The following is a 259,919-nucleotide window of genomic DNA, read 5'->3' on the forward strand; positions in this document are numbered from 1 at the left end:
AAGAGGATTTTAGATTTTGTGATTTAACATTTAGGTTATCAATTGTTTCCATTGAATTTTTTAAAAATATATCAAAATGTATTTGATGATGCATCCTCTTGTACATGCTAAACCAATTTACAAATGTGATTGTTTCTACTTTGCAGTAAATGCATCTTCTGTAATCTTCCTGTACATCTGGGAAAAGTGGTCAGTTACAGTACATAACTCCTGGAGGATTATAACATGTAAAAAAGGTTGATTCTTGGAGAAAAAAAAAAAAAAAAACATTTATTTTTTGATAAAACATAAGATACATTGCCGTTAAGACATTGAAGGCAAGAATTTAGTTCCAAAACACCATGAAGATTAATTTCAAAAACACTTTATTTTATTTGTTCTCTCTATAACCATACACATTATCAAATTAATGCAGTGGAATGAATATGTATTGAACCCATCAAATGGTAGCAGCAAGTCGATTACCTTTAAGGAATTACATTTTAGTTGTTTTGTGGCATTTAAACAAATGAGGGAAACTAAAATCCTACATAATTAATTTAGTGAGTCAATGTCTATAATATCGATATTTTAAAATGTACTGATAACATTTTTTTTTTCATCTGGAGTAGGGATTTAATAAAATCTAGTCACTCAGAGTACTATTGGAATCATATTACTCTTTATACTACTGAAAGAAAAAAAAGCACACACATTTGAAGTCTCTTAAATCAGCCATGATCCCTGAGCAGTCCCTCACAAACATAAATACACAATCTCCGGGCCACACTGACTGTAAATTATAGGGATCTGTGTGTCCAGGATACCACAGTAAAAGAACCTTCGGTCATCTGAGATGAGCAAGAATAAATATGTCCAAAAAACTTGGCAACCCCAGACGAGGTTGTTTTTATGACAGGATTTTATGATCAGACCAACATGGTCTTATGTGCTGTCTGACACTGGACGCTTGTGAGATCTGAATGCAGTGACTGGCTTGGCCTTCTATTAAGACATACCGAGGTCTCATGTACGTCTTGTCTTTGGCCTTTTTGATTGACGCTTGGCTTCGTCCAAAGGCAGTCCATCCCCGCTTGTCTGAGCGAGTCCTCGAACACCCTGGATCTGACTGACCATCTGCAGAAGAAGTGGGATCACCTGGGAAAGACATAATATCATTATCTACATAATGTCTTAACAACTGCAGCTATTATAAATGTCAATAATTTCTAAGTGGCTTTGAACTATTTTCAAAGAAAAAGCAATAGGTACCCGCTCATGATTATAGACAGCAAGCAACAACAGTAATGTCAGGGGAAGGGCGATGAAAGATCCCTGGGCAACATCCTGATCTGGTATTTTCCTCTGTGGAAAGCCGAACAAATTCGATCAAATCAAATCTCAGAGTTTGGGCTTTAAAACACAATAATTAATAATAAGTCATATTTTCAATGCATTCAGCTGCACTGACACTATTGATTACTAAATTGAGCTGAATAAAGATACTGTTACCTTCTGTAAAGCTGCTTTACAGCTGGATTAAACTGGTTTCATAATTTATGAACTTTGCAACACTGACACTGTTATCAAACAGAATCAACACTGAACTGAATAATGATACCATTGTCTTCGGAGTTGCTTTACACTTGTACAGTGATTAATTCTGCAACATTAACATGGTTATTTTCCTGTGTTCTACTGCACAACTGCTTTGTTGCAAGTGCTATATAAATACTTTTGAATTGTCTTGAGAATAACAAATTAATTTTATATGAAAGTCATACTCGTGAAAGCTTTCTGAGAGCAGAATTTAGATCCTTTCGACACCAAATGCTAAACAAACACTGATGAATGATCTATTCACACAAATCTTACTGGTCAGCACAATCTGATCACTGGACAAAGAAAAAAAAATGGATGTCTTGTGTGAAAAGATTCTTACATTAGGGTTAAAGGTTAGTGTTACATGTTTGTGGTAACCAGAAGACGTGAATGAGACTTGTGGGAGTTTGAAGTCATACTGGGATTGAGAAAGTGATGTGTGCAGAATCAACACATAGCTCTGCAAGAAGAAAATAACATTTAATTAATAAATGAAAATATCTGACTATTTTAAGATTTACTTAATCTAAGTACTGGCAGATTAATATGAATATTGTAAAACAGATTATAAAAATAGGAGCTGTTTAGAGGAGAACAGTAAATATAACTGGAACAGAGAGGTGATAAGTATGGGTCTACCTCTCCATCCCGTGGCAGAGGGGCAAAGTGGAAGAACATGGACTGGCCAAGAGACACACTCTGAATGGGATTGTCAAGGTTGTCACTCTTGCAGAGCTTTACCTTCAGAGGAGGAGGAACAACAACTTAAAGATTTCATCAAATACGAAAAACCATTTCAAAGGAGTAAATATGTTACTGCACCTACCCAGAGAGTGGGAAGATGCTCAGAGGAAGTGATGACATTGCCACTCAGATCAAACTGATTGATCTGTCTGAAGGCGATTATGTTTATTCCTTCAATATCAGTGTTGCCCACCTAAAACCATTCCAAAAAGAAATACATGAACAGAAACTTCAAATAAAATGAGTAAAACAAAACAAAACAATAAGGCAAATAAAACTTCAATACTCACCTTGATGGTTTTGTGTGGTGGTAATGCTCTCTCAATGTGATCATTTCCCTCTCCTCTCAGCTGAATGTTGTAGTTACACCCAGGCTGACATTGATCATGAAGGAAAGATGAGCTTTGTTTAGGATCTTAAAACATATGTTCTTATGAACTTTCGTTATTGTTTGTTTAAGAGTTTTCTCTTGTGAAGTCTCACCCTCAAGCCTCGGAGTCTGAAGCGGCCCTCTTCGTCAGTAACCGTGTCCTCACTGTACACGCTGCACTCTCCCTGCCCCACTGCCTCCACAGCGACACCCTGCTCTGCATCGCCTCCTATTGACTGCACTGTTCCATAATAGCTGAAACACATCAAAACGCACAAACAGAAAATTTACCCCACAATGGAAAGTGCATGTTTAATTTGTTTTTATTTTTTTATAAATTGTTCGAAAGAGACATTTATAATGTTTACACATACATACATAATTGAGTTCTATACTTTAGATTAGTGCTGCACGATAAATCGCATGCAATATTTAATGCCGGTTCTGTAATCAGAGGTAACTCTCCATCTCCTGCACGCTTTCACATGGAGAAGCATTTACTACACAGAGCAATTGTTCACTGACAAGCTGCGCAAAACCACGATCGTTTTAACCATAATTTGTCATTTTTAAGCCATCACTGACTGACGCAGCAACCTCCGCAAGATGGCGCACGTTAATAAAGATCACACTACAGCCAAACGCAAAGACTCGATTATTATTTTATCTAAAAAAAAATAATAAAAAAATTCCCTATTCAGTAAGAAAGCTAATTATTATTGAAACCAATGGAACTGCATTTTGAAGCACTTGATCCAAATTCCAAGCATTTTTCAAACCTTGAAAACATTGCATTAAAATTAAATCATCTTCAAGGATTCCAAGCACCCGTACAAACCCTGTATTAAGCAGCACTTGCTGACCTGTAAGCTGTTTTGAAGCCAGTTATGGGAATATGGAGAACCTGTCCTTCTTCTACTGTGATCATTTGTGCTGAGGGCTCAAAGCGGAACTCCTTCATCATGGGCTTGAAATAGTACTGGCCAGGACTCTGAGATGGAGAGAGGAGCAATTAAGACAATCTCTAGGTATTTTATTGTTTGGAGAAGAAATATGAAAACATTTTCAAAAAATCTTCTTTCATGTCCCACAGAACAATGTCATATAGCAATTCGATAATGATAATCGTGATATGATAATAATAATAATAATAATTCTTAAATGTATATAGTGCTTTTCTAGGCACTCAAAGTGCTTTACATTGTCGGGGGCATCTCCTTATCCACCACCAGTGTGTAGCATCCACCTGGATGATGCGACGGCAGCCAGAACGCCCACCACACTCCAGCTTGTTGGTGGAGAGGAGACAGAGTGATGAAGCCAATCAGCAGATGTGGGGATTGTTAGGAGGCCATGATGGTCAGAGGCCAATGGGCAAATTTAACTAGGATGCAGAGGTCACACCTCTACTCTTTTCGGAAGAAATCCTGGGATTTTTAATGACCACAGAGAGTCAGGACCTTGGTTTAACGTCTCATCTGAAGGACGGTGCTTGTTGACACTATAGTGTCCCCATCACTACACTGGGGCGCTAGGGCCCACACTGACCACAGGGTGAGCACCCCCTGCTGGCCTCACTAGCACCTCTTCCAGCAGCAACCTAGTTTTCCCAGAAGGTCTCCCATCCAGGTACTGACCAGGCTCAGCCCTGCTTAGCTTCAGTGGGCAACCGGTCTTGGGCTCCAGGGTGATATGGCTGCTGATATAATTTTCCTCGATAGTATTATATGAAGAGCTCGAGAAATGTTCGATATAATGTCTATGCGCCAAAAGCGAACGAAACAGCATGACTCATTTGAATCACGCCACATGGACCATTTATCCGATCGGATCAAAGTTCGGCCGATACCGAGTACTGATCCGATACCTGGGTGTGTATCTGTATATACAGCTGTATATACTACTAGCCCTGTGTAAATTGCTAGAATTATTTTATGGTGTGCTGCAGACTTATTATTACAGTATTTTTATTATCTGACATGAATTTGACAGTAATATTATTTATTTTCTTAAGCGAAAAAGAACTTCAAATGCAACCAAAAATCTAACACCGCAAACTAAAAAAAGGTATTTTAGTTTTACAATATAACTGTATAAAAAACTGCAACAAATAAGTCTAGGAATATAAAAATGGTATATAAATCAGGTAATCTCTTTACAACAAAACAGTTAAAAGTAAAAAACAAGCAACCATCAAGGCATAATTATTATTATCAATAGAGACATATTATTATTACTACATAGAGACATAGCTAAATCTACTGTAGGCTAAAACAGTAGCTTAACATATTGTCAATTTACTCACTTTAAACCGAACATTTATTTTGATGGGTTGCCATGAAGATCTTTGAGTGTCTATGTTTATGATATGACAGTTTTCTCAAATAAAATGGTAAATTCTCATGATGATTCTGCGCCCGTCACCCACAGAAATGTAGAATTTGCAGGAATAATATTTAAATAGTATTTTGCAGTTTAATATTCACAGACACTAGTATATATTCGGCTACAGTCTGGAGCCCTGCGCTTAGACTAACACGGAAGTGACTGAACGCAGCTGCGGGTAACGTATATACTCAAACTTACTACCGGTACTACAGAGACGCTAGTATCATTACATTTTTAGCACTGACTTGGTAGTGAAGTGGCATTACTTGTGGCATCCCTAGTTGCCGTTTTACTGTCTGGTTGGTCCAGTCTGAAATACTGCTAAACAGCGGACATACTGCTAACCACTGATCTATAATATAGAAGCAGCTTCACTATCTGTTGGCAGTTTAGAACGCGATGAGCGATCCAGTCATATTTAGATCAGTGCTGCTAACGTGTTTTTATTTCTTCTTCGCTGCTCTGAACAAGGGTTGCTTGTGGCAACACAGCACAACTTCCTGTTTTTGCAATGCATTCTGAGCAGTGAAGAAGAACCATGCAGCGGTTAGGCAAAGCTAGCGGTAATAACTAAGAAAATGGTATCGGATCGGTATATGGGTTCATTTACTCGCCGATGCCAGAATTTGTTGATATTTCCGATACTAGTATCGAAATCGGAACAACTCTAGTAGTAACCCTCATTGCACCATGATATTATGGCAGAAATTTGGGATATGCACACTGAATTTTATTAAAAGAGTAATGGTATAATTGTAGAATGTATTTGTGAGCACGTGTGCATTTACACTGAATGTTTTTAGACAAATAGGCATGAATATGACAGTGGGCAAATGCATAAAGTGCAGCATAATTTGAAATCATGAGTTTAAAGTGTACAGCATTCAATACACACGGACCGACCGTCACACAGAGATCACGCGATCATGCTGGATAAAAATGCTTACTTCACAAGATCTCACAGCTGGATTCGAATAAGTTTGCAAGGTTTGTGAAATTAAATGTTCATTAGCCATTCAAAGATTTGTTTAAAGCTGCGGTAGGGAACTTTTGACGCTCTAGCGGTTAATAAACAGAACTGCTTGCGTCTTGCGGAAGAACATCGTAGCCGGAACTACTTCTCTCTGTTTATGTCTATGAAGAATCACAAAGGTACTGGGTTACTCCCCCGTGGTACCCCCGAAGCAATCTAAAATAGTCCGAATATAAACACTTATTATAGGTGCACCTTAGTGATTTAGGACAAGCTAATAACACAGTTTGGAAAATGGATTCATGGTGTACTCGCTTATTATATACATTTTTCTACATTTTGAACACAAACAAAGTTACGGAACGCAGCTCTGATTGGTTGATTTCTTACCGGGAGCGGTCCGTAACTGCAAATGGAAATAGGACCACTGGGAGGAGCCAGAGGAGCTTGATTTTTTCACAGATTATCTGTCTCATATTCTACTGTCAGGACATAATGACAGGTTTAACAAATATGTAAAAAAGATATTTTTACAAAAGTTACCAAATGCAGCTTTAAATGACATAAATGCGTATTTGCTTAATGCTGGCGGCTAACGAGGAAGTATTATAATGTTTTCCTTTTTATTACTAATAATATAAAAGCAATCGTATACATTGATTCCTTTGTTTAACCGTTCTATCTTATTATTAGACAGACTTCCATCCATATTAGACAGAACTGTCTTGTTACATCAGAGTGTGAGCTGGGTTCGTTCAGGCGCTGCCTTTCTCAGAATTGTTTGGTGCGCCGACATCAGCCAAGCAGAAAAACTTATCCGGCTTTAAAAATTTTACATTTATCATGATTATTGATATTGACTGATATGAAAACAATTTTTTTGGGCATATTGCCCAGCCCTAAGCATAAGCTATACCTTCAAGATTGTACAATAAAACAAATGTGCTTAACACGTCAAAAAAATGAACATAGTGACTATGGGCCTGAGAAGACAGTACCAGGTTGTTGAAGGTTAGGAGACCAGTGTCCTGAGTTAGCATGTTTGAGCGGAAGTTTGCCCCACTGAGAGACAGCAGAACCCCAGAGAGAGGAACACCATCCTCTGCCTTTATCTGTGGCACAAGAAAAAAAAAACCTTAAACCAAATGAAACATTTTTGTCCTACAAATGAAAATACTTGAAATGTGAAAATAAAGTGAGGACATTAATGTGACACTGACCTCAAAAGTGACGCCTGCCAGGGCAAATGCCTTGAAGTCTCCTGTGTTTTCCTCCACTGGAGTCAGGACAAAGCCCTCTTTACTGGCACTGATTTCATACAGAGAGTCACTATGTAGGGGTCCAACACTGTTTTTAAAGAGGGAAAAAAAAAGGAATATTTATTTTCAGCAATAACGACTGCTTTTTACTTCTAAATAGGCCAACAGTTTAAGCTAATATGCATTATTAAACACATAGACAGAGCTATTAAATAAAAGAATGCAGTCTTTCTGTGAACAAATGAGATAACCTGTAGGTTCCGGTTTCATCCGTGAGAACTGTAATGAGAGGGGTTGTAGCTCCTCTCTCCTTAATGGAGATTTCCACACCCTCCAGGGTAGGCGAAACCTGCCCTGTAAGGAACAGCCCTGCCCGGCCCACAATCTCCACCATTTGACCTGGGCAGTTTTCTGTTAAAACAAATTGTTGTATATCAGATTTCAATATAAACTGGGGTAAATGTGTGTGCTTATAATTAAGACAATACATTAAAATAATATCATTAAGAAATACCAGTTGGCAATATCAAGCAGCATAACAAGATGTTCTGTACAGCTGAATATAACCAGAAGCCTGGTACATTCAATTTACAAATGGCAGCACATGCCTTTTTATGTAAAAAAATTAGGTGGATACTTTTCCTGAGTCTACATCAGGTGTGTCCAGTTCTCTACTGGAGGGTCACCTTCCTACAGAGTTTCGTTCTAGATGTATCCTGAACCAGCTAATTGAAGGGTTGTGGCTTTAAAAGAGTTAAATTCAGAATTGATTTGTTTGCTTCATATCTCTTGGAGATCTGTTTCTGATTGGTATTCAGCAGACAACCTAAAATAAAAAATGTACCGTCAGAAAAAAAAAAAAACTAAGTTACCCTTAACCCTTGTGTGGTGTTACTGTTACTCAGTCAGTGTTCGTTGGTCTGGTGGACCCAGTGCATTTTGTGGTTTTTAATTCAACAATCAAAAATGTTATGTTAAAATACTCAACAGATGTTTACTTCATCCCAATTACAAGCGATATACACAGTATATATGCTTAATATTTGCCTTTTACCTTTGTTAGATCACATTCATGAATTACAAGTGCTACAATTAGCAGACAACATCTATTCATACAAAGAACAAAATGGATATTTAAAAATTATTTACAGTAGGAAATTTACAAAATATCTTCATGGAACATGATCTTTACTTAATATCCTAATGATTTTAGGCATAAAATATTTTTTTATTTTTTATTTTGACCCATTCAATGTTTGTCGGCTATTGTTAAAAATATACCCCAGCGACTTAAAGGTACAATTTATAATATATGTAAAATATCCAAAAACAACTAGGATAGTGTTATATATTTTGTCCAACTGATTACTAACACTATCTCTAATGTTTTCAACTACATGAGAACATTCCTATTTTAAACAGTGACACGAGGCAGTGCAGTCACCTGTCAATAACAAAGTTACCCTTTGTTACCGCCTTTACTGATGTAGAAACCATATGACAACAGTTTTGTGGACAAATGCGGAAGTAGCTTCGCGACAAACTTCAACTAGAAAGAGATGCTGATCTCGCTTGTGTTTCACTCAAAGGTGAGTTGTTTTGATTCGTATCTTTACAGAAAACGTATGCTATTATAACGATCAACAAGATTAGTATTATGTGGCATACATGCCAAACGCGGGGCATCGCGTCTCTAGACCCGTGCGAGGATGCGTCTGATCCATAGTCTGATTGCGTCTTTGCTTTGACTTTGTATGTAATCTACTCAAATCGTTGAACTCGTGTTAAATCCATGATTTATCTTTCCGTCTGATTGATGGCTATCAGCGGCTGGGTAGAAGACAACAAATCCCATCATTCCATGCTCCTTCTTAGTGTCATCAAACCACACAATTGTTATTGTTTTGATAGTGCGCCCTCTTGTGGCAGGTCCTACATACTTGGTCTAGGGTCACATACATGCTTTTTCTATTGATATGAATCAACTGCATGAATTTGGTTGTTGGAAAGTGTCATTGTGGATTTCCTTTTGTGATAAATATCAGTTTTGTTCTTTGTATGAATAGAGGTTGTCTGCAATTTGTTCCATATATGTTGTGAAAAGACACACCATGCTTCCATTAGTATAAAATAAAATGCTTTAAAAAGGTTGCACTCTAACCTCCAGTGATTGTAGCCTCTACTTCAGGAGGGTAAAACAGAAATTCTTTGGATGAAGGTGTGACTGTGATCTTCTCCCCAGGCCTGAAATAGCCAACACATCCGAGACATAAAATTAAGACCATGAAATTTGTGACTGGTAGGAAGAGTCTTCTTTAAACATGATTTAACAATTTTTTTCTAACACAGACAGAAAAGGAAAATACTAGCAAACATTCTCCAAAGATCCTACCGTGCCCAGTAGGAGAACTCATAGTGGAAAGGCTCATGGAGTTCATCTGGTTTCTCTTCCACAGGGGGGCTGTTCTCGTCTCCTCTTTCTTCCCTCTCCTTCTTACGGGCAGCTATTTCCAGAAGCTGCTGCTCCCATCGCTGCTCCTCATTTGAGCGCAGGGGCCCCAAAACCAAAGCAGGCTCACTCTCAATGGAAGATCTGCCAATATGAAACAAATACCACCCCAGGTGTATGGAAGGCAACAGCCAGAACACAAAACAAAGAAGATATGCAGTACTCCTTTAGAAACCCATTATAATGCTTCCTCTCACTTACTTGATGGTGACAGTGACATCCAGCATCTTATCAGTGGTAATGAGTCCCGTCATATGGTGTCTAACAGCAGTCAGGGTTAAAATGCTTGGGGCAGACCTAAGGAGTAAGGGCAAAAAAAAAAAAAAAAGCCCATTTCATTCAACAATGTTAAACAACATGCAAATACTGCAAAAGCACCAGATCAAAAGGTAAAAAGCTGTGGCAGCCACTTTGACTTTAATAAAATGCTTAGCACCGGGAGTTACATACGTGTTGTAGGTGTAGTAATCTTGTTCAAACTGGTGACAGGAACGTGGAGTCACTTTATAAAGACCTTTGATTAAAAATAAATTTGTTTAGCACTTCAGGCTTTATGGACTTAATGAACTTACAAAACACAAAAGGCTGAGCTCACCTGGCTTGGACAGACAGAAGCGATTAACTCCTTTGGACAGATTGTAAATGCCAACGTTCTCTGGTGAGCTGCCATCTTGGAAAAATTCCTACAATTTTGGACAAATAAGGAATCATCAGCAATACTATTTTAGGCTTGTAACAGCTGATTGTGGCCACTATGTGTTCAGTGTTCTTTAAATATTGAATGTTTTCAGGCCTTACCAGAGTAATGGCATGAGATAGTGAGCAGCGCAGCAAATATCCGGTTTGTCTGAACTCCACTCCCTCCACGTATGAGTCAAGTACATCGATCTCCACTGACTTTTGCTTCCAGCACCACTCTTCTTGTGTGATAGACACTGTGATAACCAGAGTTTTTTTTTTTTTTTTTTTTCTTAATCTGAATGTCTATACTGCTGAAATGCACACTTAGTTTACAATATATTGCAATTTATTAAACTTTCAACATTATAACAAACAAATCACATTAAATACAATATGTAAAATCCAACTTTATTTATAATTCTGCTATTGCTCATTGCTGTATTTGTTGTGATGCTTCATGCTATGCTTAGCTCCTCAATTTGCCGGTGGAGTGCTTGGCCCAGTAATTGCTGTTTGCAGCTATATTTAAAAGATATTATTGCTCTTTAAAATTAAAATTGAATGATCATGATTATAATAATATCCTGTCTTATGTCACTATACAATAGTAATATTACAATAGCAATGTATCCGATTCTTAAGGGGATATTTCACCCAAAAATGAAATTTACCTCATGATTTGCTCACCCTCAAGCCATCCTAAGTATTAAAGACTTTCTTCTTTCAGATGAATACAATTGAAGTTTTATTTAAAAATGTCCAGGGTTTTCCAAGCTTTATAATGTAGTAAATGGTGGTTTAGACTTAAAATAAAATGCATCCATCCATCATAAAAAGTACTCTACGTGTCTATGGGGGGGGGGGGGGGGGGGTGGAGTAGTAAAGGCTTTCTGAAGTGAATCGATGCGTTTGTGTAAGAAAAATGTCCATATTTAAAACTTTATAAACCATAACCTCTCGCTTCCACCTAACTGTCGTATGCAGGATCACAAGAGAGTTTCAACAGATGATTTAGGCTTAGCATAAGCTCCGATGAGAAGTAACAAATGCGAATGTGCAGAGGAGACAGCAAAACAAAACACTGGTCATGGATTAGAAGTACAAAACATACAACATACAGGTGCATCTCAATAAATTAGAATGTTGTGGAAAAGTTCATTTCAGTAATTCAACTCAAATTGTGAAACTCATGTTTTAAATTAATTCAATGCACACATACTGAAGTAGTTTAAGTCATTGGTTCCTTTAATTGTGAAGATTTTGGCTCACAGTTAACAAAAACCCACCAATCTCAACAAATTAAAATACTTCATAAGACAAAAAAGAAAAAAAAGAAAAATTGAATTGTTGGCCTTCTGGAAAGTATTAGTACTGGAAACTCAATTTACTTTACATGTTTCTCAATACATGGTAGAGGCTCCTTTTGCTTTAATTAATTATTGCCTCAATTCGCCGTGGCATGGAGTTGATCAGTTTGTGGCACAGCTTTTTTCTCATTTTCCTCTTGACAACACCCCATAGATTCCCCATGAGTTTGCTGGCCAGTCAAGCACACCAACATCATGGTCATTTAACCAACTTTTGGTGTTTTTGGCAGTGTGGGCAGGTGCCAAATCCTGCTGGAAAATGAAATCAGCATCTTCAGCAAAAGGAAGAATGAAGTGCTCCAAAAAGTTTTGGTAAACGGGTGCAGTGACTTTGGTTTTCAAAAAACACAATGGACCAACACTAGCAGATGACATTGCACCCCAAATCATCACAGACTGTGAACACTGGACTTGGGCTATGAGCTTCGACACCCTTCCTCCAGACTCTAGGAATTTGGTTTCCAAATGAAATACAAAACTTGCTCTCATCTGAAAAGAGGACTTTGGACCACTGGGCAACAGTCCAGTTTTTCTTCTCCTTAGCCCAGGTAAGACGCCTCTGACGTTGTCTGTGGTTCATTCCTTGACACATTTGTGTGTGGTTGCCCTTGATACCTTGACCCCAGCCTTAGTCCATTCCTTGTGAAGTTCACTCAAATTCTTGAATCGATTTTGCTTGACAATCCTCATAAGGCTGCGGTTCTCTCGGTTGGTTGTGGATTTTTTTCTTCCACACTTTTTCCTTCCACTCAACTTTCTGTTAACATGCTTGGATACAGCACACTGTGAACAGCCAGCTTCTTTGGCAATGAATGTTTGTGGCTTACCCTCCTTGTGAAGGCTGTCTATGACTGTCTTCTGGACAACTGTCAGATCAGCAGTCTTCCCCACGGTTGTGTAACCTAGTGAGCCAAACTGAGAGACCATTTTGAAGGCTCAGGAAACCTTTGCAGGTGTTTTAAATTTATTAGCTGACTGGCATGTTACCATATTCTAATGTGTTGAGATAGTGAATTGGTGGGTTTTTGTTAAATGTGAGACAAAATCATCACAATTAAAAGAACCAAAGGCTTAAACTACTTCAGTCTGTGTGCACTGAATTTACTTAATATACGAGTTTCACAATTTGAGATGAATTACTGAAATAAATGAACGTTTCCATGACATTCTAATTTATTGAGATGCACCTGTACATAAGCTTGATCTTATGGTTTATAAAGTTTTAATTATGGATATTTTTCTTAAACAAATGCATCCATTCTCTTCAGAAGGCCTCTATTAACCCCCAGGGCTGTGTGGGAGCACTTTTTATGACAGATGGATGCACTATTGGATGACAAAATCTTAACCCTCATTCACTGCCATTATAAAGAATTTTTTTTTTAAACTCCAATTATATTTGTTTAAAAGAGGAAAGACATATATACCTAGGATAGCTTGAGGGTGAGTAAATCATGGGAAGTCATGGGCAGTAATTTGTACTTTGAGTAATTAACGCGTTATCATTTTTAAAATAGTAATTAGAGTATAGTTACAAGCCGAGGTCTTTGTAGGTTACTGCTGCGTTACTTTGCTGATAAAATGCTGAGTTTTATAATCATGAGATTGTAAAAAGGATGTAGCACATGCACTGTCGAGTCAAGTTCCAGTGGATTAAAGATCTGCTCCTGCGAGACCCCGATGCAACAGCAGCGTGGGATGAGACATGTCAAAAAAAACTATTCTGATTTGAACCTCGTGACAGATAAATGCACTCCACCAGAAAGCTGGTATGTGGTGGGCGTTCTGGCCCAATGTGGCTGCCGTCACATCATCCAGGTGGATGCTGCACACTGGTGGTGGATGAGGAGATACCCCCTGTCTATGTAAAGCGCTTTGAGTGCCTAGAAAAGCGCTATATAAATGTAATGATTTAATTAATTATCAGCCCCACTTTATTTAGCGTTCATGTAAACACTACAATAAGATTCATCAATCGGAATGAATTCAGTCCGATTGAACCAAAAATTTTGCATTTAAATGTAGCCAGTGTTACATGCTTTTTCAGAAATCCTTCTAATATGCTGAAAAGTGGCTCAAGAAAGATTTTGTATTATTATAACAGTAAAAAATGGTTGTACAGCTTAGTATTTTTGTGGAACTTTGAAACATTTTTTTTAGTATTCTTTGATGAATAAAAAGTTGAAAACTAATAGCATTTATTAAAAAAAAAACTTTTTTCATAATCTAAAAGTCTTTAGTGTACTTTTTATCAATTTAATTTGCTGAAAAAAAATATAAATTTGACCAAAAAGTTTTGAATTTTATACTTTAATGATAGCAATCTCTTTTTCTCATTAAAATCAATACAAATGAAAACAACTCAAAACAGTGCTTACCTTTGTACTTTCCGGGTAAGACATTATTGAAAGTAAAGCTGAGAGTTTCACTGCTACCAGACAACTGGAGGTTCTGTCTCTCTCCCTGTCTGCTTACAGGCTGAAGAGTGACTGTCAGATCTCCACATGCCACTGATGGGACAAATCAATCACTTGAGCCAAAGACAGAAAACACATTTATCTAATTGAATTTGACAGCATTCATTGAAAACCAGCTCACCAAGACAGGACACAGAGCCAGAAACAGATGCTATGAACTGAGTGAAGAGAAGGTCAGTGATAGGACGATCCACAAGTGAGATATCGAGAGAGTATGGCTGAAGAGTAAGCCCAGCCTTCACATCACTTTCAGGGAGGGTCACCTGTACAGCACACAGTAATCTAAATTAACATGCAATTTTCTAACTTTAAAGTCATGTTGAGTCACAACTTCTCATTAATCTCATTACCTGTACACTGTAGTCTCCTGGTTTAACTTGAAAGCAGAACGCTCCATGATGGTCACTTTCGACAGTGCGGAAAAATCCCTGATCCTGTCCCCGAGTCGAGAGCACAACTTTGTAGTGCCCAAGCTGTTTAACCGTCTCAGGAAGATGGGTGACTGAGATGTGACCACACACGCTAAACCTGAAAATGACAAAGTGGGGCAAAGATTTCAAATCTGACCCCTAAAGATAGAGGACCAAGACCTAAAGTCTTTGTTTATCCTCTGAACAGTTTTCTGAGGATGATTCTTGCCTAGATACTCACCCTGCAGTAATGATGTCTGGCAGCTGAGGGGTGCTGGGAGCAATCTTCACAGTGATTGGCTCAAAGAACATCAGCTCCTTGCGAGTTTTGATGGTGTAAGTGCCTGTGGTCATATTCTCCAAACGAAATGAACCATCTTCTTTAGTCTCCACTGTGGAAGAGATCAAGGAAGAAGCAAAATATATGCAATGTGTTAATTTACCATAAATGTGTTAATTAAGAGTGAATTGTGGAGTACTTAGGATATACCCTAATATGCCTAATTATGTTAATTTAACTGATGTGTATCAACACAGTTACCTTTAATTTGGTTGTTAAGTGTTACTACAGCATCTGCAACACCCTCTCCATTGGGGCTATTCAGAACTCTGCCCATCACTGAGAATCCCATGACCCGGAATATTGGCTGAGAGACACAAAAAAAAAAAAAAAAAAAAAAAAAAATTACATAGGTTAGAAACCAGGTTAGGTTGCTGAGAAAGACCATTTTATACATTATTTATTTACTTATTTTTACTAATAATTATTTAATGTCCATTTGAAAACATGTAAAAATTATTATAATAGTGTCCAACCCAAACTGTAAATGGATGTGTTAATTCATGTCTCCAAATCTGTGAGAACAAGTCAGAGAAATGAGAAACTCACCTCCAATGTTAAACTGCTGTGTTCCACTTTGAAATCCATACGAGAAGGAGCAACGTCAAAAGTGATTCTCTCTCCTCTGTAATATGGGACCTACATTTCAAGAAGAGACAAGTTAAAAAAAGACTGACATCTGTGCTTTATCTTTACATCATAAATAAGGCTGCATGAGATGGATGAATCCATATGATCCACACAAAGATCTAATCTAACCATCATTCCATCATATTGCAGTGTGCCAAAAAAGAAGCATTAGAAGACCTTAATAATTAGGAACATAAGCATAATTTGCAACATATCTTGATAGACAGTCAAAAACCATGAAATCCAATCTATAAAAATTACTTAAAACTGATGTAAAGTCATCTCCCTTTCTGGACCTAAAACGTTGTGTAGAAATTTGTGTCAACTGAGGTTTATCAATACACATCTTAAACAAGTCAGATTTTAATAGTCAAGGAGAGAGAAAATAAAAGCATGAATAAATCCGTTTCTTGCATTATGTAGAATTCTAAGATGAAAAAAATGACCAAAATGACACTGCTGTCTTTGTTTGTAGAGCCAATATTCACAGCCAGCTTGTTATACCTTTCCTTGAACAATTGGAATTGCCAGTAATAATGTTTTTCTGACAATAAGACATTATATTTGATTTCATTTAGAAATTCTATACATCATATAAGCAGACATGGTCAAATAACATGAAGGTTGGTGACAATAAATTCTTACCACAGTGTATTCACCACTGCGAAGGCAGGGGAATGAGAAAGTGCCATCCTCAAGAGACTGGGAACTGCACAAATACACAAGGGAGGGCTCGCCGACTGAAGCCCCATCCACAGGAGCCACATTGCAGCCACTGATATCCTGAACAAACAATAAATTAGTTTAAAGTCTACTGGATGACAGATGATGAGTTTGTGCACATTAGAAGATCAAATTGTGGAATAGCATTCATTTAAAGTTATTTTGTGTGAACCATGTTTTTGTGGTCGGGCTATGAATCTAATAAAACCTTTTACCTCCTGTGTTACACTGGCAGAGTAAAGGAGGAAGCTGACTCCTTTCATAGGTTCACTATCACTCTGCACCTCTCCAGAGACATCATAACCCTTTACCACAAGAGGAGCTGCAGCGGGGGCATTTTCATTTGACACAACCACAGTGGTTGAGCTCTGTGAGGGAACAAAATAGTGAACCAAGTTTTCTTAGGGGGGAAAAAAATCCCTGCATTTACATTTAAATTAAATGCTTTGACATGAAAAGTAATGTAAGAACATACATAACTGAAGTGGCATGAACATCTTTCTTCAGGTGTTGTCACATTTGTCACTGAGAAATCTGTTTTGTTAACAAGACGTTTGTACTACCTGCTCCATGGTCCATGAGGCATGGGAGGCGGTGATGTCATAACTTCCTGGAAGCAATTTGAGGAAAGTATACCTACGAAAAATCAACACAAACAGGGTACGATGTTTTTATGTATATTTGTTAAATGGTATTTATGGACACTGGATATTATTTTGATGTGAATAGTTCAAGACAGACCCTTAGGGTAAGATGCTAAAAATAACATTATTTTGTGTATTTGGTGTAATGCCATGTGTTTATGTGGTATAAGGTTAAAAAAACACATTATTTTCCACATAACGTACATTATTAGTGCACATTACCTCTACGGCTTTCTAAAATGCGTCGATGTTTACAAAGCTCATCATTCTAAAAAGCGAGGTGTCCGCTGATTGGCCAGCTATCCAGTGCATTGTAAATGGCCTAATGCCTCAAGTGTGTGACGGAAATGTTATGCCCCTTACCCTACTGTGATGCCGTGTGTCCCGGCCTGACAAGATGAAACCAGTAAATCCCATTATAAATGAGGCATTTGTTGCATTCAGTGGGGACATAAGTACTGATTAAAAATGACTTCTACTGTCTTTTTATGCATTGCATAACATGCTGCATAAACATAAAACCATGTCTGGATTTGTGATCGCAGAAACGACAAACAAGCTCTACTTTACAATGCTCAAAACTCGCGTCTGTATCATCAGTGGCAAATCCTTTACATATAAAACGTACTTGCAGACTGTGAGTCAGAAGCACCAGCCTGTCCTTGCAAAGTTGGAATTGCCCAACTTTATAGAAACAGACACCGGCATTGTAGGCTACTCTCAGGAAACAGTCCTTGTCTTACATTAAATGTACTGTACACATCTGAATATTTGATTTCTAGTTGTGTCCTCTTTTGAAAGGCCAAACAAAGTAGTTTTGCTTTCACAATAAAACACACAGCGTCTCCATAAGATGGCGGCAGCGGCAACAGCAAGAATAAATGTTATGCCTTCTTTCTTTGCATTTGGGCAGTGTTATGCAAATCTTCCCACAAGTGATGTAGACATGTGGGGGCGTGTTTAAATGAGGCATTTTAGGTAGGCGTGGTTGACTTAACATTATAAAGAATATTTAAATGTAGAATATCTCAAGAATAACGATGGATTTGATTTATAATATTATATACTTAATAATAATAATAATAACAACAACATAATATCATATTATAGAAATAAACAGAAATTCTACCTTTAATTCCAGACACTTCAAATTCATACATATGCTTGAGAATTTGACACATGATCAATAGAGGATCTACATATTACAGATTGACCTTGTTAAATGTGTTTTTTTTTTTTAATGACTTGTTAAAGCATTGTGTCATGTTGCAATGCTGCTGTAGTATCTGAAGACATTTCGCGTGCTCAAAGTCTAGCTTGACCACTACACAATATCTACTCACTGGCCTCCAGCTTGTGTGAGCACACTCTGTAGGACATCATCTTCTCCTGCTTTTCTCAAACTTACTTCAACCCCTGCAGGCCCCAATAAATGCCCTTTACTCAAGACCTAAATGAGGGAAGACAATTACAAGATATTTTCAATTTTTTTACCTTACCAAAAACTAAATTAATAAGTCAGCTGAATAAAACTTAAACTTACAGTTCCCAGGACTGAAAACCCAGTAAAAACAAAGTTGATGTCTTGTTCTTTAGTGCAGATATCTGTAATTCCATCCACGTGCAGGTCCACAGTTGTTGGTTCTGCATACATATAATGTATAACACAATACAGGTGAATAGTGAGTCCACCTTAGTGAACACCGGACTGATCAAGAGCAGATTAAAGATAATACAAGTACTCTGAAATTGAATCATTCATGATTTTATTGCATGATATAACCGCCACTTGATATGTGAAATCATTTCTTACCAAAGCTCCATCCTGATGGTGGTTCTATCTTTATAACAAAATCTCCCTGTAAAAGATTGTAATCCCTATTAACACAAACATACACACTTACCACCAGGCTAAATTTTAACAAATGAAAGCATTCCTTAAAGGGTTAGTTAACCTGAGAATTTAAATTCATCCATCTTCTACTCACCCTCGAAGCATCCTAGATGTACAGTATGTGACTTCTTCTTTCAGAATAATCCAATCGGAGTTATATTAAATAATGACCTTGCTCTTCAAAGCTTTTCAATGGGTTAAGCAGTTGTTTGCTGTCAATAGTTCAGAAGACGTGAAATAAAGTGAGCGCATATGTAATAAAATGTCCCTCACACAGCTCCGGGGGGTGAACTAAGGACCCCTGTAGCAAATACATGTGTTTTTTTCTAAGATAAATATCCAGATTTAAAAGTAAAAGTAAAAAAAAAGCTTTTTTGGGAACCGGAAGAGGTCCAGGCGGATGTCGTGGTTTGTCATCACTGCTTGGTTAGAGACGATTTCGGAGAGAAAACAAAACAAAACGCTGGTCACAAATTAGAAGCACAAAACGAGAATTTGTAAAGAAAATCCTCAGAGGATTTCGAAATAAGTTAAGAGAAAACTGGTTTTCCTTTGATACTACACTTCCCAGAGGCGCACACACGATGCATACGTCTTCCATCTTCCACCTGCACATCTTCCGCGTACCACAGTCAGCAGATGTTAGAAAAAAAAGTGTTCATTACATTTGAAATCTAGATTTTTATCTTACAAAAACGCATGAATTCGCTATATGGGAACTTTATTCACCCCCCGAAGCCGTGTGAGGGACATTTTATTACAGATGTGCGCTATTTATTACCCATCTTCTGAACTGTTGACAACAAACACCCACTTACCCCAACTGAAAGGCTTGGAAGAGCAAGGACAATTTAATATAACTCTTATTGGATTATTTTGATATAAGAAAGTCACATACACCTAGGATGCTTCAAGGGTGGGTAGAAGATGGACAAATTTTCATTCTTGGGTGAACTAACCCTTTAAAATTACTAGAATCTATTGTGGGCCATATGTATATGTCGACATTGTGCCATTCATTTACAGTAAGTCACAGAGGCAGGAAACTGCATCTCTGATGATGTCAATTAAGGTTAAGCTGCATGTTTAAGGATGAAATACTGTACATATAAGTTTTTTATTTTAATAATGTAGAGAAGCATATTGAGTTTGGCCTTTATCAATTAGAAATATTTATATTAGTTTTTATTGTCTTTAATATGTGCATTGTTTGGCAGAGAACCCTTGGGTAGATAGGATAAATATGTTCTGCCAATTAAGTACAGAATATAAAATCATGCCTTTATTTGATTAACTGAGTTATCAATGAAATAACGTACAGATTAACTGATTATCAAAATAGTTTTAGTTGCAATCATAGAGTCCAGCCATTGTTCATAAGGCCTACATTTTAAGATGAATTTAAAACAATAACATATAAGCCATACAAAAAAAAAAAAAAGTTTATTTGGTAGTGAAGGAAGTAATGTTAAATATAAAAATTGGAAGAGATTAGTAAAACTAGAAAAACTGTCAAATAGAAAGTAGAATTCACTCTGCCCATAATTTGCTTATACTGATGTTGTCGATATCATTTTGCACAAGTTCACTGTAACTTAAGCCTCTTCTTCACCATATGATTGCCATTAATGTTAGATTATACTTTTACAGAAGGTCGTTTTGCTTAGTTCTTTACCCTGAGGGCCTACCACATTCATATTGGATGCATTATTAGGCTTAAAAATCATAAAAGATGCCAATGTATATAATTTTCCTCTACACTGTGTAGCCCCTAAAAGTGTAGCTACCTAGTGGTGAAAGGTCTTCCAAAAAAAAAAAAAAAAAAAACCTTCCTTATGATATAGCACAAATGCTACTAGACATTCTAAAATGACCTTGTATGTCTGACAGCCCATGCAGCTCTAGGTTACAGTACCTTGTCATAGAGGGGGATCATGAAATAACCATTGATTGGTGCACAGTCAGTCTGATATTTCAGAGAGCCCTGCTTAGTGTACAGCTTGATCTGTAAAGAACACACACATAGTAAAAGATGTTCATCATAAGCTCATTTTGTTTTTGGCAATGTTATCGTATTAACATATCTCAGTGAATTATAACTAAATATAACATGTTGAGTATTTTATCTTAAAAAGAACAAAAAAAAAAAAAAAACTAAAATAATGTGCGTATGTACATTATTACACCACAGTATGTAATAGTGTAATAAACGTTATACATGGACTGCTCGTCTAAGTGTAATCAATTCATTCAGATAGTTTCAGTGATTAATTTGAGTGAGGCAGATCTGTTATAATAACAATATTAAGCATGCTTGGACAAATCATGTGTTTTGCTGACAATGCTTTACAGTTGCTTAGGGGGTAACGTTAGCTGTCATACAACCTGCTACATTCACGACAGCCATCTTGCGATCTATAACCAATAACCAAAACTGTTTAGGACGGCAGATTCCTTTTACTGTCTATGGGCAGATGATATATATATCAGAGCATCAGTTCATTTCCGGAAGGTCTTGCGCTAGCTAGACAGCTAATCATTTTTACCTCTTACCTCAATGACAGAGTAATTAATTTCCACATCTGACTTGACAAAACCCCCGCAGCCTACCAAAATGTCATCAGTGCCATTCACAAATATCACATTCAAAAAAGATAGAATAAGAATCGCTAGCTCCTTAATTCCACCCATCGTGCAGCGAGCGCTGGTGTAGCGTACTGACGTACGGTGCACATGGTTCAGACGACTTCAGCCAATCATTCTAATGGAAAATCATTTTTAGTTCTTTCCTATTGGTCAGTCACGACCGGTGTCTATATTCTTTATTTTCACTGGCTGTTTCAGGAGAGGAACTCGTAAATCTGCGGATAATTAGACATTAGAAAGATTTTTGTCGTTGAACGTTGTTTTAATTCTGATATAGAATTTATTATATTTTAATTCTGATATATATATATATATATATATATATATATATATATATATATATATATATATATATATATATATATATATATATATATATATATATATATATATATATATATATATATACACACACACACACACACACACACACACACACACACACACACACACACACACACAACATCAACAGTAGGTGGTGCAATTTGATGTTGTTTATGAAGACCAAAGACAGCGAGTGACAAAACAAGAAGCTCTTAACGAATGACTTGAAATAATGGACCAATCTCCAAATCTCAGCAACCACTTAATAAATGAATTCTCTAATAGCTATTTTGCTGTTTGGCTCTGTAAAGCTGCTTTCACAGAACCAATTGTAATTGGTAATAAATAAATAAAACCTATACAGATAAAGGTGACTTGAGGGTCATAATCATTATAGTCTCACACATGTCTGGCATAAAATTTGCTGCTGAAGTTTCACTATTATGTAAACGATTCACTATTATGTTATAATGTAATGTATTGAACTTTCAAACCTTTGACTGCCAAGGAATTGATAAAAGATTTCAAGTTCTGTACATTAAATAAATAAATAAATCTGATATAAATCTCAGCTATGTTTGACAATTTTCGATAACACTTTAGAATACTGTTTCTTACTTACTGCATAACTAATAAGGAATTATTGAAGAACTAATTAATTATTAAATTAAAAGGTAATTAATTATTCATTAAGACTTAACTCAATACTGTTAACTACTAAGGAAGATGTGTTAACTAATAAGTAAGTAATAACATTTTATGATTATAAGTAACAGTTAGCTAATCAATAACTAATATATTATACATCCTGAAGAACTGCTATTAATTATCCATTATTTTCTAAAGTGAAAATAATAGAAACCCATTAGTAATTAATAAAGCATTATTAAATAATTTCACAAGAATTACTTAGAGCCCGAAACAGTATTCTAAAGTGAAAACACAGGCAACCCATTAGCAATTAATAAATAATTATCAAATAATTCTGCATGATTATTTAAAACCTATTAGGCCTATTCTAAAGTGCAAATATTGGGAACCCATTATTAATTAATAAATAATTATCAAATAATTCTGTAGGACCTATTTCACACCTGAAACAGTAGGCCTATTCTAAAGTGAAATTATAGTGAAGCTAGTAATTAATAAAGACTTATCAGATAATTCTGCAGGAATTACTTAGAACCTGAAACAGTATTCTAAACTGAACCTATTAGTAAACAAGAATTACTACCTAATTTTGACTAAAATCAAACATACAAAAAAAAAAAAAAAATCACTATAAAAGTTATCATAAACTTAGTAAAATACAGGTTACAACTTGTTTACAATTGAGAAAATGTCTTAATACATCATATTTTATTCCATTTTAACATGCATACTGCCGACATTTAAACTAATTTAACATTTTATCATCAAAAGTTAAATATTTACTGTGGAAGCAAACAAAATGTATATTTCATTTCCATTATAATAAGTTGACTGTAACAAAGTTGTTATTGTAGTAGTACTTTGTACTTGTCCTTTTACTCAAGTAATTTTGAAAATGAATAGGCCTACTTATAATTTTACTGGAGTAAAAGTTTATTGGGGTCTCTGCACTTTTACTCAAGTACTTGATATGAGGGGTACAACCTGATAATTATAGTGACCTGTTATTTCTTCAATAATTCTTTATTAGTTATGCAGTAAGAAACAGTGTAACCCAATTTTCATCTAAAAGGAAAAAAAGTCACACACTACACACAGTGACCAATTACACATAGAGAGGCATGAGAATTAAATATTTAATGTGAGAATATAGCTTATAGTACAATTAACATGGTTTACTGTACACTAACCTGACCTTTTGAATAAATAATGACAAATGTCTGTTTTTCCGAATGGTTTCATAGTGTGAGCCCCCTAAGGCAAAGCCCCCTGATCATTTTATGGTTTTGCAGTGATACTTAGTGAATAAGCTAATTTAAAAACTGTTATTTTATGGACATTTTTAAATTTGCATTGATTAATCTCACTCAAATACATGTATCATTCATATATCTTTTTAACATTTTATATCTTTTGAATGTAATCATTATTCAGTAATCAACAAGTATTCAATAATCAAGGTATTGTGCAGTCTAAAGAGTAAAAAGCTGTTCTTGTGTAACTCTTAAGGGGTCACTCAGCTACTGAATTTGGCAGGTGTGTGCATGTAAGTCTTTACTTGTTTTTATGAACGTTTTATAAAACAAGAAAACAATAATAATAAGCACATTAGTTTAATAAAAGTACAGTGTCACCCAGTTTGGTGTCATAACTGATTACATGAGATGTCATACTGTATAGAAAGACTGCAGAGACATTCAGAATAGCAATGCTTGTAAATTCAGACCCTGTTATATTGGAATGAATATACAAAAGTCACTGTATCAGTGGAGCAAAATGAATGGTCTATTAACCATTAGAAATGACAGAAACAGATACATTCACTTACATGAACTCAGTGTATTCCTATTAAGAGCTCTTGCAATGCAGTAAAATGGCATTTTGTGTCACTTATAAATCATCAAATAAAACCTTTAATATAAGTCAACACCAAAATGCATACACGAAATAATTCTACATTACATTTGAACTCATCAAAGCCCATTTCTTCGATATAAATAAACATTCTGAACAGAACACTGTTAACATATACGACTTGTGAATCCAACTTAGAATGTAATTACGAGCTATTGAGCTCAGTTTGAAAAGAAAACGTAAAGACCTTGAGCTGTTGTTTATCCATCTACGTTTGACAAGCTAAAGAGCAAATGACCTGTTAAAAAGTCACATCATTACATTCAAATCAACTTCTATTACTGCTGCATAATCATAGATGCATTGCCAAAAAGGGTCAATTCTTCTGTGGTCCACAGCTGATAAATCTTCCTTTTGTCTAGACTACTTATGTCTGTCACTTTCAATTATTCACATTATTGCAGTTCACAACACAGCATTAAACAAAGATGTAAACAAAGTACATTGCTTCATAAACTATTACAATTACTTGAAGCATGTTCAACGTCAATGATGTTTAGCAAAGTAAAATGTCAAAAGTGAAACAAACAATAAAATTATAAACCAGCAATGAATCTAAATCATAATTCAATCATAATTAAAATGAACTGGAAATCATTTTTCTCTTTTTCTAAAATCAAAGCATTTCTGACTACCTGTTTTATTACATATGTTAAAAGAAGCATATTTTAATACAATTTATTGCTAACATTACTTGTATGATAACTTGAATACATTTTTTTTAAATACTGTAAAATACTGAGAGAGCATTTAAATAAATAAAAGCAATAACAACTGCTAGACATTCAGCATGCTAATGTTCTTCACTAAAAGTCAAAACTATATCTAATTAATAAGTTACATGCATCATATTCTTGTACACAGACACAATTCCAAAATTGGCTACACACAGGCTGCTTTTTAGAATACTTTTTACTGAAGAGACCTATCAGTGTAGACAATAAATCATTTTTTCAGAGTTTTTTTTTTTGTTGGGTGAAGCTTTGCTTTGTTTTTCTGTCATTTTATGGAATGAATAACCCAGACAGCAAGCAGTTTCAGCCCAAATCTGGCCCACATTTGGCCCGCATGGATTTCACGTGGGCCAAATGTGGGCCGGAACTGCTTGCTGTCTTGGAAATTGAACTGGTTTTATTACACTGATTGTAATTCAACAATCCTGAGACACAAATGTCTGACTATATCAATTCCCAGGTTTTACGGAACACTGATAAGGCCCAAAAATAAAGACCAGAACGCCTTAGATAAACAGAGCATAATATGATTTCAGGAGGTTGTCATGGTTGAAGGGTCAGTCCACATGGCTGCCACATCTCTGAACCTGCAGAGAGCATAATGGCAAAAACGTTAGTATGCACAGCATAAGGATCTGTGACCAATAAAACTGTTCATTACAAGAAAAAAGAAAAAAAAAAAAGAAAAAAACGTTGAACTGTTTCAATTGTTTTTGATATATTGAAACCATTTTCAAGATATGTTTAAAAATGCATTTAAAAAGGAAAATGTAATGTGGTGTATGGATAATAAAAATGAATAATATACAGTACACTACCATTCAAAGTTAAGATTTTTATTTTTTCCTTCAGCAAATTTCAGCAATAATGCATTATTAAGACATAATTATATTTCAGTACTGAAAAAAAAATGTCATTAATACACCACAACAATTTTGGACTAATTATACACTGAACAATATTATAAACACAACACTTTTGTTTTTGCCCCCATTTTTCATGAGCTGAACTCAAAGATCTAAGACTTTTTCTGTGTACACCAAAGGCCTGTTTCTCTCAAATATTGTTCACAAATCTGTCTAAATCCGGTGTTAGTGAACACTTCTCCTTTTTGCCGAGATAATCCATCCACCTCACAGGTGTGGCATATCAAGATGCTGATTAGACAGCATGATTTTTGGCATGAGGTGTGCTTTAGGCTGGCCACAATAAAAGGCCACTCTAAAATGTGCAGCACTGTAACAGAGTGGAATGTCAGTCACAGATTTTCCATATACAGTCTTGTTCAAAATAATAGCAGTACAACGTGACTAACCAGAATAATCAAGGTCTTTAGTATATTTTTTATTGCTACGTGGCAAACAAGTTACCAGTAGGTTCAGTAGATTCTCAGAAAACAAATGAGACCCAGCATTCATGATATGCACGCTCTTAAGGCTGTGCAATTGGGCAATTAGTTGAATTAGTTGAAAGGGGTGTGTTCAAAAAAATAGCAGTGTGGCATTCAATCACTGAGGTCATCAATTTTGTGAAGAAACAGGTGTGAATCAGGTGGCCCCTATTTAAGGATGAAGCCAACACTTGTTGAACATGCATTTGAAAGCTGAGGAAAATGGGTCGTTCAAGACATTGTTCAGAAGAACAGCGTACTTTGATTACAAAGTTGATTAGAGAGGGGAAAACCTATAAAGAGGTGCAAAAAATGATAGGCTGTTCAGCTAAAATGATCTCCAATGCCTTAAAATGGAGAGCAAAACCAGAGAGACGTGGAAGAAAACGGAAGACAACCATCAAAATGGATCGAAGAATAACCAGAATGGCAAAGGCTCAGCCAATGATCACCTCCAGGATGATCAAAGACAGTCTGGAGTTACCTGTAAGTACTGTGACAGTTAGAAGACGTCTGTGTGAAGCTAATCTATTTTCAAGAATCCCCCGCAAAGTCCCTCTGTTAAAAAAAAGGCATGGGCAGAAGAGGTTACAATTTGCCAAAGAACACATCAACTGGCCTAAAGAGAAATGGAGGAACATTTTGTGGACTGATGAGAGTAAAATTGTTCTTTTTGGGTCCAAGAGCCACAGGCAGTTTGTGAGACGACCCCCAAACTCTGAATTCAAGCCACAGTACACAGTGAAGACAGTGAAGCATGGAGGTGCAAGCATCATGATATGGGCATGTTTCTCCTACTATGGTGTTGGGCCTATTTATCGCATACCAGGGATCATGGATCAGTTTGCATATGTTAAAATACTTGAAGAGGTCATGTTGCCCTATGCTGAAGAGGACATGCCCTTGAAATGGTTGTTTCAACAAGACAATGACCCAAAACACACTAGTAAACGGGCAAAGTCTTGGTTCCAAACCAACAAAATTAATGTTATGGAGTGGCCAGCCCAATCTCCAGACCTTAATCCAATTGAGAACTTGTGGGGTGATATCAAAAATGCTGTTTCTGAAGCAAAACCAAGAAATGTGAATGAATTGTGGAATGTTGTTAAAGAATCATGGAGTGGAATAACAGCTGAGAGGTGCCACAAGTTGGTTGACTCCATGCCACACAGATGTCAAGCAGTTTTAAAAAACTGTGGTCATACAACTAAATATTAGTTTAGTGATTCACAGGATTGCTAAATCCCAGAAAAAAAAAATGTTTGTACAAAATAGTTTTGAGTTTGTACAGTCAAAGGTAGACACTGCTATTTTTTTTAACACACCCCTTTCAACTAATTGCCCAATTGCACAGCCTTAAGAGCGTGCATATCATGAATGCTGGGTCTTGTTTGTTTTCTGACAATCTACTGAACCTACTGGTAACTTGTTTGCCACGTAGCAATAAAAAATATACTAAAAACCTTGATTATTCTGGTTAGTCACATTGTACTGCTATTATTTTGAACAAGACTGTACTTAGGGTAATGGAATTCAAAATTCTATGTGTTGTGATACTACAAGGCACTAGAGGGGTCTCGTTAGACACACCTGATTTGTATAGCAGATGGTGGCAATTGCCTGAAGCAACCTTTGGTTCTAAGCTCAACATGTGAGTATATTTGAATATTGGCTTCTTTCATTATTTAGAATGTGGGGGAATGTTTATGTTTGTTTTGTGTATTTTATATTTTTCAGAAGGACTTTTTTCTTTTTCCTATCATTTCACTTCAAAAATGTGTTTGGATACATGCCTAATTGTGACTGTGTTCAATCAAATACTGTTCCGAGTGGATATGCTTTTGTGTTGGATTCCTTTTTTGAAGGATCTTTCATCTGCTATAGTCGGGAGGTAGATCAACAGATTTCAACGCACACAATGTTTTTCTTTGGAAAGAAAATCTCATTTTTGCCAAGGAATGGATCATCATTTTTCAGATAAGAACTATAAGATGGTTTATTGAGTGTAAAATCAAGGACAAAGTCTTGATGTTGGTTTATTTGTTTCTTTATTCTGTATATATAACTACTTTTCACATCCACATGACCACATCGGTGCGGTCGAGACAGAAGCCCACCAGGGCAGCGCAGAAGACCACCACATCCGTGTGGTCGAGACAGAAGCCCACCAGGGTGGCGCAGAAGACCACCAGACATGATAATGATGATGAAAGTGAAGACAGCTGAGTGCAATTAACAGGTGTGCAATTACCGTGATGAAGGGACAAGGCTTAGTGGGAAATGTAGTGCCTGCGGTGAGGTGCCTATGGGGAAGTGAGACCACTTGTGGACACCCAGGGAAACACAGACCAGACACCATGACACTTTTGTGTACATAGAAAAAGTCTTAGATCCTTGAGTTCAGCTCACGAAAAATGGGGTTGCGTTTATAATTTTTTTCAGTGTAATAATAAGAAGAAAGTTTTTTCTTGAATACTAAATCACATAGGTGATTCCTTAGGGAATACTGAAAACTAGAGTAATAATCATTGCAAATAGAGTGTTGCTATTTCAGAGTAAAAATTCATCATTGAAAATAAGGCTGTTAGGACTGTTAGCATAATAACACTGTTATAAAATTTTTGCTTTTTGGTGTATCTTTAATACCCCCCCCCCCTATAAAATGTAAAAATTAAAATTATTAGTTTGCTATTAAAAAACATCTGTTTTTACATGTCATTGCTAGCTTTGAATCTCACCTGGCATTTATGAGGTACTGTGCCAGGCTGATATTGGCAGGTGTTCCAGTAATGGTGATCTGACGGTCTGATGACCCCTCCATTGCATTAGCAATTTTGATCTGAGCCCCAGACATTTGACGGATTTCATTAATTTTTGTGCCCTGACGTCCGATTATGCAGCCTATTAGCTAGAAACATAAAGCAGACAGATTAAATTGAGTTTGGAAAATCAACAACTCTTCCTTAAATTCTTCTTTAATAAAATAAGGGGGTTACTGAGGACAAAGGATTATGCTCACATCATTTGGAATGGTGAGTTCATGAGTACTGGCCTGTGAACTGGCATCCAGACCTAGAAACAGAAAGAGAGAGAGAGATTTTAACCATGTTAAAAATGTACACTGTAAAAATTTTAATTTTAATGATAAAACGCAAAAAAATGCTACAGTAAAAAGTTCCCCTTACTATATATGGTGAAAACCGTAATAAATGTAATGGCATGTAATTTTAAATACTGTTAATAAAAAAATAAATTTACAGTTTCGAAATTGAAAAATAACAAGTCTTCTTGTAATTTACAGTGACAAATTTTTGTTACATGTGTAGCATATTTCTTATTATTATAACTTTGCCCACTTTGCCCATGCAGCAAGCAGACTGACACAGAGCAGGTCCTCACTGGCCCAAAGGGGCGAGTACCCGGGAGGACACGGGCTCTACATGGAGATTATAAAATCTTGCAAATGTGTTAGGTGTCTCCCAGCCCGTAGTTCTACAGATGTCTTTTAGCGAGGCGTCATGCGCCAGCATCCAGGAGGAAGCTACACTCCTAGTTGAGTGTACATAGGGGGCATGGAAGGTCTTGAGCTTGATAAGCCAGGACAATAGCATCCACTATCCAGTGGGATAACCTCTGCTTGGAGACAGCCTTTCTCTTCTGAAGAGCTGGTCTGAAGTCCTAAGGCACTGAGTTTTGTCTACGTAGGTTCATATGCACATACTGGACAGAGCAGCACCAGGGCTGGGTCTGCCTCCTCCCAGAGACAGCCCTCGTTCCAACCCCTCCTGAAGAAAGGAAAGCACTGACCTGATCGGGCATTTCCAGGGGTCCTCGCACCGTGAAGAACACCAAGTGACAAAGAGGTTCAACTTCAAAGCATAGGCGTGTCTTTTGGACACGGCTCTAGCTGAAGTGATGGTAGCTACCACCTGAGGTGGCAAGGTACCTAAATCTTCCATGACCCGTCCAGAACTTACACATGTAGGTTCCAAAGATCGGGACGTGGGTGCCAGAGGGTGCCCCATCTCTGAGAAAGAAGGTCTTTCCTCAGAGGAATTGGCCAGAGAAGGGCTGTCGTGAGGAGTACTAGTTTGGGTGACCAGGTCCGGCTGGGTCAAAAAGGCGCAACCATGAGGACGTGCTCCTCATCCTCCCTGATCTTGCACAATGTCTGTGCAAGAAGGCTCACTGGGGGAAATGAATACTTCCGCAGGCCCAGCGGCCAGCTGTGTAGTGTCCGTGCCAAGGGTGCCCTCGGGAGTAAAACAACTGGCAGTGGAAATTTTCTGGAGAGGCAAACAAGTCTACCTGAGCGTCTCCAAAGCATTCCCAAATCAGCTGAACCGACTGGGGGTGGAGTCTCCTTTCCCTGGGGCGAGATTGCTGCCATGAGAGCTCGTCGACTGCACGATTGTGCCTGCCCAGGATGTGAATGGCACGAAGCAACCTCAGATGCTTCTGACTCCACAAGAGGAGATGGTGAGCGAGTTGCGACGTGCGGTGGGAGAGTAGACCGCCCTGACGGTTGATGTACACTACAGTCACAGAATGCGCTTGTCCTTCAGCAGGGCCCTGAAGCGGTGCAGAGCAAGCCGTACTGCAAGCAACTCAAGACAATTGACATGCCACTGAAGTCGGGGTCCCATCCAGGAGCCTGACGCAGCATGCCCATTGCACATGGCAACCCAGCCCATGGCAGAGGCATCTGATCACACTACAACGTGTCTGGACACAGGTTCTATGGGAACGCCAGCCTGTAGAAATGAGGGGTCCAACCATGGGGTGAAAGTTCAGAGGCAGGCCGGAGTGACGGTCAGTTGGAGCTTGCCCAATTAACATGCCCATCTTGGGACTCGTTCGTGAAGCCAGTGCTGAAGCGGTCTCATATGGAGTAACCTGAGCGGTATGACTGCCGCCGCGGATGCCATATGCCTGCAGGGCCAGTGGCGGAACAGAAAGAAAATGAGAACCAAGGATTCTCCCCCGGCCCTCCTCCGTGGGAAGGAGTGGTCCTGCTACCATCTCCTGACGAGCTGATGTCTCCAAATCCGGGTCCCCCATCTCAGGAACGCCGCTTGGCCTGACATTTGGCAGGTTTAGGGGCAGAGACTGGCTGCATCACCCTTCTGCGGCCATCTCCTCGCTGCGGAAGAGGTGAAGGCTGCTGCTGTGGCTGAGCAGGAGTGGAGGAGGCCGCAGGGGGGAATCCTTTGCGACAAGCAGGCTGAAGCGGCTGCACCGGCGGCAGAGTGGAGGCAGCAGTGGGCAGCCGGGGCAGGATGTGTCTGATGGCCTCAGACTGCTTCTGGGCAGCTCTCTACCATGTCACCGAAGAGGCCATCCTGAGAAACCAGGGAGTTGAGGAGATGAGCCCGATCAGGCTCCCTCATGTCTGCCAGGCTCAGCCATAGGTAGTGCTCCTGGACTACCAAAGTGGACATCACCTGACCCAAGGAGCGTGCAGTGACCTTCGTCGCTCGGAGAGCGAGGTCTGTAGCAGTGCATGCCTCCTGCAAAACCCCCGGGTCAGCACTGCCCCCGTGCAGCTGCTTGAGCAACTTGACCTGGTAGACCTGAAGGTAGGCCATGGCGTGCAGGGCAGGAGCGTCCTGGCCTGCAGCTCTGTAAGCCTTGGACACAAGCATGGATGAGAACTTACAGGCCTAGAAGGGCAGCTTGGGACCACCACGCCATGCAGAGGGGCTCTGCAGACAGAGTTGCATCGCAACAGAACACTCCACTGGGGGAATCCCAGCATACCCCTTGGCCTCCCCACCATCGATGGCAGTGAGGGCGGAGGAAGTACTAGAACAGTTTCAGGCAGTTAAACCCCAGACACGTGACACAGTGATCATGACGAGCGATATAACGACCACACCCAAAAAAAACACTGGCGGAATTACATCTTCAAAAAGACGCAAATTCAGCCTGTTACTCTTTTAGCTTAATAAAAAAGGTCTTTTAGAGGTGCTGAAGCACTCAGGTGGAACGCGGGAGCAGACGTAGGAAACCTAGACGAAGCGCTGAATCGCGCCGTCACACCAACACCAGTTGATTCGTCTTGAAACACTCCGGTGAAAGCAGCAAGGGATGTGCTCGGCTCCAAAGTGAAAGCTTGAATGCGAGTTGCTCGTGCTGCTCCTTATACTGTATACAGAGCTCGCGATGCAAATTCCGCAGACCAAGGTACTCAGCGTACCATTAGCTTGTTTTTTTTGTAACCACTCGAAGGTGATTGAGCTCTTGAGTGAGATCCCATTTGTTGGACCCACTTTATGTTAAGTGGCCTTAACTACTATGTACTTACATTTTAATTAATCATTTAGTCTCTCCTTAACCTTACCCCTATCCCACCTCAATAGCAGCAAAAGTGTTTTACAATACAATATGAACACAATAAGTACATTGCACTTATTTTTTTATGTAAGTAAATAGTAGTTAATGCCACCTAATATAAAGTGGGACCCATTTGTTAGTCTCTTTTTGACGTAACGTAGAACATGACCGACTGAAAGGGAACCAGTCAACATCACTCTGATTGATCGAGGCAGCACATTATCATAACCCGACCAATAAACGCCACTCTGTTTGGCCGAGGCAACACGACAGGAAATTCGCGCGACTGTTTAATCATTGCAAAATGGCACAGCTTTTCAACCCTGCATCGCTGGTGAATTTATTTTTGAATAAAGATGAAAATGGTAATATTGAATTGTGATTTGTATTTGAGTAGCTGTAGTGTTGTATGTGGTCCCATGTTTCCAGAGGATCGAGGACATGTTTTCTGTGCCAGTTAATTTTCCTGTAGCTTTGTTTGGCTCAACAGCTAGTTTCAACAGGAAATACATTACACCTTCGTATGCATCTCCAGTTATCACCTGGTGCTGAGACAATCAAGTGTAGATTTTGGAAAATGATCTAGTACCATTTCAGAAGGTGGCATACTGTTCCTGCTGAAACTAGAATTTGAGCCAAACAAGCTACAGGAAAGTTAACTGAAACAGAAAACATGTCCTCCATCCTCTGGAAACATGGGACCACAGTCATTGAAGTTATAAAAACAATGCCCAAAATAAGTCTAAATTTGATGTTGAAAAGACGTCCACAAATGCCCACATTTGGACTATAAATAGCCCTTACACAGAGGTCCCACGGATGTCAACATTAGATGTGCGGAAGACGTCAAAAAAAGACGTTGCCTGACGTTACAAAACAACCCTTTCAATGGACCGAATTTGGACGTCTAAAAATTACATGAAAAAGACGTCACTCCGACGTCACATTGCGCAGTGGGACTAATATGCAACCCATCCAGAGGGAGAAGAGTGAAAGACAAAAGTTAATGAAAGACCTACAGGTATATAGTGAAGGGTGTGTAGCGGGGGGTTGGGTACGTACCAGGAAAAGCGGGGATGGTCTGTCCGAGGGAGGTAAAGGGGGTTTGCTGCATAACCAGCTGATGGAGCTTTGTCAACTGCTGGGCAAGGGAGGAGGATCAGTACACCTAAGAAGTTATGATTAAATAAAGAAGTCCTGCTTGGACCTTTACAAACTCATCTAGGCACTAACAAGGGGAAGCTGTGAGAAATCTAATTTTTGACACTGCATTCTATAAAAAACACAAAAATATCAGTTGAATGAATTTTAGTAAAGCAGGTCATAAAAAAAGGTTAAAAAAACCCTACACTACAGAAAGAAGAAGGATTAGAAGTTGTACTCACGTCTGGGTGTGGGATGGCATATTGTCCCTGAATGGTGTAGGCCTAAGAAAGGAAAAAAAAATCTTCAATGTACATAACAGAATTCAATATCAATGCCAGAGGTACACAAACTTTATAACTATAGTAATTATATTTAATTCAAATCCCATTTTACATGTGCAACACAAGTGAAAACTAATTAATTTCATGGCCTGAATTAACTTTGTGACACAAAATGCTTTCACACTAGCACTTTTAGTGTGCACCCGGGTTCGAATGACGTCAGAGTTAGGTAAATTTAGATGCTGTAAACACGGTCTTCTTCATTTCATTAACTTTTTTTGGCACAGAACTCTAAAGCTAAGGTCCTTCCATTTTGTGCAAAAAAGGGTGAATGTAAGAGAAAACAACTTTCATGGAGATTATGAAATACATATATTTTAGTCCATGAAAAGAATTAGATGAATGAATGTCTTTGAATTATTTACTGTACTGTATTTCGACTTTGAAAAGGATCTGGATTATTTGTCCACAAAATGTTATATTAATTCCTTACATTTATATAGCGCTTTACTAGGCAGTCAAAGCGCTTTACATAGTCAGGGCAGGGGGTATCTCCTCATCCCCCACCACTGGCACAATCCACCTGGATGATGTGATGGCAGCCATGTTGAGCCAGAACACCCACCACACACCACCTTACTGGTGGAGAGGAGACAGAGTTATGAATCCAGTCAGTAGATATGGGGATTGTCAGGAGGCCATGATGGTCAGAGGCCAATGGGAAAATTTTGCCAGGATGACAATGTCACACCTCTACTCATTTCGCTTATTGACAGTATAGTGGCCCATCACTCCACTAGGACCCCCATAGGGTGAGCACCCACTGCTGGACAAACAAGCACCTCTTCCAGCAGTAACTTAGCTTTCAATACATTAATACAAAAATATTGCCTAAATAATTGATCATTAATTTACCTCAGAAACAATGAGAGACCTACTGCTCTCCCCTGCACTTTTTTTTTTTTTTAAGTAAAAAGTATCATATTGGTATCGGTATCAGCAATACTGACCCAATATGTATTTGGTATCGGATCGATACCAAATTTTGCAGTATCACCCACCACTACTAGGTACTGCCCAGGCTCCGCCCTGCTTAGCTTCAGTGGGCAACCGGTCTTGGGCTCCGGGGTGATATAGCTGCCGGTATTTGCACAGTCCATTTCATGGTTCATCATGTCACAATATGCATTTCCTTTTGTGGACCAAATGTATTTTATTTAACCATTAAAATTAATAAATTAAGTAAATTAACATTTGATTTTCTGAATCAAATGAAGTGCTGTTACATTTCTGTTAATGTAATGAAATTAATTAAACTGGCTTTTGTCTTTCTGTACATTAAATCATGTACTGGCTTTACATTTTCTGTGGAAGAAATCCAACTGGCTTTTTTTTTTTTTTTGTACGCATTCTATTAACATAAAATTGTATTTTGTTAGAATTTCTTTAAGTAATTCAATTATCCAAAAACACTGTAATACATTTTACATTTATCACCCCATATAAATAATATCTCATCTGCATCTCAATAAATTAGAATGTTGTGGAAAAGTTAATTTATTTCAGCAATTCAACTCAAATTGTGAAGCTGGTGTATTAAATAAATTCAATGCACACTGACTGAAGTAGTTTAAGTCTTTGGATCTTTTAATTGTGATGATTTTGGCTCACATTTACCAAAAACCAATTCATCAAATCTCAACAAATTAGAATATAGCTTAACAATACTCACAGGCAGAGGCTGATGCTGCAGTAACAAGCTGAGGCCGGCTGTGGCTGGTGCTGCCAGAGTATCTGCTCTCACCTGGCCCCCAGAGAAAATGACTTGTGCAGTGGCAGGTTTCGGCCTATATGGAATTGTGGCACCTTTGGGTGGGGACTGGCAAAAGTCAGTGGAGGTCAAATAAAGATGGAAAAGATTGTAATAAAAAAAACTAAAGAAAAGTGGGGGCAAACTATAATAGAACAGAATGTATTAGATGATAACAAAATGAGACCATGATAAAAAGGCAACTTCCTCTTTGACATAATAATATATTCTGATATTCAAATCTATTTTAAATCTGTTATACAACGTATTTTTCTTATTTCCACAAAACATAAAATTTGATATTTTTAAGAATGTTCAACATTAATCCATACCTGTGATTTTTGCACTTCATAACATTTTGTTGGGTTGACATTGTTTGATGTTTGTAACGTAATATTTTACATATATCATCTGTGTATGTATGTGCTGATCGATGTTTGGATTTGATCTGAAAGTGGATAGTGTTAGATCTGAAAGTGGAAGTGTTAGATTTCTATCTGTTCATCACACCGCCTTTTTGTGACTTGAGAGTTTTGATTTTCATAATATGGACAAAAACAGCTGGAACATTCTTCAAAATATCTTCTTTTGTGTTCCACAGAAATCAGAAAAAGTTTCAATGAGAGTTGAGTGAACTATTTCTTTAACCTCAAAACCACTGTAATTTGTCTATTCCTTACCTCCAGCATGACCACACAGATCTGCTTCACACACTGGACAATGGCCTCTGGAGCACCTGAGATAGTGACCGCCCGCTCAGTAGAATTGGGCAACATGTCTCCAGCCACTTGCACTTGAGCCCCTGTAGTCTGGGGAACAAGCACAGCACAATCAGAAACCCTTGGAACACAGCACTACCATACTTCAGTAACAATGGCATTCTGAGCATTAAAATAAATAATGCCACACTTTATGAAATATGTAGATCATGAACAAATTATAAGTTTGAACGTACCTCCCTCATCTCCTTGATCTTGGAGCCTCCTTTCCCAATTAGAGAGCCACACTGACTGGCCGGCACCACCAAACGCAAAGTCACTGGAGGCTTACTAGTAGCCTGGCTATTGCTCATAGAGTTAACAATATCCTGCATAGAACCAAAACATTGATTTCTATTACAGATTTTTATTGATTTATTTTTGGGTTTTAGTAAAAATGTGTAATTAGAAAAGTTAATTAGAATACTTCTTCAAACTTGAATGCGATCATGGCAAAGGCCTTGAATATAGCATCTGTGGGTCCTGTAATGGTAACTATCCTCTCTGGGCAATTCCCCTCTGAAATATTTATGCGTGCATTACTCTGTAGAAACAGTTTGTGACGTTTGTTAATAACCATGTTACACTTACCACAGCAACTAAAATGAATTGTAATGCTACTTACATCTTCCCGCATCTTCTTCACAGTTTCTCCTTTCTGAAAAGAATAATTGGATTTTATGATAAAACACAGATGTTAATGATTGCACAATGTACATTTGTAATAAATACGTTCAAATACATACAGTACCAAAAAATAAAAAAATAAAATAAAAATAAAAACTGTTACAAACTCAAGAATTTGGCAGCATAGACCCCGATTTATGTTTCTGCCGGTGGGTGCCCAAGCAACCCCCAAGCCCCACTAAGCACAAATACATTATCAACAAAATATAAATGGTTGAGAAAATTATATGGGCTTATTACTCAGTGTTCAACTAGGCTTGGTGTCAGTTTTTCAAGTCCTTTTCTCCGTGTGATTGTGCACTTGATGAAGAATTCAGTTTGCAAACAGAAAAACACAAACCGCAAAATACATGAGTCAAGTAGATAGACATTCGATAGTCATAAATCCATGGTTTATCTATACTATTACTGGTTTTATTTGCAGTAAAAACATGGTTAATTTTTGTAAAGCCAATGAAGCCCGTGTGCATACTGTGCACTTTAACTGTATAGAGATTTTCATGAAGGAAATTAACAAAATTTCCTGCAAATTTTTCAGACTTTGAATGTATGCCACATAAAACTTAGTGCGATCGCCTAAATATGAGCTATTTATAATGAAAACTGCTCAAACACAATTTTATCCAGGTCTGGTTCCAGAATTAAATACTGAGGGTGTTTCAGAAATTAGCTCTAGCCTCAATGCACATACATCTTCATGTATATTTTTTTGTTTTATCTATTGCTCTTTTTAAGTGTGAATTCCACATTAATATGCAGATGTCATTCCCCAAACTTTGCAGCATGTAGGCCTATGTAGCCGAAAAAAATAAATAAAATACAAATCTAAATGAATAATGGTGAGTGTGATTTCACCAAGTACAACATGTTCCTGGATCAACATCCTTGTTGATCCTGGAACAACATTCCAATCAACTAATCAGAACACACTGTAAAAAATTGTACCGTTAAATAACAGTAATTTACTGGCAGCAGGGGTGCCAGTAAAGTACTGTTAATTTACAGCTCTCAACCATTAATTTATCACTCTTATTTTTTTTTACAGTATTTTACCGTAAATTCTACCATGGAAATTAACTCCACTCCCACTGCTTCAAACAGTTCGAGTTTAAAAACTAGCATTCCTACGATGTTAGTACTATGAACTTATTTCATTTGATTTCACTGAGAAGGAATAGTTCTTAATATAAAGATGCAAACACTTAATGTGCAGTAATAAAGTAACTAAATACATGACTTTTACTCAAATCACTGCAGCTCATTGTCAGCTATAGCACACATGTATGTGCTGAAATACTCAACACAGAGGTCAACACTGTATCAGCGGACCCACATTTACTGTCTTTATATAAAGCAGCAGAAGATCAGAATTTGTAGCTCATCATTGACTGAAGCACAGGCTCTACTCTCCAGCACAATGGTGAACGACAAAACTACATTAAACTAACAGATCTCTCTTATGCAAACACACATTAATACAGTCGAGTTCAGTATTTACTCTCATTATCAGTGTATGACTTTGCCTAATTTTTTTCTATGAATGTCCACAAATATTTTAGTTAAATTAACTTTTTTTTTCATTTGGTAAATCTGACGTTTACATTTTACAGTATATTACTGTTTTTCCTTGACTTAACGGCAACAAACTGTAGAAAAACACTGTTTTTGCTGGCAACCATTAATTTACGGCAAGAAACTGTAGAAAAACAGTTATTTACTGGCAGCAGGGGTGCCAGTAAATAACTGTTTTTCTACAGTTTGTTTCCTGTAAATTAATTACAGTTTATTACTGTTAAATTATGTTACATGCTGTTTTTTCTTCATCTTAAATCTTTAACCCTTTAAACCCCACACCAAAATCCTCAGTTTTAAATGAACACTTATAATGTGTGCACACTACAGAGTGTTTGAGTAACACTAAATTAGTGAAGTTAATGAGATAATTATGTGATTAATTGATGATTGAGCATAAGTGATAACCTGCAGAATTAGAGACACCTGCAGAATCACTAAAGGAAAGAGAAACACAAGAACTACAAATTACTTCAACCACAGCCTTAAATTAAATCAACTGAATAAAAGAATACATCAAATCTCTCAAGATCTGATTAAACAACTACTAAAACAGCTTTACCAGATTCACATTACTAACCAGACTGACTCTACAGAAGATCTTATTGAGTTAAATAGGTTTAGGTGTTTTTGTTTTTTCACTACCATGATGGAGATCAGGGTTTACTTTAGTTGGGCTCTTGAACGTGACTTTTCAACAACTAAGTGTTTTTTTTTTTTTTTTTACATGTTATAACAATGCGCCTTTGGAAATGGTTATAGCAAAACAAATGTCCACAGAAGAAAAGAAAAATCTGGTATTCTTGTTTATAGATTGACAAGAACAAACACTATTATCTCTGAACTAATCCCGTGTCTCTTATTGATACTACAGCATAAGAAGATACACTACTGAGCCATAAGTCATGAAAGACTGTTAAGAAAATTTCACTCGTAAAAAAAAAACCTTTGCTGATATTTAGACAGAAATATCAAGAATCAGCCTATGAATCACAACAATGGTGACAATCCACAAAATAAATAAACAGATCAGTTCTGAACATCACAAAACATGCTTCTAAAACTTAAGACAAATGCAAAATGATAAGCACATAATAATTCAAGAAAATAAGTGAACAATTCAGGGGCATAATTTATTCATGCCGCAATGCATGCTGGGAGTCATGGATGAGTTTTATCCTGTGCTGGTACCCAGCATGCATTGCATCATGAACCTTTTGATTGTCACCATTGTTGAGATTCATATGCTGATTGTTGATTTCTCTCTTTGAGTGTTGTGGGGACTGCTGCCCGAAATATTTTTTAACTAAAACTGTCGTTAAATCCATAAGTTCTGGTTATCACATTACAGTTCAATCTTACAAAACTGAAGAAACAAAAATAAATTGTGTTATTCACTCACATATTTCAACACCAAACTAATATTTGATTACTATAGCAACACTTTACGTCAGTTTAGTAGATCATGCCTGACAGAAACAGCTATAATCACTTGACTATCAAAATTAATACTGCTGTAACAAATGTATCATAAAGATACAAATACAGCAAAGAAACAAAATTTAAAGTACAAAAGACAAGGGTCAGTAGTCCAACTAAAGGAAACAGTAACATTATCATCTAAATCTCTGTAATTCTCAGTAAGATCGTTCGATCTCTGATCTCTGATCTGATAGAAATAAAGTCAGTCTGGTTAGTAATGAGTGAAGTTGGTAAAGCTGTTTGTTGATTGTTTAAATCTTCAGTTGATTTCATCTAAAGCTGTGGCTGAAGTCAGTTGTAGTTCATGTAGTTCAATTCACTTATTAGTTTTCATTCTCTCTGTCAGGTGGACTATATTAGTAAACTCATGTAAGGAATAGTGAATGAGGGTGTAGGGTGTGATTTGAAACACAGCCGCTGAGTGTCGACTTTGAACGTTGTTAATTAACGATATATAGCAGCAGGCTACCTTCTCGAAAATGATGAATATTACCCAGAATGCACCGTTTTAATGAAAAACAGTATGTTACTGTCAAAATTTGGCCGTTTTTTTACAGCGATTTTTAACAGTGCAGAGATATAAGTTTTCAGAAAATATCTGTTTGAGGCTTACAATCAGAATTAGGTGCTTCTACGCCCTTGTTAATCAGTTATCATTTCCCACTGATTTTTGGAATAAAATATGGTTAGGGTTTGGGTAAAGTCTATATTTTTGGACAATAATGTTGATCCAGGATCATCAAAAGATGCTGATCCAAGAACATGTCTTACTTGGCAAAATCACGCTGATAAAATAGCCTAGAAAGCACATAAAGAGAATTTCCTTTATAATCACTAAAAAGCTCTTCCTTGTTTTAGTTCATCGTGATCCCAGGTCTTTTTCGCCAATGTGATGGTGAATACAGAATATCTTGAGTTTTCCCCATGGGTGCTCAGCCATTCACGTGTTTGAAAATAATGTCTTGGTGGCTGAATGTGTCGTTTTTACCTTGCCTACAATGCTGCCAACCTCCTGCAAGAAAAAAAAAAAAAAAAAAAAAAAGTGTTTATTGTGATAACAAACTTCTATCCATTTCCTTTTAAGCAGAGACATTTTTGTCCTCTTACAAAATATAATACTATGTACACAATCTGTTGTCTATCACTGGTGGTTTTATTACCATGGTGCAGTAAACTGTGTATGTGGAAATTTTAGATTATATTCATGTTCTTTTACCTTGCCATGCATGAGGAGTCTGATAGTCAAAGTGACATTAAGTCCTCCTTCAGGTTGCACTTTGCTGGGCTCCATAGTGAGAATTTAGGACTGGGTGAATTAGTTAGGAACTCACAGGAGCAGTTAAGGAATAGGGGCCAGTGGTCACCACACAGTAACCTAAAAATTTGAAAGAAGCAACAGCAAAAAACTTATTTTTATTTTTAAACAAAACCAAATTAAAATGTATTATTGCAATGGAAACCCCAACAAGTTAGGATAACTCATTTCAGTTTGAAGAAACAGAAAAAAAACTTATATGTTTGAGTTATTTCACAATAAAAAAATTGCAATTAGTCTACATAGTTTGTGCAATTACATTTATTTAAATTGAACATTGAAAGATAATAATCAGTTCTGCAATGTTAAAGGGGGGGTGAAATGCTATTTCATGCATACTGAGTTTTTTACACTGTTAAAGAGTTGGATTCCCATGCTAAACATGGACAAAGTTTCAAAAATTAAGTTGTAAGTTTGAAGGAGCATTTCTGTTCCAAAATTACTCCTTCCGGTTTGTCACAAGTTTCGGAAATTTTTTTTCGAGTATGGCTCTGTGTGACGTTAGATGGAGAGGAATTTCCTTATATGGATCCTGAGGGCACTTCTGCCGGAAGAGCACGCGCTCCCGTATAGCAGAGCACTGAGTGAGAGCACAACAGGCATTCGCTGATCAGAGCGAGAGCGTCGCGAAATGTCACAAAAGAAGTGTGTTTTTGGTTGCCAGGGCAAGACAACCCTGCACAGATTACCAAAGAAAAAACAGCATTAAGGGACCAGTGAATGGAGTTTATTTTTACAGAGCATCAACGGAGTTGTGCAAGTGTTTGTGTTTGTTCCCTGCATTTCTAAAATGCTTGTTTTACAAACAAAGCCCAGTTTGACGACGGATTTGCGTATTGTTTATTTCTTAAGGATGATGCAGTCCCAACGAAAAAGGGTCACGATTGTGTGTTGGAACCGCAGGCGGTGAGTAAAACTGCTTAAAATATCTCTGCCTCCTTGTTAGTGCGTCCGCCTCCCATCGGAGACCCGGGTTCGAGCCCCGCTCGGAGCGAGTCGTTGCTCCTGCTGCTCTCGTTCAGTTTCAGCCTTCACAGCTGTCACAGCTTCCAAACGCTCTCAACGCAAAAGCCTACTGGCGCTCGTGATTCTTTAGCTCCGCCCACACGTCACGCCTCCAGCCGGTCGTGTTTTTTCCGGGAAAAATCGGTACAGAATATCTTTCTCTTATGAATATAATAAAACTAAATACTTTTTGGAGTTATAAAGGATGCAGTACTACTCTATAGGTACTCAAGATTAACAGGGTTTTGAACAATGTGTAAACAAAAATATAAACCAATAAGTTACATTTAAGTCATATTGAATGTTAAAACGTGTTTTAAACAAAGTGGTTATCATTTTTATTTTTCATTTTAGCGAGTAAAACCATTAATATTAAATTAACAAAAAAATCTTGCAGTTAACTGCTAACTAGCAATAGCGCATATCATGCGCTAACATAACTAACAAAGAGACTGCACTATGAGCAAGTGTAATTACTGGTCTTTAAATAAATCAGCATAAATATTAGCTCACTATTCATTGGCCTATCATCAACCTAACAACAGTCTCTGCTCTTCAGCACAATAGTAGCCCCAAAACTCTAAGTCCAAACATAACAGAACATGAAATACTAGCAGACATTGCATATATTAATATTTTCCCAAAACACATAAACTAACACTTATTTTTTACATTTACTATTCTTACTGACTCTAAGGCAAAACTGGGAACTTGGAATCTGCTGTAGCTAATTCAGTTTATTTTCTCATTTATATAATCAGTTACTCAGTTCACATAACCTGTTCTATTCAGTGAAGTGATTTTTTTAAATTATTTTTGAGTGAAATGAACTTGTTTTTATATTTATATTTATATGTACTAAATATGACTTTCACACTGTCATAATCAGAGGAAAACAAAAGTTAAAAACTAGAGTGACATCTGAGTCATATCAACTCTAATACATATTGCTCTAGTAAGTCAAGTTTAGATTTTGTAACATCAGAGATTATAAAACCTTGAAAAAGCTAAATAGTTAACTAAATCAAATAAATATGATTTTCGAAGTACATTTATTTAATTAGATTATAGCAGATGCTTTGCCAGTGACCATGTATCTTGCAAGGCAAATCAAGCATAAAATAATTTTGGATAATTGTTATTGTTATTATTATTATTTTCCCTGTCTGCAGCCTTTGACACAGATCAGTTGTTAATTAATGGATTGTGTGCATTTTAGTCATGTCATTAGCCAGTCAGAATTTATCAGCATGTCAAGAGATAATTTTCCCATGGCTGCATTATTTCACAGTTCAGATGACTGGCTGAAATAAAAAATATAAAATAAAATGCTGTCTTATTACAAATAAGAAAGAATAGCCTGTTAAAATAAAGCATTAATTTATCTGAATAAATAGTACAATAAAATCAATCCAACAATCAAAATGTTTAGAATATTGCTCTGCGCATCTCAGACCAGCAGGCAGAGGAAACAGGGGACAGATAGAGAAGGATGAGCTCTACAGCCAGATGTCCTCCAATCTCCTACAGGACGCCAGATTACATAAAGACTTTTGGTTAACAACATCCAGGGGTTGGTGTCTAGTCGTAACAGCAAAAATATTCTACAGAAATCGACAATCAGTGCCAGGCCTAACAGACTAGAAGCCGGAGGCAAATAAATAAACCTCTTCAATTATATAAAAGAATAGGTTGAAAGATATGCCATAGTAGAAACATCTCACATCTTGATGTATTCAGTTCTTAAAAGCTATATAGCTTGAAGAGAAACATTTTAACAGTGGGATGAGCCATTAATCACAAGGGAGGATTATACACAACACACTTTCATAAGGGCCAATAAGGCTGAAACAGATGGCATTATTTTGTGCCAAGGGGATCATAGATGAATCAGGTCTGATTCTGAAATACTTTTGCACCCATAATTCCTCAGAGGAAATGCCCTACTAAGATGGAGTGTGGACAGGAGCTTTGTTTTTGCAATCGTTTTTTCTAATTAGAGTTCCACTTCTGTCTGATGTGATGAGGTCGTGTAGAAAACAAAATCGCCACATACAGTATGGCACTGTTTGAGGTATGTTTGCTTTAAATGAGCAAACTCATTCTCTTTTTCAATCTAACCTTTTAATCACTCCTACAGATGAACACACACACACATGCACACAAAGATACAAAATTCCATGGATTAATAAATGTGGAAACAATGCTACATCCAGGTTTCTTGTTTTTTTATTTTTTTATTTAGCAAGTTAGTTATTAGTAGATTTCGCTGCAGAATCACAGCCAATGCACACACACAAAAAACCCTGCACAAACACAATAATTTTTCAAATCAGTCTCCAATTTGCTGTTTTGAATCAGGAATATTCTGCTTTCATGCCTATACCATTTGATTTACGAGCTCAGCTTGAAGAATATAGAGAATTCATGGCAAAAAATGTCACTGCCTATTGCTTCCGATTGCTGCTCCAGGATAAAGTTGTCTGTAACTGCTTGTCTAGGATAAATTTGTTAAAGCCAAATCCAAACCTTAAAGATTAGTGAAATGTAAAAGCTGATTCTACATCAGTGATTGCAGAAAGCTGTTATAATGCATTACTTACCATGTTTACAATATGTGCAGAGAAAATTGATTCATTTATAAAAATTCATATTATATATTTAAATTTAAATCATTAAAATTATTATATTTTTTTTAAAAATAAAGGCAGTGTAAAATGCATTTAGTACATTTTGATATTACAAATGAATTAAAATCTAAGTTTTTATTTTTTTATTTATGTTTTATTTTTACATTTACATTACGTCAGGAAATCATTATTAGAACTAAAATTCCCTACGAAGTATAAGTTTTTTTCTATATATTATTGGCCATCTACTTTGTTTTTCCTGGCACCCAAACTAAAAGTCATATGGAAAGATTAATTTACCCATTCTTTTGTAATTTTTGCATGGTTCTACATTCTTTGCTATGCTAACACAGCAAGATCATCTAACATAGCAAGATATAAATATATTTTAAATACTATTGCACAGTTGTTTAAGTAATGCCATTATATCACTGAATACAGAGTAAGTATTTGTAAAAAATTCAACCATGCAGTCTTTTCTAGCTACTTTTGTACTTTCAGTATACCAGTGATAGAATACACATTACATGCGGTACTGTGGCCAATATACATTATGTCCACAGTTTAGCTACTAGAACACCCCCTCTAATTTCAGAAGCACCGTCAGAGATTTTGGCCTGTGCGCAGCATTGTAAGAGGAGGACTGCTCATGACATCTGATTGGGAAAGTGGGTCAAGCTTTCTACTAAAGAGCTTCTGGCCTCTTCTTCTGAAGCAGCTATCAAATTAAGCACGCTTTGTGCATGGCTGAGCAATGCTCAGAAAAAGCTCCCCCTGTTTCCACTGCGCATCTCTGCATGGCACTCAATGTACAAAAATGTATTGTTAGAAGAGGGTCTTCCCTCTGCACTTTGACTGAGGTTTTAGTTCCAATAAAGAGTGACATCTCATATTTAAACCTACCGAGGCATGAACTGCATTAAAGAAGATATTAACAATGAAAACATTAAAGAGTGACCACTTTATTCTTATTTTATACATGCCCATTTTTAATAATGACTTAATAATGACTTAAATAATTATTGGATCATAGAAAAGTTACAAATCATGTGTTGCAAATCTACTAAATGTCATTGACTTCTTTTAGCTTGAACATATAAGTGATTTTTATGTAAATATTGATTATTCATTGATGGCCAAAGTGGCTTTAAAATTCAAATCCCCTGAAGAACCACATATACTGAATCACCCTAAGCCTATGAGCATGAATTGATATTGATATTTTCTGATGATGATGATAATCAGGATAATGACTGTTCAGATATTTTCAGTTCTGATCAAAGTCAAATTCGGCACAATGCCACCTTAGCTATCTGTCACATACAAAGATGGTGCAGATACCCATAGACAAGTTTTTTGGTAATTATCCAATAATTTAATTATCCTACATAAGCTTAGTTAAATATACATATCGTTGTGCAGACCACAGTGAGGAAGAAATAAAGGAGATCTAATTGAGCAGTTTTTCCAAGAGATAGCCACACTTTTCTCAAACACGTATTGTTCCTTTGTATTTGTTTAATTAGGTGTAGTGACTCATTTAGGCATGTCCTCGAGCTTCAAATACAACCATTTCCGAACAATGTCCAGCAAGGTTTAAAATAAAGTTGTCGCGATTCATTAATTAATGATATGTTTGACCTTTGGTTGGCCTAGAAATCAAAACCAGTTTCAAAGCAGATATTAAAGGTTTTGTAGACTAACATTTCATAATGCTATTTGTAGTATGATCATCCAAAATGATGTACAGTGTCAAACTGTATGTTTGTTTTCAATCAAAGTAAATAAACATTAAGACAAATATGTCACAATATGTAGGTTGCTTATAATCCATTTTCATTTATGTTCAAATTTAAAATGCACATAATAATAAATATTCAGAACAAACCTTCAACCTTCTGAAACATCCTCAGAAAACAATCAAAATAGAAGCTTGAAAAGAGGCTTTACCTTTGGTGCTACTGGAAACAGATGGCCACCACTTTCGATGTTTGCAAAAAGATTAATAATAACAGAACAACTGGCAAACGGAAAATGATTTTCCCTCTATCCTCTTGGTTAACTCAGATTGAAAGGGGGCATCCAATTGGCTAAAAGATAGAGTCATGTGAACACAGTGTCACAACACGTGACTTTCTCGGAAAACAGAATGATGTCAAAAACGCATTTAGACTGAAGTGATTTTGGGGTTCAATTTAGATCTTTGGCCAGTGTTGTGAAATGCTGAAAGCAGGTCAGGATACCATGGGTGCAGGGGCACAGGGGTTTCCCCTCCTGTGAGATATCCGAATCTGTTCAATTAAGCACCCTGATAATTCAGCAAAAACAATTGGTTGGTGCTCATCTGTGTCATGCCTGTTCTTTACCCTGAGGGGATCTTAGTTATGATGACATATATTTACTCCAACAATGAATAACTTAAGTAAATCTCCTAATATCCCCCTGCCCCACATCACCAAACAAAGCAATGTTTCAAATCAAAGATATAATAATAGGGTATAATAGGTACCAACTTCTTTGCAACAAGGACCACTTCCCTTATTGAAATTTATATGGTATTTATATCTTTACATTCTATAGCACACAGGTGTGAATTATGGCATTGGACTGTCCATTAATGTTATGTGGTCGCCCCATGCAATGTACTCTATTACACTTTCAATTCTATGTTCCATCCAGCCAAGAATTACAATGAGCTTTAGCATTCTCTTCTATGGATTAAGTGACCCAGAGCAAATCCATGGCGATGTTAGAACAGTTGTGGAGGGATTAAGCTCCAGTCATTATGACTGAAGTGCTCCATTCTGATAGTCACTGTAATATATTCTCCATACTTTTACTTAGGACATTACATTAAAAGTGTTTTGTGCGCTACTTCATTTTAATTATTACAAAACCAAGTGAATATTGTATGGGCTTTCCTTAACCTCCTTCTTAAAACCACTCACTCTCTTGATTTATTAAACAGAAAAATGCAAGTTTTTCCCATGTTAGAGTTTTAAAAAACTTAACAAATTTTATTGTGATCGTTGGTTGCGACTATAATGGAGGGTAATATGCAGCCTGCTGTTTGTTCAATGGCCCCTGGGAAGATGACACAAATAGAGCATTAAATTTGTTCCACATTGAAATAGGCAATGAAGTGAAGCTCCAGATTGCTTTGGAGGAAAAGTCTGCCCAATCAAAAGAAATAAAGTTTACATCTTTGGTGTAAACTGCACAATACAACCCCCTGAGATATTGGATGCTAAGTCTGTACCTTGGCCTGTTCTTCGTATGTGGATTACTCAGTTATATGGATTTTACTGTTGGCGATTTGACAGGGTCTAGGATTGTTTAGTTCTTTGTAGTTCATCCTGGAGTTGCTGCCTTAGCAACAGGTCCGTTAGCTCAAACCTACTCAAGCAGGCTTATTTCACATAAACAGGAATAGATTGTATCAATTTAAGTGAAGGTGATACTGAATCATCTTTCTAGCAAGTACTTTATCTGACTTATAGGTTTACCTTATTACAGGGGACATTGGATGCCAATTATCCAAAAGTTGATATGATTCTATAAGGGTCTTCATGAAATGTCTGCAACATACTTTGGTTAAAATTCCTCAATGGCTGTGTAAGACAACACCATTTTACCATGTCAAAAAAAGCTCTAGGTGAATTCCAAATGGGATATATCGCACTCCAATGGGCACTTCGGAGTGAAAACAATTGTGGCCGCCATATTGAAGGGTCATTCCGAACCGAAGAAATCAAAACTGTCCACTTCAAAGGGCCCTTCGTAATGAAGGATTTTGAAGGGTACGACTGGATAGACACTTCGGGCTACCATGATCCTTTGCACAGATTCTTTGCATGACGATGGCTCCTGCATGTGAGCATGTGATGATGCAGAAGGGCACTTCAAGAAACATTTGTTTGGTACCTTTCATCCTTCAACCCTTCAAAGGTCTCAATCCTGAGGGTAAACTCTTTGAAGGGATAGGGCATGGGATGAGCCCTTCAGAATGGAACGCAAGGTCCTTTTATAGTGACCCGTTTCGGTGCATGTTTCTTTAAATAATAATGAGATACTGCTAAGTCCACCACTCTCTTTTTTTTTTTTTTTTTTTTTTTTTTTTGCATTGGGTGGCATGTTACTATCAAAAATAAAACTAATCCACCTCATCCTCAATGGCTTTCACACCAGGAGAAAATTAGGATTTTTATGATCATTTTTACTTCCAACTACAAAACACCTGCATTGCTAACAAGACATTGTCACCACAGCTGCTCAACTGTGGAGAAAATGGCAGACAGCATAAAACTGTCTGATGGTGGAAATATGATAATATGGGACAGTCTGTCAGCAGTTGTGGGCAGGGCCTGAGCATTGAGATGTCATACTGCTTATAAAATCCAAACAGCTTGATTATTGAGACTGTTTAGGTTTTTTGGGGGGATTATTGTGTCCACACACAACTAAGACACCTTTTATATGATACAGTCTTGACAATTCGTAACCATTGTAAGAAACTATAGTCTGCCCCGACCCAGATTCCATTCCACAATATATGTTTGATCATGCTTATTTCCCCAAAATGGCTTAATTATTATAGAGAGGAAGAAAGTCAACAGTTATGTTATTTGCAGATAATCTGGGATGAGTACATCTTGAGCAAATGGTGACCAATTGTAGAATGGGAGCGGGTGTGGGACACCAAGAACCCTCTCAGACAATTAGGTGTCAGAACTTCAATAACATACAGATCACAGCTGTTATGACAGGAGCAACTTCATTTACATTCAAGGGATAGTTCACCCCAAAATGAAAATTAGATGTTTAGATCTGCTTACCCCCAGGGCATCCATGATGTAGGTGACTTTGTTTCTTCAATAGAACAGAAATTATGATATTTTAGCTTCAGTCGTTGCAGTATCTCAGTCGTACAATTCATGGCAAATGGTAACAGAATCTAAGTAATCAAAACAACAACATCCACAAATAAATCCATATTAAACCCTATGGCTTGTGACGATTCATTGATGTGTAAAGACACAAAATGATTGGTCTGTGCAAGAAACTGTTTTATACTATTTATATACAGTATATAAATATATATATATATATATATATATATATATATATATATATATATATATATATATATATATATATATATATATATATAATATATATTTCTTTATATATATATATATTTTTTTACCTTTGATACATGCAAATGTCCGAACTGTAAGATCTCTTTTGAATGAGCTTCATAGCAGCAAAGGCGTGAGGCATTCTTGTTTCAAGTATAAAATTATATATATATATATATATATATATATATATATATATATATATATATATATATATAAATCTAATGTAATAAAAAAAACAGTTTTCTCCTAAATTCCATTAATTCCTATTGGGACTGGGACACTTTTGCTACTTTTTTTTTTTGCACCCATTTAAACTCATCCAATCAACTAAATTTTCTTTGTGTTTATTCCCGGTGACAAAAGTTAAGAAATGTAAGAAGTGGTATTGTCAACACAGGTTTTTTTTTTTTTTAAAGGGGGGTTGAAATGCTCGTTTTCACTCAATATCCTGTTAATCTTGAGTACCTATAGAGTAGTACTGCATCCTTCATAACTCTAAAAAGTCTTTAGTTTTATTATATTTATAAGAGAAAGATAGTCTGTACCGTTTTTTCCCGGAAAAACACGAGTGGCTGGAGGCTTGACGTGTGGGCGGAGCTAAAGAATCACGAGCACGAGTAGGCTTTTGCGTTGAGAGCGCTAGAAACTGTGACATTACCGTGAGGAAAAAACCATCATCCAAAACAAACCATGGCTAACAGTCAGATTCAGCCGTATATTTATGATCCAGAATCAGATCCAGAGGCTGAAATTTAACAAGAGCAGCAGCAGCAATGACTACAGCAGGACGTCTCTATGTGGTATGTATTGAAACTGTATATATTTGCATAGCGGTTTTGGAAAATGACAAAGTTCCACTTTATGTCGTCTTTTTTTTTTTTTTTTTAAGGTGTACATGTGGAAAGTGCAGTTTGATGACAACATTGCATATTGTTTACTTGATGTGCTTACGCAGCGATAGCTAAGTTAACAACACAGAGATATTTGAAGCAGTTTTACTCACCGCCTGCGGTTCCAACACACCCTTTTTCGTTGGGACTGCATTATCCTTAAGAAATAAACAATATGCAAATCCGGCGTAAAACTGGGCCTTGTTTGTAAAACAAGCATCTTCGAAATGCAGGGAACAAACATAAACACTTGCACAGCTCCGTTGATGCTCTGTAAAAATAAACTCCATCCACTGGTCCCTTAATGCTGTTAATCTGTGCAGGGTTGTCTTGCCCTGGCAACCAAAAACACAATTCTTTTGTGACAATTTGGTCTCTCGGTCTGATCAGTGAATGTCTGTGCTCTGCTCTACGGGAGTGTGCGCTCTACCGGGAGAAGTGTCCTTAGGACCCATATAAGGAAATTCCGCTCCATCTAACGTCACACAGAGCCATACTCGAAAAAAACTTTCCAAAACTTGTGACAAACCGGAAGAGGTATTTTTGGAACAAAAATACTCCTTCAAACATACAACCTAATTTCTGAAACTTTGTCCATGTTTAGCATGGGAATCCAACTCTTTAACAGTGTAAAAAACTCACTATGCATGAAATAGCATTTCACCCCCCCTTTAAGGGTTTCCAATTCTAGGGCTGTAGTACTCGAGTCCGGTCTTGGACTCGAGTCCGGACTCGAGACATTTTTCTGTCGTCTCGGACTTGTCTCGGACTCGTTGAATTTGCACTCGGACTTGTCTCGGACTTGGCCATTGGCCTCGCCAAGTCTTCTAATTGGTCCCAACCGAGTCCAGCAAAAAAATAAAATAAAAAATTTCTCCTTCAAAACAACACCACATTTGCATGATTTCTTGACTGAAAACGTGTGGAAAACGCTAGGCGCGCCGCTCTCTTTATTTCCAAAGCACTCTGTAATCTACGCTTGCTCCAGTGGCGTCTGCTGTTGCTGGGCAACCATGACCCGCTCTCCATGATGACGCAGAAGTTTCAGCAAAGAATAAATGGAATTCCAGCACTTAAAATCACTTGCAGTAGCTCTGCTAATAGATTCATTTAAAAAATGGCTATCCTTGCACAACTATGATCATCTGTTTCTCCATCTTGCCTTAGCTTTCAGTATTATTCCGGGAAAGGATGTGCACTTACTGCGACCTGAAAAGTTTAGATGTTTCTAATTTAATTTTCTACCTGTTAGATTGTGTTTTATTTACGTCTACACCTAGATAGTCTTTTTTTTTTATCAATAAACGCGTATTAATGTATAGCCTTATGCAACAATTACATATGTAAATTTTAAAAACTTTATAATTATGACATTACATATTTACATTTTCATGTAACAGCCAGTATTTGTATCTGTAACAATCACAAATTTTATCTGCATTCGGATATAACATCGTAGTTACTTGATAAGACTGTTATGACTTTTTATATATTTTTTCGTAGTTATCACTGAACAAGTATGTCGTGTTAAACTGAAATAATTATTAATTTCTAAAATAATATTTATCATGCAAGCAGAGAGATGTCATGACAAACGTTTAGTGATCATTTGAACACGACTGAATCCATTCAATGCACACATTTTCATTACGCAGAACATTTTGAGCGAGTGTTAATGTTAATGAACTTCACTAAACAGATGTGTGTGTTCCGCGCAAACCAGCAAAAGGTAAATATGCAAACATGTAGGACAAGTAGACAATGTATCCGTATCGAAGCTGATTATTAGCCTACTCTCGAGAGAGAACTGATTTGGTTTTTGAGAGACTGAGACGCGCAGCGCGGCTGTTTGATTGGTGAGCGCGCTGTGCTTATTCCATTCATTCGTATCATATGGTAGCCTAAGCTTTCAATATTTGCCTTTTAAATATATACATATAATATAACGTGTAGCTATGATGTATTATTATAGGTAAAATTACTCTTGCAACGCTCTGATTTCTGAGAGATGCACAGAGAGGCGACAACAATGGGGTGTTTGATTTGCGCTCTTTTCACTCATAAAGTTTACATTTATTCACTTCTGGCGCTGATCCCCTGGCTCACCTGTTATCTAGCAAACACCAGACTGTGTCAGCTTTAGCCGAGTATTCAAGCAGAATTATTTCTTGTGCGTTATTCGTTTTTTAAGCCATTATCCGTGCCATTCCGAATAAGGTATTCGGCTTCAGGCACAACCCTAATTATTACATTACATATTTTATTTTTACATGCAACATAGATAAGGTCATATAGTAACAGCTCCACGCAATATTGTAATTCTAAAATTCACGTCGTACTTGCAAACACTTTGTATGCATTATGGTTAATGCATGCTGGAGTAGACGATTGTTTCCGACAGAGCTCGACTAGTCTATGCAAGCACTCGTACAGTATGACAAAAATTTCATTGTATTTATGTGCGCATTTTCCAGTAGAGCCAAACGTATCCATTCTAGCCTTGCTGCGCGCATTTGTCATATCCCGAGCTTTGCGTGTGTCGGTGCACTGTGCCAATTAGGCATAGTCATATACATTTTTGAGCACAGATATAATGTCATCAAAAAATAAAGTACATAAAAATTATTTGACCTTACAGTTCCAAACTTTGTTTGTTTATCCAAGTTTAGCTCCCAGGGTCAGACTGGGGGTAAAACCAGTACTCATTACCAGGGCCCCAAAGGAAGAGAGGGCCCTTGGAAAGTATGAATCTGAAATATATATTTTTTACCTGGATATTTTCATGGGTGGGGGCCATGGGGGCCCATCAGGACTGCCTATGCATAGGGCCCGGGATCTTGTTTAACGCCCCTGTTAGCTTTAACCCTAATTATACACACTTGAACCTAATCAAGCTCTTACTAGACACACTAATCTTCCAGGTGTTTTAAGGCCAGTTGGAGCTAAACTTTTCAGGACATTGGCCATCCAGGATGTAGTTTGGAGACCCCTGTCCTACAGAGTTGTTACTTTGCACATGCTTTTTGATCATTACAAATAATAATGTAAAATGATTTTCTTAGAATAGGAGATATGCTTTCTCTCGCATCACAAACATTATCAGTAGTTAAGTATGTGGTCTTGAAGAGGACCCTTTTTTCTTTCATTTGGACTCGGTCTTGGACTTGGACTCAAAACTTTTGGACTTGGACTTGACTTGGACTCGAACCTCTTTGGACTCGGTCTTGACTCGGTCTCGACTAGTCCTGGACTTGGACTTGACTTGGACTCGACAAAGCTGGACTTGACTACAGCTCTATCCAATACGAACAAATTATGTGTGAAAATACAATGATGTGAATGTTTTTGTAAAAAATAAATAAAAACAAAACATTTTTATTTATTTATTTTTAAATGGTCAAGTATTTAATTGAATGTTTTCTGCTAAGACAAAATGTTTTCGTTGTAAGGCTAATGGCGTAATGAGCAAAGCATATCTTTGTTTGAAAGCTAAAGATGGCTGTCACACAGCAGTTAATCCATTCAAAAATAAAGTCAAAATTTAAGTCTAAAATAAATCAACTTATACAGTATCACCTTTCATCATAAAACACTTAAGTTTCAGTTTGTGGTGTGACTCAAGGAAAATGTTGTTTAACAGACGTTTTGTTCACTACTGGCAATACAACTGTTATCAATACATAGTACAATAAAAGAGCTGGTACAGCCACGTGGCAACTGCTGAAGTAGGTAGCCTTCTTGGAGCAAGGAAGCCATGTCAGTGACAGCATGACTCCCTGTTTGCCATGTTTCACAGTAGCTGTCTGTCTGCCTCCTTCCATCAGTGCTTGATCCATGCCATACCATCTTCCCTGGCCTATTAAAGTGGTTATGGAGAAAACAAATGTTAGTGAGTCTAATAAGTTCTATTAAGATTTTAGCTGTGGATATGTGTTAGATCCACTTACCTCATCATCAAGAACATCTTGGCCATCAAATGAATAGATGCATGCATTATCATTTTCATCTTGCCCTCTGAGCCACTCAATATGGATTCCCAGTTGCTGAATAATTCTTCTTCCTTCGAAAATTTTTAAACAGCTCTGTAAAAGACTGTTTTAAACAGACTAGAGTATATTCTGTAAAAAAGGAAGGATCTTACTTGAAGATTGACTATTGGTGACAGAACCTTGTCATTCTGTCAAACAATGCCTGTAACCGGGATGACAGGAAAGCCTTGAATGTTCCTTTGAGCCTGATGGCTTGGGCCTGTAAGAAGCATTTGCGAACTACACTCCTGATACCCTGCATTACTCCCCACTGGGGTGAGTTGAAAGCGATCAGGTGCAGCTAGGGCGTCAAAAACAGGTGACAGATAGTTATACATTAGTTACTTTAAAAGAAGTTTATGTTCCAATAAGATTACAAATATTTTAGATTATACAAAAGGACATCACCTGATATTGTGCATATTGTTAACAAATTCATTTTTTTTTATGAATATACTTTACAAACAGTATTAATCACAATTGAGGACTGTAACAAATCATTTTAAATAAAAAGTCTGAGCTACAAATAATTCTTAATAATTCCATCACTTTAACCAAATGGGTTGTAATTTTTGTCTTTATTTTTATACACTACCATTCAAAAAATTGGGGTGGTGAGATTTTTCACACTTTATTTTAAGGTTTAATTCTCGCTGTTAATAAACTATGAAGCATGACTTTTTTCTCACTAAACCTCCTAATTACTGGTTAGTAAAGTAGTTCTTAAGTTTATGTATTATAGGGTAGAATTAGGGATGCAGAATATGGTCATGCAGAATATGTACTTATAGCTTATAAGTACTAATAAATAGGCAATATGCTAGTAATATGCATAATAATAAGCAAATAGTTATTAGTAAGAATCGATTCCTATGCTAAAAGTGATACATTTTGTTTCTGAAAGAAGCCTCCCTTGCTCACCAAAGTGGCATTTACTTGATCAGAAATAAAGCAAAAACTGTAACATATTTAAATATTATTACAATTTAAAATACCTGTTTTTTGTTTTTCTATTTATTGAATAGCGTGTTAGCAAAGCTGATTTTTCAGCAGCTATCATATTCTTCACTGTCACTTTTGATGAATTTACTGCAACTCCAAGTTATTGAATTTACACGTTTTAGAATGGTGGTGTATGACAGTAAAATAATTTAAGGCTAATGTGGCAATAACTATTTTTTTTTTTAGCTTTTACCAAGCACTGTGTTGTGGATTTTCCCTCATGAATTTTCCCTATTATTTTCAATCCCTATTTTCCTCTACTATTTCTAAAAATGGGAAATACAATAGACTAATGATTTTTTTGTCAAAATGACAAAAAAAAACATTTTGAAATATCCATCAATATTACAGTAAATAATGGAAAATGTCCAGAGGTCTCATTTCTAAATGTTACGTACACACAAAATGGACATAATATATGCGTACGCAATTTTCCATGCACATATCGTGATTTATAAAAAATAAACTTGCCGTAAATATTTATGCAACGATATTATAGACCATGCATACAAACTCTTTTTCATGGAGTAAGAAAAGTAATGATGTAAACAACGATTTTAAACTCCGTTTCCATGTCAATATACACATTTACATTAAATATTCAACTCACATTAACGGAAATAAACACAATTACATAATTTATCAAAAAACATAATTACATAATTTCATTAACATAAACATAATTTTCCTGTGACATGCTATGTTTTAATGACAGCGAGGAGTTCTATAGGTGGACAATAATTAATCTTTAAACTAACTACAGATAACATTTTATGATAAATATTTTAGCAAGAACAATGATGATGCACACTTACTGTGATATTATGGTGGACACTAGTGGATTACTGTATGACCAGGTGTTAATGTCGTATGAAGTCATCTCTACAACTGTCACAGAACGCTCAACAACGCCTCCTCCTGGTTTCACCAGATCCCTCTCTCTTGCGTATTAGGACTGCTTTTCCCTTTATCCGCCTCTGCTCATCATCTCCTGATTAGTCTCCTTATCATTGCATTATTATCACCTGTGTACCCTTAGCTCTCCATTATATGGACTGCTCTGCTCATGGTTCATTTGTGAAGACTTGATTTACCCATACTCTGTCTCTAGTTTATCTCTCCAGTTAGCTCTTGTGATTTAGACTTGCACTCTGATCTTGTTTTTGAACCTAAGCTGCCAGCCCCTTACCCAGGCCTGTTTGACTTACGATTCTTGGATTGCCCTTACCTGTGTGCTGCTTTGAGTTATCACTACGGGCCTTGCCAAGTATCCTTGTGTTATATGACTGTCTATCTCTGCTGGCTTATCTGTGTTAATATAATACTGCAGATGGATCCGACCGCCTCAGCCTCTTTGTCACAGAAGAATTCACCAAAACAGGATCCAGCAGATTTCCATCGACAGGTCTCCAAGGTATCCTCTTAAGCTAATGTGCTGGCCACCCATCAGCAACAGCTGGTAAAATTAACAGCTCTCACCAAGGAGCTCATGAGATCTGTCTGAGCCCTTTTACCCAATTTAGAGAGGTGTTTGAACATTCAGCGAGAGGAAAGGATCCGGGAGAACTACTGCTCACGTTGCGCCAGGGTAATTCTACCGCAGCGGACTACACACTCTCTTTTCAGACCCTTGCAGCTCAAACTGGATGGGAGGAGGAACCTCTAAAACTCCTGCATCGCAAAGGACTCAACCCGGACCTCCAGGGAGAGCTGGCGTGCCGCGATGATGGTAAATCCTTGAATCAAATTATGGAGCTCGCCATCCACCTCGACAACTTGATTCGCTCCCGACGCACACCTCTCAGGTCCAGTTTCTTCGAGTGTGCTTCCTCCAGCATGGAGTCGGAGCCCATGCAGATTGGTTACACACGTCTCTCTACGGCGGAGTGGGAGATGAGACGCCATAAAAATCACTTCATGTATTGCGGAGAGGCAGGCTGAGGGCTACCTGTCCGGTTAATCCAGCGCTCAAGAATTCCGCTGCGGCGAGTTCTAATCACTCTTCTAAATTATTCTATGTGGAGAGTTCTTTGAAATGGAATGGACAAAATTTAAACGTAAAAGCCTTGATTGATTATGGAGCTGCTGGAAATTTTATAGACTTTGCGTTTGCCAAAACTCATCATGTTTCTCTCCTCCCATGTGAGAGTTTGGTGTGACCGTGGAAGCGCTGGATGGATGCCCCCTAGGGTCTGGAGAGGTGCAATACACTACGCAACCCATCACGCTCAGCTTCGGAACACAGCATTCTGAAACTATCCAATTCCTCACGATTCACTTGCCCATGCACACTATAATCTTGGGGCTTCCATGGCTAGAGAGACATAACCCCCAGATTTCCTGGTCAGACGGGAGAATATCCCGGTGGTCCGCATTCTGTCAGATCAACTGGATTGCTGCTGACCCAGGTGCTGAACCCCACATTGCTTCTCTCAAGGATGTGGATTTTCAGAAAATTCCCTCCGAATACCACGATCTAGCTCTGGCTTTCAGTGAAACCGAAGCTTCTCATCTTCTGGATCATCGTGCTGGCGAATGTGCCATTGAGATTTTTGCCTGGGGCTGTACCTACACGCGGAAGAGTTTACCCGCTGTCACAACCAGAAACAGAAGCCATGAGGGCGTACATTGATGAGCAGCTGGCTAAAGGTTTTATTACTACCTCTACATCTCCGGCTTCTGCCGGATTATTTTTTGTTAAGAAGAAGGATGGGGGTCTTCGGCCGTGCATCGACTATTGTGGTCTTAATGAAGTGACTGTGAAATATCTATGCCAAGCTCTCCAAGTGTGAGTTTCACCAGACACGTGTCTCCTTTCTGGGCTTTATTATCAGTGCGGACAGAGTTCTCATGGATGACAGCAAGGTCAGAGCCGTGTTGAATTGGCCCCAACCTTCCTCTGTTAAGGAGCTGCAGCGCTTTTTGGGCTTTGCCAACTTTTACCGCAGGTTCATCCGCAACTTCAGTGTAATTGCATCTCCCCTCACATCTCTGCTTCAAAGAGGGGGTAAATATTTTAAGTGGACAACGGATTGTGCTGTGGCCTTTACTCAGCTCCTATTCTCCATCACCCAGATCCTGAGAGGGAGTTTATCATTGAAGTGGATGCATCTAACACAGGAGTGGGGGCTGTCCTATCTCAGCGGTATGGTAACCCTGCAAAAATGTTCCCATGTGCCTTCTACTCTCACAACCTCAACTCTGCAGAACGCAATTATGACGTGGGTGATCGCGAACTCCTGACCATGAAGACTGCCTTTGAAGAGTGGAGGCATTGGCTGGAGGGAGCTCGCCAGCCTTTTACAGTACTTACTGATCACCGGAATCTGGAGTACATCAGGTCAGCTAAGCGCCTGAATGCTTGCCAAGCTCGCTGGTCACTATTCTTTTCAAGATTTAATTTTAAGATCACCTACAGGCCAGGCTCTCAGAACAGCAAAGCTGATGCCCTGCCCTGACAGTTTGACGGTCCTTGTGAAGAATCTAAGACTGAACCCATTATTCCCACTAGACTAATCGTGGCCCCAGTCCAATGGTACATCATCTCTGAGATCACCGGGTCCCTGAATAATCATCCCGCTCCGAAAGAATGTCCCGCTGACCGGCTCTTTGTTCCGTCTGGAATCCGCCACTGTGTGCTTCAGTGGGTTCACTGCACCCCTAGCGTGGGTCATCCTGGCATCGCGGCCACCATACAGTTGGTTTCCAATCGCTTTTGGTGGGCTTTACTCCAGTCTGATGTCATCAAGTTTATTCATCAATGCTCCATTTGTAACACTGTGAAATCCTCCCATCTCAAACCCGCTGGAATATTACAACCTCTGCCAGTACTACAGCGTCCCTGGTCGCACATCGCAGTGGACTTTGTTACAGATCTGTCTCCATCCCAGGGGTTCACTACTATCCTCTCCGTGGTGGACCACTTCTCTAAATCCTGCCATTTATACCCCTTACCGGCCTGCCCACGGCCTTACAGACAGCCTAGGCTCTTCTCAACCAAGTGTTCCGCCTCTTTGGTCTGCACAAAAACATTGTCACTGACAGCGGTCCCCAGTTTACCTCCCGTGTCTGGAGAGAGTTGTGTTCCAAACTCAATATCAATGTCAGTTTAACTTCTGGTTACCACACCCAGGCCAATGGGCAGATTGAATGTCTAAACTAGGATTTGATTCGATATCTAAGAACTTACTGCCACCAGAATCAGCAGGACTGGAGTTGCTTTCTGGCCTGGGCGAAGTATGCCCAGAATTCCCTGTTAAAGCCCGCCACTGGTCTAACACCATTTCAATTAGGTTTCCAGCCTCCCCTCTTCTCGTGGGTCGGGGAGCAGACCGACCTCCCAGCAGTAGATGCATGGCTCCGGCACAGTGAGGCCACCTGGGATGCTGCTCACGTTCACTTGAAGCGCACCATTCGCCATTACCGGCTCTGTCCCGGAACGCTCAACAACGCCTCCTCCACAACAACATTATGAAAAATACTACTATATTTGAAGGATATAACTAGGAAAAAACTGTAAGATTTGCATGTTTTCTTTTTAAAATACTTTGTCAGTGACGCGCCGAATCTGACAATACTCTGCAATAAATATGGGCCTATCTGTTTCCACTAAAATAGCTAAAATAAGTTTATCTTATCAGCAAAACTGCATACATTTAATTTGATTTGAATTGTTTAAAACAACTGAAATACTATTTGGCCAGTGTAAACAATAAGATCAACTAAAATATAGAAATACTTTAAACCATTTTGTTTTTATGGATATTTTCATATATTTATTATAAAACATAATAAGGATACTGGCACAAATGGCATTATAGTCCATATCTCATATTTCCTTAATGTCTCGGTGTTAAACATGGTGTCATGTTCATAGGAATTTGCATGGAAATGATATGCAGAAAAGGTTATGCATAGTAAAACTCGGCGTTGTAATCTCCTTTTATGGTGATTTCGTGGAGGCGATGGGGTGAAGATGCACGTACGTCTTCCCCTGACTGGAATTTATAAAGACATTTTTGCGCAGGTTCTGGCGTATGCATGATTTTATAAATCTTAAAACATTTGTGATTACGCAAAATCAAATTTTTGTGCCTACGTACACTTTTAGGATGAAATCTGTAGAGAGTTTTATAAATGAAGACCCCAGTTACATTAGTTAGTTTCAGTTTTGTCTGTGTGTAAGTAACATTTAATGTAACATTAACATCTTATCTAAATTAAACTATGGGCTTATTCATGGTCTTCCTGTTGATAGCATATAATAGTATGTGTTGAAATATGTACAAATGCTACTGTAAGTAAATTGTCAACTTTTTCATTGTCAAAACTAGAATAATGCCACCTTCTTTAACCCAGAATTTTTTATACCCAATTTTTGTGAATGCATGTTATTGTAAGCAAGCCTTTCAGCAATTCCATTAGCAGTTGATGATTGTTTCCAGCTGTTTCCAGTTATAGTAACCAAAATACATAATACAATGGCATGACTGGTTTTCAACTGGCTACTAGGGATGGCACGGTTCGCTGAAAAAAAAAACTAACCGTTTGGTTCACCACACATGGTTTGGCACATGCTGGGACCGCGGTTCAACTTAAATCTGACAAAGCCCCTGTAATATGGTTTGCTATATATAGCATGTAAAACAAACAGGGCTCAGCTAATATATGTTTCTGTTGATGGATGTGCATTCTGGCTTCCCAGACATTACAATAACAGCGATGGAAAAAAAAAATTGGACAATCCATTCACTCTTGTTCAGTGCAACTGCCTTATGCTGGAATATGAGCAGTCATATATTCTGTCATCAGCCAGGTGGTGATAATGTGCAATCACAAATGAAACCTGAATAGCTCACGTGAATATGTGTTTAAACTAATCTCATTTAAGCTTTGCCAGTTTAAACATATAAGAGACAAAGGACGATAGCTGATGCACTCAGAATGCATGCAAATATTAAGCTCTCTCTGAAGTATTGTGTTTAAATGGACAAATTCAGACAAAAATGATGTCAAAACGCCCTACTTGGTAAGTATCCTACAGCAGACATAGCCAGCTGAACATAGGCCTACTGTATCAGTGCATTCTCTTAAAGTTTTTAACATCTTTATATTAACATCGAACAGCAACAACAAAGAAACCACGCACTGCTCTTGATTAAAAAGCTTTTGTAATTTTAATAAAAGAATCTTTAATTTTTACAGTCCAATTTGCAGTGCTGTTTTACATATGATTACTGTTAAGGAGCCAATAAAACAGGAAAGGTGCAGATCCAAATGCAACACTTTATTAGACCACATGGTAAGACAAACAGGAAGTTGGATACAAGTTGGCAAACAGGAACGGAGTATACAAGCAAAGAGTGATGCATAGGCAGGCATGGATCTGCGATCAATATCCAATTGGGTAGTCCAATGGGGTAATCCATATACAGGCGATGATCAATTAAGGGGCAGACAATCTCTAATAGGGGCAAGACTAGAGAGGTAAAACTAAATTAGGCAGAAGGTCGAGGCACGGGATGAAACTAGAATGATTAAACTAAAGCTTAGACAACAGATAACTAGAATAGTAGAACTAAGACTAGGTACTAAGAACTAAGTCAGGATCTAGAATGATAGAACCAGAGCCATATAGAGTGAGAGTTGCGACAACTCCATTGACTCCAATGGAACGCTTTTTTACAGCAATGGCGGCTCGTGGAGCCTCTCAATAGTTCCCGGAAGTAGCAGCAAACCGATGCCGCGCCGTAGAGATGCAGCAGAACAAACCATTTGCGACGCACTTTTGAAAGGTAAGACATTTAAATAATAAGATTGAATATTATCAGTACATCTTAATAACAATAAATTGCAAATTAAAACCTTCTAGTAGATAATCACTCATTAAATGAGTAGATTTAAGGTTTGTTATCAGATAACTAACAGATTAGGCTAGGATTGGAGCTGAATAAAGTTAGTAACGAACACCCTAATAATTGTAAAATCTGTTCTCATAATTCAGTTTCATCCATCGTGTTTGCAATTAGAAAAAAAGGAGTATAAACATTTTTTTGCAGGGTGGGGAAAGTTAGCTAACGTTACATAGCCTATTATGTTAGTTCAATATAACGTGTGACAGCGGTGAGTGGAAATGGTAAAAAGGAGGTTATAAAGTTTGTTCCTTATTACACGTATTAAATTACTTAATAATAAAATGCACCCTATTGATATACATTTAGAGTGAATTGAGTTTGCAAAAACATGGGTGGAGTGTTTTTAGTCATTGTGATTCATTTACTATTACCTGTCTATATTATATAATAATACTGTATTATATACTTAAACTTGTTAGTGTATAAAAGTAACATACTGTAATATTCTGTGGGTGCTGGTGGGTGGAGGATTAGTGGTGCCACTGAAGTGTTCTGGGATGGAGCATCAGTGAGGATGCAGGTCAGGAGAGCTGAAGGGACCTTTTTTTGATAGCTGAAATTTCATTATTTTTCTTAGTGCTGCCTTTGCATTGCTTGATCTTTATTTTTTTTTCTTGTCCCTTAAATTTTTTTAATAGACCTGGCTGCTGACTGACTTGCTGCTGGTTGACTGGGCAGTGTCACCTGTCCCTGTCTCTCCTCTCTAGCCATGTCCTTTTTCTTCACTCTCACTTTCCCTTCTCTGAGTGTCCTCGTTCTTTTTTCATTTCAATTTTAAATATTGAAAATATCACATCACTTTACTTCAACTAGTACGAGTTTGTACTTATTATATATGAATCACCTGAAATAACATAGCTGTAATCAGTAGCCATTTCTTGTATGTTCACAGGTCTAGGGGTGCATCGTGGAGCAGGGCCCTCCTCTTTTTGACCACAGGACGATGTACAAAGATTGTGGGAATAACATCTGGTCTCAGCCTACTCTTGAATTTTTTGGTCATGACAAATTGCATTGCCGCAATTTGTCTGCATACTGACTTCAGTTTAGTTTCCACACACACCTTTTTTTTTGCCTACCCACATACAGTACATATCACATGGTGGTTAAATGCACAGTTATAGGTAACACTGATGACTCCCTCCAATGTCTCACCATGAGTCTCAGCTCCCTGGGTTTTGCAAGGCTTTGCTTGTTCCTTATTTCTAGTAAAACATTGTCAATGTAAAAAAGTGCAAATAAATGTAAGTATAATTACCTAACAATTTTTTGTTGTTGTAATTTTTATTTGTATTTAGATTGCTCCTGCTCACTTGAGCCAACCATTATTTTCTCCTCTCTATGTCAGCGGGGAAGCCATACATTCACACACCTTTCTCTGACTGAGTGGAGCATCCCCATGCAGCACAGCAAACCACGGTGGAGACTATGCAAGGACAACATTAAAGAAAGGACACATACAAAATGCTTGTCATGCTATTAAATTTATTAGAAATGTATTCATGAATTGCTGTAAATAGTTAATTGTATTATAACAATTTAAAATAACTGTTTTCTATTTTAAAATGGAATATACTCCTGTGATGCCAACCTGAATTTTCAGCATCATTACTTTTGAATGGCAGTGTACATGTTTATATACGAGTATGCTTAAGTTGTTTTAAACCTGAATATATTGTATACATGAATAAGTATTGTAAGAATTATACTAGATATAATAGGTATATTATTTATAATACATAATTATATTACTATATGTAATTGTAAGAATTATAAACAGTAAGCTTCATTTTACATTTATTTAACATGCTAATTACTGCTGGTAACAGTTAATTGACCCATAGTGCGGAGCGAGCTGAAAATCACCTGTCACCAGCCTGTCTCTGTACTACTTGAAAGTCATCAATATGACATGAGTTAACATTAGATCAGTGAAAAAATGGACAATATGTAACGTAAAAAGGCAACAGCAACCCGTGTTTATAAACCCAGCCGGCACATGACCGACCTTCAACGTTGAAATATGGTTGAAATAAGGTCAGTTGTGGTTTCAACGTTGAAACAACGTTGATTCAACGTTTAAAGCTGAATGGTTGAAAAACATCCAGCACATGACCAACTTTCAATGTTGAAATATGGTTGAAATAAGGTCAGTTGTGGTTTCAACGTTGAAACAACGTTGATTCAACGTTTAAAGATGAACTGTTGAAAAACTTGCAGCACATGACCAACTTTCAACATTGAAATATGGTTGAAATAAGGTCAGTTGTTTTAATGAAACAACGTTAAAAATGTTTAATGCTAAATGGTAGAAAAAGGTTAACAAGCTTTTAAATTATTTATATTAAATTATTTAAATTAATTATTATTTTAATAGCATTTAAAAATATTTTAGTCATGATACCTATTCTAAAATCTAAAGGTATATGTTAAATATTATCATCATTAACAACAATAAAACTATACATTTCGCTGCTTTATCACACTGAAACAACTCCCATTGGTAGTTTTATTTTATTACTTCTATCATGATTGGTTAATCTGGCTGTCATTCAGGAAACTGGACAATGAATCGGTTCGCGCTTTTCTACATTTAAAAATATGACCGTTGTTGTCGTCTTTCTGTGAGTGAGGCGGCTAACTGTGAGCTGCTGCTCGTTATAACTGACTGCTCGGTCGGTCCCGAATTATTTCATATTTGCCTGTACATTTTTTATTTATTTTGAGCGAATTTGAGTCGTGACCTGTCAATGGAGAACAAAAACTGTGAACACAAGAAAGGTCAGGTGTTCTGCGAGGTCCTGAAAACATCCTGTCAAAATGAGGTAAGAAAATCGATAACTTTATCTTTATTATCTTTTGAAAATAGTAAAGTATTACCAGAGTTTACAAATGGGTAGTTTAAAGGACATGTAACCTGCAGATAAATAAATACCCGTGTGTCTATTTTTGCATTGCTTTATCACAGATGATCAAGTTAGATGCTCACCTAATGTGTTACTGGTGAGTTATGTGTTAATGTCTGTCTTTTAGAGATTTTCCCATATTTTCCTGATATGAATCCCATGCATTAGGTGTGTTCTATATGTTTGTATTCTTATAATAGTTTCAAAGTGTTTTCTGCAACATATAAGTGCAAATGTCGGTATTTAAATAATATAATTTTAATGAATTAATGAAAATGAAAAAAAAAAAAAAAAGGATTGTTTAAAGCCATGGTTCTCAAAGTGTCAGGCCCCCTCTAACGTTAGTTGTTTTGCAGGTGAATCACTAAATTAAACTAATTAATGTTAATACATTTTAACTTAATCTTTGAGTAAGTTTTTTTTTTGCACATTTAAGTATGTTACAGTTAAAGTACAGTACAGTTTTGTAACTTTTGTTACATAATTACATTTAAAATAAAATTTTAATTTAAACTTTTTTTTTTCATTTACCTGTGTATGTAAGCACAGTTGTAGTGTTAATGTTCAAACTGTATTTACCATGGTAAAGTGTCTGACAATTAATTTTCTTATTAGAATAAAACTGCCTCATTTTTTTAACTGTAGACCTGTAGCTGAATAGTTTGGCCTACTACGCTGCTGAAATGTAATGTTGGTCATTATGGTGCAACTTAATATTTAATAACAAATATTTTCTGAAGTGGTACTTATAAAAAGTTTGAGAATCAATGGTTTAAAGAAATGGTATAATATGAAATCCTGCTTTTTAAGAACTTTTCAGTAAACCATTTCTTCTTTCCCCTTGTAGAGTCATCGAGGATCCAGCTTGTTCTTGAAACATTGGTAAGAAATTGTTAATCTGCTTCATTGCACTGTCACTTCTGCTAGAGATGCTTTGACCTTTTGTGATAGGTTTTGATTGTGCTTAGTTTAATAAAAATGTACTGAATTTGATTTGACTTGTTTTACTACACTGTAATGTTAGTGTTCTGATTAAAACAGTGTAACTGGGGGCTCTGAAAACACTGCTTGTGAATAATTTGTTAATATTGTACATTTTCATCTGAATACATTAAGTGTTTAATGAATAGTGTTGTCCACTTTGTTTCCAACCTCACTGTTACTGAACTGTAAAGTGAAAATATTGTGTGATTTATTTTGCATTCAGTTTTCAGTTAAATATATTTCACAATATCAAAGTTATTGTCAAACATTGTGAACATACCTAAACAAACTGGTTAAATCTTATGTTCCCTCCAGAAGTTTGCACTCTGCAAGTGAACGACGCCTTGTGGTGCCATCCCAAAGAGGTTCATAATCACTCTCAAGGACCTTTTCCTGGACTGTGCCCAGCTGGTGGAATGACCTCCCAATCTCAATCCGAACTGCTGAGTCTTTACTCATTTTCAAGAAACATCTTAAGACTCATCTTTTTCACCAGAACTTAACCAACTAATGCTAGCACTTTTCCTTCTTTTCTTGTCTTTTATATATAAAAAAAAAAAAAAACCTGGCTATGCGTTCTGTACTAGACTAACTGAGACTTGTCATAGCACTTGTATCCTGTTGTTGTTCGCTTGTACACCTGACTGCTTCTGTTCTTCTCATTTGTAAGTCGCTTTGGATAAATTTGTCTGTTAAATGATTAAATGTAAATGTTTATACAGGACGGTACAGAAAGTGCACAAGTGGGAGAGAGTGGAGGGGACGGCGTCAGAAAGGACCGAGCGCTGGGACACTTTCAAGGATCACCCGAAGCACAACCACACTGTATACACTAAGGCTGCTGGTTCTAACATTTTAGAGTGCCCTGCGGTAGAAATCTCATTCTGCATGCCCCACGGTAAAGAAGACACAGTCCGGGGGGGTTCCCATTAGAAATCAACTGGTGGAAGGTTCCCTTCTCGAACTGTTCAACACATTTTCACTGCACAAATGTACACAACTCTTGTAATGAGACACATTACTAAAACATGTTTTTGACAGAAACTGTAGGTTTCCACCAAAATAGAAGATCCACTGGTTTCAGTCATAAAGGTACAAGGGTTTGTCTTGTAAGTGCTGCAAAAAAATATGCATTTATGTGCCAAATTATTTCACAAAAACCTTTAAATATTATTGTATTTGGATTGTTCTACTACCTGTTTTTAGCATTACCTCCATGCATACTCTGCATAATAAAGTGTGGGATTATTTTCATCTGTTTTATACAGTATGTTTCCAAAATTAAACTGCTGTTTGACAATTTTGAGCATGTGGTAGTTTATTGAAGTTGTTTGTAAAGCCATTGCTGCCAGTCATTAGATTTTTAGCCTTGCATGTACCTTGTTGATCTAAATGCCAACTAGGATCTAGGTGTATTTACCCACGGTGCAAGGTACGACGGGGAAACAACGTCGTGTTATCAACGCTGATTAACTTTTCAAAATCAACACCTCATTCAGCTTTCATCCCAGGGCTGCAGCACGACCCTAATTCACCCATAATGCAGGTAAGACGGTGAAACAGCGTCGCGATTTCAATGGTGAATCCACGTCGTGATTTCAACGTTGATCCAATTTGCAAAATCGAAAGGTTATTCAACGTTGATTCAACGTCGGGATTTCAACAGTGAATCAGCGTTGTGATTTCAACCATACATCAACGTCACGATTTCAACGGTGAATCAACGTCGTGATTTCAACGTTGATCCAATTTGCAAAATCGAAAGGTTTTTCAACGTTGATTCAACCATGGTACCTGACGTTGTTTCAACGTTGAATCAACGTTGAAATGCCGGCTGGGAAACTTAACGTTAGCCTGAAATACGTTTTTAAAATAACGGTAATTGAACACTAATCCTCAAATATTACCCGATTTGATATTTTAAAAACAACATCGCTGTAACTACATACTCATGCTACATACATATGTCAGTGTGTTGTATAAACATATAAAATAAATGCATTTATTGACTCCTTATTACCAGAAATCGCAGTTCTGTCACTCTACTATAATCAGTTTGAATGGCCGCCAACGCACTTCCTGGAACTATTTGAAGTCTACACGAATCACGTGACAACCAAACATTTCGAACTTCTGTTGTCGCAACTCTCTCTCTATATGGCTCTGGATAGAACTAAAGCTAAGAAACAGAATGAAACTCAGAAAGGTAAATGGCTCTGCAAAGTAGCTCTCATGCGCTAAACACAAACAGATGAGCAAGAGAGTGAGCCTTTTGTAGCGCATGTGAATTGGCCTCAGATGTGCATGTAATCAGTGAGATGCATTGTGGGAACTGTAGTCCAGGGTGCAGGGCCGGCGCTCCGCACACGCACATCACACACTGCGCGTATAGGGGATGGGGGCGTGACGTCACTGATCTAGCGCCGCGGTGGCTGATGGGAAAAATCGCCATTTTGTGAGGCCACTTGTTGTTACGCGCCAATGAAGTCGTAGCTATGGGAAGAACATGTTGTGTCGTTGGATGTAAGGTCCGTTCACACGATCGAAGGGGCAAAAAATTAGACAACGGACTTTCTTTTTATTGTTTTCCGGCCTGGAAACAGAATGAAGGGAGTCGTGTGTCCGATGTAACCAAGCGGAGACGGATGGCCTGGATATCCGCCATAAGACGCACGGACATACACTTCGCAGACATCCCACGATCACTGAAAGTGTGTTCCAGGCATTTTCATTCGGGTAAGTAAATAAACTCCACTTAGCAAATGATTATGTGTTCTTATTTTGTTCTGTTCCCGAGTGGAGTAGTCTTAGGTTCCTTTGCATTTTGTAACTTAAGCACTATTCTGTCGACACTGTGGCACAGTGAGCAAGCTAAGTTAGGCTAGTTCAAATAAAGTGCGCTAAATGAATGTGATCAAAAAAAGCACCCAGAATGTCTGAGGGGTAATCCAGCCGAATCTAGAGACCAATTTTTGATCACTATGACTGAAGCACGATAAATTCTCTTAACATTTGTATGTGTGCCACCTGTTAGTATTGTTTACCACATGAGTTAAGTTGGAACTGAAGTATATAGCATTCCCACTGTTGTTTGCAATATTTAGATTCAATTCGGATAATTTTGTCTCCCCAAAGGTAAACCAGCATATGAGATGGATGAGTCTCATCCAGACTGGGCTCCAGCCCTGCACCTGGGTCACTCTGAAGTCACAGCCACAGTGTCAGATCGGCATGCCCGCAGACAGCATAGACATCATTTGAGAGAATCTGAGGGAGGAGGCCACAATGATCAAAACATCATGAACGAAGATGAGAGAGAAGATGCAGAAGAAGAGGGATATAGGGATCAAGCAGAGGCAGCTGTGGAAGAGGAAGAATACAGGGAAACGACAGAAACAGACCAACTGGCGGCTAAGAGACTAAGAGTAGAATGCCAGTTCTGTGAGCAAAGCAGTGCAGAAGTAACACGCCTTTTGCAAGAAAATAGGGAGCTTAGGTCTGAGTTAAACAAATTGAACATGGATGAAGAGTTTTTCAAAGATAATACAGAGAAGGTACGATATTATACGGGACTTCCATGTTTTGCAATTTTGTTTTCAATGTTTACTACTGTTAAGCCCTTCCTGCCAGTTGCAAAGAAGCTGTCACAGTTTCAAATGGTTTTACTGACACTCATTCGTCTAAGGCTTGATCTTCCAATCCAGCATCTTTCACACATTTTTAATGTGTCACGTAGAACTCTTTCTGCTACCTTTGCAGACACCATAGATGTGCTGTATGCACGCCTCGCTCCCTTGTTGTACTGGCCTGAGCGGCACTGTTTACAAGCCACAATGCCACCTCAATTTCTGCAAGCTTTTGGAAAGCGTGTTGCGATTATTGTTGACTGTTTTGAAATACGTACAGAGAGGCCGTCAAATTTAATGGCGCGTGCACAATCATTTTCCCACTACAAAGGTACACACACAATGAAATACTTGATAGGAATTACACCCCAAGGCCTAATTTCATTTATTTCTAAGGGATGGGGGGGACGAGCATCTGACAAGCACATAACCGAGAATTGTGGGCTTCTTAACAAACTGTTGCCTGGTGATGTAGTGTTAGCAGACAGAGGCTTTAATATTAAAGACAGTGTGGGAATGATGTGTGCGGAAGTTAAAATTCCTGCATTCACTAAACGCAGATGTCAACTTGATGCTAAGGATGTGGAAGACACACGTGCTATAGCACACCTTAGGATACATGTAGAAAGGGTAATAGGTAGCTTGCGCAATAAGTACACACTGTTACATAACACCATACCAATTAGTTTGTTGCTTCCCTGTAAGGATGAAGAATTTACCCTTCTTGATAAAATAGTTAATGTTTGTTGTATTCTAGTTAACATGTGTCCAAGTGTTGTTGTAAGGCCAGATGAAACAGAAAAGTGTGCATGTTAAATGGTAAAAAGACCCCTGGAGAAATTTGGTGTGTGTGAATGTGTGGTACCCTCCTGATATTGAGCATGTTTGTATTTGGGGTTTGTGTACCTTCTTTAGAATGAACATGGTATGCTATTTGTACATTAAATACTTCAGATGAAAATGGATGACAATTTGAACATTAAAAATTTTTTATTACAAAAAAAAGATCCTGCAAATGTTTTTGTTTCTTTTGCTTCTTGTGTTGAACTACTTTGAAACACTGAATTTCAAGTAACAATTTTCAAGTAACAGGCTAATACTCTGAGTCAAGTAAAACATTAAAAAAAACCAACTCTTAACTGAGTAGGCCTAAGTGCAATTCTTTCATGAACAACAGCCACTTCTTTACTACTGCTCTTTTTCACTTGGAACATGAGGCTGCATGTCCTTTGAGTGATATTTTGCAACAAGTTCTGGGAGGCACACTTTCTTGAAGAATTCTTGTGCTTTCTGTAGACGAGGTTCCCAGAACTCCTGGTCTGGAAAGACACGCACCACTGTGAAATCGTTTTCGGTCCAAACAACAAGATCACAGTGATTTGATTGGGTGACAAAAATTTGTGTCTGGATCTGTGTGTAGAAGCGATGGTGTCTTTTCAACTGAAGGTTGTCTGATGACAACTGGAGACAAAAGTCTTTGTCCTTCATGTCCAATGCCTGCTGGATGTTGCAGGACCGATACTTGAAAGGACACTTCACCTCCAGGCAGCCCTTCCCACAGCATTCACACATAGTCAGGCCATCCGGTGACGCTCCGATTTCAGGGAAGCTACTGTTAATTATAAAGCCACACGGTTCAATTTTGAAGTTTGTGTGATATGCAGCTCTGGATTCAGTGTAGGCCTTTCTAGCATCCCCCTCATGACTGATACCCCATCTGGTTTGAACAGTTGATACTGTGTGCTGTATGTGTGGGTAACACACCTGCGTAAAAACTGTGTGGGATGGCCTCTCCAGAGAGGTGGCATATACTGCATGCATTTTTGATGCTGTAATTCTTCCGCTTCTGTAATCATACCATGCAGATGACAGATGTTGTTGCCTGGTGTACTCTTCTACAGCTACTGCCTGCTCTTCAGTCACACTTACAGCATTTATGTGCTTCTCACAGGCCAGCAGGACAGCAGACAGGTCACGTGCATCTATGCTTTCATCATACAGGGATTTTGCCAGGCATGGAGGTAAAGCAGAGGATGGTGCAGCAGCTGTGTGTTGTGTGTATTGGGCATAGTACTTCTCCATCCCTGACAAACCAACAGCCTTGCTATGGTGCAGTAACGTATCAAGAAGCGGGGATAAATCTTCAAGATTACCTGGAGGAGTTTTCAGTTTCTGTGCCCGACTCCTTATGGCTGGTGCTGTGGGCTGCATATTTATTCGCTGGTCTAATGTCTTCCTTTGTGCAACTGAGGAGGTATAGTTGATCCTATATCCCACTTCTGGGTGAATCTTGCTTAAGTTACTGGGCAAAACCCAGTATGCTGGCACATCAGTGACAGTCTTTGTGCCACGAATTCGAACTGTTGCCTCCAACTTAAACAAGAGAGCACCTACATGAGTACAGGTCTCAGCTATCCCTGCCATGCAGGTACAATGGGCACACTCCACCTTTCCAGCGCTGCTCACAATGACCCAGGGCTTTAGGGGAGGCTCATTCAATCGCTGTGAGTGCATAACCTGTGTACATACAGAACAACAGTAAATGAAAAGAGCAGTGGGCAAAAGTATTATATATATTTGGTTCCTGTTGCTAATTTCACATAATTTTTTTAAAAAAGGTTTTCATTTAATGAAAAAGTAGCCTTATTAAATGAACTATTATTTATAAGCTCTCTTTTTTTCCTTCTTGGGCCTGAAATGGAGGAATTTTTGTCAATATTGATAATTAAACAATATTTTGCTAAATGTGCTTTTGTGCTAAAACCTTGCCTAGTTTAGGCCCATCATGGATAAATAATGATGACAATAAAACGATCAATACTATTTAGGGCAGATAGGCTAGATAGTATGCACATTGACGAGGCTGACTCCAGCTCCTTATTCGCCGAACTATCCGTTCCACCTTAAAAATGTCGGGTGGTTGTTAACCCTTCCCCCTCAGTGCTATTGGTTGTATTTTTTTAAAGGAACAGTTGCACCAAAAATGGCATGCTTCAGACAGCAGTTAACATTGAACGTAAAAATATATAGTTCTGTAAAAATGTTTTATTTGTTTCAATAAATGATGCATGTGACTAATTCAGGCAGAGTTCTTTTTTTATTTAAGCTCTATGCCTTACTCAATGTCTTTTTCAACATACCCTGTATGAATGGAAAAAGAAAATATTGTTTGCAGCTGTGATGTAATGGTTTTGTCATTTTAGATCTTTCTTGGAATTTATCCATTACTGTAAAATATTAAAGAGATATATACATTATTTAACTTTCGCACGAAATCTTGTATTACCGCAATTTCTGATGTGCTGTTGAAGAAACGTGCCCTAGTAAATTGTATTCTGACAAAGCATATTGGGCATGTCATAATTTTGTTATTTCAAAGGTTCTCAAAAAAAGGAGCACGTATAGGGTAAAAGTAATTCACTCTCTAACGAAATCCTGCATTAGAACATTTTCTGATGTTTTATTATGAAAATATGACCCAGAGAATATGCCCTCCAAAGCAACTTTATGTGCATACAAAGCATATTGGGCATGTCATAATTCTGTTATTTCAAAGATTCTCAAAAAAGGAGCACTTATAGGGTAAGAGTAATTCACTCTCTAACGAAATCCTGCATTAGAACATTTTCTGATGTTTTATTATGAAAATATGACCCAGAGAATATGCCCTCCAAAGCAACTTTATGTGCATACAAAGCATATTGGGCATGTCATAATTCTGTTATTTCAAAGGTTCTCAAAAAAAGGAGCACGTAGAGAGCAACAGTAATTCACTCTCTAACGAGATCCTGCATTAGAACATTTTCTGATGTTTTATTATGGAAATATGACCCAGAGAAAATGCCCTCCAAGGCAACTTTATGTGCATATAAAGCATATTGGGCATGTCATAATTCTGTTATTTCAAAGGTTCTCAAAAAAAGGAGCACGTAGAGAGCAACAGTAATTCACTCTCTAACGAAATCATGCATTAGAACATTTTCTGATGTTTTATTATGAAAATATGACCCAGAGAAAATGCCCTCCAAGGCAACTTTATGTGCATATAAAGCATATTGGGCATGTCATAATTCTGTTATTTCAAAGGTTCTCAAAAAAAGGAGCACGTAGAGAGCAACAGTAATTCACTCTCTAACGAGATCCTGCATTAGAACATTTTCTGATGTTTTATTATGGAAATATGACCGAGAGAAAATGCCCTCCAAGGCAACTTTATGTGCATATAAAGCATATTGGGCATGTCATAATTTTGTTATTTCAAAGATTCTCAAAAAAGGAGCACGTATAGGGTAAGAGTAATTCACTCTCTAACGAAATCCTGCATTAGAACATTTTCTGATGTTTAATTATGAAAATATGACCCAGAGAATATGCCCTCCAAAGCAACTTTATGTGCATACAAAGCATATTGGGCATGTCATAATTCTGTTATTTCAAAGGTTCTCAAAAAAAGGAGCACGTAGAGAGCAACAGTAATTCACTCTCTAACGAGATCCTGCATTAGAACATTTTCTGATGTTTTATTATGGAAATATGACCCAGAGAATATGCCCTCCAAAGCACCTTTATGTGCATACAAAGCATATTGGGCATGTCATAATTCTGTTATTTCAAAGGTTCTCAAGAAAAGGAGCACGTAGAGAGCAACAGTAATTCACTCTCTAACGGAATCCTGCATTAGAACATTTTCTGATGTTTTATTATGAAAATATGACCCAGAGAATATGCCCTCCAAAGCAACTTTATGTGCATACAAAGCATATTGGGCATGTCATAATTCTGTTATTTCAAAGGTTCTCAAGAAAAGGAGCACGTAGAGAGCAACAGTAATTAACTCTCTAACGAAATCCTGCATTAGAACATTTTCTGATGTTTTATTATGAAAATATGACCCAGAGAATATGCCCTCCAAAGCACCTTTATGTGCATACAAAGCATATTGGGCATGTCATAATTTTGTTATTTCAAAGATTCTCAAAAAAGGAGCACGTATAGGGTAAGAGTAATTCACTCTCTAACGAAATCCTGCATTAGAACATTTTCTGATGTTTAATTATGAAAATATGACCCAGAGAATATGCCCTCCAAAGCAACTTTATGTGCATACAAAGCATATTGGGCATGTCATAATTCTGTTATTTCAAAGGTTCTCAAAAAAAAGGAGCACGTAGAGAGCAACAGTAATTCACTCTCTAACGAGATCCTGCATTAGAACATTTTCTGATGTTTTATTATGGAAATATGACCCAGAGAATATGCCCTCCAAAGCACCTTTATGTGCATACAAAGCATATTGGGCATGTCATAATTCTGTTATTTCAAAGGTTCTCAAGAAAAGGAGCACGTAGAGAGCAACAGTAATTCACTCTCTAACGGAATCCTGCATTAGAACATTTTCTGATGTTTTATTATGAAAATATGACCCAGAGAATATGCCCTCCAAAGCAACTTTATGTGCATACAAAGCATATTGGGCATGTCATAATTCTGTTATTTCAAAGGTTCTCAAGAAAAGGAGCACGTAGAGAGCAACAGTAATTCACTCTCTAACGAAATCCTGCATTAGAACATTTTCTGATGTTTTATTATGAAAATATGACCCAGAGAATATGCCCTCCAAAGCACCTTTATGTGCATACAAAGCATATTGGGCATGTCATAATTCTGTTATTTCAAAGGTTCTCAAAAAAAGGAGCACGTAGAGAGCAACAGTAATTCACTCTCTAACGAGATCCTGCATTAGAACATTTTCTGATGTTTTATTATGAAAATATGACCCAGAGAATATGCCCTCCAAAGCAACTTTATGTGCATACAAAGCATATTGGGCATGTCATAATTCTGTTATTTCAAAGGTTCTCAAAAAAAGGAGCACGTAGAGAGCAACAGTAATTCACTCTCTAACGAGATCCTGCATTAGAACATTTTCTGATGTTTTATTATGGAAATATGACCCAGAGAATATGCCCTCCAAAGCACCTTTATGTGCATACAAAGCATATTGGGCATGTCATAATTCTGTTATTTCAAAGGTTCTCAAGAAAAGGAGCACGTAGAGAGCAACAGTAATTCACTCTCTAACGAGATCATGCATTAGAACATTTTCTGATGTTTTATTATGAAAATATGACCCAGAGAATATGCCCTCCAAAGCACCTTTATGTGCATACAAAGCATATTGGGCATGTCATAATTGTGTTATTTCAAAGGTTCTCAAAAAAAGGAGCACGTAGAGAGCAACAGTAATTCACTCTCTAACGGAATCCTGCATTAGAACATTTTCTGATGTTTTATTATGAAAATATGACCCAGAGAATATGCCCTCCAAAGCAACTTTATGTGCATACAAAGCATATTGGGCATGTCATAATTCTGTTATTTCAAAGGTTCTCAAGAAAAGGAGCACGTAGAGAGCAACAGTAATTCACTCTCTAACGAGATCCTGCATTAGAACATTTTCTGATGTTTTATTATGGAAATATGACCCAGAGAATATGCCCTCCAAAGCACCTTTATGTGCATACAAAGCATATTGGGCATGTCATAATTCTGTTATTTCAAAGGTTCTCAAGAAAAGGAGCACGTAGAGAGCAACAGTAATTCACTCTCTAACGAGATCATGCATTAGAACATTTTCTGATGTTTTATTATGAAAATATGACCCAGAGAATATGCCCTCCAAAGCACCTTTATGTGCATACAAAGCATATTGGGCATGTCATAATTGTGTTATTTCAAAGGTTCTCAAAAAAAGGAGCACGTAGAGAGCAACAGTAATTCACTCTCTAACGGAATCCTGCATTAGAACATTTTCTGATGTTTTATTATGAAAATATGACCCAGAGAATATGCCCTCCAAAGCAACTTTATGTGCATACAAAGCATATTGGGCATGTCATAATTCTGTTATTTCAAAGGTTCTCAAGAAAAGGAGCACGTAGAGAGCAACAGTAATTCACTCTCTAACGAAATCCTGCATTAGAACATTTTCTGATGTTTTATTATGAAAATATGACCCAGAGAATATGCCCTCCAAAGCAACTTTATGTGCATACAAAGCATATTGGGCATGTCATAATTCTGTTATTTCAAAGGTTCTCAAAAAAAGGAGCACGTAGAGAGCAACAGTAATTCACTCTCTAACGAGATCCTGCATTAGAACATTTTCTGATGTTTTATTATGGAAATATGACCCAGAGAATATGCCCTCCAAAGCACCTTTATGTGCATACAAAGCATATTGGGCATGTCATAATTCTGTTATTTCAAAGGTTCTCAAGAAAAGGAGCACGTAGAGAGCAACAGTAATTCACTCTCTAACGGAATCCTGCATTAGAACATTTTCTGATGTTTTATTATGAAAATATGACCCAGAGAATATGCCCTCCAAAGCAACTTTATGTGCATACAAAGCATATTGGGCATGTCATAATTCTGTTATTTCAAAGGTTCTCAAGAAAAGGAGCACGTAGAGAGCAACAGTAATTCACTCTCTAACGAAATCCTGCATTAGAACATTTTCTGATGTTTTATTATGAAAATATGACCCAGAGAATATGCCCTCCAAAGCACCTTTATGTGCATACAAAGCATATTGGGCATGTCATAATTTTGTTATTTCAAAGATTCTCAAAAAAGGAGCACGTATAGGGTAAGAGTAATTCACTCTCTAACGAAATCCTGCATTAGAACATTTTCTGATGTTTAATTATGAAAATATGACCCAGAGAATATGCCCTCCAAAGCAACTTTATGTGCATACAAAGCATATTGGGCATGTCATAATTCTGTTATTTCAAAGGTTCTCAAAAAAAAGGAGCACGTAGAGAGCAACAGTAATTCACTCTCTAACGAGATCCTGCATTAGAACATTTTCTGATGTTTTATTATGGAAATATGACCCAGAGAATATGCCCTCCAAAGCACCTTTATGTGCATACAAAGCATATTGGGCATGTCATAATTCTGTTATTTCAAAGGTTCTCAAGAAAAGGAGCACGTAGAGAGCAACAGTAATTCACTCTCTAACGGAATCCTGCATTAGAACATTTTCTGATGTTTTATTATGAAAATATGACCCAGAGAATATGCCCTCCAAAGCAACTTTATGTGCATACAAAGCATATTGGGCATGTCATAATTCTGTTATTTCAAAGGTTCTCAAGAAAAGGAGCACGTAGAGAGCAACAGTAATTCACTCTCTAACGAAATCCTGCATTAGAACATTTTCTGATGTTTTATTATGAAAATATGACCCAGAGAATATGCCCTCCAAAGCACCTTTATGTGCATACAAAGCATATTGGGCATGTCATAATTCTGTTATTTCAAAGGTTCTCAAAAAAAGGAGCACGTAGAGAGCAACAGTAATTCACTCTCTAACGAGATCCTGCATTAGAACATTTTCTGATGTTTTATTATGAAAATATGACCCAGAGAATATGCCCTCCAAAGCAACTTTATGTGCATACAAAGCATATTGGGCATGTCATAATTCTGTTATTTCAAAGGTTCTCAAAAAAAGGAGCACGTAGAGAGCAACAGTAATTCACTCTCTAACGAGATCCTGCATTAGAACATTTTCTGATGTTTTATTATGGAAATATGACCCAGAGAATATGCCCTCCAAAGCACCTTTATGTGCATACAAAGCATATTGGGCATGTCATAATTCTGTTATTTCAAAGGTTCTCAAGAAAAGGAGCACGTAGAGAGCAACAGTAATTCACTCTCTAACGAGATCATGCATTAGAACATTTTCTGATGTTTTATTATGAAAATATGACCCAGAGAATATGCCCTCCAAAGCACCTTTATGTGCATACAAAGCATATTGGGCATGTCATAATTGTGTTATTTCAAAGGTTCTCAAAAAAAGGAGCACGTAGAGAGCAACAGTAATTCACTCTCTAACGGAATCCTGCATTAGAACATTTTCTGATGTTTTATTATGAAAATATGACCCAGAGAATATGCCCTCCAAAGCAACTTTATGTGCATACAAAGCATATTGGGCATGTCATAATTCTGTTATTTCAAAGGTTCTCAAGAAAAGGAGCACGTAGAGAGCAACAGTAATTCACTCTCTAACGAAATCCTGCATTAGAACATTTTCTGATGTTTTATTATGAAAATATGACCCAGAGAATATGCCCTCCAAAGCAACTTTATGTGCATACAAAGCATATTGGGCATGTCATAATTCTGTTATTTCAAAGGTTCTCAAGAAAAGGAGCACGTAGAGAGCAACAGTAATTCACTCTCTAACGAGATCATGCATTAGAACATTTTCTGATGTTTTATTATGGAAATATGACCCAGAGAATATGCCCTCCAAAGCACCTTTATGTGCATACAAAGCATATTGGGCATGTCATAATTCTGTTATTTCAAAGGTTCTCAAAAAAAGGAGCACGTAGAGAGCAACAGTAATTCACTCTCTAACGAGATCCTGCATTAGAACATTTTCTGATGTTTTATTATGGAAATATGACCCAGAGAATATGCCCTCCAAAGCACCTTTATGTGCATACAAAGCATATTGGGCATGTCATAATTCTGTTATTTCAAAGGTTCTCAAGAAAAGGAGCACGTAGAGAGCAACAGTAATTCACTCTCTAACGAGATCATGCATTAGAACATTTTCTGATGTTTTATTATGAAAATATGACCCAGAGAATATGCCCTCCAAAGCACCTTTATGTGCATACAAAGCATATTGGGCATGTCATAATTGTGTTATTTCAAAGGTTCTCAAAAAAAGGAGCACGTAGAGAGCAACAGTAATTCACTCTCTAACGGAATCCTGCATTAGAACATTTTCTGATGTTTTATTATGAAAATATGACCCAGAGAATATGCCCTCCAAAGCAACTTTATGTGCATACAAAGCATATTGGGCATGTCATAATTCTGTTATTTCAAAGGTTCTCAAGAAAAGGAGCACGTAGAGAGCAACAGTAATTCACTCTCTAACGAAATCCTGCATTAGAACATTTTCTGATGTTTTATTATGAAAATATGACCCAGAGAATATGCCCTCCAAAGCAACTTTATGTGCATACAAAGCATATTGGGCATGTCATAATTCTGTTATTTCAAAGGTTCTCAAAAAAAGGAGCACGTAGAGAGCAACAGTAATTCACTCTCTAACGAGATCCTGCATTAGAACATTTTCTGATGTTTTATTATGGAAATATGACCCAGAGAATATGCCCTCCAAAGCACCTTTATGTGCATACAAAGCATATTGGGCATGTCATAATTCTGTTATTTCAAAGGTTCTCAAAAAAGGAGCACGTATAGGGTAAGAGTAATTCACTCTCTAACGAAATCCTGCATTAGAACATTTTCTGATGTTTTATTATGAAAATATGACCCAGAGAATATGCCCTCCAAAGCACCTTTATGTGCATACAAAGCATATTGGGCATGTCATAATTCTGTTATTTCAAAGGTTCTCAAGAAAAGGAGCACGTAGAGAGCAACAGTAATTCACTCTCTAACGAGATCATGCATTAGAACATTTTCTGATGTTTTATTATGGAAATATGACCCAGAGAGAATGCCCTCCAAAGCATCTGTATGTGCTGACAAAGCATATTGGGCATGTCATAATTTTGTTATTTCAAAGATTCTCAAAAAAGGAGCACGTATAGGGTAAGAGTAATTCACTCTCTAACGGAATCCTGCATTAGAACATTTTCTGATGTTTTATTATGAAAATATGACCCAGAGAAAATGCCCTCCAAAGCAACTTTATGTGCATACAAAGCATATTGGGCATGTCATACTTTTGTTATTTCAAAGGTTCTCAAAGAAAAGAGCACGTATAGGGTAAGAGTAATTCACTCTCTAACGAAATCCTGCATTAGAACATTTTCTGATGTTTTATTATGGAAATATGACCCAGAGAGAATGCCCTCCAAAGCATCTGTATGTGCCGACAGCGTAGTGGGCATCACAACTTAAATATTTTACAAGTTCTCAAAAAATAATAATAATAATAATAATAATTCACAATTCATTATCTAATGAGATACTGCATAAAAACATTTTATAATGTTTTGTTATAAAAATATGAAGCTCAGGACCCGGCCCACCTAGGTAAGTGTATATGTTGACATTTTATTAATGGAGTGCTAACTTACATTATTTGAAAGTTAAAAAAAAAAAAAAAAAAAAAAAAGTCAATGTAGAGTATTACATGAAATTATTTTCAAAGGAAATCTCTAATTACAACATTTTTGTATGTGTTGTTATGAAAATATGATGTTCAGAACCCCGCCCACGTAGGTAAAATAATAGTAATTTAGTTACCAGCCACAGCTGATCTGGACATATGGAGTCTGCTGTCTTTACAGTAAAACAGTCATACACACTAAAACACACATGCAAACATAAATATGTGTGTGTGTATATATATGTATGTATATATACAGTATATATATATATATATATATATATATATATATATATATATATATATATATATATATATATATATATATATATATATATATATATCAGTGTAATTGTTTAAAAGAGCTGTTATTCAGTTAATTAAATAATGAGAGCAACAGCTGTTTTACACTTTTATTTATCCTTTTCAGGGAACTATATGCAACAGTCTGAACTTCAAGGATGAATCATTGTTCTTCAAATCTTGCAAAACTTTTGTACTTCTTTTTATCCACAATTTCTGTGCAAAAAATCTCATAGTCTGTTCTCTTCTGAAACACAAAAGTGAACAGTTCGGCTGGAGAACTTTCATCAAATTCACCCACCCAGCTGCACATTTTGTGTAGGGCTGTAATTTGTTTTTCCTTCTCCATTGAAAGAACAATGGGAAGCTTTACTTTTCCATTCCAGTTTCTGTTGCGGCACCAGTCAGCTGCAGCCCTGATGTGCAGCAAAATGTTTTCCTGCAGTAAAGATGAAAATATTGTAAAGTACACTGAATGCATATGATGTTACCAAATAATTCCTCTAGCTTATAGATCATTTACAGTTAATTTAAATAAACAATCTTTTGGAACAATGAATGCTTTCAATAGTTGTGTCTTTCAGTAACCTAAAGTCAAATGAGCAATGGGTATAAAATTGAATGTATGGTAACACTAAGGGCCTTCCGAAGAAAGCCTAAATTATATTTATATATGAACAGTTTATTTGCAAAAACAGAAAATGTTTTTTAACTTTTCAAAAATCATGTTTTTTTTATTATGTTATCATGATTTGTGTTTCATTGTATTAGTTAGCTGTATTTTTTAGTTATTTTTTAACCTAATCAGAATAACCCAATTGCAGTTTAATTGAGATTAATTGGAATGCACAATAAAAAAAACATGGTTTTGAAAATTGTTAAAAACAGAGTTATCTGTTTTTGCAAATGAATTCTTAATATTCATACATAGATATGTTTAAACATATATAACATTTCACAAAAATGAAACAAATCTCTTGGCAGATTTTGATCAATATGCATGTTATTAAATGTCATGTGACTGCACATAAGCTGCTTTATGTTGTGGTGATGCTGCATTGATCAAGCAGCAGACAATACTTTATGATATTTTATGAGAAAGGCTACATAACTTTTATATGATTGTTTGTTTATTGATCTTGCCTTATGTATAATTTCTCAGGGATCCCACAGTTATTTGTCAATTTGTATTTTTTTTTGTTAAAAAATGGTCCTTGAAGATGTCAATCGAGCATGTAACAGTAGCAACTTTGTTAATTAATTATAAGAAAAAATAAATAAATGAAATGTAATAAATAGGCTTTTAATTTTTTTCTATGTAGTTTTTACTGTAAAAACATTATTATGTAACTGGTCAGCATCCAGCTGATACAAACTGCGTGGAAAGTCCAGCGACGGCTGGTACCTGTTTATGAAAATTTTCTTTAATGTAGTTTTAAAGAAGGGTACAAGAATTACCACAAATTGTGTGACTAGTCAGCCGCAGGTGATAGAAAGTCCGGTAATTGTCAAGTGGGAGTTTAAATATATATGTATAATACAATATCAAGTCCGTGGCAGCAGCCAGAAACAGTGGCTATAAAACTAGCTGCAGAATACACTTACCTTTGTGGTCATGTCCTCAATTTCTTCTTCAGAGGTTCTCTTCAAAACAAAGTTTCTTAATTAATTTAAGTATTATTTTTTTTTGATAAAACACAATTATTTAAACTTAATTTCTCAATGAAATACACTTAATTATTTCTTTCTGATTAAATACCCTCATGCCACTTTCATTTTCTATTTCCGAAGTAGTCTAGGGGAAGAAATTGAACATTTTAATGCCTTTGGAGACAATATTTACATAAAGTAAACAAATTCAAAAGTCTTTTTTTTACCGTGTTAGCCAGTTGGTAAAGTTGAATGTGTACTCACTGTAGTTTAATTGTTTTATAAATGAAATAAATATAACATTGCATGCATTTTTATTAATTACCTGTAGGGCTGTGTGTCCATGTTCCTCATCTGAACTAATCTGAAAAAGGGGTTGACAAACAGACTTAAACATTGTTTTGGTCGTCACGCTCCAAAGCCAAATGTGTTCGTGAACTGAATTATGTTCTTTAATTATTGAATCATGGTTTTTAAGTTAATGCTTGACTTGAAAAATTTACCATTATGGCTGTGTCACATGGTTCTTCATCAAGAGAAGTCTTAAAAAATGTAATGACAAAAGTTACTGATAGTTAAACTCTTAAAAATACAATAAACACAATAACGTTTATAAATTTTAAATACAACATGACAGTGTTTTCATGCTGTATTTTCGTTGTCTTCAAAGTCCTAATTTTAACCAATATAATCATAATTATTTAACCAAGTTTAATCCCGTTTTAGGGTCCATCTCTATTTCACTCCTGCCACTTAATGAAAAATACCCTCCAGTTTCCAAAGTTAAAAGCGTTTTTAAAAGTTTACATTACCTTTTTGCCTGCATCACCATCACAATCAGATCTCGCCTTTAAATGAAACAAATCATTGTAATTATGCATCATCATACAGTTTACATGTGATTTTTTAACTACGTTATAATGGTGTCAGCATTTTCCTTTTCCGAGTTGTCTTTGAAAAGAATAATTATTATATTGTATTGAAATATTAAACAAGATAGCAAAATATTAAGTTGTAGATTTAATTAGGGAACTCAACTGTTGATTTTTTTGATCGGCTTATTAACATTTCTTTTACCTTTTTGTCAGCTTCATTTTGTTCCTTTTCCGCCTGAAATTTACACTTCATTCATTATCTCACAACATTATACATTTGCATAACAGTTGACTGACCCTTATGATTACAATGATTATCAGAACTGTAGAACATTGGCAGTACAAATGTGTAGCCATTTCTGTAATTTGTTTTAATTAAGTGTGTGGCTTACCCTTAATAGAAGAACATGACCCACAGTACATTCTGTTGAGAACACAGCACTCATAACTTGCACTGTTGCAATCTGATCACCAGAGCCTGGTTGCATTTTTTCATTTATTCCATCATAGAACCTCCACTGATCACCAGTGAGTCGATGGAATCCAACAAAATGTTTTTTTTGAGCCTGATGATATGTGACAGCTACTGGATTGTACCTGTATAAAAAATATACATACTTGTTGGCATTTGTTTCTTTACTGTGCATGCCTATCTATCTATCTATCTATCTATCTATCTATCTATCTATCTATCTATCTATCTATCTATCTATCTATCTATCTATCTATCTATCTATCTATCAGTCTGTCTGTGTGATCAGAACCATTTTTGATTTGGAATTAAATAAATGTAAGGTACAATAATAACCTTTTGAGCCAATCTTGGTAGGCTCAGTTGTGTTTCAGAACCTTGGTCAGCAACTTTAAAAACTATGAAGATTTCTAGAAATGCTTAGTGAAAATGTTACTACCAATTAGAAGTAATTGTAAATCAAGGTACACAAAGACTAAGTCTTACCTTTTGTCATCGATGACCACGGTTGATGGTATCGCTGTTGGCTGCATTTCGGTATGATCATGACAGAACACAGTACAATCTATTGCCACAATCATAAAAGGAGGACTTCCATTTGTAAATTTGCGCTGAGTGTATGTCCTTTTACCTGGACATAATGAGTCTTGCCTGTGAAAACAATTTTTTTGTTGTTGTTGTTTTTTTAAACAGTTTTGTTTCAGATATTAATTTCACCACATTTATGTTGAAAGCAATTATTTAAAGTTTCTTAAACAATAAATAAATTATATTTTCTTTCAAATTGTAGAGCTAAATTTCTGTTTGTATTACCTCAATTCTGCGCATGGAAATCTGTGACTTCTCCAACACCACTTTTCGATTGACTCTTGGAATTTTGAGAAGTCACTGCATCTGTAATAATAAATTAAATGATTAAATGAGAAATGCTGATACAGTGATGTAGACAGTACATTTGCAATTCATTTTAAGTAGACACTTTACAGGACAGCAATGGTGTCATCTGGGTACTCCTTAACTGGGTTGGGACAGTCATGGTCATCACATATAAACTGTCTTGAGGTACTTTGCAAGTACTGCAGATGGGATGTCATGAACTCGGCTTCGGTTCCATATAGATCCCACTGCTGCTGTTTTTCACGGAAACATTTAGATGTTTCCCACAGCCAGGAAATTTTTCCCTGGGACCACTGTCGTAGCAGGAAATGCTGATGCACCTTCAGTAATGCCTTGAAGCATATATCAAGGGCCTGCTTGTTCTCAATTTCACTCAAAAGTGAAGGTCTGTTCTTCATAGCTAGAAAAATGAAATATAGCAGGTTGTCAATTGTGCACGTGTTTGATAGTGCTATGGTTCTTCTCGCTATCTGTCCCTTCCCAGACCATGGAGGGGCAATGTAAATGCTTTCTAGGCCAGACATGTTTGATGGTGGGTTGTAGTATTTTGCTTTTTTTTTCTGTCTGCCTTTCTTCCATTTCTCCTCCTGGCTCAGGGGTAGTTCAGAGTTGCTGGTCTCAGTTTCATTTTCAATGACTCTCTTTTGGCGAGCTGCAGAAACACTCACACCACGCATTCTACCATATATGAATTTATACATAATTTGTACAAAATCGCCAGGTCTTCTGTGGAGTTTGTTTCTGAGAATAATTCTCTTTGTTGTCCGGAACCAATTTTCAACCTGAGAATTTGTATCTCTTGTTTTCCCTAGATGTTTTAACATAATGCCAGTCCATAATGGCAATGTTGCCAAGTATGGCTTCAAAATGTCAATCAAGGTTGGACAGTAATAGTGATTCACTTGAGCTGCCTCAGTGTCTTGTCCATTCTGTGCCTCCAGTAATGTTTTCTCAAATAATTTAGCAAACGGGGAGTCATGAATGATTGTCTTTGGAGTTGTTTCTGGAATTAGGTCTTTCAGAGGGGTTTCACTCCAATCAGCATCAACATCAGCAAAGACAGTCTGGTTTTGTATTTTTGTCTGCAGTGCCTTCAGACCATCAAGTATGGACAAAGCATCTCTTTGAGTAAATACTGTGCACATGTCTTTCAACAAAGATTGGATTTCAGCCAGTGTGGTGGCATTTTGCACTAGTGCAAACACATGCAGAAAAAAGGCTTTTGTTTCTTTGGTGCACTTAGCCTTTGCAATTTTGTTGCTCAACAACTTCATCATGTGGGCAGCACATACATGCACCACAGTAAATGTACAAGGTTTTGCTTCCAGACAAACCTCAAGACATTTCTGCAGGTACGTGTGTATGTTACACTGACAGAACGTATGCAAGGTTGCATGGATGATTGCCCAGCTGAAATCAGTTTCTACTTTCTGGGGTTGGAGGTTATGTTTGTACATGTACATGAAATCCCGGGAAAGGCAGGTTAACCAGTTCTGAATTGTTGCGGTGCTCTGATCGGATGACATCATCTCTGCTACAGGAATAGTTGTTGCAGAAGTTGACAGAACTGGGCAGCAAAGTGCATAATATAAAATATTTTTACAACTTGCAGGTTTTGTAACAACGCTTCCAGTGGCGTCTAGGTACAAAAAAAGGTTTGTGTCCTTTTGTAAATTTCTTATGAGTTGGAGCTGTTCAATGGTATACATATGTAATGTAAAGGGAGAAATTGCTATGTACTGCAGGTATTGGTGTTTCAGAGGTTCAAACTTTTGGTCTAAGTCCTGCGATTCTTGAATTTTTAGACAATCCAGGAATGGGTTGATATCCATTCTATTTTCCAAGTTTTTTTTGCTTGATAATTTCTGTAGAACTGAAAGGGGGGGGACCTGATTTGAATTGCCCATTAGCAGCTTTTCCTCATCTGCAGCTGCCAGTTTTTTAGTGTGTAAATGCATAGGTGTGTGCTCACCAAGCATCTGTTTGAGGGTTTCCCTCTCCAAGTTACTTGTGCGCCTCCTTAAAAATGCTGTTCCCGAATGATCAATTGTTCCAGACACACTGACAGAAACTGATACTGTGGATTCATCTGTTGTTGGTTTCTTATATATGTAAAATTGGAAGGATGCACAACCATGGAACTTGCAATGCGCCTTTCCGTGCCAGAATGGTGACATCTGCTTTCTAGATGTTTCTGGCCTTACCCTGTTGTATTTAAATGACAAAACACAGTGCATTTTTTCACCTACTTTTTCAGAAATGATGTCTGTCCATCCTTGACTAAGATGCCTAAACCCTTGTCTTACATTAGGCTTTATCATTTCCCACTCCTCTCTTGTTAGTGTTATTGTAAACTGAGATTGGGAGGGATTGTGTTCAGGCTCATCACATTGTTTTGTTTGGTGAGTGTCTTCATTGTCATTTTTTTGTTTTGTTATGTCAACATTGTCTCGTCCTGTTTGTTCGCAATCATTGTCCTTTTGTATAAATGACAGCTTAGTATTTTTCAGTTTTGTTTTTTCTGTCTTTCGTGTTGCACAGTTTGGACAGAGCCAGGGTGAAATAACAGCAATATCTTCAATGTCCTTACATCCAACACATGTTGGGTGAAACCAGTCTTTGCATTGACTGCACTGTGCCATGGGCTTTACTGGGCTATTAGGCCGTCTGCAGACACAATAAAGCTGCTCATCATTGTCATCACTGGAGCCAGTGGATGGTGGACCCTGTATTTTCATGTATGCCATATCCAAAATTATTTTCAAATGTAACCATTAACTTTTTAATTTGATATTTTATAGAAATACTTGTATCCTCAATGTTTATAGACTCACAGGTATCTCACTTACCTTTGCTTGTGTTGTGTCTTTATCTTTTTCTTCAGTGTCATGGTTGTCTTGTGCAAATGTATTTGTTTTGTCAACATTGTCTCGTCCTGTTTGTTCACAATCATTGTCCTTTTGTATAAATGACAGCTTAGTATTTTTCAGTTTTGTTTTTTCTGTCTTTCGTGTTGCACAGTTTGGACAGAGCCAGGGTGAAATAACAGCAATATCCTCAATGTCCTTACATCCAACACATGTTGGGTGAAACCAGTCTTTGCATTGACTGCACTGTGCCATGGGCTTTTCTGGGCTATTAGGCCGTCTGCAGACACAATAAAGCTGCTCATCATTGTCATCACTGGAGCCAGTGGATGGTGGAACCTTTATTGTAATGTAAACATAGCATGCCATATCCAAAATCATTTTCAAATGTAATCATGAAGGATTTGATTTGATATTTAATTAAATGTACTTGTATTTTCAATGTTCACTTACCTTTGCTTGTTTTGTGTTATCTTCAAATTCATCTCGTACTTCACTAGACTTATCCTTGAAAAATAATAATTTAAACTGGATAAAACTTGACTAAATTCTTAAATACATGTCAATAAAAAGACGAGAAGTTTATGTTTAAGTAGTAGCATATACCTTTGTTTTGCTAAGCAATTTATTGAACTTAAATAACCAACAAAGGACACACAGAACATGAAATTTGCCATGAATATTTTATCCTGAAAATTGTCTATAATTTCTTTGTAATGAATGAATGAATAAATGAATGAATAATAATAAAAATAAACCTCATTTTCAGTGGTGCTTCCTACAGGAATTTTTTTCCCCTGTAAAATAAAGACAAAATGTAAAATTTTAAATCATATTTTTAATCACCCTTTGATGAAATGTATTTATAAACTTTTTTTAAACGTAGTTTTAATTGCATTCATAATTCAGAGTTATTAAAAAGGGAGATGGTGTTTATGTGTTTTATTGTGTTTACCTGAATACGTTTTGCATTTATTAGGTGAAGTTTTCTTCTGTTATTTTTAGTGTTTGGCACAGAAAGAGATGCACACAACAGCCCCCAGAATGACTCATGCCTGTAATAAGACTCCTTTATACATTTTCCTTTAGACTGTAAATTTAAAATTTGCCTAGTTATAGTAGGTAAATGTATACATCGAACTGCCTGTAAAAAAATACAAAATATATATAACATTAATGTTCAGAGAACATATATCTGAATACACACACGTGTGTGTGTGTGAGGCTATTAAGAATTACTTACATTCCCAAAGACTTTGAACCTGTAACAATAAAAGCTATATTAGAAGATAGTACACACACACACACACACACACACACACACACACATATATATATATATATATATATATATATATATATATATATATATATATATATATATTATTATTATTATTATTATTATTGCTGTATGTAGAATACAGTTTACAATTTAAAATAAAACAATGAAGATAACTGTGATCAGCCAAATGGGTCAATTGTATCAAACTGAATTAAAGTTCACTGACCTGTAACGTGGTTCTGTCATCTTGAACAGGAAAATAGCAAGAATGTATCCTCTGTGATTATGGACTATGGTTACAGATTACATTTGAATGTAAGGTTATTAAAGGAAATCATCAGGTAAAATAAAGTCACGGTGAGACTATAAATAGTTAGGCAGCAATGATCCCATCTTCTTCTACAGCCATTCTTTAAAGAATGTTAATATTGTTGCTAAGAATTTGCCGGAAATGCACATGTGTAATTAACTCAGATATGTGCAATTTAAGAAAATGTTACTGCTAATATAGGAAACCCTTTGGCGACCTCTACAGGCTTTGCTTATTTTGCACCATCTGAACAAACATAAAGCCTGCCTGTAGGTGGCGGTCATCTGCAGCTCATATTTCCATAATATTACCACCAAATATTAACTTTTTACTGGTTTTGGTATATAAAGTTACCTACAGTACATGGGCAAGGTTCTGAGCTTCATATTTTCATAACAAACCATTAGAAATTGTTCTAATGTAGGACTGCGTTAGAGAATTCATGAATTACTGTTGCCCTCTACGTGCTCCTTTTCTTGAGAACCTTTGAAATAACAAAATTATGACATGCCCAATATGCTTTGTCAGCACATACAGATGCTTTGGAGGGCATTTTCTCTGGGTCATATTTCCATAATAAAACATCAGAAAATGTTCTAATGCAGGATTTCGTTAGAGAGTGAATTACTGTTGTTCTCTACGTGCTCCTTTTTTTGAGAACCTTTGAAACAAGATATTTATGACATGCCAAATATGCTTTTCCGCTCCATAAAGTTGCTTTTGAGGGCATTTTCTCTGGGTCATATTTCCATAATAAAACATCAGAAGATGTTCTAATGCAGGATCTCGTTAGAGAGTGAATTACTCTTGCCCTCTATGGGCTCCTTTTTTTGAGAACCTTTGAAACAAGAAAATTATGACATACCCAATATGCTTTTTCGCAAATACAGTTGCTTTGGAGGGCATTTTCTCTGGGTTATTTTCCATAATAAAACATCAGGAAATGTTCTAATGCAGGATTTCGTTAGAGAGTGAATTACTGTTGCTCTCTACATGCTCCTTTTTTGAGAACTTTTGAAACAAGAAAATGATGACATGCCAAATATGCTTTTTCGGCCCATAAATTCTCTATTGAGAGCATTTTCTCTGGGTCATATTTCCGTAATATAACATCAGAAAATATTCTAAGGCAGGATTTTGTTAGAGAGTGAATTAGTCTTGCCCTCTACGTGCTCCTTTTTTTGAGAACCTTTGAAACAAAAAATGATGACATGCCAAATATGCTTTTTCGGCCCATAAATTCGCTATTAAGAGCATATTCTCTGGTTCATATTTCCTTAATAAATCATCAGAAAATGTTATAAGGCAGGATTTTTTTAGAGAGTGAATTACTTTTACCCTATACGTGCTCCTTTTTTGAGAACTTTTGAAACATGAAAATGAGGACACGCCCAATATGCTTTTTCGCATATACAGTTGCTTTGGAGGGCATTTTCTCTGGGTTATATTTCCATAATAAAACATCAGAACATTTTCTAATGCAGGATTTTGTTAGAGAGTGAATTACTCTTGCTCTCTACATGCTCCGTTTTTTGAGAACCTTTGAAAAAAGAAAATTATCAAATGCCAAATATGCTTTGTCGCATATACAGTTGCTTTGGAGGGCATTTTCTCTGGGTCATATTTCCATTTTTCCAGAAAATGTTCTAATGCAGGATCTCGTTAGAGAGTGAATTACACTTGCCCTCTACATGCTCCTTTTTTGAGAACCTTTGAAACAAGAAAATGTTGTCATGCCCAATATGCTTTTTCGGCATACAGATGCCTTTGATGCCATTTTCTCTGGGTTATATTTCCATAATAAAACATCAGAAGATGGTCTAATGCAGGATTTCATTAGAGAGTGAATTACTGTTGCCCTCTACGTGCTCCTTTTTTTGAGAACCTTTGAAGCAAGAAAATTATGACATGACCAATTTGCTTTTTCGGCCATAAAGTTGCTTTTGAGAGAATTTTCTCTGTCATTTTTCCGTAATAAAACATCAGAAAATGTTCTAAGGAAGGATTTTGTTAGGGAATTAATTACTCTTGCCCTCTACGTGCTCCTTTTTTTGAGAACCTTTAAAAATAAGAAAATGATGACATGCCCAATATGCTTTTTCGCATATACAGTTGCTTTCGAGGGCAATTCTCTGGGTTATATTTCCATAAAAAATAATCAGAAAATGTTCTAATGCAGGATCTCGTTAGAGAGTGAATTACTCTTGCCCTCTACATTCTCCTTTTTTTGAAAACCTTTGAATCAAAAAAATTATGACATGCCAAATATGCTTTTCGGCCCATAAAGTTGCTATTGGGGGCATTTTCTCTGGGTCATATTCCCATAATAAAACATCAGAAAATTTTCTAATGTAGGATCTCGTTAGAGAGTGAATTACTCTTGCCCTCTACATGCTCCTTTTTTTGAGAACCTTTGAAACAAGAAAATGTTGTCATACCCAATATGCTTTTTTGTCAAATACAGATGCTTTGGAGGGCATTTTCTCTGGGTTATATTTCCATAATAAAACATCAGAAGATGGTCTAATGCAGGATTGCGTTAGAGAGTGAATTACTCTTGCCCTGTAGGTGCTCCTTTTTTGAGAACCTTTGAAATAACAAAATGAAGACATGCCCAATATGCTTTGTCAGAATACAGTTGAGTAGGGCACGTTTCTTCAACAGCACATCAGAAATTGCAGTAATACAAGATTTTGTGTGACAGTTAAATAATGTATATGTTTATTTAATCTTTTACAGTAATGGATACATTTTAATAAAGATTACATAAGAGCTGCAAACAATTAAACAATTTAAAATAAATTATATTGTTCCATTCATACAGGGTATGTTGAAAAAGACATTGAGTAAGGCATGGCGTTTAAATAAAATAAAAAAAAACTCTTCCTGAATCAGTCACGTGCATCATTTATTGATACATACAATACATTTTTACAAAACTATACATTTTTTCCGTTCATTGTTAACTGCTGTCTGAAGCGTGCCACTTTTGTGCAACTGTTCCTTTAAAAAATACAACCAATAGCACTGAGGAGGGAGGATTAACAACCACTTGACATTTTTAAGGTGGAACGGATAGTTCGGCGAATAAGGAGCTGGCGAATAAGGAGCTGGAGTCAGCCTCGTTGCACATTGGAAGGCAGGAAAATTGTCCATCTGAATGGGCAGATAAATCACTGGCTCACTCGATTCTTAAATTCGTTCAAAACCTTATTCATTCAAGGAACGAGACACCGTGTTTTAAAAAAAAAAAGATAATTTAACGAACATGTTTTTACATTGTTGTATATAATATATAGGTCATTTGTGATCGCAGGTAGGTAAGCAAGATGATACTCACCTTTGTACGGACGACGGTGTTTTCACAACTCGGCGATTTGTAGGCTTCCAAGTCATGGACCCAGCCATTTGTGAACTGAACGTGGGCTTCCATAGATTTAAAATTACGAAATTGAGCCTCGGTATAAGCACTCACACCACATACTAAATATACAAAAATATCTGGAAAAGTCAGAGGAGGTAAATCGTCGGGGTCTCGAGTACATTCTCTTGAAGGCACCTCATATGGATCCAGATTTCCGATCATTGCCATCTTTTCCAGGTACCGTTTTCTTGCGTCCGGTAGAAGTTTGTCTCTATATAGTACATTTCGTTCATTTAATCCACTTTTCAACATTGTTTTGATAAATTTTTGTGTGGCCTCACAAAATGGTGGCGCCCTCCTTTTTACGTCCCAGAATGCACTGCGCTGTGACGTCGGTTGCCAAGCTCTATGGCACCAAGTGTTGGGGGGGGGGGGGGGGGGGGGGGGGGGGGGGGGGGGGCAACAAAAAATCTGGGTCCTGAAAAAATCATCACAATAGGCTACTAGTATAAATAACAAATAAAATATTTCTAAAAGCATGTTAATATAGATATGGACTCGAAAAGGCACCAAGTATATTGGGGGCGGAAAAAAGAAAAAAGAAGAGACAGCGGGATGATGCTCGCGCGTCGCTTGCAGGTAAGACAATGTTTTAAATAAAAAAATTAGTTTTAAAAGAACGGCGTTAGGTAACAACGTTATTTTTTCAGTAAGGCGGTAATCTAACCAATTACTTTTCCCGTCGTTACAATGCCGTTAACGTTACTGAACGTTAAATGCGGTGCGTTACTATGCATTGATTTAATAAACTTGCAATCCGAACGCAACCCTGGCTCACACAGCGAGTGAGGAGGTGGGTTAATAACGAGATAAGCGATTATGATTGGCTAAGGCAGAGTCATGTGTTTTATGGTAGCCAATCAGAGCCAGTGTTTTTACACACATGCCGGCACACTCGGCTGCGCCAGCGGCGCCACACACACACACACGCAACAACTGTACAGATTTCGCAGCAGAGATGGTGAGATGGCGAGTCAGGAGCAATCCGATGAAAAGTTGGCATTTTCAAGGTGAAGATATAAGCACTACTTCAAATTCATTGTGGTCAAAGGCAAGAACGTGCATGTAATGTGTATGCAATGTGTGACACGCATCTACAAAGCTAATGGCCAAAAACACCCTTTCTTACAAAGATAATACTTGAAGTGCAGGATAAAACTCTTGCTGTCTGTTGACGTGCAATAAATATTGAAAGTCATGTTCCTGTCTGTTCTACTCATTTCAACTGACTTGTGAAAACTGCAAAAAAAAAAAAAAAAAAAAAAATGTAGCAACTTTTTTTCCTTTTTTTTTTTTTTTTACAGTAACGCAAATAGTTACTTTCCCTGGTAACGAGTTTTATTATAGAGTAATTCAGTTACTAACTCAGTTACTTTTTGGAACAAGTGAGTAACTATAACTAATTACTTTTTTAAAGTAACGTTCCCAACACTGCTGATAGCTGATTCTGCAGCTAGGAAATGTAGGCGTGTGCCTCTGTAGGGCCTCTGACAACTGATGGTAGTGAAAATGTTTAATATAGTTCTATAGAATAGCAGAATGGTCTCTTTATAGAGATGTAGTCCCTCTGTTCAGTAATTTCTACTGTGCAGTTATTCATGGTTATTTGCTGTTTAAAATGTGCACTTTAAAATTCACACTTCATAAAATTCATACACTTATACTTTTATTTGCACTAAACTTAATTTGCACTTTTAACTTTCTGTGTTTACTTCGTTCAGTTCCAATTATTCATTTGCAGCAGTTATTTTGGAAGTAAAGAGAACCTAACTAATAAATTCTGAATGGAGTGTCCAGATGTGCATAGGTTCTTTGTAGCATGTAAATAAGGGCATCATCCACACCCATGTTGGACTGATATGCAAACTGCAAAGGATCCACATAATTTTTCATACTGGCCTTGATGTAAAAAAGGACCTCTCTCTCAAACGTCTTCATAATATGTGAGGTGAGTGCTACAGGTCTGTAATCGTTATGGTTAGATGGATATCTCTTCTTTGGAATTGGGATCAAACAAGATGTTTTCCAAAATGTCAGGACCTTTTGTAGATGCAGGCTTAGGTTAAACAGGTATGTAAAAATACCACTCAACTGGGTAGAGCATGTCTTCAACAGTCTCGGCCCAATATCATCAGGCCCCACTGCTTGCCCTGACTTCAGATGGTCCAATTCAACCTTGACCTGAGATTGATGTAGCACCATCGGTGGGGTTACAGTGGGAGAAGAGATGGGGGAGAGAAAGGTCATTTGGGAAGTGATGTCACCAATAGGAGAATGGGGGGATGATGTCATAGATGGAATGAGTGAGGGAAGTGAAACAACACCAGGCAGCAGCAGACCAGGTGTGGCAGGCTGATGTGGCATTGGGTTATCAAATCTATTAAAGAATCTGTTATATATATATATGATGGTATAAAAGATAATCATATACTACAAAAAGTAATTACAATAGTAAAAAAAAGAAAGATTGCTACTAATCTAAAATGAATACATAATTATTCCTTGTAGCTCATCAGAAAACTAAAAACTGGTTCCTACATTTTATCAGAATGTTCCCAGAAATGGTCTATTTGATTCTTTCCAGATGTTAAGTTAAAGAAAGTCCAGTTAATCAGTCAGAAAAAAGAGGCCTAGCATTTCCACAAAAAAGCAGAATAAATTTCTTAGTTACAATCATACCATAATGGACAGGCTGAGAGACTCAATCATACCTTTGGGCTGAGAGACTCAAGCAAATTTGACCGACCAAAAATTGCTATCATTGGGTCAGGGAGTAAAACACAGTTACAGACCTTGGCAAAGAACTGGAATATTTCTGTCCAAAAACTCTGAATTTGTAAACAGAACCAGAAAAGATGTGCCAGGGTACCCTCAGCAACTTTACACTTGTCACATATGGGGGAGACAGAAGGATAGAATTTGCGGAGCTTGGTTTTAGAATAGTGAATTCTGTGTAAAACCTTGTATTGAATAAGATGATGTCTCGAATTTATAGAACATGACTAAACAGATGAAAGGCATCTATCCCAGTCAGTCTCGGTAATCTGAATTCCTAGATCTTCTTCCCAAGCAGCTTTCAAATGAAGGGAGGAAAAGTTTATTTAATCTTTAAAAACATTAACGAATTAACAGGTTAAACCTCTAGCATCAGGAGAATTAAAAACTAAAATATTTTGCTAACAAAATCTGAGATATTTAACAAGATGATCAATATTAAACCACATAGGACTACCGTCATCAAACAGTGTTTGCCTTATGTGTCTTGTTGAACATTTAATCTCGAAAGGAAGGCAAACAAACCATGTATTCCTCCCTTTTAAGCTTTAACAGCTGGCATCTTCCTGGAAAATCTTACCATTAAAGTACATTATGGAAAATGAGAACATGAATAAAAACTCTCATTCTGACAGAACACCAGTGAGGTCCAGTTGATCCTGAAGGTGCAATGGGGTTCAAATTTATACAGTACTTTGCCAATGAAGATTTTCCACACCAGAACTTTTTTTTTTGTGCATTTGTCATACTGAAATACAACTGACCCAAGCTGGAGAATAGCGAAGCAAAATTAATTTACTAATATAGTGAATTATTTCTCTACTAGGTGAGGTTGCATCCCCTAAAAATATATAATTATAAATCAATTCATTATTTTCAGATATGTAAAAATTATGTTTTCCATGGAATGTTTTTCATGGAAAATTCCAGTCAGTATGAAAGGGGCTTAGATAGTGATGATTGAATTTACACTGTCAGCCAGATCTATCCATTTTGAGAGAAGCAGCAGCAGAAGAAGAAGCAGAACGGCATGAGGTCATATTTTTGGCATTCAGTTTGAGCTACTTACAGACCTGTTTATCTGACTTGAATCTAAGCACTTATATATGACTCTCATAGCTGTCCTTGCACTCAGCATCATGATGGAGGGTAGTCATTGTTTAAACTCTGATTAAGTCACCTGTTGAATCAGTCTGTGGTGTGGGATTAGAGGGTGGTTACAAAGATTGTGCTGTGGGTTCAGTGTGGAACTAAAATATTTTCTCCTTTGCTGAATTTAATGCTGTGTTTTGATGTTTGTCACTTAATGTGGTCCTTAATTTGAAACACTGCCATCTGCTGAGAAACTTATACAGCACCACAAACCAATTATTATTATTATTGTAATAACACAAAATCACAGCAGCACAAGATACCGAACATCTCTTTCAATATATTTCAAGATGATCACCATTTAACAATGGTTCACATTTTATTTTTTATTTTTTTTTCACCTGCACATGGTTTGTCAAGTTGCTCCCTTCTGATCATTTGAAAATTGACAAAATTGACTGTAAACCACAGTTTCTCTAATTTCATCCACGGACGTGTTGCAGCTCCAGAACTCACATCTGAAAACAGTAAAACCTTACAGGAAGTATTGCACTGCTAACACATTTTAGGTCAACTGCTTTGACTTTCTACTAATGACTTACTTAATTCAGAGTTTAAGTGTACCACCTTTGCCTCTTGTTATACAGAAATCTGTAATAATACACTTTTCATCCTGTCAGTTACTAATTTATTTTTCTTTTTTTCTTTTTATTCAATCTCTTTTGCCCCATCTATGATTGATAAAGCACTTAATGATGGTGAACAGAGAAATTAACCTGCTATAACAACCTAGTCAACGACAGGATGGAGAGTGCGTTCCATGAAATTCTATATACTTTTTGTAAACATATTGTTACATTGCCTCTTTTACATTTCCACAAAAAAACAGCAAATAGCTGACCTTCCTTTGATCAATGACATAATCCATATAAATCCAGTAGCTATTTTAATCACACACATAATTACAGCACTCATGGCAAATTTCTATACATATATTGTTTTTTTTTTCAGTTTCTTCCACATTCATGCCTTTTCATTCTAAATCGTCTAACACAGTGACACAGTGAACACACATTTAAATAAAGACAAAAACGGTAACATACATTTTACATCAAGAGCTTCTCAAAACCTGATTTTGATATTTTAGCTAAAATAATTAATTTTTACCTTTTAAGTCAAGTTTTTTTTTCTGTAAAGTATACACTCTTTTTAGACATTAGTTACCCATGAGTAATATTGCAGCAAAAATAAATATTCATTAAATGTCATGGTTTGTCATAATACATTTTAAAGACAAGTACAAAATGGACCTACCCATGCACTTGCAGTCACTGACTGAGGCAAAGCTGTGAATGGGATGTTGAGCACAGTTCAGTAAAAGCTAAACATCTACTACCCAGCACGTATTATTTGATATTTGTGGGTAGAGCCAGTGTGTTTTTTACTGTCCATATGAATACGGAATTTCAACGTAAAGTTTCCAGTGACTGCAGTGTAGTTGCTAGTTCCACAGGCAAGTGTAGCATGTCTTCATGTGGTGATCAATTTGGCATGGTGTATTCTGCCATTTTTTTAGACCACACACTCACACCCAACCACACACTCACACTCACACTCATACCCATATTTATTAATTTTCATTTATTTTTACAGATTTGGTCTGTTATTCGAAGTGAAAAGCTGAATTTTGCTCAATGCTTTTCTGAGTAACAGCAGAGCAAACTAAAGTTCTCTGAATTCAGAGAGAAAATAACTTACTCTTGTAATTCTCACAAGCAAACATGCACGATGGATTCTTCATACTTTTCATAGGAGGACACAGAAAGAAGAATTTTGAGTTTTTGACTTGTCTGAACTTTTCTTTTTGTTTCTTTTCTCTTTTTTTTTATAAAATAAAAAGGAAATAATTTTCAGACATTTTGTTTCCTGAACTCTACCTTTGGTTGTTCATTCACAATGTTGGCATATTATTTGTATTTTATTATTTGTTATATATTGTAAAGTCCTGCCTCCTAATGAAGAAGGCCAGAGGGACAACATTTATCCCTGTCATTTACACTTACTGCAGAACTTTAACCCTGACATATTCTTTATCTGCTTATTTTCAGCAAGAGACTCACCTTAAAACAGCATCATTTTCAAATCTTCAAAAAGAAAGAGTAAGAGCCTGACCACCAGAGTTAATAAACATGAAATAAAGTAATAATGTATGTAAAAAGAATAATCCACTCTGGAAAAATAAGATAAGTATAACCGAATCCTCTTTGGTGAGAAAATTCAAACTTGTGGGGAAAACAAGATGGTTGCTAGGTGGTCACTCAAAGTTTCTGGATGTTCAGCATGAATTTGCAGACAGAATGGACAATGGTTGAAGCAGGCTGGGTGGGTTCCAGCTCAGCAAACAGATGACTCACATTATCAGTTGTGCTTCCTTGTTTTCGAGCCACTAACCCAAAAAGTCTGCATTATAAACCAGAGTAAAGTCTTATTAGTTATTTTTTTATAGTGCATAACAAAATAATTGTCATTGATATTTGGTATACTCACTTTGCTACACCACCCTCTGCTTTATTCCACCTGTGAAAACAATGGGATATGAGGCCCATGCTAAATTTAATGTAGAATTATATTTCTAAATGCATGAAATGTAGTACATGGGCCATGCAGAAAAGCCAACTGAAATACTTAAACAAAATATTCACTTTCTGTCTTGTGGGTCCAAATTGCAGTAAGTGATCATGTTCATCGGGTAATAACGACGGAAAAAAATTCTAAAGGAAAATTACGTTTTGTTATTCCAAGGTCACACAAGATTGATTAAAGACAACACTTAATCATTGGCTATGTAAAATGTACTTAAACATAAAATCCACTCACTTCCTCTGATTGTCAGTGAGTGTGATGCCCTGTGTGGACACTTTGAAGTGGATAATGGTTGCTGTAGGAGAGGATTTGGCAGCAAGTGTTTCAGTGATGGCTTTGGCCACAGCCTGTGGACCAGTCAGTGACTCCATATCCACAGAGTTTATGTACAAAACATTACATGCTGGGAGAGAGATAAAGTAAGTGTGAAATTGAGGTTGCATTGAAACTTTTTTGTGTCAAATAACACCAAAACAATACCATGTAAAAGGAATGACATGAAAAAAGGACGTCATAACTATTATTTTAGATAAAATATACTTTTATGGACTGGTTTCATGTGCACATGGTGAGAGTAATTGATTTTCATAGGCAGAAGTTACTATAAAACTAGCATGCAAACAGTGACACAAATGCTAGCTAAGAGATGATGTGTCATATTTACCATAAAAATCTTCAGTAGGTTTAGGAGGTCCTGAAGTGGTAGAAAAATTGAGAAGAAATTAGGATACAAATTATATTTACAAAGGGCAATGAGGGAAACGAGAGACTCACCTGTTCCCTGCTTTAATAAATCCATAGTTGAACTTGTTGGAGTGGCTAACTCCAAGGCCTCTTCATTTGGATCTGTTCACAAAAAGATCAGACATGGAGACAAGTACAGGTCAGTCAATGATTGAGGAATACAAACAAAAATGCCATCTATTAACAAGAAGTCAGTTACAGGGGTTACAGGAACTGGGTGATAATTTCATTCTCACCTCTTGTAGGGATCATAAGCTTGCATGGAAGGGCCAGAGGTGTGATGGCGTGTTGATAAACGAGAGCAGAAAGACACCCTGTAAACACATACACACACAAAGTACAGGTTATAGCACACAAACAAGCTGATAGGTGGAAGACTACAGACTACTATTCAAAAGGTACCAATTTAAGTCAGTACAATACACAGCAGACAAAAAATAAAACGCATCACCACTGAAATTCATTCTTACCAAAGTATGGCTCGTTTGGGCAACCCTTAAGTCTCACACCCTTGGCACAGGTTTCAATCAGGAAGTGTCGTACCAATTCATTTGTGATGTCTCCAACTTCAAAGTAAGAACAAAAGATAAATGAGGATGAAGTTCTGTTCTGTGTTGATTTGTGTGATGCATGCAGTTACCTTTCTTCTGCTGCACCATTGGAGGGGGAGAGGCTACTTTCATGGCCAAGCCATATGCTCCTCTGAATGAGTTACTGTCTCGAATGACAAATGCTCCTGGTTCACGATCTTTAAGAACACAGATGGCTAAAAAACATAAAAGATTAAATGTATCAATTACATTTGGGAAAAGTATTAAGTATTAAAAATTAAATGGGAAAAGTATTCATAAAATGCATTCCAAATTCTGAATAATTTATAATATATAATTATTCACGGTATTTAGAAGTGCCCGCACAGTAACAATATTGTGCATATTCATTACACTGATATATCACATTACCAAATACTGGCACATGTCTAATCTATATAAAGGCAAAACACAGCAACCACATTAATGTTCACAATGGTGTTGTGATATGGCTTGCCCTATGATAGATGGGTTTGGCTCCACACTACACAGATTCAGAGAAAACCAAGAGTGTAAACTGGCATCAGATCTCTCACCTTGTTCCCTTGAGATTTCTGGTTTGTACCAAAATTTGGATGTATCTTGTACAAATTTGATATTGATTCTAATATCTGGAGGTCCATCAGCTAAAAAAAAGAAAATAAATAATTAATAAAATAAAATAATTACACACATCTGCTTCATTAGTGAATTTATTTTCAAGATTTCTAGCTGCAGTTCTTATCTTACCATATATTGAGCCAATCGCAGCTTCTTGTGGCGACACTTGTGTAGGAGTGGGTGCTTTCCTACTTTTGATGCTCTCTGTTGGAACACTTTTAGAATTCTCTGCAATGGATCCCACAGTTATGTCCAGGGGCAAGAACAGTGAGGGGCTACAGGATTGCTCTAGGTGAAATGAAGGAGTAGCTAGGCCAGACTGAACCAAATAATTGGTGCTTTGCATGGACTCTGCCCAATGTCTCTCAACTGGAGTGGCCCGACACCTAGGTGGGGTTTTGTGTTCTGGGCTAGAGGCAATTGAAGCAGGTGAGTGGTGGCGGTCTATCACAGGGCTTGGCGGGATGAACTTGCCACTGCGACTCAAAAGAGGGCTGTTGGGAGTGGTTGGTTCACTGCCGCCAATGGCTGTTGGTAGACGTCGCCCCATAGCAGGGCTACTAGGACCACCAAACCTACGTTGAAGGGCAGGGCTTGGGGGTGTATTGGTGGCAACTGTACGGTGGAGTGTGTTCGGGCTACCTGGGATGTGATGAACACCCACAATGTTAACAGTGGCCTCATCGGGGTTAAGGTAAGTAAAGGTATCTAGGAAGAGAGGAGCCCGGACAGGCTCAGATGGAAATGATGCAAAGGCAGACTGCCTTCCCAAACTGTTAGAGAGCAAACAGATAAAACAGAGAAGGTTTAAGCATATAAAATTAATCATATACTTTCACCCAAACAAATACATATATTTTACATTTTGAAAAAAGGGACAGTGTTCAGATGACACTTACCTATCATAACAAGGACTGTTAACTGCTTGAGGTGGGTTGAAAGTGTGGGCAGTAGGAACTGGTCTTTCAAAAGCAGGAGAGTACTGATGCTGCAAAGGAGAAATCAATCCTCTTCCTCTGACTCCTGTTCCCACAAAACCATGTTGCTCTTTAAGAAAAAAAAACTGTGTATGAGTTTGCACTGCCACTGCCTCAACATCATATGACACAAATTTGGGGTTGATATAATGAAAGCTTTAGGATGAGTTCAAAATTGCATGTTTTAAAACAAAATGTAAAATGTTAGGCAGGCAATATGGCTGATCTTGGAAAGCTAAGTATAATTGTATTCCACATGACATTAAAATAGGACATTTAAAACTTCAAGAGCTACAGAGCAGAGCCTTTTGGCACAATATTGTTGACACTATAATACTGAAATACAATTTCAATAAAACCCTTATACTGTATACAAGAGGGCTTGCAGGAGTTAACAGGAGTGAATGTGTACAGGAAGGAGAGTGTAGCATTCTTGGAGATAATGAACATATCATTGTAAGGATTTCCACTGTCATTTCAAAATACTCTTACCTTCTATATCATCACTAGAATCAGAATCTGATAGCAGCAGGTGTAAAAAAGGAGAAAGAGGAGCAATGACAGTTTTTAAAAGGAGAAGAGAATAATAAAAATGTGAATGTGATGGGAAAGCACAGCAGGAGGACAGTGACAGAAAATAGCGAAAGGGGTATTTCTGAACACTACTGGCCATGTAACGGATAATTAATCAAGTAGTCTACTTATTAAATGATGACAAAATTTAGAAAATGTTCATAATTGGACAGTGGACTATTTGGCTTTTATAGGTACTCACCTGAACTGCTTTGTTGTACCAGAGCTTCTGTAGGGTTCTGTGCCTTCAGAACTGTGGCTGAAAGAGCGGCCTGACCAGAATGGCCTATTTAAACAAAAATACTTTAATTGTTAGGTTCAAGCATTCAGTTCCTCTTCGGGAACTTGAGCTGCGTCGAGCACTTTTGGGGAACGCCTTTGGCAAGAACAACTCTGAATATCGTGTGCAATCAGTTCAATGGAAGAGCGTGACGTCACGGACGGGGTGACGTAGCGTCCAGGAAGGCACGTGCCACGCAGCTGGCTTCAGCTTCGCGTCTTTCAGCAAGTGCTCTGTGTGTGCATGTTCATAAGTCTGTCTTGTAAGTCTTATTTACTGTTGTCTGTTCAGTATCATTAGACTAAGATGCCTAAAGTCTAAAGCAAAGACCAGACATTTGAAGGGCGAAACCAAATCGCGCTATAAACTGTGTGTTCCTCCATGCCAGCGCTACATCACGGCTGGAGACACACATGATTTATGCGTGGTTTGCCTGGGGTCGAAGCTGTCCGCATTTTGAACGATTGCCAATGCGGACGCTTCGATCCCGGAGGGCTCACTTCGAGGAGGGAGCCTTCTCTAGCGTCTGCTGAGGCAGAGCGGCTGCTGCACTCGTGGGATCTGGCAGAGGGAATGGAGACGGGCCAGTCCTTATCACCCTTTCTCATCTGCTAGATCCGGCGCCCAAACCCTGGGATCGTAAGCACGCTCGTCGGTTCCTTCCCCCCAGGGCCGACACTCCACCTCTCTTCGTCTGATGAGGTGGATGTGGAGACAGTTGGTAGGGATTCGCCACCCCTTTCGCCCCAGTATGAGGAGCTGCTGGAGGTGGTTACTCGCGCAGTTGAGAAGTTAAAAATAGACTGGCCCCCAGAGAAAAAACATGAACCGCAGAGAAGTAAACTCGATGAGCGGTATCTCAGGCCCAGACAACCACCTCCAACCTGTCGTACTGCAGGCCTTCTGTCCTCCTCCCTTTCGGGAGCCAGACCAGGAAAACTAAATTGTATGAGTCCAGTGCGAGCATTGGACGCATACATCCACAGAGCTGCCCTGTGGAGAAAGTCTGACCAATTGCTTGTATGCTACGGTCCTCCTAAAAAGGGTTCTCCTGCCTCTAAGCAGACCCTTAGTCGTTGGATAGTCGAGGCTATCAACGTCTCCTATGAGTCCTCTGGTCTTCCCCTTCCTTTGGGAGCCAAGGCTCACTCTACGCGGAGTATGGCTGCCTCTAAGGCCTTTTTAGCAGGTGTGTCCCTCTTGGACATCTGCAACGCAGCAGGGTGGTCCACGCCCTCTACATTCGCCAGATTTTACAATCTCGATATGCGAGCCGCTCCTGGCTCTTCTGTCCTCTCGTCCTAATCTGTGCTCTTCGGATACACACTAGGCAGGGGCTTGGTAGTCTGGCAGCGTTGGCACATCGTTCCCCAAAAGCGCTCGACGCAGCTCGAGTTCCTGAAGAGGAACGTCCCTAGGTTACGTATGTAACCCTAGTTCCTCGAGGGAACGAGACGCTGCGTCGCCGAGCTATACTCCCGGCACCCCTGCCTGCGCTTGCTTCCCTACTCGAAGCTGAAGCCAGCTGTGTGGCACGTGCCTTTATAGCTTCCTGGTCGCTACGTCACCCCGTCCGTGACGGCACGCTCTTCCATTGAACTGATTGCACACGATATTCAGAGTTGTTCTTGCCAAAGGCGTTCCCCAAAAGCGCTCAACGCAGCGTCTCATTCCCTCGAGGAACTAGGGTTACATACGTAACCTAGGGACGTTTTATTTTAACTGGCCCATCCAGTTTTCTGGAGGCCCAGCTACAATAAAAATCCTGCCGCCGCTAGTGCAAGACCCATATGTAAAGTATTTAAGTTATATGAAAGGTAGTTACGGCATCAGGTATTACTATGTACTGTCAAAGATTATGCACTTTAAGCATTATGAATTCAGACTAACCTTGCCACAGAATAATTTTTCACTTGCAGTCTGTCCTGTCACATCATATGATAGTTCTTTGTAAAAAAAAAATCTATGCAAGTTCTGTATTCAATGCATATTTGTTTGATTAAGCTTTACTTTTCTTACCTAATGTCATGACAGAATTGTAACTGTATGAAATTTTGTTGTATATTAACACCAATGTTTTGAATCGTTATGACTGAAATAATGACTGAACAGGGATCACTCTTTCTGCAGGGAGGCTAAACATACAGAGGTTCAAATAAGGGGTCTGTGGCAAGGTTTTGGGTTATACAGAAAAGGTAGGGGTCAGGGGATGTGTCTCACCAGCATTACTGTGGGTAGGATTAAAAGGAGCTGATTCCTTCTCCTCAAAGGATTCCCTGTAGCTATGCACAGTTTTCTGAAAGGGAAACAGATAGGATAACAAAATATTAAGGTATAATATATAGCAATACCCAATAAATGCTATATACAGTAATACAACTAAGAGAAGTAAAAACACATTACGATAATGTATTTTAAAACATATCAGTGTTATACACAATGATAAAGTGAAACATCTATTTCCACAATTTATCCATTATTATATACCTCCATGGGTTGTCCACCTGGGTTCATTGCAATTGTGTTGGCAAAGTCTGGCGATAGAGGTTTCAAGGGTGAACACACCCCGTGGACTGCACTTTCAGTTTGGCTGCTGAGGTACTGGCTTTCACTGGTGGTTCGCCTGCGCATAGTTGGCATGGCTTCATCTGGGGTTACTGTACGTGAATGTGATTCTGAAAACATGGAAAACAGTTCTTAAAGCAAATTAAGTTTATATGTCAGAAGGCTACAATTTTATCTTTTCAGCCAAATATCTTACATTTCATTAGATTAAGGATTATATCAAGAATGATAGCTGTTTTACTTAAATAGGTTAAGTCCTACATCATTCATTTGGCCTCTAGTGGCTACAGTATGTTTTTGATGACTGAAACCTCCTCAGATTCGAACCTTATATACAGTATGTGTACATTTGTGATAATAGCTGATTGCATTCAAAAGTTATAGTCTTTTAACTAAAAAGAATATTATTAACATCCATGTTGAATTTAAACTTATTATTAATATAATATCATAATAATAAACTTATGATTATTGATATTGAGACTCTTCTTACATCATGTTCATTCAGTTCAGTGCAAACAGCCAAGAAAAATACATAAAAGTTTTTGCCAAAATCCAATATGGTGAAAGACGGTCGTGAAATCATATACAAATTTGTTTTCAGCTTGACCTAAGGATTCCAATGCTATAAAATTGAAATAATCTGTGACATACATATTGTTAAATGTTATATCCCAAAATGTGATATTCTTGATGACTTTGATTTGCTGGGATCCAAATAATAATGACCCAATAGACAAAATAATAATAATAATAATAATAATAATAATAATAATAATTCTGACAAAATGTTTTACACTTAAAGGTTCACTATATTTTCCTGCATACATTCAGTGATTTGCCTGAAGAAAAATAAAATAAAAAATACAACCAGGCAGAATAAGATGACAGAGATGTTGAAAGAGAACAGAAAGGGGTGGAGGAAGGGGGACAAACCAGAAAAGGAATAGGAACGATGATGTTCAGGCTGGAAGGACATGTTCTTGGAGATGCCCCGGATGCGGGCGTTGTACTCTGGGTTGAGGAATGATGGAATGGGTTGAAGCAGAAGAGGAGGAGGAGTATGAAGGTGCAGGTCGGGAATCAGTGGTGTGACGGGTGATCCATATACCACAGCAGAGATAGACAGAAATGGGAGGAAAAACAATAATGAAGGAAGGGTGAATATGAATCCTACTTTCTATGGTCTCAACATTTTTCTTTAAAATACTGTGCTAGATTACAAACTGTACTGTTTACTAAAATAAGTTTGTATGATTGTACATGACTTTCCATATGTGAGTAAATAATCAAGTACCCAAAATTATATAGTGGTCTACTAGTGGTACTAAAAAGCACTAGAGACACAACAGTCTCATTGCTGACTTACATCGCTGCAGCTATTCACTCCTACACAGTGGACAGTGTGAGTGTCTGCCAGGAATACACAATATCAACATGAGATATGATGACACCTCTATAATCTTCTTTCATCAATCTTAAATGTGTAGGTCAGCTTTATAGCTCAGTATTAGAACATGTCTTCATTGTTTATCTATGCAGTGGGACATACTTGCAGGGAATTTTTCCATTGTTTATGTTTGATCTCCTACAGGACTAAAACAAGATATGAGTGATAGATAGAGAGATAGAGAGATAATATGGCTCCATTATGTTACCAGGCCTTGGTGTATTGTGTTTTTTTTTTTTTTTTGTCAAATATGGATTAATATACAGTAAGATGCTGCACTTTGTATGAGACTGTTAAATGAAGCCTTAAGCAGGCTTAACTAAACTACATGTTCTAATGACATGAAAATGAGGCTGGGTAGAGTGATATCCTGTTTATCCATCATGCTGTCACTTACAAACTTTAATAATGAACCATAATAAATCTATGCCAGCTTTAGCTTATCATTTTTTTTCTTCAGTTTTTATAGCTTTCTCAAAAATACAAAGGCAAAACCACACATAATCACATAATCTATAGATTTTTTTTTACAGATTCTAGTGGACACATTTTCAGTTTCAGTCATCTTATATATGCAGCAAAAGCTATGTACTCCGACCCCAATTTCTTTCTCCCTCACCTGCCACACGGTGGGCCACAAGTCCATCAAGGTTTAGTATCTCCTCCTCAGACTTTGGTTCAGGTTCTTTTGCAATGGAAACTGGGGGGAGTGGAGATGACGATGTGCTGTGGCTTTTTTGAGCAACTGGGAATGTACCCTGAAGGTCTGGAGAGTAAGACACCTCGCTGCTTCCTGGGTAGACAAACTGGGGCTTGATTGGAGATGGGAGTGGTAAAGTTGGGGATGGTGTTGTGCCTGAACCTCCACGGATACTGTAGGGATCTTGCTGATAGATAGGTGAAAGGGCCTGAGGGGACTGGTAAGCCCTCTGATGATGCTCAGATAGTGGAGTCATGGGGTAAGCAGGTGATGATCTTTGTGAGGACTGTCCAAAACTGGCAGAGGAAGAGAGAGGTGGGCCACCAGTGACACTATAGATGGCCTGGTCAGCCTGGTAAGAAGGTCTGATTAGTGTATGGGCAAAGGGTGGTTGGAAAGCTGAGATATTCTCACCTGCAGGAGCACTCTGAGATTTGGGAAATGGTGTATGTGAAGGCTCCAAGTCAAGCATGAGCATGTTTAGGGCATCTATAGACTGTTCTACATCCTGCTGTGATCCACCTCCACAAGTTGGGAAGTGTGGAAGGGCACCATCTGAGCCAAAGAAGGGGTCATCCACAAGACCATATTGATGCCAAGCACTGAGCCCTCTTTGCACTGCCTCTCGGCTGCTGGTGTTACGTTCAGGAGCTTGTGGCAAGTACTGAAGTCCTCCATCCAGCATAATGCCACCATATGACTGCGAGCGATACATTCCTTCATTCTGCCCATTGTACTCTATCAGTCCATGTGCCGATGACGACCCTCGGAGCTGGTGCACAGGCATCTCCTTTTTAGGCCTCCTCTCTAGGAAATTCCCAAGTTGCCTGTCTACTTCTACTACTGTGGACTCAGTGACTGGTTCGCTGTCAGCTGGTGTATCTTGACCCTCAAAGGAGAATGTGCCAAGGCTGCCTACACTGTTATCTCCCACCTGGCTTTCTGGTAACTCATCGTCAATAATGTCAGTTTCTTGCTCAGCACCTGCTTGTCCATTCACGTGGACCTGGGCAGGCACAAGGTGCCGCACTCCAACCCCTGGGCTTGAGTTGGCAAAAGAGAGGAAATTCTGATGAAGGAGAAGTGGTGATCCCTCTGACCCACTCAGAAGCTGTTCCAACTCTCGGTTCTCACAAGGACTAATTGCAGTCTCAGGGGGAGCTTGGCTCACAGGCCCTGAGGATGACAAAGACTGTTGAGCATCATCTGTGCGGTCTGTCTTAACAGAAGCAGTAGAGTTTCCTGAGTCACTGCTGACAGAAAGGGCGTGGTCTGGTAGTGGATGGTTGGCAACCGGAAGAGGAAGTGCATGTTCAACTACAGGAGGAGCATGGTCAGTTGAATAAGCACCATCGGGAGACACAGTTCCCTCAAGAGAGTCTTTCTTCTGAACCCGGAAGTAAAGGCTGCCATCTACTGGACCTTGAGAATGAGCAAATTGTAAAAAAGAGGTTATAAATTTATTATAACTATATTATAACTATTTTAATCTCTATATTTTTTTCATTTCCATCAAAAATGAAACTTATGAAATCACTTGCTCACCCTTATGAAATTGTGCAATATTCTTAAAATGGAATGTATGACACATCCTCTACATTTAGTATCTTATCTGAAGTCATATGATAGCTTTGACAATGGATGCCAAGTTTAATTCGTTATTAACTAAAAATCAATGAAATAAAAAATAAATATATCATTTTCTGTCAATGGAATTCACACACAGTCCTTCAAAATGTTAATGTCTTTCAAAAAAGTCCTTCAGTCACACAGTTCTTCATTTTTTTCATTATATATATATTTTAATATATATTAGGGCTGCATGATAAATTACATGTGATTGTCATGCGTGTCTCATCAGTAAAGCCGGTTCTGTGATTAGCAGTAAATGTCCATCATCTGCTTTGAAACGGAGCGGCACTTAATATACAGAGTCGTAGCTCGCTGACAAGCTATGCAATATCGAGTTCATAACCGCATGCGATTCATCTGTGATTATGACGCGTATTTACATAATTATGGATTATATTGACTATAACAGCGATTCTCAATTCCAGTCCTCACACCCCCCAGCTCTGCATATTTTGTATGTTTTACTTTGTTAACACAGCTGATTCTGTTAATCAGCTCATTAGAAGTGAGCTCCGTGCATGAACTGTGTTATGGTTGACATGATCTCTTATAATGTCTTTTTACCCATTGCATTGCATGGTGCCATGTAAACATAAAACCATGTCTGCATTTGATCGGAGAAATGACAAACAACAAGTGCTACTCTACACTGCTCAAAACTTGCATTTGAATCATCAGTGGGAAATCCTTTACATATGACAATGTACTTACAGACCGTAGTCTACTCTTCCAGGATCAGGAAACAGTCCTCCATAAAATTCACTCCACACATCTGAATTTTTAGGTTAAACTATTCTGGAACAGTGTTGTAAATACAGCTTAACCACTGATTTCTAGTTGTGTCCTGTTTTGGAAGACCAAACAAAGTAGTTTCGCTTTCACAAGGAAACACACAGCATCAGTCAGAATAAACAATATGCCTTATTTCTTTGCATGAACATTTGGGCGGTGTTATGCAAATCTTCCCACATCATGATGTAGACATGTTGGGGGCGTGTTAGAAAGAGCCATTTTAGTTAGGCGTGGTTGACTCTTAACTTTTATATAAAATATCTCTTTGGATTTGAGACCTTAGTCTTTGCAACTTTACAGATCATCTTTATGCACCAAGAGCTTGCAACACTCCAAAGAGAAAGGAAAAGTTGAAATCGCATCATAGGACCCCTTTAATAGTTTGGTTAAGTCTTGTAGTGCAAAATCCTTAACCTCCCCCACCTCAAAAAATAAATCATTAAAAGTGGAGGTCTAATGGGCTAACAGACTAGAACAATGGTTACAGGTTTGAGCCAAGGAAAATGAGACAGCATAATTGCCCAATTATCAGTGTGTTGTGTATTCTCATCTCCCAGTCCTGGTAATTGGCACACAGCCTTGGTAAAGAAGCGTATGCTATAAACTGGAAAATAACAAGTTAAGATATGTAACTTAAACCTAAGCAGTATTGTGTAACTAATGATTGATTGTTCTTTGGGGTTCAGGTAATATGCACAAACCTGCCTTCCATGATGATGACCAAGTTTTACCAAGTCTGTCTAGCAACAGCCATGGTGTTGGCTTAGGGCCAAGTGAATGATATCATGGGTAAATCATGCCAAAGTGTTGGTCCAGAGAGAGAAGAGGCAAAGGGCCACTGCAGTTCAACATAACACAATCATGTTGTACTGGCCAAATTTATAAAAGGAGAGTAAAAGATAATGGTATTCTAATAAATAACTCAAGGATAAAAGAGTAAAAAAAAAAAAAAAAAAAAAAATTCCTAGGCAGAAATATAGAATAGCTAACTGACAGAAAGGCTGACAGACAGATAGACAGGCATACATTTGTGGTGAGTGTATTATGACAATTTACAGAAATGAAACAGGGGAATGGTAAGCTGACAGAAATGCCAATGACATGAGAAAGCACAAGAGACAAGTTACTGTAAAAGTTAAAACAGATGGGGTGGGGGTGGGCTATATTCAACATGAAGTCACAAAGCGATCCAGCTGCTGCTCTGTAAGACTAGTGATGGCCGATTCGTGAACGAATCATTCAATTTAACCGGTTCTTCTTAGTGAACCGGTTGAACCAGTTCACCAAATCGAACTGAATCGTTTGAAATGGTTCACGTCTCCAATAAGCATAAATACACAAATTAATTAAGCTGCTAACTTTTTTAACGTGATTAACACTCCCTCTGAGTCAGAATAAACCAATATCCCGGGGTAATCCATTTACTCAAACAGTACACTGAATGAAATGCTGTGAAGACCGAACTGAAGATGAACACTGAGCCGAGCCAGATAATGAACGAACACGCCCACTGCTGGAGCAGTTCTCGTTCTCGAGTCAAGAACCGGTTGCTTCGGTTTTCGGATCACCAGTACACTCAACCGAGAATCGTTTCTGTCGGACACGTCCGATTTGAGAACCAATGAGCTGATTCTCGTTCTCGAGTCAAGAACCGGTTGCTTCGGTTTTCGGATCACCAGTACACTCAACCGAGAATCGTTTCTGTCGGACGCGTCCGAATTGAGAACCGATGAACTGATGATACTGCGCATGCATGTAATTTTGTAAGTATTTTGTTAAACATCGGAAAGTGTGATAAAATAACTATATTTCATTTTGATTTTTTTATTATTATTTTTTTAGATTAATGTTTCCAATCTGTATATTGTATATAATGTATAGGCCAAATGGGTTTTCAGGGAAGTTGGACAATAATTAAGACTCTAAAGACTCTTATGTTTAATAGGAAATAAGGGATGATTTATGAGATATCTGTACTGTAATGATGACACATTCACAAATTGAGTTTGTAGTAAACAGAACATGAACACGAGTAGAGCAGCTGATGACACTGAACTGCAGCATGTGCCGGTTAGAGCGATTCTCGTTCTCGAGTCAAGAACCGGTTGCATCGGTTTTCGGATCATCAGTACACTCAACCGAGAATCGTTTCTGTCGGACGCGTCCGAATTGAGAACCGATGAACTGATGATACTGCGCATGCGCGATTCAGCGTGAAGCCAACTGACTCACAGCATGTCTGAACCGAAGGGATTCTTTTGGTGATTGATTCTGATTCTGTACTAGTAATGATATGAGGGCGGGTATTTCGAGGGCTTGGATGAAGGGTAATCTGGCGAAACGTAAGTTCATTTAAAACCCCTTACTAGTAACCCCCCTTTTTTGGCATGGAGACCGAAATTACATACCCAAAATAAAAAGGTTTCTGCTCATGATTCTTTCTGACTAGATACATAATCAACCTTTGTTCACAAAGCTGACACTTTAAAGTTTACTGTTCAGGAATCAGAATCACTCAGACTGTTATGATAATAGAGATATATAAGCTCAAACATAAAAACAAAAATAAAAATATTAAAAACATATGTTTTAAATGTATTTAAAAAATTGTTGATGTAGGAAATGAGTTTGAAAACACAGTGTAGCTAAGGCCACAAGTCTTCCAAGACTTCATAAAAAATTTCATAATCGAATCTGTAAAACTGTGAATTTTATGAAATATTTTCTAAGGCCATGTCATGTGTGTTTTTAGAGAAGGCTAATCAGATTGATTTATGGCCCTTGTCATCTCTGTAAGATCACACATGTAAACACTGCTGTGCTCTTTGTGTATGTTTCACTGTTGAAAGCTGCCCGATTCATTATTCTATTGTTCTCACCAAATGAGTCTTTCACACCTCCGCCAGGTATGACACATTATCCGCATTATTCTTTTATCATTATTCTTTTGTTTTTATTCCACCTTTATTAGCCTTGATTGTGGTTTTTCAGGCTTTACAAAGCAACAAAGCAGCGATCTCACTTCAGTCTCTCTTTGCATTTAGCCCTTATTTATCAAAAGTCTTACTATAAAAATACAACAAAACATTTTCTTACGACCTTACGTGAATTATTGAGACAAAAATGCATTATGAAGAAGAAAAGCACCTGCTATTAGTAGCATTGGTGCTAACGTTAGCATCAAGCTACATCTGACAATTTATGAAATTATTAGTACACTTTTACTCAAAACTCACTTTAAACCCCGATCGAGTGTTTATAATAACTTCCTTTAGCGATCAGGGGTGGAATTTGGTCGTTTACTGTTGTAAAAATATGTTATAGAGCTCGGGCGTAGATGTCATGGAATGGTGCATTGTGGGTAACGGCGGCCATTTTAGAGGCATCGCAAAGCAGGTTTGTAATAAGATAATAGCCAGTCTCCAGAAAAAGTTATAGAACGTGACAAAAAAAGTTGCCTATACCTATACGGACAAACTTAATAATGAAGCCAAACAACGCTACTTAAAAAAAAGAGGTTGTAGGCGGAATCGATCCCTATGAACACATGAAAGTTTACCAAGCCTCAGTTTCCCTGATAATTTCTCCTACCGGGTCTGCGGAGTGAGCGCTTACACCTCCGATCAATTTAAAAATGTCACTTTCACTTTTTAAAAAGTCACTGGAGGCTCACCTGCAGATCACAAATGGATCTGCAAATTAAACGTGGAGAAAACAATTTTTCTCACTAAGGAAATGTTAACATTAACCAAGCATCAGTGGTGACACATACACACACACTTATCAGATTCTGCGAGCTATGAAGCTTGTCTATGCGGGTTTGTTACACTTCAGGAGTAATTACTCACCTATCATACTTGCAAAAATCCACTGTTTTCCTCCGGTAGTTCTGTAATCCGGTATAATATTGACGAACATTCACCTCAGACACAACCCACCATTCACCAAAACAAGACGCTTAACTTCCTATTTTGAAGTTCGTTCCAGTTTTTTTATTTATTTTTTTAAACAAGTTGTTCAAATTTGTTAAATACAGTCAGCACAAAAATATCAAAAAGCAAATTAAGTTCAGGATTGGGTCAAAAGAAAATGTTTAAACAAAAAATACAGACACTAAACTGACTCCCTTACTGGCCAAAAACTAGAGAAAGCGTAATGTGTTTGTGTCTGAGTTTGTGTGTGTGTATGTGTGAGAGAGAGAGACCATACACAACATGTCTCACCATAACTATGTATTATAATATTATCGAAGGTGATGGTTTCCCTCCGTACAGCGGCGACCCAAGCCATCTGACGCCTCTTGGTGATTTCAGACACCTTGTGTTTTTTTTTCCAAGTAGGAAAATGTTGAAAACTAATATGATTCACGAGGCGTTTGCCCTGTCGATCATGAAACCGATTACAGCAGTTCACAATACAGCAATACTGAACCATTTCCCCAAAAATAATCAAAATTAATGACCAAATGACCAACGTTACCTAATGCCTACTATACAGTACATCTACTTCTGTACCGCGACTCCCACAATGCATTGCGACGTGACGCAACGATCCCGACCTCTATTTGTAGCCTTTTTCATCGCTGCACAAGTTAGCATTTCCGATGTACATTTTCGATTTTTTTTATAAAAACGCCCCAGATCTCAAGAAATTCTCATACCAAGCTTTACTATCGTAATCGCAGGTTTATTATTCGGATATTTTGTGTGTACAGAGGTGTTTCGGTGTTGTTTTGGCCAGATAACTACCAGGAAGTGTGCAGGAAGCATGTGACACGATGGGGCGGTGTCCAGATATGAAACTCTAAGATTGACGTTTGAAAGACCCAATCAGAGTCTGAGTCACACACCGCACGAGCTGTGACTACTGCACGCACACACAGATCGCTGGGAGAGGCTGTTTATCATCTGATCGCGTAAATCCGTGGAAAATGAATAGAAATGATGATTCTGTCTGAAGAAATATGAAGTAAACATCAGTAAATATATCCATATATCTCCGCAGATATGCATCTTTGGTCTGTAAATCCTTATTGACGCTGTTCAGTGAGTCTATGTGAACACAAATAAACCGCTTTTGACGTGACTGAATATGAGTGAGTTGTGAATTTCTATTCAAAATGTGGCATAATACGGATTTATTATTTTGCACTCCTGACATAAATCACTAAATATCTGTCACTGCAACAATGTTTTATCAAAATATTGGTCAAATATCGAAGCTTGAGTCTTTAAACTTTCCATTGATGCACAGTTTGTCCAGATGAAGTAAGACAGTGATGTTTAATGTGCTGTGAAAGTGAAACAATAATAAACTGGGGCCGTCAGCGATGTTTGCACGCAAAGGGGTTTTAATAACAAATACATCGCAATGGATTATGTTTAGTAAGTGGATCATGGTTTCTGCGCTGATGACACCTAATTTATTTACTTTATATCTTCAAGACTTAAATCCTCATATGCACATTATTGCTGTTACTGTATTTAGGTGTTGTTGCAAAACTCAAATGTAAACTTTTCATGATTATGAGGTTTTAACTGACTAAAGTTATGATTACTGACTTTATATATTTGAATGTTTGATAGACGTTACGCCATTACGCCGTTACGCCACGTCGAGCGTGAAAGAACCGATGAACCGGTTTTTTCAACCGTTTTATTGAATCGAACCGTCCGAAAGAACCGGTTCGCGGAAAAGAATCGAACTTCCCATCACTATGTAAGACAGCACAGCTCATTCACATTCAGCATAACATCCTATCATCACACACACACACACACACACACACACACACACACACACACAGGATAGTACTCATATTATTTGCAATTATTTACTTGTTGCAAACATGTTTAATGTAAATATCTAGTGGAGCAGATGTAATTCTACTACTACAGCTTTTGTGGCTAAGGAATATTTCTTGCCATAATTGTCAAATTTCACAAGATAAAGTCTATTTTCTTTTTAAATTGTAATTTCTTTAACATCTGTGAATAAGAGGATTCAAGGTGAAATTACTTCAGGTTAAATGTAATTTGTAGTTGATTTATGTTTATTTTGTTCTAACTTTGTAGCGTTTAATTGGCTAAATAATCTCTGATTTGGCTTCCTATTACCAATCATTTTACAGGATTGGGGCACTGAAGGTGGGTCCAGCACGACTCTGGCCCACCCCTAGCTCTGTTTATGATAATTACAGATTTTCCAGATGCTGACAGCTGACTTAAAAGCAGAAGGCTGTGATACAGAGGAGCTAAATTACCAGCGCCAAACAGTGTCCAGTTGAGACCCAAAAAAGTACTTGAAAAACACCTAAAATTATATGAATTCCAGAATTATTAGCATTTACAATATGCAATCAGACTTGCATAATAAGATAATGCCAGACCTGATGGTCCATGCTGTCTTAGCATGATTAGAGAATATTCCAATATAGCATCTTTTGTCCTTCAGTGGAAGCAAAATATGTCTTTTTCAAAGGCTATTTGCTTACATTTGTTAAGTGACAGAGAAATCTAGTAAATAAATTCTTGAATATTAATTATTGATCTTTATTGATATTTATTTACCTCATAACAAGTCTTTGCTTTAAATGTTCCAGTGGCTCAAGTGGTAGAGCATTGCATAGCAGTGCAAGGTCGTGGGTTTGATTCCCAGGGAAGACAGGTTAGGTAAAAACTATTAGCCTGAATGTACTGTAAGTTGCTTTGGATAAAATCATCTGCTAAATACATGTATTTAAATTTAAATGCTTCAAAATTGTGAAACTTTCTGTGTTGTCTATTCAATGTGACCTCAGATTTTTTAATTTATAAAAGTTAACTTAAAAAAAGTAATGCACTATAAAAACATACTTGCACAGTTTACAAAATAATAAAAAAGGCCTACATAAAAATAAAAACCTCACTAAAAAAACATATCTCAGAAAAGAGGTGGACAATTTTTTTTTATCTCAAAACATATCACAGGTTATGGTCACAATTTTACTGTACTGGTGACGAGATCCTTTAAATCTGTAACCACACTGGCTAAAGTGATTTAAGGAGCACAAACAACATGTAAAATATCTTCCAATAAAAAAGTACTGTATGTACTGTAATGTAATTGTGCCTTTAGGCTTTAATAAAAGCTGGCACATTTAACCTATAGAGGAACTGATCACAAATGGAACATATGTAAAAGTTGTTTTTAGATTACAGAGAATTTAGTTTTAGATTCAAGAACAGATCCAACAAAGAGATGCAGAGTTTAATTATCAATATTAAATGAGATTCAGTTATTATTGATGGTAATTTCATCTGGTACTGTTTAGTTCAGAACTCACTTCTAGATTTACAAATACTGACCTTTTTGAAGAAAAATCAGACAAAATTCTCTTTCAAAATCCACAAAAAAGATAGACAGTAGCAGAACATAAAAAAATAACAACTAGTGATTGAACCCACACAGATAAAGTACATGCTTTGAGAATGAGTATATTACTTTGAATGAGGCAACTTCCACTTTAAGACTTACCTATTTTCAAGCCCAATGGAAAATCTAATTCAAATTCAGTTCTGATTCCAACAAGTGTATATAGCACTGCTCACCATCGACTTTGCCAGTCTCTCTGTCTTTGATGTGAGATCATTGTGTCTAGTTCATTAATCTGAGTTGTTCTCTTTTGTGATTCACTCTGACCAAGTGTCACAGTCACCTCTCTCTCTGTTCCACAAACTTCTCTCTCAGTCATTCCAAAAATGCCATGAAGCTGTGCAGCAGCCAAATAAGGGAGCTTGAGCTGTAAACAAACCCTGGTTGCTATACTGTCCCAAAGCACCCCTCTGTCTCTGTCATAGGAATGCATATACACACAGACATCACACACACTTTAACTGGAACACAGAAATGGAAATGTGTAGAAAGAGGTTTGGGATTTAAACCAAGAAGTACAAAGTGTCCTTTAACTTTGGTAGTCTCAAATACTTGAGTACGTTGACTTGAATTGTACTGATGTTACATTTCAAAAGGATCTTGTGAATATACATAGTCACTGTGATTTTGCCAAGACATGTTCTTTTGTTGATTGTGGATAAACATTACTGTCCAAAAATATGGACTAAACTCAATCCCTATCCCTAAAATCATTGTGAAATGAAAGCTGATTAACAAGGTTGTAGAAGCACTTAACCCTGATCTTAAGCCTTAAACAGATATTTCCTTAAAAATTATCCCTCCATTCTGATTGGATAATTGGAATGTTGTTCCAGGATCAACAATGATGTACTTGGTGAAATCATGGTCACCGGAATACACACAAAGGTCCAGTGGCGTGTGTTGACAAATGTAACCACCCTCAACCATCCATTCTCAGATGAGCTTTATTCTGTTTAATAATAATGTACTTGAATGGATGCTGTGAGGCAAGAGTATCTGTCTATCTATCCATCTATCTTTCGACAAAGACATCACACAATTCGAGAATGTCAAATATGTTTTTATTGATAACTGTCCAAAGAACAAAAAATAAAATAAAAATGCTGCAATAACCAAAAGCAGGTCAGGTCAGGGGGTTCACCCTGAGCAAAACTTCTGAAACAGTGGCTGCACGGTTATTGTCCAGTTTCATCTTTGGCAGACAAAAGTCACCAAAGATCTGAAGATTGTCTACATAGTGCACTGCAGATATTTATGTATTGAAGAGCTTCATCACTTGTATTTGTAATCTCCTTAGGGCTTTGTGCCATTTTTCAATGTCCTTTCAATGTCAATAACGCACCACTCATTTCATATTGCCACTGTATGTGCATACAATTGTGTGTTTTGGGATGCCCACATCTCCTAGCCTTTCCCACCAGTCCTTCCTCTCAGAAGAGGACACTGAAGAGAAGAGTGTCAGTTTTCCACCACTCCCTGGGGCTGCCAACAGGGCCACTGATGCCTTCTATTTCTCTAGATGCTATTTAAAACTTTGAGTGGCAGGAGGCATGGGAAGGGCTCTATATGGCATACCACATGGGTTTAAAATAAAAACTGAGCAAAGGGAAAAGTGTCCTAATGACCTTAGACATCATTTTCTCACCTTGAAAATATATCTGAGGAAGTAAAAAAAAGTAATGAGTAATCCCATCAATGAGTCAAATCACTTTATTAAATCTGTAATATGCTGAATACCCTAAAGAACAATCATAATCCATGAAGCAGTGGTTCAAGTGGCATCCCTGGAGTCTTCAGTAGATTATTATTAGCAGTGAGACGAGAATCCATATATCCCATTTAGCCCTCCTTGTTCACTTAGCTGTTTATGCAATTCAGCAGGCTAGCAGAACAACTGTCACTGACCCCCTCCAGCTCCCTATATAAACTGCTTTCACCAAGAACATGAATATGTGACATGAACAATGACCATTACATTTTGACCCTGTTCCTGCCCCAAAATCAGTTGTTACAATAAAATCTCTGAATTGTCAAGATTCAGCTGACACAGATGTCTAATCACCAGCAAGAAAAAACACCAAGAATAGTGCCTCTCACCATCTTTAATGTCTTCAAATCTCCTGTTGAAGTTTTCATAAGAGTCCCAGCGGATCAGTGGATCTTGGGTGTTGTAGTCCACAGAGACACTAGGTCCATTCTGTAGATGATCCAACTCTTAGAGGCACAAACAAGAACTTCAGAGTTAAGGCCTTGAAATGTGCTCATCTCTTCTTTCAAGATCATATATCTTCTAGAAAATTAAAAGATTACAGATTTACAGTTTTGGTAATATAAGCTTACCTTTGATTTTTTCTGGACCAAAAGAAAAGATGAACTCAACCTTCCCATATTCAGGAAATCTCTCATCTGCTAAATTCCATATTTATGATTAGTCTGCATGCCATCTTATACATAATAAAAAATAAACATAAATTAGCAAAAGACAATTAACACACTAACCTTTAAATGTCTCATCGAGGTCATTTTTTGTGAAGACCAGTGCTAAATTGTGTAATGCACACGTGTGGAACTGCACTCTGAAGATCACATCCCTACTAGGGTTTTGATATCGCTTGTGATAACATTTCAGCTTCAAGATGGAGGATATGGAAAAAAGGGCAGATCAAAATGGATACGGGCTGGGAAGATATTATGCAAAAGACATTTTGCAGATTCTTGCTCCTCTATAATAATTTTGGTGTCAATATTTTTACCATTGTACTGTGTCAGTATTGTTCTTCCTACCAGGATATCTCCTTTTAGTAGCAGGCCAGGCTCAATGGTGATACAGATGCCTGTATGGCTGTCGCCTTGAACATTACTGTAAAACATAGAGAGGAGGGAAAAGGAAAGATGATGGATGGGGTTATTAAAGGCATACGTCAAGCTGTCTCAATTCTGAATTATACAGCCTATGCATATATGGAAGACTAGCTTATTAAAATATTATCATCTACTCAACTAGAACATAAAAATAACCATTTAATTTGCAACAGTGGAATGTCTTGTGTTACACAAGATATCAGGATATTAATGCCACAAAAGCACAGATGGAAAAAGAGATGGACAGAGAAGTGTTTGATGCCAGGGTGTCAGATGAGAAATTTATTTGAGAATACGTTTTGGCCAGGGTAGAAACTGTAAAGGATGTAATTCAATGACCCTTGTAAGTTAAATAAGAAAAAAAAAGAACTGCAGTTTTAGCATTGTCACTGTATCTGCCAGTCTACCATGAGGCCGATGACTGTAGTGTCATCTGCGAACTTCAGGAGTTTGACAGAGGGGTCTTTAGAGGTGCAGTCACTGGTGTACAGGGAGAAAAGCAGTGGGGAGAGAACACATCTCTGAGGGGCACCAGTGTTGATGGAGCAGCTGTTTGAGATTAATTTCCCCAGTCTCACAAGCTGTTGCCTATCTATCAGAAAGCTGGTTATCCACTGACAGATAGAGCTAAGGACAGAGAGCTGGGTCAATTTGATATAGAGGGTTGTTGGAATGATGGTGTTGAAAGCCGAACTAAAGTCCACAAACAGGATCCTCAAATAAGCCCCCGATTTGACCAGATGTTGCAGGATGAAGTGCAATCCCTGCATCATCCACTGGATCTGTTTGCATGGAAAACAAACTGCAGGGGGTTAAGTAAGGGTCCAGTGATGTCCTTCAGATAAGCCAGAACCAGTTTTTCAAATGACTTCATGACGACAGATATTAGAGCCACAGGTCTGTATTCCTGTTATCTTTGATTTCTTTGGGACGGGGATGATGTTGGAGTGTTTGAACCAGGAAGTGACTCCACACAACTCCAAAGATCTGTGAAAAGATGGGGGCCAGCTGGTCAGCACAGGTTTTCAGACAGGCTGGTGTCACACCATCTGGTGCCTCTCTTCTGCGCACACACACACTAAAAAACAAAAAAAAAACCTTGCAATCGCTTTCCTATGGGCACCTTTTTTATACAAAGTTTCACTTTCGTTTCCTTTATACCTAATCAATCTTCTGCACAGCGCCCAGGGCCGGCGCTCCGCACACGCACATCACGCACTGCGCGTAGGGCCCCAAGTGCTTTGCGGGGGCACCAAAAATCTGGGTCATGAAAAAAAAATCATCTCAATAGGCTGCTAGTATAAATAACAAATAAAATATTTCTAAAAGCATGTTAATATACAAAAGCAATACAAAAGTAATATAGGCCTAGACCAAATTAGTCGAGAAAAAGGTGAATCTCTGTGCCAGTCTCCCTCTGGTGCCTCCCCTTCCCCACCTCCCAGTGGTCTGTTCGATTATGCCTCAACCAATGTCAAATTTGGCAGACACCGACCTCAGACATGGCCTCGAAAAGGCACCAAGAGTCGGGGGTGGAAAAAATAAAAAAAGAAGAGATAGCAGGATGATGCTCGTGCGTCGCTTGCAGGTAAGACAATGTTTTAAATAAAAATGTTAGTTTTAAAAAGAACGGCGTTAGGTAACGACGTTATTTTTTCAGTAACTCGGTAATCTAACTAATTACTTTTCCCGTGGTTACAACGCCGTTAACATTACTGAACACCCTTTCTTACAAAGATAATACTTGAAGTGCATGATAAAACACTTGCTGTCTGTTGACGTGCAATAAATATTGAAAGTTATGTACCTGTCTGTTCTACTCTTTTCAACTGACTTGTGAAAACAGCAAAAAAAAAAAAAAAAGTACAAATTCTCTGACATGTAGCAAGAGTAGTTTTTTTTTACAGTAACACAAATAGTTACTTTTATTATAGAGTAATTCAGTTACTAACTCAGTTACTTTTTGTAACAAGTAGTGAGTAACTATAACTAATTACTTTTTTAAAGTAACATTCCCAACACTGCTGATAGCTGATTTTGCAGCTAGGAAATGTAGGCGTGTGGCACCCAAATGGCTAGCGCCGGCCCTGACAGCGCTATTGTCAGTATGCCATGGTAGGCGCACCTAAGAGCATGCTTTCTCCACCAGAACAGTCTTGCAGCACTTCTTCGTCTTCACAAAATCCTTGATACAACATCGCATCGATGACATTGTCTCATATGATGTCCATAAGTGTCTTCATATTGCGTTTTTTAGCTGATAACAGAAAATCAGTAAAACAATAACAATTGCACTTTTAAACATCTCCATAATTAGCCTGTTTTCGAACTTTCTGCTTGAGAAATTCTGTCCAATGAATTAGCACACATGTGGTTTTGTTTACAATTTCTGGATCACTTACAAAAAGGACAGTATAAAAGAGAACCACACCATAAAAATAACAAATAAAATAAATAAATAAAATAAATTCAACATTGTATTTGGTCCAGACCAAAGCAAGTGAACTAGTGGACTTTCCTGGTGTAAATACACCCTTAAACATTCTTCAAAGCAAGTTGAATGCGGCACTACAGATCACAAAGAACAGAATAAAACTGTTTTAATGTCAAATCATGTAAAGATTTATTTATTTTTTAATAATCTAACTGATTAAAATAACACATTAAAATAAACCTATGAACTCCATAAATTCAGTATTCTGTGAATGGATACAAAATAATTTGTATGTGTCATAAGTTATTCATTTGTAAAGATATTTTGTTATATATTGTTGTCACAAATTTGCTGTTAAATGCACAAAAAGAAGTTGCTGAATTTCTAATTGGATCTGTCTTTGTGTTTAAATAAGTAATTTTTAAATAAGTCTGCAGAGAATGGTGCAATGTCAAACTTAAGTGGTGGAATTTCTTTTGAAAAGCATTTACAGTCGCGGGACATTTAACAAATCAAAGATAATATCTCACTAGTGATGGGTGTTTTCCGTCTTTATTTCTGACAGTTCACGAGAAACGGGGTGGTGTTTTGCGTGATGTCGATCTGCGAATCCAGACTGAGCAGCAACCATAGACAGTAAAAGAAATGGACACAGTGACCCCTTTGGAACTCAATTGAGACGAGTGAAGCCCATTTTTAGCGTTTTTTAGCACTTCCGTTTCTGACGCGCAGACTCAAACTAAGCTGGATGACGTCAGCAACCTGTCTGACGGATGAAAATCTTCTAGTAGCTGTGCGTGCAAACTGCCATCATTAATCTTGCAGAGACGGTGAGCATGTGTGGGGAGTTCTTTGGCGTGAGTGAGCAGGAGTAAGTATTCTGATTAATTATTTTGTATAGTATTTTAAAATGTAACGCCAGTACGCCATATTAAGTTAATTGCCTGCGAGCTTCTCCTCCTGTCTGTATGGTAATTTCTCTACTGTGCGACAGAGAGTCGAGTGGTTATGACGCAATCGTTAGCCTATTTTTACAAAAACTGTTTCTACGGGGCCATAATGTAACATAGAAGGTAATGGAGCACTTTATACACTGTTGTGTATCTTTAGAAATAAATAATGGACAAATGGAGTCTTTAAACGCCTCAGATGTAAAGTTATTCGCTGTCAAAGTGACGCCAAAATGAATGTGATGTCAATGGGATGCTAAAGCAAGTGAAGTTCTGCTACAAGATGGTGGCACGCGGCCGACTTCAACTTCCGGTCGACTTCCTTGCCGCCTGGCAGCAACCTCCTGCTCTCACTCGTAAAGCCAACAAGGAAGTGACTAAAACTGCAATTCACCGACTGGCAACTAGAGGCTGGCTGCAAAAGGGAGTCAGCCTCATAGACTCCCAATATTAAAATGCCCAACTTTACAGCAGAAAAAAAAAACGTTTACAGCCTGGTTCAAAAAATTATTTTGGTCTATATAGCTAATTTTGCCCTTCATGACAACTGTGAGGGGAGTGCATTTTTTTTTTTTTTTATAACTCATCAGTTTAAATTATATACATACAGACGGTTGGTCTGGGAACGGCCCCAGGAACGCCCCATCACGTGATGTGAATTTAGCCCGTGGGGGAAAACATTGCCTTGGCAACAATTGAAATACACAGGACAATCATGCTGAAGAGTTGCTGTGTCGTTTTCTGTACCTCCAATAAACTAACAAATTATGAATTGAAGTTCTATATCCTTCCTAATAAACATACAGAACCGGAAAGGAGGAAAAAATGGCTACAAGCAATAAGTTGTGAGGATGATCAAGGGAAGTTATGGAATCCCAAGACTAAGCATGTGTATGTGTGCAGTTGGCATTACATCATAGGCATGCTACGTTAAAATTGTGTACATTATTAACGTTATCAAAACAGTGTAAGTTTGTTTCAGAAAGTGGCATGCATATATAATTAGCCTTATCATTCTACCTTAAGCAAAACTATGTAGCCTAGTGTCGAACCTAAACTCCCATGAAAACGCGTCTGCTAAGAGGTGTAGTCTATATTAGGGGTGTCACGATTCTCCAAATCCTCTATTCGATTGCATTTTCGATTCTAAGGTCACGGTTCGATTCGATTCTCACATTTATTCTTTTTAAAGCACAGATTGTCATTTTTCAAACTAGACTTTTATGTAATATAATATCTGACCTTTGTTTGCAATGTACCACATTACACTGTCAAATTTAAAACTTTTATTAACAACATAATGTAACAATAACTTATATCTTTAGTCAATTGAAAACTTAAAATAAACTGCCATCCAGTTTCTCTTTTGTAAGTGGAGTCACAAAAGATGACATTCAAGTTCATAACAAAACAAACAAAAACAATAAAAAATGACTAAACTAACCTTCAAATATTACTAGATTTATATATATATGTATGTATGTACAGTATGTGTGTGTGTGTGTGCATCATTACAGTCTGTTAAATATGTGTATCTCTTATTACAAGACTGCAATCACTAGCAATCAGAAAAATTCCAGTTAATCAAGTATCTACAAAAGATCTACTCTATAAACAATGCATTAAATTACATTAAAGACAAAAATAAATTAAACAAGCAAAATAAATGATTACTCGCATGTATCTGGTCCACTGATGAAGTCATGGGTCAAGTCAAGTGAATTATTAATTATTTTCTAACAGGCGTCGAATACTGACTTTAGGAAAAGGGGGATAACCAATGACATTTGAGATAACAACTAAAACAGCAAGCCCCGCCCCATGACTGACAAAAATAAAATTGTTCGCGCGAGCAGAGGTGAGATGATCGAGCGCGAGGATGTGGGGAATGAGCATGCGCGCGCGAGGGCTTTTATTGCGTGCAGAGTACATGTCACACGCGTGCGAGAGTTTGAAATGAGCTTGCGGGCTCCCGTTCCTTCGCATCCGATTCAGTTTTCCTCTCGCAGAAGCCATATAGCGCGCGCGCCAGCATCAGTTGAATGCTCGGTTATTTTTGGAATTGATTTGCCGTCATACAACATGGGGGCGTGGCAGCATCGACGATTCCATTTTTTAATTCGAAGTTTGAGACTGTGACTTAATTTCGATCGATTTCGATTTAAAATCGAAATCGTGACACCCCTGGTCTATATGATACGCCGTTACCCACTAGAAAAGGCCAAGGATTGTCTGTGTTTGCGAAGCGATTGAATCGCGGAATCCAGTCAAAAATGGAACTGGTTACATAAAGCAGAACGTCACAGAATTTGGCTATTTTTTTAATGGGCTGTACAATTAATCAAATATCGATATGGAGTCCATATTATGGACTAGTGTATATGAATATTAAAGTTAAGAGACTACAATTGCTCTACGCGTCTCTGGGAATGAGCACTCAATATGTGCATTTTTATCATTCAGATACACACGATGTTCAGGTGAATTGCCCCTGCTGACACTGCCATTGAGCTAAGTGGGCATGGCTTTAACAACCAGCTCCCGCCTTTTTGCCCATTTTCGATTGTCCGGGAGAGTCACACAGTGACGCACTGCCAAGATGGTGACGACCTGCTCTGCACACTTTGAGCTTCAAAAACTCTCCCAATGAGTCTACCGGTGACGTCAGGGACACTGCGTTCATGTTTTTATACAGTCTATGATCCACACACAATGGCTGGATTGCGTTTCTATTACACTGAGATCCAATCACAATGCGGCTTCGACTACTGCTGGACCAGGACATGATGATCGGATAACATTCAGATCAGTAGTGTTTACGCTTATCTTTTCAATGAATATGTAGACAACATCCAGATACAGGTTGCATATTAATGCCACGTGTGAACTCAGCCTTAAATACACAGAGCCAATAAGGTTAATGATGAACACCTGAACAGAATGACACAATCAACTCAGAAACCATGGCAACTAAGGATTGGTAGGAACTAGAACAGGATTGGGCAATTCCAGTCCTGGAGTGCCACTGTCCTGAAGAGTTAAGCTTCAACCCTAATCAAGCACAACTGCCTGTAGCTTTCTAGTGATCTTTATTAGCTTGTTCAGGTGTGTTTGATTAGGGTTGGAGCTAAACTCTGTAGGACAGTGGCCCTCCAGGACCGACGTTGCCCATCTCTGAACTAGAATGAAGGAAAAAGGACTTTTGAACAGAAACAAACTAAAAGTCCATGAAAATGAAGCTAGATGAAACAGTAGAATGTCCGTTACAACAATCAATATGTTATATACATTACATACAATGTATACAATAACGATAACAAGATCACAACTTCACTTTAGGCATTAAAATGATTCAGCAATCAAACTAGGAAGCAATTTACTTACTAAATTCCAGATGTGTATACAGGCTGCATTGCTTGATAGATTTTGAGGAAGGGTCGGCAACCTGACATGGTTAGATATATTACAGTACATCACTGATTTTACAGTTGCTTGCACTCAGAATATTATAATAAACATAGACATCAAATTGCGCTCATGAATTGAATGTGTAGCAGTGTGTGCACCCACCTCCTTTAGACTCGAAATTAGGTATGCCATGCATGATGACATGGTGAAGGAACAGGGGTTTGTTGTTGATTTTTATGTGGCCAGAAAGGAGACCAACGAAGTAATGCACATATCTATACACAGCATTATGGAAGGGAAAGATGAAAAAAAAAAAATATATATATAAAAATGCAATAACAATTTTTAATATTTTAGCCATTAAGAGAAAATATTTGCATATGATATATATGTTACTCTTACCTAAACTTCAAATCAACATAAAATGTATTAATATGTCACATATTTTAGAGAATGGTATTATTAATCATTATTCATACTACAGTAGTTGAAACTTCATGACATCATGACTAGTTTTAACTCTAATTATCAGGAACATCTTTTTATGTTCCACTACAAATCCAGTTTTAGCACATGTACTTTGGTAGCACCTGCTGGTTCAATCCCCGAAACGCAAACACATCGACTCAGTTCAGACTTTGCAATAAGAAAAGATGTGATTTACAGATATCTAAAGCAAAATGTTTCATTTCTCTCAAAGAAGATGAAGATGAAGAAGAAGAAAAACAAAAACAAATAATTGTCAGTGTGGTTCTGCAGGCAATATTGATTCCAGGAACAGTATGTAAAAGTCTGCATGAATATTTTGGTGTAGAGTCAAAATGGGCATTTGTGGTGCATTGCTGACCTCCTCTGGGAAGGCTGGACTGTGGGCATGGCTTTATCTTCATAAAAACGCTTCATGGCAAACCTGTCCAGTGCCTGGTCAGCACTGAAAATATGAATGCCAAATATAAACACTTAAACAAATACATGGTACTCTCTAATGTATCTTAAATACACCACATTTCATACAGACAAATCCTACCTGGCTGATAAGGTACTGTAGTGCATATAGGCACCCACCACAACACCAGTTCTCCCCCAGTTTCCCTTCAAGAAATATTGCCAAATTATCAAGGAGAACATGCAAAATTACAACAAAGTAGGCACTGTCATTTTGGCATTTCAGCCAGGTTATATGTTTACTATGTCCTATTTCTTAAAGGGTTTGTTCACCCAAAAAGGAACATTAGCCCATAAATTACTAACCTTGAAGTCATCCTAGGTGCATATGACTTTCTTCTTTCATATGTATCAAGTCAGAGTTATTTAAAAAATTATAAGTTGTTTGATGCAACTCTGCGGGTGTTGCACTCCATCGGTCCATGAGAAGTTTAATAGAAATCACATCCATTAAAGAGTGTCTCACACAGCTCCGGTGGGTGAACAAATGTTTTCCATAGTGAATTGATGTGTTTTTGTAAGAAAAATATCCATGTTCAAAACGAAATAATCACATTAATCTAGCTTGCGCTTACTTTTGTAAAATGGAAGCAGTTCCGTGGAATGACATATGAGGTCAGCGTTGCGCATGCACCGTTGAGTCTCGTTAAAACCAACGTTTGTCAACAGGAGCAAAGGAAAACCAGTCTCCTCTTGGCTAATATCAAAATCCTCCTATATTCTTCTTTACAAATCCTCGTTTTGTACTTCTAATTAGTGACCGTTGTTTTGTTCTGATCTCTCCGCTGCGTTTCCGTATGTGTCACTTCTGATGGCGCATGCGCAAAGCTGACCTCGTATGTCATTCCCCCGGAACTGCTTCGTTTACAGCTGTGAGCGCAAGCTAGATTAAAGTGATAACGGATTGAATATGTACATTTTTCTTTGCCTTTGTTCACCCCCCGGAGCCATGTGAGACAATTTTTTTTTAATGGATGAGCTTTTTATTAAACTTCTCATGGAACGATGGAGTGTATCACCTGCTGAGTTGCATCCAACAGCTTGAAAGATCAAAGACAAAATAACTCCAACCGAATTCTTCTGAAAGAAGAAAGTCATATACACCTAAGATGACTTCAGGTTGAGTAATTTATGGCTTAATTTACATTTTTGGCTGAACTACCCCTTTAATGTTGGCTAGGCTTGAGATGCCTGTACAAAGACAATTATTTTTGTCTCAAAAAATGTCGTCTTTTGGGTTCTGCGGAGGACAGAAAAGCAAACAGGTTAAGGATGAGTAAATTATGATGCATTTTTTTATTTAATTTTGGTGAACTATTCCCTTGATATTAAGTGCTTTGAATGGACCTGGTTTTCCCATTCACCTGAATGGTTGTTGCTTGTCAGGCCCAAATGACAATATCTGAAATATGTTGTCTTGGCTTGTTGGACCACAGGGTATTTTGTGCCAATCACATGAGCCATTCATGCAGGATAAGATGCAAATGAATTATGTAATTTTCCTACTTCTATACCTAACTAGAAAGCCGGTGTGTAAAAAAACAGTTCTCTGATTAGACAGATGATAAGACAGACAAGTATCTTTCTGTATGTCCAATTATATTGAATATCAACCTTTTCATTGTAAATTCAGTTCTAATTGTACAACATGTAAAAAAATGATACAATCAACAAATCATGGCAACTGTTATGTGAGATTCAACTTATTATAAAATCAGTTAAATATAATCTAAATTGAAAGGCCAATGGGATTCAATTTAAGGCAGCAAATGATTTTTATAACAGTGACAGCATGTCAGACCAGTCATGCAAGACAAAGGAGTTGGAGATTGGGTGCCCAAGGCCAGACGTGATATGATGTTTACCTTGTTGTGAAGTACCACCACATTGTGAGGGTCTGCATTAAGCCAGGTGTCTATCGATTTACAGATACTGCAAATTTTGTCTAGAGCAGGAGCATGATGATCGGGCCATCCAAAGTCCAGCACCTGTCATAAATGCACACATGAATCAACTTTAAGACCACAAGCTGACAGGAACAAACAAACAAACAAACAAACAAAAAAACAAACTCACCCTTGGGTTCTGCTTGGTGATGTCATGCCTCCATTCACTGAGATTAAGCAGCTGAAATTGGAAACAAAATGTTCAAAGATTACTTGCTCATAGTCATAGATATACATCCTCCCTTAAACTTATCCTGATTCCAAACCTGTATACATTCTCTTCTTCAGCAAAAGGGTCATAGCATTAACATTACCTGATAAAATTAAATATGCAAGAACACCGCACTCAATCAAGGACTTGAAATTACTGAATGAATGACGCAAGGAAATAATGCCTAAAATGGATGTGCACAGTTTAATGTTGTTAAACTAAAAGTATATAGAAAACTATCTGTTAACATATCCACAACATATGCAACAACTGTAATTAGAGTGCATAGTTTCAAGTCTAAGCATAAGACTAATTAAATAAGTCTAAATTAACCAAGCACAATAATTTACATAGAGATTCCCTAACATCCTCACAGAAGGAGTGTCACTTCAGATCACATTATGACTAATTAATATTCATACAGAGAAAACCCTAGTTCACCATAAATAATCCACTAGAACATTTTTGAAAGATTCTTTTGGAGCTGTCAGTTGCTGTAAAATTTTGAGGATACTTACTAGATAGTGCTGCTGGTGTTTAGAACGGAGCATGCTAGTCACCTCCCTCAGGTGTACACTGTATCTATGTTCCTCTGTTGCACCAGGGAAGGACAGGGCAATGATGCGTTCTGTGATGTAGACCAGGTCCACCTCATTACTTTCCTCCATTTTCTCCATCAGACTTAGGGTCCTTAGATGGAAGACAAGTAACAAATGCTAGACACTAAATAAAAGATACAGGTAACTTATTTCAACAATATGTTCTTCTGAATATATGTATATATTTTTTGATTGTAACTAAGTGTTCAGATGATAGTGGAATTGATACAGTATCAGACATAGCTTATTATTGCAAAAGCACACACGCCAAACACATATGGAATCATCTCGTTTAGTCACAAAGAAACAAAACTTTTACTGATTGATCTTATGAAATATTTGCTATAATGTGATCCAAGCCAAAATACAAATATCCAGATCATAATAGCACTCTACTAGCCAGCAGTCAATAGCATCCAATGCACTGATAAAATGATTTATAGAAATTATTTGTCTAAAGATCTCCAGGATGTGATGTCAGTGTATAAATAGCATGCATACCTGGATGGTCTTCGTTTCGAGTCCATATTGGGAGACTTTGTAGAACCCTAGTTATAGAGGATATAGAGACAGAAACACACATACACACACCCACACACAATCTATTTTAACATCTGTAATTTTCCCTTCATACATATTTAAAAAAATCTAATAAATATAACAGATATAACCAATTCTTTTTTCAGATGTGGTCTGTAATGATTCTTTGCCACACTGTTTACATTACCAAAGGACATTTGGAGAACATATGCAAAACTTAATCAATTTTCATTGCTATAACTCTAAAAACCAAAACTAAAGGGGCACAATAACATATTTTAAAGAAAACCTCAAACCTTTTGCAAACTTTTACCACCAAATACTGTATACAACTGAATAATAATAACCACTGTATGTGATAGTCAAAGTTATGCTTTTGCTAAAAACTTTGGAACTGTGTGCTGAAATCCAAATAATTTTCCCACTAAAACAACAACAACTACACTGGTAACACTTTAGAATAAGGTTCCATTAGTTAATGTTAGTTAACTACTTTCGTTAACATGAACTATGCAAGAACAATCCTTCTACAGCATTTATAAGTCTTAGTTCATGTTAATTTCAACATTTACTAATGCATTATTTAAATCAAAAGTTGTGCTTGTTAACATTAGTTAATGCACTGTGAATTACCATGAACTAACAATGAATAACTGTATTTTCATTAACTAACATTAACGAAGATGAATAAATACAGTAATAAATGTATTATTCATTGTTTGTTCATGTTAATTAATACATTAACTAACATTAACTAATGGAACCTTATTCTAAAGTGTTACCACAACACTTTTTTTAGTCTTTGGCCAAATTGTCTGATTCTTACCTGATTGTAGTTAGTAGTAGTTGCTGTAGTAGTTGTGGTTGCTGTAGATTCACAGGCTGTGGATACCTGCAGATATAAAGAGAAGATAAAGGGAGAAACAAATTGACTGAATGCTGCAGTTATATTTTTTTAACAGCTTTCCTTGCTCTACCTTGTCTGATAGAATTGTGAAAAACTAATTTGTACTTAGAAATTTCAGTTACACAGATATACAAGGGCTAATTCAACATTAAACATCAAATGTGTCCAATTTCAGTACTGTATAGCCACAAATATTCCACTTTTTTTTTTTTTTACATTGACACATTGTTGTGTGTGGTAAACTGAGACACTGTCTGTAGTGTGAAGGAAACATTTTCTTAATCTTTAATTACTTAACCCAATGAGAAGTGCTGATCAGAATATTAAATAATATTGTTTTTATTAAATAAATGAATATTTAACACTAAAAAGACAACAACATTATTTTTCTTCTGTGAATGAGAATGACAATCTGTGAACACATGCTAGCTCATCCAACAATGAAAATTCTTTCTTCATTTACTCACCCTCAAGTTTTTCTAAAGAAGATTATATTTTAAAGAATGCTGGTAAGCCAAATCAGTTGACAATGAATTCCAAAGTAGGGCGAAAAAAAACAAATTCTTCAAAATATTGTATCTTCTTTTTGTGTAACCTCGCTTGTTGAACTATGACACAGACAACTGTTTGTAATGATGGGTTTTATTTTATCAACAAGAATAAAAACTAAATCTGAATTAAACCTTGTGCACCAATAATTCACTAATAATGTATATTAAAGAACAAAATTCTTAAATAATACAATTGTTTTAAATAATATAATCATAGTCAATAAGGTTGGGGACTGATAAATTTGAGATGGGAACGTGTTTTAATATGAATAAGTGCTAAACTGCTCATTGCCTCATTTAATCATCAGTATGAACTATAAGTGCATAAATCAAACTCACTAAGTCTACAAACAGTTTCTTTTCCAAACACAATTTCATCCTTGTATGTGGTTACAGAAAAATCATATAGACCACTGAATTTTCTCCAAAGCTTCTTAGTCCTGTCCAGTGCTTGAAGTGGGGTGAAAAAAGTGCCAAGGTCATGGGTTCGATTGCCAGGGGAAGCACAAACCGATAAAAAAACTGATGTGTTCCTTGAATGCAATGCAAGTTGCTGTGGTTATCAAATGCATTAATGTATATTGATTACGTCCTGTCATTAAAGTACAAATATAGCTCATAAACAAACATTTAATGGCAAACTGGTGCCATTTAAAAAAAAAAAAAAAAGGTTAATGGGAATGGAGTCCAGAGAGAACCAAGACAAAACTTCCCTGTCCCTGCAAACCACATATGCAAGTTTGTGTTTGTATGTGTGTGCTTTCTTATAGGATGTTATATATTATACATAATATTATTATTCTTTTTATTACTATTATTGCCTATGAGCTGTCATTATCTTGCTGTCTTAAACTTTTATCAGCTTTCTGAAGTTACTGCATATGTCAAGTCGCATGTCAATGGAGGTTGACAGTTTATTCAAAACAAATTAGATGTCCCTAGAGGTCCCTTTTCTAGAAGTCACTGCACATGTGGATGGCACATAATAGTTATCTTTACCAAAGAAAATAATTGTTGCACATATTTCTTTAATCACAGGAGGGAGTTAGAACCCATGGTGAATGACCAGAAAAATAAGTTACGGGCCTTTGTCCGATTCTGGACTGGGGCAGAGAGGCTGGGTGTTCAAGGTATAGGCATTAAAGCTGCGGTAGGGAACTTTTGACGCTCTAGCGGTTAATAAACAGAACTGCTTGCGTCTTGCGGAAGAACATCGTAGCCGGAACTACTTCTATCTGTTTATGTCTATGAAGAATCACAAAGGTACTGGGTTACTCCGCCGCGGTATCCCCGAAGCAATCTAAAATAGTCCGAATATAAACACTTATTATAGGTGCACCCTAGTGATTCAGGACAAGCCAAAAACACGGTTTGGAAAATGGATTCATGGTGTACTCGCTTATTATATACATTTTTCTACATTTTGAACACAGACAAAGTTACGGACCGCAGCTCTGATTGGTTGTTTTTTACCGGGAGTTTCTGCAAATGGCAATAGGACCACTGGGAGGAGCCAGAGGAGCTTGATTTTTTACACAGATTATCTGTGTCATATTCTACTGTCAGGACATAATGACAGGTTTAATAAATATGTAAAAAATATTTTTTTTGCAAAAGTTCCCTACAGCACCTTTAAGGTAATTTTTAATCGTTGTCTGGATGAACCCCTATCGCAGTGGGATATGGAACTGATGAAGTGTCTGGATTTCTGGAACTTCTCCAGATATTTGCAGCTCCAGAAGGAGGGTAAAGTTAATCACCATCACCAGAGTCCATCTGCAAGGACCGTCCCTCCCATACTTCACTCATCTAATCAAGCCCAGCACTATCATATATTCATCTATATCATCTATAGCTGTCATCCATTCCCACACTAAAGCGGAGGAAGAGAAGGAAGTGGGCAGCAAAGTCGACTTCGGTGATCTCAAGTCAGGTGGTCCTGGATGACCTGACACCGATGGTCCAGGGTCTGGTGGTTCTGGAGGACCCAACTCTGGTGGTCTCGAGGCCGGTGGTCCTGGAGGACCCGACTCAGGTGGTCCCAAGTCCGGTGGTCTTGGAGGACCCAACCCTGGTGGTAACTGAATTTACTGAACAGTCCACACTTTTTGTCTCTCCCAGGAACCTTGCCCTGCTGGTTCCTTCCAGGATCTTTGCTTTGTTGACCCAGGAGCCTTAGAGGTTGTTCCAGTCAGGGAATCTTCAGAGTCCAATCCAGAACCCGGTGCCCTCAAACTCTCGAGTCATCCCGTGTCACAACCATGCAGCCTGATTCCCAATGACAGAAGCCCCACATGGATTGTGGCTCCTCCTGGTTTGAAAATACAGCCTAGGATGTACTGACATCCATGAATTTTACGTGTTGTTTTTTTTTTTTTTTTTTTTTCTTTCGTTTTTGGTACAACACTGAATGAGTGACAGGAAGCAAAGTAAAATGGGATTTCAGGTTGTTAAATGAAGGTAGCTTTCCCTTTTTCTGATTCACAACTGTGTTCAGATTTATCAAGGTTTGATATTATTGATGGATTTTGTGTGCGTGTCGGAACTCTATCCAGTTCAAATATGTTGAATGGAGAAAAACATTTGACAGCTGCAGCAGAAGGGAAGATTTTCATATTACATTTCAATGTTCCTCTCATAATACATTACACAAGCTTTTGCACTAGTGGATGGATTGCATGGACAACTTAAAAGTTTACAAAAGCCTTATTCTTCACCTACTGTTTTTACTAGATACAAGTCTGCTATTTTTAAACAATTCATTGAAAAAATTAACACAGCAAATAACACATTATATTAACAATTTACTCAAAACAAAGACATACCAATAAAACACACTAGACATTAAAATATTTTATTATTGCCTTAAAATAAAATGTGTGTTGAGTATCATGACAAGAACACGTTCATAATACAAACACTTCACATCTACCAAATCTATAATATTAATCTATCAAATGTTCATTTTCAAGGATTTCTAAAATATGTCCATATTCCTGGTAGCACTGCTCCTTTTTCCATGTAGAACAATCTTTCTGATAAAGAATATATGCGCACCTCTCTTTCTCTATACACAACAACAGCTGACCAATATTTATGACATGTTTATAATACTCAGTGGTGCATGTGACAATAGGGCTGCAACAAACAATTATTTTGATAATCTATTAATCTAACGATAATTATAACGATTAATCGACGAATCATCGATTATTTCACTGATTAATCAGTAGAATTTAATTGATTATTCAGCTCTTGCAATTAGTTAAAAATACTCGAATACAAAAATATGTATAATAAAACTATGTTTTATTGTCGTCACTGTCGATAATGTCGACTAATCGTTTCAGCCCTATGTGAAAATGAACTGTAGTGGGGCCCCATACAGCTTGACTTCATACAGATCTCTATCCTTTTTATCTAGCAGTTGAAGAGAAATATTAGGTTGATCTATATGTTTACAGACCTCAACATTTACACTAAACCTATCACAGTTTTGGTTACATGTTCTGTATTTTCTTCTATTCTCTATACAATGTTTAAATGTTTTTACATTTTTAAAGGATTAGTTCAACCAATAATCAAAATTATGTAGTTAATAACTCACCTTCATGTCGTTCCATACCCGTTTTATCCTCAGAATACAGTTTAATATATTTTAGACTTAGTCAGAGAGCTCTCAGTCCATCCATTGAAACTGTGTCTACGGTCTACTGTCCATGTCCAGAAAGGTAAGAAAAACAGTATCAAAGTAGTCCATGTGACATCAGAGGGTCAGTTAGAATTTTTTGAAGCATTGAAAATACATTTTGGTCCAAAAATAGCAAAAACTATGACTTTATTCAGCATTGTCTTCTCTTCCGTGTCTGTTGTGAGTTCAAAACAAAGCAGTTTGTGATATCCAGTTTACGAAAGAATCATTCGATGTAACTGGATATTTTTGAACCAGTTCACCAAATGGAACTGAATCGTTTTAAACGGTTCTCGTCTCCAATACGCATTAATCCACAAATGACTTAAGCTGTTAACTTTTTTAGTGTGGCTGACACTCCCTCTAAATTCAAACAAACAATATCCCGGCTCAAACAGTACACTGACTGAACTGCTGTGAAGAGAGAACTGAAGATGAACACCGAGCCGAGGATTAAATTTTTTTGAATGATTTTTGCAAACAAGTAGGAATTACACAGAATAATCATCATACATTTTATTATGGCACAACAGATATATTTTGGAAAAGTTATTATATGACACATTTTAAGGACTCTTATTTATGTAAAATAAAAATATTATAAAAATGCTTAGTTGTTGTAGGCTCATTTGGAGTATAACCTACCTCAGGTAAATCATTACGACAAACACTAACCATTACACAATCAATTATTTTGCATATTAACAATAGTAATAAAAACGACAATATACTAAGCATAATGTCATTCTATGCTAAAACATAACTTTTTGAAAATAATTTATGTTTCAGTGACAACGCACTAATATTTTCAGAATTGCTTTAACGCAAAACAGGAAACTCATGAATAATAATGTATGCTCCGCGTGAAACCATTTATCTCAGAAACCGAAAATTTCAGAACACTGTCAACACCGCGATGACGTCATATTTTCTGTGCTCACCAAACGAACTTGCGGACGCGTCGAATATAAATCAGCCTTGGGACTTAGGGGGCCGATGGTCCGCTAGCCTGGGTTCGTCTTTGGGAGAAAAATGAACTGACTTTAATGTATTTATTTAGTTATTTTTATTTATGTTTTTGATTTATTTTATTTACATTTAAGTGTGCATACTTCTAACATGTTTGGTTGGTAAAATAAATGTTGTAAATTCAAATCAGAGTGTCTTCCTTGTCTGGAATGGATGTATTCATGAGTCTATAAGGTAACAGTAATATAATAAAATAACCTTGTTTGAAATGGGTTTGGCTAAAAGAAAATGTTGGTTTCGTCTATACTACTAGGTATTTGTACTATATTGACTGGGTTAAATATAATTGTATTACTAAAAAGAGACTAAAATACAATTTTAATGTCATCAGTTTTCGTCAAAGAAAACTAGATTAAAATGTCATCAGTTTTTGTAAACTAAAACTAGACAAAAATAGCCATGGATAATCCTGACTAAAATGAGACTAAAATGCTCAGACTTTTAGTTGACTGAAACTTGACTAGACTAAAAAGAGAATGAGCATGAATAAACTAATAAAAACTCAAATGTCAGCTTCACACAAAGACTAGACTAAAACTAAAATTAAAACAGGCTGCCAAAAACAACACTACATTCAAGTGGGATTCTAACACACATGCACACACAGAGGTTAGTGAAGGTCATTGAAATAAAAAGCATATACTGCACTGAAAAAAAGTTTTCAAGCAGTACCTCATCTAATTAATAATTTGTCTTTCAATTTAGTTTACAATTATTTGTTTCATTTTTCAAATAATATTTTTTTCGTTCAAAACATTGTTGAATATAAATATTTTTCATTAAGTGCTCAACGGAAAAATATTTGTTTGGATGAATGTACAATTTCGAGCATGCCTGCGCATGCGTATTAAACAAAAAAAGCGACGACCAGCCACCTGATCTTAATTCAGGGTTCCCACACATCCCTGCAAATGTTTACCCTGCAATTCATTTTGTGTTTGAGTAGCTGGCTATGGTTCGGCAGTTGGTTCAGTATTTTTAGTAGTATAATCTGTCAAGCCTTGGCAATCAGCTGTTCTAAATGCTGCCAATTTATTTAAGTTTACATTGTATTATGACGGTGTACGCAACAACTCCATACTTGCGTTCTGTTTCAAACTCTTTTTTTTTTTTTTTTGGCCGGTGGATATTATTTGTTGCATCATAAAAAAAAAAAGATTTCTGATGGAAAAAAAAAAAAATCCTAATTCAATGCTTGTCGAATTCCACAGATTTAAGACAATGTCAATGTTTGCCAGCTACTAAATGTTAAAAAATGTTTAAAAAAATCTGAAAATGTCAAACTCAGAAGAATGTTAAAAATCTGACACTTTAGTAGCAAGTTACGGATATGTAAAATGTTAATAAAATGATGTATTGAAAATTATTGATGTCTTTTTGGATTAGATTTGTATCAGATGCTATTAATGATGTTTCTTAATGGGAATCATGTTTTATTAAATTAATGTTTTTATTTGTATAAAACTAAATTTCTATTAACTCTTCTATTAAGATAAATTAAATCTATATCTGTTGGACTGGATAAAGTTAAATATTTCTAATACATATTTCTTAAATTTAAAACAATTGTTTAATTGAATCTTTATATATTTGATTGAGAAAACTAAATTATTCTAATATTTCTTAAATGAGAAAGTTTGTTTTAATTAAATCTATATCTTTTTGTTTAGATCAAAAATAGAATTTAAATTAATTTACTTTCATCAACAAGAAAAATATACTTTCTATCAGGTTTTACTAAATAGTTTTCATAGACAGAGAAAATATTGTTTAGAGCAAGTTATTTATTTTTAATTGGTACAAGTAATAAAATATAGATGTGAACCATTACCCTAAATTTTTTTAATTGGTTGAATGAAAAATTTTTTTCAGTGTGTATAAAATCCATCATGTCAAAATATATCATGATACACATTTAGAGAATACTAAGACATCCTTCTTTGAGAAAAGAAAGAAAGAAAGAAAGAAAGAAAGAAAGAAAGAAAGAAAGAAAGAAAGAAAGAAAGAAAGAAAGAAAGAAAGGGAAAATTCCATAATTTACCTTTACCTCACATTTTTTATGGCAGGACAACTTGCACTCTGCAGGAAAAGCAAAGAAGAAAATGCATTAAATGTAATCATACATCATACATTCAAGATTCAATATACAATCATTTATTTTTACTGTACCAATCTACTATAAAAGGTCTTTGTATGGATAATCTTATCACTTTTTTTGTTTGTTTGTTCTTTTTAGTAAAATATCCTATTGCTCATATTTACACTTTATGTGAATAGCATGTAACTATTTGTACTTAATGCAAACAAGATGCTATTTGTTGCTATGTATGTTTGGTGCAAACAGTGTCTACCACTATTTAGACTGTAACACTGTTTACAGTGTAAATAGCATATCCCTTGCAAAAACGTTTTTTTTTCTTTTTCTAGGATAATTTATTGATAATTTGCGGCAAATTTGCAGCAACCTAAAATCTGTGAATTTCTCTGAAGTGAGGTACTTTTATTTTATAATAAATTATATAAATAAAAGAAAAATATGAAAATAGCATGAAATTTATGTCATAATGTCAATAGATATGATTGAAGTTCTGGTAATGTGACAGATCTTCATCTACATGAATCATGTAACTGAATTATTTTTTCAAAATCAAATTTGTTAAGAAACAAATACAAAGTATCTATCTGTTTGTCTGTCTAGGCACCAAGCCTGTGATAATAAATCTGAATTGTTAATCCTATTGATCTTTCATTCAAAAAATTCACAAAAACGTAAACTTTCATTTGAAGTAAAACCTTATGAAATAAATGTTTTTACCTAAAACACACTGGCCACAATGAAATATTTTTTTGTGACCTTCTTTTCCCAAGATTACAACAAAGTATTTTTGTATAATGTCTGATGAATTTGGAGAACACCTGACAAAAGATCAGAGACCACTCCTCCTTACAGATTCTTTCCAGATACTTCAGTTTCCCAAGTACTGAAGTTGATATACTCTCCTCTGAAGTGTAGGTCAGGGAACTGAGATGGCCATGGCAGAACCTTATTATGGTTGATTTTGATAAATTTTCATGATGTTTGTTTTGGATTGTCCTGATGTAGTCACCATGGTGTGCTACAAATTGTAAATATAAATGGAAATATACTTCAGAGATGTTTACTCATATACATTTCTAGGGATACCAATATTTGTGGCCATCATGTATTAGAGAAAACATTTATTTCATCATGTGACACCCCTCTCATTTGTTTTACTTGTTTAATTGCTTGTTTGATTTGTGTGTGTGTGTGTTTTAATGAAATATCAAAAGAAAAAACAATACAGATACACAGCCTTTTATGATTATATTTATCAAAGGTGCCAATAATTCTGACCATGGCTGAATATATCAGTTAACTCTTGAATCATATTTAATCTGTGTCCATCTTTTCTTTCCTATACTTTATATTTACTTTGATGTAGAAGTAGTGAGGCTTTTATTTTAAAGAAATACTTCACCCCAAAATGAAAATTTGTCATTAATTATTTACCCCCAAGTTGTTCCAAACCCGTAAAAGGTTTGTTCATCTTCAGAACAAAATTTAAGATATTTTGAAAGAAAACAGGGAGGCTTATGACTGTCCCATAGACTGCCAAGTAAGTAACACTGTAAACGTCCAGAAAAGTATTAAATACATCATCAGAGTGGTCCCTCTGCCATCAGTGGTTCAACCATAACCTTATGAAGCGATGAGAATACGTTTAGTACATGAAGAAAACAAAAATAATGACTTTATTCAACAATTCCTCTCCTCTGTTTCTCTCCACATCACCGTAGTGCCATTATGGAGAATACACCCGTACACTCAGCATACACTCTTCTGAGTCAGCCGTGCCACAAGGCTGCGCGGTTTTATTTCAAATCAAAGCATATATGTGAAAAACATATCCTTTTGGCACCAATGATACAGAAGAGCATAGCTGCCTGTGTATTCTCCAAAATGGCGCTATGTTGATGCGGAGAGAAACAGAGGAGAGGAATTGTTGAATAAAGTCATTTTTTTTTTTCTTTGTGTAAAAATATTCTCGCTTCATATTGTTACAGTTGAACTACTGATGGCAGATGGATTATTTTGATGACGTCTTTCATATTTTTCTGGACTTTGACAGTGTAACTTGCTTGGCAGTTAAAAGCTTCCGAGTTTTCATCCAAAATATCTTAAATTGTGTTAAGAATTACGCTTTTATGGGTTAGGAATGACATGGGGGTAAGTGATTAATGACAACATTTTCATTTTGCGGTGGAGTATACCTTTAATGTAAGTATATATGCTGTCTGCTGATGATGTTAGATGTGATTAGATGAATAGCCATGCTCATATTATGTATCAGCTGTATATATAGATTGTTTAGAAACTCATTTATTTACCAGTTGATCCTGAAAGAGAATGAAGCCTGCCCCTGATACTGAAGTCATTGGCAGTCTTAAAAACATGGCTTGTAACAAATCTTGAGAGGTTCCAGCATGAAGGCCCAGGCTTCACCATTCACAAACTCATGGAGGGACTTTAAGAATCATGTGATCTGTATGACAAGACATCAACAGCATTTAAGTTAAAATTAATAAAGTCTGAGCAATGAAATGAATCACACATGCCTAATGTTCTGTCACCCCATGATACAGTTTAGTTTCACTCTCTTTTTCAGTTCATTTTCAGATAATCTGAAAATGAAAGACGTGGAATTCAACAAAGAAGTGAACTTATGCCTGAAGGGGAGTAGTCATGCTTAATAGGATATGTGAATAGAAAACAAGTAAATGAATGCATTTATAGTATTTAATGGTTAAGTGTAAAATAATATATATGTATATTTGAATGATATATGAATAAAATGATATAGAATTTAAATATTCATAATATTTAATATTGATCAGTTGAATTTGTTATATCAGAGTTCATGTTTTTGTGTAAATTTATTTGTCACAGTTCTATATGTTGAAGATAAATAATTTTAGAAATACCACACACAATGTTGAGATTTGTACTGTATTAGAATATGTATTCATGTCAAGAGATAATTGAAGGGTTGGATATATAAATACCTTGAATTTGCATCAAAAAAGTAAAAGCACCTGAACTGCACTCATGTTCACCACAGGCTTGCCACAAATGTCTGCTGCAAATTTGCTACAAACTTTTAGCCACTAAGCTCATTTGCATGTTGCATGTGAATACATGTGATTGCCACAGGAGTTTGCCAGACACTATATTTTTGCAAGGGATAGCTTCACATCCTGACTAAAAGAGAGAGAGAGAGAGAGAGAGAGAGATGGGGGGGGGACTGGTTACAACACTGACACTTCTAGAACTGAAAAATTAAGTGTGGATTATCCCAAGTTTATGTGTTAAAAATTATGTGTTAAAACTGTGAAGTCAAACTGTTAACCAAGGGAAAGAAGATGGCTAGTCAGTCAGATAAATATTAGTGTTGCAGCAAGATGTACAGCAATTTTGTTCAGTTAGAATTAAGATGCAAATGATAAATATGTTAAGTAATATGTTGTAAATGTGTTATAAATTAAAACAGGACTACAAGAGAAAAATCAACAGAAATGCACTGAGAGAGGCTGGTCTGTGGAATAAGTGACAACAACAATGAGCACAAATTTATTGTACGAAAAAGAAAAATGGAGACAACCAACAAAAAGGTGAGGAATTTGCAGGCCCAACCTATGCATATTAAAAAAACTGTCAACAGGAAAGGCTGCAAAAAGGCAGTGCACAAAACAGAAACAAAGAAAGTGCAAACAGCACATCTTATACAAAGGAAACTCACTCACAAATGAAGTGAGAATAATATGTTACTAACAATATTCAGAACAAACTGTAATAATAGAGCCAAAGATTTACTCAGAACGGGCAGCACCCATAGTCCCCGTACTAAATCCTGACAATTGAGTTAGACTACACGTTGACCTGTGCCCGTTTGCATGAAACTCCTTAAGTGAGGGTTTCCCTGAGGGCGAAAAAATCCCTGAGGTAAGGGATTTCATTAAGAGCGTTGCAAGAAACCTCTTAACTGTCACCCTTACCTAAGTGTTTATACAAAGTATTTCACAGTAATTTCTGACAACAAATGACAAAGATCGCCGCGGTTGCTATAGTTACTACCTCTAACAGTAAACAGAGCATAACGAACCACAAAGACAAACCCTTGCTAAAATCACTCTTGTATTAATATATTTGTTCTATGGAGAGTACAAACATAACAGAAAACAAAAAAACGTAAACCAAACTGGACAGAGGACAAAAAGGCAATTATTTTAGAAAAATTCACAAAAAGAAAAATCATTCTCCAAAGCCGCTATAAAACATAGTGGTGAGTTCAAGAAAAGAAATAGCAAACAATAATAAAGAATCCGGAAAAACAGGTGAGTAAAGTTTATACTAGTGCCTGATAAATTGTATCAAAAAGGTATCGCGATTGGTATGTGTAACGCAGAGGCTGAGGCAGTATGTGAATCCATTTGCAGGAGATTATTAAAGGAAGATCTTACAATCAGAGTCATATAACCAGGCAGAGTGTCAAAACCGTAAGGGCAGTCCGATCTTTCAACATACACAGGGGTTATCCAGTAGACAGAGACAAATATGCAGGGGAACAGGTCAAACACAAACATCAGTCCAATCAAGCAATAAATCCAAAGGGGCAATCCAAGAGATGTGAACGAGGTAACAGGCAGAATCGTGATAAAACCGGCAGTCAGAATACTCACAAGGAAAACACTTGGTAAGGCAGGTTAACTGGCAATACTTCGCAGTGAAGTGACATGCTAGCATATGTTAAATAGTCCCAAACAGTCCCTAGGAGTGCCTCCTGGCACTCGGCACGGACGTCCCTGTGGTCGTGGCGCTGGTTGACTATCCAGAATGTCGCTGGCGGCTACCCATGACCTCTCCTCAGGTCCATAGCCCTCCCAGTCCAAAAAATATTGGAGCTGACCCCCTCTCCTCCTCGAGTCCAGTAATTCCTTGACCGTGTAGGCCGGAGCACCATCAATGTCCAGTGGCGGTGGTGGCTCTTGAGCCTCATGATTGGGGTCAGCATCCGTGTTGATCGGTTTCAGCAGTGAGACATGGAAGGAGGGAGAAATACGGTAGTTAGCAGGAAGCTCTAATTGGTACGTGACTTCATTGATTCTTCGTAGAATTTTGAAAAGGCCAACGTACCATGGGCTGAGCTTCCTGCTAGGTAGCCGCAACTTGAGATCCCGTGTTGAGAGCCAGACCCATTGTCCTGGTTGGTAGGATGGATGTGGTCGACGTCGCTTGTTAGCCTGGAGTTCCTGTACTCTGAAAGCTCGTTGTAGGCGGACATGAGCACTGTCCCACACCCTCTCGCTCCGACGAATCCAGTCATCCACAGCAGGGACTGATGATGGTTCGCCAGACCACGGGAACATAGGGGGTTGGTATCCGAGAACACACTGGAAAGGGGTTAGGCCTGTTGACGAATGAGTCAGTGAGTTCTGTGCATACTCTGCCCATGGGAGGAATTCTGACCATTGATGCTGTTCTCTGCTGCAATAGTACCGTAAGTATCTGCCTAGTTCCTGATTCAAGCGTTCCACCTGACCATTGGCTTGGGGACGATAACCAGAAGTGAGACTGACGTTGATATCCAGCTGTTTGCAGAATGCTCTCCATACTTGGGATGTAAACTGGGTACCTCTGTCACTGACTATATCCTCCGGGAATCCATAGTTCCTGAACACGTGGTGGAACATAGCTTGTGCCGTCTCCATGGCAGTGGGGAGTCCTTTCAAGGGGACTAACCGGCAGGACATGGAGAATCTGTCAGTGATAACAAGGATTGTTGTGAAACCATGGGACAGCGGTAAGTCAGTAACAAAGTCTATTGAGAGATGAGACCAGGGACGTTGTGGAATGGGCAGAGGTTGCTGGAGTCCAGATGGTAATTCCTTGGGGGTCTTAGATTGAGCACAAATCTGAAAAGCTTTGACGTGATTAGTGATGTCCTTGGACATTGAAGGCCACCAGAATGAGTTACGTACCAGGTGTAGAGTGCGAGAGATACCTAGGTGGCCAGAGCTGACTAAGGAATGGACCCACTGAATGACTCTGGGGCGCAGACTTTGTGGAACGTAATGGAGGTTAGGAGGGCAGTTGGTAGGAGCTGGATCTTGGATCTGTTCCCATTGAATCTCCTCCATGATATCCCAAGTAATTGGGGCAATGATTACTGAGGAAGGAAGAATGTATTCTGTGGTTTTGTTGTCAATGAGGAGATCATACTGCCTGGATAGAGCATCTGCCTCACTGTTTTTGCTTCCTGGGCGATAAGTCACTGAGAACTTGAAGCGAGTGAAGAAGAGGGACCATCGAGCTTGGCGAGGGTTGAGTCGTTTTGCACCTTTAATGTACTCAAGGTTTTTATGATCAGTAATCACTTGGAACGGGTGGACTGCTCCCTCGAGCCAGTGCCTCCATTGCTCTATTGCTGCTTTCATAGACAGGAGTTCCTTATTCCCTACATCATAGTTTTGTTCAGCTGCCGTTAACTTCCTGGAAAAGAATGCACAAGGGTACAGTTTACCCAATTGACCATGGCGCTGAGAGAGTACGGCTCCAATGCCTGAGTCCGAGGCATCTACTTCCACGATGAATGGTAAGTTGGAGTCAGGATGCTTGAGGATAGGAGCCGTGGTAAATGTAACTTTTAATACATTGAATGCTTGACTAGCCTCCTCACTCCACCTGAGCTTGGAAGGTTTCCCCTTGAGAAGTGATGTCAATTGTGCTGCAACCATGCTGTAGTTTCTAATGAACCTTCGGTAAAAGTTAGCAAATCCCAGCAATCTCTGAAGTTCCTTGATAGTGGAAGGTTGGGGCCACTCCGTTACTGCCTTGACCTTGGCCTCGTCCATCTTAACACCTTGATGACTAATGTGATAACCCAGAAATGATGTCTGCTTGATGTGAAACTCACATTTCTCTGCCTTGATGTACAGGTGATTTTTCAGGAGCCGAGTGAGGACGATCTTGACATGGTTAACGTGTTCTGCCTCAGACGTGGAGTAGATGAGAATGTCATTGGAAGTGACAGGAAATGACTGTAGAAGCAGAAGGAGTGGTGAACAGTCAATACTCCGGTGAGGGCTCCCTCTGCTGGCGTGGCGTTACAGTATGGAACAATGTTATTGTTTTGTTGTGCAAAAGAGGAGGGCCACCGCCACAAGACCTATCTGACACAGTGAAATTGGTACAAGGTGCAAATTAGCGCTACAACCTAAATTACATACATATGTAGAAAATGCATTTTTTGCGTGCAGTTTGTAAAACATATTTTGTTTTCGTAAGTGGTTATAATAATAATAATGATAATACTTTTCAGCCTACCAACTCATAACTGGGAAGATGTTCGAGTGACAAGCCACATTCCCAGTAATACAGCCCCAAGGTAGTGACATCTAGGTTATTAGATTTTATATATATATAACATTGTATAACTGTTCGTTCAATACTACAGTAACTGTGAGGTAACTAACTGGTTATTTGTTTTGTTTTCAGATGTTCGTTTGAGGAAAGAGGATTGGAAACCACCAAGGCTACATCAGGGCTGGCTGAACTTCAATGAGAAGTTATTTTGCTGCAGAAAAGAAAAGCAGAGTTGGAAATTTCTAAAATAGAAATGGAAAAGGAAAACTTGAATATGCAGAATAAAGTTCTGCAATACAAAATTAACAAACTTGCTCGAGATGGATTAATAACTATACAACCAGTAGGGGAAGAGTAACACAAACGTTGATTGTGCTTATTATTCAAATGATTTCTAATATACAAATATTTAATAACTACATAACAATACTATACAATAACAATACCCAGGGGCGGACTGGCCATCGGGAGCACCAGGACATTTCCTGGTGGCCTGACGGTCATTCTGGCCTGCCGGCTGGCGCTGTGCAGTCAATCAGCCTGACGTGCAATAGGCTGGTATGCATCTGCGAATTAATTGACGGACTTATGAATCTACGAATCAGGTGATCGGGGAGTGAAAATGACACCACCACACGACTAAACATCAGCGAAGCACTGCCTAATTGGCTATATCCAGAGGCAGGCTTTATCTTAGAAAATCACGCAAAAAAAAAAAAAAGCGTAAACGCAAAGGAGGAGCAGAGAGAAGAAGGAGAAAAGGAGAAAAGCCCTGGCCACAGACGCAGCAAGTTGTTGCAAAATCCCAACCATATTCGCCAGTATGGGAGCAGGGTGGTCAGAATTACATTTATATTTACTAGGGATGGGACAGTTCACTGAAAAAAAACAAACCGTTCAGTTCTCCACACACGGTTCGGCACACGCTGGGACATCTGTAATATGTTTTACTATAAATAGCACGTAAAACAAACAGGGTTCAGATAATATATGTTTCTGTTGATGGATGAGCATTCTGGGTTCCCAGACATTACAACAATAGCATTGAAAGAAAAAAAAACCCCTGTACAAACCGTTCACTCTTGTTCAATACTAATACGAACACTGGATCAGTGCATTCTCTTAAAGTGACAGTCTATATATTAATTGAACAGCAACAACAAAGAAATCACTCACTGATCTTGAGTGAAAAGCTTTTGTAACTTTAATAAAGAATAATCTTTAATTTATAGTCAAAAATGCAATGCTGTTTTACATTTGATTACTTTATTCATTTTCTGTACCTAAACTGATGCTAGACCTCCCTAAAAAAGCCTGAAAGTAAGTTTATTTTATTTGTATCTTTACTCTATTGTATTTATTTGTGCTGTTGCTTGTTGTTAGAATATTCTTAACAATATGATAAATTAAGTTTTCAAAAATATTTTTTTGAAAGTTTCGTTTTTCCATAAACATAGCACATATATGGTACCGAAACCATGATTCTAATACCATAAACAAACCAAACTGTGAAAAAGTTGAACTGTTCCACATTAATATTTACATAATCATTTGGCAGATGGATGCTTTCATTCAAAGCGACTTACAATAGATACATTCTATTATAAAAAAATATATATATTACACATATATATAATGATAGAAGTTTTAAAAGAGCATCTTAATGACAAACTCTTCAATTAACACTAAATCAGCCATCGTATTTTGAGTTTATGTTGACTTAAGGGAGCTGTTTTGGTCCCTTAAATTTATTAAGGTGAAATGGTCACTAAGGACTTTGTAGCAACGCTTAAGGGAACACTTAACAACAGCCTTAAGTTCCTTAAGGAAACCCTTAGGTTTTTTTTCTTGCAACCCAAGTTTCACTAAGGGTACCCTTAACCTTATATCTAAGGGATTTCTTATCTTAAGGAGTTTTTATGCAACCGGGCACTGGCCTATGTGACCATGAGCATCTCCAGACACTTGCCTCAGTACTGACAAGTCTGACAAGCTTTTGGGAAAATAGGCTAAGTTGAAATGGAGTGTTGTACACAATAGGATGGATTTCAGCAGTCAAAAGAAATTAATTAGTCAGCAGAAGCCTTAGTCTACTATGACTCCCAAAAGAGGGAACTGTATGAGACGTCAAATGGGGATGGGTTAGGACTAGTTTCTTAACACAAAATGGCAATGCAACAAAGGTTTTCTGTAATATACATTAAATCAAGAAACTGCACACAGTTAGACAAGAAAGGACTCATGGTTGCATTTGGAGTACACTGTTTCTTTAAAGCTGCACTGTGTAATGTTTATTTTTATGCTCAGTATATGATAATGAGTAATATAATAATGAATGTTTAATATCAAAACTGGTTTAACTACTACAGTACTTCTCCTCATGGAATGCACCAGAATTGGCAGTTCTTGCCATGAGATGTTTCCCCACACTCTTCCACCAATGTATCTATTCTCATTAGCTCTCAGACACATTTGGGGGGACACATGGTTACACGTTGTTTGCCACTACACAGGGCTTACATTAAGCAAGAATTAGGCCATAGTATGATTAGAACATTTAAGTAGTTTTTTTTTTTTTTTATAAAACAGAGCTGAAGCACAACTCATGAAATTACTAAAATAATGGTTCACCGCAAGTAACTAGTTTTATGATTTTATCTCTAGAGGGCCAAAATTTATAGTGTAGCTGAAAGTACATTTTTGGCTGGAAGTTCACCTTCCATTGCCAATTAAATAAAACACAGAAGTGGAGAATGCTCTTCCTGGGGAACCATGGGCGTAGGTTTAGGGGGGGACGCTAGGTACTAGTCCCTATCAATATTTTGAGATTACAAATTTGTCCCCACCAATATTTAGCAAGCTCCTTTGAACTGCTATTTGGATCTTTGCAGTGCTATTTCTAGTGATCGATTCTAACGGCCAGGATGACAACAGTACAAGAAACGCCATAATTTGATTGGCGGCGGGGTATCTAACAGGCTACACGCGCAGGCCGGGACCACTTTTTTTATTATAACTAATAATAAATCAAAAGTAGTGTATTGTGCACTTTTTGTGTGTGCGTGCGTGCGTGTGTGTGTGTCATGTTGACGACGCCGAAGGTAAGTTACCAGGGCTGTCTCTCTGCCACATACAAAGGCCAGAGTAAAAACATTTTAATATTCCGGTGTGACGAGTGGGGCGGGGCCGAGAGATGTGGGAACGGCGAGGCCGGTAGAGTGATTGGGAAATCCGCGACACCTGCGCCCCACCACCGGTCTCGAGTCCCACAGTCCCACTGCGGCGCCCGGGGAGCAGTTGGGGGTTCGATGCCTTGCTCAAGGGCACCTAAGTCGTGGTATTGAAGGTGGAGAGAGAGCTGTTCGTGCACTACCCCCACCCACAATTCCGTCCGACTAGAACTCACAACCCTTCGATTGGGAGTCCTACCCTCTAACCATTAGACCACGACTTCCACGACTTCTTGAATGTGCGCTGGTTCCCGCCTCCTTCTTCCCGATGAGTATGGAGATTTTATCATTACATCCGGTTTGCCCCTTTTTGTACTCTGTAGATGCCACCCAAGAAGAAGAAAGGGGACTGTAACAATATATACTTCCTAATCATCGGGAAGAAGGAGGCGGGAACCGGCGGACAATCAAAACACTTTAATATTCAAAATAAACAAAACAGCGCGTCAGCCCCTCACGGCGACTGACGCGCACAAATAAAAGCCAAACACATAAAATAATGTCCCAGGCCTGGTCCTCTCTCGTCCTTCACGGTCGTCGCTCCAGTTTTATATCCTTCCATCTCCTACGTGGGACTCGATACCGACGGTGGGGCTCAGGTGTAGCTCATCTCCAATCACTACACCTGGCCTCACTCCTCGTTCCCACGCCTCTCGGCCCCGCCCCACTCGCCACATACCCCCATCGCCCCTCGCAGGCCGGGGGGTACCCTCGAGACTGCGCTCTACTCCCCCCCCCCCCCCTCCCTCCGGGGGGGACCGCTCACGGGGACCTGCAGGAACCTGGGGGTAGGACAGACGAGGCGAGAGAAAAGGAGATGGAAGGAGGAGCGACAAGGACGAGAGAGGGGAGAGAGGAAAAAAAAAAAAAATCCGGTTCCCAGACGCACTGCTGCTCGGCCCTCCACCAGCTGGGCGATCTCCTCCGCGGTGCCTGGCGGTGGCACTGGACGGCCCTCGGCGGACGGCGCGACACTCCTCCGCCGCCCGATGGACGGCGACGGCTCCTCCGGTTTTGGGCAGCCAGCAGGAGTCCCCCGTTCCCTGCCCCTCCGGATTCCTTCGCGGAGGCAGCAGGCTCCGGCCCCCTGGCGAACGGCGCCGACTCCTCTGCTCCCTCACGGACGGCAGCCGTGCAGTGAGCTCGCCCGTCCCCGGCAACTCGCTCCAGCCCACCGCCTCGAGCGTCCCTGGAGGCACATACCTCGCCTGCTCGAGGGCACCGCGGATTCACCACAGTGGCGAGGGATCTTCAGCAGCGCGTCCCTCCTTCTCCTGGGCTTCGGCACCACTGTAATAATAATAACTCCCTAATCATCGGGAAGAAGGAGGCGGGAACCGGCGCACAATCAAAACTCATTTTAATATCCAAAATAAATACAAAACGGCGCACCAGCCCCTCGCGGACGACTGGTGCGCGCAAATAAAAAGCAACCACATAAAATAACGTCCCAGGCCTGGTCCTCTCTCGTCCTTCACGGTCGTCGCTCCAGTTTTATATCCTTCCATCTCCTACGTGGGACTCGATACCGACGGTGGGGCTCAGGTGTAGCTCATCTCCAATCACTACACCTGGCCTCACTCCTCGTTCCCACGCCTCTCGGCCCTGCCCCACTCGCCACAGGGACATAAGAAGCTTTTTCATAAAGCAGAGTCAGAGTGTAAGTAGGCAAAATAACTAGCTAGCCACACAAATAAACTAGCAGTAGTGACTGACCAGGCTTTCAAATGCAGATTCTACTGTGGAAAATAGTATTAACTGATAGTATGTGTTACCCAGGATGATAGAATGCTACGTTAGCAAGTAACTGAATGTCAATTAGCCTTTACCTTAACTTAGAATCTTGCAGTCAACATAAACGTGGGTGTACTGGAGGGTAAATAGTGTTTATAATAGAAAAAGGTTATTAGATTTATTTATTTATATTTGTTTCCTTGTGGCAGAGTATTTTTTGTTAGTGTAAATACTAATGTACATAATAATTTATGTTAATAAAACGTTTGGTTGTTCAGCATTACACAGTCTCAGGTTTTTATTTTTTGAGAGTGCATTTTTGAGATTATGCAGTTATACTAGCTCTTTAGGGACAGTATACAGGATGGTATATTGGGGTCAGGATACAATAATGAGATGAAGTAGATTCACTTCTGTATTGTGTTATTCTATATTGCCAACAGTCTGAAATAAAAAAGGAAATCACAATTAAATCACGGGTATCTTACAACAAAAGAATTCTGGGGGTGGGTTTGGGGATGTCCCCACCAAAGCTGAGACCAAACCTACGCCGATGTGGGGAACAGAGATGTGACCATTATCAAGTGAGAGCACAGCATCATGTAATGTCTGTTTTGGCTTTTGTTTCATGTTTTGGGTTTTGTTTCTTGTTCACTGTTTTCATGTCTCTTATTTTATAGTCATGTTTTTGCCGTTTGTGCCCTGTCGTGTATTAACGTATGTAACCTGCTGTCGGTGAGTCAAGTCTGTTCAAGTCAAGTCAAGTCTATTCATGTCAAGTCTTGACATTCAGCCAAGTATGGTGACCCATACTCAGAATTCGTGCTCTGCCTTTAACCCATCCGAAATGCATACACACAGAGCAGGGTACACACACACACACACAAACACACACACACACACACACAGACACACAGACACACAGACACACAGACACACACAGACACACACACACACACGATGTGTGTGTGCAGCGATTTATGCTGCGGCGCCAGTTGGGGGTTCGATGCCTTGCTCAAGGGCACCTAAGTCATGGTATTGAAGGTGGAGAGAGAGCTGTTCATGCACTACCCCCACCCACAATTCCGTCCGGCCCGAGACAAGAACTCACAACCCTTCGATTGGGAGTCCAACCCTCTAACCATTAGGCCACGACTATTTTCACTGTAAATAAACTGCAGTTGGGTTCATCTACGCTTGTCTTCAGTGGACTGATCGTTACACCTCAGTAAGATCATATACAGATTGAAAGATATGGTGCAGAGATGTTGGCCACAACTCGATGGAGCATAGATTGCAACAATAAACAATAAAATGTATTCTGTGATGCTCTTTGGATTTCATACATCCACACTTGAAACCAAAAGTCTGCAAAATAAATAGAAACATCACCATGGAAAAAGGCTAAGATATGCAGTTTCAATAATGGAGATCCAGTAGTTGCCAGACATTTCAGCTATGATAATAATTTAATTCCTGGACATACATAATTTGACTGGTCTGTTGTCATACAAAGCAATGCTGGCTGATGAAACAGTGATGAGAAGACATGAGGAAATGTTTGGGGAATTGTTACTCAGATTATGATGGAACTACTGACAAAGGCACATTGTCTGAAGAAACAGTGTCTGAGATTTCACCCTAAAAGACTGTTCAGCATAATAAGGTAAGAAAGTCACAGAAAACATCTGTAAAATTATGAAATGGAAACCGACAGAAGTAATTGATTGATAATGTAGATCCATTTCAATTAAAAATTTGATTCACCCAACATTTATATTACATTTACATTTATTCATTTAGCAGACACTTTTATCCAAAGCGACTTACAAATGAGGACAGTGGAAGCAATCAAAAACAACAAAAAGAGCAATGATATACAAGTGCTATAACAAGTATCGGTAACACTTTAGAATACTGTTTCTTACTTACTACATAACTTATAAGGAATTATTGAAGAACTAACAGGTGATTATTCATTAACACTTAACTCACTACTGTTAACTACTAAGGAAGATGTGTTAATTAATCAGTATGTAATATAATTTTATGATTATGTTAAGTAACAGTTAGCTAATCAATAACTAATGTATTCTGTCATACCTCCTGAAGAACTACTATTGATTATCTACTACTTAGGGTTCTAGAAAAATAACTATGAAGTAACTACTAATGAACAGTTTTACACTATTACATTGAATTGTGACCCTTTCATATAAATGCTATTAGCAATAATAGTAGTAGTATGAAAATGCAATATTAATAAATGCAATACATTTTATAGAGGTTTTGCCTATGTAGTAAATTGTTTTGTGAGTGTGTTTTGTAAGAAATCACCTTCTAGTAGGAACCCCACTCCAGTGCCTTGTGATAACTTACCTTAGTTTTTATATTTTATATACAGTACTGTATGTGTGCCTCCTCAGCATGTATTTTTCACTTCACTATATATAATGTGGTATATATACCACATTATATATAGTGAAGTGAAAAATACAGGTACCCAATTTGTAATTAATAAAGAATTATAAAATAATTATGCAGGACTTATTTTGAACCTGAAACATTAGGCCTATTCTAAAGTGAAAATATTGGGAACCCATTAGTAATTAACAAAGAATTATCAGATAATTCCTGAAGAATTACTTAGAATCTGAAACAGTATTGTAAAGTGAAAACATAGGCAACCCATTATTAATTAATAATTAATGATCAAATAATTCTGAATGACTTATTTTGAACCTGAAACATTTTGCAATATTTTGCTGTGCGATTTTCTCCTATCCAATGAGTGGCATTACAACCATACAAAAGCACAGCATGAAATTACAAATCACATCCATTTTATTTGTTTGCTGTACTCCATATCTTTAGAATCCAGAAGTTTGCAAGGAAAATATCCAAATTCAGCCCTTTATCAATCGATCTTCATCTTCATTCTCAGTAACAGCGACCATCACATAGTCAAAGCCCGCGCTCATTATATGATTTGAATGTGAAAATAGCGCCAGTGCGCCACCCTCGAGAAACGTTATGACACGGTTTACGGCACTGATATCAAACTCTCATTGGTTCTCACCTAATTCGTCACAGATTGCGACATGCCGTGTTTCAGTTGATAGACATTTGAAATCAGTACTGCGCCAGTGCGCCTTCACGGAGAGAAGACAGATTCATAATTTCACGGATTAATAAATTTAATTCTGCTCTGTACCTTATAAAAACTATTACCTCCAGAGAGGACTGCGACTGGAACTCATTATCATTTGAACTACTTTTGGTACCACTTTTGATCTTTTCGCAAAAAATAAATGATTAATGTTACGTTTGTTTGTCTGTTATTTGTTTATTTATAACAGTAACGTTATGTAATTTTAAGAAATGGTTATTGGTAGGTTTAGGAGTAGGTGTAGAATTAACGTTAGTGGCTCAAAATAACGTTTTAATGTTATATTTTTACTAAAATTGTGTTTTATTATGTTTTATTCTTTTAACATTCTGTATAAATTGGGTAGGTTTAGGTTCGGGTGGGGTTACACATTTTTCTATGGATAACTGACTGGTCAGAGAACACGTTCTATCTGTACGTATTTTAGGTTGTTTTTATGTAAATTTACTTACGTATCGAAACCTGTAATTACGTCCAGATAATACGTAAACAACACTGTAAATACATAAAGGCACATACGTATTGGACAGTTTTAATTTACGTCTAAATATGTACGTTTTGATTGTGAGATCAGGCTGAATTATTAGATAATTCCTCAAGAATTACTTAGAATCTGAAACAGTATTTTAAAGTGAAAACATAGGGAACCGATTAGTAATTAATAATTAATTATCAAATAATTCCTGAAGAATTACTTAGAATCTGAAACAGTATTCTAAAGTGAAAACATAGGGAACCCATTAGTAATTAATAAAGAATTATCAGATAATTTTGCAGAACTTACAGAATTCTAAAGTGAACCTAGTAAATAATAAACTACATCATTTTGACTAAGAACAACCTATAAAGTAATCATTAACTTTGTAAAATACTCTCATCTGTTTATTTCAGATGAGAACATTTCTTAATACAGCATATTTTATTCCATTTTAACATGTATACTGCCCACATTTTAATTAATGTAACAAACATTTCATAATCAAAAGTTAAACATTAAGAAGCAAACTAAATCCATATTTCATTTCCATTATAGGCTAATAATTGGGCAGTAACAAAGTTGCTACTGTAGTAGTTCTTTGTACTTGTCCTTTTACTCAAGTAATTTTGAAAATTAACAAGCCTACTTATAATTTTACTGGAGTATTATTTTATTGGGGTATCTGTACTTTTACTCAAGTACTTGATTTGTGGGACACAGCCTGATTATTATAGTTTTTTTTTTTTTTGCGTATAACTGTTCAGAAGTAGTTATTTCATAGTTATTTTTCTTGAACCTTAACTAGTAGATAATTAATAGTAGTTATTCAGGAGGTATCACAGAATATATTAGTTACTGATTAGCTAACTGTTACTTAACACAATCATAAAATTATATTACATACTGATTAGTTAACACATATTTCTTAGTAGTTAACAGTAGTGAGTTAAGTGTTAATGAATAATCACCTGTTAGTTCTTCAATAATTCCTAATTAGTTATGTAGTAAGTAAGAAACAGTATTCTAAAGTGTTACCCAAGTATCAATTAGCTTAACGTAGTACACGTAGCAAGGGCTTTTCAATAATATAATAAATAAAAAGAAAACAGATAGAATAGAAAAAGAATAGAGCAAGCTAGTGTTAGAGAATCAAATAAAGATGGAAGAGATGTGTTTTAAGCCAATTCTTGAAGATGGCTAAGGACTCAGCTGCTCGGATTGAGTTGGGGAGGTCATTCCACCAGGAGGGAACATTTAATTAAAAATTCCGTAAAAGTGACTTTGTTCTTCTTTCACCTTCACTTGCAGAATGCAATCTTCTAGAGGGCACGTAAGTCTGAAATATTAATTTAGGTAAATGGGTACAAAGCCAGTGGTAATTTTGTAGGCAAACATCAATTCCTTGAATTTTATGCGAGCAGCTATTGGTAGCCAGTGCAAATTGATAAACAGGGGTGTTACATGTATTCTTTTTGGCTCATTGAAAATTAATCTTGCTGCCGCACATTGGAAACAACTTTCTCTGAGCAATACTAAAGCCCTAATAAAGGAGTAAAATTAACTGGCTAATGCCATTTGAGCAGTAAAGATAACACAAAACTAATAATAAATCAAAAGTAGTGTATTGTGCACTTTTTTTTCATTTAAAAGTAGTCCTACTGCTATATGAACGAAATTGTACTAACATTTGGTTTGCAAACAGTTTAAACAAATAAGGTGCTTTTTACAGCAGTGTTCCTTTTACATAGAAGCAGTTAAAATATTTATTGTAGCCTAAATTTCAATTTATAATATTAATGCAATTAAATTAAATATAACACAAGCCATTTTTTCACTGCCGGGACATTAATGTTTTTACAGAAAATATTTAATAGTTTGTTATAGAAAAACAAGTTATGTTCAGAGTCCTCGATCATAACATTATTATATGCACCTTCCTATTGGAGGCCTGCACGATCATGGGACCAATCACAGCAGAATGCAGCGCGTGACAACACTTGATGAGTGGGTAGAGACTCTTGTGTGGGGGATGCGGGCGAATAATTAGGGTGTACTCACACTAGGCAATCTTAACCGTGCCGGAGCGCATTTGACCCCAAAAGTTTGGTTCATTTGACTGGTGTGATCGTTCCGTTTAGCAGTCCCTGGCTCAGTTGGAAAAGGTGGGCAAGCCGCACCGGAGCGCAGATCTGATATGTGCTGCGTGATTGCGGCAAAAGCGATAGATATGCTCCATAGTAAAGCAATATATTGTGAGAGGGACGTGTGTTACCGCTTCCCATACGACTCAAAATAATAAACCACAAAGTTAACAAAACATCTCACTACACTGTGTTGAGCGAGAGCACTTCTCTGCTGTCTTCGCGTGTTATCGGAATCTTCCTATTTCCAACTTATAAAGTCATGATTACAAGCTTATTGAATTCTTTTGTTAAACAGTGGACAGTGGTTTGTAAATGTTGATGCTTAGCTTAAATAATTTAAAATAACCCCTCCTGTGACCCATGATTTGTCTGTATGTGTATTCAGAGCCAGTGAGCAACGGACTTTCATAATGATAAGGGATGTAACCTGTTTTTGTGAGGTTATGAGATTTTTTGAGCATAGCAGAAAGAAAGATTTGTTGCAAATTGCAGCCTTTAAATAAGAAGCACTTGTCAATAAGAAGGACAAGAGTACGAGTCTCTATGGAATGATATTCCGGACTTTATTCAAAAGGAATTGCAAATTGTATTTGCAATTGCGTTTTCAATTTGTGGATGCATAAAATGTGACATAATCCAAACACAAATGCAAATCGCGCATTACCATTTTCATTTTTATTTAAGCGAACACACAGTGTCTGCCAAATTTAAAATGGAAATGCAAAGTCCGTTTGCAATTGTGTTTCCCATATCTTACAAGCTACGAGCCTGTCATATTTAAATAGCAATATGAATTACTTATTATTAATTATTATTAATTAATATTAATTATTATTATTATTATTATTATTATTATTATAAAATGTATTTATTTATTTATATTTTTTTTTTGCCATGCAATAAAACTAATTTCAAAGGCCAATTGAAAATTTTGGTACAGTAAAAAGTACACACAAATGTAATTTAAAATAATATAATAGACTTCTAGCTATCATTTGATCAAACATAGCTAGTTTTTTTTTTTTTTTTTTTTTTTTTTTAGCTTACATTTAGATTCATATGATTAGTATGACTAGCCTACTGGAAAATTACCAGAAATGATGCACAACTTTTTAAATATTAGAAGTAAAGAGAGGAAACAAATTGTTTGACTAATAGAAGTCAAGGACTTATTAACTTGTGCCGTGTAGAGTTAGACTGAATTTACATATGTAATTTACACATAATAATCTTTTTTTTTTTCTTTTGTTTCTTTCTGTCGAGGTTGGATATTGTATGGTGTTACTACTGAAGAAAAAATTAATTGTGCCCTGCCATTGTAGAAATGCAATATGTGCTATTTAGCCATTGTTCTTCTTGGTTATTCCAGGAGAGAAAGATTCCAAACCCTTGATGAGACTTGATGAGTGTTTCCATATGGTTAATAAATGCTCCCCTCTCGCGTACCACCACCTCTGACAAACTACTTTATCTTTTGCCCACTCTGGAAACTCGGTGGTAGTTCCCCATATAATCACAAATAGTGATGTCCATCCAATACTAGGAATATGGAGTTGATGTAGATGTGCCTCCTTGTTAGGGCAGGTTCTGATAAAGAATTTAGGCAATGCCACCACTCACGTTCCACTCTTTATCTGTTGCCCTGTCCGTATGGAGGCCGTTTCACTTTCCTCCTGTAAGGACCACCCAATTGGCCCAACTACGGAATCTCTCAAAAAATCTCTGATGGCATACATACTGCTCCACACAGTCATGTGCCTTTAGTCTGTCCTATCCTAAACACAGATTTGAGGTAACTTCAGCCACCACATGATCTGCAAATCTTTCAGGAGAGTTCAAAATAAAATAAATCATGCCTATTACATAATGAACCTATTAGAAGTAAATTCAGAAAGGACATTGCAATTGTGAATCACACTACAGCCAATTCTGTACTCCTGTACATGGATTACTGTAGCTATATGGGAAATACCCAAGTGTTGATATAGACTGTCTAGATGTAGTAGCACAAACAACTCATGTGTGTTCTATGAGAAAAATGTGTTAAACCCTTTCAGAGGTGAGTTTAAAATATTCTAGCGGGCCCCCAGAGTGAGTGTTTTTAAGGAGTCCGTTATTTTAGAATGTTTCCCCTCACTGTTTTTATGGCGACGCTTCATGCCTGTCACGTGACACACCGCCGGCAACAATAACACTGTATTGTAGATGGATCTGTAGATGGATCCCTTTTATTTTTTGTTTTTGCTTTTTTATTTAATATATTCACAAACTTACTTTCCATGTCATTAACAATCTGATATTCCACTCACAAATATGTGTAGATGAGTCTGTTTTATCATTTCAACACCTTTGATCTTGATCGTGATCTGTAACTTGAGATGGGTGCCGCTATGTTTGTTCGTGCTGCAGAGAATCCTGTCAGTCGGATTTACACCACATAAATTAAACAATTTCTCCCAAAACACTTGTAAGTACCGTATTTTCCAGACTATAAGTCCTATAAGACTATAAGACTTATTTATCAAAATTAATTTGACATGAACTGAGAGAAATGAACCAAGAGAACACATTACCGTCTACAGCCGCGAGAGGGTGCTCTATGTTGCTCAGTGCTCCTGTAGTCTACACTGAAGACATAGAGCGCCCTGTATACGATAATGTTTTCTCTTGGTTCTTGGTTCTAAATAAATGCAACTTATAGTCCAGTGTGACTCATATATGTTTTTTTTTTCCTCATCATGACGTATTTTTGGACTGATGCGACTTATACTCATGTGAGACTTATAGTCCATCAGTGACCAATTCTCCACACCGCAGACTGAGGACAACTTCACAATGACCGGTGCACACTCTTTATCCTCCTTCTCCCCACTCTCAGAGATGGACGTTTCCAAAATTCTCCTGTCCAATCATCCTACTACTTGTCCACTTGATCCTATCCCCACTCACCTCCTTCAAGCAATCTCTTCTTCAGTCATACCTTCACTTACTCACATTATCAACTCCTCTCTTCACTCTGGAACATTTCCCTTAGCATTCAAGCAGGCTCGGGTAAGCCCACTGCTCAAGAAACCATCTCTAAATCCAGCGCTTCTTGAAAACTACAGACCGGTATCCCTTCTTCCATTCATTGCAAAGACACTTGAGCGAGCTGTGTTCAACCAGCTTTCTATGTTCCTTGGACAGAACAACCTCATGGACCGCAACCAATCTGGCTTCAAAAGTGGCCACTCAACTGAGACTGCTCTGCTCTCGGTTACTGAAGCCCTGCGACTAGCAAGAGCAGCTTCAAAATCCTCGGTACTCATCTTACTGGACCTGTCTGCTGCTTTTGACACTGTTAATCACCAGATTCTCCTGTCCACCCTCAGAAAGATGGGCATCTCTGGAACTGCTCTCCTGTGGGCTAAGTCCAACCTCTCTGACAGATCCTTCAGTGTGTCTTGGAGGGGTGATGTTTCAAAGTCACACCACCTTGCTACTAGGGTTCCTCAAGGCTCAGTACTTGGACCACTTCTCTTCTCCATCTACATGACATCTTTAGGATCTGTCATTCAGAAGCATGGCTTTTCTTATCACTGCTATACTGATGACACCCAACTCTACTTCTCATTCCAGCCAGATGACCCGACGGTAGCTGCTCGCATTTCAGCCTGTCTGAGTGACATTTCTAGCTGGATGAATGACCAATCACCTTCAGCTTAACCTTACAAAGATTGAACTCCTGGTGATTCCAGCTAACCCATTGATTCATCACATCTTCTCTATACAGCTGGGCTCATCAACCATAACTCCTTCGAGGACAGCCAGAAACCTAGGAGTTGTGATGGATCATCAATTAAGCTTCACTGACCACATTGCTACAACGACCCGGTCCTGCAGGTTTGCCTTATACAACATTAGGAAGATTAGACCCTTCCTGTCAGAGCAAGCAACCCAACTTCTTGTCCAAGCTCTTGTTCTCTCCAGACTGGACTATTGTAATGCTCTCCTGGCGGGCCTTCCTGCATGTACTGTCAAGCCTCTGCAAATGATCCAGAATGCAGCTGCGAGGGTTGTCTTCAATGAGCCAAAAAAAGCTCGTGTTACTCCTCTCCTCATCAGGTTACACTGGCTACCAGTAGCCGCTCGCATCAAATTCAAGGTACTGATGCTTGCCTACAAGACGACCACTGGCACGGCACCAACTTACCTAAACTCACTGGTTAAATCCTATTCCTGAAACTCACTGGTTAAATCCTATTCCTAAATCCTGCCCTCCAGAAGTTTGCGCTCTGCAAGTGAACAACGCCTTGTGGTGCCATCCCAAAGAAATTCAAAATCACTCTCACGAACCTTTTCCTGGACTATGCCCAGCTGGTGGAATGACCTCCCAATCTCAATTCGTACAGCTGAGTCTTTACTCATTTTCAAGAAATATCTAAAGACTCATCTTTTTTGCATGCACTTAACCTACTAACACCAGTAATTTTCATTTTCTTGTCTTTTTCATTAAAAAAAAATAATACTTGGCTATGCTTTCTATACGAGACTAACTGAGACTTGTCATGACACTTGTATACAGTTGTTGTTCTCTTGTTGACCTGACTGCTTCTATTATTCTCATTTGTAAGTCACTTTGGATAAAAGCGTCTGCTAAATGATTAAATGTAAATGTAAATGTAATGTAGTCTGAAAAATACGGTAAGTGGCCTGTGAACTAGGTGAATAATAAAGTGAACTATAGTTATATCACACTATAGAGACTGTGTCTGTTCCCCAAACTAGAAAATACAAAAAAAAAAAAAAAACATCCAAACCAATTTAAGGATAACAATTTAATTGAGGTTAAATAAAAAACAGATGCAATACGGATAAACAAATGAAAAAGCTTGGCTTATTGAATATCAGATCCCTTTCTACAATGCACTTTCTGTAAATGATAAGATCACTAATCATAACCTAGATGTGCTCCATTTGACAGAAACCTCTCTAAAACCTGATGATTACATCATTTAAAATTAGTCTACCCATCAAAATTACTGTTAAAAACATGAGCCACGTCCAAAAGGTAAAGGGGGAGGTGTTGCTTCAATTTATAACAATGTTTTCAGTATTTCTCAGAGGGCGGGCTTCAAGTATAATTCGTTTGAAGTAATGGTGCTTCATATAATATTGTCCAGAGAAGAAAGTCAATGAAAAATCTCCTGTGATGTTTGTACTGGCTACTGTATACAGGCCACCAGGGCACCATACAGACTTTATTAAAGAATGTGCTGATTTTAAATCCGAATCAGTCTTGGCTGCAGACAAAGTTTTAATTGTTGGTGATTTTAATATCCATGTTGATAATGAAAAAGATGCATTGGAATCAGCATTTATAGACACTGAACTCTATCGGGTTAGACAGCACGTCCCAGGGTCTACTCATTGTCAAAATCATAATTCAGATTTAATACTGTCACATGGAATTGATGTTGATGGTGTTGAAATTATGCAGCCAAGCAATGGTCAGATCATTATTTAGTTTTGTGTGAACTTCATATAGCTAAAACTTTAAATTCTACTTCTTGTTACAAGTATGGTAGACCCATCACTTCTACCACAAAAGACTGCTTTGTAAGTAATCTTCCTGATGTATCCCAATTCTTTAGCATATCCAAAACCTCAGAACAACTTGATGATGTAACATAAACTACGGTCTCTTTTCTAGCATTTTAAATACATTTGCTCCTTTACACTTAAGGAAGATTAAGGAAAACAGTCTGACACTGTGGTATAATGAAAACACTTACACCCTAAAGAGAGCAGCCAGGAAAATGGAGCACAGCTGGAGGAAAACAAAACTAGGGGTATTTCATATTGCTTGGTCGGAAAGTAACCTATCCTAAAGAAAAACATCAAAAACTGCTAGATCTGATTACTTTTCTTATCTTTTAGAAGAAAACAAACATAACCACAGGTATTTATTCAACAGAGTGGCTAAATTAATGAAAAATAACGCATCAACAAGTTTTGGCATTTCCCAAAAGCATAGCAGTAATTACTTTTTTTAGGAACTACTTTACTTCTAAGATCGATACTATTAGAGATAAAATTGTAACCATGCAGCCGTCAGCTATAGTATTGTATCAGATATTGTGCTATAGATCGCCTGAGGAACAATTCCACTGATTCTGTACTGTAGGAGAGGATGAATTGTATAAACTTGTTAAATGAAACTTGTTAAAACCAACAACATGTATGTTATGCCGCATTTCCACCGAAATTACCCTGAACATTTTTACCAGGCACTTTTTTTCCCAGGAACTTTTTTCCCCCCAGACCTGTTGCTTTCTGCGTTTCCACCGCGGTGTAAAGTACCGGGAAGATTAGGCAAATGACTGGTGACGTAGGTCAATGTGCGTTTCTCAATACAAAGTACCGCTGATTTAAAAAAAAAAAAAAAAAGTACGCTGATTTTGGACGTGCATCATTGGTAGTTAGTTCAGACTTTGTGCATTTGACTGGGGAGTGTGATGTCCACAACGATGCAAGTCCGGTAAATCTATAAACAGCAGCGTTCTTGATAACTTCAGTCAGCTCGTCTTGGCTACTGCAATTTTCCTTACTGTGTATTTACAATAAAACGAAATAAGATATCAAATACCACTGCCTCCTTTGGTTTTCATTCAAGCATAATAACAGCTGCAGAAATGTACTTAGTTCAGGGATATGTGTATCTGCAGCCATTACAATGAAACGAAATATTATATAAATTTGCCTTTTTTATTTTCATTTTAACATATGGATAAATTGAATACAGACCAAATAAAACCTGTTCGATTGACCCCGCAGCTGAATTACATTTTATGTTTAACCACTAAAGACACATCAGAGCCAGCGGCACACATCAGAAGGTCTATCCCAGGAGAGGCTGCTCTCTGTGGATACATGAGGACTGAGCTCCCGCTGATCGAGTCTCTCAGAGATAGACGAAACACATTTTTAAATAGGCGCTGTCTTTATAAATAAACCACAGATTTGAGTTTTAAACAACTACATTCTCGCCTGAAATACTTTTAAAATTACATTTCATGACACAATAACAGTAATATTTGAAAATTATCCAAATAAATGGTGTTTGAACTCAACCAATGCTGCGTGAACTCAGATGGCTTTGGCTACAGCACTTTTCCCCTCAGTATATTTACAATAACACAAAATAGGATATAAAAAACTACTGCCTCCTTTCGTTTTTATTTAAACATAATAACAGCTGCAGAAATGTACTTACTTCAGGGATATGTGTAACGTTATATACAGCCATTACAATAAAAAACGAAATATTATAGACTTGCCTTTTTTATTTTCATTTTAACATATAGGTAAATTGAATACAGACCAAAGAAAACCTGTTAGATTTACCCCGCAGCTGAATTAAATGTTATGTTTAACCACTAAAGAGACATCAGAGCCAGCGGCACATATCAGAAGGTCTATCCAAGGTGAGGCTGCTGCTCAGCGGATAGATGATCACTGACCTCCCGCTGATTGCGTGGAGCTCACCGTCTCAGAGATCGGCGAAACACATTTTTAAATAGGCGCTGTCTTTATAAATAAACAAAAGATTTGAGTTTTAAACAACAACATTCTCGCCTGAAATACTTTTAAAATTACATTTCATGTCACAATAACAGTAATATTTTGAAAATGTTGATCTGAATAAATGGTGGTTGAACTCAACCAATGCTGCGTGTACTCAACCAATCAGGATGTTTAGAGCCAAAGTCCCGCCCCCGAAAGTTCCTGAACTTTGAAAAAGTACCACCTTGCCAGCAGGGACTTTCTGAAGGGCATTTTTTACCCAGAACTTTATTTAGTTCCTGGTTCCTGCGGTGGAAACACACCAAGTACCAGGCAAAAGTCCCTAGTTCCTGGGTAAAGTTCCTGCGGTGGAAACGCGGCTTTAGACCCTATTCAATCTAATGCTGTGTTTGCACCGGAATTACCCAGAACTATTGTACCAGGAAATTTTTTCCCAGGAACTATTTTCTCCCCAGACCTGTTGCTTTCTGTGTTTCCACCACGGTCTAAAGTACCATGGAGATTAGGCAAATAGTCTGGTAACGTAGGTCTGCGTGCATTTCTCAATACAAAGTACGTATATTTTGGACTTGCATCCTCGATAGTTTGAAGTTTGCTCATTCAACTCGGGAGTTTGATGTCCGCGACATCTAACTTCTGATAAATTCTGAAAAAGAAGACATAAAAACTCTGCATGTAATAACCTAGAACACTGACTTGATGGCTGCTCTGTCAATTCTTCCTCATCAGTTAGGAACCTAGGTGTGCTATTTGATAGCAATCTTTCCTTAGAAAGCCAAGTTTCTAGAATTTGTAAAACTGCATTCTTCCATCTCAAAAATACATCTAAATTATGACCTATGCTCTAAACGTCACATGCAGAAATGTTATTCCATGCGTTTATGACCTCAAGGTTAGATTATTGTAATGTTTTGTTGGGTGGCTGTTCTGCATGCTTAATAAACAAACTCCAGCTGGTCAAAATGCAGCAGTTAGAGTTCTTACTAGAACCAGGAAGTATGACCATATTAGCCCGGTTCTGTCAACACTGCACTGGCTACCTATTAAACATCATCCATGTCCATGTCCATGTCCATGTCCGCTGTGTACTCAAATCTCTGGCAATTTGATAATACCTAGAATATCCAAATCAACTGCGGGTGGCAGATCCTTTTCCTATTTAGTGCCTAAACTTTAGAATAATCTATCTAACATTGTTTGGGAGGCAGACACACTCTTTCAGTTTAAATCTAGATTAAAGACCCATCTCTTTAACCTGGTTTACACATGACACACTAATACGCAATATACAAATCCAAATGGATTTTTAGTCTTCATTAAATAGGTAATCTGGAACCGGGAACATATAAGTCTATTTCTCTCTTATTCCAACGTCACCGTAGCCACCAGATCCAGTCTGTATGGTGGATCAGCAACTAGAAAGGACCTTTACAGCCCTGAGAGACAGTGGAGATCAGGATAACTAGATGAGCCCCAGATACAGATCCCCTGTAAAGACCTTGTCTCAGATGATCACTGGGACAAGACCACAGGAACCAGTTGAGTCCTCTGCACAATCTGACTTTGCTGCAGCCTGGAATTGAACTACTGGTTTTGTGTGGCCAAAGGAGAGCTGGCCCCCAGACTGGGTTTCTTTCATTTTGATTTAGGAAGTGTAGAGGGTTAACAAAGAGGTTATTTTGGCCTTGTCTGCACCTGACGCTAAGGCCCAACTTGTAAATAAATTATTGTTTATTCAACATTTCTCTGGTTCTGAGACTCCCTTCCTTTTCCTGTTACGGCTGACCCCTAGCGGTCGTAACAAGCGCGTTCAGTCTCAAGAAACTGGACTCTGGTGTTGCTAGAGGAGTGGATAACTGGCAGAGAATGAATGACCTGACCGCTCTAGTGCCCTCACATGAGGGGACGCGCTTTCCCTTGCCATACCGTCACTGGGCGGCAGCTGGGAATCTCGCTTGTCGGAGCTCATTGAGCCCTGAAGCACCAGGGGTATCAGTGAAGCTCTCTAAGGGGAAACTGAAGAGGATCGGGCACCGTATACAGAGGTGTGTACTTCTCCTCCCCAGGGTGGGATGTCCTTGGGGTCAAAGACAGGTATACACCTCGGTATGGCCTTGGCTTGGTATCGCTTGGCCGAGGTCCTCTTTGTCAGAACAACAGTCAGCAAATCCACTTTCTGTTCAGAGGACCCGACCAACGCTCTGTTTCTAGGTCTGGCGATTCGAGGAGCTGGACAGCTGGGAATGGAGATGGGTTGAGCCCTGGAATGTCGCTGCCTGCTTCTTCACCTCCTGAAACTTCTGCAATGTTTAGTAAATCTGCCCCAGCTGTTCTGATGTGTTTGAAGCTCTGTTCTGCATCAATGTAATGAACATCAATGTATCAGAAATGTTGTCAATTGGTAGAAAAAAAAGAGGAAACAGGCAAGGACAATGTGATGACAGGAGGAATAAAAGTGTATTAGATGGCTAGTGAGTTAGTCAAGCTCTGTGGTGTTTTGGTCAAGCTCCAGTTGATACCCCACTTCATTCTTGTATGTCTGCAATCCAAAAGTGTTTTTTTTCAGTAGTTCCTAGGTAGGGTAATATAGCACCCTAATGTTACTTTAGGTTTGTATGGCTAATAGTTTGTGCACTGATAATTAAATTTGACACGGGTGTTTTGTTCTTTCACATTTTTATATCAAAAATACAAATTCAGGCTTGCATAACCAGATATAATGACCACAAACCATTTTTGATGAGATATCCAAGGAGAGGTGGAGAATCCTAGTACTGTATATTGCCAAAATATTAGCAACCTAACAGAATCTGTTCTAATGGCAGTACTGACCTTTGCAGACCAGGCCCTCCTTCATCAAAACCTGCTTGCATACTGCACAACTCTTGGCCTTTTTAAAAGTCTTAGCCTTGAAGGTGTGGGAATGAACAGCCTCAAAGTCTTCTGGCTAAAGGGGCAAAGAGGGAGAGAGTGTTAAAATGCATCCAATGAGCTGAACAAGGGCTTCAGTGTTTTAAAAAATTTCACAGATCGTTTGAAGTGATTTCACATCCTGTATTGTTTTATTGTTAGATCGACATAAAGAAAGTCAACACACAACACACCACACACACAAGCATACTACACATTTATTGAATATTTAGTAGGAGGTCTTGGAAAATGCTGACTTGAGCCTGATAGCACTGAAAGCGAACGTCCCACCCTCTCTGCATTCGCTGTCCAAAGCCAAGTCCCCTGAACGTATATATGCTGACAGACCAGAATACCAGAGACAACATTGCTATAATACTGTAGGCTACATCAGCAGTTCCCAATTCCAGTCCTCACATCAACACCACTCTGCACATTTTGTGTATCTCTTATCACGTGTGACATTTGCTCTATTCGACTGTAAGTGCCCTGCGAAGTGGACTTCACCAGATATCCACCATGATTCCAGTTCGAAGCAAGCCTATATGTTCCATACAAATGGCATTAAAGTTTGTGAGATGTAAATTTAAATAGTATTTATTTACAGAGGTGTATTATGTCACACTTCACACTTCCCTAGTAAGTTTTGTCTGTGTGTAAAGAAAACAGCACAAATCCATGAATGAATGTTTCGAAGTGAAGTAAACTTCAACAGATTTCCCCTGCTCAGGGAGTAGAGAGCAAAAAACAATGTGGATGGATAATGTCAGTTGGAACACAGTTCATGCATATTCACCGGGGAGAAAACTTTATAATACATTTAATAAAAGTACTACAATACCATGAATGATGATCAGGTTGTTGATGTTTGCCTGCCATTTTCGCTCTGTCTGCACAGCATGTGTGAATGCACTGATGACGTATTCTGTCTCCACGAAAAAGATGTGCAGAGGTATGCAAATACATACATTGAAAGGCAGGTAGGTAAGCCAATTAAAATGCTCAGGCCACGCATTTTGATTGGACAAACATTTCTTGGTTTTAATCCTTCCAAAAAATATATTACTACATATACAATACATTTAAACCACTCAACTTAATGACTGCATTCAGAATGTGAAGAGACTTTCAACCAGCATAACAAAAAAATGAAGTCAATCACCTATTAAGTATCTGTACAGCAAATCCATCTGGTCAAGGTGATAAAAAGTGTGATCCTCAGCATTTTCAGCTGTACTATCTACCTAAATCTAAATGGCTTTTGTCACACATTGACAAGACTGTACAAATAGCCTTGCATGGGTAACCTTGGCTGTGAAAACCAGAGAGAAGTATGGACACTCATTCCCTAAAATAACACTTTGCGTAACTCACCACGCACAGCATTTATTCAGAATGGGAAATATTTGTGTGTTATAGTGACCTTGTGGAGAGGCATGTACATTTATATGCATCATTGGGGGTCCAAGCACATTTGTGTAGAACAAGCCTATCTACAAAAATGGATCCTGTTTATGCTATGCATACAGTTGTTTTGATGTCAAACAGGTCATAGACAAAACATAACAGACATGGCTCATGGCTTCCAGATGATTTAAAGGATACATAGATGATGCAATTTTAAGTTTTACTTTCTTTTTGGAGTGTTTCAAACTGATTGTGCATAGATAATATCAAAGTCACAAAGTGTAAAGTCTCAAAACCAAAGAGATATACTTGATCAAAGTTAAGACTCTGCCACTGCCCCCCAAAACTGTTCATTAAAACATGCCCCACATTGCTACATCACGATGTGGGAATATTTGCATAATGCCGCCAAAATGTTTATGCAAAGAAAGAAGTCATGGTTTCAGTAACTGCAGTTAGTGTTGAAGCAGCCATGTCAGGGAGATGCTGTGTGTTTCTAGGTGAAAGCAAAAGCACTTTATTTGGCCTTTATTTATTTGGTATTTAGGAATCTTTAAGATTACTTACAACGGAACAGTAACGCATTTTATGGACGGCCATTTTATGAACCTAGGAGAGGAGGTAATTCTGACTTTTGATCTCAAATCTTCCTTTTCAGCCCAAGATACTAGAAAAGGTAGGATCCTCAAAATTATATTCCTCCTTAGAGAAAATGTTATCTGTGAGGATTTCCAGTCAGGATTTAGACTGTATCATAATGCTGAGACTGCTCTCCTTAGAGTTACAAATGACATGCTCTTATCATCTGATTGTGGTTGTATCTCTCTATAGCCCCATTTCACACTGCCATTCCGGCAAATACACGGGTAAAGTGTTCCGACAATTATTCCCTGGTCGCTACATTTCACACTGCCAGTGATTACCCGGGATATGTGCGTGCTTTCACACATTACCCGTAAAGATCCTGTAACGACATGTGACATCAGGGCGTGACATGTAATGTACGAGTCGAAAACGTTAGCCACGTTATACTTTCACTGAAGTAAGCGAACGATCTCTGCGTCAGCAGGAGAGTGAGGAACTAACTGATCTCTGCTTCATTACAGTTAGCACATATTTTTTCATCACGAATGTTGATCTTTCTTCAAAACAGCCAGTTAAAGAGTCGCGCGATAACACTTCGACACGGCATTAGATCTGGCTTTTGTTCACACAGTGCTCGTCCCGGGTTGAACCCGGCAATGTTACTAGGTCCCCGACCTGGGTTCAATGCCAGAATCAATCCCGGGACATGGTTGCTTTCACACAGAAGGCGACCCGGCAATGTTCCGGCAATATAATGGGTCCGACGTGCAGTGTGAAAGGGGCTTATTAGTGCTACTGGATCTTAGGGCTGTGTTCGACATTATAGACCACAAATTCTCTCGAATAGACTAGAACACTTTGTTGGCATTGATAAAAGTCAATTAGCATGGTTCAAATTGTATTTATCTGCCCGCTATCAATTCATTGCAGTGAAAGAAGAGGTATCATATCAAACACAAGTGCAGTATGGAGTGCCTCAAGGCTCAGTACGAGGGCCATTAATTTTCTCGCTTTACATGTTACCCTTGGGAGATATCATCAGGAAGCACGGTGTAAGCTTTCACGGTTATGCTGATGATACTTCTCTTTATTTCTCTGCAGCCTGGAGAAACATATCAATTAGAAAAATTTATGGAATGCATAGTCGATATAAAAACCTGTATGATAAGTAATGTCTTACCACTAAGTTTTGGAAAAAAAACCAGAGGTGTTAATTATAGGACCTAAAAACTCTGCATATAATAACCTAGAACGCTGTCTAAGACTTGATAATAATAATAATTCACTACATTTATATAGCACTTTTCTAGGAACTCAAAGCGCTTTACATAGACAGGGAGTATCTCCTCGTCCACCATCTTGATGGCTGCTCTGTCAACCTAGGTGTGCTACTTGATAGCAATCTTTCCTTTGAAAGCCACATTTCTAGCATTTGTAAAACTGCATTTTTTCATTTAAAAAATATATCTAAACTATGACCTATGCTTTCAATGTCAAATGTAGAAACGTTAATTCATGCATTCACGACCTCAAGGTTAGATGTTAATAATTAAATGACTTAATGATTTATTGGGTGCTTGTATGCACAGTTAATAAACAAACTCCAACTGGTCCAAAATGCAGCAGCTAAAGTTCTTACTAGAACCAGGACGTATGACTATATTAGCCCGGTTCTGTCAACACTGCACTGGCTCCCTATGAAACATCATATAGATTTTAAAATCTTGCTTATTACTTATAAAGCCCTGAATGCTTTAGCACCTCTTGTTGCACTATAGTCCTCCATGTCCGCTGAATTCTCAAAACTTATCCAGAGATGTATAGTAACGAAGTAGAACTACTTCACTACTGTACTTAAGTACTAAAAGGCGGTATCTGTACTTTACTGGAGTATTATTTTTTTCTCCTACTTCCACTTTTACTTCGGTACATATTTTCGCTGAGTTTAATACTTTTACTCCGATATTTTTTTTTATGTGCTGCACCGTTACTCGTTACAATTATAATAATGTTACGAATCATTCCATTACAAACCACTGCCAGAACTTTAGATGGCAGATTTGATGAAGCTGGCACATCATTGAGCGAAACAAGCGATTAAGAAGACTGCGCTTGCTGACTGAACTGCTGTGAAGAGAGAAATGAACACCGAGCCGAGCCAGATAATGACTCGTTCACGAGTCAAGAACCAGTTGCATCGGTTCTCGGATGACCAGTAATGTTAGTTCTTTCTGACAGTTCGATTCAATAAACCAGTTGAAGAAAACAGTTCACGATTCTTTTGCGCTCGATGCAATGGCGTCATTGGCGTTTACTGCACCTGGGCTCATAACATTAACACAGAATCAGTTCAGAATCAATCACCAAAAGAATCAGTTCGGTTCAGACGCTCTGTGTGTCGGTTTGCTTCACGCTAAATCACACATGCGCAGTATCATCAGCTCATCGGTTCACGAATCAGACGCGTCTGACAGAAACGGTTCTTGACTCGTGAACGAGTCATTATCTGGCTCGGCTCGGTGTTCATCTTCAGTTCTCTCTTCACAGCAGTTCAGTCAGTGTACTGTTTGAGTCAATGAATTACTCCGGGATATTGGTTTGTTTTAACTCAGAGGGAGTGTCAGACACATTAAACAAGTTAACAGCTTAATTCATCTGTGGATTAATGCGTATTGGAGACGCGAACTGTTTAAAACGATTCAGTTCGATTTGGTGAACTGTTTCAAAAAGATCCGGTTACATCGAATGATTCGTTGGCGAACCAGATATCACAAACTGCTTTGTTTTTAACTGTCTTACAATAGACACGGAAGAGAAGACAATGCTGAATAAAGTCGTAGTTTTTGCTATTTTTGGACCAAAATGTATTTTCGATGCTTCAAAAAATTCTAAATGACCCTCTGATGTCTTATGGGTTTGAAACAACATGAGGGTAAGTTATTAATGACATCATTTTGCAAATTGGGCTAACTAACCCTAGTAACCGTTTTTTGTTTACAAGAAGTTACAGTCAAAGGAATTGTGATTGTCCTTTAGGTTAATCATTTGAAATAGTAAAAACGTCTCGGTTACGTACGTAACCCTCGTTCCCTGATGGAGGGAACGGAGACGTTATGTCGACCGACAAATGGGGTCTCACTTGGGAGGCCAATCATCTCTGATTTTAAGAGAAAACGCCAATGAAATTGGCAAGTGGATTAACACACCTGAGCCCACTCCCCATGCCGACGGGTATAAATAGGGCGACAGGTGCATCCACTCATTAGGTTTTACGCTGAGGAGCCGAGAACGTGTCCCGGCAACAGCGAATGGTTCAAGGTTGTGGCATGGGGACATAACGTCTCCGTTCCCTCCATCAGGGAACGAGGGTTACGTACGTAACCGAGACGTTCCCTATCTGTCGGTCACTACGAGTTATGTCGACCGACAAATGGGGTCCTATGGAAAACGCCATAACCTGAACCTCGTCACAACCCTGAGGCGCTGCAATTGTTGACAAGCCTTGGTGTGCCACAAAAGCTACGCTTAAGGTCGTAACCTTCCCAAAGCCCCAGCGCAAATTCACTGACCTTGGTACCGAAGGGGTCAAAGGGTGAGTACATCGCTGCTGGAGAAGGCCATGCTGCTGTTCCGCCCACAAAAGAAAATGGAAGGGATTTCAACCTTCGGTGAAAGATTGCTTCAAATCTTCCCTATTTGTTCTTTCAGCTGGCAAGACAATGGGGAAGCGAGCCTTTAGGAAAGGTCGCTACGGAGACCACATCCTACCCGTAGGGAGGTGACATGTGGAAATACCGATATGGACTGGCCCAGGGGGCAGTACTACATATGGAAAGGGTCTCTGAGGCAGGTCCTACCTTGGAGTAGGGATGGAACGGCTGCCAGAAGAGACTGACAGAGCGATCTGTCAAGGGAAGACACGGGTTTGCCAAGAGGGAAGCCTTACCGTGGAAGAATACACACATGGGATTACCCGTAGGGAACCCAGCCATATGGACACCTAGCCCAGTACAGGGGCTGACCGGCTCCGGGCATGCTAACGCCAGTACTGGGCCTGGCGACAGACTGCTCCGCCAAGTCTGACGCCGAGGGTGCTGGAGGATGCTCGACCAGGGTACGCCAAGCGGGGAACTCTACTGGGAGAAGAAGGCGCTCACATCCCCGTGTTAGGGGGAATGGCGCAGCAAGCGAGACACCCAGCCAGCCCTTCCCGCCAATTACCTGTTACCCAACACACGGGAGGAAACTGGCTCTACACGGAGGTTGTAAAACCTCGCAAAGGTGTTAGGTGTCGCCCAGCCCGCAGCTCGACAAATGTCTGCCAGAGAGGCGCCGTGCGCCAACGCATAGGAGGAGGCCACACTCCGTGTGGAGTGGGCCCTCACCCCCAGGGGGCACGGCTCGCCTTGGGAATGTTAAGCCAAGGCGATGGCGTCCACTATCCAGTGGGCCAACCTCTGCTTAGAGACAGCCTTCCCCTTCTGCTTACCTCCAAAGCAGACCAGGAGCTGCTCAGAGCTTCTGAAGCTCTGGGTGCGGTCCACGTATATGCGAAGCGCTCTTACGGGACACAGCAACGACAAGGCTGGATCTGCCTCCTCCAGGGGCAGCGCTTGCAGGTTCACCACCTGGTCTCGGAAGGGAGTGGTGGGAACCTTGGGCACGTATCCAGGCCGGGGTCTCAGGACAACGTGAGAGTAGGCCGGCCCGAACACAAGGCACTCTTCACTTACCAAAAATGCTTGGAGGTCCCCGACCCTCTTGATGGAAGTGAGCGCGATCAGGAGCGCTGTCTTGAGAGACAGGAACTTCAGCTCAACCGAATCCAGCGGCTCAAAGGGACCCCTCTGAAGTCCCGCCAGGACAATAGAGAGGTCCCAGGAGGGAATCAGGGGTGTCCTAGGAGGATGTAACCTTCTGGCACCCCTCAGGAACCTAACGATCAGGTCATGCCTCCCCAGGGACCGGCCGTCCACTGCATCGTGATGTGCTGCAATGGCAGCCACATACACCTTCAGGGTGGAGGGTGACAGCCCACGCTCCAGCCTACCTTGCAGGAAAGAAAGCACGACTCTGACCGGGCATCTCCGGGGGTCTTCTCGGTGAGAAGAACACCAATTCGTGAACAGACTCCACTTCAGAGCATAGGCCTGCCTCGTAGAAGGGGCTCTAGCCTGAGTGATAGTGTCTACCACCGCTGGGGGCAGATCACTTAGGTCTGCCGCGTCCCGTCTAGAAGCCACACGTGGAGGTTCCAGAGATCTTGACGCGGGTGCCAAATGGTGCCAAGCCCCTGAGAGAGAAGGTCTCTCCTCAGGGGGATGCGCCATGGAGGGGCTGTCACGAGGAGCATGAGTTCCGAAAACCAGGTCCGGGTGGGCCAGTAAGGCGCAACCAACAGGACCTGTTCCTCGTCCTCCCTGACCTTGCACAGTGTCTGTGCAAGCAGGCTCACTGGGGGAAACGCATACTTGCGTAAAGCCCGAGGCCAGCTGTGTGCCAGTGCATCTGTGCCCAGGGGGGCCTGGGACAGGGAATAGTACAGCTGGCAGTGGGAGGACTCGTGGGAAGCAAACAGGTCTACCTGGGCTTCCCCGAATCGACTCCAGATCAGCTGGACCGTCTGGGGGTGGAGTCGCCATTCCCCAGGGAAAGTGAGCTGTTGTGAGAGCGCGTCGGCCGCACGATTGAGCTCCCCCGGGATGTGGACAGCGCGCAGCGACTTGAGCCACGTCTGACTCCAGAGGAGGAGATGACGGGCGAGTTGAGACATGCGACGTGATCGTAAACCGCCTTGTCGGTTGATGTACGAAACAGCCGCAGTGTTGTCCGTGCGGACCAACACGTGCCTGTCCAAGCTAGATGCACTGCCAGCAACTCCAGGCAGTTGATGTGCCAAAGCAGTCGAGGTCCTGTCCAGGACCCTGAAGCTGCCTGCCCGTTGCATGTCGCGCCCCAGCCCGAGTTGGAGGCATCTGTTGTGACAACAACGTGCCGGGACACTTGTTCTAAGGGCACGCCGGCCCGTAGAAAAGCAAGGTCCGACCAAGGACTGAATAGGCGGCGACACATCAGTGTGATGGTGACACGATGTGTACCGCGGCGCCATGCCCATCTCGGGACTCGGGAGTGTAACCAGTGCTGAAGTGGTCTCATATGAAGCAACCCGAGCAGCGTGACTGCGGCTGCGGGTGCCATATGCCCCAGGAGCCTCTGAAAGTGTTTCAGCGGTACCACTGTCCTGCCTCTGAAGGAACTCAGGCAGTTCAGCACCGAGTGGGCACGCTCGCTGGTGAGGCGTGCCGTCATACTCACCGAGTCTAACTCCATACCGAGATAAGAGATTCTCTGCACAGGGGAGAGCTTGCTCTTCTCCCGGTTGACCTGAAGCCCCAACTGACTGAGGTGCCGAAGCACGAAGTCCCTGTGATCGCACAACTCTTCTCGGGACCGGGCCATAATGAGCCAGTCGTCGAGATAGTTGAGGATCCTGATGCCCACTTCCCAGAGTGGGGCAAGGGCGCCCTCCGCGACCTTCGTGAAGACACGGGGGGACAGGGAGAGCCCGAAGGGGAGGACCTTGTACTGCCATGCCTGACCCTCGAAAGCAAAGCGCAGGAACGGTCTGTGACGAGGGAGGATAGAGACATGAAAGTACGCGTCTTTCAGGTCGATCGCTGCAAACCAGTCCTGGGGCTGGACGCATTTGATAATGCGTTTCTGCGTCAACATCCTGAACGGGAGCTTGTGTAGGGCCCGATTCAAGACTCGCAGATCCAGGATAGGTCGAAGGCCACCGCTTTTCTTGGGCACGATGAAGTAAGGGCTGTAAAACCCCGTCCTCATCTCGGCTGGAGGGACCGGCTCGATTGCATCCTTCGCCAGGAGGACAGCAATCTCCTCGCGCAAGACAGGGGCGTCCTGGACTGCCACCGAAGTCTCGAGCACGCCATTGAACTTGGGGGGTCGCCGGGCGAACTGAATCGCATAGCCGAGTCGAACCGTCCGGATGAGCCAGCGTGACGGGTTGGGCAGCGCAAGCCACGCTCCCAGATACCGTACAAGTGGCACCAAAGGGACAGTCGACATACCCGCAGTGGTGCAGCGATGGGGAGTCGTGCCGGAAGGCCCAGAAGGCACTGTGTCCTGGGTCATCGCAACCACACTCCCCGTGTTCCCGGAGGAACTGGCCAGAGACGCGTGGAGAGGCGTTGCGTCTCCGAACCGCTACCTCTTGGCCGCTGGCGAAAGGGGGCGTCGTGGGTGAGAGTGAGGAAGCTGTGCGTCGCTCATTGTCAACCCACGAGCCTTGCCAGTGGCGGAACAGAACAAAACAGAAACTGAAGATTCTCCACCCGGCCCTCCTCCGGGGGAAGGAGTGGCGCTGTCTTCGCCATCTCCTGAAGAGCAGTTCTCCGCATCTCCGAGTTGCCCGTGTCAGGGCCGCTTGGTCGACTTCTTCGAGGACTTCGCAGCCGGGAGTGACACGGGGGGCACCGCTCTCCTGCGCGGGGCTCGACGCGCCGGCCTCGAAGAACTCTCAGCACGGGGCGGAGCTGGCGTAGAGGACGCAGGGGGGCGCCCACGGCGACGAGCAGGCTGAGGCGCTACCCGCGACGGAACGGTGGCAGCCAGAGAGACACGTCGGGGCAGGATGTGCTGAATGGCCTCAGTCTGCTTCTGTACCGCCGAGAACTGCTGGGCAAAGTCCTCGACAGTGTCGCCGAACAGGCCTGCCTGGGAGATGGGGGCGTCGAGAAAGCGCGCTTTGTCCATGTCCCTCATCTCAGCCAGGTTCAGCCAGAGATGCCGCTCCTGGACCACCAGCGTGGACATCGCCTTCCCGAGGGACCGCGCCGTGACCTTCGTTGCCCGTAAGGTGAAGTCAGTCGCCGTGCGCAGCTCCTGCATCAACCCCGGGTCGGTACCACCCTCGTGCATGGCTTTGAGTGCCTTGGCTTGGTGTACCTGCAGGATAGCCATGGCATGCAGGGCAGAGGCAGCTTGGCCCGCAGCACTGTAAGCCTTGGCAGCGAGTGCGGCCGTCAGCTTACAGGCCTTGGACGGGAGACGCGGACGATTCCTCCAAGTGGCGGCGTTTTGTGGGCACAAGTGCACCGCAACCGCCCTCTCCACCTGGGGAACCTCTACGTACCCCCTGGCTGCCCCGCCATCGAGGGTGGTGAGGATGGAAGAGGGAGAAGAGCGGCTTCTGGCCGTGAAAGGGGCCGTCCACGACTTCGTCACCTCTTCATGCACCTCCGGGAAGAAAGGCACCGGAGCAGAACGAGGTTGTGAGCCGCGTCCCGCGCCGAGAAACCAATCATCCAGCCGTTAGGGCTCGGGACTGGGCGGTGTAGTCACCTCCAGTCCGATACTCACGGTTGCCCGGGCAAGCATGGCCGACAACTCCAAGTCCGATTCGGCAGCAGCGACAACACCCGAGGGGGGCAGCCCCGCCGAACCTTCATCCTCAGAGGTCGATAACCCATCCCCCGATGCAGCAATCGACATCTGGTCTTCGGGCGGCGCACCGAAAGACACGCTGGGACCGCTATGAGACGGCCCAGCAGAATCAATCGGCAGCTGCACGGGACAGTCGCTGCATGAGGAGTGAGAGGTCCGTGGGGCGTGGCCCGGCGGAGAAGCTCTCACTGTGATCCTCAGATCTCCCAGAGCGCCAGCCGGCAGCCCTCTGCTCGAGCCAGAGAGACCGGGACGGGTGGCGACAGAGGGGTCTGCTACACTCCCCTTGAGGAGTGAGAGACGCGATCGCAGCGCTGCCATGTTCATACGCCCACAGTAGACGCATGAATCATCCACGAGCGCAGCCTCAGCGTGTTGGACGCCCAGACACTGCAGACAACGCTCGTGACCGTCAACCGAAGACAGGAAACGACCGCATCCAGAAGGACACGGACGAAACGGCATCTTGAAAAAGACGCGAATCGTCTGTGATTTGCTCTTTTAGAATTGTCTCTTTTAGCCGAAGCGCCCAGGGGAATCGCCGTCTCGCAGGGACACCGCTGTAACGCGCCGTCACACCGACCAGGAACAGTTTAAGCAAAAACAAAGATGATGGCTTTGTAGTGATTTTCTTCATCGACTACTCGGCTCCGAAGCAAAAATCTAATGAGTGGATGCACCTGTCGCCCTATTTATACCCGTCGGCACGGGGAGTGGCTCAGGTGTGTTAATCCACTTGCCAATTTCATTGGCGTTTTCTCTTAAAATCAGAGATGATTGGCCTCCCAAGTGAGACCCCATTTGTCGGTCGACATAACTCGTAGTGACCGACAGATAGGGAACAATATGTTCAAACTTTTGACTACTTTCTTTAATAGCTACATAACACAATACTTCTACTTTTACTTTCAGTACTTGAGTAGTAAATTTTAAAATAGACTACTTGCAATACTTGTACTTTTACTCAAGTATGGGTCTCTAGTACTTTATACATCTCTGAACTCAACTTAATATTGTATTGACAATAGTGTATTAACTCTATCCCAGTGTGGTATGGGAACAGCTCCAGTCAAGACTGCAAAGCCCTACAGAGAGTTGTGCGCTTAGCTGAGCGCATAACAGGGTCCGTTATCCCCTGTCTGCAGGACATCTACCTCAAACGTTGTAAAAGCAGAGCTTTTAAAATCATCAAGGACTCTATCCACCCCAGTAACCATCTTTTCACTTTGCTGCTATCTGGTTAACGCCTCCGTAGTCTGATGGCAAAAACCGAGAGACTCAGGAGGAGTTTCTTCCCCTAGGCCATCAGGCTCCTAAACTCAAAACCAGCCTCTTAACATCTTCATGTCTCCACTTAATCACTTTATCAGCAAGATATTCATCATTCTCTACCTCACATTGACATACTGAGAGTGTCAACCTGTTTGCACATTTGCCTCTTGTAAATCCCTGGATATCTTAATATTTAAGACTACAGTGTACTTCCATGCATATTATTTTGCATTCTATATTTAATTCTACAGTATACATATTTTTTATATTTTATTCTTATATTTTTATTGTTTAGTTTTATTTCATTCTTCCATAGCTATATTTATGTATATTTTCATCTGTGTTGTATTCTTTAATAATTGCACTGTCCATGGAGCGGCCCACAGGTTGAAAACCACTGACCTAGAACATCAAAATCAACTTGCGGGTGGCAGATCCTTTTCCTATTTAGCGCCCAAACTCTGGAATAACATACCTAACATTGTTCTGGAGGCAGACACAATATGTCAGTTTAAATCTAGATTAAAGTCCCACACTAACATATTTCTAATATTCAGATCAGTTAAAGGATTTTTTTAGGCTGCATTAATCAGGAAAATCGGGGAACACTTCCCATAACATGTACTTGCTACATCATTGGAAGAATGACATCTATGCTAATATTAGTCTGTTTCTCATTTATTCCGAGCTCACCATACCCACAAGATTTAGTCTGTATCCAGAACAGATGGTCACTGCAGTCATGAGCTCTCAACTAGATGAGCCCCAAACACAGATTCACATTCAAGACCCTGTCTCCTAGACGGCCACCGGGACAAAACCACTGGAAACACTTCTGCACGTCTGACTTAGCTGCAGCCTGGAATTGGACTGCTGGTTTCATATGGCCGGAGGAGAACTAGCCCCCCAACTGAGCTTAGTTTCTCCCAAGTTTTTTCTCCATTCTCTCACTGATGGAGTTTTGGTTCCTTGCCGCTGTCAGCTCTGGCTTGCTCATTTAATTTCCAGTGATTCTGTCGACTTGATCGCACAGATACTATTTAAACTGAACTGAGCTTAAGTAGATGACATCACTGAATTCAACGATGAACTGACTTTTTGCATTATTGACACATTATTTTCCGGTTTAATGCTGTTCAGTTACTTTGTCACAATCTGTGCTGTTAAAAGCGCTATATAAATAAAGGTGACTTGACTTGACTTGACTTTGCAAATTACTATCTGGCGCTTCTGAATCAGCTACTGTAAGTATTTTTTGTAATAAGTTTAAGTATTTGCTATTAACTATGTATGTATGTGTGTGTACATGCAAATTTGTGTGTGTGTGAGAGAGAGAGAGAGAGACAGTGACATCACAGTGGAGTCAGCTGTTTCAACTGTGGCTTGTGTACGGCAAAAATACAAGCTTCATCATGCAACTCTGTTGCCCCCTTTCGGGCTTGAACTGATGGTAAAACTAAGGACATTGTCCTCATTAATTGTCTTAACATTTATTTTGAAAGATGAAGCTTGTGATTATGGAAAGGTGTGTTACTTTTCCGACAACTGCTTGTGGCGTTCAGCCAATCACAATTAATTGTGTCAGATTGTTCGAAGGAGGGACTGTGTAGAAAATCACACATTTGAGAGAGGCGGGGCATAGAGGACCATTTTGTTTTTTTGAACATTAAAGCATGTCAGCATATTCTGTTACACCAAATACACCAAATAATGTTTTTATTTTTAATTTCTTTTATAATGTTTTTATTTAATTAAGTCTTTTCTTTTTTCTAGTTTATTGGAGAGATGGCCTTGAGGGAAAAAAAAAAGGTTTTTAAGTTCACCAGTGGTGGAGGAAGTACTTAAGTTTAGTACTTAAGTAAAAGTACAACTACCCTGCAAAATATATACTTAAGTAAAAGTATAATTACTACATCAACATCTTACTTAAGTAAAAGTAATAAGTACATACTTTTAAATTTACTTTAAAGTATTTTTTTAAGTAAAAGTACAATCAGTTGTCTCAATGTCTGGGCTGTTCAATTGTAACAATCACAAACGATATCTATTGTGTACTGGAAAGAGTTGTTGTGTAATACTGACACTGTAAAAATCTGGTTATTTTCTTATTACTCATTAAATAATAATTAGGCTAAGCCAATTATGACGTACAATTTATTTTATTATGACATAGAATTTATTTTATTTTTACTATACTATTAAGAGCAGTAAAAAAAAAACTCAAAAGTACACAGGTGAGTGTTATTCTGAACACTTTAATCAAATTTGTATGACCAGTTTATTCTGCACAATATTATTCTGCTCAATATTACATTTATTTCTGTATTTTTGATCAAATAAATGCAGGCTTGATAAGAAGAAGAAACTTCTGCCAAAAACATTAAAAATAGTAATGTTTCCAAACTTTTGGCCTGTACTGTGTATATATATATATAATATCATGATATTGACGAAAAACCACTGTCATAGTTCAAAATTGTTCACAATCGAATCAAACCAAGATATAGTTTTGCCTGCATGCTTATTTGTGAATGTCAAATAAATACCCAATGTTGTATGGTAAAGAAGCTAGGAGCCGACGCCGTATAAATAGTTTAAAAAAATTTTCATCGAGTCAAAACAAACAGCTTTAGCCAACTACGAATGTACAGATATAGCAGTAGTTTGCTCATCTCCAAAAATGTAACTAGCAAGCTATCGTCCCTGCTGTGCTAATAACCAGCTAAAGAAGTTGCCCTGTTAGGGTAAGAGTTACCACTAACTTACGTCAAACAAATATTATAATATCTTCGATTTAAATCAGTTCCGCTTGTGTTGTTTCAAAACACGTGCTGAGCGCGTGAGTTCTTTGGCCAATCAGATTTCCGATCTGTTTCAACGTGCATTGGCCAGCAACGCCAAAACGTCAGTCGACCAAAAAATTTTTTATGCAAGATTCGGAAGGATGTAACGACACGCATTTTAATAATGTAGTGGAGTAGAAAGTACAGATAATTGCTGAAAAATCTACTTGAGTAAAAGTATAAGTATGCATTATTTTTTTTACTTAAGTAAAGTATAGATACGTAAAAATTTACTTAAGTACAGTAACGAAGTACAAATACTTCGTTACATTCCACCACTGAAGTTCACAATGGCAAAACCTCAAAAAAAAATAAAAAAAAATAAATAAAAAAGAAAACCTCCAGGCATAGACAATTAATAAAAGAGGAATTTAGATTCTAGTCCAGTACATGGTTTCATTCAGCCATCCCTCATGCATATTGAAAGTTTCAAGACTACGAATAATTGATTAACTGGCTGCTGAATGTTTCAGTCAAGTAGATGAGAAAGTTTTTATTTTTATTATTTCTTTATTATTACACCCTATAACCAGAACCTCCTCACTTTTTGTCATATGCAAGCAGAAGGCGGCAGGTGAAACATGTATTAGTCTACCTACATCCTCTGACTAACATCAGACTGGCGTTTGTGATCGTAAGATCCACGTGAAGCTAGCGTGAGACTTAAAAGGGACATAAGGTCCCCAGTGAATGGATAATTGAAAGTATAGTGATTCCGGAATAATTGAAAATCTAAACTGATACATAATTGACCTTTGTGATTGTTTTTTAAATAGAAATTCTAAATTCAGTGATCACCTAAAACTGGTGTCAGATTGTACATGGAGCTAGACTAAAATTTGCACTAAATCCTGATAAATTCAGAAGCGCAAGTAAAAGACAGAATATTTATTAACCTGTTAACTGTCACCCAGCGCTCTGTGGGACGCCTACATTTACTTCACTATATTACAATTAACCCCTTAACTGTCACTCATATTTTTGAACAATGACTTTGTAGTGCACGATCCAAACTTAAATTTGTATTATTCATGAATGAAAACATTTTATAACATGATATTGATGTACCATTTACATGGTAATGCAATGTCTGATTTTAAAATTAGTTTTAAAGGATGAATTTTGAGATTTTAAGTTTTCAGTTGATATATAATTTCTTATGATTTCTAAAATGTGATAGAGAAAAAGGCAACAAAGAAGTCTTGTTTTTTTAACAAAGGTCAAAATTCCTGTTATAATGTAGATTTTTGAGGGTGCACTCTTGTCATAAATTAACCTATTACTTTTCCTACATATTTTTTAACAAAAAACATTGATAAAATATATATTTGGGAGGGAGTCTTAGACCTTTCCAACGATATATAGTTTGTCAAGATTAGATTAGATTTAATCACCCGTGTAGCATGTCATTATACAAAGGTGCAGACAAAGTAAATAATTCTATGGTGAAGCTTGACATTTTCTTGGGGGCACTAATGTTATTACCTGGCTGACCTCAGTTCATTTCCATATGAACAGCGCACTTTGAGTGAGGCGGGAACACATTAGCTATAATGAGGTGATACAGGAGAAACCGGACCTATCTGTTACAAACACGCCAGGTTCCACCTCCACACAATCACAGCGCACACCCTCACCTGAGTACTAGTCATCACCACCTGCTCCTCATCATCCACTCATCAGCGCTGCACCATATAAGCCACACACATTCACCCAGTCATCGTCCGGTCACGTTCGCGACAAGATCATTCCTGTATGCTAACTATTAGGACTAACTCCTCTTCTACCTTCTCTCTAAGGATTGCCTCCGAAGATACCGATTCCCCTACAGTGCGTGTGTGTGGTTCACCTACCCTTCCCAGCACGGATCCCAACGCCCATCCACTCCTCACTACCTGCTCCTCTGCTTGTGTCTTTAAATAAAACACCTTCATCTGTTACTCCTCGGTCTCCTGAGTGATCCGTAACACTATCCTTACTTTCATACGGATTACATTAAAAGAGATTATTTGTTTTGACTTGAATTTGCTCATTTAAAAGTAGACCTTTCAAGCTTTTTATGCATATATTTATCTTGTATTTGAGGCAAGTACACACTGAGATTTGGCTTGTTTTATTTATGTGCCTGTGAAGAGAGGTGACAGAGATAGAGATGGCAGAGAATGCACTCTGTTTATTTGATTTATTCTACAAAAGCACAGCGTTTTGTTGTTATTAGGAGTGTGTACAAATAAAACTAGACCCTTTAGAGATTCTAATGATGTACACTCTTATCTGTATGATCAAAACGGAAAGTAAAACTGAAGTTCTTTTCAGCGTATCTGCGTTAGTTGACTCCAGAGGGTTACAAAAAGGGACATATCCATGCAAAATCTAGCAAAGAGGATGGCAGTGACCAGCTGGTGGCCGCAGAAATCTCTCTTATAGAAATTCCGCTGGACCACGCCCAAAAGGAGGCCATTCCTCTGGTGGAGTGGGCTATCACCCCATAAGGCAAAGCAAGCCTTCTGAGGCATAAGCCAAGGCTATAGCCTCTATTTTCCAGCATGAAAGTCTCTGCTTCGTAACCAGCAAACCTTTACAGCGGCCTCTGAAGCAGACAAAGACCTGCTCTGATTGTCTGAAAGATGGACACTCTAAGAGCCATAACCAGGCAGAGTGGATTGGGACCCTGCTCAACATCTGCAGCAGGGAGTACTAGAAGGGTAATTACCTCGGCTCTAAACGAAGTTGAGAGCATTTTAGGTACATAACCTTGTATTGACTTAAAGATGACCTTACAGCCATTATGCCCAAATTCAAGACAGGAAAACTGATTGACAGAGCCTGCAAGTCTCCCACTCACTCAACGCTAATGCCATAAAGAGGGCGGTTTTAAGCAACATAGGCTGCAGGTCGGCCAAATTGAGTGATCCCAGGCTCGGAGCACTAGGTTAAGGACCTCTAAAGAACATGAGCCAAAACTGAGTCCCAAGGACAGCTGAGGACTGCAGATTTAACCATTTCCACCCTTGGCGAGAAATTGGCAGTTTAAATAGACAAAGTCCATGTCAGCAGGGCAGGCATATCTAAATTATATAATCTGGCAAGACTGGGTGGTGATGAATAGCCAGTGGCTGAACAAATTCCAGAGGAGGGGGCCATTCCTCTGGTAGAGTGGGCCCTAAACCCTATATGCCAAAAGGAGGGCGGTCTTAAGTGCGGCTCAAATGGAATGCCCTGTAGGGCCATCAGAACTAACAACCAAGTTGTTTTTGCTGATGAACTGGCCAGCTTGGATGTAATAAATCGAATGGTCTCTGGCGGGGGGTTATGTGGATGTGAAAGTATGGATTTTTCAGATCCACTGTCAGAAACCAGTTCTCAAGACAAACCTGCACAAGGAAAGTAGCGGCTGAAAAGCCGGAATCACTGTTTGCTAGAAGTACCATTTCCACGGCACCTTTTGCAGGCAAAGTTTGTACTTCAGACCAAAGAACATGAGCTTCATTGTCCCATACCAAAATGTGAATAATAACTCTGAAAAGAGGTGGACTTTGTAAGGATCCAACTGCTGGCCCAAAAAGCAGAATCCAGCAGCCTGGTCGAAGGTTTAAACACTTCGGATGGTTCTGGACAGTGTTGAAAGAATACTTTCTCCTCAGAGGAAGAAGATGACAAATGTTTGCATTTTGAAGAAAGTCTGGACACAGCTGAGGATATAATTCCTGTTTATTAAGCCTTTTATTATTACCTCCATGATTTAAAATGTTGCTCATCTATAGCATATTTTATATCTAAATTTGGATGTTTCCAAACAGGCTATAGTCAGACTAAAATCAGCTTTTCCGAGTAAAATTGGTAATATGAAATATCTCCTTACTGGCCACTTATATTTTTGAATGTTGTACAAAGTGCGTATTTAACTATATATAATGATATATAATGATAATATGTAGCCTATATAATGATATAATACAATATATATAATGCTTTAGGACAATATAAATATAAATATAATATTAAATATTTTACAAAAATTAACCACGTTTTTTTTTTTTTTTTTTTTGCATTTGTTTATTATTTATTTATTTATTTATTTATTTATTTATTTTTACATTGTGGATTGTTTAGACTATATCTTTCCAAACAGTGAAATTGTTTGTGTGCTTTGCACAGCAAAGTATGGTAAGAGGCAGGACACTCACTTCACTTCTGTGTTCAGGTGAAAAGGAACTGTTTCCTTTTCAGGAGTTGCACAAATATGTATCGCTGGGTACTATGTGAGAGAGTAGGTTAGTGGTCTTCTACAAACCTTAGACACTTTTTTCTTTTTTTTTTTTATCTTGCACCCTTCCTGTTCACAATTTTTTTTTTTTTTTTGCACAGTTTTGTGCACGTCCTTTCACACTGCCAGTGATTATCCAGAATATGTGCGTGCGTTCACACACAACCTTAAAAGTTCCCATAAAGACACGTGACATGAGGATGTTACTTGTAATGTACGATTCGAAAATGCTAGGCATGTTAACTTTCACTTAAGCTGGCGAACAAACTCAGCGTCAGCACGGAAAGTGAGGAACTAACTGATCTCTGCTTCATTACAGTTTACACTTTTTTTTTTGTTTTTTTTTTGCTAATGTTGATCTGCCTTCAAAACACCTGGTAAAACGGTCACGGGATAACATGCATCATCACTAAGACACACCATTTACTGCATTAGCTTTGGCTTTTGTTTACACAGAGCTCGTTCTGGGACTGAATTTACTAGGTCCCCAACCCGGGATCGATCCCGGAATCCTGTGAAGTGTTTGCGTTCACACAGAAGGTGACCCAGCAATTTTTGGGTCCAACGTGCAGTGTGAAAGGGGCTTAAGTAAGGTTATTAGGGCAGTAGGCCCCTCTAAACATGGGCATCCCTCCTCAGTGAGTCTTCAATGGAATTGTCTGACTTGTTTGTAGGCAATTTGTAGGCAGAGACCAAAAATTGCAGAGACCCCATACTTGGGTCCAAACATGCACTGCTGTTCAGACATACATCTGTCTGTGACAAGATGGTACTATATAAGGTAATACGTGCAATAATAATGTTTATTAAAATAAAAACAAATGATAACACAAAAACCAAGAGACAAAGAACATGAGAGACATAATTGAGAAAGTTGGCAGCTGTTCCTTGAAGGAACAACACCACACAATTCACCTATGAATCCAGCAGATTTAACAGTGCACTGTCACCAGGGATCAATGTCCACTGAAGAGTTCTGCCTATCCTTTTGTAGGTTTGCATAACTACTTCATTGGGATGAGGGTGCTTCTTGTTAAACCAAACTTTTATTATTGGGAGTTACAGTGAAGACCTCTGAGTTTCTCTGTAACTGGCGATAGTTTTCTCAAATCACATGTTGAAATGCAGGTGGAGTGAACTCTCAGATCAGCCCTGGAGAAGAAGTTCATGCCACAGGGTGAGGTGCTGGAAATGATGGATCCCTTTTGCTTGCCCTGGGACCCTGGCTGTCTCTTAGGCTTTGGGAGCCCCCTGAACTGAGAGCACTCTGTGTTGTGCAACCAGCAGATTAAATTATACACGAGCAGAATGGAACAAAAATAACTTAAAGATAGCTACCCTCTCACTCCATAATTCATATAGACTAACAAGAAGATAAATCCAAGCGAAATGATTGCATACTATAAGCACAAATATCTGTTATACCTTGAAAGAGCTATGTAGACTAAATGTTTTGTATAATATTCCATAATATAAATAATAATAATAATAATAATAATAATAATAATTACACACTAAAACATACTTCAGTTCCAACCCTCCTCCAACACACCTGCCTGTAATTATCAAGTCACCCTGAGCACCTTGATGATCTGGTTCAGGTGTGTGTTTGATTGTGGTTAAATCTGCAGGAAAATTATATCCCCCTTATTATATTATATTATTATATCCCCCTATAATAATACTGAGCAAAATCCATGCCATAACACTTAATCTATTTTTTTTTTTTTTTTTTTTTACTTTAACAGTCAGAAGCAGGCTGGGAACTAGAAATCTGCTGTAACTCATTCCCTGAATGTGTGTATATGTGCGTGCATACAGTACATTCACATTTATATGGGAACATGTATGTGCAATATGTACTCAGTAAAGGATCAATACAATATTAGATGCAATTTTGTCTTCATTTCTAAATATATCTGTATGTATTAATATATAGCCATGCATTATTATGGCATATATTGCTGTATTAAAAAAAAATTATTATGTAATATTACACATTATATTTTGCAGGATATATTATATATTTTTGTTATGTAAGGGTGCTCAGGTGTGTTTGAGTAGGGTTAGAGCTAAACTGCAGGAAAATGGATCTTGTGGGCCAGATTTGAGGATCCCTGTTTTATATCCTTATTCAGTCATTTTTGTGTCCCCCTCCCCTTCCTTTCTCTCTCTCTTTCTTATTCTTTCTTTTATTTCCTCTCTTATTCAAGTGCAGTTCTCTCTCTCAAGCAGCCCATTCCCAATGTTTAGTTTTCCTCTTCCCTTCTCTGCTAAGCCTCACTTTCTTCCTTCTGGCCTGCATGCCTGCTTGCATATGTCCCTGCTAACATTACATAAATGTTTCATTGCCCCTCTGCCTGCAATCTTTTGCTACTCTCTTTCCTGCCCCTGCATAGCTTGCCTGAATTTCCAGAGCAGCTCATCACTGAAGCATCTGCCAGTTTTTAAAAGAATAGAGAATTGTGAGCTACTCTGTCAAAGCAGTATATTAACTGAACAGAAGGCTTCTCCCTCTGCAAGTCGATGCTCTGTCAACATCCAGTGCAACCATTAGGAATTCTTATCCAGAATAATTGATTACTGCTACTATTACTCCTTATCATCCTCTGCATTTTATTTTTACAAATTAACAATTTTCAAAAATAATATGGAAATCACCCTGTGCCATATAATTACCCAGCTAATTTTAGATGCTTCACCGTATAATGCCTTGTTTTACAGGAACTGGTGTTTACCAAGGAACACAGTGGGAAGACCACATCTTCGAGGAGCATTGTTATATCAAGAGTCAACACAATGTATCTTATGCAAACCAGTCAACGCAGTGCGATACATTCAATCCTCCTACTCTGATAAATGACTTTGACTCAAATATGTACACTGGGCTCCCATTTCATACATTCCATACCCTTGTAGTGGTTCTGCATCCCCATGAGAATCTGGCTTACCAGACCGAAATTGAACAACAAATCTTGCTCACACTAATGAAGCTGAAATTATACCTTTTGAGAGGAGATCTAGCCATTCGATTCTGTATATAAGTGAGCCAAGTGAGCAGGATAATTTATATTTGGATTGGCACCATGGCTGTAGTCTTGAAAGATCTGTTACCATGGCTCCCCAAAGAAACAATCAGAGCCACAACACCAGAGGCATACAAGCAACATTTTCCCAATGTTACCTGCATCTTAGGCTACATTGAAAGTTAAGACTAAAGACCAGGGAACCTAGACTCAAGGTCTGAATCGTACAGCCACAACAATGCTTGTGACACCATCACGTGTTTAGTGGCTTTTGCACCATGTAGTTTAGTAATGTTTATATCTGCAACATGTGGGGAATGCTGTAGTGACAAAATGTATCACATTCGATTTTGGCATTCTCAAAATTACTCTATCCAGGAGATGATAGGAGGTGGATAGGGTTTTTTGATTGGAGACTTATTGTTTGAAAAGCAAGTCAATATGATAATTCTTCACTTCAACTAACAGAAGAAAAAGTCACATGCACCTGCCGGAATGTAAGAATACATGTTGAACGTGCAATTAGGAGACTGAAAGTATACAAGGTGTTGTCACAAATCTTGCCTTATCACCCTTTTGCCAAAGACACCTACAATTATAAATAAATATAAATATAAATATAAATATAAATATAAATATAAATATAAATATAAATATAAATATAAATAAATATGTGCAGATTTAGTGAACTAATCCTTGAAGCAGACAATTAAGTTATTTTAAAAATACATTTTGTCTTCATTTACCCCATGTTGGTCCAAACCTGTATTTTTAACCATTTTTTTTTCTTTTCTTTTTTTTTTTCTTCTACTGAACACAAAAGCAAATTTATTTTGGACAATGTTGGTAACCAGACAATTGATGGTAACCAATGACTTCCATAGTCTTTTCTCCTTTTTTTTGTCCACTATGAAGTCGGTGATTACCGTGAACTGTGTGGTTACCAACATTTTCCAAAATACCTTATTTTGTGTTTAACAGAAAAAAAAATTATAAATAAAAATATGCATACCTCATACAGGTTTGGACTTACATAAGGGTGAGTAAAAAATGACATGATTTTCATTTTTGGATGAACTTTTAATTTAATGGTAATATTTAATTAATTTAATGGTAATATTTAATTAATCTCTGTTCCTCTGTAATTCAGGCTTCCCATCAACCAATTTGATGTCACTATTTTTCCTTGTGAAATGGTCTGCTATAGAGGTGGTGTTGTTCTTGGGAACAGGACACTTTATTTCCAGAAGTTCCATACCATTTATTATGCCATCAGGGTTTGCATGCCGGCAATGCTTCATGAGTGGGAGACCTGTAGACCTTTTTCTACAAGAAGGCTTTAATATTTTGTTGCTGCATTACCCCGAAAGGTAGGAAATTGATGCTCTCTAATGAATTTATCAAGATTTGTTTTTGCTCGTACTTCATGTGAATACCTATGGCGAATCACAGCCGAGCCGATATACAGCCACATCTCATGTCTACTCATGTGTTATTGCTCATATATAAAACAACAACGCATAGAAAGTTGTTATATTGTAACTAATGTGATCATGTTTGCTTATTCACATGCTGTGGTACAACAGCTGAATCATCTGACATCATTAGTTATCTCAGGGCATTTTTCATTGAGGAGGTGTACATATTGCTCTTCATTAATATTAATTCTTGTAATTCTTATATTCACTCAATGACAATCCTAGCTGCCCATTCTGGTGTGTTGGGCTCATGACGAGTACTTGTATAGGGCCAGTTATTCACCGTTAGCAGCAAACTGGGCTAGAGGCTGCTGCTGCTAAAGAGCTACAAAAAAAGTTGCATCAATATTCAACATGAACAGTGGTTTGCAGACAACTTTGTTTAGCACAGCATCATCTTGGATTGTTCCTAAATAGCTTAACATTGCTTAATGGCCATCTCGTCTTCATTTTTTGTACTCTCACTGGTTTCAAGGAAAAATGTATAGTATAGTATAGTATAGTATAGTATAGTATAGTATAGTATAGTAGTATATTTGGCCACATTTTTGTGCTTTCTATTTTCTGTTTTTATATCTTACATATCTCCAACAACTGATATTTCTTTCTTCTTCTTTTTTTTTTTTTTTTTTGTTAAATAAGGTGCTGCAGTCTGGAGAGTCAAAAGATAATTATTCCAGACTGTGTGAAAATAATAAATAAAAAGATTGGGGCTGCTGTGAGTGTAGGCAGCCTAGTGACACCATCCAAATTTCAACCTAATGGCATGACAACACCGGCCCTCCTGGCCAAAAAAAAAAAAAAAAAAAACAGACCAGTGTCATGATAAATCGAGTCCCTCCTCGAAATCAGGTCCTCTTAGGACCCTGAGTGATCCCATTGGCTCAACAAACTTTTAATGGGTACTATTTTTAGCGCCTGATTACAATTCCTGCAAAATCGCACTTTGATTTATGTCGTTTTATAACTTCATTATAATGACCATTAATGTTTGTTTTTTTTAATTAGATGTTTCATATGCTAGTATAGAACATAAGATATAGGTTGTAAAATCAAACATTTCTATTGTTTTCCCTTGTTTTCTTTTTTCTTTTTTACAGATTACATTCTGTATGTTGCTTGTACAAAATTTTTTAGCTTGAAAAAAACAAGTTACTGTAGCTTCTATTAGCCATACAACAAGCTGTGGTGAAAACTTTTGATCAGGCATTCTAAGCAGACCAACTCTCCCGGTGCTCAGATTGGCCAATCCGGGCCTGTTTCATCATCTTTGTTCCCCATTATGATGCTCAGTTTGAACTTGAGCAGATTGTCTTGACCACGTCTACATGCCTAAATGCACTGAGTTGCTGGCATGTTATTGACTGATTATTTAAGTTAACAAGCCGTTGAACAGGTTGAAATATATAGTTCAGCCGTGAAACTCCAGATGGCACAGGCTGAAGGGTTGTTAATGTAACTGATGATATTCAGAGAGTTAAACACCTTGGCACAAGCTGATTGGTTCATGCTGCATATCCAGCCAATGAGCTTACTGCCTTGCATTCATACGGCTGGCTAGAATTCACTTGAGATTCCTGCAGCACGCTTTCAGATTTTCTCTGTACTCAACAGCTTCAGTAAATAAGTAAATGGTCTTCACTCTGATTTCAGTGCATTATTGCGTTTGTCAGATAATTATATATATATATATATATATATATATATATATATATATATATATATATATATATATATTTTTTTTTTTTTAAACTAGAAAGCATACAAGTTGTAAAACTACGAGCAGGTTGTATGTGTGAGGAGTAACGACTATGCATGTCTGGTTCATAGCAGTAGCATTAGCAGCAGCAGCAAGCAGTTTTCCTAGTTCATGTATGCGAGAATACAATGTCAAGCTTTGTGTATTTTAGAACAGTAAAACGAATTGGGGATTACTTTATTTGCCTGAAATCTCCAATGCTTTTAATATCTTCTGTGGGTGACCTCACTAGTGGGGTCGTTTTGCAGCTTCACAGTTGTTCACAGTTTTAAGTCAAGGTGAAGGTATACACACACTCAACAGTCTCACCTCAATACATTGACAGTTTTGCAGCAGTTTAGTAGCTTCTCAGTTTTTAGCTCTGCTACCATGTCTCAACGACCAAGTTCTTCATCTGATGAGGAAGTAAATATCACCAGGGATGCACCTTCGCCTTCCACCGGTCCCACGACCGTTCCTCCTAAGCCGGACGTCGCACCTGAGCCCCAGACTTCTTCACGTGGCTGCACACCGGCCCGAACAGCCCAACGCTCACCAAAATGCCAAGACCAGTCTTCGCTGCCCCCGGTAAGACTTCCATCTTCTTCCCCGGCCTCCTCCTACCGCTCGGCCGTCCCGCCAATCCCACCTATCGGGAAATGGACCATAGCTGGATTGAGGCAAGCGCTGGGCAACTCAGACATACAGGCTTCATGAAAAATGAACAAAGCGTAGCTGTATAATCTGTATGTTTCCTTACAGTCAACTCCCAAGATGACCCACAGGCAGAAAAAAGCCAGCAGGGCCCAAAAATTCATCTACCCAGTCACCACTGTCGTTTTCCCGCACAGGATCTGGCTCACTTCACCCATCGAGCCGCAGCAACAGGCCTTCAGTTAGCCTGGGCCGCGCCCCACCTTTCGATGAGGCCCAGCTCTCCACCACAGTTTCTGCTGCCGCAGCGCCGCATGCAGCCGGGCACAGCGGCCTTCCCACAGCCACTCAGTTTTATACTCCGGCTGTTCATAACCCTTTACCTTTTCAGTGGCCGCCAGCTCCCGTTGCAGACACTTGCACGAGGATATCACCGCTAACATCACAGGCCCAACCATGTCATCAAATTTATCCACCAGGTTACAACCCCGCCCACTTCCAGTGGCCTGCAGCTCCAGTAGCTCAAACAAGGGCAGGCCCGCCTCCGCTTGAAGCTCAGGCCCACACCTCATTGTATAATCCTTCCTTTCTTCATATCCTCCAACTAACTTTACTTTTCAATCTAAAGCGGGTAATCCAAGTGTGAGGCCACCATTGCTGACATTCGCAGCTCCGGATTATACCCTTCCCAGCTCTCTCATACAAAATAAATCACTATATTCTCTCTTCACAGCAACTCCGATGCCCGTTCCGTCCAACACAGTCGCCGTGGAACCACCACCAGTATCCCAAAGTATCCGCGCACAGATCCTCTCAGAATTTCAGGATGCTGGCTCCAGAGGCGGATCAATTCCCAACTCCAGTACCTCGCTTGCGTTTTCTCATTCATCCAGCGAGCATTTGGTCTCACAGCGGACATAGTGAGAAATTCTCCCGGTCAAGTACTCATCTTCCTCTTCCCAGTTTTCTCTTCCTGTCCAACGAGCATTGGTCTCACAGCGGATGCTGCGAGAACTTTCCCGGTAGAGCACTTACTTTTTATCTTTTGTTCAGTGAGCATTCGGTCTCACAGTGGACTCAGTGTGAGAACATCTCCTGGTCAAGCTCTCATTTTGCTGTTTCCTGTTTTCTCTTTCTGTCCAGTGAGCATTTGGTCTCACAGCGGACGCAGCAAGAACTTTACCGCTAGAGCACTTAAGTTTTCTCTTTCAGTGAGCATTCAGTCTCACAGCGGACACAGTGTGAGAAAATCTCCCGTTCAAGCTCTCATTTTCTTCTTTTCCTGTTTTGTCTTTTGGTCCAGCGAGCATTTGGTCTCACAGCGGACACAGCGAGAACTTTCCAGGTAGAGCACTTACGTTTTCTCTTTCGTCCAGCGATCATTTGGCCTCACAGTGGATGCAGTGAGAAAATCGCCTGGTCAAGTACTCCTCTTCCTCTTCCCCATTTTCTCTTTCTGTCCAGCGAGCATTGGTCTCACAGCGGAGAAAGGTGCAAATTCACCTGATTGGTTGCTCCAAATTACAACAGCATGGCCAGTCAGTCCAGGCACAGTGAGCCGCAATCACGGGCCTCCCTGGCCAAACATCCAGACCATTTCTCGAGATACTCGTCACTCAATTGGGGGGAGGGGGGTATTTAGTTCGGCGGCTGTCCTATGGTATTTAGCCTTTTGGGAGAGTACTCTGGGTTCGGGCTGAACTCCGAGCTCGGAGCCCTCCCTCTGGACAGCACGCCAAATACGCATTAAACTTTACCACCTAAAATTGTATGTAAGAGTGAACTCGTGAAATAAGGTTTTATTAGCAAAGCTCGGGAGGAGCATGTTCAGAAAATTAACACAGGTGGAGAGCACTCAGATAATTAACACAGGTGGAGAGCACTCAGCAATCAATGGTAAGAGGTACAGTATATATACACTCAGCAGTCTCACATCAATTCATTGACAGTTTTGCAGCATCCCCTCACCACTCCTGCTCCACACTTCTAGTCCTAAAACATTTACATACGGGGTGGGGGGGGGGGGGGTGGTACTCTGGGTTCGTGCCAAGCTCTGAACTTGGAGCCATCCCTCCGGACAGCCTACCAAATACGCATTAAACTTTATCCCCTCAAATTGTATGTAAGTGTGAACTCTTGAATAATAATTTCCAATCAATAGCCCATGTACAATGTAGCTAATAGTAAGACACCCTTAAACTGGAATTTACTATTTGTGTATTCAGTTCAGCTTACAGAAATTACAATACTCTAACGTCGTCATGAAGTCGTTTAAACAACTGGTTCTGGCTTATCAGAAGGACATCACTGGACCCTTACTGGACTCCCTGCAGTTTTCTTACCGAGCAAACAGGTCTGTGGATGATGCAGTCAATATGGGATTGCACTGCATGTCTAAAGACCCTTCTGTCAAGCTCCTGAAGTTTGTAGATGACACTACAGTCATCGGCATCATCCAGGGCAGTTATGAGTCTGCTTACAGACAAGAGGTTGAGCAGCTGGCTGTCTGGTGCAGTCTTAACAACCTGGAGCTGAACATGCTCAAAACAGTGGAGATAATCGTGGACTTCAGAAGAAACCCCCCTGCACTCCCCCCACACACCATCATGAACAGCACTCTGACTGCAGTGGAGTCATTCAGATTCCTGGGAACCACCATCTCTCAGGACCTGCAGTGGGACAGTCACATTGACTCCATTGTGAAAAAGGCCCAACAAAGGTTGTACTTCCTTCACCAGCTGAGGAAGTTTAACCTGCCACAGGAGCTGCTGAATCAGTTCTATTCAGCCATCACTGAGTCTGTCATGTGCACTTCAATAAAAGTCTTGTTTGGTTCAGCTACAAAATCAGATATTAGAAGACTACGGAGAACAGTTCAGACTGCTGAAACTATTATTGGTACTCCCCTGCCCACCCTTCAAGAACTGTATACTTCCAGAGTGAGGAAAGGGGCTCAGAAAATCACTGAGAAGGATGGATCCCTCACATCCAAGTTGACCCATCTTTGAACTTTTGCCATCTGGCTGGTCTTTTAGAGCCACAAATACCAGGACAGTCAGGCACAAGAACAGTTTCTTCCCCCAGGCAATCTACTTCATGAACAGTTAAATGTTTCCCACTTTTGCAATAAAAATGTGCAATATCCTTATATTTATTTGTTACCCTTCCATCCTAGTACATCCCTGCATCTTACTCAATCCTATTCCATAATTAATTATAGCACAATTGTTTATAGACTTTTTTTTACACATTTATTTATTTATTTATTTTTGTCTGTGTTGTTTTCTCTGTGCACTGGAAGCTTATGTCATTAAAACAAATTCCTTGTATGCGCAAGCATACTTGGCAATGAAGCTCTTTCTGATTCTGATTCAGCAGCAGTATCATATAATTCAGATCGTGTTATTAATTTCAGATTGCGTTATTATCAAAATTGATTTTTATTATGATATTTTATTATTGACATATTATTATGTTGTTGCCTTAAGCCGAGTTCAGACTGCACGATTTTTAAAATAGTTGGGTCACTGTTCTTTTCACACTGCATGACTATCTTAAGCCAGCATTCAGTCACTGCTGTGTTCACACTGCACGATGGATCGGTGACAGAAGGTTTCAGACTGCATGACTTTACAATAGGAAGAATCGCCCGACAAATCTGTCTGGCACGCAAACTACTTTTCACAACCAAACACCCGCAAGATGTGACAAGGAAAAAACGCAATATCACACGTGCAAGACCGGAGTTTTCATTTGAGACTGGGGTAGCTCAGATGAAACATCAAACAGACATAGGTGCTCCTGCTAAATTAATACTAATTTATCTTCCATTTCGTGGGTCCAAATAGACCAAGAAGAAAGCCATTTTTCTGAAATGAAGCCATGCTTGCTGATATTGTGGTTTATAACTCCTCGCCAAACTCCCCGCTTTTCTGTATCTTGCTCTCTCATTGGCTGTCGGTCATCGCCGCTGTAGTTTTCAGACAGCATGATTTTGAGTCGACGACAGGTTCAGATATTTAGCATGCCAAACAGGGACGGACTGGGACTAAAAAACAGCCCTGGACTTTGAATAGGCCCGGCCCAAAGCAATCGGCGCGCGTAAACTCGACAACAACAATAATAACGCCTGGCATGAGTGTCACAAGACTTTAATTGTGGTTCATGATACCATACCATCCAAATTATAGCAATAGCACTGATGTTGACTAGATGTTGAGCTGGAGTGGGTGCAATAAAAATACCACATCTAAATGAAAATACACCATTAGAAATTTAACTTCTGTATTCAAAATCTTCAGAGTTTGTAAGCATTAACTGTAATGTTAACAACATTTTTAACAGTAAAAGCACAACATATTTCTTAATATTAGCTACTGCATGTGACATTTTACAACAAAAATGTTGAAGTTAAGCTGTTTTAACTACTGTAATCATTAAAAATGTAGCAACATGACTTCCTGTAATGTAGCAATATCACTTCCTAACATCATCTCCAGGAAGTAACACTCTTTCTCCTGTCATGTTCCTTACTTGGATCTGGATCTGCCTGTGGAACCAGCTCATCTTTCTGTCCCTCATCATCATCACTGATGGCATGTTGCTGCATAGTTGTCTGGCTCACTTCACTGCTGCTAATATTTAACTGCGAGGTGCTGCTGCTGGAAAATATTGCTATATATTTCAGTTAGTTTGGAAAAAAAAAATTTCTCTCGCCTTCTCAGTCCCACCCTTTTCTTTCCGCATACGCGGTATGCATATTGTTTGTTTCTTTCTATGCTTCTTCAATCTAACGTTAACGTCTTTGCTGTTCATTTCTTCCTACTCTTCCACTTCTTATTCTTCTTACTTGGCAGCCACGGCCAGTGCAGCTGGCATCAAACTTAAAGGTGCATTGCTGCCACCTACAGTACTGGAGTGTGATACAGATTAGCAGGGGGAAAAAAAAACAGGTGATGACTGTGTGCGTGGTGGGCCGTTCTGTGATTCTCCAGATCACACAGATGGCCAGTCCGCCCCTGATGCCAAATATCTCATGGGCATCGGCAACTCATCAACGATTTTCTCAGATCGCGTCTATGCTCATACACACTGCGTGATTGTCACTCCCTAGACGAGCACAAATTTGCCTGTGATTTTGGGCATTTGTCGGTGATTTCTCTAAACCTGTCGGCGAGCCAAAAGCTGGGCTAAAATCGTACAGTCTGAACTTGGCTTTATGATAAACTTTATGATAATTACTTTTTTTCCCACATCAATTTACACTCCACACCATACTGACAAAGCAAAAACAGAATTGCGTTAACTTTGAAAATTTATTTAAAATAAATTATTAACATTAATAATAATAAAAATAGCTGAACAACAGTTAGTAGTAACACAGAAAAGCTACAAGAAATATGCCTGAGGCCTGTAGCATAAAAGACATTTTTAATAGCTACTCGGCTCCTTTTTTAGTTTTGTTTGAGCAAACTCAGCTCAAGAAGCTGAATAGATTTTTTTGCAGTATTCAACACCATTGTAACGTACACTACTCAGCTAACCTACTTTGGAGAATGTTTTATTCTGGGTTAGAGATCATTAACCAAAACCATTCAGCTGTGGGCAAAGTGATATTTATCTGATGCAAAAAAAGTCACTCCACTTTTATCTTATACACCAAATTAATGTGGTTCACACAGTAAAAGAATTTTAGAGACAAAATTGCCCATCTTTTGTCACAAATATTTATTATATTTATTTTATATTCATTATATATTATTTATGTTATATCACAATTTTATTGTTATATCACAATTTTATTATTAATATTAAACATTTAATTATATTAAACATGAATAAATATTAAATATTTAGTTTAAATTAAATATGTGCATGTAAATAAAAAGCTTTAGAATATAAAAGGCTTCGAAAATGACTGGATTTACATATTTTCTTTTAAGCCCTTTGTTAAATATATAAATGATTTATTAAATTCAGTTAATTCAAAAAATATGGTTCAAATTCTGAGAGAATGTCCACTGAACTCGATCTATGCCGGGGTGGATGTGCTCTTTTTTGTCAACACTAAATCTACTCTGAAATGTTTTCGGAGTTTGTTCAACCAGATTTGTGCAACAGGCCACTGGGAGACCTATGTAGTGGGAGCTTTCAAAGAAATCATAATGGACAGAGTTAGAAGTTTATTTTCAGGGTTAGAAGATTAACTCCCTCTCCCACTTTAAACCAAAGAACCTTGATCCCAGTGAGAGTGATCAGTACATCTGGGATGGAGTCTACTCTATTTTTCTCTTTGACTTAATTAAATAAGTTCTGGGATGAATGGGCTGACAGATCTCTACTGGAGGTTGAAGGAAGGGGGTGGGGGAAAGGGAGCTTTTATCATCCTGTGCACTCACATCAGGGACAATCCCCCTTGAGCAACCTGAGGTTAAATGGATTGCTCAAGTGACCTTAATGGTAGTTGAGCTCAGAGTGTCAAATTAATGGATCCCTTTCAAATATCTGAACACAGTATAGCAACACAGATCTTTAACCACCCACAAGGTGTACATTTATAATCTACTGGCCAAATCCCGTCTGCCTGTGGTTCTTTGGCATGCATTCCCATTCTAGCAAAAGGCTCATCTTGCAGAAAGGCAATGAGAGGTGCAGTTCAGGTCAGACCAGAGTCATATCCATCCTGGCTCAATATAAATTAATTTGTGTAATTAGAAGAGTGGACCGTGAGTCTGCATTAGGATGGCTGTAGAGTAATTTCATATTAAATGCTTATATTCAACAGAAACAAAATTATGAGTGAAAACAACACACTTCCATGGAGCTACACACAAAGGACCAGAGGGGCCTGGCATCCCCTAGGAATTGAAAGATTTCACAAATTTTTATACAGAGTTCTGGCATGAAACTCTAGATTGCAAAATCCGATAGGTCTAACTCAATCAGACCTAATGACATTATTATCACATGGCACAGCTGATCTCTCTCCTGTATCAGTAGCCATTGAGCTCGCTGCTATGCATTCAAATATATGACTAGGGCTTACCATAGCAGTTGCTCACCATGTTTTGTATCTATTGACAGCAGCAAGTCTCAGTACTTCTGCCGCAACAGCGTAGCAGATCTATTCCGCCAAGACCAAATTCATTAACATCGTCATATACATTACCATGCCAATCCCTCCAAGATTATCAAAAGTTTATTTACTTTCCAATGTTCTTTTGTACTTTGCTTTGTTCTGTGGTATTGTACTCTACCACACTGTTTGCAAACATGCATTTTTTGTAGTCCTTTGTAATTTTGAAATCTTATCTAATATTTTCTTATTTAAAGCTTACTTCGTTAATTTAGTTTTTATTTTAGTTATTTTTAATTAATTTAGTCTGTTTAATCTAGGGTGATTTTTTTTCAATTGCTTTGTTCCGAAATAGGGATTAAAATTATTTATGCTTTTTATTCTTGGTGAGGTTCGCTTTCACATGGCAAAGTTTCTAAATGGACCAAAATTGTTAATACAAGTCACATGCGAGTAAACAGTCCTCTCACTGGTCAAAGTTCCATGGTTTATTTTTCAGAATTCCGCTCATCATCATCTGTTGAAATGGAACGACAACAGCTTCATGGGCTTTTTTCTTTATTTTGCATTTTTTTGTAGCTGTCATTATATGAATTTATCATTTTGAACAGGAGTCCAGGATTTGTCTGAAAAACATTTTTAAAACGCACCTAACAGTTGCGAAGAAGAGCAATAAGACAGCATTATAAAATGAAAAGGCATACTTTGATTTTGAATTGCGAAGACGCGCTTCCCCACAGATATCGCCAGCTTCCCAATGTGCATACTATCCATCCTAAATTCTATGTGGTATTAGTTTCCCTATCTGAAAAAAATAAATACGTTTTCACCAAATAAAAAGCACAGCTTCAAAACCAGGAAAAGTGTAACACTTACTGTGTGTATGTACTGAATAGATTCAGATGCTGATGCTCCCATGGTTCTTTACCTTTCCTTACGAGTCTTTACAATTGACACACAAATGAAATGGTTATCTCATCGGATAAGGTAAATGCTTTCTAATGCAATTATCTCAAGAGATAACACATTTTCTCCCTATTTTTTAAGATTGAGTTATTAACATTATTTATATGATCAGTTTTCTAATATCAGCACATGTATCTAAAAACTATGCGTCATATAACTATAATATAATATAATATAACTAGCTTTTGTCTTCAAATAGCAAGTTTATACATTGATTGTCTTGTACACAGGTGTGTTTCACATATTCTACTGTTTTACATTTTTTGGCCTATTGTTTCAAAATAATCTAAGCAGCCTCTTATTACTTTACACTGTAAATATATATATATATATATATATATATATATATATATATATATAATAACAGACAATTACTTTGAAACCTCTATATTTCTATTTAAAATGTTTGTATCTACATTGTTAGTGGTGATTGCATATGATCATATTTAATGCCATTTTGCTGTATTAGTAATACTGGCATTTATTTATTATTCAAGCTGGATGAATTTATATATATATATATATATATATATATATATATATATATATATATATATATATATATATATATATATATATATATATATATATATATATAATAGTAAGTTATTCTACAAACATGCAAAAATGGCCATTTGTCCAGAATTATGAACTGCTGTATTAGTGGGGTTAAGCATATCCTATGGTAGCACTTTGATTGAGGTTTTGACGTTTAGAATAATTTAGTATGATGGAAAATTCCCCGGGACCCTGAAGCAGCCTAACACCCTGAACCACAACACTAGCAACATCCATGCTTCAAAAAATAACAGGTCCCACTTTATATTAGGTGGCCTTAACTACTATGTACTTACATAAAAAAATAAGTACAATGTACTTATTGTGTTCATATTGTATTGTAAAACATGTCACCAAACAACTCATTTGCCAGGATAAATTGTTCCTGTCTTGCCTTTGACTTTTTTTGTTGTTATTTTTGTTGTTATACCTTTCACATGCCTGTGAATCCTTTGCTCTTCGGGCAAAATTTGATGGATTACCTGGCCTGTACAGATTTACAGTGGTCTGAACCCTTCTGTATATATTTCCATTCCAAGTGTCATTTGTGAAATTATAATGACACACAATTTAACATTTCTATAGGTTGTTTTATGCATTGTGTGCCTTCTTTATTAATCCATATCATGCATAACTGGGGAAATTTAAGTTGTTAATGCTTTTGTAATGTAGTGTAATGCTTTTCTTCAATTTTTTGTTGGGGAAGGGAGGTATCAAAGTAATAACTGGTAATATGGTTAGGAAATTGCCAGTGGTTTGATGACTAAAATCTAAGTCTAAAATCTAAAGTGTCTATTAAAAAGAACAAGATATGATGATGTCTTGCTGTGAGCTGATGGGGAAGTTGGATGAATAGTACTTGGTTATGGTCTTTGCAGGATCTGAAGAATGAGAATGTGTGCTGGGACAGATTGAAATTTGGGGGTGGGGTGAGTGGTACAAGAAAAAAAACTGTAGCTCTGCGGCAAATTTTTATTTTTTTTTCTGCAGGAACATCAGCACTGACAAAACCACTGAGGCATGAAATGAGCAAACTAATGAAAACTTGACCACTAATCTGACCACTCTCATTATCTTCAGACTCGGATTCTCATGCTACAAAGCCAGTACCACCAAGCACTCTCCTAACATACTCTTTCCTTACATACACTCTCCTTATCATACAAGCAAAACTGTATATGTGATTCAACATTTGTCATTAGTAACACTATCTTTCAAACAGGTTAAATTAAAGTGACCATGCACAGTGTACAGGACAGTTTCTTGAACACAACATTTTGGACACCCACAGAAACAGAACAAGACTTCAAAAAGTAGATTTTTTTTAACAGGCAATGAGAGGCTCAAAACCCACCACAGGTAAAGGAAGACTGAAAAAATAGGGCATCTCTGAATGACCAGACTGTTGTCTGGTACCACTCACATTCAGCTGTGAAAGGTGACCCCAGTTTGTGTGTATGTTTTGGAACGAGTCAGTGCTGAGTAGGTCAAACAAATGCAGCCTTACCTTATCTTTCCTAGCAGCTCTCAATGGAAAGAAACAAGAGAAGAGGAACTTCCCCCAGCTAATCACTGCGGCCAGACACCAGTTCAGCCTGGCCATGGTTGCCTTATCACACTTTTGCTTCCTTAAAATCACCCTTTCTATTCTGTGCTTATTCTCCAGGTAAATCCAATAGCAGAGAGCTGATGGGAGGAAAGATCCCCTGAGCTACAGAGCAGGTAGCAAGAATGAACCTACTCTTGCTTGCACACACATTACCTTACTCAGTGGATACTGCAGCATTCTGTCTGTCGAAGGAGGATGAAGAGGAAAGAGGGAGGGAGTGAGAGAAAAAGCAAAGAGAGGGAGGGAGAGAGGAACATGCAATGGGAGAAATAACAGAGAGTCAGGTTGCTTCTGATAAGGAGAGTAATTAACAGGATAAACAAAGCATCACACTCTTAAAAAAAGGAGATGTAAATAAGACAGGATGCAGGCTAAAATATAGAAAGAAATAGGAAAAGAGAGAAAGGACACAAGAAGGAGAGTGAGGGAGGAAGCCAGAAATAAAGTGAATTTCACTCTCTGAATTCAAAGCAGATAATGAATGCATGTCATCAGGCAGCCTTATACGCATACAAGCACACAGATGCACGCATGCAGTCTCACACGATGCTGTGCGCACAAGGGAGATAAACAACGTGCCGTGTGCAACTGGGTTTCTGTGTAAATGCATTTGTGAGCTCTCTTTAATACGCTCTCTGATGTCAAGTACTCATTCAACTGCAGGTTCACCGCACCACTGCAGAGTCGCCACGCTTCACTAACAAACATACCCTCTCACTGCATAGTGGGTGGGGGGGGGGGGGGGTGAGCAGGATTAGTAGAGTGCAAGCAGAGAGATAGAGAGGGAAAGAGATGCCAAAAATTGACAAGAGAAAAAAGCAGAAATGAGGGGAGAGATACAGATACACATTCAAACAGTTATCAGTCAATATGTATAGTAAAAGACAGAATCAAGGAAGTGGGTGTAAAACATCAGAATATAGATTAAGTGCTGCATATACGCTTTGTAGCCCAGCTACTTCATCCAAGCTAAATCCATCATTAAACACAACAGACTCCCATAATCACTGTGCCGCCATATTGACTGTGCTGTCACATTCACTTTGAATGTGGGGTGCTTTTTTATATGAACAGACTTTGTGCCAGATCAGTGAAACATGAATCTCCCCAGCTCTTTTGCCAATAAAGCTGCCTATTACCATAGTCTATATTGCAAATACAACGCATTTGCATTGCATATCTGATTTGATCTTATTTGCTTTGGCATAGATTTATTTAGGGTTATGATAAATGTTCTTCATTAAAAGGATGAGGATTATTGAAATTATTGAAACAAATGTTTGGGTGTAAAATGTCCATCTAATCCTGCCAATCACGATGTACAAGTAGGCATAAATTACTTCTTGCCTCACTCCAGGGACAGTTCCTCTGGCATTCTTCTTCGAGACTGCATTCACATTCATTAAACCAAACAAAAACGACAAAACGAAGAACAAACATGGAATATCTCTAACAAACTATTTCTTTAGGATCCTGAAACTTTTTCTCTAGCTGGCCAACCTACACCTGTTAATGCTTTATATCTATTCACCATGACCTTTAATTTAAACTTAAATTTAAAGCAGAACCATTAAAAGAGTTTTTAAAAAGCTCTGCAATGGAAGGGTTGCAATATATTATGTTATTATTATTCAAATTAGAGCATTTATAAATGGTTATGGTGATTAATGTACATTTGCATATTGTGTTGTATGAATAGGTGAAACTAAGTAAAATCGACAAGAAACAACTGAGGCTCTGTAATTTTTTATTTTACTTTATTTACCTTAGGATAATTCCTATGAGGCTGTGCATAGGAAAGCATACAAGATAAAACCACTACAATCTTTTGACAGTCTAAACATATACATTTGACTATATTTATTAGATATATAATTGTTTATGTATTTTATATGTATTGTGACACATGTCCCGAGCGCTCATCAGCGTCGCCCTCGGATCGGAGCAGGCACACCTGCACCTGTTTATCACGGGTTGAGTGGCCACACCTGCACCCCATCACCCATTTATAAACCCTGCAAACGGGCACAGAGGTGAGAGATGGACAGTGTTTTCTCTACTTCCTGTTGGCCTTCTGTAGCTAATCGTAGCTCCGTGTAGCTGTTTTTATTTTTATTTTTTTCTCTATAATCTTTCTTACTATCACTGTCTGTTTGTTTGTTTTTTTAAGTTGTAAAATATAACTTAATTCACACCATATTTCTGATATTATCGATCAATCTTATGAGATTAACTTTGATCATTCACTTTTCCATGAGTGCAGTAAACCTGCAAAGCGTTAGCACTCGTTAGCTTGTCATTAGCGTCCTGATGTATCCAAATTCCTTAGCATATCCAAAACCTCAGAACAACTTGATGATGTAACAGAAACTATGGACTCTCTCTTTTCTAGCACTTTAAATACAGTTGCTCCTTTACGCTTAAGGAAGGTTAAGGAAAACAGTTTGACACCATGGTATAATGAACATACTTGCACCCTAAAGAGAGCAGCCCGAAAAATGGAGCGCAGCTGGAGGAAAACAAAACTAGAGGTATTTCGTATTGCTTGGCGGGAAAGTAGCATATCCTACAGAAAAGCATTAAAAACTGCTAGATCTGATTACTTTTCTTCTCTTTTAGAAGACAACAAACATAACCCCAGGTATTTATTCAATACAGTGGCTAAATTAACGAAAAATAAAGCCTCAACAAGTGTTGACATTTCCCAACACCACAACAGTAATGACTTTATGAACTACTTTACTTCTAAAATCGATACTATTAGAGATAAAATTGCAACCATTCAGCCGTCAGCTACAGTATCACATCAGACAGTGGACTATAGACCCCCTGAGGAACAGTTCCACTCATTCTCTACTATAGGAGAGGAAGAATTGTATAAACTTGTTAAATCATCTAAACCAACAACATGTATGTTAGACCCTATACCATCTAAGCTCTTAAAAGAGGTGCTTCCAGAAGTCATAGGTCCTCTTCTGACTATTATTAATTCCTCATTGTCATTAGGATATGTCCCCAAAACCTTCAAAATGGCTGTTATTAAGCCTCTCATAAAAAAACCCACAACTTGACCCCAAAGAACTTGTTAATTATAGACCAATCTCGAATCTCCCTTTTCTGTCCAAGATACTAGAAAAGGTGGTATCCTCACCGTTGTATTCCTTCTTAGAGAAAAATGGTATATGTGAGGATTTCCAGTCAGGATTTAGACCATATCATAGTACTGAGACTGCTCTCCTTAGAGTTACAAATGATCTGCTCTTATCATCTGATCGTGGGTGTATCTCTCTATTAGTTTTATTGGATCTTAGTGCTGCGTTTGACACAATTGACCACAGCATTCTTTTGCATAGACTTGAACACTTTGTTGGCATCAGTGGAAGTGCATTAGCATGGTTTAAATCGTACTTATATGACTGCCATCAGTTCGTAGCAGTGAATGAAGATGTATCATATCGATCACAAGTGCAGTATGGAGTACCTCACGGCTCAGTACTAGGGCCGCTACTCTTCACGCTTTATATGTTACCCTTGGGAGATATCATCAGGAAACATGGTGTTAGATTTCACTGTTATGCTGATGATACTCAGCTCTATATTTCCTCGCAGCCCGGTGAAACACACCAATTTGAAAAACTAATGGAATGCATAGTCGATATAAAAAAATTGGATGACGAGTAATTTCTTACTGCTAAATTCAGAAAAAGCAGAGGTGTTAATTATAGGGCCTAAAAACTCTGCTTGTAATAACCTAGAACACTGTCTAAGACTTGATGGTTGCTCTGTCAATTCTTCGTCATCAGTTAGGAACCTAGGTGTGCTACTTGATCGCAATCTTTCCTTAGAAAGACACGTTTCTAGCATTTGTAAAACTGCATTTTTCCATCTCAAAAATATATCTAAATTACGGCCTATGCTCTCAATGTCAAATGCAGAAATGTTAATCCATGCATTTATTACTTCAAGGTTAGACTATTGTAATGCTTTATTGGGTGGTTGTTCTGCACGCTTAATAAACAAACTACAGCTAGTCCAAAATGCAGCTGCAAGAGTTCTTACTAGAACCAGGAAGTATGACCATATTAGCCCGGTCCTGTCCACATTGCACTGGCTCCCTATCAAACATTGTATAGATTTTAAAATATTGCTTATTACTTATAAAGCCCTGAATGGTTTAGCACCTCAGTATTTGAATGAGCTCCTTTTACATTATACTCCTCTACGTCCGCTACGTTCTCAAAACTCAGGCAATTTGATAATACCTAGAATATCAAAATCAACTGCGGGCGGCAGATCCTTTTCCTATTTGGCGCCTAAACTCTGGAATAACCTACCTAACATTGTCCGGGAGGCAGACACACTCTTGCAGTTTAAATCTAGATTAAAGACCCATCTCTTTAACCTGGCATACACATAACATACTAATATGCTTTTAATATCCAAATCTGTTAAAGGATTTTTAGGCTGCATTAATTAGGTAAACCGGAACCGGAAACACTTCACATAACACCCTATGTACTTGCTACATCATTAGAAGAATGGCATCTACACTAATATTTGTCTGTTTCTCTCTTGTTCCAAGGTCACCGTGGCCACCAGATCCAGTCTGTATTCAGATCAGAGGGTCACTGCAGTCACCCGGATCCAGTACGTATCCAGACCAGATGGTGGATCAGCACGTAGAAAGGACCTCTACATCCCTAAAAGACAGAGTAGACCAGGACAACTAGAGCCCCAGATACAGATCCCCTGTAAAGACCTTGTCTCAGAGGACCACCAGGACAAGACCACAGGAAACAGATGATTCTTCTGCACAATCTGACTTTGCTGCAGTCTGGAATTGAACTACTGGTTTCGTCTGGTCAGAGGAGAACTGGCCCCCCAACTGAGCCTGGTTTCTCCCAAGGTTTTTTTCTCCATTCTGTCACCGATGGAGTTTCGGTTCCTTGCCGCTGTCACCTCTGGCTTGCTTAGTTGGGGTCACTTCATCTACAGCGATATCCTTGACTTGATTGCAAATAAATGCACAGACACCATTTAAACTGAAAAGAGATGACATAACTGAATTCAGTGATGAACTGCCTTTAACTATCATTTTGCATCATTGAGACACTGTTTTCCAAATGAATGTTGTTCAGTGCTTTGACGCAATGTATTATACTATATAAATAATGGTGATTGATTGATTGATGTCTCCGCAAGAGACTTTGTCTTTTCCTTTGCCCACAGAGAGCAGCGTGTGACCGCCAGCCCCAACGCCACGGGAGAGCGCGGACCCACAATGCACTAGCACACCGGCAAGCCAAGACAAAGGTTTATTGTGGATAATGGCCTGCTATACTGTGTCGCCCAGCGGCGGAGGAAGGAGAAGACCCTGCTGGTGGTCCCGCGCAGCAAGTTTTGTCCAATGTGCCAACGGACGTCACCTCGGTCCCCTCCCCCCAGCCCGCTGATACCACTGCCCATCATAGAGGTGCCTTTCAAGCAGATGGATTTGGTGGGGCCGCTGCCGAAGTCCGCCCGGGGGCACGAACACATCCCGGTCATCGTGGACTATACCATCCGGTACCCTGAGGCCATCCCCCTCTGAAAGGCCACGACGAAGGCCATCGCCCAGGAGCTCTTCCTCCTCTTCAGCTGGGTCGGCATTCATTCGCAGATCCTGACTGACCAGGGTACCCCCTTCATGTCCCGGATGATGGCGGGATGTGTGCAAGTTACTGAAGGTTCAACAGCTCTGCCCCAGACCGACGGGCTTGTCAAGCGATTCAACCAGACCTGAAGCAGATGTTGCGCCGAATGGTGGCCAAAGACAAACGGGACTGGGATCAGATGCTCCCCTATGTGAGAAGAAGGTGGCAGCTATCCTCTCTGCACCGCAGCCCTCCTCGAAAACACAGGTATGGGCCTTTTTGGGGTTGGCGGGGTATTACCACTGCTTTATGCCTAAATTCTCCTCCTTAGCTTCTCCCCTGATAGACCTGACTAGGAAGGGGCAGCCGGAGAAGGTCCTGTGGAACTCCGAGATGGAAGCAGCATTTCTCAAGGTCAAGGCCACCCTGACAATGTAACCGGTCCTCCGTGCCCCCGACTTCAACTGCCCCTGCTGCTGTACACGGACAAATCCGACACCGGGTTGGGAGTCATCTTATCTCAGGGCCACGACGGTGAGGAACACCCGGTGATGTTTATAAGCCGAAAGCTGACCCCTGCAGAACAGCAGTACGCCACAGTAGAGAGGGAAGCATTGACCGTCAAGTGGGCAGTCCTGGAGCTCAGGTATTACCTCCTCAGCCACCATTTCACCCTCCTCACAGACCATGCTCCCCTGCAGTGGATGGCCCGGGCGAAGGAGACCAATGCCAGGGTGACGCGTTTGTTCCTGGCACTCCAGGACTTTAACTTCATCCTACAACATCGAGCGGGGACGGCCAACACCCTCTCCTGCCTGTGGTCAGCTTTCACAGGTCTGTCAGGCTCCACTCCCTGCCCTCCCCCGATTTCCCCCCGCTTCTCCAGAGTAATAGGACGACGCTTGGAGGGGGAGGGGGGGGGTGACACGTGTCTCGAGCGCTCATCAGTAATGGTGTCCTTGGCGCGAGCCATCCACTGGAGGGGCGCGTGGTCTGTGAGGAGAGTAAACTTCCGCCCGAGGAGGTAATACCGCAGCTCCAGGACTTCCCACTTGATGGCCAGAGCTTCCTTCTTGATGGCGGCGTAGTTCCTTTCGGCCGGGGTCAACTTCCTTCTGATGTATAGGATGGGATGCTCCTCTCCTTCTTGAACCTGTGACAGGACGGCCCCCAGTCCTGTGTCAGAGGCATCCATCTGCAGCAGGAAGGGGAAGCTGAAGTCCGGGGCACGCAGGACTGGCTCCGAGGTGAATGCCAGCTTCACCTTTTTAAACGCCTCCTCTGCTTCCAGTGTCCAGCATACTTTTTCCGGCTGCCCAGTCTTCCCAGCATTCAGAGTGGATGACCACGTCATCCAGGTATGCCGCGGCGTAGGCCTGGTGAGGCCGCAGTAAGATGTCCATCATCTGTTGGAACATGGCCGTGCCCCGTGTAGGTCGAACAGGAGGGTCCGGTATTGCCAGTGCCCACCAGGGGTACTGAAGGCGGTCTTGGGCTTGGCGGCTTCAGATATGGGAACCTGCCAGTATCCCTTGGTGAGGTCCAGAGTGGAGATATAGCGCGCCCTTCCCAGGCGATCGAGAAGCTCATCCACCCGAGGCAGGGGGTAGCCGTCGAATGCCGAGACCTCGTTCAGGAGGCGGAAGTCATTGCAGAAGCGGAGGGTGCAGTCGGGCTTGGGGACCATGATGATAGGGCTGGATCAAGGGCTGTTCGATGGCTCAATTACCCCTAACTTCAGCATTTGTTGAATTTCCTCTTCAATAGCCTGCCGACGAGCCTCTGGGTCAGGGTATGGCCGTTGCCGGACGATGACTCCGGCTGGGGTGTGGATCTTGTGTTGGATCACGTGGGTCCGCCCGGGGCCGATGAGAACACATCTGGGAACTGACCGACCAGGTGTTGCAGCTCTGTCTGACAGTTCCAGGTTGACATCCACTATGACCGAGTCCCTGGTGGTGAGGGCCGCTAGCTGGTCTCTGGTCCTGACCCACCTTTTGAGTAAGTTGATGTGGTAGATTTGGTCTGGTTTCTGCTGCCCCGGCTGGCGGACTCGGTAGGTGACGGGCCTGACTTTTTCAGCAACAGTGTACGGGCCCTGCCAGCTGGCCAAGAACTTGCAGGCGGAGTTGGGGATGAGGATCATTACCCGGTCTCCAGATTGGAACTCGCGGCTGGAACTCCGCTTCCAGGCCGGGCCAATGGGGGTGCGAGTGAGCCAACTCTAGCTCCATTTCCGTCTTCGTCCGGGGTACCACTAATAAAGTTTTTTCCTCCCCCCTTCGCTGTGTGACACAGTAGAGTAGGCCCAAGTGCGGGAGAGGATGGGGCCCCGGTTTTAGTTCCTTTAGTTCCGGCCAGGAAGCGGTCGAACCCGGCCAGTCTTGGCCAAGAAGGAGGGGACGGGAAGATCCTTCAGCACGCCCACTTCAAGGGGTCAGGCGCCCAGGAAGGCGGAGATCATCACTCTCCGGGTCGGGACATGGCGGGTGTCTTTGTGCACGCAGGTGATGGGGCAGGCCTTGGTTTCTCCACGTGGCGTGAGGATGCGAGATTGCACCAAGCTGACCGCGCTGCCGGAGTCAAGGAGGGCTTGGACTGGACAGCCGTTAATTTTCACCTCCGCTTCCGGCGCCCCCTTGGGCAGGTCGCGGTGTACGATACAGCCCACCAACCACGTCTGCGCGGGAGATGCAGGGTCCACATGTGGGCATCAGTTCTTCCTTCGGGGAGGGAGCCGCCGGCCTAGCTACTGGTCGCAAGGTGCCCTCCGGCATGCGTCGCTCCTGGACCACCCTCCAGGGAAACGGCCTCGACTGCTCCCCGGTGCCCTGTTGTTGGGCAGCATCTGCCAGTTCCACCACCTCGACGAGCTCCATTATTGTGGTAGGGTTCCGCATCCCAACTGCTTGCTGGTGAGTCCGGGGATGGGCCCGGAGGAATCGGTCCACAACGACACGTTCTACACATTGGGCTGCCGTGGGCTCCCCGGCGAGCAACCAATGCCGTGCGAGGCGGGACAGTTCGGCCGCCTGGGCTTGGGCTGGGAGGCGGAGTTTATAGTCCCACTCATGGACCGAGGAGAGCCCCAACCGGGACTGGATTTCCTTTTTGAGCTCGCCATAATCGTTTGCCACTTCTGTTGGCAGGGCGAAGAAGGCCCGCTAAGCTTCACAGGTGAGGAGAGGGGTGACCAACCGTGCCCAGTCATCGCTCTCCCAGCCCTCCTGGGCGGCTGTATTTTCGAACATTTGGAGAAAGGCCTCTATATCGTCATCAGCGGTCATCTTGGGGAGAAGCTGGGACCCTTTTACTCGTGGATCGGGCAGTGGAACGCGTCAAACGGGCGCCGCCCGCAGCTCGCCGAGTTCACGCTCGATCTGGTCCACTCGAGCGGCTAGGTGTTCCATTATCTGTTGCTGGCGGATGCTGACCTCCATTAGATGCTGGAGGATTTCTTCCATTCTGGAGGTTCGGGGAGCAGTGGCCGCCTGGCAGAGAAAAACACAAAAAAACAAGGAGTGTGAGTCGCTGGGGAACCGCAGATTTGTATTCCTTCCACGGTATTGCCCGCATTCTCCACCAGTGTGGCGGGGTGGAAGGAATACGCAGGAGCAAACTCAAAAATAAAGCCCCGGAGGGTGGATTTTATTGTAAAGTGAAGGGTTGCAGGGGTGATGACGGTGATTCGGCGTGCAAAGGGTGCTCTCACTCGGGTCCAGGTGCAGGTGAGTAGGTGGAGTGCTCGTGGCAAAGTGTTGCGGTCACAGGCTGCTTTCTGGTGGCAGAGAGAGGAGAGTCAGTGTGCTAGCTAGCGGAGAGGCTTTTCACCCTTTTCCTGTGTGCGTGCTGTTTATATGAGGCCCGTCAGATAAGAGGCAGGTGCGGGTGATCAGCCCATGAGTCTCGAGCCGGTGCTCCTCGTGAATTACAAGGGCGATGCTGATGTGGAATCGGGACGCTCGTCACATTAAATTATCACAGTTTGATGGTATTTACACAAAAGATTCAATTTATTTGAATACAAATCAATATTAAACTTTTTAAAATAGTTTTATCCTACCAACAGCAATCCCAGGTTGACTAATCACTGATGTGCATCCGATTCCTAGCATCCTCATCTACTTGTGACTCTTTAGTCATGCAATCCTAGCCTGCTAATACCAAACTCTGCTACTTCACTTTGCCTCGTAGACAGAGTCTGGAAGGGCATAACTGACAAGCGTTTACTTTCTTGTGTGTGTGTGGGGGGGGGGTGCGCTTGTCTGAAATAATTGGTTACCTGTAACATTTGGTTATGATGTTTGTTATTCACAGGCTCAGCAACCTTGAACTTCAGCTGTAAACACAGGAATGCTGCGAAAACAAAACCATTGAGGGAAATACCGAGTGAACATGGCAGTTCACAATCACAGTTATTACTTTTGTAAAAATATATTTTTTACATATTTGTTAAACCTGTCATTATGTCCTTACAGTAGAATATGAGACAGATAATCTGTGAAAAAAATCAAGCTCCTCTGACTCCTCCCAGTGGTCCTATTGCCATTTGCAGAAAGCCATCCGCTCCCGGTAAGAAACAACCAATCAGATGTCCGGTCCTTAACTTTGTTTGTGTTCAAAATTATATTCGAGATTGGGGTCTAGAATATTCTCAGAATTTACCCAAGAGCACTCCTCTGGACCGTACCCCTCCCAGTTGACCAGATACTGTGGGATTCTTCCCCGATGTCTGGAATCGAGTAATTCCTGGACTTGGTAAGCCTCCTCGCCCTCTATGGAGATGGGTTGAGGGGCCTGTGCACGGGACCTCCCCTCTCCCTCATCTCTAGTACCAGCAGTGGGTTTTAGCAGGGATACATGAAAGGTAGGAGAAATACGATATTTGTTAGGGAGTGCCAGCCGGAAGGAAACTGGGGTTATCTGTCTAGTGATCTGGAATGGACCCACGTACCTTAGACTCAATTTGCGGCATGGAAGCCGGAGACGGAGATCCCGTGTTGACCATCCCCTGACCATGGGAACATTGGTGGTTGGAACCCCGGTACACATTTTAAGGGAGTCAGACCAGTTGAGGGTTTGAGAAGGGAGTTCTGCACATATTCTGCCCATAGTAAGTATCGAGCCCAATCCTCCTGATTCAGATTGCAATAGGTTCTAAGGAAGCGGTTCAATTCTTGGTTGAGCCTCTCCACTTGTCCGTTTGCCTGGGGATGATAACCAGAGGTGAGGCTGACATTGACGTTCAGAGCTTTGAAGAAGGCTGACCATAATTGAGAGGTGAATTGAGGTCCTCTGTCTGACACGATGTCTTCGGGTAAGCCATATAATCGAAAGACCCAATTGCAAAGGTTTTCTGCAGTCTGGAGAGCTGTAGGTAGTTTGGGTAGTGAATGAGTCTACAAGCCTTGGAGAATCGATCTCTGATGGTATGGTAGTGTGGCCCTGGGAATTGGAAAGATACGTTATAAAGTCAATGGCAATGTGAGACCAGGGTCGTTGTGGAATGGGAAGTGGTTGCAGGAGACCGGCGGTAGATTGCTTGGATGATTTGTTAATGGTACAGTTGTTGCATTGCTGTATGTAGGTGGCTTTTTCCTCGTGCCGTGATTCCCACCAGAAGCAGTTCTCCAGCTGATTAATAGTGGCTGTGATACCTGGGTGACCGGATGATGGATGGCTGTGTACTTGACCTATGACTTGATCACGAAGATGTTCAGGGACGAAGATCCTGTCAACTTGGCAGGCCACTGGGGTTTCGTTCTGCTTCCTGTATTGTTGAAGCAGAGTCATGATGTCCCATTGAATGGGGCAACTACTACATGAAACGGCAGAATGGGTTCTGGATCTATTGGAATGTCGTCCTCCTTGAACTGACGTGAGAGAGCATCCGTCTTGGTGTTCATTCCACCAGAAGGGAACATTTAATTTAAAAGTCCGTAAAAGTGACTTTGTGTTTCTTTGGGATGGCACAATCAAGCGACGTTCACTTGCAGAACGCAAGCTTCTAGAGGGCACATTAGTCTGAAGTAACGAATTTAGGTAAATGGGTGCAGAGCCAGTGGTAGTTTTGTAGGCAAACATCAATGCCTTGAATTTTATGCGAGCAGCTATTGGAAGCCAGTGCAAATTGATAAACAGAGGTGTGACGTGTATTCTTTTTGGCTCATTAAAAATTTATCTTGCTGCCGCGTTCTGAATTAAAGGTTTGATAGAATTGGCTGGAAGACCTGCCAAGAGGGCATTGCAATAGTCCAGCCTGGACAGAACAAGAGCTTGAACAAGGAGTTGTGCAGCATGTTCCGAAAGAAAGGGCTTGATCTTCTTGATGTTGAATAAAGCAAATCTGCAGGATCGGACAGTTTTATCAGTGTGGTCTGAGAAAGTCAGCTGATCATCAATCATAACTCCAAGGCTTCTAGCCGTTTTTGAAGGAGTTATGGTTGATGTGCCTAACTTGATGGTGAATTTGTGATGGAACGATGGGTTTGCTGGAATCACAAGCAGTTTTGTCTTGGCAAGGTTGAGTTGAAGGTGATGGTCCATCATCCAGGAAGAAATGTCAGTTAGACAAGCTGAGATGCGAATAGCTACCGTCGGATCATCAGGATGGAATGAGAGGTAGAGTTGAGTGTCATCAGCATAGCAGTGGTATGAAAAGCCATGCTTTTGAATGACAGAACCTAATGATGCCATGTAGAAAGAGAAGAGAAGTGGTCCAAGAACTGAGCCCTGAGGCACCCCAGTAGTTAGATGTTGAGACTTGGACACCTCACCTCTCCAAGATACGTGAAAGGTAAGACTCAAAACATTGAAGTGTTGTTCCTTAGATGCCTTTCGCCAGTAGCGTTGATAGGAGGATCTGGTGGTTAACCGTGTCAAAAGCAGCGGACAGATCAAGCAAGATAAGTACTGAAGATTTGGATTCTGCTCTTGCCAGTCTTAGAGCTTCAACAACTGAGAGCAAGGCCGTCTCAGTTGAATGTACACTTCTGAAGCCAGATTGGTTGCTGTCAAGGAGATTGTTGTGTGTGAGAAATGTAGAGACTTGTTTGAACACAGCTCATTCAAGTGTTTTTGCAATGAAAGGAAGAAGGGAAACTGGTCTGTAGTTCTCTAAAAGAGATGGGTTCTGGTTGGGTTTCTTAAGTAGTGGAGTTATACGTGCCTGTCTAAATGATGAGGAAAAAACACCAGTGTGGAGGGGAGTGTTGATGATGTGAGTGAGTGCAGGTACAACTTCAGGAGAAATGGCTTGAAGGAGATGAGATGGAATTGGATCAGGTGGGCAAGTTGTAGGGTGATTAGAAAGGATGAGTTTTGACACTTCTGCCTCAGAGAGTGAAGAGAAGGATGTAAATGAGTGTAAGTTTGCTGGTGATATGAGCTTGACTGATTGTGGTGTGGAAAATTGTGCACTAATGTGTTTAATTTTATTAATGAAAAACGTTGCAAAGTCGTCAGCTATTAGAGATGAAGCAGGAGGAGGAGGAGGAGGACAAAGAAGTGAGGAAAATGTTTTAAAAAGCATGCAAGAGTTAGATGAATTGTTAATTTTGTTATGGTAGTATGTCCTTTTAGCAGAGGAGACATTAGCAGAGAAAGAAGATAGATGTGACTGATACACAATAAGATCAGTAGTATTTTTGGACTTGCGCCACACCCTTTCAGAAGCTCTAAGCTTAGAACGGTGTTCGCGTAGAACATCAGATAACCAAGGGGCAGAAGGGGTGTTACAGGCTGGCCTGGAAGATAAGGGGCAAACAGTGTCTAAACAAGAGTGGAGCAGAAAGTATCAGTAGCACTGTTAGCATCCAAAGATGCAAACAGTTTAGGGGAAGGAAGTGAAGATGAAACCATTGCAGATAGCCGGGAGGGTGAAAGTGTGCGTAGGTTACGTCGAAAGATGACATGTGGAGGGGTAAGTGATGTGTCAGGGATCATGTTGAGGTTAAGAGTGAGGAGGAAGTGATCCGACGTGTGCAGTGGAGTAACCAGAACATGATCAGTAGAGCAGTTTCATGTATAAATAAGGTCCAGTTGGTTGCCTGATTTGTGAGTAGCAGTAGTTGACACTCGGTTGAGATCAAAAGAGGCAAACAGAGGTTTATCTAGATGAATGTTGAAATCTCCAAGCATAACTAGGGCAGTACCATCCTCAGAAAAGGTTGAGAGCAACACATCTAATTCATCCAAAAAGTTACCCAGTGGTCCTGGGGGTCGATAGACAACTAAAAAAGGTATTTTAAAAGGGTAGGTAACAGTAACTGAATGAGATTCAAAGGAGCTGTTGATACCCAAAGATAGTAAAGGATTAAATTTCCAATCATTAGAGATGAGCAGACCAGTACCTCCACCTCTTCCAGTCAAACGGGGAGAGTGGGAAAATGAGAAATTATTGGAGAGTGCTGCAGGTGTAGCAGTGTCCTCTGGTTTGATCCAGGTCTCTGTTAGGGCCATGAGATTAAGCTTTGACTGACTAATAATAGAAGTAATGAAATCGGTTTTGTTTACAGCAGACTGGCAATTCCAGGGACCAATAGGAAAAGAAAGTAGTGTATTAGCAGACATAGGCAAAGTATGCAGGTTGTTAAGATTGTGCTGTCTACATTGTGTGTTGCATGGTTTACGAGTGGTACTGATAGTAGGGATCTGGAAAGACATAGTAAGATTTGGTTATAAACAAAAAACAACTGAAACAGAAATGAAACACGGAAATGAAAAAGAGTAATCAAAAAAATACTTATATCCCCTGCTGGTGTCCCTGCCCGGTTGAGTCGCACGGTAGAGTCGATGGTCTTTACACTCTTCGGTCTTCACACGAGGAGGGCTTAACTGGAGGGCTGCCGCGATATACTAATCTTTTTTTTTAAACCCGACAAAACGGAAATTGAATTCAGCTGAACGTACTTTACTGTTTATCACAACAAAGGTCTAAGCAAGCGCACAACACTGACAATGGATGCGATAGAGTACGAGACCAAACGCAGCACGTCTCAACACAGTAAACAAACAAGTGTTTCCTAGCAACAACAACTGCGCTAAACACTAATGAGACAAGAAATAAATACACTTACGATCTGCTTTTAACTGCCGCAGATTTATCTGCTTCTCACAAAGGGTATTTCTTTACACTCTCTTGGCTGGTGCTTGAACACACTTTACTGTTTATCACAACAAAGGTCTAAGCAAGCGCACAACACTGACAACGTATGCGATAGAGTACGAGACCGAACGCAGCACGATATATACAACATATACGATCACAGATATGTTCAGCATGTCTCTGAAGATCTCGTTAATAAATTGACTGAAACACAGATGGACTATTGGCCAGTCCGAACGGCATCACAAGATATGCATAGTGTCCAGTGGTGGTGGAGAAGGCGGTCTTCCATTCATCTCCCTCTCTAATGCGAATGAGATTGTATGCGCACCTCAGATCCAACTTGGTGGTACTGGGCAGTGCGAAGCTGTTCGAGGGCTGAAGGTACCAACGGAAGTGGGTATCTGAATTTCACAGTCATTTTCGTTTAGTCCACGATAATCAATGCAAGGACGAAGACCACCATCCTTCTTTTTCACGAACAAGAACCCGGACAAAGCAGGGGATGTGGACGGTCTGATGAAACCTTTCTGGAGTTCTTCATTGATGTAATCCTTCATTGCTTCAGACTCAGGCTGAGACAATGGGAAGATGCGACCCTTTGGGGGAGAATGCCCTGGCAGAAGATCGATTGCACAGTCATATTTACGGTGAGGAGGTAAGGTGTTGGCTTGCTCCTTACTGAAAGCCTCCATAAGATCAGCATATTCCTCTGGAAGGTCGAGAATGGACTCTCGTGCTGGAGAGAGTGACACGGAACAGACAGGAATGGGTTTGACCAGAGAGAGACAGTTCTGTTGACAATGAGTGCTCCATTTCACAACTTGGCCCTCTCTCCAGGAAATCTGTGGATTATGCAGACGCAGCCAGGGTAATTCAAGAATCACGGGAGTGTGAGAGGTGGGGAGAATGTAGAATTGAATCCTCTCCTTGTGAAGTAAACCAGCCGCCATCAAGATTTTGCGAGTGAGGTGAGTGATGGATCCAGAACCCAATGGTCGACCATCTATTGTCTCCACTGAGAGAGAGGTGGAGCATGGAATCAGTTGAATGTTATATCTCTTAGCGAACTCCTCAGAAATTAAATTGCCAGCAGCCCCAGAATCGAGTAAAGCAGAGGTAATAACTTGTTTGTCGTTTATCCATAATTCAACGGGAATGCTTACACACTGGATATCACACATGGAAGTGAGAGGAGTACTAACCGAGCGTTGTGAGGAGGTAGATGCACGAGTAGGGCAGTTGTTACGTTGATGGCCAGGTAAGCCACAGTACATTCATAGTCTGTTGGAGATGCGTCGATCTCTCTCCTCAACAGACAGATGGGAGGTGTTAATCTGCATGGGTTCAGTATGTTTATTAGATGGCATGAAAACTGGGTGGTCGGGGCAACGAGAACTGGATCGTCGGGCACGTTGCAGATTGTCAATGGAAATGGTTAGTTCAATGAAGCTATTAAGATATCTGCCCCTGTCTCTGCATGTTAGCTCAGCTTGAAGATCATAATTCAGACCCTTGCGGAAGATTACCTTTAACATGTCATTCACCCAGTTGGTTTGTGCCGCCAGAGTGCGAAATCGTAGAGCATAATCAGCCGCCGTCATTCTGCCTTTCGATAATTCCAATAAGCGATCTAAAGCTCCATTTCCCTCTTTAGGATAATCAAATACTGCTCTGAACTGTTGTAGGAAGTCATGAAAGGAAGAGAATGCAGATCCATCGGAGCCCCATACATCAGTAATCCATTCCAGTGCAATATCAGCAACGTAGGGAGAACAGATAATCAAAATACAGTAAACAAGCAAGGGTCGGTAGGCAGGCAGCAAAGGTACGCAAAGGATATCAAACAGGATCGGCAACAGAAAAACAAACACGGGTAGTAACGCTCAGAAATGACAGACACAGCAAATCAAGACTTCGCGTCAAACTGTTGTAATAGTCCAGCTTATATACACAGTCCTGATGAGTTGCACCTGTGATGGTGATCAGAGTCCAAGGACGGGGCTTGTGGGAAATGTAGTGTAGTCAGTGTAAATGAATGGATGGATGTGTATGTGTCAATATTCAGGTGAGGGGGTACAGAACAGATCCAGTATATGCATACATAATTACAATTCACATACAAAAATACATGATAGAGAATGCTTTCAATAGAGAAATGTATATGAAGAAGAGAGAAAAAAAAATATTCGAAAATAGGGTCATTTAGGTGGAGTTGGGGTTGGAGGAGAGAGTTGATTTGTGAGCAGCGATGCGATAGAAGAGATGCTGGAGAAAGGGAACCTAAATGGACCACTATGATAAGTGTCAAAACTGGAATGGTATACATCAGGAACAGCTGACTATCAGCTGATACAATCTTGAATGACGTGGCTTGCCTGAACTAACATGATGCTTGGTTATCAAAAATCCGTAGACTGTGCAGTTATAGGCAAATCTTGGGAATATTTTATGCCAGGTACATTTTTATGTGAAAGTGAACGTCTCCCCCAACTCCAAAGTACTGAGAGTAGAACATTTGTCATCCCACGGCAGGGGTGTCGCACCCGTGGGGGATGTGAGTGTTTTAACACCCACACTTTTCCCGGTGAGAGGGTTCAACACCCACACGTTTTCTGCAGTTTTTCCGCAGTTTTGCACAAATATATATATAATATCTGATGTCTAATATTAGACATCATTTAGTCACCAGAATGAAGATTTAGTAGCATATGCGAGTGATTTACTCGCAATGTAGAGGGTTGGGTTGACAAGAAATGGATAGCTGTCCCCTTGGTTCTGTCCCTAGCGCGCAAGCGCAAGGCAACACGGAGTTGTAGTGTCATATTGTCACACTCGGACTGGGGGTAAAACCAGTATTGATTACCAGGGCCCCAAAGGAAGAGAGGGCCCTTGAAAAGTCTGGAATATATATTTTCAAGGCGGGGGAGGCTTTAGGACTGCCTATGCATGGGGCCCGGGATCTTGTGCAGCGCCCCTGGTCACACTGCAATATGGCTCATTTCAGATGCCTTTTAAAATCAATACAATTATTGATTGCTTAAGTGTCTATGTGTCTAATATGAATAATTCCTCTTGATACTGCTCTACATAGTTTTGAACTTTGAGTTTTCTTTTAAATTTTGTTGTAAGCTTATATTTACAGATTGTTCTGTAAATTTCCAGGGTGGCATCGTTGATATTGCCACAATGGGTCCTATTTGAAACTTATGCTGTGTTTCCACCACAGGAACTTTACCCAGGAACTAGGGACTTTGGCCTGGTACTCTTGTGTTTCCACCCCAGGAACCAGGAACTAAAAAAATGCCCCTCAGAAAGTCCCTGCTGGCGAGGTGGTACTATTTCAAAGTTCCGGAACTTTCGGGGGCGGGACTTGTGCACTAAACATGCTGATTGGTTGAGTTCACGCAGCACTGGTTGAGTTCAACAACCATTTATTCGGATCAACATTTTCTAAATATTACTGTTATTGTGTAATGAAATGTAATTTTAAAAGTATTTCAGGTGAGAATGTATTTGTTTAAAACTCAAATCTGTGGTTTATTTATAAAGACAGCGGCTATTTAAAAATGTGTTTTTCCGATCTCAGAGACGGTCAGCTCCACGCGATCAGCGGGAGCTCAGTGATCATCTATCCGCCGAGAAGCAGCCTCACCTCGGCTAGACCTTCTGATATGTGCCGCTGGCTCTGATGTCTCTTTAGTGGTTAAACATAAAATATAATTCAGCTGCGGGGGAAATCTAACAGGTTTTCTTTGGTCTGTATTCAATTTATCTGTATGTTAAAATGAAAATAAAAATGCAAATCTATGTAATATTTTGTTTCATTGTAATGGCTGTATATACACATATTTCTGAACTAAGTACATTTCTGCAGCTATTATTGTGTTTAAATGAAAACGAAAGGAGGCAGTGGTATTTGATATCCTATTTTGTTTTATTGTAAATATACAGAGAGGAAAATTGCAGTAGCCAAAGCTAGCTGAGTTCACGTACCATTGTTTGGGTTCAACCACGCATTTATTCGGATCATTTTCAAAATATTACTGTTATTGTGTCATGAAATGTAATTCTAAAAGTATTTCAGGCAAGAATGTGTCACGCCCCCGGGCTGATCTGTCTGTTTTTTTCCCCATAGTGTGTGTTGTTTACACTTACCATGTGCTTCTGTGTCACCGTTGTGCCCGTCTCCGCCCTCTTGTTTCATTATTATCTTGTTATTGGTCACCATCACCTGCTCTGCATTATGATAATCACTCCTTCTCTATTTAGTCTCCTCATGTGTGCTGTCTGTTGTCAGATCGTCAAGTTGTTCTCGTCCATGTCTCAACTTTGTCCACATCTCTTGTTTAGCCTGCACAGAGATCGTGCCCGTTTTGTTTTCATCCTCTAGTTTTGTTTTCTCCCGCTTCCTCCTGCTTTCAGGCAGCGCTACTCCCCAGCCTTCCGTGTTAGTGATCACCGATCGCTGTCACTCCTCTTCTTCGCCGCGCCACCAGTTCCCCGCCTCAACAGCACCCCCGCTCTGCTCCAGACTGCCCTGTTCCTGGATAGTTTTTGTTGTTAATTATCTTTATTTTTTCTGTCCTTTTTTAAATTAAGCCCATCTAATAAACTGACCTTTTGAGCACCTGCAACTGAGTCCCAGTCTCGCCCTTGACAGAACGATCTAACCACCATGGACTCAGCAGGTGCAGAACCCCTCAGATCAGCCGTCACCCAGCAGGGCATTCTCTCGGGCCAACATGCCTCCCAGCTAACATCCACGTCCCGGGAGGTTGAGTTCCTTAATGCCAAGTTGTCGGAGCTGACTGCCCAGCTCCAGGAACTTCGGAGACAGACGTCTGCCAGATCGGAGGACCCCACTTGCCTTTCCTCTACCCGTCATGATCCTGAGCCTCATGCCAACAACCCACCTCCCTATGATGGGAACCCTAATTCCTGCAGGGCCTTCCTGTCTCAGTGCTCCCTAGTCTTCGCCCTCCAGCCCCGCCGGTATGCCCAGGAAGAGACTAAGGTTGCTTATGTTCTAACCCTCCTCACAGGCAGGGCCCGTGACTGGGGAACTTCGGTATGGGAGGCCCGGGCTCCCTTTTGTGCTTCTTTTGAGTCTTTTCGACAAGAGAAGACAAATGATAAACAAATGATAAAGATTGGCTTATTGAATATCAGATCCATTTCTACGAAAACACTTTTTGTAAATAATATGATAACTGATCATAATATAGATGTGCTCTGCTTGACAGAAACCTGGCTAAAACCTGATGATTACATTATTTTAAATGAGTCCACCCCCCAAGATTATTGTTATAAACACGAGCCGCGTCTAAAAGGCAAAGGGGGAGGAGTTGCTTCAATTTATAATAACGTTTTCAGGATTTCTCAGAGGGCAGGCTTCAAGTATAACTCGTTTGAAGTAATGGTGCTTCATATAACATTATCCAGAGAAACCAATGTTAATGATAAATCCCCTGTTATGTTTGTACTGGCTACTGTATACAGGCCACCAGGGCACCATACAGACTTTATTAAAGAGTTTGGTGATTTTACATCCGAGTTAGTTCTGGCTGCAGATAAAGTCTTAATAGTTGGTGATTTTAATATCCATGTCGATAATGAAAAAGATGCATTGGGATCAGCATTTATAGACATTCTGAACTCTATTGGTGTTAGACAACACGTTTCAGGACCTACTCATTGTCGAAATCATACTCTAGATTTAATATTGTCACATGGAATTGATGTTGATAGTGTTGAAATTATTCAGCCAAGTGATGATTTCTCAGATCATTATTTAGTTCTGTGTAAACTTCATATAGCCAAAATTGTAAATTCTACTTCTTGTTACAAGTATCGAAGAACCATCACTTCTACCACAAAAGACTGCTTTTTAAGTTATCTTCCTGATGTATCCGAATTCCTTAGCATATCCAAAACCTCAGAACAACTTGATGATGTAACAGAAAATATGGACTCTCTCTTTTCTAGCACTTTAAATACAGTTGCTCCTTTACGCTTAAGAAAGGTTAAGGAAAACAGTTTGACACCATGGTATAATGAGCATACTCGCACCCTAAAGAGAGCAGCCCGAAAAATGGAGCGCAGCTGGAGGAAAACAAAACTAGAGGTATTTCGTATTGCTTGGCGGGAAAGTAGCATATCCTACAGAAAAGCATTAAAAACTGCTAGATCTGATTACTTTTCTTCTCTTTTAGAAGAAAACAAACATAACCCCAGGTATTTATTCAATACAGTGGCTAAATTAACGAAAAATAAAGCCTCAACAAGTGTTGACATTTCCCAACACCACAGCAGTAATGACTTTATGAACTACTTTACTTCTAAAATCGATACTATTAGAGATAAAATTGCAACCATTCAGCCGTCAGCTACAGTTTCGCATCAGCCAGTGCACTATAGACCCCCTGAGGAACAGTTCCACTCATTCTCTACTATAGGAGAGGAAGAATTGTATAAACTTGTTAAATCATCTAAACTTACAACATGTATGTTAGACCCTATACCATCTAAGCTCTTAAAAGAGGTGCTTCCAGAAGTCATAGGTCCTCTTCTGACTATTATTAATTCCTCATTGTCATTAGGATATGTCCCCAAAACCTTCAAACTGGCTGTTATTAAGCCTCTCATAAAAAAGCCACAACTTGACCCCAGAGAACTAGTTAATTATAGACCAATCTCGAATCTCCCTTTTCTGTCCAAGATACTAGAAAAGGTGGTATCCTCACAATTATATTCCTTCTTAGAGAAAAATGGTATATGTGAGGATTTCCAGTCAGGATTTAGACCGTATCATAGTACTTAAACTGCTCTCCTTAGAGTTACAAATGATCTGCTCTTATCATCTGATCGTGGGTGTATCTCTCTATTAGTTTTATTGGATCTTAGTGCTGCGTTTGACACAATTGACCACAACATTCTTTTGCATAGACTTGAACACTTTGTTGGCATCAGTGGAAGTGCATTAGCATGGTTTAAATCGTACTTATATGACCGCCATCAGTTCGTAGCAGTGAATGAAGATGTATCATATCGATCACAAGTGCAGTATGGAGTACCTCAAGGCTCAGTTCTAGGGCCGCTACTCTTCACGCTTTATATGTTACCCTTGGGAGATATCATCAGGAAACATGGTGTTAGCTTTCACTGTTATGCTGATGATACGCAGCTCTATATTTCCTCGCAGCCCGGTGAAACACACCAATTTGAAAAACTAATGGAATGCATAGTCGATATAAAAAATTGGATGACGAGTAATTTCTTACTGCTAAATTCAGAAAAAACAGAGGTTTTAATCATAGGGCCTAAAAACTCTACTTGTAATAACCTAGAACACTGTCTAAGACTTGATGGTTGCTCTATCAAGTCTTCGTCATCAGTTAGGAACCTAGGTGTGCTACTTGATAGCAATCTTTCCTTAGAAAGCCACGTTTCTAGCATTTGTAAAACTGCATTTTTCCATCTCAAAAACATATCTAAATTACGGCCTATGCTCTCAATGTCAAATGCAGAAATGTTAATCCATGCATTTATGACTTCAAGGTTAGACTATTGTAATGCTTTATTGGGTGGTTGTTCTGCACGCTTGGTAAACAAACTACAGCTAGTCCAAAATGCAGCAGCAAGAGTTCTTACTAGAACCAGGAAGTATGACCATATTAGCCCGGTCCTGTCCACACTGCACTGGCTCCCTATCAAACATCGTATAGATTTTAAAATATTGCTTATTACTTATAAAGCCCTGAATGGTTTAGCACCTCAGTATTTGAATGAGCTCCTTTTACATTATACTCCTCTACGTCCGCTACATTCTCAAAACTCTGAACTACAAAAATAATTTGTAAGCTAGATTTATGCCTATTTTGTTCACATCTTCGTGGCACACCACAATGATTTCCGTCATCTCATGTGTTAATATTTTTTTTGTATAACAATTTATGATTTGCAAAAATAACTGTTGCATCTGTGTAGATTACATGAGCAAAGTGTATGCGCGTTGTGCACGCTATACATTATGGTCAAGCATGCGCCCTTAAAATAGCATAATGAACAACGCGCAACGCGCCACTGACTTTAGACTAGGTTTTTTCTGGTCAGTGGCGCAATTGTTTAATGGAACAGCAAAATAGCACCAGGGATTGTTTGTGCCGGAACACGCCTCCTTTTTTGCGCTGAACCGCCCAGGGAGCGCAAGTTCATTCACTAGTTTAGCGACGTGCTTCTGTGGAGGGAAAAGCGCGCTTTGCGCGGGTGCAAAATAGGAATGACACATGCGTCGGTGTACAAAGTCAATTGCGCTGGGTGCAAGATAGGGCCCCTTGTCTCAGAGGACCACCAGGACAAGACCACAGGAAACAGATGATTCTTCTGCACAATCTGACTTTGCTGCAGCCTGGAATTGAACTACTGGTTTCGTCTGGTCAGAGGAGAACTGGCCCCCCAACTGAGCCTGGTTTCTCCCAAGGTTTTTTTCTCCATTCTGTCACCGATGGAGTTTCGGTTCCTTGCCGCTGTCGCCTCTGGCTTGCTTAGTTGGGGTCACTTCATCTACAGCGATATCATTGACTTGATTGCAAATTAAAACAGACACTATTTCAACTGAACAGAGATGACATAACTAAATTCAATGATGAACTGCCTTTAACTATCATTTTGCATTATTGAGACACTGTTTTCCAAATGAATGTTGTTCAGTGCTTTGGCGCAATGTATTTTGTTTAAAGCACTATATAAATAAAGGTGATTGATTGATTGATTGAAGAGATGGTCAAATTATTCGACCGTTCTGCTCGGGGTGATGAGGCAGCAGCCCAGCTGGCATGGCTGCGGCCGTTCAGTGACTGAATTTGCTATTGAATTCAAGACCTTAGCAGTGACCTGTGACTGGAATGAGGGGGCTTGCAGAGCTGTGTTCCGTGCTGGACTAGACGAGGAGATCCAAGACAAGATCGCCACCCAAGAGCTTCCACGCAGTTTTGATGATCTGGTTGACCTGGCCCTCCGTGTTGAGAGCCGCCTTCGCCTTCGTCACCAACAATTGACTGCTCACGCTTCTTGGAGGGTGGGTGAAATGACCAGCGAATCCACCCCGGTCCTGCCTCTGCCATCTCCTGCTGACCCTGAACCCATGCAGGTGGGACGTCTGCATCTTACCCCTCAGCAGAAGCAAGAGAGACTCACCCGGGAACTCAGTCTTGTCTTGGAAACAGTCTTGTCTTGAGTTTTGTTTGGGTTCTGCCTCTTTTCCTGGTGCTGTGTCTCCTGTTGTGCACGTGGATGAGGCTGATCTGTCCGGGGTGCCGGAGGAGTACTGCGATCTGCGGCAGGTCTTCAGCAAGTCCCGGGCTGTGTCCCTGCCTCCTCACCGGCCTTATGATTGTGCCATCAACCTCCTCCCAGGCACTTCTCCGCCCAGGGGTCGGTTATATTCCCTGTCTGGTCCAGAAAGAGAGGCTATGGACAAATATATTTGTGAGTCCCTTGATGCCGGTCTCATCCGTCCCTCCTCGTCTCCTGCTGGCACAGGGTTTTTCTTTGTTAAGAAGAAGGATGGCTCCTTGTGCCCTTGTATTGACTACAGAGGTTTGAATGACATTACCATTAAGAATAGGTACCCCCTGCCCTTAATGTCATCTGCCTTTGAACTTTTGCAGGGAGCCAAGGTCTTCAGTAAGTTGGACCTCCGTAATACTTATCACCTGGTTCGGATTCGAGAGGGGGATGAGTGGAAGACAGCATTCATCACTCCTTCGCGACATTATGAGTACCGGGTGCTACTCTTTGGCCTGACAAATGCCCCAGCTGTCTTCCAGGCCCTGGTCAATGATGTGTTGCGAGACATGGTTAACAAGTTTGTCTTTGTGTACCTTGATGACATTCTTATTTTTTCTCCTTCACTTCAGGTACACACCCAACACGTGCGCCATGTGCTACAACGGCTGCTGGAGAACCAGCTATATGTTAAAGCGGAGAAGTGCGTTTTCCACTCCAAGTCAGTTCCCTTCCTGGGCTATATCATTTCGGCGGAGGGAATCAAAGCTGATCCCGCTAAGGTAAGGGCCGTAGCCGAGTGGCCACCTCCAGACTCACGAAAGGCACTGCAGCGGTTTCTGGGATTTGCCAACTTCTACAGGCGCTTCATCAGAAACTTTAGTCAGGTTGCTGCACCCTTCACAGCTCTTACCTCCACTAAGGTACCGTTTAGGTGGAATTTGAAGGCTCAGGAGGCCTTTAATGACCTAAAGTCCCGATTCATTTCTGCTCCTGTTCTTTCATTTCCAGACCCTGAACGTCAGTTTATTGTGGAGGCGGATGCTTCTGAGATTGGAGTAGGTGCGGTCCTTTCTCAGAGATCCCCTAGAGATGGGAAGGTACATCCCTGTGCCTACTACTCTCACCGCCTGAGCCCAGCAGAACGGAATTATGACGTAGGGAACCGGGAACTGTTGGCGGTCAGACTGGCCTTGGGTGAGTGGCGTCACTGGTTGGAGGGGTCAGCACAGCCCTTCTTGGTTTGGACGGACCATAAGAACTTGGAATATGTCCGTTCAGTTCAGTTCACGCCAGGCCCGATGGGCACTCTTCTTTGGCCGGTTCAACTTCTCTCTCTCGTATCGCACAGGCTCCAAAAATATAAAACCTGATGCCCTCTCCCGTCTTTATAGGGATACAAAAAGAACCGGTGTATCTACTGAAACAATTATCCCTAAAGAAATTGTGGTAGGGTCCCTCTCCTGGGACGTGGAGAGGAGAGTGCTGGAAGCCATACGAGAGAGGTGCCAAGGGAGTGCCCAGAGGGTAGACTTTTCGTGCCGGCTGGCCTGCGCCCTGAAGTCCTCCAGTGGGGGCATTCATCCAAGTTAGTCTGTCATCCTGGGGTTCGGAGATCTCTGGCTGCCATCCGCCAGCGATTTTGGTGGCCATCCATGGCCCAGGGCGTCAGGCAGTTTGTGTTTGCCTGCCCAATTTGCGGCCAGAACAAGAGTTCTAATCAGCCTCCTGTTGGTCTGCTACACCCCTTACCCATCCCCTCCCGCCCTCCCGTCCCATAATCCGAGTTCTTGGAGCCAACAGTTATCCTGGATTGAATATGCCCATAACTCCTTGCCAGTGGCGGCCACAGGTATGTCTCCATTCCAGTGCTCCATTGGTTTTCAACCTCCTATGTTCCCCACACAGGAGCCCGATGCTGCTGTTCCGTCTGCCTTAGCCTTCGTCCGCAGGTGTCGCCGCACCTGGAGTAGGGCTGAGGAAACCTTGGCTCGGGTTTCCAGACGAACCAAAGCAGCGGCTGACCGTCACCGTATTCCTGCTCCCCGCTACGTATGTGGTCAGAGAGTATGGCTGTCTACCAAGGATCTTCCTCTCCGGGTGGCTTCTCGCAAGTTAGCCCCCAGGTTCATGGGGCCATCTAAGATCACCAAGGTATTGAGTCCGGTGGCGGTAAGCTCAAGTTACCTCCCATACTTGGTCGGGTACACCCAGTCTTTCATGTTTCTCGGGTCAAGCCTGTGTTTCATTCTCACCTTAACCCATCTGCTACTAACCCTCTCCCTCCCCCTCCCCGTCTAGTGGATGGTTCCCCAGCCTTCACTGTAAGGAGGTTGCTGGATGTCAGATGTCGAGGTCGGGGATTTCAGTATCTGGTGGACTGGGAGGGATATGGTCTGGATGAGAGGAGTTGAGTCCCGGCTCGGGATATTCTGGATTGGTCGCTGATCGAGGACTTCAACCGGCAGCGTGGTGGTACCTTCCCTGGAGTGCCAGGGGGCGCTCCTGGGGAGGGGGGTAATGTCACGCCCCCGGGCTGATCTGTCTGTTTTTTTCCCCATAGTGTGTGTTGTTTACACTCACCATGTGCTTCTGTGTCACCGTGGTGCCCGTCTCCGCCCTCTTGTTTTATTATTATCTTGTTATTGGTCACCATCACCTGCTCTGCATTATGATAATCACTCCTTCTCTATTTAGTCTTCTCATGTGTGCTGTCTGTTGTCAGATCGTCAAGTTGTTCTCGTCCATGTCTCAACTTTGTCCACATCTCTTGTTTAGCCTGCACAGAGATTGTGCCCGTTTTGTTTTCATCTTCTAGTTTTGTTTTCTCCCGCTTCCTCCTGCTTTCAGGCAGCGCTACTCCCCAGCCTTCCGTGTTAGTGATCACCGATCGCTGTCACTCCTCTTCTTCGCCGCGCCACAGCACGCCACCAGTTCCCTGCCTCAACAGCGCCCCCGCCTCCCTGTCAGTTTATCCGGGCATTGCATCAGAGGATTTCCAAGTGGAATTCATCCAGGAGGCTCTTTTGGATCTGCTCCAGACTGCCCTGTTGCTGGATAGTTTTTGTTGTTAATTATCTTTATTTTTTCTGTCCTTTTTGAAATTAAGCCCATCTAATAAACTGACCTTTTGAGCACCTGCAACTGAGTCCCAGTCTCGCCCTTGACAGAATGTAGTTGTTTAAAACTCAAATCTGTGGTTTATTTATAAAGACAGCTCCTATTTAAAATAGCCGCTGGCTGTGATGTCTCTTGAGTGGTTAAACATGAAATATAATTCAGCTGCGGGGTAAATCTTACAGGTTTTCTTTGGTCTGTATTCAATTTATCTATATGTTAAAATGAAAATAAAAAAGGCAAATTTAAATAATATTTCGTTTCATTGTAATGCCTGTATATATATATATACATATATATATATATATATATATATATATATATATACATATATATATATATATATACATATATATATATATATATATATATATATATATATATATATATATATATATATATATATTCACACACACACACATATCCACTATTTGCCTAATCTTCCCGGTACTTTACAACGTGGTGGAAACGCAGAAAGCAACAGGTCTGGGGGGAAAAAAGTTCCTGGTACAAATGTTTTATCTTGGTCCATGTCTCTTAGTTCCTTTCTCTTGGTTCATGTCAAATTAATTTTGATAAATAAATAAGTCACACCTGACTATAAGTCGCAGGACCAGCCAAACTATGAAAAAAAGTGTGACTTATAGTCCGGAAAATACGGTAAATGCTCTGTTATAAATCCGGAGTGCCTGTGCCTGCTCCACATCAAGCTTTTTACGGTTAGTGTGACGAGTGGGGCGGGGCCGAGAGACATGGGAACAAACATAGTAAAAGGCAGGTCCATATCTGCTTCTGATGCAGATATTCTTTCTTTTATTCCAGGGTTTTCCAACAGTGTCTGATTCCTATGCTGCTTATCTATTGTGGATACATTTCAAGAACTGTGGATTTTCATAAAAGTTTCTACCAAAAGCTTTACTTTTACTGCGATTGTGGTGATGTAGTTAGCCATCAAAGGGTTAATTCCTAAATATGGCGTCCTGCGAGTATAAAAGAGACCCGACAGGTATCTAGTCGTCGTCTGATCCCGGGTCCGATAAGGGACGTCATTATGGGGCGCCGGTTTAAGCTCAGGAGCGTGGCTGGAAAAAAAGACGCGGAGTAAACGCTTATCATGGCGAACCGTTTTTTATTAGCACGTTCTTGAGGGCACGGCGCGGAGTGAGTTCTCTGCCGCTGTGGTATAAGGCGTGGAAGTGTTGGAGCAGGCTTAGCAGACTTTGTAGACTTTTGAAGACTCTGTTGGCCCGTGCTATTTCCTGAACATTAAACCTGATCGGCGTGTGACACTGAACGACCATGGACAGATAAGATGGTGTTTCACTTACAAGATGTAAGTTCTGTTTGTGATTTTGGGTTTATCTGCTTGTCAAGAAGTAAAAGAATGATCTGTTATCGCATGCTAATTGTGCCGATTATGATTCATGAGCATCAGCAGGTTAGCTGGTGTCATTATTGAAGGACAGGCTCCCTTTTTCGAGCGTGATTTTATGCTTCATTGACTGAGGTTTATGTAAAGTGTATGTTTACTGTGTTTATTGCTTTTGTATTGATTATGTTTTTGTCTTTTTCCCTTCAGAATCTGGGGTGTTAGTGGTTCCTGAAGCCTTTTAGGTGTGGTGTTGGTTTGATTGACAGTTGTAGTGTTCACAACGGGTGAAGTGATGTGAGAGAGCACAAGTGGTTGCTGTGATCTGATAGTCAGGATAAATTCCCCAGGTTCTGAAGTGGTAGGTGTGTGTGTGTGTGATATGTGATTTATAATATTTTTATTTTACAATTTATTATTGATTGGTTTGTATTTTATTAAATAGTGTGTTTTAGAATAAACTGTTTTGTATTATCATTGTTGCCTGTTATCTTACTCAGCCACTAGGTATCTGCGTGCTTTGTGTATCTGGATAATCTGTGTTCCCGGACTATTTCCGGGTGGCGTAGTCTGACTTAAGTTAAAACATCAGCTGCATTGCCACACATTACTATTTGCATTCTTGTTATTTCTACATAACACTGGCATTTCTACCTTTCTACTTTAATCCATTCATTCTTCTGATTGTTCGCCATATGTCTGACAACTGAGTTCCACTTCCAATTTTATTGCAGTACTGTCTCTGACCTAATCGTTTTTCTAACTACTGCTTGAACCCTTTTGTAGATAATTAAAGTTTCTAGTGCGTGATGAGCTTTAAGCTGTCTAAATGCTTTATTACTTCTTTTAACTGCTACTCTACAGCTCTCATCCCACCATGTCATGTTTTCCCCCCATTTATTTCCCGTACTTTTAGGAATTGTTCCTTCTGCTGCCTGTATAATGGTTGCAACTACAACACTATACATTCATGTTCTTTGCCTTTACATATAAGTTTATATTTTACCCCACATTTAACAAAAGTTGCTACACCTCCACCTTTTCATGTTTCTCTATCTCTCCTAATTGAAATATATCCATACAATACAAAGTCGAAACTGTGGTTTCTTGCACACATATTACATGAGGTCTATCTGCTAAATCTGAGACAAAACTCTTGAATTCCTGTCCATTCGCTATAAGACCCCTGGAGTTCCATTGTAATATAGCTAATATCATAAAGAGCCACCAACCCATGTCTGCAAGCTTGTGCTTCCTGCCACTATCATTTCTTCCACTACCTCTCAACTAAGCATTTTTTATTCCTAGATATTTTTCCGCTGATTTAACTATTATTTTATCTTTTCTGTCTTCGTGTCTGTCTGTGCCAAGCAGTTTATCAACTCGACCATAAACAACACAAATCAATTTTTGCCCATAACTAACAAAACCTTCTTTGCCTAATTTTTATCATACTTCCCACAAGACCTACTGTACTTTTATTTTCTTTGAGCTCTGGTTCATATGCTTCCTTTTCCTTGGATACTTTCTTTACTTTTTCTGCATGTTATTCCAGGCAGCAATCTCACTCGTGGTACCTCCATTTCCCTCTTGCTAACTTCACATCCACAGTAGGCTGAACTGTGCTCTCATCCACAGTTACAGCATTTCAGCTTTACTTTTTCTCCATATTCCCCATACTCATGCTCTCCTGAACACCTGACACATCTTTGTTTACCCTTACAAACTGCTGCTACATGGTCATATCTTTGGCACTTAAAACATCTCAGCGGGGGAGGGATGTATGGCATGACCTCAAAGCTCATGTAACCTATGTATAGCTTACTTGGAAGTCTTGCTTCATCAAACTTAATCATAACAGACAGGCTATCGCACTTCTCCGCGTTTCTGGTTGAAACTGATATAAGGCGTTTAACCTCCAGCACTTTTGCCCCTGTTACACAAAAACGCTCCACTTCTTAACACTTTCACATTTTTGACCTTGCCTAACAATTTGTTTATTGACTTTGTTAATTCCACTCACCAAATGATGAACCCTCCTGAGTTTCATAATCACTTTAAAGTCTTCTTCTTGTTGTTTACTTGCTATTGTCATACTTTGACAATAGCACTATATGCATACTATATATATACTCTCACTATATGTTTCATCTATATTAGATATTACTTTCTAACATAGTACTTTTATTTTCTTGATCACATTACATTCCACATATTCCTTTCTCTCTCGCTTTCTTCTTCAAATCCTATCTCACTTCCTGTCTCCTCACTTCCTTCCATGATCTACTGCCCAGTCACAGTCTAGCTGTTGGCAACCGCCTTCAACCACCTTCCCGCGTCCTCGGTCTGGTTTTAATTCTAACTTTAGAAAGCCCTAAATAGACCTGACCGCTCAACAGCACATTTAGTCTGAGGATATGCGTGTGTTTCATAATAAAATTCCTTGATTGAAGAAAACTCTCCTCTTAAATGACTACTAGCAGTATTAAGCTCCTCCCATCTCTGGAGCGATTCCACAATTTTGTTTTTGATTCTTTTCCAATTCTTTTTATTTATTTATTTTTTTTAGATTAAAATGAACCTAATCTCACCATGACTGCAGGATAGGTCGTATAATGAATCCTTCCTATAATATGAAGCTGAAAAAAAAAAAAAAATGACGATAAGAAAATGTTAGTTCCTCTTCAGGAACTCACAAGTGAGAATACTCGGTCTGTGCGCGGTCTGCCTGGGATTGAGGCACGCTGTTTCGGCTCTTGAGGGAGCCGACTGCCTGCACTGGTACAAGCCAGTGTGTACGCTTCGATCCCAGAGGACTCTCTCGAGGGGGAGTCTTCGCCAGCGTTCCTCGCGGTGTCGGTCCTGCTTTCGCCGAGGTGGAGCGGCGCCTGCACTCGCTGGGTTCGCAGATAAGATCTGCTGGAGGGTAGGGAGACGGGCGCGTCCCCATCTCCTACCTCACCCGCCAGATCTGCCCGATCTCCGGGTGCGGAAACCCGAGTGCAGCGGTCCTTCCCACCGGGGTGACGGCCGTGACGCACCGCCTTTATTTCTCCGAGGAGATTAAAACGGAGGGTGTCGATGAGCTTGCAGTTGCACAAACATAAGCTGCATAAACATCAGCTGCACAGACAAACAGTTACACAAGCATCAGTTTCACAAACAAACTGTATAACGAGCAGCATTAATGAGGAGCGCAGCTCACGCAGCCAGCTCTCGAAATAAAAATAAAACTAAGGGGGCTGACTGTGCTTCTCGCATATCTAGGACGGATCGAAGATGGCTCTGCCTATCTCCACCCGTATTCCCTAGATTTAGAGTTCATCGAGGTTCGGAAGCACGCAAAGCGGTTCCTTCCCCCTCTGTGAACTCGCAGCTACAGCTACTTATCTCCGAGGAGATTTATATTGTTTGTGTGATTAAGCGGCTCGCGTGTTGCCGAGGCAGCGCGTGTACTACATAATTTTCAGTTTTGATGTAAACCTTACCAAATCCAGACCGTCTTTACTCGTCTGATTGGTTAACTGCATTAATTCTGAGGAATTCAATTCAGTATCTATCTGACTATGAGAAGTTAGATATGAATTATATTAAGAATGCAGACCGTGTTTACTCGTCTGATTGTTTGTTTGCATTAAATTCTGAGGAATATAATGACACTTATCTCACTCTGAGAAATTATATATACTGGAGGGGCTGTTGGGCTAGAGCAGCCCTCCCAGTCTGTAGTCAGAGAGTCGGGACCGGAGGCTGAAGCAACGCTCTGAACCAGGGGTTTTTTCCAGCCGAAGGTGGATCTGAGGGCCGTACTTCAGGCTGTGAGGCCCTCGGTTAAGAAGTCCTGACACGTTTTGGTCACGACTGCAGAGGGCGGCCCCTACTGGGGTGGAGCGGCGTACACCGCATTACACGGTTTCCGTCTCGCTTCAGCACCCTCTGGGGGCCGGTCTGCCAACCCTGCCAGTGTTCCAGGGTGCAGCGGTCCCCAGCGAGCATCATTCTCAGTATTTTTCCACCCGTGCGCGTAGCTGGGCTGAGACGCTCGCTGCCCCTGCGGTGGCCTATTACACCAGAGGTCAGTCTCGAGAGACTGATTCCCTTAGTCGATTATTTAGCAGCGTGAAAACTACTGTCAAATGTATCTCAATGGGTCCTGCACACAGTAGAAAAAGCTTCCGTATTCAGTTCGGCTCTGTACCACCGATATTTAACGGGGTCATTCCGACGATGGTTGTCCCCGGGCAGGGTCTGGTTATGGAACACGAAGTGAAACCCTATTAGAGAAGGAGGCCATCAAAGTGGTCCCTTCTCAAGACAGGGAGTCCAGGTTCTACAGCTGGTATTTCACAGTTTCAAAGAAGGATGGGGGGTTGCGTCCGATTATAGACTTGAGGGTCTTAAATCATTCAGTTATGAGATTGAAGTTCAAAATGCTCACGATCAAGCATGTTGTAGATCAGATCAGGTCCGAGGACTGGTCTGTCACAATATCTCTCAAAGATGCATACTTCCACATTTCCATCCATCCGCTTTCGGGGGCAAAGCCTACCAATATTGAGTACTTCCCTTCGGCCTTGCACTCTCACCCCGCATGTTCACAAGATGTGTAGACACGGCTCTGGTCCCCCTGCACATGTAGGGCATCCGCATTCTCAACCACATCGACGACTGGTTGATTTAAGCTCAGTCAAGAGCAGGTTGCGGCTCGGCATCGAGGTGTTGTTCTCGCACATATGGGGGAGCTGGGTTTGAGACTGAACGCCAAGAAGAGTGTGCTTTCTCAGATTCAGAGAACCACCTATCTAGGCGTAGTATGGGATTCGACTGCGATGCAGGCACGATTGTCCCCTGCTCGTATCGAGTCGATCCGCATCTCAGTCGAGAGAGTCAAAGAAGGCCAGTCACTCACTGTCAAACAATCTCAGAGATTGTTGGGTCTGATGGCAGCTGCGTCCAACGTGATACCTCTTGGCCTGCTGTACATGAGACCCCTACAGTGGTGGCTCAAGACCAAGGTATTTTCCCCGAGGGGCAATCTACTTCACACTATCAAGGTCACGCGGCGCTGCCTCTGTGCCTTAGACATGTGAAAGAAACCTTGGTTCTCGAAACAGGGCCCGGTTCTGGGAGCTCCTTGTCGCCGTGTAACACTAGCGACGGCCGCATCCCTCACCGGCTGGGGTGCAGTCATGAGTGGCCACCCTCCCTGTGGTCTGTGGAGCGATCGCCATCTAACATGGCATATCAATTGTCTAGAAATGCTATCAGTTTATCATGCACTTAAGCACTTCCTCCCAGACCTAAGGGGTCACCATGTGTTGGTGCGCACCGACAACAGATCGGTGTTCTCTTATATCAACCACCAGGGAGGTCTGTGTTCGCGCCCTTTGTACAAGCTGGCGCACCAGATCCTGGTGTGGTCCCAGAAGCAAACTCGTCTCATTAAGAGCAGTATATATTCCTGGGAAACAAAATATGGGAGCAGACATACTGTCGAGGCAGGGGCTGAGGCCCGGGGAATGGAGACTTCACCCAGAAGTAGTGAAGCAGATATGGAGAGTATTTGGCAGGGCTCAGGTAGAACAATGCCCCCTTTGGTTCTCTCTAGTTCATCCAGCTCCTCTGGGACTGGACCCCATGGTACAGACTTGGCCGAGGCTTCGTCTGTACACATTTCCCCCTATCGCTCTGCTCCCGGGAGTTCTGGCGAGAGTACGCCGGGACGGGGTCCGTCTGTTGTTAGTAGCCCCGTTCTGGCCGGGCCGAGTATGGTTCTCAGATCTAGTCTCGCTCCTCGACGGCTCTCCGTGGGAGATACCGATCAGGACAGACCTACTCTCGCAGGCGCAGGATACGATAATTCACCCTCGCCCGGAATTGTGGAAGCTGTGCTTTAGGCCCCTGAGGGGGCACAACTGTTAGCAGCCGGTCTCTCAACCGAGGTTGGTGAGACCCTTCTCCAATCCAGAGCTCCCTCAACGAGGAAACTGTACGCCCTGAGGTGGAAACTCTTCACCTCATGGTGCAGAGAATGCCAATTAGACCCAGCAAACTGCCCAGTTGGTACAGTTCTGGAGTTTCTACAGGCTAGGCTCTCTGCAGGGTTGACCCACTCCACGTTGAAGGTCTATGTGGCGGCTATTGCGGCCTACCACGCCCTTCTCAATGGCCAGTCTTTGGGAAGACACCCCCTAGTTACACGTTTCCTCCGCGGTGCGCTGAGACTGAAACCTCCAGTACGCTATTAGAGAAGGAGGCCTTTTGGGAGCCCGACCAAGAGAAGCTAAATTTTGTGTGTCCAGCTCGAGTGCTGGATGCATACGCCCACAGAGCTGCCCTGTGGAGAAAAATGGACCAATTGCTTGCATGCTGCGGTCCCCCCAAGAGGGGGTTCCCTGCTTCTAAGCAGACTACTAGTCGTTGGATTGTTGAGACTATCAACGCCACTCTGAACCCTCTGGTCGTCCCCCGCTGTCAGGAGCCAAAGTTCACTCTACATGGGGTATGGCAGCCATGCTGGACATCTGCAATGCTACGGGGTTTCCACACCTTCTACTTTTGAAAGATTCTATGGCTTAGACTGATGATTTTGGCATACAGCTCATAAAAACCAAAAATTCCTATCTCTAAACAAGCTATTAACCTAATCATCTGAATCAACTAATTAACTCTAAACACCTGCAAAAGATTCCTGAGGCTTTTAAAAACTCAGTTGGCGATGCTTCACCAACTGAGCTATACAAAACCTGAATTATGATGCAGATTAAAGAGTACAAAGCACTGATATGAAAGGGTCGTGTTGCAGATTGGAGGCACACTTGTAGTATATGCATGGGTCATACTTCAGGGATTTTGACAAATGACCTATGAGACCTATAGGAGGACATGTTGCATCTCAAAACACAACCCTTAATTTTTAACTAGCTTTTTGAGGCATAATAATATTGGAATAAGACCTCAAAGGTAGGCTATGGTAAATAATGTTAAGCTGTTATCAGCATTTCTGATTTTTATTAAAAAAATATATACCCAGGGAAGTTATTTTAACACAGAAAAAAACTTAAAAACTAGTGAAAGTAAAATTTTCTAATATATTATATTATTATATTATATTATATTATATTATATTATGATATGTATCAAGGCTATTAACAGATGTTTAATTAAACATGAATAACATGAATCCCTAAAACAAGAAGATATATACCTAGGCTATGGCACTGAGCCAGAGAAAGACATGCTTAATGCTTTTCATATATTGCAACTGTTCAGTGTTTTCAACCACATAAAGTTTTAGGTTTTAGACATTCAAATAAACATTTCAATTAAGTACATAGCAAAAAAAAAAAAAAAAGGTTAAATACATACTGATTTCTATGGAAAGCGGCAATAATAATCCTTTAAATTAAAATTTGACAATGCGTTTTTTCCTATCCAATACACATTGTGTTGGTAACCATAGAGTTTACTGTTTTTCTTCCAGTTCACTGGCAACATACTTTCATGTATTTCCAGAGAAATGGGTGAATTTATGTGATGTTAACCTTGATATATCCACACAACTGCATCCAGCATGCATCATACTTGATCAACTAAATATAACTGAGACGTTCCCTATCTGTCGGTTACTACGAATTATGTGGAACGACATATGGGTTCCTATGGAAAACGCCACAACCTGAACACCGTCACAACCCTGTGGCGCTGCAATTGTCGATAAGCCTTGGTGTGCCACAAAAGCTATGCTTAAGGTTGTAACCTTCCCAAAGCCCCAGCGCAAATTCACTGCCCTTGGTACCGAAGGGGATACCCGTAGGGAATCAAGCCATATGAACACCTAGCCCAGTACAGGGGCTGACCGGAACTCCGGGCATGCTAACACCAGTACTGGGCCTGGCGACAGACTGATCCACCAAGTCTGACTGGCGAGGGTGCTGGATGATGCTTGACCAGGGTACGCCAACTGGGGAACTCTACTGGGAGAAGAAAGGCACTCACATCCCTGTGTTAGGGGAAATGAAGCAGCAAGCTATTGGCAGCCACATACACTTTCAGGGTGGAGGAAAGAAAAGCACGACTCTTTTGCAGGAAAGAAAGCACGACTCTGACCGGGCATCTCCGGGGGTCTTCTCAGTGAGAAGAGCACCAATTCATGAACAGACTCCACTTCAGAGCATAGGTCTGCCTCATAGAGAGGGCTCTAGCCTGAGTGATAGTGTCTACCACCGTTGGGGGCAGATCCCTTAGGTCTGCCGCGTCCCGTCCAGAAGCCACATGTGGAGGTTCCAAAGATCTGGACGCGGGTGCCAAATGGTGCCAGGGGGATGCGCCAGGGAGGGGCTGTCACAAGGAGCATGAGTTCCGAAAACCAGGTCCGGGTGGGCCATTAAGGCACAACCAACAGGACCTGTTCCTCGTCCTCCCTGACCTTGTACAGCATCTGTGCGAGCAAGCTCACTGGGGGAAACGCATACTTGCATAGAGCCCGAGGCCAGGTGTGTGCCAGTGCATCTATGCCAAGGGGGGGCTGGGACAGGGAATAGTACAGCTGGCAGTAGGAGGACTCAACTCCAGATCAGCTGGACCGTCTGGGGATGAAGTCGCCATTCCCCGGGAAAGGTGAGCTGTCATGTGGGCACGTCGGCTGCACGATTGAGCTCCCCCCGGGATGTGGATAGCGCTCAGCGACTTGAGCCGCGTCTAACTCCAGAGATGACGGGGGAGTTGAGACATGCGACATGATCGTAGACCGCCCTGTCGGTTGATGTACGAAACAGCCGCAGTGTTGTTCGTGTGGACCAACATGTGCCTGTCTAGCAACAGAGGCCGAAACCGCTGTAAGGCTAGATGCACTGCCAGCAACTCCAGACAGTTGATGTGTCAAAGCAGTCGAGGTCCTGTCCAGGACCCTGAAGCTTCCTGCCCGTTGCAGAAATCTAAAAAAATGTGACAATGCCAGAATTTTGTGCTAGAATCATTTCCTACTAGCATTTTGAGCACTGTTGTGTGGATTCTTAAACCTCTTGTAGGCCATTGCTTCAAATGCTAGTGGGAAATGCTGATACTGTCATATTTTTTAAATTTCAGTACCGACTGGTGCTGACATCAGTACTTTTGACAACACAATCCCTATATAAAAAGTTCCATCTGCAAGATGTAAAAACAGACCATATCTTGTTTAAAATATAACTATATTATGTTTATTGAACTGATGAATAAAATCAATATTACATTTATTTGCACTCGTGGGAATGCATTCGGGACAAAAACAGAACTTGTGTGATATTGCATTCTTGCTCATGCATATTGCTTAACTATAGCATCATATGATCTAAATATAAGACAAAATCTCATACAGGGGCATTTTTCCCCAATGTCTTGTATTTTAAGGGTATATAAGGGTATATGCATCATATTTGTCACCAATCAACCATACAGGTGTGCTCGACTTGAAGCGGCGCTTCACCGACCGATCAGTATTTGACTTCAGAGTACCATGATAGCTATAGATAGCAGATGACTTTGATGCCATACACTAATAAATATGTGAGCACCACTCAAGGCATGAATGGATGTGATGGATTTTAAAGATGAAATCCCAATCTCTAATTCAATTCATATACTAACTCATGAACCCAGGTTCTTGCTGGGTTTATAAAGAGGTCAAATGGTGGATGATCCCTTCGATGGGAATGTGGCCACAGGAGGTCACCAAAGCCCAGTTTGTCTATTTATTGAAAAAGCTACAGAACAGAACTTAAACAAGTGACGGAAAAGAGAAGTTGTGTCTGTTAACAATCAAAATGACAACTGGGTCAATATCACTGTAGGGTGCCTTTTGCTGTCCTGCACATAATTAATTTGTCATGATGACATAAAAAATGACTATGAAAGGGTGTGTTATATTAGGCTATGTTTTATATTCATAACAAAAGCATTACTCTTTAGATACAATTTTTTTTTTTTTTTTTTTTTTTGTAAAAGAATGCCCCATGCACTGCTCATTAAATTTGAATGAGAGTAGAATATAGTCAATTTTATAAAAATAAAAAAAAATCTGCTTTTAATATTTTGTAACATTTTTGTTAAGCTCCATTTAAGTGTATTGATCATTTGATAATGAAAACAATATTTCATTTAATAAAAAAGAATAACCTTAGTTAATGCATTGACATTCAATGCTTTACATAAAATAAAGTAAAAAAAAAAAAAAAAAAAGTAATGAAGAAAAATAATCACAAACATAAAACAAGCAATTTAAGCAACTTGGAAATGAAAATGATGTAAAAATTGACTTAAAATGAATTTAAGACAGTTTAAAAATAAAAAAATGATTTTACATAAAATACAGTGCAATACATAAAATATAGTGTAATCAGTTCGGACATCGCATAATACTCATTCAATAAGTGCACAGCTAAACAATGAGCAATAGCTACATTTACTAGAAGTTATTAATCTTTGTTAAAAATACAAGTCTAAGTTCATGTTAGCTCATTAAATAACACAGTTGCAACTTTTAATTTTAACAATGTGTTATTAAATACTGGAATACCTAAGATTAATGAATGTTCAGAATATTTTTTTAATTGGCAGTTTATATTAACAAATGAAGCCATAATGCAAAGTGTGAATGAGCAATAAAATATCAAAACACTTTTTAAACAATATCTAGGGCATATTTATAGTCCAGATTAAAAAAAAAAATAATAATTATAATGTTTGAAGATAAATAGCCTATTAAGTCTAAATATTTCAGTAGTTGGCTCTGTAATAAACACCATAGGGAAAACACATATCTGAATGGTTATTTAAAATTATTTAAATATGGTTTTGAAAGTAATAGCTGCTTTATTTACTGTGTTTACAGTGTAGGGGCTGCATTTAGCACCATCTGCTGTCAACGAAGTGAATGTGCTTTCATTCAGCATCACTCACTTATTCCTCCATGTGTTTCTCATGTGTGCTTGTTTACATCAGAGCGCATGTTCTCTTTCAAGCAGCATACAGCAATGTTGTGCATTTTAAGCAGCTGATTGGAATACTATTGTTAAAATGCATTCCAAATTCGTAATAATCTGTAATGTATATTCACGGTATTTTGAAGTGCCCACGATAACAATATTGTGCATATTAATCACCGCAATATATTGCATTACCGAATACTGGCAAAAGTCTAGCCATGACATATATATGACGTTCCCACGAGTTAATATGAAATTCCCACAAATTAATATCTCATGGCCACAACATATTATCACATTCCCACAAGTTATGTCATGCCAATGACAAAGCTAAGTGAACCGACCATGGCATTTCCCGGGCACCATAGTGCTAGGGTAACTGAGACTTGTCACATCAATTGTATACAATTGCTCTCTTGTTGGTCTGATTGCTCTGTGAAATTCCCTTTTAAATCGGAATATAAAAACCCAAAGGAAGTCTTTAGAGAAAATTGATATGTCTGTCTAATGGGATAACTTATTCTCTCTCTCTTTCTGTTGCAGTTCCTTAGGGAGCTTTAACAATGATGTCTGGGTCATTTGGACACCATTGCTTAAGCTGTATAAAAGTTAAGGCTTTGTTATTGTTTAATGATATTGAAACCACAACAGTGAAACAGTGAAAATAAGTAAAGCATAAAGTGACTAAATCACAAGTAATTAGGACATGACCCAGGCTGGATTCTGAGTCCCTGTCGTTCAAAACCTCTTATATGTAGTATGTGTACAGTATAATATTATATGCACTTTAATGCAATATGTCACTCCATAAACCAGATCTGCTTCAACTTTCTGCAATTTGTTAAATTGCAGGTTTCCTTTTGTCCCACTTTTTCTCCAAGAGTATGCTATGGAATTACATTTGTTTCAATAATAATGAAAGAAACTTTATAAAACTGAAAGTAACTTTTTCAGAAACTATCAAAAATGTGCCATTACAAATGAAGAAAAAACAATGAAAATGAAAAAAAATTAACTCAGTCGCACAAATTTAACAGGGTCTTCAAATATAATATTTGAAGAAAAACTGCGAAACGTAAGTGAAATCTGTGGCAATGCATTCAGAATCCACGATTAGAGAAAACGAATCTTTGAAAAACATTAACAAAGAATGAAACATATTTGAGGAGCCTGTTAAATTTGTGCGACTGAGTTCATTTTTTTTTTTCGTTTTCATAGTTTTTTTCTTCTTTTGTAAGGGCATATTTTTGATAGTTTCTGAAAAAGTTATGTTCAGTTTTATAAAGTTTCGTTCATTATTATTGAAAAAAATGTAATTCCATAGTATGCCCATTATCTACTGTTTCTTTGTAATTTACTTGTTCAATAAGTACCATTCCCCTGTAATTCAGACTCCCTTGCAAATTAGTAATTTATTGTCATGCACAATACATTGAAAACATGATTTTTAACTATATTGTTTTAGTTTCATTTCAGTGTGCATGTAAAATGTCCCAGTTTTTCAGAACGTGTTGATAAATATATGCACACCACAAATATTTGGTTACTGTGGTATATGTGACTGTCAGACAGCTCAAATGACCCACACAATGATCACAATGAACCTTGACTTTCCCATGCTCCTCACTTACAAGTACAGTTTAACTTTTGCTCCTATTGTTTGCCTTTTCTTTGCGTGTTCAAAGAAAAGCAGTTTTCTATTGATTGCACATGTCAAAATGTGAGCTGTTTTTCTAAAGGATGTTTTTTCTATACTTATACTGCAATAACTGTTGATTGTCACAATGAAACTAACTGGATAATGCATACTGACTGTACATGTGGGTTCCAGTATCCAGATAATGGATTCCCATATCAGCAGTATGGGAATCTGGAGCTTAGTGATCAGAGGAACTCAATGATTTACATCAAATTTAACTTAAAAACCGAAGCACTTTCACACACTAAATGAAGAAGCATGGATTTAAATAATAATAATAATTAAAACGAGTACACAGACCTGTTGTAAATAAATAAATAACCTTGAAACACCTGCATAAATTTGTACTTGACCTTTGATTGTAATCCATGACAGTCAGAAAGTCAGAGATAAGGAGATATAAAAGCCCCCAAATAAGCAGTAATGTCAGTTATTTCCGCTGATAGAGCAGATTCTTACCAGATTTGCTGTGAGAGGAATGCTCACCTCAAACACAGGGAAGGAGCTTCATATGCAAGCCAATCATAACTTCCACTAAACTGTGTAACCAGTTTCTTGCTCTGTGAACTACGTGGTGATGTTTAACAGACCATTTCTTTTAGACTGCATGCTCAGCTGGAGAAGTCCCCCCAGGTCTAAAGATGCAAAGTGTGCTGATTAGCAAAGGTGACAAAGTTAAAGTGCCAATTAATAATATAGAAAAAGGTCATTATTCATTCATTCATCATGTCACTGCTCAGAATAAACCATGATGTAACAGTGAGAAACAGGAGAGGATACTTCTGAACCTGCTTGGTTCCATGAACTTTGGTTTAGCTTTATATATATATATATATATATATATATATATATATATATATATATATATATATATATATATATATATATATATATATATATTATAACTTTACATTTTTATATGTAATAAAAAAGGTATATCTATAAAGTTGGCATATTATAACATTTGTCACAGTGCATATTATTTAAAAAAAGATTAACAGAATTTTTTTTATATAAAATATGTAAATAACTAATTTAGTTAACAACATTGAAAAATAATTAAAATGTACGTTAATTTTAACATTTAGGCAACTGACACATTAATAGGATCAAAAGTTTTTTATATTATTTCATTGACCTGAGCTGACGTGTTACAATTAAATACAATGACCATGAAGAAGATTCATATTGAAAGGTTTTAATTAAAACCAAAGTAACTCAAAAGTAAGCTCTAATTGGAAACATAATGGATAACCATGACAACTGATGAATGATTTGCAAGCCAAGTCAGAGTAAACAGTCCAATGAACAGCAGTGTAGCTGAGAGGTCTGGAGACCCTGGTGGAGCTGAGAGGCTGAAGGGACCAGGCAATAACTGATGTTCTGGAGGACAGTATTGAGCCGCAGCAAAAATCTGCCATTCATCCAACTATGGGTTGGTATAGCACCTTCCCATCTATGGGTTATTTCAACCCAACCCATTGGGTTAAAATCCTGTTGGGTTAAAAGTTACCCAACAGTTGAGTTAATTATTTATATTAATTGACATCAGTATTTTTATTAAAATTACTTAATACAACCATATTTTGAAACTACTTTGTTGTAAATTACAGATTTTATTTTAATATGTAAATAACACTTTTACACAGTAAAAAACGTTGGGTTGTTTTTTTAACCCAACCGTTGGGTTACACATATTGGGTCAATGTGTTGGGTTATCTTAAAAAAAAATTTTCGTCGTTGGGTTATTTTTAGTTATAACCCAACTGTTGGGTTAAATATGTTTCCCGCTTCACTCCTGTTCAAATTTTAATGGTCCAGTCAGCAACTCAGCGCGGACATCAGTGGCAGCCTGCATGATTATGAAGGGTAAGTAAGTGTTAATATGATCGTATGGTGTATATAACTGTTATAACATTAAAGGGGGGGGGGGGGGGGGTGAAATGCTCGTTTTCACTCAATATCCTGTTAATCTTGAGTACTTACAGAGTAGTACTGCATCCTTCATAACTCCAAAAAGTCTTTAGTTTTATAATAATCCTAAGAGAAAGATAGTCTGTACCGATTTTTCCCGGAAAAACACGACCGGCTGGAGGCGTGACGTGTGGGCGGAGCTAAAGAATCACGAGCGCCAGTAGGCTTTTGCGTTGAGAGCGTTTGGAAGCTGTGTCTCATTATCGTGAGGACAAAACCAACCAAAACAATCCATGGCTAACAGTCAGATTCAGCGTATATTTATGATCCAGAATCAGATCGAGAGGCTGAAATTTAACAAGAGCAGCATCAGCAATGACATCTCTATGTGGTATGTACTGAAACTGTATATATTTGCTTAGCGGTTTTGGAAAATGACTAAGTTCCACTTTGTCGTCTTTTTTTTTTTTTTAAGCTGTACATGTGGAAAGTGCAGTTTAATGACAACATCGCATGTTGTTTACTTGATGTGCTTAACGTTACGCGCCGATAGCTAAGTTAACAACACAGAGATATTTGAAGCAGTTTTACTCACCGCCTGCGGTTCCAACACACGATCATGACCCTTTTTCATTGGGATTGCATCATCCTTAAGAAATAAACGATATGCAAATCAGGCGTCAAACTGGGCCTTGTTTGTAAAACAAGCATCTTAGAAATGCAGGGAACAAACACAAAACACTTGCACAACTCGTTGATCCTCTGTAAAAATAAACTCCATCCACTGGTCCCTTAATGCTGTTTCTCTTTTGGTAATCTGTGCAGGGTTGTCTTGCCCTGGCAACCAAAAACACACTCCTTTTGTGACATTTCGCGATGCTCTCGCTCTGATCAGTGAATGCCTGTAGTGCTCTAAGTGCTCTGCTATACGGGAGCGCACGCTCTTCCGGCAGACGTGCCCTAAGGACCCATATAAGGAAATTCCACTCCATCTAACTTCACACAGAGCCATACTCGAAAAAACTTTCCGAAACTTGTGACAAACCGGAAGGAGTATTTTTGGAACAGAAATACTCCTTCAAACGTACAACTTAATTTTTGAAACTTTGTCCATGTTTAGCATGGGAATCCAACTCTTTAACAGTGTAAAAAACTCAGTATGCATGAAATAGCATTTCACCCCCCCCCCCCTTTAAGTAATGTGTCTGATACGTTAATTGTTATTTTTTTATTCGTTAAAAATGTTTGTATTCCCTTTAGTCCAATCATTTCCCCCAGAGAGGAATCCAATTCCTGTTTGTTTCGCCAGCATTAAAGCTGTGGTAACTTTTGACGCTCTAGCGGTTAATAAACAGAACTGCTTGCGTCTTGCGGAAAAACATTGTAGCCGGAACTACTTCTCTCTGTTTATGTCTATGAAGAATCACAAAGGTACTGGGTTACTCCGCCGCGGTACCCCCGAAGCAATCTAAAATAGTCTGAATATAAACACTTATTATAGGTGCACCCTAGTGATTCAGTACAAGTTAAAAACACGGTTTGGAAAATGGATTCATGGTGTACTCGCTTATTATATACATTTTTCTACATTTTGAACACAATCAAAGTTACGGACCGCAGCTCTGATTGGTTGTTTTCTTACCGGGAGCGATGGATTTCTGCAAATGGCAATAGGACCACTGGGAGGAGCCAGAGGAGCTTGATTTTTTCACAGATTATCTGTCTCATATTTTACTGTCAGGACATAATGACAGGCTTAACAAATATGTAAGAAATACATTTTTACAAAAGTTACCTACTGCAGCTTTAATACATTAAAAGATTAGCTGCAAAACTTTTTAGACAAGTGTTACTTAAAGTTGATAAAAAAGTTGACACCAATCTGGTGTCTGGTGAAATGTGAAAGTTTGACGAAATCATTAGAATTAAGCTAGAAAAGCCGCACGGACCATTTATCGGAGCTGACCAGTGAATGAAGCTGCTCGAGCGACCTCTGAGCTCACACACATCAGTCATGCAAACAGACAACAGACTCCGCGAGAATCGTTTTTGAATGAACCTGCAATTTTCTGTTATAAAAGTTCAAAACCCAGACGAAAGAAAAATGCGCAGTCGTGAGGCAATCCGCTCTTTCAGCAGAAATTTATACCAGTGTCCCAAATTTACATAACGTTAACGTTACTCCTACAACCAACCTTTAAGAGGGGACCGTAAAACAGAAGCCATATTCGTCTTAACGCACCAGCACTAATTATTTGTACAGTAATAGTGTTTTTATGGTTTATTCATATTGAATATTGTATGTATCTATCAGAATACCCTATAATTACAGCAATTTCTCTTATGAAGCTAGATTGATTGACATGTTTTTTAAATGTGTTGTACTAAATGTGTTTATACTTATGTTTTAGACAATGGACTTTTTCGTGAAGGAAAAATTGCAACAATAGAATTTCTGCCTGTTAATTGAAACATTTCAAGGTAAGTAACCAATTTAAATTAATGATACATAAGTTTTCAATTTTACTTAGACCTATGACTTCCAAAAATTATGAAAAAAAGACAAATGAGGTGAAATAAGTGTATTGTTGCATTCTGTCCAACAAAGCTTCCTTTCATTTACACTGTACTTTTGTTCCTCCCTACAAGTCCAAATCAGTTAAAGGGTAAAGGGTGGTAAAATTTACTCACATTAGCCGCAAATATTGCCACAAATTTTCTGGAGGGAGTGAAAACTGGTTTAGTCTGTCTCTTGGTGCAAATGATAGTAGATCCCCACAAAGACTGTAAAAATTTAAACTGTAAGCTTAGTTTTTTTTTTTTTTTTTACTTTGTGCTTTCTCTGTACTTTTGAAAAGGCCTTCGTGCAGAAATTGTCTTTAAAACCTTTCCTGCGTTCTGCACCATACCACACAAATGGAACTATGGTGTGCACATCATACACGGAAATTAAGCTTTTAATTGACATTCAACCTGTAAGTAAAAGCAACACTTAAAATTACAGTGCCCTGTGTAATCAATTTACCTTTATTTATTTTGTATAAGACACATGTTGTACAATACAAATTTTTCCCAGAAGATATTTTGAAAAAAAATGATGACAGAATTTTAATTTATGAGTGAATTATCACTTTAACCAATTTAAATTCACTATAGCTTTTACCTCATTTAAATTCACTCATTTGTAAAGTGAGTGTATCAATGAAATATCATCACAATGCATGTTAACTGAACTTTTAAAAAATATATATTTTAAGGTTGGCACTAATTAGTGCTGTACTTGATGAAGGAGACAAGCCAGAATCACATCTCCTGGTGCTTGGTGACAAGGAAAACTCCTCCCAAGATATTATTATTATAAACGCGGAGGCGATGGAACGAAGTCGATACTACAAGCAGTCGATCTATGTTTCAAACTTTTCTTTGTATATGACATCTACTACCTAAAGCCCTCTGCTCCCATTTGAGAGTTTTTGGAACACACAGTCTTTAGTTTCTTCTGCACACTATCTCCTCTTTAAAAACGTTGTATTTTGTAATCAGTAAAAAACTTTTTTTATTTTATTGATCATCAGTAGGTCCAGCAGCTGGTATATTTGTATTATTATTACTTGATTTTATGATAATTTTTTTATTTATATGTTAGGTTCATTTTATTTGAAAGTCGTAATATTTGCCAATTATGGTAACCCATATTCGGAATCGGTGCTCTGCATTTAACCCATCCAAGTGCACACACACAGCAGTGAGAAGTGAACACACCTGGAGCAGTGTGAATATGAATTGACACATTTGTACATCTTGAAAATGTCAGTTGTATTTTTACACATTCTTGTACACTTAAATAAAATATTTTAAAATATATTTGTAAATGTGTGTGACGAGTGGGGCGGGGCCGAGGGCGGTGGGAACGAGGAGCGAGGCCGGTGGAGTGATTGGAGATGAGCGACACCTGCTCGACCCACCGGTCTCGAGTCCCACGGAGGAGATGGAAGGATAAAAAACTGGAGCGACGACAGTGAAGGACGAGAGAGGACCAGGCCTGGGCTTTTAGTTGTGTTTGCTTTTTATGTGTGCGCATCAGTCGTCCGTGAGGGGCTGATGCGCTGTTTCCGATGATTAGGAAGTTTTATCATTACATTTGGTGCCGAAGCCCGGGAGAAGGAGGGATACGCTGTTGAAGATCCCTCGCCGCTGTGGTGAATCCGGGGTGCCATCGAGCAGGCACCAAGTGGCCACCATGGACGCTCGAGGCGGTGGGCTGGAGTGAGTTGCCATGGACGGGAGAGTTCACTGCCGGCCGCCCCAGATGTGGAGGGGCGGCTGATGTCCGTGAGGGAGCAGAGGAGTCGGCGCCGTTCGCCAGAGAGCCGGAGCCTGCTGCCGTCCGCCTGAACGGGGAGGAGCAGGGAATGGAAATAAATGACAGAATTTTCATTTTTGGGTGAACTATATGTTGAACTACCCAAGCAGTGCAAATGGAGTCTTTATATTCTTGATACAAATTTTAGGACATCTTTAAATGATTTTACATCCTCTTTTTAAAAGTTTAATTGTCAATGTCATTTCACTGTATATTTAAATAGCTAAACATGTCAAAATTTTATAGTTAAACAGCTAAACACAGGTCATTCAGAACTATTTTTCTTATTTATTGCAACTGTATTTCAGTGATTTTTTGCTAGAAACATAATTTAGAAACATATAAGACATTTTTCACAATCTAAATAACCTATATTCTTCATTATTTATTAATTCATGATTGTCTTGTTAAGCATAGGCAAAATTAAGAGAATAACACAGCAAGAATAACCAAGAACCACAAAAATGCAAACACAAAAATGGTAAAAATGAATATATCTTGGGTTTTCTCAACAACCCAACCTGCTGGGTTAAAATGTGTAAACCAGCATGCTGGGTTACTTTAACCCAGCATGTGTTCTGTCCAATATTTACCCAGTGCTGGGTTGCCAATTGGGTTATTTTGAACTCAGCCATTTTTAGAGAGCAGTCAAAAAGTAACATGCATGGAAGAAGAAATGCAGAAAAGTATGGCATTAAAGGTACAATTTGTAAGATATTTGCAGTAAAATATCCAAAAACCACTAGGCTAGTGTTATATATTTTGTCCAGCTGATTACTCACAATATCTCTAATGTTTTCAACTACTTGTAAATTATGAGAAAATTCCCATTCTAAACAGTGATACGAGGCAGTGTAGTCGCCTGTCAATGACGTTATAGTTACCCTTTGTTTCCACCTTTACTGATGTAGAAACCACATGACAACAGTGTCGTGGAAAAATGCGGAAGTGGTGTCTAGCATCCAGCAAACCACTAGCTTGCTTCTAGCAGTTCCTTATTTACTTCTTCTTGCACTTTTTATGGTGGATTGTGTTACTTATTTATGGAACATAATTACTGTTTACCATCTGCCACTGGTTCTGTTGACAAGGAGAGCTCCCATAAACGTAAGCATAAGCGTATAGGCCAACAAAACGAACCAAGAAGAGTTTGGGACAAGAGGAGAGAAAGAGCGAGGATTAATATCGGTGTTGCATTTTCTAGTCGGAGAGCTTCACGACAAACTTCTACTAGAAAGAGATGCCGATCTCGCTTGTATTTTGCTCGTCAGTTGAGTTGTTTTGATTCGTATCTTTACAGAAAACGTATGCTATTATAATGATCAACAAGATAAGTATTATGGGGCATAACACACCAAACCCGGGGCATCGCCTCTCTAGACACGCAAGAGGACGCGTCTTTGCATTGACTTTTGTATGTAATCTACTCGCGCAAATCGTTGAACTCACGTTAAATCCATGACTTATCTTTCCGTCTGATTGATGGCCGTCAGCGGTTGGGTAGAAGACAACAAATCCCATCATTTCACGCTCCTTCTTAGTGTCATCAATCCACACGATTGTTATTGTTTTGGTAGTGCGCCCTCTCGTGGCAGGTCCTGCAACCTGTACCTTTAACAGCTACAAAGTTGATAAATAAAGCATTGAACATTTGTTGAATATAACTTTAAGATCAAATTTGACTTTTTTGGTAAATTTTATATATTGTATAAAAATATACAAAAACACTACTATACACTAATTGTACAATTAGTGAAGTTCTTTACAAACTATTCTGGCATGACAGTAGACAAATACAACACAACATTAACAGTGATATTATAACAGGCGGGTGTGTGTGAAAGAATGTGAGAATGTGTATGGATGACAGAGTGCAAACTCCATTTCTACTAAACAACATAGAAACAAGCATTTAACATTTTGTTTTTACAAATTACACACTTACAGTTTGTTTCATAGTCCATGAATACAGATCATGCATCACTGTCAGTTTTCATGATCTCTTTACCATAACTGATGTAGTCATGAAGAAGCCCCATCAGCACAGCATGTAACATCTTTTACATCATCCAGGGCAACGTCCTCCTTTAAAACCACTGTTGCATCAGTTTAGAGGAAAGGACATTCTCTTTTTTGACCAGCATTCATCCCAGTCACCACCTGTTCTTCATCAGTGGCCTAAAAAGAGAAACACATTCGAAAAAAGAAAACAATTTATTAAACTCTATCCATTTTCAGATAGAGGTGTATTCACATCCATAAGAATATGTAAATAGTCTGTTTTAACATTTCAACACTTTGTGTGGTTGTTTAATGTCTCTAGTGTGAGGGCATGCAATATTGTTTGAATAAATGTATTGCTTAGGTAGCGTAGGCAATTTCTAGGTTAGCAAAAGCAAGGTCATTTTGAAAGCATAAGATCCCATCCTCCCTGCAAATCTCTCTCCAAAGATCCTCTAAAATACATTAACTTGAACAGGCAGAGGCTAACCAGTGACATTTTTTTTTATGTCCTACTATCGTGTACTGAATTTACTTATTTTTGGAAAAAAGAAATAGACATGAAAGTGCCATGCACACTTAAAGCCCCGAAGATAGAAGTATTTTTTTTTTTTTTTTTTTTTTTTTTTTTTTAAACCTGGTTCTCTTTGTCCGTCTCCAGTGAATTATGCTGAATCAAATATTGAATCATCAGTTTAGGACATTTAACCCTTTGAACTGTTTGGTCCCACATATGGGACTTAGAATGTTCATTGACATCACATAACTGCAGTAATGTTTTTTTTTTTTTTTTTTTTTTCATTTAAATACACATAAGTATTAGTAAATCATTACATGTAGAGCTTAGAGTAAAATACACACTGATGTCTATGGAAGCAGCAATAATATAATTTGCAGACGTATTATATTCATATCAGATACACATAGTGCAATAAAATATAATGTTTTCTTTATTCTTCTCCCAGTTTACCAGCCACTTATTTGTATGCATTTCAGGAGAAATTGATGAATTCACATGCTGTAAATCCGACTGACAGGATTCTCTGAACTGCAGCACGAACAAACATGGTGGATTCTATCTCACGTTATAGTTCACAATCAAGCTTGTTTATGATGTTTTTTAAACAACACAGCACACTCACTTCAGCCTGTCTTACATTACAGGATTTTTTGCCCAATTTAGACACAATTTTCCCCTCTCTAGATTCAGAGTAAAAATCTTGTTGACCACCTCGGTCAGTCCTGATGTTTGTCACGGATTATTTGGTAAGGTGAGGTGTTCATCAATTGGCCTTCCCTGATCATATCAGATATATTTGATATTTAGGATTTAAATCGGGATGATGATGGCTATATGATTATGTCAGTACTTTTTCTACAGCCAGTGATGGCCATAGTAACACAACTGTCTGTATAATGTGTTGAAAACGTATGACAACTGTAAGGAAAAAGAGAAGTGCTGAGGTGAAATCGCCTCAGTTTTGAACGTACCGTAAAGTGCGTAAATTGACCCTATTATGCCATTTTTATGGTTTCTTTTATTGTTTTGGGAGTCTTCTACAATAGAATTACATTCATGCAAGATCAAAAAACTCATTCTCAAACGATTCATTCGAAGCAGTTCAAAGATTCAGTCTCTCTGAATCACTCCTTTCCGTGAGCCTGTTCTTCTCTGACTGATCAGATGGCCCATCCTAATGTGAATGGTCTATGGTGTACAGCTGTGTCGGAAAATGTACACCATTTTCAATGGTTATGAATTTTGAAAGCTCTATAGAAAATATAAACATCTATTATTTATCATACTTACTGGTTGTGATTCAAATAAACAAGATAATGATGTGGACTTTCAACAGCAAGCGTTCTGTGAATCCTGCATTGAGCTCCCAGAGATTACGGAAGCAGTCATCAGTAGAATGATAAGTTTGTGGGTGGGGTCAAGTTGTTTGTGTCCAACATAGGCACGCATTATGCAAATAAGTTATCCCAAAGTGGGATTAAAATAACTAACAACTCATTTCAGCTGTACAGAGTCGATTCTTTATTTTAAGAGACAATAACTTTAATTATTGTGCACTTTCAACTTTACAACTTTGCAGATTGTTTACATTCACATACAGCTATATCACACACTGCATAAAAGGCAAAATTGGAAAAAGGGCACAATAGGGGCACTTTAATACCAGACATAGTTTACTATACAAATATGATCTCAGATGACTGCATTATCTGGCTGAGCACAAGATAAGATTAGTTGGCAGGTAAGCTCAACTCCTATACTAAAAGAGTCATGAACTTGCGTTTTTTTATTTATTATTTTATAGTCTACTGTTGTCTGAGGTTGACTTAAGATGTTTGCGTGGTTTTTACATTCAGTAACATCTAAATCAATAAGCAATAGGCTATTTTTTGCACTGGTTTTGAGGCCGGCTCTAGAAATGCTTAGTTTTTATTGGCGTGCTGCATTGAAGACTCGAAAGTAAACGGCCACTGCTATAATTGGATAACAATTTTACGTAGTCAACTATAGTGCCTGTTTGACAAGCTACACCATTCATAGATGGAGCCTTCTGTAACTTTGGTTAGACACATACACAAAATTAGGACATATCAAGTGATCTCTAACAAAACAGGTTTTACACACATAAGCATTCTGCGCCATTCCCGTCAGATCCAATATAGATGGCACAACATTGCTTTTTTAATCTCAGTTTCTCTGCAAATCCAGTGTCAACCTGTGTCTTGTTTAGAAAGGAATCCACGGTGAAATGAAGTGAACAAATGCTCAATATTTTACTCACATGAGCTGAAACTTCCTAAAAATAAAGCTCAACCATGCATTTCTAATATTTGAATCCAAAGGAAGTTTATGCAGTGACTGTGTTCTTACACAACCAGGCACTGCACAATATTTTGCGATCTTTAATGACATGTTTATTGCTCGATCTAGGTTTAGTACCATTTACATTATTTCCCTTGTATGTGTGAATTAGTGGCTACAGAATTAGGAGGCGGTGTTTAACCTATCTATTACGTCATAAGTAGGAACATTCCAGGATCTGGCGTTTCCTAGGCCTGGTGTCAATAAACACTTTTATTTCAGTAACAAGGATGTATTCAGTTCTGAAAATTGCAGTTTGCAGGTACGATAACCTCTTATATATCAGAACCTCAAGTAAAAGTTGATTTCTCAGTTCATGACCCCTTTAATAGTTAACTTGGTGACATAAAAAAAAATGAATCATGAGTCATAAGTTTCATTAAAAAAAAGTGTGGATTTCATTAACGAAATTGTGATTCAGTGTTGTACAGAAAATGTTGAAGACTTTTTACTAATAAAACCAAGAGATGTGTTTTCCTCATTTTTTTCAGGAGACTAAGCAGTTTTTGGTGCTTGAATTGGGGGACTGATTAAACTAAAACAATTAAGGAAAGAAGGCTGCCTATTTATTTATTTTGAATTAGCTAAATTTTTGCAGTTTTATTTTAGAGGTGATTGTTAGTTCCCAGAATGCTTTGCATATGGATGGATATGGAGAGTCAATTTTTAAATTAAATGCTTCTTTATATTTTTGAGTGAAGGGAAGCATCTAATGTTTAATGTTCAGTTATGTTTGACATTTGTAAGAGTTTCTGTTACATTGAAGTTTCGAATTGCACAGCGCAGTCGTTACCACTGTGCAGAAGAGTAGAGTTATGGTTATGGATACTACTCTTGGTTGCACTTTATTTTACAGTACGTGTACTAACATGTACTTATAGTTTACTTACAGTGTATTTATCTAAGAAAGTTCTGGTAACACAAGGTAACTACATGGGGTAGGGTTAGGTTTAGGGGTAGGTACAGAGTTAGTACCTAGTTATTACATAGTTATTGTAATTACTATAATAAGTACATAGTATGTACACGAGGAACAGGACTGTAAAATAAAGTGCTACCCTACTCTTCTAAGGCATTGAGCCTTGTTTAATGAGCAGTAGCTTTGCTAGTGCTAGTGCAGTACTTTCTAGTATTTATCAAGCATTTTCCTACTTGAGCTGTTTGGCTGTATACAGACTTGTAAATGTATAAAATAACAAAATACAAACAGACCTCACTCAAAATAACAGATTTTTGAGAATCAACTTAAAATAAATGAGCACATTTCCCTAATTATATTAAATTCATTGTGCCATAGATTAATTAATTTAGGAGATTTCACATTTTTTATTCAGGTAGATTCCATAAAAAAAAAAAAAAAAAAAAAATCAAGCCTGAAAACTACTCAACACTATTAACAAATATTGTTTTAATATTGTTACCTTAATTTTTTAACCATGTGCATAATAAAACAAATACGTAATAAAATATTGTTTCATTAATCTGATAATTAGCTAATCTAATAATTAATCTAATTTAATTTTACAATTTAAACTGAAATTTGCTATGAATTTGTGCATATTAGTGTTCACAATACTCATTTACATATGAAGGTAAAACTATAGGCTACGATAAAATAATATTTGTTATTTATTTCTGAAC

General features: G+C 39.1%; 5 protein-coding genes, 1 long non-coding RNA gene and 1 pseudogene across 9 annotated transcripts; 2 read left to right on the forward strand and 5 right to left on the reverse strand.

Moving 5' to 3' along the window:
* Window positions 1–348: 348 nt before the first annotated feature.
* Window positions 349–21,707, reverse strand: LOC128015444 (nodal modulator 1-like). Its single transcript, XM_052599273.1, has 31 exons — window positions 21,544–21,707; window positions 20,906–20,995; window positions 18,910–18,955; window positions 18,640–18,740; window positions 18,440–18,546; window positions 17,016–17,088; window positions 16,668–16,820; window positions 16,375–16,512; window positions 15,649–15,738; window positions 15,301–15,406; window positions 15,001–15,151; window positions 14,700–14,877; window positions 14,471–14,612; window positions 14,251–14,382; window positions 10,623–10,759; window positions 10,420–10,507; window positions 10,275–10,338; window positions 10,026–10,121; window positions 9,708–9,908; window positions 9,477–9,559; window positions 7,567–7,726; window positions 7,277–7,403; window positions 7,055–7,168; window positions 3,559–3,686; window positions 2,809–2,950; window positions 2,616–2,699; window positions 2,408–2,518; window positions 2,221–2,322; window positions 1,922–2,041; window positions 1,252–1,344; window positions 349–1,137 (listed from the first exon to the last, which is right to left on the reverse strand). The coding sequence occupies exons 1-31, from the start codon at window positions 21,679–21,681 to the stop codon at window positions 1,006–1,008; spliced, it is 3,627 nt and encodes a 1,208-aa protein (XP_052455233.1). The 5' UTR covers window positions 21,682–21,707; the 3' UTR covers window positions 349–1,005.
* Window positions 21,708–25,103: 3,396 nt separating this feature from the next.
* Window positions 25,104–47,739, reverse strand: LOC128015445 (poly(rC)-binding protein 3-like). The gene is made up of 13 exons (XM_052599274.1): window positions 47,622–47,739; window positions 41,938–42,096; window positions 41,710–41,733; window positions 37,606–37,638; window positions 37,408–37,524; window positions 37,178–37,309; window positions 36,903–37,031; window positions 36,145–36,291; window positions 34,371–34,412; window positions 34,048–34,123; window positions 29,669–29,721; window positions 29,388–29,557; window positions 25,104–25,846 (listed from the first exon to the last, which is right to left on the reverse strand). The coding sequence occupies exons 2-13, from the start codon at window positions 42,010–42,012 to the stop codon at window positions 25,792–25,794; spliced, it is 1,053 nt and encodes a 350-aa protein (XP_052455234.1). The 5' UTR covers window positions 42,013–42,096; window positions 47,622–47,739; the 3' UTR covers window positions 25,104–25,791.
* Window positions 47,740–55,335: 7,596 nt separating this feature from the next.
* LOC128015092 (collagen alpha-1(XVIII) chain-like) lies at window positions 55,336–58,585 on the reverse strand (annotated as a pseudogene).
* Window positions 58,586–65,638: 7,053 nt separating this feature from the next.
* LOC128015446 (uncharacterized) lies at window positions 65,639–69,371 on the forward strand. The gene is made up of 4 exons (XR_008183904.1): window positions 65,639–66,471; window positions 66,615–66,649; window positions 67,400–67,434; window positions 67,852–69,371. It is a non-coding gene; the product is annotated as an uncharacterized LOC128015446 (long non-coding RNA).
* A 558-nt stretch (window positions 69,372–69,929) lies between these two features.
* Window positions 69,930–71,993, forward strand: LOC128015448 (uncharacterized). The gene is made up of 2 exons (XM_052599276.1): window positions 69,930–70,272; window positions 70,672–71,993. Exons 1-2 carry the CDS (start codon window positions 70,032–70,034, stop codon window positions 71,976–71,978), a joined length of 1,548 nt encoding a protein of 515 aa, XP_052455236.1. The 5' UTR covers window positions 69,930–70,031; the 3' UTR covers window positions 71,979–71,993.
* A 140-nt stretch (window positions 71,994–72,133) lies between these two features.
* On the reverse strand, window positions 72,134–94,760 carry LOC128015447 (uncharacterized). Its single transcript, XM_052599275.1, has 2 exons — window positions 94,341–94,760; window positions 72,134–73,679 (listed from the first exon to the last, which is right to left on the reverse strand). The coding sequence occupies exons 1-2, from the start codon at window positions 94,674–94,676 to the stop codon at window positions 72,351–72,353; spliced, it is 1,665 nt and encodes a 554-aa protein (XP_052455235.1). The 5' UTR covers window positions 94,677–94,760; the 3' UTR covers window positions 72,134–72,350.
* A 4,460-nt stretch (window positions 94,761–99,220) lies between these two features.
* On the reverse strand, window positions 99,221–206,118 carry LOC128015449 (tensin-1-like). 4 transcript variants are annotated; one of them, XM_052599278.1, is made up of 34 exons: window positions 205,842–206,118; window positions 169,922–170,036; window positions 141,374–141,405; window positions 133,975–134,040; window positions 133,110–133,156; window positions 132,528–132,699; window positions 131,929–131,979; window positions 131,718–131,840; window positions 129,935–129,999; window positions 129,755–129,838; window positions 129,070–129,182; window positions 128,884–128,944; window positions 122,038–122,113; window positions 121,753–121,882; window positions 121,594–121,659; window positions 121,351–121,467; window positions 109,333–110,835; window positions 108,200–108,277; window positions 107,186–107,373; window positions 106,919–106,994; window positions 104,621–104,704; window positions 104,338–104,364; window positions 103,768–103,915; window positions 102,998–103,641; window positions 102,805–102,894; window positions 102,319–102,444; window positions 102,149–102,244; window positions 101,915–101,992; window positions 101,709–101,780; window positions 101,599–101,628; window positions 101,169–101,337; window positions 100,994–101,062; window positions 100,839–100,868; window positions 99,221–100,751 (listed from the first exon to the last, which is right to left on the reverse strand). In XM_052599278.1, exons 1-34 carry the CDS (start codon window positions 205,935–205,937, stop codon window positions 100,610–100,612), a joined length of 5,064 nt encoding a protein of 1,687 aa, XP_052455238.1. In that variant the 5' UTR covers window positions 205,938–206,118; the 3' UTR covers window positions 99,221–100,609. The 4 variants fall into 4 exon arrangements, with proteins under 4 accessions (XP_052455238.1, XP_052455237.1, XP_052455240.1 ...); XM_052599277.1 differs by having other exon boundaries at window positions 141,368–141,405; XM_052599280.1 differs by lacking the exon at window positions 108,200–108,277 and having other exon boundaries at window positions 141,368–141,405.
* Between the last annotated feature and the right edge of the window lie 53,801 nt (window positions 206,119–259,919).

Source organism: Carassius gibelio, chromosome A6 (genome assembly GCF_023724105.1).
Source record: "Carassius gibelio isolate Cgi1373 ecotype wild population from Czech Republic chromosome A6, carGib1.2-hapl.c, whole genome shotgun sequence".
NCBI lineage: Eukaryota > Metazoa > Chordata > Actinopteri > Cypriniformes > Cyprinidae > Carassius > Carassius gibelio.

Excerpts from the sequence above, each read along its gene's own strand:
- LOC128015444 (XM_052599273.1), bottom strand. The coding sequence starts at position 21,681 with ATGGGTGGAATTAAGGAGCTAGCGATTCTTATTCTATCTTTTTTGAAT. Across the intron at positions 18,547-18,639 it reads GGTTTTCAGTCCTGGGAACT|GTCTTGAGTAAAGGGCATTT; the intron begins GTAAGTTTAAGT and ends TCCCTCATTTAG. Across the intron at positions 15,739-16,374 it reads GCAGTGGTGAATACACTGTG|GTCCCATATTACAGAGGAGA; the intron begins GTAAGAATTTAT and ends CTTGAAATGTAG.
- LOC128015445 (XM_052599274.1), bottom strand. The coding sequence starts at position 42,012 with ATGGAGCCCAGCAAAGTGCAACCTGAAGGAGGACTTAATGTCACTTTG. Across the intron at positions 37,639-41,709 it reads TTGGCAGCATTGTAGGCAAG|AAAGGAGAAACTGTGAAGAA; the intron begins GTAAAAACGACA and ends TATTCTTTTCAG. Across the intron at positions 37,310-37,407 it reads TCGCATTCAAGTTTGAAGAA|GATATTGTTAACTCTATGAG; the intron begins GTATTCTAATTA and ends GGTTCTATGCAG.
- LOC128015448 (XM_052599276.1), top strand. The coding sequence starts at position 70,032 with ATGGGAAGAACATGTTGTGTCGTTGGATGTAAGGTCCGTTCACACGAT. Across the intron at positions 70,273-70,671 it reads TTCCAGGCATTTTCATTCGG|GTAAACCAGCATATGAGATG; the intron begins GTAAGTAAATAA and ends GTCTCCCCAAAG.
- LOC128015447 (XM_052599275.1), bottom strand. The coding sequence starts at position 94,676 with ATGTTGAAAAGTGGATTAAATGAACGAAATGTACTATATAGAGACAAA. Across the intron at positions 73,680-94,340 it reads ACACCGTCGTCCGTACAAAG|GTTATGCACTCACAGCGATT; the intron begins GTGAGTATCATC and ends GTATGTACACAG.
- LOC128015449 (XM_052599277.1), bottom strand. The coding sequence starts at position 205,937 with ATGGCCAGGCTGAACTGGTGTCTGGCCGCAGTGATTAGCTGGGGGAAG. Across the intron at positions 121,660-121,752 it reads CCTCGATGAGACATTTAAAG|ATGAGAGATTTCCTGAATAT; the intron begins GTTAGTGTGTTA and ends GGAATTTAGCAG. Across the intron at positions 101,338-101,598 it reads ACCTACTGAAGATTTTTATG|CATGTAATGTTTTGTACATA; the intron begins GTAAATATGACA and ends TCTCTCTCCCAG.